The sequence below is a fragment of the Mustela lutreola genome, chromosome 10 (genome assembly GCF_030435805.1).
Source record: "Mustela lutreola isolate mMusLut2 chromosome 10, mMusLut2.pri, whole genome shotgun sequence".
NCBI classification, from domain to species: Eukaryota; Metazoa; Chordata; class Mammalia; order Carnivora; family Mustelidae; genus Mustela; species Mustela lutreola.
The window spans coordinates 30,567,415-30,802,028 of record NC_081299.1 but is presented as its reverse complement, the minus strand read 5'-3'; the positions used below and the strand labels follow the sequence as shown (position 1 = coordinate 30,802,028).

At 40.5% G+C, this 234,614-nt stretch overlaps 4 protein-coding genes, 1 long non-coding RNA gene and 1 other non-coding gene across 13 annotated transcripts; 3 read left to right on the top strand and 3 right to left on the bottom strand.

Annotated features, from left to right (window-relative positions):
- Positions 1–7,361: 7,361 nt before the first annotated feature.
- On the bottom strand, positions 7,362–10,194 carry TMCO2 (transmembrane and coiled-coil domains 2). Its single transcript, XM_059136625.1, has 2 exons — positions 9,827–10,194; positions 7,362–7,765 (listed from the first exon to the last, which is right to left on the bottom strand). Exons 1-2 carry the CDS (start codon positions 10,070–10,072, stop codon positions 7,454–7,456), a joined length of 558 nt encoding a protein of 185 aa, XP_058992608.1. The 5' UTR covers positions 10,073–10,194; the 3' UTR covers positions 7,362–7,453.
- A 6,590-nt stretch (positions 10,195–16,784) lies between these two features.
- On the bottom strand, positions 16,785–111,517 carry RLF (RLF zinc finger). The gene is made up of 8 exons (XM_059135563.1): positions 111,246–111,517; positions 79,572–79,726; positions 78,419–78,500; positions 74,365–74,497; positions 60,392–60,594; positions 39,907–40,043; positions 27,372–27,513; positions 16,785–21,908 (listed from the first exon to the last, which is right to left on the bottom strand). Exons 1-8 carry the CDS (start codon positions 111,480–111,482, stop codon positions 17,265–17,267), a joined length of 5,733 nt encoding a protein of 1,910 aa, XP_058991546.1. The 5' UTR covers positions 111,483–111,517; the 3' UTR covers positions 16,785–17,264.
- A 102-nt stretch (positions 111,518–111,619) lies between these two features.
- Positions 111,620–130,569, top strand: LOC131810090 (uncharacterized). The gene is made up of 3 exons (XR_009345404.1): positions 111,620–111,837; positions 112,974–113,095; positions 130,338–130,569. It is a non-coding gene; the product is annotated as an uncharacterized LOC131810090 (long non-coding RNA).
- Positions 130,570–152,191: 21,622 nt separating this feature from the next.
- On the top strand, positions 152,192–152,298 carry LOC131810669 (U6 spliceosomal RNA). Its single transcript, XR_009345651.1, has one exon. It is a non-coding gene; the product is annotated as a U6 spliceosomal RNA (small nuclear RNA).
- A 2,949-nt stretch (positions 152,299–155,247) lies between these two features.
- On the top strand, positions 155,248–180,516 carry PPT1 (palmitoyl-protein thioesterase 1). The gene is made up of 9 exons (XM_059135072.1): positions 155,248–155,405; positions 159,348–159,457; positions 159,681–159,808; positions 160,142–160,212; positions 162,897–162,999; positions 175,175–175,265; positions 176,105–176,203; positions 177,661–177,732; positions 178,972–180,516. The coding sequence occupies exons 1-9, from the start codon at positions 155,282–155,284 to the stop codon at positions 179,092–179,094; spliced, it is 921 nt and encodes a 306-aa protein (XP_058991055.1). The 5' UTR covers positions 155,248–155,281; the 3' UTR covers positions 179,095–180,516.
- Positions 180,517–180,702: 186 nt separating this feature from the next.
- On the bottom strand, positions 180,703–207,799 carry CAP1 (cyclase associated actin cytoskeleton regulatory protein 1). 8 transcript variants are annotated; one of them, XM_059135070.1, is made up of 13 exons: positions 207,543–207,799; positions 193,368–193,492; positions 192,662–192,762; positions 190,823–190,900; positions 188,909–189,052; positions 188,723–188,808; positions 186,546–186,651; positions 185,181–185,358; positions 183,590–183,774; positions 183,293–183,416; positions 182,979–183,061; positions 182,514–182,657; positions 180,703–181,882 (listed from the first exon to the last, which is right to left on the bottom strand). In XM_059135070.1, the coding sequence occupies exons 2-13, from the start codon at positions 193,477–193,479 to the stop codon at positions 181,799–181,801; spliced, it is 1,425 nt and encodes a 474-aa protein (XP_058991053.1). In that variant the 5' UTR covers positions 193,480–193,492; positions 207,543–207,799; the 3' UTR covers positions 180,703–181,798. The 8 variants fall into 8 exon arrangements, with proteins under 8 accessions (XP_058991053.1, XP_058991054.1, XP_058991051.1 ...); XM_059135071.1 differs by having other exon boundaries at positions 193,368–193,489; XM_059135068.1 differs by having other exon boundaries at positions 193,368–193,489; positions 207,525–207,798.
- Positions 207,800–234,614: the final 26,815 nt, after the last annotated feature.

Genomic DNA, 234,614 nt, shown 5'->3' with positions numbered 1-234,614 from the left:
GGCTCGCCCTGGCTTAGCCCGCCAAGGCGAGCCCGCTGGTAGTCCGGACTCGGCGGGGGCTGACACAGACCCGGCCACCGCCGCTCCGGCCCTGACGCGGCTGGAAAGCACGATCCGTGCCCACGCCCGGGAGACCTGAGAGCCAAAGGGATACCTAATGGCGGGAATAGGGACTAAAAGGGCAGGCTTTTGGACCCCACTGGGGTGTTCCGAGTGCAGGTCCGTGGGAGAGTGCGCGGTAGTGACCAGATGTTCATTTAAAGGCGTCGCCTTTGCTCCCCCCAACCCCAGGTGAAGGTGGGGGTGGCATTTTGCTTGAGTGTGTGTTCTGGAGCAAACCGGGAAAACATAGGTTAAAAACACCTAAACTGAAAGGGCCTTGCCTTCTCTAAGGACAAACTCATGTTAAAGCCCAGGGCCCTGTTTATCTTGGAATTGGAAAGTGAAATGGGGTGACGGGAACACCTGTTAACACATTTATTTGACTTGAAAAGGGAAAAATTTTTCTCACCAAAGAAAAGCCTAATTTGGTTAATTGGTTTGTCGAAGAGACTGGCGTTGCTAATTTGCATAATTATTATTTGCAATAAATTGAGCTAAATCTGCAGCTGCAACTAAAATATATTTAAATTACAGTAATATTGTAATGCGAAAGATGGTTGAAATTAACATGTCCAACTTCCCGACACTTCCTAAATGCCTCTAAGAGAAAGTAATCAGTATAATTAAAAATCACTTGAGAAAGTGAAGGACTCTAATGACAGGATAACATTCTTTTTCTAGACAGATTGTTTCCGTTTTGGTTTTTGGTTTTTTGCCTTCAACAGAATTAATAGTAGACCTAATTGACCTGTCAGCGAATGAAGGAGAGCTGTTTGACTTTTGGCTTACCACTCAGAAGGAAACCAAAGAATTGATTGGCATTTCTTTTTTTTTTTTTTTTAACTTTTTTTTAAACTTTTATTTATTTATTTATTTGACAGAGATCACAAGTAGGCAGAAAGGCAGACAGAAAGAGGAGGAAGCAGACTCCCCTTGAGCAGAGAACCCCATGTGGGGCTCCATCTCAGGACCCTGAGATCACGACCCAAGCCGAAGGCAGAGGCTTTAACCCACTGAGCCACCCAGGCGCTCCTTGATTGGCATTTCCACAACAAAATTACCAGCATTCCCATTTACTTATGTGAGTAGTATTTCTTGGCACTGTGTCTACGGAAAGGGAAAACTGAAACTGAACCCTGTTCATCTAACCGTAAGAAATAGTCATTTAGATACATTCATTAATTGGTGGGGAGGCCCCATCCATCTCACTGAGAGAGCATTTCCAGTAGAACTTTACCTTTTATATTTGTGTATTATCAAAACTAATAATTGTATCATTTTGAGCAGGTGTATATTAAAGATAATAGTAATGACTACTCAATTCGCAAGAATTCTGATACTCAGAGCTATGCAATGACAGGAAAAAATTTTAAATTCCCTTAATACATATTTTTATCAGGAATAAGCGATCAATAAAAGGTCTTTGAAACATAAAAATTATTACCTTTGGATAACATGGGGGAGTAGAAAATAATATAATTTAGAGATGGTGAAAGAACAATACAGAATTACCAAATGTTAAAGAGTTCATTTGTGTCATTTTAAATGGATGAGGATGGTCATTGTTATGTAGAGTCTGTTGCCTACATTATAAAAAGTGATTTAAAAGTTTTATCTCAAATTGTCATTTACCGTTTGCCAGAGTTTACATTTATTGCAACTATTTAAATTTACGATGGGGCACCTGGGTGGCTTCAGTGGGTTAAAGCCTCTGCCTTCAGCTCTGGTCATGATCCCAGAGTCCTGGAATCGAGCCCCACCCGGCTCTCTGTTCAGCAGGAAGCCTGCTTCCCTCTTTCTCTCTTCCTGCCTCTCTGCCTACCTGTGATCTCTGTCTGTCAAATAAATAAATAAAATCTTTTTTTAAAAAATAAATTTACGATGAAAAAAAATTTTTTTTTAATTTTTAGAGAGGGAAAGAGTGCACACACATGTGCAAGTGTGCATGAGTGGGAGTGCCAGGGCTGGGGAGAAGAGGGAGAGAGAGAATCCCAAGTAGGCTCCGTGTCCAGCGGGGCTCCATGCTCACAACCCTGAGGTCATGACCTGAGCTGAAAGCAAGAGTTGGAGGCTTAACCCAATGAGCCATCCAGCTGCCCTTATGATGAAAATTTTAAAATATCAACGTAAAAATATGAGGGGATAAACATTTTTTCAAAATTCTCTCTCCCTAGTGTGTCGTTGCCATGCCCTCTTTGGTCTTCTTGTCTTCATCTGTCTGGGTCCCTCCAGCTCCATCCTGCTGCAGTTGTCCAAAAGCCTCAAACTGTGGCTAAAAGCACAGATTTAGAATGAGGCTGGTTGAGTGCCAGTCACAGTTGCACCAAGTATCAGCAAGCTACTTATCCTCTCTGTGCATCAGTTTCTCATCAGTAAAATGAGAATAATAGTATTTACCACCGGGGCACCTGGGTGGCTCAGAAGGTTAAGCCTCTGCCTCCGCCTCAGGTCATGATCTCAGGGTCCTGGGATGGAGCCCCACATTGGGCTCCCTGCTCAGCGGCGAGCCTGCTTCCCCCTCTCTCTCTGCCTACCTCTCTGCCTACCTATGATCTCTCTCTCTGTCAAATAAATAAATATAATCTTTAAAAAAAATAGTACTTACCACCTCCTATTGTGAGGAAAAAATGAGAAAAATCATATAAAGCTTTTGGCAATGTGTCTGGCTCTATAAAGACTAGCTACTAGCTCCCTGTAATGGGAGAAACGTGTCACAGTGTTATCTGTCACCATGTCTGAAGAGAGAAGGGAAGAGGGAGCTGGTAAGAAGTTTCTAAAAGTGAAGACTGGAATTATCTCGTTCACCCAGTGAATGATGAGTATTTGCTAAGTACCAGGCATTGTTCTGGGTTCCTGGGATATAGCAGTGAACTAGACATGAACTTTGTCTCCTGAAGTTTACATTCTTAGTGGGCTGGGTAGATGGAGGGGAAGATGGATAATATGCAAATACATAAAAGTGGAGGTGATAGGTGCTGGGCAGAAAAGGCAGGGAAAGGGGAATACACCATGTTGGCATGAGGGGCACCTTGTTTATATAAAATAGTCAAGGAAGGGGTGCCTGAGTGGCTCAGTCTGTTGGCCATCCAACTCTTGATTTCAGCTCGGGGTGGTGGTATCAAGTCCCGTATTGGGCTCCAGGCTCAGTGAGGAGTCTGCTTGGTATTCTCTCTTTCCTTCTGGTCCTCCCCCTGCTCTCACTCTCTCGCTCAAATAAATAAATAAATAAAATCTTTTTTAAAAAAGAGTTTAAAATAATCAAGGAAGGGTGCCTGGGTGGCTCAGTGGGTTAAAGCCTCTGCCTTTGGCTCAGGTCATGATCCCAGGGTCCTGGGATCGAGCCCCACATCAGGCTCTCTGCTCAGCAGGGAGCCTGCTTCCCCCTCTCTCTCTGCCTGCCTCTCTGCCTACCTGTGATCTCTGTCAAATAATTAAATAAAAGATTTTTTTAAATAGTCAAGGCAGACCTCTCAGATTGACATTGGATCATAAACCCAAAGAAAGAGAAGAAGCCACATGGGTGTGTGGGCAAAGTGTGCCACAGAGAATAGCAAATAAAGGCCCGAAGGCCAGACAAGGTTAGCATATTTGAGGAGTAAGAGGGTGTGGAAAGAGGAGAGTAAGAAGGAGGAAGAGGGCAGATCACGTCAACATGCACAATCCTTCAGTTTAACATGCACAATCCTTCAGTTAAGAGCTTGACTTTTACTCAGAGTGAAATAAGAAACCATTGGAAGGTTTTGAGCAGAGAAGTAATATCTCTTTGCTCACTGGGTGGAGAATAAATTGAATGGGGACAGAGACGGAAGCAGGGAGTCCAATTAAGGGGCCATTTTGAGAATCCGGTTGAGAAATGAGGGGGGTTTTGCCTAAGGTGGTATCAGTGGAAGGAGAAGTAGGGAAAGTGATCATTTGTTCCCCTGTGCAGAAAGATAGTGTTTGGGGGCGCCTGGGTGACTCAGTGGGTTAAAGCCTCTGCCTTCAGCTTGGGTCATGATTCCAGGATCCTGGGATCAAGCCTCACATCGGGCTCTCTGCTCATCAGGGAGCCTGCTTCCCCCTCTCTGTGCCTGCCTCTCTGCCTACTTGTGATCTCTGCCAAATAAATAAAATCTTTATAATAAAAAAAAGAAAGATAGTGTTTGTAAATAGAAGGGCTGATGTGTGTGAAGATCGAAATGGGAGACTCAAAACAGGTTGTTGGCAGGGCTTTGCCAGAGGAGACCGACTGAATTTGGAGGATAAGGACTCTCCTCTGTAGAGTGGTGGACGCTGGTGTAGGATAGTTCATCTACTCCATCCAACTTGAAGGTTAAAGTAGCTCCCAAGCCCTTTCTCCATTTTGCCTTAATTCTCTTCTTACCACGTGTCCGAATTTCCTTAACTGATGCCTTGTACCTAAGTGCTTCGGTCTTAAGAATGATCCACCCCCCACGCTGGGAATGAATACTCCGTGTCAATCTCTTGTGATTGTGGTGTGAATTACACACCCTTTCTGGGGAGCTGAGAACCAGAAACAAGGTGGCTCCCTCAGTTTCTACCACCACAGTGCCTCCTCAGAGAAGCAGCCAGCCTGTTCTATCTTCTACATCTAGTTCATTCTGTTCTGTCTCCCACACAGAATACTGTATCTATGTTACTCCCCTGTCTAAAAGCCTACAGTAATCCATTTCCAACAATATGGTATGACCTTTAAGTGCCTTCATTATCTGACATCAGTCTATTGTCTGGCCCTTCTTCTGACACTTCCCTTTGAAATACCCCAGAGACGTAACTAAGACAAGATGACTGGAACTATAAGGGAAGACACTGAAATGTAGACAGGGCAAAAAGTGAGACACTTCAACTTGTCCAAATTTCTTTTAATTTTTTTTCAGAGTAATCTCTACACCCAACGTGGGGCTCAAACTCATGACCCTGAGATCAAGAATCACATGTGCCACTGACTGAGCCAGCCAGGCGCCCTGAGAAACTGACTTTAAAAGATTGCGTGGCACTCCTTCAGCGGCAGAGTTCACAAACTTCTCACCTACGCTCCAGATAACGCACATTGTCGGTAACTTCCATCTGTTCTGTTCAGCACATCATGAATTAGAGCTGATTGGAGGATAAGATCAGTGTCTTACCCTGAAGCCAAAATTCTTTGTTGTAGTTTAGGAGATAGCCAGGGCTTCAGCCACCCTGAAATTCTTCTGTTCTCCAGCCAAGCCACCCTCTTTTTTATGTCTCCAAGGTAATTCCTGAAGCACGAATGCCTTCCATTTCATTGTCTGCCCATGTAATCCTTTACGGGACTACTTTGTGTCACTTCCTGGTCCTACTCTGTATTCACTGACCTTTGTTTACACTGAGTACACTATAGTACACAGAGGTTGCATTTTGATACTAGTACACTGGACAAAAATTATGATCAAAATTACCCTCATAATCCCTTAGGAAGATGGCACCAGGGAGATTGTTATATTGTCTCCTGTTGGATTGCATAGTCACTTTTTCTTCAGCATGGCAATAAATCACTGCTTCTTTCTTTGCACAAATGAAATATTTCATTTGGCTGTCAGATAGTTACAAAGTATTTCAATGACTGTATAATCACATTTACTGTGGCAAAAATGTGCACAGTATAAGGCTTGTGGACTCTGAGACGCACCCACTGAGGGGATGGTCTATGGACATCCGCCCCGCCCCTTGCCCTGCCCCATCAGAGTACACACTCATCAAGTGAAACGACAGGTAGGTACCTCCCTGCCTCCCCAAGCTGGGATTCACAAAGGAGAATTCAGCTAAGTTCAAGATGATGTGATCCCACTGTATTATATATAACTCCTTGTTCTGAAAATACCTGCCCAACCAGCCAAACTGGGTGTTCCTGAAGCACAAAGGCCAGATTCCCAAGGACTATCATAATGCTTAGCCCAGAGTAAGTATCAATAAAAGTTGGATAAAAGTAAAGTGGCCCTTAGGTCCATCCCATCCTTGTCTATCTCTGGGTAATTAATGCAGACAGACTCATAGGCCCCATATTTCCCCTTAGGCTGAAGGCCAGCACAAAACTGGCCTACCTGTACAGGACAGTACACAGCATTGCCCTTCAACAGCAAAAAATAAAGAGGAACATTTGTTATCATTAAAAATGTTGCTGTTTTTATTATTTTTCTGTTTTTATTATATCTATTTTGCTGTTTTTATTATATCTAATCCAACCTCTTCAGCATGGAGCTCAAGGCCATATTCTCTGCCCACTTTCCCTTTTTTTCCCACGGATTCCAGTTTGGCTCTCCTTTTCCATATGGATGTTTATGGCCTCCAGCCTACTGAGTAGCGTCATTATCTCTTGAGACTTTTTTTAAAGATTTTATATATTTGACAGACAGAGATCACAAGTAGGCAGAGAGGCAGGCAGAGAAAGATGGGGAAGCAGTCTCCCTGATGAGCAGAGAACCTGATGCGGGCCTTGATCCCAGGACCTTGAGGTCATGACCTGAGCCGAAGGCAGAGGCTTTAACCCCCTGAGCAACCCAGGTGCCCCTGAGACTTTTTTTTTTTTTGTCAGAGAGAGAGGTAGAGTGAGCGCAAGCACAAGCAGACAGAGTGGCAGGCAGAGGCAGAGGGAGAAGCAGGCTCCCTGCAGAGCAAGGAGCCCGATGTGGGACTCGATCCCAGGACGCTGGGATCATGACCTGAGCCGAAGGCAGCTGCTTAACCAACTGAGCCACCCAGGTGTCCCAAGAGACTTTTTTTTTTTTAATGATAACAATTGTTCCTCTTTATTTTTTTAAAGGATTTTATTTATTTATTTGACAAAGAGAGATCACAAGTAGGCAGAGAGGCAGGCAGAGAGCTCAGGGGAGCAGGCTCCCTGCTGAGCAGAGAGCCTGATGAGGGGACTCGATCCCAGGACCCTGAGATCATGACCCAAGCTGAAGGCAGAAGGTTAACCCACTGAGCCACCCAGGCGCCCCTCTCTGAGACATTTTTAAGATTGTACTTATTTGAGAGAAAGAGTGAGCGAGCGAGAGAGAACACAAGATGGAGGAGGGCCAGAGGGAGAAGCAGACTCCCCGCTGAGCAGGGAGCCGGATGTGGGACTCGATCCCTGGACCCTGGGATCATGACCTGATCCCAAGGGAGAAGCTTAACCAACTGAGCCACCCAGGCATCCCTCTCTGAGCCATTTTTGACAAGTAGTACACCCTACATTACCCCACCACACACATAAGTAGAAGCTGAGCCCTACCAAAGAGAGAGCCAGTCCTTGCAGGGTAATTTCAATATAGTTCTCTATCTTTATTGATACACCACCACACACATGAGAGAAAAACAGCGCTTTTCTGGGAAAGATTGGAGTCCATCACATTTCAGATGTAGAAGTAAACCCCGATGTGGGCAAGGGGCTCTGGCAGTCAGAGCAGCTGCAGTAAGGCTCCGAGGAGCAATCCCTCTTCGTGGCAGGTTTGTGGGAAATGATCATTCCCTCCAGGTCCTTCACTTTGTTTTCCACTGCCTGAAGTTTTTTCAAAATTCTCTCTTGCAGGCCCAAGGACAGGAAGAGATTATTGTCTTGAACTGGAAGATTTCCTTCTGGGCTGACCAGCAAAGTCTGAAAAAAATCTGAGCCCTTCTTGTAAAGTTTGTAGAGGGTGATCATAAACAACAGTATTTTCTAAAACAAAACAACAGAAGTTGAGTGTTACTTGTTTATTCATAGCAATTCAGATTCAAAACAAAACAAAAACTTCATAGTAACAATAATCCCTCATTCCTATGCCAAGCCTCTGTTTCACAAAGCATCTTCACATCTATTTTGTCTTTTGATCTTTCTCACAAAACAGAGTGATAGGCAGGTCAAAGATTGTTATTTGCATTTAATTAATCAAGATGATAATAACAGATACCATTTGCTAAAATTTTGCCACACGCAGGGCTCTGTGCTAGGAGGTTATTTTGTCTACGAGTGACCTATTTACGTAGAAACAGCCCAGAACTGGGTAGCCATTTAAACATCTTCCAGTTTGGACCCTGACATTGTCCAAGGTCATATACTTGGAATGACAGAGCCAGGACTGAAATCCAGGAATTCTGACTTCCATGTTAAGTTCCCTCAGGACACAGTGGTCAGAAAAACTAGATTTGCTGGTCGTAGGGAAAAACTTTTTTTTTTTTTTAAGGACCTAAGACAGATTCCTGTCAGGAGACAAATTAAAAACCAATCATCTTTTTTCCTTATATGGTAACTGGCACTGCTTATTGAGTATTCATCATATGCTGAGCTTCTATACACACAGTATCTCCTTTAACCCTCATGACCACCCTAAGGGAGGCACTATTGACAAACCCATCTTATAGATGAGGAAAGTGGGGTTTTTGGAGGCTGGTTGCTCTCCATTCACACAGCAAGTAATAGGACCAAGGTTTGAGACCCAGCAGTCCAACTCCAGAGCTCGTGCTATTAACCACTTATTATACTACCTCTCTCTTGGCTGAGGTGTCTGGAGGGCTGCAAATTCATCTAACTGAATTGAACATTAACCAAACAAGAGCAGAACCCAGAATTATAGATAATAGTGTGGGTTATTTATTTATTTTCTCCCTTATAGTCTTCTATTAGCTAATTGAAATGTGTATATACCCACATATCCTTGTTGGGTATTTAGGTTAGTTGGGTTATAGTAAATAAGATTTTGGAGAAGATTTGAATTTGGAATCCTAAAAATTAGGTTCAAATCTCAGATTTGCCAGGTTTTATCATCTGTCACCTTGGTTCAGTGATAACTAAGCTCCCTTGCCCACAAGACAGACATGATACTCTCTACCTTGCCTACCATGCAGGGTTTGGAAAGGTTAAAAGAATGCATGTGACCGTGATTCCTCGACAGTAGTGATATATGAAAAAAGTGAATGCTACAAAATGATCCCAGTAATAACTTCTCTCAGCATTTACTAAATAAAACTTAAGAAAGTCCTTTTAAAATCCTACCCCCTTAAGATTTCCACTGAAACTCAATGGACCTCAGTTTACTTGTTTGTCATATGAAAATAACCTCTATCCAACTCACAGAATTGTTGGGATTCTAAAAGCGTTTTGACTATATTGTAAATATAGCTATTTTGCTGGTGATTAAACTATCAAGTTATTATTATTGGTGATTAGAAGTATGTAAAATCCTAAATGTTTCTGACAATCCCAGCCAATTATACTTCTAGTCCCCAAAAGAACTCCAGTATATATATTGAGCCTGCTATTGTTAAAACAAGGAAATAATGAAAATATTTTGATGCCTAAATGAATATACATGCCTTGGCATCAGTTACAGAACAATGTCACAGTAAGAATAGAAAGGCCAAACCCAAGATCCCAATTATATTTGCAATGCCTATTCTTTTAAAAGGTGCCCCTCATGGTCTCTGGCACATAGTAGGAAATCAAAGATGAATATGTGATCAAATAAATTTGGGGTTAGGCTGTCTTCTCAGTTTGTGAATTTTTTTGATCTATTTTATTCTAAAACAAGCCAAAGGCCACTGTGAGAAAGAGCATTCTATGCTCAAAACCTAATTGGCAAGTTTTTAAGGTTAATCTGGTTTCAACCAATTTCAGAGATTAGGGTTCACCTTTGCTCATCCGCATGGTCTTAAAATTGGGTAGCAGCAATACAGACAGGAGAGAGATAACCAAATTTCAATTTAGAACTATTTGAATTCCTTTGTAACAAAAGAGTATGACCTGAATTGACTGAATACTTCGTTTCCATAAGGCATATACTCCTATTGCCAACAAAAGCAAAAAGAAAATCCCCAGGATAACTTGCACAGTTGGAGCAAGATTATCTAGTAGACCCAAATTTGTTTGCTGAGGTGGACTAGTGTCTCCCAGAAGACTTGCTTGCAGCCAATTCCATATCGAGCTCAAAGAAAGATAATCTACGATGCTGTTCCAGACAGGTGAAGATGAAGGAGATGTTGTTGACATTTTAATAAGAGAACTGCTCCAAGAACTACATGTGCAGAGGCTTCAGGAACCTAGATATGAGTTAGCGAGAGCAACCTGGGAGCCCAGGTGTTCTAGAGCCATTGTGAACTGTGCATTATGATGTCACTGTTCTAAAGGTCAGCTTGCTTCCCACTCACCCGGTGAACTTTCTCACTCAAAACCAACCAGACACTGGCTTGGATTTTCAGTTCTGTCATCTTGCTTTTCTTGATTTTTGACAAGTTCTAGCTATAGCACAGCACTGTCCAATAGAACTTTCTGCAATGATGGAAATATTCTGTATCTGCTCTGTCCAGTATGGTAGCCACTAGTAAATTGGAATGTAAATAGTGTGGCTGAGGAATTGAATTTTACATTTTATTTAATTTTAATTACATTTAAGTAGCCAATGTGGCTAGTGGTTACTAGAGAAGGAAAGCAGGCTCCCTGCTGAGCAGAGATCCCGATGTGGGGCTCGATCCCAGGACCCTGAGATCATGACCTGAGCCGAAGGCAGAGGCTCAACCCACTGAGCCACCCAGGTGCCCCTAGTGGTTACCTTCTTGAAGTGGTTACCTTCTTAAGTAGCCAATGTGGCTAGTGGTTACCTTCTTGAAGAACATTTCTGAAGATGCATGGAAAGGACAGCAATTATTTACACAGCAATTATTTACAATCAACAGATTGAATGGAGATTTGAGGAAAGAGCTTAAAGAAAGCTTTTCTAAAGAGTTAATAGTTTACTCAGTAAATATGGAGTGAGGTTATTCCTGGATTATTTTGCAGCATTCCCTTTTTTCACATGTCACTATTGCTTAGAAATTGTGATCTTTGGGGAGACTATTTAAATATATTTGAGCCTCATTTTGCTTATCTGTTTACAGATGGGGATTCTACATCCTTTGCAAAGCTTATATTAGAAACAGATGGTATAATTTTCTAAACACTTTGTAAACTATAGTGTGCTATACAACAACTTATATGGCATGGTCAAATCAATTATTTACTGACTAGTACCTATCTACATTCAGCAAGGAGATATGAAAACATAGTATGTATGGTCCGCACCCAAAACACTTACAAGAAAAGAGCTCATACACATTTATATTCTAAATTGAGATCAATTGTGAAGACAGCAAGAATCCAAATGAGGATTTGCACCAATAGGAGGGGGAGAGGCAAAAAGGAAGAGGAGAAAGGGTCAGTTATGACAATTTTTAGAAAAATACTGTCTGATGCTATTCCAATTTGTTCATTCTGGTTGAAATAACAGTAATGGGGGGCTTGGTTAGGAGGAATAGTTTTTCTGTTCTTGCAGGAAGGGGTGGTATGGCAAGTTGCTTGGGGTGTTAGAGATACATCCAGAAAACAGAGTCTAGTGTGCTGTTGGAAATGTAGTACTTATGACAGCGTGAAATAACGTACTGATTTACAAGTGACTGCTACTGATGTTGAACCCGTAGACTGCTAGTGAATGTCAACAGTCAGAATCCTCTCTAGGAAGGCATAACAATGACTCAGATAAGATTTTGGATTTGGCTATTACAGGTTAAACATAGGTCAGGAACCATTAAAGAATGGTAACCAGAAACTTTGGAGAAAGATAGGGCTGTGACAATTAAAGATGTTATTGTTTTGACAGAGATCACAAGTAGATGGAGAGGCAGAGAGAGAGAGAGAGTGAGAAAAGCAGGCTCCCTGCTGAGCAGAGAGCCCCATGTGGGACTCGATCCCAGGACCCTGAGACCATGACCTGAGCTGAAGGCAGCGGCTTAACCCACTGAGCCACCCAGGCGCCCATGTGACAATTAAATCATTACTTGAGACTCTCCATACTAGAGAAGAGCTCCTTATTAAATGGCACCTCGCACTTCACTTTTAAAGCACTTAACACAATTATAGTTATTTGTGCAATTTTTGGCTTCACATCTGTCTTCCCTGACTGTTGTAAACCTAAGGAACACAGGGACCATGTCCCTTTTACTGACTACTGTAACTCTATGGCTTGGCACAGAGCAGACATTAAATATTCGGTGACTATGAAGTCCCTTGGAAGAATTCTAAATATCGTTATGGCCTAATCTGTTCATTCATCAAGTGCCTATTACTGTATTTGTATCCTTGTTCAGATAGAATCTTTATCGAGTAGCTGTTAAGAGGATAAGCCTTTGGGAGTGCAATGGATCTGGGTTAAAATTTTTGGCTCTCCTATTCATTAACCTTGTTACCTTAAGCAAATTATACTTAACCTGAGTCCTAATATCTTCACTTATGAAATGGTAGTAATTCCTACCTTGTAGGCCTATAATGAGAATTTGGTAATTTGTATAAAAGAACAAGCTACCAATACAGGTAAGTTGCAACTATTATCTGTAGTGACATCCATGACCAAATACAAGGTATTATAAATCTCAGTAGTGTAAAGTGCCTTAAAAGAAGCTAGTCCGAAAAGCCCATTTATAGTTTGACTGCCTTCTTATATACCTGAAAACCTCCAGTGAAGAATTACCCCTATGCAAGGCATCTCAGCCCACCTTTAGTCAGAGCCACCCATCCATCTATCCAGCCATCCAGCCAGCAGTCACTTACTTCCACCCAATAGTCTTCCACATCAGACTGTCTCAGGACTTGTTGGCATACGTTGCAGCTTAATGACTCATCCAATGCCTACTTTCATACCTTCAGAAGGTTCTTCATTGCCTTTCAAACAGAATTCAAAATGTAGAAGTTGGTTACATGACACTAAACTACCTGGTTGCTGTTGACCTACCCAGACTCCTCTCCTTTCTCTTTCCCATCTTTACTCTCAACACCAGCTATAGCAGACTTTTCAGTGTCATGAAAACACCACAAAGCATTAGCGCACAATAGGATTACCTTGGTGGCTAATTTCTACTGGTTCTTCAGGTTTCAGTGCAAACATAACTTCCTCAAGGAAGTTTTTCCTGGCCTTTTTTGAGGTCCCATCGCAGCCACAGCACTTTTGATTGTCTATCTTCTTTAGATAGAAGACGACTATCTTCTTTAAGAGACTCTAACCTCCACAATGCAGGAAACCTACTGTGTCAATGTTCAACACCCAGGAGCTAGCAGATGTCACGGGCTTAAGTGAATATTTGGATATATCTTTGCTGCACTTCCATTCTTCTCTATTTTCCAGGCTAAATACATGTTGACGGGTTTTTAAATCTCCTATTCTGGTTACCTTTCTCAAAGTGGTTCAGACCTCCAAATGCAGTCTGTCACAGAATCTATTCCTGCAGGTGTAGATGAAGTAAGATTACGATGGGGGCACTCTTTCCAGACTCACCTCTGCCTAACAGAAGGTTTTGCCCCTCAGTCAGCAGGATAAAGCCTGAGGTACCACAGTCTGTTGTAGGAGTGGGAGGTGGGAGAAGGGACTGAGCAACTTTCCCGACTTTTACAAGTTTCTCTCAGAAATGAAAGTTTTCCTCTTTCCTCAAATGAGGAAATGTCAATAATAGATATGTGATTGGAACTGGATTTGCATTACCTGGATTTTAATTAGACTTCAAACTTTATCTCCCATTATTCACTTCCATAAATATGCTCGGTTTAATTATAGAACTGTTTTTTTTGTACTTTAAATGCCACTTGCAACTTTTGAATGTTCTTCCTTCATGTGAAGTTCCCCTGATATCCTTCCAGTCGAAAGAAATTGGGAGACAAATCTCCATCCATACCCAGCTTTTATCAGCTAGACAAAACACTTCACCCTCAAGTTTTTATCTGTCAAATGAGGGTAAAAGTACCAATACAGAAGTTATGAAAATTCAGTAAGAAAATCTATGGCTCAGGGGCACCTGGGTGGGGTCAGTGGGTTAAACCTCTGCCTTCGACTAAGGTCATGATCTCAGGGTCCTGGGATCGAGCTGGCATCAGGCTCTCTGCTCAGCGGGGAGCCTGCTTCCCCCTCTCTCTGCCTGGCTCTCTGCCTACTTGTGATCTCTCTCTATCTCTGTCAAACAAATATTAAAAAAAGAAAAGAAAATCTACGGCTCAGTTAGTTAGGCATCTGCCTTCAGCTCAGGTCATGATCCTGGGGTCCTGGGACTGAGTCCTACGTCAGGCTCCCTGTTGAGGTGGGCTCTGCTTCTCCCTCTCTCTCTGCCCCTCCCACCCCATTTGTGCTTTCTCTCTTAACAAAAAAAAAGTGTAATTATAATTATCCTTATTATCCTGAATTCTCACAGTACTTTCCACTTTGTTCTAGTCATTGCTTCACAAATTTTTCCATGCCTATGAATCATCTATAGAGATTTTACTAAAATCCAGATTTGGGGACAGAAGGTCTGGAGTGGGATCTGGCCTGACAGTCAACATTTCCAAAAGCTCCAACGTGATGCCCATACTGCTGGTCCACTATCATACAACGACTAACAATGTTTAAGCTACCCCAGCCCTCACATGAAAGCTTCACACTGGAAGATGCTTTGACAAATTTACTTTGGTATTTTTATCACCCAAAGCATCTGAAACAGTCTCTAAATATGGGTGCACTTAAGTATTTGGTTAATGACTAATTCCATCCTCCAGTGTTGGCAATGCAGGTCAGAAGTAGGCAACCTGGGACAAAGAAGAGAGGATAGATTTGGGATGGAACCTCTAGAATACTCATCAAAAACTTTCTTCTCCATCATTCCCCACCCTCTTTCACACATGTTCATGAACAAGGGGAAACACTGAAACAGGGAATTCTGGGTAAAAGGATAGAATAAAAGTTTGGGCACTCCCAACTTATACCTATCATTTAGGGGGCATTCTCGAATTTTTAAAATTCAAGCCTTTTTAAGGCTCTGAGGGGCACTTGGGTGACTCAATTAAGCCTTTAACTCTTGATTTCAGCTCACGTCGTGATCTCAGGATCTCAGCCCCCTGCATGGGCTCTGGGCTCAGTGTGGAGTTTGGTTTTTCTGTCCCCTCTGTTCCTCCCCCATTCTCTAATAAATAAATTAAAATCTTTAAATAAAAAAGGCTTTAAAAACGAAGCCATTGTTTCCAGATTTGTACCAGCATGGGGACAAATCCCAAAGATGCATCAAGTAAAAATGAGTCCTAAAAGCTACAAGAATTAATTTTCTGACCTTCTGTATTATCATAGAACTGCACATGCTACATTTGACATAAAACACTGTTTTTAATAAAAATCAAATAAAGCAAGATGCCCCAGTGAGAACAGAAAGTGATCTTATGATGAACCACTTTGGCTTGCACTTGAAGCAAACTTTCAAGAGTTCTGAAAAGTAGGATTTGGTTCCACCACAAACAGACTCACTTGGTCCTTTCAGGGGATAGAAATTAGGGGTAGCTGAGTGGATGTAGTTCAGTCTTAAGCAAATTAGCAACTTTCTCTTGTTCTGGGCTCAAAATCTCTAGTATAAGGAATTTTAAGAATGAAGCCACCAGATGTTTCTCATACTCAGATCACAGAGTGACTTTTTCAAGAGGCTAAACTATTATCTCCTCACAGATGAGTAAACAAGCCAACAGAAATTAGCTAAAGGTCCCAAGGAGTCAGTAGTAGCCTTAGCCTCTAAGATGTTCCATGGCTTCTGCTACTTTTCCTTGCAAAAGATTCTTATTTGAGAGCCCTCTGTTACCTACTGGAATCTGAACCAAGAAACTACAGGGCAGGGGTATGCTTTAGACTTAAGAGTAAGAGGTGGCAGAATTAAATTCCTTAAGAGCCAACAAAACAAAAGAACAAGGTTTAAGAGTCAGAGAAAAGATCTTAAAATCCTAACCACGGACATGGAAAGGGATGTTAGGAGTGTCTGAATCACTTCACTGCTAGCTAATGAAAGTGACTGAGAATCTCACAAGAACAGAGAATAAAGCTGCCGTTATTTGTAAGAACACACTGCTTTCTTTGTCAGCAGACATACATGGCTTACAATCCACTGAGGCTCAACACATCCAAAGACCAAGCTCATCTTGGCTATCCATCCTCTTCCCCAAATTCATTTCCACCTTCTGAATTTCCTCCTCAGTTGGATGCCATCACTACCAAATCGTTGTCTTCCTCAAAGTATTTTTTTCACCTACCAAGGCCCAGCAACCCTTTCTTTAAATTTTTCAGTTTCATCTCTTTTCTTGTTCTGCAGCTGTCAGTATAAAGCCTCATCACATTTGCCTCTCATACTTCAACAGTCTTAGTATCGGTTTCCATTCTCAGCCCCTCAAATCATGCTCGTGATCTACAAATTATTAATTTAACATTATTAAAGTTATATTATGTTATTTTGTTCAAATCCTTCAAAGGCTCTCAGCTGCCTGTGGACTCAGGTCCAAACTCCTTAGCATTCATGGTGGGCTAGCTCTGTAATAATCTCATCACCTCAGCGCTCCCCTTTCACTGAAGCCTACCAAATTCTTTGTAGTTCCCTGGAAACGTGATTGCAACCATCTATGCCCATGTTATGCTTTCTATCCAGACAACTTTTCTTCTACCTGAACAACTCCTGGACATCCTCTTCTGGGGGTTACCTTGACTCCCAGAGCTAATTCCTCAATTTCAGTATTTTCTTTGCACAAAAAATTTTAAGGTAATAGTCATTCAGAAAGAAGCTTGATCTAAGTGGTTTGGTTAATAAAAACAAAAAACTAGTGGGGCAAAATACTAGTGCACGTTCCAGAAAATACAAGTGCAGTTTATGTATGGCATGAAAACTCATTATGAGTAAACAAGAAATGGGTGAAAAATTGTAATTTATTGAAACTCAACTCAAAAAATATAAGATGCTGTAGTGTACAATATATTACACAAAGCACCCTCAGGTGCACATTCAAGTCAAGTAAGAACTCCATATCCCTTTCCCTAGCCCTCCCACCCTGGGATCTTAGTATTTGTTCCATATACAATCATGCACACTTAATTTGAAAAAGGAAGCCCCAATATATTTTGATGTATTAATTAGCACCAAACAAGAGTACAGTTCCATTTTTTTAATAAACAAACAAACAAACAAAAAAAAAACCCCAATCAATAAACCAACTGGAGAGCTAATGGACTCAGCCAATACTGCTGACATAGATATTATACATTCATGTAAATACACAGCCTATTCTACCCTAAACAACGGTGTGGCTGGTTCTCAGCCTTTGTTCAAGTTGGCAATTGTCCCCATGTTGCAGTGTTGGAGCCAGTCTGTTTCTAAAACAAAATTGCTATTTAGGAACTTCCTACACAAAGCTCATCTGTCTTTTTTGTTGGAAACAAGTCTAAAATTGGTGTGGAAAACTTAGATCTTTCAAGGACAACCACTGGCCGAAGATAATGAAGCTGTTTTAAGGCAAGCTCTCCACAGTCTGTTAATGCTTTGTCCAATACAACCCTCAGGTTTTCCAAGGAAGGAACTGCTGCTGTCTCAGCTACTATCAAAGGTGGGATTGCAGTCAGGTTCTCATGAATTGCAGAGTCATTGGAAGAATGAGGTATGTCAACTTCAGGGTCATTGTCATTCACCATATTATTTGCCATAACACTCCCTGTTAAGTCATTACTGGGTTGTGAAGAATTACTTAATGTTAAGTGCTCCGAAGGCTCCCAATCATCAAAATCATCTTCCTTCTCTTCACTTTCCTGAATAAATTTCAGAAATGAAGATTCAAATCCCATAGGTTTATAAGTCTTCAAATCAAATGACCTGGGCTGTGGATGCTTCCTAAAATTCTCTTTTGGGACATGGGTTGAATTTTTTACAGTGTTTTCTTGCCCTGAACTTTGCTGCCCAGTTTCAGAGTCTTTGATCCTTGGTAAAGGCAGCTGGAAACTTGTGAAGTAAGTCCCACTTTCAGTCCCACTAGGATTAGGTATGGAATTTTCTATTTTACAAGGAGGAGGCTGAACTATATTACATTGTTCCAAAGAAGTGGTTTCTGAACTATGATTACATTTCAAAGTTCCTCTGTAGAGCAGATTATCTGCATCAAACACTGGTTTGCTTTCTGTACATCCTTTCTGACCTCCTTCCCTTTCGCCTGGATGAAGGGAATCCGTGTTCTGCGCAGGCACGCTGTCACCTGGGGAATGGCTGTGCTTTGTGTGCTCTGATTCACAGCTATTTTCTTCTTTCTTTATATAGGGCTCTGCTTCAGAAGGGGGCTCCTCCTTAATTTTGGTACCATACTTAACACAGACAACAAGATTTTCCATCTGTTGCTCTAAATAGGCACTACTCATCTGATGGGTACGTTTATAATGCCTCACTATGCTGCTCTCCAGCTTCACCACAGATAAGCATCCCTGAACCATGCAGGGATACTGTGTGTGCTCAGACTGCTCCACACACATATGAAGGGCTTCAGCTCTTGTTTTAAAACTAATTGGTGCCTTCTTTTCTTTGATTAAACTACATTTTTTAGCCTTAGCATTAAACGATCTCCTGGTAGTCTGATGTCCATGCCCTTGAGCGAGCGCCGTCGGACACACCTTTTCACTCCTTAGTAGCCTTTCATTTGCCACTTTCTGGCTTCTAAACAGATCATCATAATAGTCCTTATGTCGGTAATATACGTGTTGAGAATAATTACTGCGATGGGTGAAAATCTGACCACAGCCATTAAGATCACAATGAATTTCATAATCTGAATGTATTTCTCCTTCAATATTATGCTGTTCCATCAAGTGGTGCTTCAACTTGCTGAAAGTATAAAAAACAGCAGGGCACTGAGGCTGGTTACAGGAAAACCTTGCTGCAGATTCAGCTTCGGAAAGCACTTTAGGCTCTTCGATATGGTCTAGGTTATGAGAGTCACTACAGTGCTTAGCAAGAGCTTTGGAACATAGGAAGCGTTTGTTACATTCCTTGTATTTGCAAGCAAATATCTTTTTACATTTGACAAGTTCCCTTTTGGTTCTTGCTTTGTCTTTCTCTAAACACAATTGTTCTTTGTTGTACTGATGTACAGTTCTGTAATGACGAATCAAGCCTTTAAGATTGGTGAATGAGGAATTGCAAGTTTTATGGATACAATGGAATGGTTTGTGGTATTTATTCAAAATATAGCAGAGATTTCCTTTAGCAACAGTTCTCCTGCTACCTCGTCCCTCTCGTCCTTCTCGTTCTTCTCTATGGCCACCTATTGGTGATGAAATATCAGAGGTCTTACTTTCTGTTTCTTCACAGGATGACTCCAAATCTGTTTCTGAACTGCATTCATCCTTTTTAGAGTGACAGTGTGGCTTCTCAGAGTTACTGCTGGGATCACCGCCAAGTTCTGTGGAGCAATCACTTTTCAATCTATCTACTGAGCATGGGCCTTCATGATCACATTTTTCATTATCTAATAGTTTGTGAGTTACTCTGTCACTGCCAATTTGATGTTTATTTTTATAATGAATCCTAAGGTGTGTTTTTCTTGTAAATGACCTTTGGCAAATATGACACTGGAATGGGGAATACCGATGTTGAAACATGGTTAACTGAAGGACTTTTTCTTTTGAATAATTGTGTTTTTTAAGATAATGCATTAACAAAGCCTCTCTGGTCACAAATTCATATTTGCATCCTTGAAGCTCACAGAAAAAAGGCTTAGCTGCCAACTGTGCAAGGTACTGACTTGGCATATTCTCATCTTGATTCTGGAAGTTAAGGTCTGAGATAGTAGGTGAAACTGATTGAAGAGACTTAGCACCACTGGATGGGTACCCCTGCAATGACCCTGAGAAAGATCCATGTGTTATTGAGTTTTTCAAGCTTAAATGTTTCAAGCGTAACAAGAGTTCCAACATGGTATCCTCCGTACACGGCCTTTTAGAAGCACAAATGGAGGCTTCTGAGGAATAACCTTGATATTCTCGTTTGCATTTAGTATGGATATTATGATCAAGACCTTCATCTGGAGAGTCACTATTTGTATCTGAGCTGGGTTTAGGTTCTGCATCAAACTTTTCAGTTGTTTGATTATGTTCATTACCCAAACAGGGAAAGAGATCTTTTGTCTTTATCTTTTTGGGTTTGAAATGGTATGGATGAACCTTCCGTAGATGCTTCTGCATCCCTCTTGCATTTTTGTATGTGGACCCACAGCCATCAAAACCACAGGTAAACTTAGTCCCATCAAAACAAACTGCCACATTGGAACATTTTTCTTTTAAACTGGAGGGCATGAAGACTTTCTCATGAGATAATAATATATCCTGCATGGTTTCAGAGTGATCCAGTGTATCAATTAACTCTTCATTCATGGAAGCTGAAGAGCTATGACTTAACTGATCACTAGAATTACTGTCACTGTTTTCTTTCAGATTTTCTGTAGTTTCTATTTGAGAACTAGCTGATCCTGCACAGAAAAGATCCTCCGGTAAATGCGATTTATCAGTTTGGTCAAGTATATGGGGCTGATCAATACAATCTTGCTTTTCACTTGGTGCAGCCTCCTCAAGTTTCACCGATTTCTTCACATCTCCATTTGAACTTTCAACATTATGCATTGAGAGGTGATCCTGGTATTCAATTTTGGAATAATAGAACTTTTTACAGCCAACAAAGTTGCATGTGTAAGATGCATCCCGAAAGTGTTGTGCTTCATGGTGGTAAAGCTGTCCCAAGTCACTGAAAACAATATTACAGCCATTTAATTCACATTTATAACGCAGATCATCATGTTTTTGTTTATGGTTAAGTAGTTCATTCACTGATCCAAACCTTGCATAGCAATCTATAGATACACACATATATGGTTGAGGACCACAATGCACTTGTTCATGCTCCCGCAGGTGAAAAGCAGACATGAAATGTCGTCGACAGTAAGTACACTTCTCTCTTCTGTTTTTCATATCCAAGTAGTGCTTGGCATTTTCATCATTATTTTGGTGTTCAGCTTTAAGATGCACACTTAAGTATTTAAATTGCTTAAATACACGGGAACAGTCTGTGCCAGGACATGGGTACAAATCTCTGTCTTGCAGGTGGCAATCTTCTAATTTGCTGAATGTGACATATTCATGAGACTCTCCTTTGGCTTGTTCATCTAATGACTGGTTTTGCTCCAGGGTTGCAGAGGGGCTCTTGGGACAAATTCCTTTTTGAGAGCTTTTTAACAGTAATTTCTTTCTAGAGCGGTCCCTTCTGCTTGGTGGCATTTTAACATGTTCCATCACATGAGGAACAAATATTTCTTTTCTCTTGAATTTTTTAATACAAACTGGACAGGTATAAATTCCATCCTCCATATGCATCTTAGAATGATGAAGAATCCTGGCCTCTATACATTCCCGCTTACATAACAAACAAAAAAATTTATACTGAAGCCACCGCTGGTATCTTTCAGAAGAACCAATGGGTTTTTTATCTCTTTTCTCCTTATGCTGATCTGTCAAATCTCTTCTTCTATACTGTTTGTCTTCTTTACCTTCCTCATAGTCACTGAGAAATGACTCTAAAACATCTGTGTCATTAATTGATATTTCATAGCCACTTAGATCATCATCAGAATCGGAGGCTTCTTGTCCGAGCAGTTGGTGGCAGTGTCGTTTTAAAGTTTTCCAGTCCCAAAATTCAGGATCAAAAGGCCAGTGGGCCTTTAAAGCTAGTAAGAGCTCACATCGGAGAGAATTTGGAACTGGTGCATTTTCTTCATCAAATTTTTGATCTGGCTGCAAATACAGTTCTTCCAACATATTGAATCCATCCAAACTGGGTTCAATTAAGAATTCTGTAAGCTGACAGGCTCGTCTGACTTCTAAATCTTCCGGTAAAAGACAAGCAATTGTTTTACAGACTGATGCCTTCATTTCTTCATCCTCACTTGATCTGAGTTGAAGAGCTCTGACACATAGTAAAATTGACACCCCAAGACCAGCATCTTGTGCCTATAAAGAAAAACGGGAGGAGAGGAGAGGGGAGTTACTATTCTTTTTCATTACGGAAATATTGCGTAACTTTCACTAGTAAGACATATGCATCTCAAAGCTTTTAGAATTCTTAAATTTATCTTTAATCTTTCTTCCTGCAAGTTACATTTAGATCCTTCCTTGTCTCAACATGCAAAGGACTGGATTAAATGTTACAACCATGAACAGTTACAATGTACATTTATAGAATGTCCAACTTTATAAGACACTGCATACCAAAGCAATCTCTAACCCTTAAGGAATATATGTCAAATGTATAAACAATAAAGTACACGAACTCAAAGGAACTCAGGATAAATAAAGTCACTGAAGGATTCAAAAAAGAACTGTCTTAAGCTGGTTAGGAAGAACAGGGCTTAAATGGGTATAAGAGGAAATACCCGTATAAAAGTGAGTTTGGGAATCAATTCGATTGAAGAAACACATGTGTAATGAACAGCTGGGTATTTTCAAAATCTTAAGGCTAAAATAAATGATTCTCCCAATTTCCTCCCCCACCTTTTTTTTTTTTAAAGAGAGGGGGAAGGGGCACAGCGAGGGAGAGAATCTTAAGCAGGTTCCATGCCCAGCATCCAGCCCAATGTGGGGCTGGGTCTCACAAACCCTGAGATCATGACCTGAGCTAAAATCAAGAGCCCGATGTTTGACTGAGCCACCCAAGGGCACCTCCTCATTTTCTCCTAAAGAAATTAGTACTTTAGTACTAATTAGCTATAGGTGTAATGTATTTCAGCTTCCATGGGAAAAACAACAGAAATTTAAAAATCTGTCTATAGCAACAGGTTCTCAGAACCAATCAAAAATCAGGAAAAAGATCTGGTCATGTGATAAAATGCTAGTGCATACTAACAACTTATGTGAGAGGCTGAAATAGAATGTGAAAATATTATAAACAAAGACAAGTGGAATTATATGGCCGAGTGGCTTAAAATACTTGAGCATAACAAAGTTTTTAAAAAAGTAACCTCAAACAAACAAATAAAAAAGGAATCTCTATGCCCAAAGTGGCAGTCAAATTCACAACCCTGAGATCGAGACTCGCATGCTCTATCAACGGAGCCAGCCAGGTGCCCCAAGAGCACAGAATTTTCAGTCAGACTTTGAGGGCCTTTGAACCCCAGCTTCAATGCAGTGACAAGTTCTTAACTCCCAAGCTGTTGCTGCCTCATCTATAAAATGCTAACAGCAGTGATAATATCAGATTTTCCTCCTAACATTATTCTAAAAATGAAGTAAGATAATATAATTACTACATTGTTAGCACATCTTAAGTATTCATCAGAATACTATGTAAAATGACTGAGGAGAAGTTCTACTGTTCAAACTGGTCATCAATTTGTTAAGCAATTATTCTGTGTTGGGCACCATTCCAAATTCTAGGAACACAAAGAAACAACTATCATCAATTTATAGAACCCTTACTACATTCTAGGTACTATTCCAAATACTTTTTTTCATATATTATCCCCATTTTTTATTTTTTTTTTTAAGATTTTATTTATTTATTTGACAGGCAGAGATCACAAGTAGGCAGAGAGGCAGGCAGAGAGAGAGAGGAGGAAGCAGGCTCCCCACTGAGCAGAGAGCCCGATGCGGGGCTCGATCCCAGGACCCTGGGATCATGACCTGAGCCGAAGGCAGAGGCTTTAACCCACTGAGCCACCCAGGTGCCCCTATTATCCCCATTTTATAGATGAAGAAACCATGGCTCATCATGTTAATTGCCCAAAATCACCAAGTAGTGAGCAGAGGAAAAAGGATTTAAACTTAAAGCAATCTTTGTGCATGACCTCAGTTCTTAACCACTTTATAGCCAGTAAGAATTCCAAAGGTTACCTAACATGGCTATAATCTATGTTCTCTGTATATAATATGCCACACCACTCTTATTCAGCTACCTGGTTTAAAATCAATTTAGTCATGTCCATCAATGCCTTCAAAATTCAGCTCCATATTCCATATCCTAATTCTAATTTATTCATCACTCTTTTAACAAGTAACTTCTTGTTATAACTATTCAGAAGGGATAACAGTGTTTTTAGACTGTTTTTTGAAAAGTGCTTAGCGATTTCATAGATTTTACCATTTCAAACAAATTTGGCTATTTAAGAAAGAATGGGCATTCTTGGGGCACCTGGGTGGCTCAGTGGGTTGGGCCACTGCCTTCAGCTCAGGTCATGATCTCGGGGTCCTGGGATAGAGCCCCACATCGGGCTCTCTGCTCAGCAGGGAGCCTGCTTCCCCCCCCTCTCTCTGCCTGCCTCTATGCCTACTTGTGATCTCTCTCTGTCAAATAAATAAATAAAATCTTTAAAAAGAAAGAAAGAAAGAAAGAAAGAATGGGCATTCTTTGCTGTTTATCTTCGTCTTCCAAATTATTAAATAATAATTTGTTGAGAACCTATGAGTTATTTTAAAACTTATCAGACCCTCCAAGTCCCCTGTGCTCTGATTTAGAAGTGATAATCTTCTATCACATTATGCAATTTGTCTAAAGACCTATGGCCAGTCTTCACTATGCTACAAACTAGGTTTATGATCCTTACAAGTCACACACCTCCAATTTTCAACCTCATCATTACTAAAGAGAAGGAATTAAACTAGACAAAGTCTTGTTTTGCAAACAGTAAGCACTGCATGTTCCACCATAAAGGGCCCATATGGCCAAATAAACTGGATTCAAGATGATCCCTCTTCTTGTTACTTTCATTTCAAAATATAACCTCATCTACATCCATTCTGTTATACTATTTTTAAAGTCTAACAATTCCAAGCACCTTTTGGTTTGTTTTTAAAGTAGGCTCCATGCCTAGTGTGGAGCCCAACTCGGGGCCTGAACTCATGACTTTGAGATTAAGACCTAAACTGACCTAAGAGTCAGATGCTTAACCAACTGAGCCACCCAGGTGCCCCAATTCTAAGCACCTTTATGTGATGATCTGGTATAAGCTCTTTATAGAAAATGGAAGCCCAGAAAATAAAGAGGTACTATTATAAAGCCCTCGCCATTATATACTCACAGTTGCCTCCTCCAAGAGGCCTAAACTCCACACAACCTTTTTAGCATCATTAACATATTCCATTCCAAGGGGTATGTCACTGGTTACTAGTTATCTCCCAATATCCTCTCCCCTCTTTTGCTACAAAAACAGAATGCCTGCTTTCTATCTGGTTACAAAATAATCTGAAATAATAAACATTATCTCCTCTCCCTTGCAGATACATATGGCCATGTGTATGTGTATTGGAGGGAGTGAGGAAAAGATGTATCATAGTGTGGTTTGTGTGGTTTACCCCTCTCTCCTCATCCCCTCCCACTGTGCTATCTAGAATGAAGACATGATACCTAGGATTAGAATATATAGGTCTTAGAATGAGATGGAAACTGTGTTGATGGCAGACAGACAAAAAAAAACCCTGGCTTTCTGCCATTAAAAGCATCCTTGGCCTGTCTGCCTAGATTATCTACCTATATGAGAGGGGTAGAAACTTCCATCTTCTTTAGACCACTATTATTGTGGGATATCTACCATTCATTACAGAACTAGATCTTAATTGCAATAGGTTAGATCATCTCTACAAACCTAGAGGCAAGTCTCTTAATTTGAAAGTAATTCTACACTCACTCCCCCTTCTACCTACCAGTCCACATCTTTTCTACCATTCAGGCTACTTACCATAATGATTATAGTGGAAAGTACCCTAAGACTAGGATTAAAGAGAAATGGGTTCTGGTTATGCAAGTAGATAGCAAGTTCCTTAGCCTGTGTCAGAAACCCATTTTCCCTAGTCCTCAAGTAGCTTTCCCATTCTCTGTGGTTCCTCATGGCAAGCAGAATTCTAAGATGACCCCAAGTAACCCTCACCTTTGAATGATCTCCTCAAGTTTAAGTGGATCCTGTAAATATGATACCCATTCCTATGATTATGTCATATGGCAAAAAGGACCATGCAGGTGTAATTAAGGTCCTAAGTGAGTTGATCTTTAAAACAGGTGCATTACTTAGGGGGGCCTGACCTAAACATTTAAGGTCTTTAAATCTAGGCCTGGAAGTCAGATTTAGAGAAGGTCAGATTCGAATTAGGAGAATTCCTTGTACCTCTGCTGGCTTAAAATGCAGGGAGGCTTCTAGTAGCTGAAAACAATGTGGCTGACAGGCAGCAAAAAAATAAAGACCTTAGTCCTACAATCGAAAGAAACTGAATTCTGTCAGCAGTAAGAATGAAGTTAGAAGCGGATTTTCTACAAAGCTTCTAGGTAAGAAAACAATCTGGCCAACACCCTGATTTCACCTTTGTGATACTCTGAGCAGCAAACCTTGCCACACCGTGCTACACTGTGTCATAACTGCAGCTAACAATTGTGTGTTGTCTTAAGTACTAAGTTTGTGGTAATTTCTTAAGAAGCAATAAAAAAAACCTAATACTTTCCTTAAAGATTACAAAACTTTTAAAATACCAGTTCTAAAACTAATTTTTAAAATATAATTATTTGTACATGTTGTTTCTGTGATAGGAGATACAACTGCATTCACAGTGATTAGAAATAATTGCCACCTAACTTATCTGACCACAAATTTGCTCTTAATGTTTTACCTTTTCCTGTCTTCACCGGAGAAGACCAGAACAACATATTTCAAATAAAGTATAGGATACAGATGTTTACAACATTAAAGGAGGCAGGATGTATCAAAATATAACTGTGCCTTGACTTCAGTATAAATAATCCTTGGATGTTGTCAAAGAAGTAACCCATAAAACATATCCATTAGCCACTACAGATATGGGTATACTGAGAGCTCAGTCATGAGCAGATACTAAAAACAACATAAAAATAGAGCACAGGAGAAGATTCATCCTGAATCTCCAGGCTGGTAGTCTTAATACAATACATATATAGGGCTGACCTCAAAACACAAGGCTTTATATATAGCACTTTATTTCTCTTCAGGAAATAAATATTTGCTTTTGATTTAAACCAAAGTTTATAATTTGTACAAAATTAACTCTGGAACTGTTCTATTATTTTAAAAGTTAGAAAATGTATCACTCCATTCTTAAGGAAAATATTAAAAATCCAATTATATTTTCATTTATGAAAAATTATTTTAATAGGCAAACATGCCTCCATAAAAAACAGAAAACTGTTCTAGTAAAAGTAGATATAGGGTAACTGAGGTGACAGTCCCAAAACATAACCTTCCTTTCCTACAATGGTCACCTCAAATCACTATTTTCCATTAAGAACAGCTGTGGATCCCAGAAGATCAATATGCAGAAATGGGTAGGTATGTCCAATTCCAGATCTTATTAAAGCCCATTATTTCTCATTTTCCCTCATCTAAGAGGAGCTGCCTGAGAAGTTATCTTCCCACTCATTTCTTCATTTCAGGACAATCATAAAAAAGCAAAATTACTCACTTCAGTTTGTATAACTCTAATCAGGCAAAATAAATGCTGCTGTGTTTTAGCTATGACACCAAATTGACGACAGCGCTCCAAAAAAGTGTCTAAAGAAGGGTCAATTCTTCTTTGCAGTTTACTCCAAAAGAGAGTCAATTCCCTATAAAAAGAAAGATTAAGGTAAAACATTTAAAGTAACTGGTATTTGCTGTCCACCTCCCCACCCCATTCTTGTGTTCTGTTTATTTATAAAAATAAGTTAATAGCAATCAAAATCTAAGAGGGGGGAGGAAGCTATTATTATTCCCTATTTGTGTCCTCTCAAACTGGTAAAATTGCTGAGAATCCTCCCTGAAAATTCCACCACTTCTTTCTTCTTTGTGGCGGGGAAAAGTAAAAACAACAAAGACTACTCCCTTTATGTTGACTTTTTTTTTTTTTAAAGTGGGCTCCACACTAGGCTAGGCGTAGAGCCCAAAAAGGGGCCCAAACTTACAATCCTGAGGTCAAGACCTGAGCTGAGACCAAGAGTCAGATACTCAACCGACTGAGCCACCCAAGCGCCCCTTTATGTTGACATTTTAAAACACTTAGATCCCACTGTGTTCCAAAAGATTTTACCCCTTACACTGGTAATTATATTGACTGAATTAAACCTTATCCTAATGGGCAGGGATCATCAGATATCCCTACAGTGCTAAGAAAATATACACAACTAATAAATATCCTAACAGTACACTTCTCCACACTGATCTCCTGCTCCTTTCCAGCTCTAAAATGTTATGATGCTACTTAGGCATGTACTTGGGGATGTTTAAATATTACTAATACAGTTAGTAAAACTGCATTCTTGGAAATGGCTAAAATACAAGAATCCTACAAATATTCATTAATGGAAACAAAAGGTTGGAAAGATTAAATTAATTAAAAGCACTGAATGGGTTAAGAGAATACTCTTAAGGAAAAGCACCAGAAACTCAAAAATGCCTGTGATAAAAATGCTAATATGAATGTGAAATATGAATGCAAGGTAAGTTACTTAGTAAAACCAAAGAAAGAATGTTATCACTTAAAAAAAAAGGGACTTTTTTTGTGTGCTCTAATATCTACTGGGTAATATCTGTTAAATAATTTTCATTAAAAAAGTATTATTTTCACAAGCCAGTTTTAGAACACTAATATCTTACTGCTGTTAAAACACTATTCTAGGAAGCTGGGCACAAATACAATGCTTAACAAATGAATATATATCTTTTTATAACAGAAAATAAACATATTTAACAGAACTTATAAAGAGGTAACCTGGATTTTCATATGATGAAATGCCTTTTTTTTTTTTTAAGATTTTATTTATTTATTTGACAGAGATCACAAGTAGGCAGAGAGGCAGGCAGAGAGAGGAGGAAGCAGGCTCCCCGCTGAGCAGAGAGCCCGATGCGGGGCTTGATCCCAGGACCCTGGGATCATGACCTGAACAGAAGGCAGAGGCTTTAACCCACTGAGCCACCCAGGGGCCCCTCATATAATGAAATTCTTACAAACATATAAAACTTGTCTCAAAGACTGAAATGGATATACACCTTAAAAGATGCACGATGAAAGCTTATAATATTTCATAGTGACAAATTTGAGTTGAAATAAATAAAATTAACTTGAAATGCCTTTAAATATTTGTCGTTGGTGACTACTGTTGCTTTCTTAACCAGGAAACTAAAAAGTGAGACAGGTCTCCTTTGAAAATAGCTACTGGCCAGGCAAGTAATTGGGATGGGCCAGGCAAAGTAATTCACTTTTAAACTCACAAGATTGCTTCTTTTAGATATTAAGTACCTGAGTAATAAAAAGTTTTGAGAATAGTGCAAAATTCAGAGTAACAAAGGAAACAGAATTATACATGCTCAGGGATAAATAGGAGTTCAATCAAAATATATGTATAAAATAAATCCTATCTGAGAAGAACAAAATTACCAAAACCAGTAAAAATCTGATTATGAAGAGAAAAAAATAAGGAATACCTAGGATCTAAAATTCATCAACCAGCTAGAGGTTTAAAGTTAGGCAAATCTGATAAACTGTTAAGTAAAGCTGAGAATTAAAGTCTCTCAAATACTTTTTCTTTTCTTTTCTTTTCTTTTTTTTTTTTAAAGATTCTATTTATTTATTTAACAGAGATCACAAGCAGGCAGAGAGACAAGCAGAGAGAGAAAGGAGGAAGCAGGCCCAATGCGGGGCTCAATCCCAGGATTCTGGGATCATGACCTGAGCCAAAGGCAGAGGCTTTAACCCACTGAGCGACCCAGGCGCCCCTCAAATAATTTTTCTTAAGATTTTTTGATTTTAGGGAGGAGAAGCAGAGGAAGAGAGAGAGAGACTCTCAAGTAGACTCCCTGCTGAGCAAAGAGCCCACCACGGGGCTTGATCCCATGACCAAAAATGACTTGTGAGCCAAAATCAAAAGTTGGATGCTTAAACAACTGAGCCACTCAAGTGTCTGCCTTCAGCTCAGGTCACGATCTCAAGGTCCTGGGACTGAACCCAGCACCAGGCTCCCTGCTCAGCAGGGGGTCTTCTTCTCTCTCTGCACCCCACCCCATCCCCACTTGTGTGTGCTCTTTCTCAAACTCCAATAAATACATTTTTAATAAAATAAATCAGTATGTCTAGGGCTTGATTTATTCCAAATTAAATATTTTTAAAAATTATTTTTATTAACATATAATGTATTATTTGCCCCAGGGGTACAAGTCTGTGAATTATCAGGCTTAAACATTTCACAGCACTCGCAATAGGACAACCCTCCCCAATGTTCATAACCCAACCACCCTCCTCCTACCCTTCCACCCCCCAGCAACCCTCAGTTTGTTTTGTGAGATTAAGAGTTTCTTATGGTTTGTCTCCCTCCCGATCCCATCTTGTTTCATTTTTTTCCTTCCCTACCCCCACAAACCCCTGCCCTGCCTCTCAAATTCTTATCAGAGAGATTATATGGTAATTGTCTTTCTCTGACTGACTTATTTCGCTTAGCATAATAACCTCTAGTTCCATCCACATTGTTGCAAATGGCAAGATTTCAGGGTTTTTTTGATGGCTGCATAGTCTTCCATCGTATGTATATACAACCACTTCTTTATCCATTCTTCTGCTGATGGACATCTAGGCTCTTTCCATAGTTTGGCTATTGTGGACGTTGCTGCTCTAAACATTTGGGTGCATGTGCCCTTTCAGATCACTTCAATTGTAACCTCGTGATAAATACAGAGTAGTGCAATTGCTAGGTCGTAAAGTAGCTCTATTTTCAACTTTTTGAGGAAACTCTATACTGTTTTCCAGAGCGGCTGCACCAGCTTGCATTCCTGCCAACTTTGTAGGAGGGTTCCCCTTTCTCTGCATCCTCGTCAACATCTGTCATTTTGTCCTGACTTGTTAATTTTAGCCATTCTGACTGGCATGAGGTGATATCTCATTGTGGTTTTGATTAAATATTTCAAGCTATAGTTATCTTAAATCCAAATAACCATGACCAAAAAAGGTCATCTTTATCATGTATTTTGTTTTTATACATTATTTACACAATTACAATTCAATAATTTAGAACTGCTATTACCCACCCAAACATATAAACTTGCCTGAATGAAACCAAAACAAACAGTGTATTATTCCTAAAAATGCTACGATGCCATCCATTCAAATCTGCACACTAGAAGACTGAAACCACCAATAAACAGTAACTCAGCCTGCTGGATCGTATATGCAGCACTAGGAAGGACAAACACTTCTTCAATTACCACACTCACATGATTTTAAAAAATGAATAGTTGTTAAGTAATACACTGAAAATGATTCCACTATATGGATGCTTCTAGTGTTCAGATAATTTATTAACCCAATGCCTCAGATTAGCCCCTTGCCTACCATAAGTCAATAAATTATATAAAAATTCATAAAAACTGGAAAGGAAATTAGTTCTATTAATAGTGGGAAACATATTTTGGCAGAGATCTAGCTACCCAGCAAGAGCTTTAAGCTACACTGTGTTATGGCACAACAGGAAGCCCGTGGAGTCCAGCTAGTATGTCACACTGATACCCAGAATTTAGGAATTTGGGGAATAAGGCAAAGAAAACTTTGGAATTAAGGAGTAACCATCCCTAAAGGCGGCTCTTGCAAAAACAGTAGCTGATTCTCATGACCACTTTTTTTTACTCTTTATTTCCAACAAAATTGGGTTAAATGAAACATATATGGACATCTGGTCTTTGACAGGCACTGAGGGCAACATATATGTCGACCCTGGTACATCATAGTCTAAGCTGGGAGAGAACAGGCATGAAATTACATCTGAAAAACACAAATGTACAAAATACAAGATTTAAACTCAGTTCTAAGAAAGCAAAGGTCATGGGCACCTGGGTGGCTCAGTCAGTTAAGAGTCTGCCTTCGGGACGCCTGGGTGGCTCAGTGGGTTAAAGCCTCTGCCTTCGGCTCAGGTCGTGATCCCAGGGTCCTGGGATCGAGTCCCGCATCGGGCTCTCTGCTTGGCAGGGAGCCTGCTTCCTCCTCTCTCTGCCTGCCTCTCTGCCTCCTTGTGATTTCTGTCTATCAAATAAATAAATAAATCTTTAAAAAAAAAAAAAAAAAAAAAAAAAAAAAAAAAAGAGTCTGCCTTCAGCTAGGGCCATGATCCCAGGGTCCTGGGATCAAGCCCTGCATCACTGGGCTCTCTGCTCAGCGGGGAGCCCGCTCCTCCCACTCCCTCTCCCTCTGTCTCTGCCACTCTGCCTACTTGTGTCCCTCTCTCTTTCTCCCTCTGTGTCAAATGAATTAAAAAAAAAAAAAAAAAAAAAGAGGCAAGCAAGCAAAGGTCAACCTATCAAACACTTGCTGCAAGCTTTGTGTGGAGGTTTAAGGTTCATCTGTATGAACTTTATTTTAAAAGCAGCAGTAGTAAAAATAAAGTAAGATAAAAAAAAAGAGAGGGAGGCAAACCACAAGAGACTCCTAACTACAAGGAACAAACTGAGGGTTGCTGGGAGTGGGTGTGGGTAATGATGGGCTTATTAAGGAAGGCACCTGATATATAAACAAGCACTGGGTGTTATATGCAACTAATGAATCACTAACTTCCAACCCTGAAACTAATAATATACTATATGTTAACTAACTTGAATTTAAATAAAATAAAAAAGTAGCAATAGTAATTACACATCTTTATGCATACTGTCCCATTCAAAAATGGTTATCTTTATTATTTTAGTGGCTGCTCTAACACTACCACTGTAAACAGCTATAAGAAACTCATTCCTCCAACACATCTTTGATTTTTGCAGAGAGCCAAAACTCATTTGGGCTAGGGTTAATGAATAAGCTAAGCAATATATCTTTTGAAATCAATAATGTGGTGACTGCTATAAAGTAATATATTTTATTGTGGTTTATAAATACCTCTGAACGAAATTTCTCTTTTAAAATATTCTATTCATTTACCTGAGACAGAGAGTGCACGCCAGCACAAGCAGAGGGGAGGGGCAGAAGGAGAGGGAGAAGCAGACTTACCATTGAGCAGGGAGACCAAAATGGGATTCTGGGATCATGACCTGAGCCGAAAGCAGCCAGGCAGGCAGACAAATATACATACATACAATTATTTATTTACAGATTTTACTTATTTGAGAGTGAGTGAGAAAGAGAGCACAAGTGAGGGAAGGGGCAGAGGGAGAGGAAGAAGCAGTCTTCCCACTGAGCAAGGAGCCCAATGTGGGGCTCGATCCCAGGATCCCTGAGATCAAGACCCAAGATGAAGGGAGATGCTTAACTGACTGAGCCACCCAGGCACCCCAGTGCATGTTTTTAAAAATAAGTTGACTGTTCAGAAAGGCTAAAATTAACAAGTCAGGAAATGACTTGCTGGCGAGGATGCAGAGAAAGGGGAACCCTCCTACACTGTTGGTGGGAAAGCAAGCTGGTGCAACCACTCTGGAAAACAGCATGGAGGTTCTTCAAAAAGTTGAAAATAGAGTTACCCTATGACCCAGCAACTGCACTACTGGGTATTTACCCTAAAGATACAAACGTAGTGATCTGAAGGGGCATGGGCACCCAAATGTTTATAGCAGCAATGTCCACAACAGCCAAACTATGGAAAGAACCTAGATGTCCATCAACAGATGAATGGATAAAGAAGATATGGCATATATATACAACAGAATACTATGCAGCCATCAAAAAAAATGAAATTTTGCCATTTGCGACAATGTGGGTGGAACTAGAGGGTATCATGCTTAGCGAAATAAGTCAATTGGAGAAAGACAACTATCATATGATCTCCCTGATATGAGGAAGTGGAGACGCAACATGGGGAGTTGTGGGGGTAGGGAAAGAAAAAATGAAACAAGATGGGATCGGGAGGGAGACAAACCATAAGAAACCCTTAATCTCACAAAACAAACTGAGGGTTGCTGGGGGGAGAGGGGTCAAGAGAGGGTGGTAGGGTTATAGACAATGGGGAGGGTATGTGCTATGGTGAGTGCTGTGACGTGTAAAAAACCTGGCGATTCACAGACCTGTACCCCTGGGGCTAAAAATAAATTATATGTTTATAAAAAAAATTAAAAAATTAATAAAAAATACAAATAAGTGACTTTTTTGGTCAGATTCCAGTTTTGTCACATTTTTACAAATACCGACTATAAAAAATACCATTTAATTTAAAGAAATTTTCTTTTCTAGACAAATAATCCTAGTCCATATACCCACTATCTTCAATACAGGAAATTTCTAGCACAACAAAAGAATCTATCCTATCTAAACAGAATTCCTGAGTTTCATTTTCTTTAGTAAAATTCACCATTTTATGTTATAGCTATTCTAATTCCAATGTCCCAAGAACAAAACAAACACCTATGAAAACAACAAAAGGGTTAAAAAAAAATGCTGCCAAATCTGAAAATTTTAGATCCTATTTTCCTTTGAATTGCTTGGAAAAAGCTTACTTTTAACAAAGTGTGAAGTGACTTATATTTTCTTTCCTCTACTCATTACAGCTCCTCAGGAGGCCAATAAAAGGGAAATCCCTGTTAATCCCTTCCTGCTGCAGCAGAGCAGCATTAATCCTAGAGCCACTAACATCCTTGGAAGGGCTAATGTGGCTGAGTGAAGAAAGAAAGAAAAAAAAAGTTATGGGTCACTCTAAAGGGGAAACTCTATCAGGAATATTAAAAGAACTGTGTAACTACAGTTTTAAAATTACTTTGTAATCATGAAAAATCTCAAAGAACCTAAGCTTACACCTAAAGGAGCTATAAAAAGAAGAGAGATCAAAGCCAGTAGACAGAAGAAAATAAAAAAAGATTATAGAAGAAATAAATGAAACAGAAACTAAAGAAAATAGAACAGATCAATGAAACCAGGAGCCAGTTCTTTAAAAAAAAAAAAAAAAATCAACGAAATTGGCACACCTTTAGCTAGACTCATTTAAAAAAGAAAAGGGGGGGGGTACAAATAAATCAGAAATGAAAGAAATAACTGACACCACAGAAATACAAAGGATTACAAAAGAATATTATGAAAAACTACCTGCCAATAAATTTGATAACCTAGAAGAAATGGATAAATTCCTAGAAACATATAATCTTCTAAACCCAAATCAAGAAGAAATAGAGAATGTGAATGTCAACAAGTAGCAGTGAAACTGAATCAGTAATCAAAAAACTCCTAACAAATGAAAGTCCAAGACCAGATGGCTTCATAGGTGAAATGCCAAACATCTAAAGAACAGTTAGTACCTATTCTTCTTAAACTGTTCCAAAAAACAGAAGAGGATGGAAAGATTACAAATCCATTCTATAAGGCAGGCCAGTGCTACCCCAATACCAACACCAGGCAAAGACACTACACAAAAAGAAAAATACAGGATGGTATCTCTAATGAATAAGGATGCAAGTATCTTCACCAAAATATCAGCAACCAAATTTAACAATACATAAAAAAAAACTACTCACCATGATCAGGTGGTATTTATTCCAGGGATGCAAGGTGATTCGATATTCACAAATCAATCAACATGATATGTCACATTAATAAGAGGAAGGATAAAAACCATATAATCATCTCAACAGAGGCAGAAAAAGCATGTGACAAAGCAAAATGTCCATTCATGATAAACACTCTGAATGAAGTGGGTTTATTTAGCCAAGAACATACTTCAACATAAAAAATACTATATATGAAAAACCCACAGCAAACATCATACTCAATGGTGAAAAATAGGTACTAACTGTTCTTTAGATGTTTGGCATTTCACCTTAGAGGTTTTCCTCTAAGATCAGGAACATGACAAAGATTCACTACCACCATTTTTATTCAATACAGTACTGAGAGTTCCAGCCACAGCAATTAGACAACAAAAGGAAAAAAAAAGGTATCCAAATCATTACAAATGACATGATACTATATACAGAAAACCCTAAAGACTCCACTAAAAAACTATCAGAACTGATAAATGAATTCAGTAAAGTCACAGGATATAAAATTAATGTATAAAAAATCTGTTGCATTTCTATACATTAATAAAATAGTGGAAAGAAAAACTAAGAAAACAATCCCAATTAACAGTTACACCAAAAAGAACAAAATACATAGGAAAAGACTTAATCAAGGAAGTAAGAGACCTGTACTCTAAAAATTATAGAACAGTAATCAAAGAAATTGAAGACGAAATAAACAAATGGAAAGATCCCATGGTTATGAGTTGGGAAAACCAATTATTATTAAAATGTCCACACTACCTGGGGCACCTTGGTGGCTCAGTTAGTTAAGCATGACTCTTATTTTGGCTCCGGTCACGATCTCAGGGTTCTGAGATTGAGCCCTGTGTCAGGCTCTATGCTGGGAAGATAGAGCTTGGGAATTCTCTCTCCCTCTCACTCTGCCCTTCCTCAACCCCTCCCACTCTCTTAAAAAAAAAAAGAGTCCATAGTACCCAAAGCAATTTACACATTCAGCGTAATCCCTATTAAAAAACTGATAGCATTTCTCACAGAACTAGAACAAATAATCCTAAAATTTGCATGGAACCACAAAAGAAGGCAAACAGTTAAAGAAGTCTTGAAAAAGAGGAGCAGAGCTAGAGGTATCACAATCCCAGATTTCAAGATCATATTACAAAGCCATAGGAATCAAAACTGTATGATATTGGCACAAAAATCAACACATTATTCAATGGAACAAAATAAAGAACCCAGAAATAAACCTACACTTTCATGGTCAATTAATCTATAACAAAGGAGGCAAGAATATATACACTATGAAAAAAACAATCTCTTCAACAAATGATGTTGGGAAAACCAACAGTTACATGCAAAGAATGAAACTGCACCACTGTCTTAGACCGTATACAAAAATAAACTCAAAATGGATTAAAGACCTAAATGTGAGACTTGAAACCATATAATTCCTAGAAGGAAACATAGGCAGTAATCAATCTCTTTGATATCAGCCAGAGAAACATTTTTCTAGATAAATCTCCTTTGGCCAGGGAAACAAAAATAAAATTAAACTACTGAGACTATACCAAAATAAAAAGCTTTTGCACAGTAAAGGAAACCATCAACAAAGTAAAAAGACAAGCTACTGAATGGGAGAAGATATTTAAAGAAATTACACAATGGAACACATACAAAAATAACCCAATTCAAAAATGGGCAGAGGGGATGCCTGGGTGGCTCAGTCAGTTAGGTGTCTGCCTTTGCTCAGTTCATGATCCCAGAGTCCTGGGAATGAGTCCCCATCAGAGTCCTTGCTCAGTGGGGAGCCTGCTTCTCCCTTTGCCTGCTGCTCCCCCTGCTTGTGTTCTCTTGCTCTAGCTCTCTCTTTCTTTCTCTGTATCTCTGACACATGAAAAAAAATGGGCAGAGAATACAAAAAGACATTTTTCTAAAGACACACAGATGACCAACAGACACTGAAAAGATGTTCAACATCACTAATCATCAGGGAAAATCAAAACCACAAATGAGGGACGCCTGGGTAGCTCAGTCAAGCTGAGTGTCTGACTCTCAATTTCGGCTCAGGTCATGATATTGGGATCATGAGGGGGAGCCCAGCACTGGCACCACTCTGGGCATGGAGTCTGCTTAAGATTCCCTCTCTCTCTTCTTCTGCCCCTCCCTTCCGCTTGAGTATTCGCTTAAAATTTTTTAAAAAATAAAATAATAACAAACCCACAATGAGGTATCACCTCACACCTGCCAGAATGGCTAAAATAAAAAACACAAGAAATAACAAGTATTGGCCAGGATGTGGAGAACAAGGAAACTTCAAGCATTGTTGGTAGGAATGTAGGCTGGTGCAACCACTCTGGAAAACAGTTTGGAGGTTCCTCAAAAAATTAAAAATAGAATTACCATATGATCCAGCAGTTCTACTACTATTTACTCAAAAGACACAAAAACACTAATTCAGAAAGATATGTGCACCCCTATGTTTATTACAGCATTATATACCATAGCCAAGATAAGGAGGCAGCCCAATGTCTTATCAACAGACAAATGTGTAAGATGTGAGATATATGTAAATATATGATATATATTTTATATAATATACATTTTTTGTAGTATCTATCTATATATAACTTATCCATAAAAAAGAATGAGATTTTGCCATTTGCAACAGTATGGATGGATCTAGAGGGTACAATACAAATCAGGCAGAGAATGACAAATACCATATGACTTAACTCATATGTGGAATTTAAGAAACAAAACAAATGAACAAAGAAAAAAAAGTGGCACATGAAAAAACACTCTTAAATACAGATGATAAACTGGTAGTTACCAGAGGGAAAGTCAAGAGTGGTGATAGGTGAAACAGATGAAGGGGATTAAGACTACACTTATTGTGATGAGCACTGAGTACTGTATAGGAATGTTGAATCATTATACTGTACATCTGAAACTTAAAAAAAAAAAACACAAAAACCTCTGTAACTTATAACACATCCCATATGTGATTTAATACATTTCTTTGCCCTGAAAACCTAGGTATCATTAGCAGATACTTTTTCATTACAGGCAAAGAAATTAACTGTAACAAGAAAAAAATTGGCTGTTTGTTCTTTAAGAAATACATCTGTTTTAACTGAGGCTAAAATCTCTAATCTATAACGTATGAAAAATAAAACAAAACAAAACTCCTCTACTTAAATTAATAAACAAAACCCTCACTGCTACCTTAATTCTTTTTATTTGTATCACCTCTTTTTTAGTTTCTTAACAAAATGCCCATAATGATTATTACAAAATATATTTAACTCCCTATTCCACTATCTCCTTTCTCATAGGAGATACAACTCTGGCCTAGTGGACTCAGTGGCAGAAGATTACAATCTGAATTCTTGCCCTGTACCAAGAAAACAACCAAAGAAGAAAAGCACTGAATTAGCAGTCAAAAATCCTGGATGTGAATTTTAGCTCTGTCACTTTTGCCTTAAGACCCTGGGCAATCACAAGACTTCGGATTCCTCTGTCCTCCATTGCCTCATCTGCACAATGATAATTATGAGGATTGGGTAAGATAATTTATAGTATATAAATAATATTTCTATACAAAATAGTAAATAAAAAGAAATAATGCTAATAATAGTAAAATTGTATAAATACACACAGAAGCTCCAAAAGGAGATCAATGAAGGCTAAAGTACATGAAGGGCTTTACTGAGTTTTTCTATAATCAAAATGCTCATCTTCAACCTCAAGCCATCCTTAGGTTCTAAAATGCTCAAGGTTCATCCCATCAAGATCATGCAAATCCAATCCACTCTTTGAATTAAAGCTGATAATACCTCCTCCTTGACACCCTTCTTAAACATACTATGAGAGTAACTTTCTCTAGTATCCTATAGCATTATCCATACTACTGATATGGTACTTATTCACAGTCTTACATTCTAGAGGATTCCTGTGTACCAGGTCTGTCCTTTTGGTCTAAATAGATTCTATACAGCTAGAATAAAAGAACTGTGGGTTACACTTACTGTTTCTTTCTTACCAACTATTTTGTAGGCAAACACATATAAACTAAATTAAAACTAAAAATTTAAGTGTGGTTCTGCTATTTAGTACCAAAGTTGCAAGATTACTATTCAAATGGATATCCTTCTCTACTGCCAGGTTGACCTAGAAACCTACATAATTAGTGGGTTTCCAAATATGAGGTGGAAAAATGACTATCAGAAAGTATAGTAAGTGTTAAGGAAAATGACCTAATACCAATTCGTTTCATGTTGCCTAACTTTATTTTCAAAGACAACATATCTTAACAGACAACCCTCTATAAGATGATCAAGAGGAGCTCAAATTTTTCACTTTCTCTTTACTTCTGGATTCTTCTGGAAAAGATTAAACTAGTAACATTTTTTAATTAAATGGTTTAGCTTCTAAGCAAGATTTAATTCACATGTTATCAGCTAGGCATTAGATTTGAAACAAGCCTAAGTTTTACATCAACTCTAAATGCCATACTCTGTGCTAAACAAACAATAAAAAGTAAGTATACTTACCAAGAACAGTATACACTTGCAGTTTGAAGCTGCTGGGTAAGGTACGTCGTACAAAGAACAAATGCTGTGTTATCCTGACCCTCAGATTCCAGATTACATATGATGTCTAGTATCTCCTTGCAGTCGACCTTTGCAATCTATCAAAAATGAGAAGATGCAAGTAGAAAAGAAAATGGTGACTTTCCTGTACATTCTGTTATGCAATATGAAGCTTCTTTTAATGTTTTCTATCTTTGATAATTGATGAGGCAATTAGAAGGATATAATTTTCTTCTATTAACTCATGGCTGAGTCTTCTAGAATATTTCAAATTAGAAAATACTAAAGAGGGCGCCTGGGTGGCTCAGTGGTTTAAGCCTCTGCCTTCAGCTCTGGTCGTGATCTCAGGGTTCTGCATCGGGCTCTCTGCTCAGCAGGGAACCTGCTTCCCTTCCTCTCTCTCTGCCTGCCTCTCTGTCTACTTGTGATCTCTGTCTGTCAAATAAATAATAAAATCTTAAAAAAACAAAAGAAAATATTATAGAGAAAAGAGCAGACTGCAGATAAAAACATTCTTGTACAGTTAAAAAAAAAATTATTCATGGGGTGCCTGACTGGCTCTGTGGTCTCTGGTCTGTGAGTTCAAGCCCCACAATGGGTGTAGGGCTTACTTTAAAAAAAAAAAAGTTATTCCTGGGTGGCTCAGTGGTTAAAGCCTCTGGCTTCGGCTCAGGTCATGATCTCAGGGTCCTGGGATCGAGCACTGGGCTCCCTGCTTGGCAAGGAGCCCGCTTCCGCTACCCGCCCCCGTCTGCCTTTCTACCTGTGATCTTTGTCTGCCAAATAAATAAATAAAAATCTTTAAAAAAAATTATTCATGAACACTGCTACCATATAAATAAGTCAAATTAAACATAGTAACTTCAGATTATTTTCACCTGAAGTACCATTGTTATATATATATATATATTTTATGTTATATATATAACATGTTGTATGTGTTATATATATATAACATGTTATATATATGTAATATATATTTTTTTAAGATTTTACTCATCTATTTGACAGAGATACACAGCAAGAGAGAGAACACAAGCGGGGGAGTGGGAGAGGGAGAAGCAGGCTCCCTGCTGAGCAGGGAGCCCAACACGGGGTTCGGTCACCTGAGTCAAAGGCAGATGCTCAATGACTCAGCTACACAAGACCCCTAAAAATAAAATCTTTTGGGTGCCTGGGTGGCTCAGTGGGTTAAGCTTCTGCCTTCAGCTTAGGTCATGGTCTCGGGGTCCTGGGATTGAGTCCCACATCGGGTTCTCTGCTCGGCAGGGAGCCTGCTTTCTCCTCTCTCTCTGCCTACTTGTGATCTCTCTCTGTCAAATAAATAAATCTTTTAAAAAAGTAAATAAATGAAATAAATAAAATCCCCCCACCCCCGCCAAAAGAGGAGTGCCTGGGTGGCTCATTCGTTGAGTGTCTGCCTTCGACTCAGGTCATGATCCCAGGGTCCTAGGATTGAGCCCCGCATCACTGGGCTCCCTGCTCAGCAGGGAGTCTGCTTCTCCCTCTCCCATCCCCCTGCTTGTGTTCCCTCTCCCTTGCTCTCTCTGTCAAATGAATAAAATCTTTAAAAATATTTTTTTATTTTAAAATAATCTCCACACCTAATGCGCAGCTCAAACTCACGATCCCAAGATGAAGAGTCACATACTCCTACAACTAAGCCAGCCAGGTGCCTCTATTTCTGTTTCAATATAATTCAAGTCACTCTAGTTACAGACAGAAAAATACAAGGCTTATCCTTACTGCCAGTAAGGCTAAAGGAGGCTGGTTGAGAAACTGTTTTAAATTCAAATGCTGATAACATATCACTTTCTCATGGAGTTAAGAAAAAAAATTTTTTGGTGTAAGTGAATTTTCAAACAACTGAAACACTTAGAAATCTATCTTTTTCATCTATGGTATTTATAGAAATCTTAAAACTACCTCTGGGCAAATCAGAATTTTCTGGGGCTCTTTTTATATACTAATAAAACAGGAGAATAAGGCTTTTAAAGACCCTTTCTCAACTCTATTTTATCATTTCCCTATCTTAATAAAGAAGATGAAGGATAATTTGTCATTTGTCTATGTGTCAGTATTATAAAATGTTAATTATACCAGACACCAAATGTACAAAACAATGTTAAATTTCAGGATAAATAAAACATTATCAGAGCAAATGAGGTATTTAAGAGTTAGCTCATATCTTCCAAGTGCTATGCAGTTCCAATAGGTGGTTTTAAGTCTGTAATTTTAGTCAGACCCTCAGGTAGACACAGAAAGGCTTCTTTCAAAGTTTAGCTCAAATGTCATTTTCTCATAGAATCATCTCACTTCTAAGACCATGGTAGAATCCCCACCAAAATCTCTATTCTTATCAATTAAAAAAACAAAAAAACAATTCCTCCAAAAGTCAACTACACTTTAATTAAAAAAAGGACAAAACCACATACAAAAACTCCACTCTTAATTCTTACTTTGTAATATTTATCACAACTGCAACTCAATCATTAGATGAAGAACTTATTAGCATTTGTCTTCTCTGCTAATACGTAAAGTTAATGAGATCAGGGGCTATGTATAGCTTGCTCAAAACTCAGCACCTAATACTGTCTGAAACACGTAAAAGAGTAAGTAGATGCTGATGAATGGAGTAGAGGAGTAAAATGTTCATGTTTACAAAGTGAACCTCAAACAATTCTGTGCATTTCTAATGTTTTCAAAGATAATGCAATGATACAATAAGCAGTATAGTATAGTGCCTAAAAGCAATTATTCTAAAACTAGATGGTGTATATTCTCTTCTCAGATCTACAGCTGCTGGCTGTGTGACCCTGGGTAAGTCAAAACTTCTCAGTAACTCTATGTATCAGTTTCCTCGTCTGTAAAATGGAAATAATAGGACTTGCCTCATGGAGTTATAAGAATTTAATATGTTTTAGTAAAGCATGGTGACTATAGCTAATATAGTATTGCATATCTGAAAGCTGTTAGGAGAACAGACTGTAAAAGTTCTTACCACAAGAAAAAAAATTGTGAACATCAACTAGAGTTATTTTTGTTACCATTTCACAACTAACACACATATCGAATATTATGTTGTACACCTGAAATAATACAATGTTAATATATCAATTATACTTCAATAAAAATGTGGTATCTGTGCCTACTAAAAGTTACAGCTAAGTCTTAAAAAATATGTCCTAGGGGTGCCTGGGTGGCTCAGTGGGTTAAAGCCTCTGCCTTCAGCTCAGGTCATGATCCCAGGGTCCTGGGATAGAGCCCCGCATCGGGCTCTCTGCTCTCGCCTGCTTCCTCCAATCTCTCTCTCTGCCTACTTGTGATTTCTGTCAAATAAATAATTAAAAATCTTAAAAAAAATATATGTTCTAAAAGGAATTGGCTAATAGGGAGCATGTTAAAGAGCTGTTAAAAACTTTTTCATGAAACATGTAAGAAAAAGAAAAAAAGAGGGCGCCTGGGTGGCTCAGTGGGTTAAGCCGCTGCCTTTGGCTCAGGTCATGATCTCAGGGTTCTAGGATCGAGTCCTGCATCGGGCTCTCTGCTCAGCGGGGAGCCTGCTTCCTCCTCTCTCTCTCTCTCTGCCTGCCTCACTGCCTACTTGTGATGTCTCTCTGTCAAATAAATAAATAAATAAATAATCTTAAAAAAGAAAAAAAGAAAGTCAACCTTAACAATACTAGAAAGCATTTCATGAGTGAAGTAAGTCAAGCAGAGAGAGTCAATTATATGGTTTCACTTATTTGTGGCGCATAAGAAATAACACGGAGGACATGGGGAGATGGAGAGGAGAAGGGATTTGAGGGAAATTAGAGGGGGAGATGAACCATGAGAGACTATGGACTCTCAAAAACAATCTGAGAGTTTTTTTTTTTTTTCCTAAAGAAAGGCAGAGAGAGAGAGAGAGGAGGAAGCAGGCTCCCCGCTGAGCAGAGAGCCCGATGTGCGGCTCGATCCCAGGGTCCTGGGATCATGACCTGAGCCGAAGGCAGAGGCTTTAACCCACTGAGCCACCCAGGCGCCCCCAATCTGAGGATTCTGAAGGGGCGGCGGGGGATGGGTGGGTGGGTGGTGGGAGGTTGGGAGAGCCTGGTGGTGGGTATTATGCAGGGTATGTATTGCATGGAGCACTGGGTGTGGTACATAAACAATGAATTTTGTTACACTGAAAAGAAAATTAAAAAAAAAAAAAGAATACTAGAAATCATTTCAAAAGATCACTCTCAGATGCAAGATCACACCTGATGCAAATTTATATCTAAGGGGTACTAGGAGGTAAAGTTAAGTTGCTAAAGCCTAAAACACAAAGTTAAAATTCAGTTTTCCGGTAAGGAAAAGAGAAAAAAAAAACCTCATCATACTTAGTGAAGATGGAATTCCACTGATGCCCTCCCTAAACAACCATAACCTCATTCACAGCTAAATATATCAGAAGGGTCATCTAGAGACAAAGGTCCACCACAGGGCGGTTTTAAAACTAAAGTGACTGAGGGACCAAAATGAGAATTCTACAGCAAATAAAAACAGCTATTCCAGAGCAACCATCTACTGTCTAGGCCGTGTTCAAGCTCCTGTCCAAAACCAAGAATTCTAGATTTGATTTTGCAATGTAACAGCAACATCTCTACACTGAGAAACAGCATGAAAATCTCTCTAAGTCAGACATATAAATTAGAATGGAATGAACATACAACTTGCCATTCTAGAACATTTTTCATCCATTTCAAGTAACTTGAATGAGATAATTTTATTATCTCATTTTATTAGCATGATAAATACATAAAATTGGCAAGGCAGGCAATATTATTTCTACTTCACAAATAAAAGATGAGCCTAAAGAACTGTGGCTAACAATCAGAAGAATAAACAAAATGAAAAATGAATCTCATGTCATTTTATTCCTACAGGGAAGCTCTTAAATTTTAAAAGAGTACAATTCAGAAATAGAATTTTCACCTTGGAACCAAAGTGTTAAGAAAATGGGGACAAAAGTGAAGTAAGCTAGAAATACAGGTATCAAGTCAAAATTCACTAACCTTAAATGATGGGGGAGGAGGAAATAATATGAAAAATCCAGATTAGTTTATTTTTTTAAAAAGTTTTTATTATTTATTTATTTGACAGACAGAGATCACAAGCAGGCAGAGAGAGAGGAAGGGAAGCAGGCTCCCTGCCTAGCAGAGAGCCCGATGTGGGGCTCAATTCCAGGACCCTGGGATCATGACCCGAGCCCGAGGGCAGAGGCTTTAACCCACTGAGCCACCCAGATGCCCCCAGATTAGTAGGTTAGAAGGCATAGATAGTTCTATTATTTCCATTTATTACAAATACTCTACAGATAAACACTACCTGATAGGGTATAATAAGCCTAAACAAAGAGCTCTCCTCCTCTGGCATGACAAGCTGATCCTCCCCATCTTTCAACACTCAGTGAAAACTTTTTTATCACGAAGTTTTCCTTACAGATTACTCTAGTGTCCAAGATCTCTTGCCCTGCTGTGAATTCACAGCATCTTATCAACATTTTTAATTGGGCTATTTTTTATTCCACTTTGGGCCAGCTTTTGAACTAGTGACTCATACTGGCCTTTTTATTTTCCTGTTTTGAGCTATGAATTCCTTGAAGACAAGAGCACAGTCTTATAAATGATACCCCAAATCCTCTGCACAAAATCCACAGGAAAAAAACAGCCATGTTAAAATTAAAATGTACACATCTTTCAAAGCAGTGTTATTTACAAAGTAGTGGGGATACAAGTCAGCTTGATTTTTACCTTCATGGAACTCACATTTGAGTCACAGATAATAAATGAGTAAACAGGCAATTGCTGAAATTACAATGTATATTAACTGCCACAATGGGAAAGTACAGTATTTTAAAACTACCTTTGGGGGTGCCTGGGTGGCTTAGTTGGTTAAATGTCTGCCTTCGGCTCAGGTCATGATCAAACCCCATGTGGGGCTCCTTGCTCAGCTGGGAGCCTGCTTCTCCCTTTCCTTCTGCCCCTCCCCCTGCTCATGTGGGTGTGCCAACTCTCTCTCTCTCAATAAATAAAATCTTTAAAAAAGAAAATAGAACTAGTTTATAGTAGGGTTTTTATACAACCTTATAATTCAAGAACTCATTTGAATATTTATCGATGCTACATATTTATTTATCGATGCTACCAACACAAAGCCAATCCTTCTAGACTTTTTCACTTTCATTTAAGTAATGAGAAAAATCTGATCATTCTTACAAATGAAGAAACTGAATCCTTCAATCTGTTACCTACTCTCCCTGATTCTAACTCCTTTGAAAGCTGGTACCATTTCTTATCTCATGCTTTTATCCCACTTAGTGTCTGCTTTAGAATCTTTATGTGACAAGCAGGCATTCAGTTAACACTTTCAGTTAAAAAGAATATCAGTGTTTTGCTTCCAAAACCTGTATTTTCTTGAATATAGAGGAAAAGAGTTAAAGAAGAAAAAGTAAATAAACAGGAAAATAAAAAATAGAAAACCCCAGTAAATTAAAATGACATACTTTTAACATTTTACTAATAAGTATGGTTATAATACTGGTCCCCAACCTTTTCTAATAAATACCTTATAACCACACACTGAAAACCAAAATTTATGCCATAAAATACTTTTCAGCTACTGTAAATTAAAATAAGGTCACTGGGACGCCTGGATGGCTCAGTGTGTTAAGCCTCTGCCTTCGGCTCAGGTCATGATCTCAGGGTCCTGGGATGGAGCCACACCAGGCTCTCTGCTCAGCAAGGAGCCTGCTTCCTCCTCTCTCTGCCTGTCTCTCTGCCTACTTGTGATCTATCAAATTAATAAATAAAATCTTTAAAATAAAATAAAATAAGGTCACTGACAAGCTTCTGAGAATTTTAGTAAGTATCTAGGAAATACTGCAAAGGTACTGAAAGAATTTTTTTGTTCTTAAATATTATTCATATCCCTGTGGTTTACATTCTATAGTTATTAAGACGAGTATGACACACGCATCAAATAATGAAGTCTTTGTATACTGTCCATCTTGCCTAGTAGAATATATGTTCTGTCAGGGCAAACATCTGTTTTTATTCACCACTGTATCTTCAGTGCCTATAATGGTACTAGGCACCTGGGGAACATCAACTAATATTTGTAGGAATAAAAGATAACCACGAGATAAATAACATAATGGCCACAGGATAAATAAGTGGGACAGAATGAAGACAAAATTAATGTGAACTAGAGTAAACAAAGAAGGGTTTGAGGAAAATAGCTCTTGGGGGAATATGAGGGTCTAGATGCATGTGGGCGGGGATGGCCTTAATAAACAAAAAAAGATGCCAGAAATGCAAATTGATAAATGTGAGAGTAATCATGGCATAGGAGGAGGGGAAAGGTTATGTGACGTAATAATTGTAAAGAATTATATTTACCACTAAAGCTATTCAGTGAATAAAAGGTAGGATTAAGTAAGGTTAGAGCCTTTGGATTTAAATAAGATCATGCCCTAGAGTTCTGTAGTTTCATCCTACACAAAGATAACCAGCTAAGGAGGTTAATGGAGGCTGAAATTCAGTCAGCTTGCCAAGCCCTAAGTTTTGGCATGAGGCTCTTCCTCACAGAAGGGAGACCTCTGGAAGGCAACCACGTGAAAGCAGAGGTACTTTCTGCCAATTTCCATAAAGGTCCCATATAGACTAACAATAATGGGACACTGGAGGACAAGTGACTGTTTTGTTTCTAAGGGTAGTCAATAAACATTTACTGAACTGAAATGGAAGGACAGTGAACAGAACCAGCCAAGAGCTTAAAAGCACCTAAAAGACTAGTCAGGGACATTCACTCCACACCTTAAGCCTTCTCAAAATTCTAACTAGTTCCCTCAGATTTTTCCTTACCAAAATCTACTTCATAATAAAGTCTGATAAACTTAATGATACAAAAATATAAATCATGCATAAGCACTATCAATGGCATTTGTATTTAGAAGAATCAAAACTTTCAGCATAAGGAATAAAGTGCTGTCTCTGACTCAGGGATGCCTGGGTAGCTCAGTTGGTTAAGCATCTGCCTTTGGTTCAGGTCATGATCCCAAGTCCTGGGATCAAGCCCTGCATTGGGCTTCTTGCTCAGCGGGGGCCTGCTTCTCCCTCTCCCTCTTCACTCTCTCTCAAGTAAATAAATAAAATCTTTAAAGAAAAAAAAAAGGAATAAAGTGGCAAATTCTGGAAACTCTGGTAGCAAAGATGAAAATGTACCACCTTACGCTATGAATTTTATATATATGAAAACCATATACATCTGTGTGTGTGTATAACAATATATATGTGTGTATATGTAAATATATATAGAGAGAGAGACAGAGAGAGAGTTATATACAGTCCTGCCAACCCTGGCACTAAATAAGGAATAGAGTTGGACCTGACAAGAGTAAGCCTGTAAGTTCTCCTGTGGCAAAGCACTTAGAAATCCTGGGCAAAGATGCCTTTATGCCAGAAATGCCTTTTACAGAACACACAGCCAAACACTGAAAAAATAAAATCAGGATGCCTGGGTGGCTGAGTCAGTTATGCACCTGCCTTCAGTTCAGGTCATGATCCCAGAGTCCTGGGATCAAGCCCCACATCAGGCTCCTTGCTCATCGGGGAGTCTCCTTCTCCTTCTGCTTGCCCCTCCCCTCTGCCTGTGCTTTCTCTTACTCTCTGACAAATAAATAAATAAAATCTTAAGAAAATAAATCACGGGGGGGGGGATGTTTAAGTGTGAATGGATAACTGCTCTAACTTGCTAGATCATTGTTAATTTTACTAAGAGGCATGTGTGTTACAAGTCCTGGTTGGGAGCTGATAAAGCTTGGACTGAGGGACAGGAAGTTGACAGGCAGTGAGACCTTCTGCATAAAATTAGAACTCCTAAAGAGCTAAAAACTTGGAGGAGTGATGGCAATCTCATCCTGGGTTCTGCTGGGATAAAATAGTATTTGAGAATTTATAACCTGTCTTTCAAACTTGGAATTTGCCATTAACACTATTACGCTATTGTCTAAAAACTGCAAAATGAGGAAAAAAGAAATTAAAAAGAAGGTTCTGACTGGTAACATCTCTGAATCACCTGGGAGAAGCTAAGATAAAACTGATTTATAGAGACATATGCTAAGGCCTATTAGAATTCTCAGAAATAAAGCACTCCTTATTCCCACCCACCCCACCAAAACTGACTTAAAAATCCCTAAGTATAAAAAGCACAAATACACCAGTCATTCCAGAAAATGCAGCATATACAATAAGCAGCAGAATGAGACTGCCAAGAACATCAGATAACAGAATGTACAACACAAAGACTGAACGCTAACCACGGACTTTGGTTTGTTAAAAGAAAAGAAAGAAAAGGGGAAAAAAGCAGAGAGATCAGGTGCCTCTGTTAGTTAACTGTCCAACTCTTGATTTCAGCTCAGATCATGATCTCAGAGTCATGGGATCAAGCACCACTTCAGGCTCTGCACTGGGCATGGAGCCTGCTTGGAATTCTCTCTCCCTCTGCCCCATCTCCCAGCTTACAGACTCCTGCTCACTATCTCCCTCTCCAAAAAAAAAAAAAAAAAAGAGGCAGAGAGCAATAGGAGTGATGAAGAGAGGTAGGGAAGTATAAAGTCACAAAGTGGTATGAAGGAACCTTAAATGCATATTGCTAAGTTAAACCAATATGAAAAAATTTACATACTACATAAGTCCTAGTATATGACATCCTGGAAAAGGCAAAACTGTGGAGGCAGTGAAAAGATCAGTGGAGGATGCCTGGGCGGCTCAGTTGGATAAGTGACTGCCTTCACCTCAAGTCATGATCCTGGAGTCCCAGGATCAAGCCTGCATCAGGCTCCCTGCTCAGCAGGGAGTCTGCTTCTTCCTCTGATCCTCCCCCTTCTCATGCTCTCTTTCTCTCAAATAAATAAATAATCTTAGTTTAAAAAAAAAAAAATCAGTGGATGCCAGGAGCTTGGAGGGAGAGGGGAAATGATGAATTAAGTTGAGAACAGGACATTTTTAGTACAGTAAAACTATTCTCTATGGTACTGTGATGGTAGTCATATGTTTGTCAAAAACCACAGAAGGTATAATACTGAGACTGAACTTTAAAACTATGATTTTAGTTAATAATAATTAAGTAGAATAATAATAATTATAATAAGTAATAATAACAAGTATTAGTTCATTAATTACAACAAAAACAGACTAATGGCAAGATGTTAACAGGTAAAACTGGGGATTTGGGAGATATACCTGCGAGCTCTGTACTGTCCAATTATTCTTAAACCATTTCTGCTTTTAAAAAAAAGTCTATTAATTTTAACAAAAAGGCCTTTACCATTTTTAAAACTGGATTGTCTATCGTTGACTTGTAGGAGTTTTTCATATTGCCTAGATTCAAGTCCTTTATGAGATTTTTGGTTTGCAAATATTCTCTCCCACTCTTTAAGTTGTTCTTTGGATGGAGTTGGATGAAATCTTATTTTTCTTTTGTCACTTATATTTTTGATGTCAAATTTAAGAAAAAATGGCCTAATCCAAGGCCTAATATATTTATTCCTGTATTTTCTTCTAAGATGTTATATTTTTAGCTATTATATTTAAGTTTATGATGTATTTAGAGTTAATTTTTATATGTGGTGTTAATGGTCAAACTTTGTCTTCTGCAAGTGGATATCCAGTTGTCAAAGACTCATTCACTGAAAATATTCTTTCCCTCACTGAACTGTCTTGGTATTCATATAAATAATCATTTGTCTGTAAATGTGAAGGCTAATTCCTAGATTCTAGTCCACTGATCTATTTTTTGCCAGTACCACACTGACTTTATTACTATAACTTTTTAGTGAAGTGTGAGTCCTCCAACTTTGTTTGTTTTGTTTTTTTAAAGACAGAGAAGGCACACGAGTGGGGGGTGGCTGGCAGATGTAGAGGGAGAGAGAGAATCTTAAGCAGTTTCTAGCATGGAGCCCAATGCCAGGCTTGATCTCAAGACCCTGAGATTATGACCTAAGCTAAAAATCAAGAGTCAGAAGCTCAACTGACTGAGCCATCCAGGTGCCCCTCTAACTTGTTCTTTTACAAGACTGTTTTGGTTATCTTGGGTCCCTCGAATTTCCACGTGAATTTCAAGATCAGCCTCTTAGTTTCTGCAAAAGAGGAAGGCGTAATTTTGACAAAGATAGCACTAAATCTTTTGATCAATTTGGAGACCACCTTCATCTTAACAATAGCTTTGATATGCCTCAGGGAGAAAATGCATGTGTTAGATAAGTTTCCCTCAGGCTTGTGCTACCAAGCTGCTGGCTATGAGTTCAATGTTAACGAATCAACAATATATATTAAATAAGGTGTCTTTAACAGAAGCACACATAGAACAAAATTATGTATTGATCAGCTGACAAAAATGTCATGACCAGAGTCTTGCAGGAACCTAACCACATATTTCCCCTATGAGCAATGGTTTCAGTATTTGATTTGATTTAATTCAGTGTTTGCAGTTTGCAGTTACCATATAGACCATAACTACCACAAATGACTAGAACTGCCTATATTTGTAGTAGCTGAGTTATAATTCTCTGTCTAGAAAGTCTAAATATTTCGGTGTTCTTAGGAAAAGCTTCTACTAGCTGCTGTTTTCACTGTGTATAGACTATCATGTTTCTTTACATGGTAAGTGGTATTTTAAGTAACATACTGTGGCAACTGTGGAAATCAGATTCCCCATATCTTTAGGGTTTGCTACTGTTACTACTTGTTTGTTTAGTGACTTCCCTATTATAATTCTGTAAAGTCTGTATTCTTTGTCATACATATGGCCACTAGAGTCTCCACCTGGTTAGCTTAATGGTCAGCTGTATGTTCAATATATTCAAGAGATTTACTTAAATGCATGAATGAGTTCCTGCTTTTGCCAAGCAGCTCTGTCTGCTGAGGCATACTTTCAGTATTTCAGTAGGCAGTTTAAAATTTTGCCTTTTCATTCCCTATCTGTGCAGAGAGTCTCGAGGTATATAAGAGATGAGGGATTAGGGCCATACTGGGCCATTCCTCACCAGACACATAGCTCTGTACATACATGCTACCTTATAGAATTCTAGAATATATGAGAGGTTTTCAAGATCCCCTATGGACATCCCATATCCCAGCTTTTCTTTTCCATCTTTTGGCCAGTCTCATTAGCCTGTCTGGTAATGACTCCTCAGACAACTGTCTAAGGAAAACTATCATGTTAAACAATTACCACTGTTTCTGACAAATATATTCAGGACAGAGCTTTTGGCATGGTGAGCTGTCAGTCAAATAAAGACAACTCTGGAGAATGGAGTTTTTCAGAAAGATGCCAGAAAGATCAAATATTGGTAATTCTCTGGGGACAGGCTTTTGGAGAGTTCCAAAATCCATTCTGCTTCCTCGGTTGGCTGCTGGGCTGCTGGTTTTCAAAACTACCGTAGTTTCGAAGGTGCTTGTTTTCAAGGTTACTGTGAAGCTGGGGAGGACATGAGAAACAGGGCAAGTTAAAATGCCACCAATTTCACTGTTCTCATTGAGATTCCTCTCTTTTCCTTGAATAAAAACATCCTTGTGGTGAAGCTTTAGCTAATTTCTGGGGTTCTGAAAAAGTTAATCTTATTCGCTTTCTGGTTTCAAATGCTGATGACTTGGATCTTTTAATTTCCAACTCAGACCTCTCCCTCTTAGTCTCACAGTACATGAATACTGTCTCCTTTCTTCTCCCTTTCGTCTTGTTCATTGTTATACCCCTAGTGTCTAACAGAGTACTCCAATGAATATATGTTAAGTGACTGGAAAGCAGATCTATACTATTTCTTACAATAATATGTAAACGTAAAATGATCTCAAAACAAAGTGTCTTTTATTTTTTAAAAATTTATTTATTTAAGAAAGCGAGCATGCAAGGCCATGGGGCGGGGGTGCCACAGGGACAGAAAATCTTAAGCAGACTCTGTGCTGAGGGCATAGCTCATCATGACCCTGAGACTACAACCTGAGCCCAAACCAAGAGCTGGATGCTTAATCAACTGTGCCACCCAGGTGTCCCAATGCCTACTTTCATTTTAAGAATAAAGAAAAAAGATAACCTTGGATATTGTAGAGAATGAACCTTGGGGACAAGAACAGATGCAACTGGAAGACTTTCATAATAATCAGCCAACTGAACACCAATGGTACAATAGGCAGTCAAGTGGGATGCATAAGAGAAGGTGAGCACAGGCAGTATTATCTGCCTTCTTGTTTTCATGATTAGGCTACCAAGGTAAACTAGTATTCTGGCCAGTGCCATTACTGAAATATTTTATCATTTATCTTTCTCTAGATTAGCGGTTTTCAATTTAGTATTTTTCTGATCAGTTCTGAGGCATAATGCAAAGAATTTGTTATTCCTAACAGACTTTTAGAACTGGGGCACCTGGGAAGGTATCTCTTCAGACCTATTTAAAAGAACTCTGCCTTAGGAGAAAAAAATATTTAAATAGGCAAATCCTCAATTTCTTCATATAGCCTTTTGACCTTTAATGTATTTTTTGAGTGTACCATTCATTTCCGATATAATAAAATTAAATTATATAGATTTTAATTTTAATTATATACTGTTATTATTCCTTATTTAGGATCCATCTTAATCTTCTTATTTAAGCTACACCTGAAATTTCTATGCTCCTGTTTACTTTTTCTTCTACTCCCAAACTGAATTCTCAATGGGTCCTGTTTATATGTATTTGCTCTGTTTATCATCTATACCTAGTGATTGTGTCAATTCCCAATAGTGTTAGACTAGTGAGTAAATTAAGTCCTGTTTGTCTTTTCATTTCCCCATCACCAGAAGAAACAAACCTCTCCTGCTATGTCTATTAACATCAGACACTGAAGATACAGTTCGTTCAGGGATTAAAACTGAAATGGACTCCTACTTTAACTATGCCAAGAGTTTTACTGACAGATTCCTTGGCTTTTCATAAATAAATGTGCCATGTTTAAAACATCATTATCCTTATATTATATGTGGAAAACTTGATCTCTGAAAAAATTTCCTCTTTTAGTAATGAAAAAAACATAGGACACATTCACATGGGACACTAGGCCACAGCCAAGTCTGTAACTTTAATTAAAAACCTTTCATCTGTAAAATTAATAGCAATATCATCTCATTCAACTCTAAATGAAACTAGAATTTGAGGATTCCATTGAGTTCTGAATTTGGGGTTCTGAATTCTGGCTTTCAAGCTGATCCCCTCAATTAATCTTAATTGTATGTGCCTGGCTAAATCTTCCCCAGCAGAGGTTTCCTATTACACACACCCATTACAGTGATACCCACAGGAGCCAACACACAAGTACTTTTATTCCCAGCTGTTGCTGAAGTTAATTTGACTCTTCTCCTGAACTCAGTTGAAGTAGATGGCAAATGTGTATAGAACTCCATTACCTTAGAACATACGCTGATTTTAAACTCCAATTAATGAACATCTAGTGATTCAACAGTACTTACTTTTCCAAAGCAAATTTTTAAAATTCTCTTTAATTCTGTGTCAGAATTGCAAAAGAAAACATCACTGGAGAAGAGACTAATTATGATGGTAGCAGTGAAATAATTTTAAGATGTGTGTTAAATGTGTTTACATTGATATATTTAACTAATTAATCCCAAACATTATAAAACTTTTAAATCGCACCTATACATAAATATATAAATACAAACAGAATGATATACCACTAAGATGTTTCCTATTTTAACATGGCTCACCATGTTTACCAACTGGAAATAAGCTGTACTGTACAGCCAGGAAGCAAGGAGATTTATGTTATAACCTGAGTTTGAACTCTCTAATTAGTTTAATGCAGGTAGGGCCTTGGAAACATCATCTTGGCCTCAGTTTCACCAGTAAAACACGAAGGGTTACACTAAATGATATTTAATGTCTGCTATACACTGGAAAATCTGTTTCTTGTAGACTAGAGGCCGGCCAACATTTTTTATAAAGTAGATATAAAATATTTACAGCTTTGTGGGCCTGGTCGTTTCTCTTACAGCTACTCAACTCTGCCACTGTAGAGTAAAAACAGCCACAAATGATAAACAAATAGGCATGACTGTGTTCCAGCAAAACTTTATTTACAAAAGCATGCAGCTGGGGTGGATCTGGCCCACAGGCCATAGTTTTCCAATCTTTGTTGTGGAAAATCAAATCACATTTCCTCTAACCCTGTTTCCTACAAACTCAACAAATTTGCTGAAAGGAATTAATTATGCTACTTCAGGGGGAAAATCCTGTTTTGTTGTCTACTTATCAATAAACGGGGACAGGTCATGAATAAAACAAAGCCAATTACTCTCCTAAGTCCTCCCTGTTGTCCATACCTCTGCCACTCTAGTCAGTTAGCAGAACACTGCCATTCTTCCGGTCTCCCAGACCCTATGAGCCTCTTGACAGCGTCTCTGCACATTATCCTCTTAATTCGGTCCTGTCAGCAAGTCCTGTTCTTTCTCCTCTTGCTAAATGCAACCTCTTCTAAACCTAATATACCCTTTCTAAGCTTCCTAAAAAACACAGTTTGAGTCATTTTTACTTCCCACCTTCAAAACCTTCCTACTTTCTACAGCAAAAAATCTTTCTTTAAAGAAAAAATTATTTATTATTATTATTTTTTAAGGACTTTATTTGAGTGAGAGTGAGTGTGCACACTCACGGTGGGGAGGAGCAGAGGAAGAGGAAGCAGCGGACTACCCACTGAGCAGGGAGCCCGATGCAGGGCTCGATCCCAGGACCCCAGGATCACGACCTGAATGGAAAGCAGATACTTAACTGAAAGCCACCCAACCAACCCAATGTGTATTTATTTAAGAGAGAGAGAGTACATGTAAGCAGAGGAAAGGACTGAAGGGAGGGAGAGAGAATCTCAAGCAGACTCCATGCTGAGTACAGGGCTTGATGTGGGGCTTGATCCCATGACCCTGAGAGCATGACCTGAGCTGAAACCAAGAGCTGGATGCTCAACTGACTGAGCCACGAAATGACCCTCAAATCTAAGTTCTAATGCACTAGAGTCCAAAAGGACTTCCCTTCTCCCCACCCAAAAGGTCTTATTTTTCATAAGACCTCAACACGTATACTCTGCCATGGCAAGGTATGCTCTACTGGGCCCCTATAATGTACACATTCATTTCTCCACATTTACTATCACAGGCAGTTATCCCAAAACCATTCTTTCTACTTATCCAAACCCTATCATCATTTCAAGGTCCAACTAAAGGATTGATTTTTATAAAGGTTATATGCCAGTCTACAAAGATTCTACACTTCTCCTGAATTTAGGGGCAGTAGCATACAGCTTAGTATTTATTTCTAGAATTGTTTCTGGCATCCAAACTAGGTAATACATATTCTTCTGTTTTTGCCAATGTCTCATACAATGCTACAAACAAAGTAAGTTTTAAATAAACAAAGGCTGAGACATTAAAGGAAAAGCTGTACAGAATGAAGAGGAATCAATTCATGTCTAGTATTTTCACTTCTGAATTCTTCTGGCATATATGAAGCGCTGGATATAACCATTACTGTAATTTAACCTGATTAAGTTTCCCAAACACAAAATATTGCAGCTGTTATTAGAGGTAAGCAGTCTCTTATCTCCTTACCCTTCCCAACAATGCAAATAAATAAATTAGCATACAGGTTGATAGATAGTCCCTCATGAATGCCTATTATGCTAAGTATTCTTCTCAAATGTAGAGATACAGCAGTGAACCAACCTATGTCCCCATCCTTACAGTTTTCAATCTAGTGGGAGGAAAGAGAAAAGCAGCAAATATGAAGTCTAGTGAAAGCAGTAATACAAACGCAAAGAAGAAACAGGCAGGTAAGAGAACAGAGAATGAAAGGGACCATTTTAGATGTATCGGTATTTATTTCTAATAAGGACAACAGGTATTACTTGAAAAACAGTGCAGTGTAGGGGACAGCACACTATTTTAGATGGAACGGTGAGGATGGTCTCCCTGGTACGGCAACATTGCGGAGGAATGTGAATGATGTTAAAGGAACAAGCCATCCAAATGATCTTACAGAAGGGCATTCCAGGCAGAAGAAATGGCAATTATAAAGCTCCAAGGCAGGAATATGCTTGGTTTGTTTAAACAACAGCAAAGACAGGGTGGCTAGAGAGCAGGGAGAATTAAGTTGTACAAGATACTGTCAGAGATATTTATAGGAGATATTTATAGAAGTAGCCAGAGGCCATCACACACTGAATAAAGGCTTCTGGATTTATTCTGAAGAAGATGGAAAGCTGCTGTGTGGTTCTGATCAAGGGAATGACATGGCCCCACTTAAATTTTAAAGAGATTATTCTAGTTACTTTTGGGAAGATAAAATGTAGAGGGCAAGAGTGAAAACAAGAAGGCCAGTTCAGAGACTTGTGGATTCATCTTTGTATGCCTAAGATACCATTTGGCATATAAACCCTTAGGTATTTATCACCTAGGGTAATATTTATTCTGTATCTGTTATATAATATTAGTAATCATATACCAAACTCAGGTTTGAATCTCAGCTTACACTTTCATGTAAGCACAAACTTATTACTTGATCTGAGCCTCACTTTCCTCACTAATAGAGTTGTGAGAACTGAATGTGACAATCTAAAGCATTTAGCATAGTGCTTAACATACAGTAAGGACTCAAAAAAATGAAAGCCAGTTATTCACTCCCTGCCTACCTCCACTTCTTAACAGAGACTAGACAGCTACAGACTTCATTCAGAAGAAAGCTCATTAAAACAAAGCCCTAGGGGCGCCTGGGTGGCTCAGTGGGTTAAGCCGCTGCCTTCGGCTCAGGTCATGATCTCGGGGTCCTGGGATCGAGTCCCGCATCGGGCTCTCTCTGCTCAGCAGGGAGCCTGCTTCCTCCTCTCTCTCTCTGCCTCTCTGCCCACTTGTGATTTCTCTCTGTCAAATAAATAAATAAAATCTTTAAAAAAAAAAAAAAAAAAAACAAAGCCCTAATATCAGGAAAATCAGGAGCTTAATTATGGACATGTGAAGTCTGATATGCTATTAGCCATGCCAGTAGAGACAGTGATTAGGCAGCTGGGTATGAGTCTGAATTCAGAGCAGAGGGCTAGGCTGGTGATTTCAGATTCTGACCATAGTTGGTCTTTAAAGCCATGAGTCTAAAAGAGATCAGGGAGTATGTACGGAGTGATATGCACGGATATGCATGGAGATAACGGAGTATGTATAGGTAAAAACAGAGGACACACAAGGAGAGTATTAGAGTACTGCAACATTTACTCATCAGAAAGATAAGGAGGAAGAGTGAGGTAGAACTGAGAAAGATTAACCTATCAAGTGCATAGAAAACCACGAGAATGTGATATTCTAGAATCTAAGTGAGAAAACTGTTAAAAGTTTAAAAGACAAGTCCGACTAGGTAAGATGAATACTGAGAAATCATCATGAATACATGAAAAATCACCACCACTGCAATGTGGTGGACTGGCAGGGGTGAATGCTGTATTACAATGTGTTCAAGGAGAGGGGCACCTGGGTGGCTCAGCACAGAGTCTGCTTGAGATTGTCTCTCTCCCTCTGCTTCTCCCTATCTTGAGCTCTAAATAAAGAAAACCTTATAAAACAAATAATGTGTTCAAAGAGAAAAATGTTAGAACAGTAAACTCGGGGCACCTGGGTGGCTCAGTGGTTAAGTCTCTGCCTTCGGCTCAGGTCATGGTCTCAGGGTCCTGGGATCGAGCCCCACATCGGGCTCTCTGCTCAGCGGGGAGCCTGCCTCTCTGCCTACTTGTGATCTCTGTCTGTCAAATAAATAAATAAAATCTTTAAAAAAAACAAACAAACAGTAAACTCACACAATTTGTTCAAGAAATTATGCTGAAAGGCCAGGAGAAAAATCGAGTGGTCTCTGGAAGGGGAAGTGGAATCTTTTTAAAGATGAAAGAAAGAACAGCATAAATTCTGACAGGATGGTTTCAGCAATGGGGTCTAATTGATGATGCAGTAGAGAAAAGAAGTACTGTAGCATTATTCTTGCGGGGGTGAGAGCAGATGGGATGTGATACTGAAGTCAAGGGGAGTGCCTTGTGTAGAAGAACAGATAGTTATCATTGGTAATGAAAGCAAAGGTGTGCATGCATAGATACAGGTACCGGAACGGAACAGATGTCATGGAAGCAGCTTATGGAAATTCTCTTTGAACTGCCTCAGTTTCCTCAGAGAAATAGGGAGAAAGTTCATCAATGGAAAGTGCAATGGGGCAGAAAGCATTCCAGTATTGGTTTGAAGAAAAATGACAAAGTATGAAATAGTAATCTATGAAGTGGAAAGAGAACGGGCTTTAAAAAATTTAATGTGACTGACTGGTACAGCAAAGACATAGAGGCAGTAAAGATTTAGGGATAATCAGGATGCTGGTTAGTCAAATTAAGTACAATTAAGGGAGAAACCAGTAGAGAAAGTGAGGGACTGGTAATTTTGACTGACTATGGAAAAGCAGAGTAAGGAGGGAAGTGAGTACATGAGAAGGATGAAGGAGAGTGACACAGGTGAAGGATCAACAGATTTTTGGTCCTGGGGAAGGAGGGAGGTAGAAAGAGAGTTGCATTTGGAGTAGGAAATTATATATAAAACTGTAAGCTGAAATTGTCATTAAAGTTTAAGAATTACTATGTCATAAAGCCAGACCCTTGGGATTCTTACCTTTAATAAGAAAAGTTCAGTGTACAGGTAAAATGAGAATCCATGTATCAGATCTAAGAGAATTATAGGTAGATGATGGAACATAGCTAGGAATTCCTCATCTTTCTCCATATAATTTATCAAAAACTATTAGAGAAAGCAAATTCCAACTTTTTAAAAGACAATGATTCAGGTTAAAAAAATGCAATCTGACTGATAAAATAGGTTTTTAAAAAGACTCAACTGTTCTTATTTTCCATGGTAACCAGCTTATCCACTTAGTAATAGCTCAAAATGTATTCATGGGTTCTAAAGTCCTACACTTCTCTGCTTACACTTACATGTATGAAGTAACTTAAACTACAGCTAAGCGCCATTCTGTTTAGTTTATCTTTTGATGTAATAATTTCTACATTCCCCAAACACAGAGAAATCAATTTAAAAAAATAACTTTACATTTAAAGATTTCAAAGCAAATCACTGCCCAAACACATAAATACCCATCTGCATATTCTCTACTTTTAGAATCCACCTACAAAACAAACTTTATATTCCAACCGCTGAACAGTTATATGCAATTTAAAATGGCACTTTTCAGTAGTCAGAAAAAACATGAGCCTTGGTTTTCATCCTGCCCTTAGTAACTACGAACGACAAGAATTTGTCAAAATCTACTTAGTAACTGTGAACGACAAGAGTGCTTATTTGCTTTACTCACCTCCTTGATGGCATCTTCATTAGGGAGAATGGAACATAAGCATGTGATATAGGCTTGCTGAAAAGATGACACATTTGAAATTTCTTTAGATTCTGCACACAGTTTTGATAAAGCAGTGGCCTGAGGGATGCAGTTAGATTTCAACAAGTGTTTTATTCGCATCTGCAGAAAGGAAGGTCCTTCTTGTGCAATCAATTTATTGACTAGAAAAAAGGAAAAATAAAAATTTGGTAACATTACCTCATAACACATCAAGGTTAAGTTCAAAGTGATCAAAGTTTGATACCTTCTGTTGCTGGTTAGTTATATCAGCTGAGTAAAAGTTCAGCTGATATAACTTGGGAAATTTATTCTGATCTCAATACTCATCTAATAGAGCATAGAGCAAAATAAATTAAATTTGCTAATGATTCCCACCTTACTGAGTAGTTTTATTCTGAACACCAAAATTCTTAATAAAATTACTAACATTTTATCAAAATTAATTATTTGACTTTCTCCTCCCTCTCTTCTGATTAGGATATTAAGGAATACGGAAAGGATCTGTAAGCACAAGTGCAAGAAAAAGAAGTAACCCATGGAACATTAACAACTACCATGTGAACACTTTTATGAGGTACCAAGCTTTAGGCTGAATGTTTCTATGTACCTTTCATTTATTCTTCACACCACCACCAAGGCAAGTATTATTATCCCCACTTTAAGGTTAGGAAAATTAATATTCAGAGAAATGAGGTAACTTGCCAAGGATTCCAAAGCCAGTGGTGTTCTTTCCTCTAAACCAGGAATTTCTCAAAGTGTGTTCCACCGACCAAAAGACCTGAGAGATAGTCCTAGAAAAAAAAAGGATTCCTTGGTCAAATCTCTGAACAGTCCTGCAATAAAGAAAACTGTTCACTTTTATTTAACCCAATGTCTCCCAAACTGATTTGACCAGAGAACCCTTTTACACATATTATTAGTACAATGTAAAATATATGTTCCTGGTTCAGTACACACTTTGAAAAACGCTGCTCTGAGCGGTACTAAGAATTAGGCATCTGAGCACTGACTTTTACCGTGTTCAGACAATCCCTCAATTTATGAAAAGCAGATAGTCAACAAGCATATGACATCATTACACACCATTATTTAAAGAATAGAGGTGAGAATATTATATGTCAAAGGCAAGTCAGGAACAAATTGATTTAGGTGTTTCATCTAAAATAGTGCTTCTCAAACTTGAAAGTGCCGTCTGAATAACCAGGGGTTATCTTGTTAAAATGCAGATTCCAATTCAGTAGGTCTGGAATGGGACTGGAGATTTTGCTTTTCTAACAAGCCTCTCAGATGATAACCATGCTGCCTTGCCCACAGGCCATATATGGAGTAGAAATCATTAATATTAATGATAAGCCACTGCAGGGAGAGCCACTGGCCCAGTCTTAGCTACATCAAAACTAACTGCACAGTTTTTTTTTTCCAAAGTTTTATTTAAATTCTAACTAGTTGATCTTCGTCTCTTGAGCGTTGGCCCCCTTGCCTTCTTCTCTTTCACAGTTAAGTGTGGAATAATCATTTATCTCTAGGTATAGGGACTGCTGACCATTCCCAGCATGTGGTGACCCCAACATGACCATCATGCAATGGACACCGTACGGACCCCACCCCCGGCCCCGAAAATGAAAAGTCTGTGCACAATAAGTTGGCATCGGGTTATGGCCGACTATGGGGAAATTTTAGGCTTAGGTATTTTTACAGAATTAAAAGTTCTCTAAGAACACATGATACGGGGCAAAGCCTCTCTCGGACAGCAACAATACATGTTTTAAAGCAACTTTGAAAGGTTAACGGGGCTACTATAAATAAGAACAGCTCCTTAAGCTGAGCACGACCTCTGTAATGGAGGACCAACTCTGGGGTTTGTCAGGGGTTGTTACTAAACTGAAACCAAGGTTCCCTGACTGAGGAACGTTAGATTTAGAAGTATGGAAGAGAACTGGAAAGAATGTGAAACACTGCCATAAACAAGGTAAAAAGGTATACCTTGCTTCTCTTACTATCTGAGGTCTAGTCAGGTCCGCTCTGGTCCCTTTACATACTGAGGACAATTCAAACGTCTTTAAAGAAAAAGAAGGGGAACTACAACTCCTCCGGCTCCCCAAATTTGCCCTTTAACTTCTCAAGTTGGACACAACAAAGAGGAAGGACTCCCTCTTACCCCTGACTAGGAAATTCCACCACCTTGCCCCCTTTGCCCTCCACTTAGTCGATTCTTACTGGGGGCTCTATCTAGCAAGCAATACTTCATGGGACCATTTCCTAGGCTAGAAGTTGGCTGTAAAGATTACATGTGTTGCAATGTTACTTAGACCATGATGGACTTTCTTTACTGTCCATCAATGTCCTCTACTAACTACTTAACCTATAAAATTGGACGATTTCCCCTTTGTAAAACTTCTAGTGTTTTCCATGGGTTAAAAACAGCAGGTTCTTCAAGGCAAGGTAAAATAAGGCATGACCTTCATGGCACAGTCTTTAGGTCCATACACCGGTACCCACGGTAGTCTAGCAGGGAGGAGGGCAGGCCTCCCTCTTATAGGGACCTGTATCAGTGGCAGTGGTCACAGGGATTTTGTTCTGGGGACACCTCGGGTTGGTCTGACACCAGGACCTCTGACATCCTGTGTGGGATGCTACCTGGGAGTCAGGTAGATTTTCTAGGTCATGAACCTTCTGTTCTGTTCCTAAAGACTATCCTTTGGGGTGCCTTTTAACCCACTGGAAATGATTTGGATTGCCAAATTTAGGTAAGGACTGATCTGGGATCTATCAGTTAGATCTCTTCTAGGGCAAAGAGACCTAGGTTACCTAGGGTATTTTCATTGCTCTATACCAGCACTGTAACAGCCTCTTGCAGAACGTGTTTGCCTAGTAAACTCCCTCCTGACATACTGCATGATAATTACCTAAATCGGCCTCCTCTGAGTAAACCCACGTTACTGGAGGAAAACACAGGCTATCCCAGACAAAGGGGACTCCTGACTCCTCTCTGTTTTTAACAGATGTAGGTGCTTCTCCCTCACTTATTTCCCAAGTTAATGGCTATAACTGGAGCCAACTGTGGTTAGTCTACCTGAGGATGAGGACTCTAAGGCATATTCCCAAATAGCTGCTGAAACTCCCTTTCTTTTGGGGAAATTCTCTGTCTTCTGTAGCCTGACATAGACCGTATATTCCCCCTTCTTGGCAGGAAAACATGGCACTTGTGCCTCTGTTGGAGCTGATGAGCTCTAGAACCAGGAATCCTTTCTTCTCTGCCTTCTGGCAGCGCTTTGCCTCTTTTGTTTCCCCCTCCCTTTTCTCTTTCTGCACCACCTTGGATGCAGCCTGTATAACTGGCTTCCAGACCATCCTTGGTGCCTCAAGCACCATGGCTCCAAGATTCTCCGTTCACTATCAAGGAGCAAGAAGAGCGCCCCCTGGACCTAACACCACTTACTCTAGAATTCCCCACCCGTATCTCAGGTAAAAACTGACAATAGGGAATATCCAGATGGAACATAATTCAGTATTTAAAGTTAAGTTAAAATAGTTAAGTTAAAGTTGTCAGTTTAATTAAGATAGACACGTATTTAAAGTTACCAGCGCTGAATATGAAACATCTATTCCACCAAAATCTACTGAAGGCCAAATAAGTTTGTTTTCTCCGCTGCAATTTTTAACAAAAACGTAACTTAAAATGATGGTTAATTGCCTGTCTCAAAGTTTTCATGGATAATTGTTAAAATAGCTTTCAAAGTCTTTAGTAACCTGAAATTTTAAAGTTTTGCTAGGATGGCAAATGGGATTAAATTCACTGGACATCTAGGTTTTTTCCAAATAGGATAAGGTCCTAAATCATTGATTACTGGACATAGGTTTCTGCTTTTCACTACTTACTGAGAAGATAACTTTGTCCTAGGTAAGATTGGTTGTTTGGAAAGAGATGGTTTGGGACAAAATGTGAATGCAAAAGGAAGTTGTAGAAAGTCTGTGAAGGAAAAATTTTTGGAAAGGAATTTTAGGTGTGGTCAGGACAGACTAAGATTAAAATAAAGGGATTTTGTGATTAGATTGGTATAAGACTGAAAATCTGCTATCTCCATAAAAATACAGTTTCTATGTTTTGCCTTTATTAAGTCTTTGACGATCTGTAATCCCATTTAGGCATGCCCTTTAAAACTTACCAAGTTTTTAACAAACTTCCCCAAGATTTAAATCATGAACAAAGTCTTCTTGACTGATTAGGCTTGTTTGGTATGTTACCTTCTGGTATGAGGTCATCAACACTCAATATTCTGGCTACTGAATTGTTTCATGTGTTACAGAAATAAACTGAGTTTCCTTGTCAACAGTATCATAAAGAATTCTCATATCAGATCATTAACAATGTCCATTTCTGGGTTTTCACCATTTATAATTGTTCTTATTCTCTTACAAAATGAGCTTCGTCTTTAAGGAAATTCATATAAAGGACTTAGGACAAATACAGGTATTTGATATCTTTAAAACGTAAAAACTGAAATGGGTAAAAACTTCCAGAACTAACCGAAGATGCATTCAAATTAAGCAAGAATTAGTAACATGGGACTAAATGAACTGAGAGATTATTACAGTTTTGTGACTCTTATTTAAATCATTGCTGACTCTTCTAATGTTTACTCTTCTAGGATTAAAGAAACTTTCTCTTAAGATATCAATGATTTGGGGTGCCTGAGTGGCTCAGTCATTAAGGTCCTGGGATCCAGGCCTGCATCGGGCTCCCTGATCAGCAGAAAGCCTGCTTCTCTCTCTCCCACTCCCCCCTGCTTGTGTTTCCTCTCTCACTGTGTTTCTCTCTCCATCAAATAAATAAAATCTTAAAAAAACAAAAAGTCATCAATGATTTACAGAAATGTGATAAAATATTCATTTGTAAACAAAAGCATTTATGTAAAGCAGTATTTGGGGATCCTCAGTATTCCATCTGACATACTGAGTATGATGATTATGTGAACAACAAGCTGCTCCATCAGTTAGCAGGAGTTCTTAGAGTTGACAATATGCCTAAGGGGAGAAGTCCATTCATAGAGAGAGGACAATTTCTTTTTTTTTTCTTTTTTTTAAGATTTTATTTATTTGACAGAGAGAGCTCACAAGTAGACGGAGAGGCAGGCAGAGAGAGAGAGAGAGAGAGAAGAGAGAGGGAAGCAGGCCCCCTGCTGAGCAGAGAGCCCAATGCAGGACTCGATCCCAGGACCCTGAGATCATGACCTAAGCTGAAGGCAGCGGCTTAACCCACTGAGCCACCCAGGCGCCCCCACAGATAGAGGACAATTTCTTACGGACCCTCTAGTACAATGCTCTTTGTGCATACTGAGCTTGGGAATGAATCCCTGATCAGGGCAATCATCAAGGCTCTTTCGCCTCTATTAAGCAGGGCCTCCCAGAATCCTTTATTGAATTCACCAATAAATTACAGCAAATTATTGGGAGACAAATCAGTCATAATCAGGCTATTATTCAGAGGCACATTCTACCCTTAAGTGCACGATACAAAACACAAAGGGAGAGATATGGATCCTAAAGCACAATTACAGAAAGCACTGCTTATTCTAGATCTTTTTAATTTAAATTCTAATTTTGAAACTCCAGCTAAAGAAAAACATTTTAAACCTTACTCCCCACCAAAAATGCCAGCCCAAGTACTCTGGAAGGACCCAAACATGGGCATTTGGCAGGGACCAGTAGAACTCATATCCATAAGCCTCATATGTGGGCAAGGTTATCCATGCTAGAAATGCTAAACATTACCATGGCCTAGCACAGCCAGAATCCAGGCCCTCAAAAGAGTCACCTGAATCTAGAAGCAAAACAGCTGGCTATCAGGTGCCTCCCCTGTACCCACAAGGCCAAATTCATGACCTGGGGAGACCTTAAGAAGATGACCCAGAAAGCTGAGGAGATTCTACAACAGACTAGTAAACCCTCTATTCCTGAAGACATATTCTTGGCTATGGTATCTGTACTTAACACCAGTTCTACCATGGTATGTATTCTTGTCTTTCTGCTGCCATCTAGGTGCTCCATGTCCTTTTATGGACCTGCAAATCTCCCTCTGGAAACCTGTTACTTGGGCAGATACCCCTTTTCCTATTTTTTTAAAAAAAGATTTTATTTATTTATTTGACAGAAAGAGATCACAAGTAGGCAGAGGGCTAGGCAGAGAGAGAGGAAGAGAAGCAGGCTCCCTGCTGAGCGGCAAGCCTGATGTGAGGCTTGATCCCAGGACCCTGGGATCATGACCTGAGCAGAAGGCAGAGGCTTTAACCCACTGAGCCATCCAGGCACTCCTCCCTCACCCCCGCCTTTCCTATTTTCAACCATGCCACTATCCCTGTTAATCTTACCGAGAGGTTGGGAAGAATCCAAATCCATTAGCTTTCTGAATGAGGCATTATCTGACATCAGCAGACCCAAGTGCTTCTTAGGTCTACTCATTGCGGCTTTATCGTAGCTAACTCAATTATTACTCCCACTAGCCTGTAAGTTGCCTTTCTTCCTCACTCGGTTCAGACTGATGCCTTTGTGGATCAGCTGGCTATTAATACTACAAGAGAATTTCAACTCAACAAACTATCGATCAAAAATATTAGGACATCTTCAACCAATGGGAGCTGCTATTGATTATCTTGGGGAAAAACAAGAAGTCTTAGCCTATTGGCAAGGCCTCTTATGTGACTCAGCTCAAAAATCCATCTGTGTTATCCCCATGTCCCAGAACCAGACCATACATGATTGGGAACAGATAAAGAAGCAAATGCATGGATTAACTTCTGACGTTCAGTAGCTAAAGGATCAAATCCTCACCACATTGATGGTGGTAGGAAATTGTAAGCTTCATAGAGAAGCTCAGTGATCTAACAATCCGGAGTGGCTTAACCTACCCACATGTTTCTCATGGGGATTCTTTGCTATTGTAATAATAATTACTATTTTTCTTCTCATCATAGTCTGCAAAACTAGAATAAATGCCCTATCCACCATCAGAGATGTGAAGCATATGTACACAGAGCAATGTCTCAAGAACTACTTGCTGCCACTTTAAAGAAACAAAAAGGGGGAGATGTGGGGATTAATGTAGAACATGAAATCAGCCATTAACACCTGGCTTGCTAAAACACAGAGCCCCTGAGGGTAGAGAAGGTTTTGGAGAAGGGTTTAGGCCTTTGGAATGCCAAGAGGACTACCTGTCCCCCGCCCCACCCCCAAGCTTTCTTAGCCCAGAACAGCCACTCTGTGACCTAAGAAGAGATGTATACATTGTCCCTTAGGCTATGTTTAGCAGAACTCAAAGAACACAAAGATTAGCATTTCATATCTTTCCCATAAAGGGATCTTCTTAATTCCTATAAGACCCCTTGCCACACATCATGTGCTTGAGAAACAGTGATAAGGATTTGTGATTTTGTGTGCCTAGTGGCTCAGTTATTAGGCAGCTGCCTTCAGCTCCGTGGTGGTTCCAGGGTCCTTGGATCAAGCCCCCCACCAGGCTCCTTGCTCAGCAGGAAGCCTGCTTCTTCTTCTACCTCTCCCTTGTCAAATGAATAAACAAAATCTTAAAAAAGAAAAAAAAAAAAAAAAAGGATTTGGGACTATCCTGAAGGACCAACCAATAAAAGCAGGAGTAAAGAAGCGCAAAGGGTCTTCATCTTTGAGCGTTGACCCCTTGCCTATCCTCTTTCACAGCAATAAACAAAAATTCTAGTTAGTTTATATACAGTGCAATTATTGGTTTCAAGAGAATTCAGTGGTTCATCAGTTACATGCAACACCCAGTGTTCATCACAATGCCCTCCTTAAAACCCATCACCTATCTAGCCCACCCCTGACCCACATCCCTCCATCAACCCTCATTTTGTTCTCCACTGCTAAGTCTCATGGTTTGTTTCCCTCCTCCCTGCCCCAGATTTGTATATTTTATTTCTTTCTTAATTCCACATATGAATGAAATCATATTGTATGTCTCTGACTTATTTTGTTTAGCATAATACACTCTAGCTCTATCCAAGTTGTTGCAAATGGCAAGATGTCAATCTTTTCGACGGCTGAGTAACATTCTATTGTGTATATACATACACACCACATCTTCTTTATCCATTCATCAGTCAGTGGATAATCACTGTCTTTCCATAGTTTGGCTATTGTTTATAGTATTAAACATTCTTTCCAGAAACAGGTAATACCATATATGCACATGACACAAAATTCAAAAGGCACAAAAATGGTGTACAATAAAAGTTGTCTCCTTTCTGCCCTAACTCCAGTACTCTAGTCTCCCTCCCCAATTTCTTGTGTATCATTCCAGAAATAGAATTCTGAGTACAGAGGACCTATTTCTTTTCCCACTAAAATATATCACATAGTTCCTTCTATATAGATAGGTGGAAGGCTCCCACTTCCTGTGGTACTTCAAAAAGGTCTAGATTCTAGAGCTCCAACTCTGCAGATTTTGATTTAGCAGGTGAAGCCTAGACCTGGGGTGGCAGGAGGGGGAGAGGGAGGAAAAAAAGGAGAGAGAGGGAGAGTAGGGGAGGGACAGAGAGAGAGAGGGAGGGAGACTGTATGTGTTGGTTTTAAATTCCGTAGATGCTCTAATATGTAGTCAAGGTCAAAAAGTATGAATGGAAAACAGATCACTTCCACTTGGATTTTTCCATTTTAGTCCACAGGCACTAAATTGAACTCAAAATCCTATCTCCCACTCAAACGGCTCCTCATTCCTCACTTCTATTTTCAGTAATGGTATTCTCTCAACCATACAGAAATGAAATTTTGGCATGATCCTTCCTTACCAACTCTGTCCCTCAATTATTATTACATTCTCATTGTATCCTAGCAATTCTTTTTTAAAGTCTCCAATCTATTTCTTCCATATATTGCCTGCCACATCTGCCAACCCAATATCCTGTTCTGCTTACTGCTGTTAATCTGTCCTACTAATATACTATTCTGCCTAACTTCAGATTCTGCTGTTTATCTGCTGTTTATATGTTGTACGCATATTTACAAATCCTACCATGAATACAGGCATGTTATCTATACAAGCTACCCTCGTCTATAAATCTTCACAGCATTTTACTTCTTTCACCATACTTACTCTTCTCTTTAAGTACAGGAAGAAAGGATTATAGTGTAAAGAAGTTAGTATTTCAGGTTCTGGAATCATCAATGTGAAGCTGAATCATGACTCTGGCACATACAAAGTGGTGAGACCCTTGGACAAATTAACTGACCTCTCTGAGCCTCAAGAGGAACAAATCATAAATGAAATACCAGTAATGCAGATAAGATACTTAGCACCGGGCCAGCAAAGGGTAAACGCGCGACACCAGCTGCTATTATGTTTCCGTCATCTCCCTTCTTATACCATGAGCAATTTGTAAACAAATACCATGTCTCGTTAACTTTTGTATTCCCCATCACACTAAGCATGATTACATTTTTAGAGGAGTTTAATAAAACCATGTATTTAGCAACTGAGTGGTTATCAGTCTTCAGTCATAAACTTTTAATATCTCCTCACCTAGGTTCAAATTCTGCCCTCCAATTTTAACTACGTGGTCTTGGGCATGTGTAATCCCTTACCTGGTTTATGGACTAAAGAGATATGGAAAGCATTAACATGGTGCTTACCACATAACACTCTAAACTGTGGCTATTATTTCTATGAAACAAAACTACTTTACTTAATATACTACAACCAATTACACCACTGTAACAACTTTTAACACAAAAACCAATCTTACATTTTAATTATTTTTTTTTAAGATTTTATTCATTTATTTGACAGAGACAGAGATCACAAGTGGCAGAGAGGCAGGCAGAGAGAGAGGGGGAAGCAGGCTCCCCGGTGAACAGAGAGCCCAATGCAGGGCTCGATCCCAGGATCCTGAGATCAAGACCCAAGCTGAAGGCAGAGGTTTTAACCCACTGAGCCACCCAGGTGCACCTTACGCTATATTTTTTTAAGACTTATTTATTTATTTATTTATTTGAGAGACGGCAAGAGACTACACATGGGGGGAAGGGCAGAGGAAGAGAGAGTCTCAAGCAGACTCCACACCGAGCATAAAGCCCAGCACTGGGCTTGAGCTCATGACCCTGAGATCACAATCTGAGCTGAAGCCAAGAGTCAGTTGCTTAACCAGCTATGCCACCAGGCTCCCCTAATCTTGTGTTTTAAAATTCAAATTATACATCTTAACTTTGTTTTTCATTTATTTTTTTGAAAGGTTTTATTTTAGAGAGAGAGAAAGAAACAGCACAAGCGGAAGCAGCAGAAAATGAGGGAGAGAAAATCTCATACTCCCCACTGAGCAGGAAGCCTGATAACCCTGGGATCACAATCCGAGCAAAAACCAAGAGTAAGACACTTACCTGACTATGTTACCCAGGCGTCCATTAACTTTGTTTTTATTTTTATTTTTTTAAGATTTTATATATTTATTTGACAGAGAGAGATCACAAGTAGGCAGAGAGGGAGACAGAGAGAGAAAGGAGGAAGCAGGCATCCTGCAGAGCAGAGAGCCCGATGCGGGGCTTGATCCCAGGACCCTGAGATCATGACCTGAGCCAAAAGCAGAGGCTTAACCCACTGAGCCACCCAGGCAGCCCTTAACTTTGTTTTTAAAAAGGAAATTCAACTATACATTTCTATATTTAAAATGAAAATAAAGTATACACCAACAAGTCTTATCCTTTCTGTATTTTTGTCATTTTAGTACAAAATAAATTTTTAGAATTTTCATTTATTTATTTGAGAGAGAGAGTACAAGCAGGAGGGAGAGAGAAAAGCCCAAGCAGACTCCCCGCTGAGTACAGAACCCTATGTGGGGCTCAACCCGACCCCAAGATCACATTCTAAGCCAAAATCAACAGTCGGATACTCAACCAACTGTGCCACCCAGACACGGCTAGTACAAAATAATTTTTAATCATATATCCCTTCTTCCATCTAGATTCAACAATTGAACTGTTTTGCAATCTTTCCTTGGTTTTTCTTTTCCTGAGCCATTTAAAAATAAATTGTAAACATCGTGACAGTTTACCTTGTGTATACTTCAACACGTAAAAAATGGTTAACATTTAAGGTCATTAAAAACAGCCTTTTTCTTTTTTTTCTTTTAAGATTTTATTTATTTGAGAGGGGGAGAGAGAGAGAGAGAATGAAAGGAGAGAGGTCAGCGGGAGAAGAAGACTCCCTGCTAAGCAGGGAGCCCGATGTGGCACTCCATCTCGGGACTCCAGGATCATGACCTGAGCCGAAGGCAGTCTTCTTTTTTAACAGGAAAGCCCATTTTTGTTTTTACTGGAGGCTCAAGCGGCACATGACAATTCATAAAATGGCTTCAGAGGTCAGGGGTAGAGGGGGTCACAAAAAATAAACTAGGGTGGGGAAGAAAGGAAATGGTGTAGGAGCTGGTTCCTTGTCAGCTTGATTTAGGGAAAGGAATCTGAGCAAGGATGAAACCCTTCCTTTAACTCTTAGTAGGGGAGAGAGAGAGAAAAAAAAAAGACTGTAGCTCTGGCTCTGAGCCTCAAGGAAAAAGGGGAAAAGCCATTGTTTTGATGTCATAAGATATGGGAAAGTAGGGGAAGGAGGGTGCCAGGTAGGGTAGAAGTCAACTGGAAATACTAGCAGATACCAGATGGTAGCTCTGGGTGTCCTTTGAGTTGGGAGTTGGAATCACTCCATTATGGTGGTGGGGGTCCCCACTGTTCACAGTGGGCTGAGGTCTCCTGGTCAGTGGGCCGCCTGGATCTAGGAAGCTGTTGCCATCACTGCTGCGAGGAGGGACAGTTCCGTGAGCTGACGCTCAGAATGGGAACCATCAGTGTAGCCTTAGGTGGGCTTGGTCTCACCATCCCACCTTCTGTGGGAGGCCACTGGGGATGGAAAGATCTTTAGTACCTGGGCTAAAATCTAGGTGGGAGAACCCATTATTTCTCTGCTGACTGTTCCAGGTAGAAGAACCAACAACTGGTATTTATTACATTCTTTCAGTAATATGCTGTTTTTTTAGGGGATGGGGAGGACACAAAATTCAAGAATTCAAAGCAAGATAAATAAAAATATTTTATTTGTTTATTTCAGAGAGGGAGGCGGGGAGTGAGAGAGGGAGAGAGAGAATGCGGGGGGGGGGGGGGAGGGCAAGGGGAGGAGAGAGAATCTCAAGCAGACTCCACTCTGAGCATGGAGCCCAATGCAGGGCTCGATCCCACCACTGTAAGATCACAATCTGAGCCAAAACCAAGAGCTGGACCCTTAACCTGCTGCGCCACCCAGGCACCACAGGGAAAAAAAAATTTTTTTTAAAATCCAAAATAAATAAATAAATAAATAAAATAAGCAAAAGCATTTATTGAGTTCCTTGGAGGCTAAAAAATGTGTACTTTTATTGAACAGAGGACAATTAATGAGATGACGGTTACTGCTTTCTAGTTTGAAATGAATGTTAATACCTGGGCTACAAGAGCAATGAAGCCATAAAAGAATCTTCCTCATCTCCTGACCTAAAATTAGGGTAAGAGCCAAATGAGAAAGCAGGAAGACTATATAGGTTGCCCACCACTTATATGCTGTTCACAGAATAATTGCTTAGATATGCAGGTGTTCTGTACCCATTCAGAGTCTTAAGATAGTGGGTACTTAATCTTTATTGAATAGAGAGGAGACAAGACGTTAGGAGAGCAGTGCTTCTCCCTATTTTCTTGATTTTTTTCTGTATGAAAAGAAATTAAGTACTGTTAATTTTTGAGACAGGGTGATCTATTTGATTAGCACATCAAGAGAATATTTAATAAAGTGGGGACATTTAATAACCACTCCACCCTTCTTCCTCTTGGGCTTAGGCCTGACTATACCTTGAGTAAGCGTTCTTCTAGGCCTTAGTCAAGCCTCATCTGGACTGGGATCTTCCTAATTCTGGGATTATTCTGAAACTACTTGGTTCTGTCCTCTAAGCAACTTTTATTAATTAGAAAAGTGGTATTTTAGCCTCCATCTGCCTGTACCTACAAAGGGATGAGATTTATGGGGAAACCTCAACAGAAAACAGTAAAACCAACCTTTTTCTACTTAACAGCTTTCTCTTATTCTTTTTTCCCCTAATGAGCGGCAGAATTAGCAGAGAAAAAGAACCAAGAGAAAACTCTGAGAACTCCCATCGCCAATCTTCTCACTATAATAGCATGTGTATAGTAGGTTGTCAAACTTGATAAATGAGTAAGTTAACTGGGATATTCAAATGGTCTGTTTAAGACCTAAATTAAAGACATACCAGAAGTATAAAAACTCTTCTGAACTTCATTTTTGTTACAGAAACATACTTAACAAAATGTGATCCTTTTAATTTTCTACTAACTTAAAGCAAATGAAATCACAATTGGTGGTATCAAATGAGGTAATTTTTTGTGCTTAACATGCAAATACCAATTCAAATCCACAAATCATCTGTTCTTAAACTAATGATTCTGCAAATAAAAATTTTCATTCTTTGCATTTCTCTACAAAATGCTAAATTCCAATATTTCATAGGTTTAAAATGAAAAAGCAATTTTTCTTCATGGTTCTTAGCTATAGTAACCAGTGAAGAACATATGAGCAAAGCTCTACCATATACCAAAGACTAGAAACAGATTATTCATTTGTATCTCAGGAAATTTATATGAACACTGTTACTCAATGAAACATTTTAAAGTAAGTACAAGGAATATTTAAAACACTACCTAAAACAAGAATATTTAAGCAAAACATTAAATGCTAACGGTTAGTTTTTACTACTCAAAGGAGAACAGACTGGGTATAGACACATAGGTGATAAGTCACAAAATTCTAACCCATTAATGAATTATAATACTCTTAGATCTATATCTTCTTTCAATATAGTCAGTAAAGTTTTAAGGCTTACCTTCTTCTGTTTCTACTGGCTGCTGAGACAGAATTTTAAGAAGAACTGGGTTTTTCCACACCCCTTCCTTGGTAACATGAACCAGTATTTGTAGGTTATTATTCCCAAATTCCAATAATGCATCATGTGACTCCTAAAACAAAAACAGCATATCCAGAAAATAGGCTAATAAGCAATGTGAAAAATAGTTTTGCCTTTTCAATGTATCTGAACATCTACAAAAGGAACTACTATCTTGCATTTCCTAAAAAGAAATAAGCAGGAAAAAAAACTCCTCAAAGCTTTGTGAATTCTATTACTATTTTCTTTAAAAAAAAAAAGAAAGAAAGAAAGAAACTAGAATGTATTCACTAAATTAAAGGGCACCTTTAAAATGTTTTCCTAAATTCTCCTTAGGTAAAATTATGACAATTGAATTTACAACCTCACATTACTAAATTATTTTAAGGCCACTGTACAGCTTTCTTTTAAAGGATTCTACAGTACTCACAAAGGCAATTCCTTCTAATAGAAGTATTACTTAATGAGGCCAAGTGATGTATTTTTTCAATGTTTAAATTCTTCTATCAAATGACATTTTAAATGAAAAGTGGCTTTATCTGAAGTCATGGAAAGCCTAGGTTATTAGCTCATTCAATCTCCTCAGAAAACAAATATAATTACCAATAGTTTGTTCTTCAAAATATTTATGTACACAAAGCGTCAAGAGAAAGGGATCAGAAATTTAACTTGACATAAATTATTAAGTTTATGTCTCCACTGTCCTCTATTACTAGTGAGGATTGCTGATTGTTCCCATATTCTAAAATTTTAATTTTTTTTTTCTCATTTTAGAATGCTGAAATTCTCATGAAACATTAAGCTTCCATTTATAGCAATATTCTTTGGAAAATATAAGTTAATGATGTTCACAGACCAAAGAATATAATCTTATATTCACTTAAGTGAAATATAAAAAAATAAAATTCATTTTTTCCCATAATTTTAGTGTCAAAATTGTAGGTTTTTAACACATGCACTCCCAATATGCTGTTACCTTCTCAAGAGAAAGGTTTTAAAATTTAGAACTGACACAGAAAGTGTTATTTCCAATTAACAGTTTACTAAAAGCAGTATTCAACCAATGTTGCAATTTTTCCTTTAAGGGCTTGAACTCTCTTCAGGCTTCTTTCTCCTTAACTTAAGATAACAAGCATTTATTCTACAATGAAAATGAGGATTCTATGTAAAAATTTCAGAATTTGCAGTGTCTGATTACCTTATATGTAAATTATATGTAATATTTAATAGACCCATATCATCACACTTTGGCAGGAAATAATACCATCCACAATGATACACAGAAACTAAAATGAAAGACCAGAGTCTGGGTTAAAAATAAAAACAGCTTTCTGTTTTTCATCTGTTCAAAATACAGTGTATTCTTTTTTTTTTTTTTTTTTTTTAAAGATTTTATTTATTTATTTGACAGAGAGAAATCACAAGTAGGCAGAGAGGCAGGCAGAGAGGAGGAAGCAGGCTCCCTGCTGAGCAGAGAGCCCGATGCGGGACTCGATCTCAGGACCCTGAGATCATGACCTGAGCCAAAGGCAGCAGCTTAACCACTGAGCCACCCAGGCGCCCCAAAATACAGTGTATTCTGCATAAGAATGATGTGTATAATTCTTTGTTACCAACAGGTATATATTACAGCAAAGTTACTTTTTAAAAATTTTTTATTTTTATTTTTTTTTAAAGATTTTATTTATTTATTTGACAGAGAGAGATTACAAGTAGGCAGAGAGGCAGGCAGAGAGAGAGAGAGGAGGAAGCAGACTCCCCACCGAGCAGAGAGCCCGATGCAGGACTCGATCCCAGGACCCTGAGATCATGACCTGAGCCGAAGGCAGCGGCTTAACCCACTGAGCCACCCAGGCGCCCCAGCAAAGTTACTTTTAAAGGTTAATATTAAAATCTTTTAAAACTATGGTAGAATTTTAAGAATCATTTTAAAACTTAAATTTGTTTCTTTTTTTATTTTTTAAGACTTTATTTATTTATTTGACAGAGATCACAAGTAGGCAGAGAGGCAGGCAGAGAGAGGGAGGGGGGAAGCAGGCTCCCCACTGAGCAGAGAGCCCGATGCGGGGCTCGATCCCAGGACCCCGAGATCATGACCTGAGCCGAAGGCAGAGGCTTTAACCCACTGAGCCACCCAGGCGCCCCAAATTTGTTTCTTTTTTAAGGTAAAAAATATACAAGTCCACATCCTGAAATCTGTAATAAAGAAATACTAGCTCAAGAAGTTTAACTTAGTACTATTTACAATAAATTACAGAGATCTGGCCAAATAACTTATGGTGCAACCACGTAACAGAAGTGCAGGCAATCATCAAATAAGGGAGAACTACAGATACAAACTTAGACATACATCCATGATAAAATTAGGTTTAAAAAAGTTGCAAAAAATAGGACCTCGTTTTTGTTTATTAGAAAATCCATATCCATAGGCAAAAGATCTGGAGGGTTACATAAACTGACCATAGTGAATGAGAGTGTTCTGTCTGCAGCCTGCTCTGATAAAACTATTCTCTTACCAAAACTTTCCTCAAAACTATCTGCTGCCTTGTTCATTTATCACTAAAATAAGAAAACTGCAGGGCTTTTACCTTTTAGATTTCAACAGGGACCATGTCTTAGATTTATCTGTACCTCTACTGAAATTCATTTTATTCAACACATATTCAAAAATACATCCTATCTGATAAACAGTGGAAAAAGTTACACAGGTAGAGAGAAAAGGCAAGTATTTTATGTAGGCATATGATCTAAGAAAGTAATAAAGAAATAAGACAGTATTCTCTCTGCAAAGAATACTATTATAAGTAAACAGTAACAACCCAAACAAGAATAGTAAGATTTGCCCTTCTAGACCTTTGTATGCCAGGACAAAACTACTAGCAGGCCTCAAAACACAGTGTGACAAGGTGATTTTACCAGCTGTATGAGTATGTGAGGAATTAGGATCACATTATAGGGATTAAAATAGGCCAAGGACAGGACCAAAAAAAAAATCCTCTTTTCCCCAAAACAAAAAGATTAACATTATTATCATTTCATTTTGGGTTATATATCCCAAAGGAAAGAAATGTCCAGATAATGAAGTATGTATGTTAATATACAAATCTTTACTTGTGCCTATATCAAACAGGTACAGACTACTAGAGTTTGTGTCCCAAGAAGTAGCTGGCAAAAAGCAAGCTCTGGGTATAAATCCTTTGGGCAAGCTAATTAATATTCTCTATGCCTGTCTCCCTGTTTGGAAATGGAGATTCAAATGATCCCTACATTATAAGGTTTGTAATTTGATTACAAGACACAAAACACATAAAAGAAAGCAGTATTTAGTATACAGTGATAACGAATGACAGCTATTACTATTGTGTGTATTTTTTAGAACAGTTTTTCTGTCTCTATCAATGACATGCAAATTTGCCTCCTGTAGTATTTTCCTCCTATCCAATTCTACCCTCCATAACTTGCTGCTTTCTGATGTACTTACCTATTAAGGAAGCTGATAATCAAGCCAATATGAGAGCCAATGTAGCTCTTCTGTAAGTAAAATGCATGAATAGAATCTATGATGACTATTTTGGTTGTCTGAGGGACTCATTATGCTAGACACAATCTCTGAAGTGTTAGGGGAAAAATACTAGATAAGTGTACTCAGAATGATCCAAATACTGTTACCTTATAACTACATACAATTTTATATTTATAATAGCTTTATTCTGTCTAAAAACTTTGCTTTTGTTTTTAAAATTTGTTTCTGAGTAATGAAAACTTGTGTTCATTCCTAAGCTATACAAAGGCTAACAAAACCAAATGAAAGACAAAAACAATTTTTAACACATCCCTTCATTTGGAAGATCTCTTTCTCAAAATTTCATGAACTGAATACCAATATACAATGTACTTGTTTTTCTTCAAAATTTTCCATTTGAGTTTGCTGGGAGAAATTAAGTAGGTGTCTTGGATATCTTAACAAAGACTTTTTCAGCCCAAATCAACTCACCTGTAGAGACTGAAGGAAGAGTACCCAGACTTCACATGGCAGTTCACTTTCAGACACTGAAAGCAGTAATTCAAAACAACTCCTATAATGTAAAATAATGAAGTCAGTATATAAATGTGGCTATACACATGTCAAATACAGTATGATAATGATATTGTATATGTTTCACATTTTTTTGAAATATGCTTCTTACTCTTTAAAATTTTCTTCAACATAGTTATATTGGCTTTTCAACTTTAAAAAAGAGAAAAGAAGAAAAGCCAGGAGGCATTATAAGGACACTGTGGCTTTAAAACATTTGGAAAATAATATATTCCCTCTAGAAATCATATTCCAAGCAGTTTTATTTAGTTTATTAGGATATAAGAGGGTACTCAAATAGGAACCATTCTGATTCCAGAAGACAAAAACAGGAGCTCATGCTACTGTCAATTCAGCTGATAAGGAGATAAATATATGTAACTATCATGTGTGTAGGCTCTTGTCACTTGCAAAGGAACAGAAAGATTGGCAAGATAATTTCTCTACTTATAACATATCAAGACCACCCAGACTAGAAGTTATCCTCCCAAACCATCTGTAAGCTAAACAAATCTAAAAATTGAATAGCTGTTATACCTCTTCAATTTGCAGATGAAAATTATGTGAAAGGTATAATTTTATTTGCTAATAGGCAGCCAAATATTAAAACAGCAGCTAAATTATTATTGACTCAGGCTGGTAATCTTATATATATCCTAATATTTTCTGCTAGTAAAATTTTCTTAGTTCCAATAATCTAACTGAACTGCAGAATTTCATAGTATTTCCCCTCAAGGTGATCCTCAAAGACCACTACAGTTTCCAGATACTCTTGTTAGTTATACTGATCTATACCTAAATAAAGAAACTGTATCATTCTTGGATGCTAAACCTGAGTGAGAAGAGACTCTGGAGGCAATTAAAGATTATGTTGATTATGCTGTCTGGCTAGAGCTTCACTTGTACTTAATCTCCTAGGAACCAGAGTATGAAGACTCAGAGCAAAGGAAATTTCATTCGAAGGTATGACTTCTGGTGCTCTGAATAATGGGATTTCATAGTAAAGAGAAGTCAGACAAACATTACAACCTAAGTACTCAATTTTAACAGTGACTTAAGTACTTCAACTTACAGTACTAATCTGCCAAGCACTAAGAGGACATCTTCACATTCAGTAGTTAAATATGGGCGTGCACTGGCAAAGCTTTGGATGGCAAGTCGATATACCTCCAGAAGATACACCATATGTTCCGAGGCATTCTTGTTGCTTGCATATTGCAATAAGGTCTAAAAAATAAAATTAAAGTATTAATTAAACAATAAAAACAATGAAACAGACAGTCTTTGTTCTCAAATACGTGGTTGCTCCCCTTTTTTCCTAATAAATGCATACAATTTTTTAGTCTCTGATTTGTTTAGAGGATTCTATTTTCCATCACTTCATTAACTGATTCTACTGAGTTAAAGAAAAATCAGAACTGCTATTCTGACACGAGAATAAATCTAAGAGCAAAGCCATAAAATATCTAAGGCTGTTCTCACTAGAGGTCTGGGAGTTTCGATCTCTGAAATTCAATAATGAGTTTCACTACACTAATACATTAAATTGAGCCCCAACCATGTGCCATGGACTGGGTATCCGAGAATAAAACAATGATCCCTGCCTTCTTCAAAAAGACACTTATTCCTAAGTATGACCTCAGCTGTGTAACTCCACAAAATCCATTTTTTTCCTACATAAAGAGAATTGATTTGGCTTAATTTACACTAACCAATTTATGAAAGAATGATATTATACTTGTATTTTTAACTACTTTTATTTTTAAAAATTAATTTGTAAAAATTTTAAAAAATTTAGAAACACATTCTGACTGGGCTAATCCTAACTCTTTGACTGGGGCTACTTCTATAGAAAAGTCTTATTTACAGAGGCAGCTTTATTTTGAGTGAATTACATGTGATTTGAATTCATTACCACTACCACACACCCCCCCCCCACCACGGAACAATTTCTTCAAAAAATTCTAACTTCTTGTCTTTAATTTTTTTGCCCAAAGAACTACAAATAGCTGTGGTAGCATTGCAGGATTCCACTGGATTCTCTGCAATTTTAGTTTCCAAAGTAACAGTCCCTATCTCAGTTCCAATAATTAAGAATAGCCTTGATTACTTTTTTTAAAAAAAAAAGAAAAAAAAGAACCTTAAAGGAAATACATGATAAACAATTATACCATAGACAATAAAAACACTTAGCTGGATTATCTGATTATAAAACTAGATTACCTGGTCTTTGCATACCTGAATGATCAAGCCATTTATTTTAGGATAGCAATTCAATTAATTATCTTGCTACCCTACCACATTTTAGAGATGTGAGCTCCTTCCATATTTTCAGAAGAGCATTATGTCCTCATCTGATCAAATCCCAAATTTTAATTAAAAAAAAAAACCCTTAATAACAGAGGATCATAAAATTCACCCCATAACAATCCTTTTTGCAGCTAAATGAGTACAGAGAAGGAACAATAAGCATAAGAATATGTGCTTATCTGTTATATAAATAAGAGTTTATATAATCTCTGTTAAGAAATTTATTAAAATCTTTGTTAGAAACAAAGCTTGTTTCAAGTCACCAAATTACTTATTGTCTGCACTGGTTAATCTAAAACCAAAGAACTTGACAAATTTATATGCAATATCAGATTTTATGTTCCCTGAGGTCAGATATTATGTGTTATCAATCTTCACAAGCCTAACAATTCTCCACCCACTTCTACCACCACAGAACATTCTCAAGTCTCACTAAATGTTTGCTGATCCATCCACCATTTTATTCACTGGACAAATATTTATGGAGAGCCTACTCTAATCCTACACTGCTAAGTGCTAGGGAAAAAGACATGGGGGGGCCTATCCTCATGGAGCTTTCAGAATGAGTCAACACAGACTGACAGTTGAAACCACACATGCAAATTAACCAGCTGGTGCCTGAAGTATACAAAGAGAAAGGTACAGTGCATACAGATGAGGTGGGTCTTTCCAGTCCACCTTCCCACTCAGAATTTTCCTGACACCATTCTAGTATCTTCTGACCCAATCGTTCCATTAAGACTTCTTCTACAAGTTACACAATTTCAAAGATCCAATACCCCATGGGTATTTATGTTTATAGCTTGCCCTATATTGACTTATACATTCTTAAGTTCCTGAACCTTTTCACCCTCATGTATTAATCCAATTAATATATTCATTATGACATATTGTGAGCATTTAAAGAATTACTGGAACAATTTTCTTCACTATAACCTTTTTTTAAAAATTCAGGATTAAGTTAAATGACTTATAGCCATCCATGACATTCCATCAGAAGCAGTAGAGGAAAAGGGAGGTCTTATTTCTTCTTACAATTTAAATTTTAGACCCAACAAAACTGAAAGAGAAAGGGAAGGTAAATAATAAATTCCACTCTGGGGCGCCTGGGTGGCTCACTCCAGTGCCCCTCCCCTCATCCGAATTCTATCTATATTCCTCACGACATGGTTTCAAAGAGATTGGCAGCATCCTTAACTATTTTCTAAAAATATCAAAGATGGAGCATTTCTTTCTTCTTAAGTTTATTTATTTATTTAAAGTAACCTCTACACCGAGCATGCTCAAACTCACGACCCCAAGATCAAGAGTCGCATGCTCTTCCACCTGAGCCAGCCAGGAGCCCCATAAGAGGGAGCATTTTACAGAATGGTCAAATTTGTATCGCAATTTAAAACTCAAATGGTGCAGCACCTTGGTGGCTCATTCAGTTAAGTGACGCATCCAACTCTTGATTTCAGTTCAGGCTGTTGATCTCAGGGTCTTGGGACTGAGCCCCAGGTAGGCCTCCACACTCAGCAGGGAATCTGTTTGAGATTCTCTCCCTCTCCATGCTCTACTGCATGTGTGTGCATGTTCTCTTTCAAAATCAATCAATCCTTTTCAAAAATGTCATTAAAAATAATAAAATAATAAATAAAACTGAAATGGTTCAAGATGAATATTCCCAATGGAATACTCCTAGTATTTTTGAACACATAGTATAAGCTAGGCATTCTCCTAGGAGCTTTACATGCTACTAACACAATTTACAACAACCCTGTGAACTAGGTGATTTATCACCAGCCCATTTTAAAAATGAGGAAACAGAGGCACCTGGATGGCTCAGTTGTTAGAACATGCAAGTCTTGATCTCGGGGTTTTAAGTTCAATCCCCACACTGGGTGCAGACATTACTTTAAAAAAAAATTTTTTTTTTAAATGAAAAAACAAAAACACAGACAGATTATTTGTCCAAAGTCAACCAGTAATTAACTGCTGGATTCAGGATTTAAATTTGAATTCGGGGTCATCTGGCTCCAGAGCCCACACTTTAGGCTTTGCTTTAGGTCTTCTCAGAAAGCACAACTCTACGACTATTTTAAGTGTACTTTTAAATTCTGCTTTCTTCCCCCTACACACTATCTTTAATATTGTGCAGCAAGCAGTATCATGGAAGTGACTGCTTCTGGTAAGGTTCTGCAGCAATGGAGCTGACTGACATACTGGTGGTTCACAAAAAAATGAAAAGAGGTATCTGGTATTTATCATTAAAGCTACATGTCCTGTGGCAAAAGGAAATCATCACTTTTTTTTTTAAGATTTTAATTACTTATTTGACAGAGAAAGACACAGAGAGAGGGGAATACAAGCAGGGGAGTGAGAGGGAGAAGCAGACTCCCCACTGAGCAGGGAGCCGGACATGGGGCTCAATCCCAGGACCCTGGGACCATTACCTTAGCCGAATGCAGACGCTTAATGACTGAGCCACCCAGGTGACCCAGAAATCGTCACTTTTAATAATAGAAGAGGATTTGCATTATTTCAAATTTTGCACATGAAGTGAGAAACCTTACAGATTTTAATTTTCAACATAGCAGAATTTCCACAATTAAATAAATTTGAGTAAAATGTGACTGCACCATGACAAACAGGCTTCCAGCAAGACAAAGTTTGGCTTCTGCAGTATGGGTCAAGTTTGAAAAAGCAAAAGTAAGAGGAACAGGAGGACTCCAAAGAGACAGCAACATTGAACAAAGTCAGAAATGACTAAAACAAATGGGGTCAAATGGTAACAAGACTTAATAACACCCGGTGAGGAAACAATGGAGGCTTCCCCTGAAGAGACTAAGCTGGGTGTGAGATGAAATAGAAGGGGAGGAAAATGGGCCATAAGATTTAACTACTCTTCTTGAATCTTTCCATTTTGAATTCTAATACCTTTTATTGTTTTGTCATAAAACTAGTATAATTTACTGTTTAAAAAATAGAGAGATGGAGGGGCACCTGGGTGGCACAGTGGGTTAAGCCTCTGACTTCCGCTCAGGTCATGATCTCAGGATCCTGGGATCGAGCTCTGCGTTGGGCTCTCTGCTCAGTGGGGAGCCTGTTTCCCCCTCTCCCTCTGCCTGCCCCTCTGCCTGCTTGTGATTTCTCTCTGTCAAATAAATAAATAAAATCTTTTTAAAAAGAGAGAGATGGAGAAGTAGAAATAAAAATATCAAGAATCCTTACTCTCATTCGGGTAATAGACCACTGTTAAAAAGTAATACTAAGTTTGAAAGGGTTTTTGTTTTTAATAATGCCTCAATAGAACCATTTTAGTGGCATTATACTACACATTGTTTTATAAAATTTTCTCCAACATCAGTATGTTATTGCTGCACGGCCTGTGTTGTGTACCACAATTTATTATCGAATTCTCTGCTTCTGGACATCATGGTTTTAATTTTGCATTATTATAATGTTGAAAGCACTGTTCCAACTTCTTCCATGTATCCATGACAATTTTCTCAAGATAATATCCTATAAATGGAATTCCTGGGTCAAAGGATGCATTATTTTTTAAGGCTTCACATAATGTCAAATTGTGCTCCAGAAAATTTGTTCCAATTTACATTCCTATTATTAGTGTTAAGACAGTGACAAATTGAAAGCTGTCAAAATTATTGTATATTATAATCTAAATATAATTTTTTGAGTATCAACTGGATAGGAGAAATACAATTATTTTGTTTATTCAATTTACAATCATTTCAATACTGGTGAGGTTGTATAAAATTTTCATATATTTCTTTTATGAAATCATTTTTAAAAATTACCATAGCAGAGTGCCTGGGTGGTTCAGTAGGTTAAGTGGCTGCCTTCGCCTCGGTCATGATCCTGGGGTCCTGGGATCGAGCCCCACAACGGGCTCCCTGCTCAGCAGAGAGCCTGCTTCTCCCTCACTCTCTGCCTGCTGCTCTGCCTATCTCTCTATGCTCCTGTGCTCTCTCTCTCTCACCAAATAATAAATAAAATCTTTAAAAAAAAAAAAAAACACCATAACATCTATACAGTGTCTTCATCTGAGTTACTAATAACAGTAAGGAAGAAAGCTTGGATGAGGACAGTTCCAATAGTTAATCTTCCAAAGAGGAAGAAACGTTCTCTAATTCATTCTATGAGGCCAGCATTATTCTGATACCAAAACCAGACAAAGACTAAAGAAAACTACACATCAATATCCCTTAAAAGCACTGATTTAAAAAAAAAAAAAAAAAAACCAACAAAATACTAGTAAACTAAAATCAAGGATATTTTAAAATGCATTAGATACCATGACCAAGTGGGATTTATTCCTGGAATGCAAGGATGGTTCAGTGTATGAAAATCAATCAATGTAATAATGATTAACAGAATAAAGAGGTAAACCCTCAAGATCACTTCAACTAGTGCAGAAAGAGCATCTGAAAAATTCAACAACTTTTCAAGATAAAAAACAATCAACAAACAAGGAACAGATGGAAACTATCTCAACATAAAATATAATCATAAATGAAAAACCCACAGCTAACATTAAACTCAATAGTGAGACTGAAAGCTTTTCCTTTAAGACTGAGAAAAAAAGGGATGCCTGGGTGGCTCAGTGAGTTAAGCATCTGCCTCCTGCTCAAGTCATGATCTCAGGGTCCTGGGATGGAGTCCGGTATTGGTCTCCTTGCTCAGTTGGGGGTCTGCTTCTGTCTGCCACTCCCCCTACTTGTGCTCACTCTCTCTGACAAATAAATAAATAAAATCTTTTTTCAAAATGCCCACTTCCGGGGCACCTGGGTGGTTCAGTGGATTAAGCCGCTGCCTTCAGCACAGGTCATAATCTCAGGTTCTGAGATTCAGCCCTGCATTGGGCTCTCTGCTCACTGGAGAGCCTGCTTCTCCTCTCCCCTCTACCCCCGCCTGACTCTCCGCCTACTTGTGATCTCTCTCTCTGTCAAATAAATAAAACCTTAAAAAAAATTTTTTTTCAGCCTTTAAAACTAAATTAATTAATTAAAAAATTAAAAAACTCCCACTTTCACCAATTCTATTTAAGACAGTACTGAAGCCTAGTGAGAGCAATTCCGCAAGAAAAATAAAAGGCACCCAAATCTGAGAGAAAGTAGAAGCACCACTGTCTGCAAACTACATGACTACATATGTAGAAAATGATAAAGATTCCACATTAAAAATCAACAGTGAGAATAAACAAATTCAGAAAACTTGCAGGATACAAAATTAACACACAAAAATCAGCTGATTTTTATACAATAACAATGAATAATCCGAAAAGTTAACTATTTCATTTATAGTAATATCAAAAATATAGTTAGGAATAAATTTAACCGAAGAGACTTGCACACCGAAAACTACGAAACTTTGCTGAAAGAAATCAAAGACACAAATAATGGAAAGACATGACATGGAAATGTTAACAGACTAGGAAACTTAATCATGTTAAGATGCCAATACTACCCAAAGCAATCTACAGATTCAATGCAATCCCTATCAAAATCTCAATTACTTTTTTTTTTTTTGCAGAAACAGAAAAATCTGTCCTAAAATTGTTATGGAATCCCAAGGGACCCTGAATTGCCAAAACAATCTTGAAAAGAAGAACAAAGTTATAAATCTCACGTTCCCTGATTTCAAAATCTACTACAAAGCCAGAGTAATCAAAGCACTGTATACTGGCAAGAAGACAGACATAGAGACCAATGGAACAGAGAGCCCAGAAACAAACCCTTACATGTATGGTCAATGAGTTTCCCCAAGGGTGCCAAAACCATTCAATGAGAGAAAGAGCAGTCTTCTCAACAAACAGTGTTGAGAAAACTAGGTATCCATACACAAAAGAATTAATTAGACTCTTACCCTATACCATCTATAAAAATTAATACAGATCAAAGAGCTAAATATCTTAGAGGGGCACCTGGGTGGCTCAGTGGGTTAAACCTCTGCCTTCGGCTCAGGTCATGATCCCGGGGTCCTGGGATGGAGCCCCGCATCGGGCTCTCTGCTCAGCAGGGAACCTGCTTCCCTTCCTCTCTCTCTGCCTGCCTGCCTCTCTGCCTACTTGTGATCTCTCTCTGTTGGATAGATAAATGAATAAAAATCTTAAAAAAAAAAATTCTTGGAAGAAAACAAAGGGGGAAAAGCTTCATGACATTGGATTTTAAAATGATTTCTTAAGTAAGACACTAAAAGCATGGGTGACAAAAGTAAAAACAAACAAATTGGATTATATCAAAACTTAAAACTTGTATACCCCCAAGGGGCACTATCAACATGGTAAAAAGGCAACACAAAGAACAGGAGAAAATATTTGTACATTATGTATCTGCTAAGTGATATATATATAGCAGTCTTGGGGCACCTGGGTGGCTCAGTCAGTAAGCATCTGCCTCCGGCTCAGGTCATGATCCCAGGGTCCCTGGATCAAGCCCTGAATCGGGCTCCCTGCTCAGTGGGAAGCCTGCTTCTCCCTCCCACTCCCCCTCTTGAGTTCCCTCTCTTGTTGTGCCTCTCCCTCTGTGTCAAATAAATAAATAAATAAATAAAAATTTTAAAAGCCCTTAAAATTCAACAAAAAAACAAACAACCCAACTAAAAATAAGCAAAGGATTCGAACAGGCACTTCTTTAAAGAAGATACACAAATGGCCAAAGAGCACATAAAAACATGCTTAACATTACCTATTAAGTAATGCAAATCAGGGAGTGGCATGCCTGGATGGCTCAGTTAGTTGAGTGCCTGACTCATGATTTCATCTCAGTCATGATCTCACAGGTCATGAGATCCAGTCCTGCATTGGGCTTCATACTCAGTGAGGCAGTCTGCTTGAGATTCTCTTTCCCCCTCCCCCAGCTCATGCATATGTATGCTCTCTCAAATAAATAAATAAATAGATAGATAAATAAATAAATCTTTTAAAAAAGAAGAAGAGGAGGAGGAAGAAGAAGAAATGAAAATCAGGGACACCTGGGCAGCTCAGTTGGTTTGGTTTTGGCTCAGGTCATGATCTTAGGGTTGTGAGATTGAGCCCTCCATTGGGCTCCACACTCAGTGCTAGTCTCCTTGAGATGCTCTTTCACCCTCTCCTTCTGCCCCTCTCCCACACTCGTGCTCTCTCTTTGAATAAATTAAATATTTTAAAAATGCAAATCAAAATCACACTGAGATAACCACTTTATACATTAGGATGGCTATTACCAAACAACACAAATCAAAAACAGAAAATAGTAAGTACTGGCAAGGAAATGGAGAATGTGGAACCCCTGTGTTGTCAGTAGGAATGCAAAATGGTGTAGCCATTGCAAAAAATGTCATGGTAGTTCCCCCCAAAATTAAACAATTATCATATGATCCAGTATCCACTTCTGGATATACACCCAAAACAATCAAAAGCAAGGACTTGATGAGGTACTTGTACCCATGTTCACAGTAGCACTATTTATAATAGCCAAAAGGTGGAGCAACCCAAGAATCCATCAATGTATGAATGAATAAATAAACTGTAGTATGAACACACTATGGACTCTTTTTTTAAAAAAGATTTTTATTTATTTGACAGAGATCACAAGTAGGCAAGAAGCAGGCAGAGAGAGAGGAAGGGAAGCAGGCTCCCCGCTGAGCGGAAAGCCCAACACAGGGCTCGATCCCAGTACCCTGAAACCATGACCCGAGCGGAAGGTAGAGGCTTTAACCCACTGAGCCACCCAGGCGCCCCACACAATGGACTATTATTCAGCCTTAAAAATTAAAGGAAACTTGGGGCACCTGGGCGGCTCTCTCAATTAAGTGTCTGACTTTTGGTTTTGGCTCAGGTTATGATCTCAGGGTTGTGAGACTGAACCCCGTGTCCAGCTCTGCAGAATCTTGAGTGTCTCTCTCCCTCTGCTTCTGCCCCCACCCCCACTCACTCTCTCTCTAAAACAAACAAAAAAATAAATCTTTTTTAAAAAAGGAAATGTGAAGGACACCTGTGGGCGACTCAGTTGCTTAAGCATTTGCCTTCAGCTCAGGTCACAATCCCAGGGTCCTGTGGCTGAGTCCCATGCTGCGCTCCTTACTAGCGGGGAGCCTGCTTCTCCCTCTGCCTGCTCTACCTGCCGCTTACCTTGTTGGTACACTCTCTCCCTCTCTAACAAATAAATAAAATCTTAAAAAAAAAAAAAAAAGAAAAAAGAAAAGGAAATTTGACAATGCTACATGGATGAATCCTGAAGACATTATGCTAAGTAAAATTAGCAAATCACAAAGAGACAAATAATGGTTTCCACTCCTATGTTGTTCCATAGTCAAATTCTTAGAGACAGAAAGAAGTATGGTTGTCAGAGGCTGGAGAGAGGGAGGAATGGGGAATGAGTATCTAATAGGTACAGAGTTTTGGTATGGGAAGATGAAAATATTCGGGATATAAATGGTGGTGATGGTTTCCTATCAATGCAATATATTTAACACCAATGAATATACACTTAAAAATGCTTAAAATGGTAAATTTTATATTATGCACAATTTTATATTTACTACGATTTTAAAAACACCCCAAAAGGTGTGCCTGGGTGGCTCAGTTGGTTAAGTGTCTGCCTTCAGCTCAGGTTATGATCCCGGAGTCCTGGAATTGAGCCCCACATCAGACTCCGTGCTGATCAGGGAGCCTGCTTCTCCCTCTCCCTCTACTACTCCCCCTGCTTGTGGTCTCTCTCTCTCTGTCAAATAAATAATAAAATCTTTAAAACAAAAACAAAAAAGAGTCAACTCCATGTCATTTTCAATTGGCAACTTTCAAGAAACATGAGTGAGCGAGCATACAACAGGAAGATGGGGAGGAGAAAAGGATAAATTCAAATACCCTCCATTTCTGTTTTAGTGAGTCATTATTACTAAAAGGACTGATCTAGAATACTTTTTAAGTTTGGAGATTTTAAAATCCAAGCCTTATCACACTGGGGAAAAGTATTACAATTTGGACCTAGCCACGTAATACAGTGAAATGCTACGTCCTGTGGTTGTGTTCTTATTGTTGAGGTTTGAGAGGGATGTGTTGGGGAGTCTGTTTCTGGACATAAACAGAGGTTCATTCAAACCTCTTACCCTCATCATTTGCCAGCTGACCTCTTTGGGTCTTGATTACTTTAAAATCTGTCACCTGAAACTGAGTATCATTTTCCCCCAGACATTATATAATATAACTTTTAATAATTAAGAGTTTAGTAAAAATGAAAAAAAAAACATTTTTCAAAGTACAGTTCTATGGCATTAAGTATATTTATATTGTTGTGCTACCACTATGAACATCTATCCATAGAATTTTCATCTAAACAGTAACTCCCTATTACTCCCTCCCTTCAGCCCTCTGGCAACCACCATTCTACTTTCTGAGTCTACTTTCTATGTGCAATACAGTTTTCATACTATATTTTCTGTTTGAAGAAGCAGTACAAGAACATGATAAATGGCATCAGGGTAGACAAATAGATCAGTGAAAAGAATAGAGTCCAGCCTACATATATATGGCTAAATGATTTTTTAAAAGGTGCAAAGGCAATTTCTTAATTCAATGAGAAAGCAGTCTTTTCAACAAAGGAATGCAATATTTAGATTTATTTTAAAAACATAAAAAACTTCCAACACCCCCCATACAATATACAAAAATTAACTTCAAGTGGATCATAGTTCTAAATGTAAAAGCTCGAACAAATTTCTGGGAGAAAACAGAAGAAAATCTTTATGGTCTTGAGACCGACAGATTTCTTACATATATAACATGAAAAACATAATTCATAAAAGAGAGCTGACAGACTGAACTTTATCATAATCGAGCACTTGTGTTCTTCAAGATATACTTTTTTTTTTTTAAAGATTTTATTTATTTATTTGACAGAAATCACAAGAAGGCAGAGAAACAGACAGAGAAGGGAAAGCAGGCCCCCTGCTGAGCAGAAGCCCAATGCAGGCATGATCCCAGAACCCTGAGATCATGACCTGAGCCAAAGGCAGAGGCTTAACCCAATGAGCCACCTAGGCATCCCTCAAGATACACTGTTAAGAGAACAACAACAACAACAACAACAAAAGCCACAGCCCAGGAGAATATTTTTGCAAAGAATATACTCAATTCCATTTTTCCCCTGACCCCATCAACTCTATGGTTATAGAAGGGATCAATTTAATAGAAATTAACCATGGCTTGGCTGCCTGTGTGCCCACCTAGTTACGCAGGACTTTTCCCTCCTGTCTTACCCAGTATTTCCTAGTAGTTCTTCACGGTATCTCACATGAGTTCACCAACAGTTCAGTCCAGAATGTGTGACATCCACCTCAACTCATCCTTGTGATTTGCTCCCTACAAGCAGGTAGACAGCACCTCAGGCTTTCCCCATTGGCCACATCACCACAATGCAATCTGTGTCAAGTCCAAGGGTATTCCCTCCAGAGTCCCAAGTGAACCACAGACAGAATGTGTATAACTTAGAAGTGATACAAATCACCATCCCCATTCTGCCCACTCTTTGCCATCTAAGCCTCAACATGAAAAAATATATATATTGTGTGTGTATACACACACACACACACACATAGATATCTGAAGGTTTGTGTCCAGAAACAGACTCCCACAACACATCCCTCTCAAACCTCAACAATAAGAACACAACCCAATTTTTAAATGGCCAAAAGATCTGAAAGGTACTTCACCAATAAAGATATAAGGATGGCAAATAAGCACATAAAAAAATATTCAATATAGTAACTCATTAGTGGGGTACCTGGGTGGCTAAGCCAGTTAAGCACCCAACTCTTGACTTCTGCTCAGGTCTTGCTCTCATCAGGTGAGAGATCAAGCTGTGTCAGGCTCCACACTCCGTGGGGCATCTGCTTAAGATTCTCTCTCTCCCTTTGCCCCTCTCCCCATTCACACAAGCACGTATGGATAGCTTCCTCTCTCTGTCTCTTTCTCAAAAATAAATAAATCTTAAAAAAAAAATTAGGAGCGCCTAGGTGGTTAAGCATCTCCCTCTCCCTCTGCCTCACCTGTCCCCTGCATGCTCTCTCTCTCTCAAAAGAATAAATCAGTCATTAAATAAAATAAAAATAAGTCATTAGGGAAATTAGAACCACAAAGAGCTACCAATAATTTCAGAATGGCTAAAGCAAAGACTGGCCACACCAAGTGTTGATCAGAAGGTGGAAAATTAGAACTCTCATACATTGTTGGTAGGCATGTTAAATGATACAACTACTCTGAAAAGACCTGTCATGTGATCCAGCCATTCAACCTAGGTATTTATCCAAGAGAAAGCATTTGTCCACACAAAGACTTATACTAATGTTCACAACAACTTTATCTGTAATAGCCAAAAACTAGAAATAAGCCAAATGTCTATCAATAATAGATGAATGAGCAAATCATGACAGAACCATAAAATAAAATGTATTAACAACTTGAGTGAATTTCAAAATAATTATACTAAGTGAAAGAAGTCAAAGACATTATAGAGTTTTATTTATATGAAATTCTGAAAAATGCAATCTAATTTATAAAGACAGAAAGCAGCTCAATAGTTGAGTGACGGTGGAAAGATGGCAAGGAAAGAAAGAGGAAACACAATGGAGTGAGAAAGAACTTCTAGGGGTAATGGGTATATTCATTATCTTGATTATTTCATGGGTGTTTGGATATGCCAAAGCTTATCAAATTGCACATTTTAACTAGGAGCAGTTTACTGTCTGTCAATTATACTTCAACAAAGCTGTTTTTAAAGACATACAGGCTATAGGGTGCCTGGCTGGCTCACAGTGGAATGTGTGCTCTTGATCTCCAAGTTTTAAGTTCGAGCCCCATGTTGGGCATACAGATTACTTAAAAATAAAATCTTTTTTTTTTTTTTAAGTAGGCGCCACACCCAACATGGGTCTTGAACTCATGACCCTGAGATCAAGACCTAAGCTGAAATCAAGAGCGGGACACTTAATTGACTAAGCCAACCAGGTGCACCAAAAATAAAATTTTAAAAAAAGACATGGGCCAAAAGTACACAAAAATCATAAAAGGAATTTAAATAAATTTTGTTTCAATTTTCAGATCTATCAGACTTGTAATTTTTTACTGTAAAAAATATAAAACTCCTGTGCATATATATAATGTAACAAATGAAAAGATAAACTGAAGATAATTCTAAGGTATACGACTAGTAAAAGATTCATGTTTAACATACATAATTTCATAAAAACTGTAAAGAAAAAGTTGGGGAGCCTGGGTGACTCAGTTGGTTAAGTGGCCAACTCCTGATTTCGGCTCAGGTCATGATCTCAGAGTTGGGAGACTGAGCCCCACAGCAGGCTCCCCACTTAGTGCGGAGCTTATCCCTCTCCCTCCCTGCACTTTTCTGCATGCTTGCTCTCTCTCACTTGTTCTCAAATAAATAAATAAAATCTTAAAAAAAAAGAAAAATTAAAGAAAAAGACAAATAAGGGATGCCTGGTTGGCTCTTGTCAGTAGAGCAAGCAAATCTTGATCTTTGGTTCTTAGTTCAAGCCCCACGCTGGGTATGGAAACTACTTAAAAATAAATTCTAAGATAAAATAAAATGGCAAATAACTCAACTAAAAAATAAGAAAAAGAAATTCACAGAAGAGAAAATATGAATAGCAATAAATATAACTAAACCTGTAACCCCTTACAAGTAAGCAGGAAAAAAAATTAAAACCACAATGAGATATCACAGTCCACCCATGCAAATGACTAAAATTTAGCTACACCAAGTACTGGAAAGAACGTGGGGCAATGTTCAGTTTCATATACTGATAAGTGGCACAACTTGGCAGTATTTATTATAGCTGAAGGCTATATGAACCCAGCAACCCCACTTTAAGCATATACTCTAAAGAAATTCTTGTACCCATGCATCTCAAGATATACTGGAAAGATGTCCACTTCAACAGTTAATGTAAATAAATGCCTCTAAATCCATTAATAAAAGAATGGACAAATGAATTATAATATACTTACATAATAAGACACTACATGCCACTGAACAATGAATGTGCCAAAGCTATAAAACAAATACAGATAAATCTTAGATACATTATGTTGAATTTATTTTATTTTTCCATATGCTGAATTAAAAAGCTGCTGAAGAATACATATAGTACAGCATTTAAGTAAAGCTGAAAAACACATAGAATACTACTACAGACTGTATTAAAATGCACAAATATTAAGTAAAGAGATGCAGCAAAATAATTAAATACCAAAATCAGGATGGTGGTGGAAGATAAAAGAACCTGTGAAAGGGTATATAGGTAGCTCCAATCATTCCATTTCTTAGGTCAGGCTCATTTTATACTCTCTTTACTGTTTTCTATGTTGGAGATATTTGACATTTAACATATGCTTCAAAGTTCTGAGCAAAACTGATTTTCAACCTAGATTCTTTCCCCCAGTCTAACACAAACAAGAGATAGGAAGAGATCTCAGAAAGCTACTAGAGAGTATTCCTTCACACCCAAAGTAAGAGAGTAAAAGGAGAAAAGGACACAGGGGGTAGGAAACAGAGAAGAGGGAGAAAAGAAAAGATGTTCTAAAACAACAGTTGATAAAATAAAAATGTATTTAAAAGGGTAACAGGTGGGGCACCTGGCTGGCTCAGTCAGTGGCTCTGATCAAGAATACAACTCTTGGGGACGCCTGGGTGGCTCAGTGGGTTAAAGCCTCTGCCTTCACCTCAGGTCATGACCCCAGGATCCTGGGATCGAGCCCCGCGTCGGGCTTTCTGCTCAGTAGGGAGCCTGCTTCCTCCTCTCTCTCTGCCTGTTTCTCTGCCTACTTGTGATCTCCATCTGTCAAATAAATAAATTAATTAATTTAAAAAAAAAGAATACAACTCTTGTATTCTCTTGATCTTGGGGTTTGAAGTTTGAGCCCCACACTGGGTATAGAGAATACTTAAAAATAAAATATTTTTAGAATGAATGGGTCAACCAGGAAATTAAAGAAGAATTTAAAAAATTCATGGAAACAAATGATAATGAAAAATATTTTTTAAAATAAAAATAAAAAGGCAAAAGGTTAAGTACAAACCATATAAAAACCCAAGAAACAAAATGAATGCCCCACTAACTCATGCAACACATAATACTTTAGTAATTCATTCAAAACTTTTTCTATACATCACTGCTTTTTATCTTGGATATCCTTTCATACTAATACCTATAGCACTATCTTATCTGTTTAAATTTTACTTTAAAAAAATACTGAAATACAACAAAAATGTAAAATTCACCTACAACCCAACCACTTTAAAATTTTGTATGCAAGAAAGAAGTGAAAAATCACACTTGTATTCCATCTGATTCCACTCCCAATTTCCAACTTCCAAATAAACCCTAAAAATATTTTGGTACAAATGCCTTAGGTACATAAACAAAAGCTTTCCAAGCTCTTTGTAATAATCTCCTGGGCTCAAATGTCTTACTGGTTTTGTGGTGTTCAAAGGGTACTTAATTTTTTGGCATTTCCAAGCTTAAAGTAAAAATATTTCTGCATTCCTACTCTCCCTGAAATTAGTAAGGTCTTCCCTTCTTAACCATATACTTGCTTCAATTTTTTAGCTTGGAACCAAGGCCAACAAAGCGGACTACAGAAAAGTGGCAAGGAAAATTATTTATTTATAATTTATACAAACTGGAAAAGAACAATGTTGTTTATTCAAACCCACTTATATTAGACCTCAAAATTATTAAGCAATAATTAAACATGGAATTGTTTCACTTATAGTCCTCTTACCTAAGGGCAAAAACTAATTGGAAGATGGATAAATACATATGATCATCAAACACTGACTACAGCTCTACTGTAGCAATAAGCAAACGTAACATAAAAATTGTTTAATGTTTATCTTCTCCACTACACCATAAACAAGGAGGGCAAGAACCATAACTGGTTTCTCATCACTGTAGACCAGAACCCAGCATATTGAGTAGTATATAGCAGGTATTCTATAATGACTTGCTTCTGATGCTTGGTACTATTTTTAAAGGATTTGCTAACTTATTTTTGAAGTTTGATTAAAACAGTTTTTGAGGGGCGCCTGGGTGGCTCAGTAGGTTAAGCATCAGCCTTCGGCTCAGGCCATGATTCCAGGGTGCTGGTATTGAGCCCTCCGATGGCTCCCTGCTCATTGGAGAGCCTGCTTCTCCCACTCCCTCTGCCTCTTGCTCTGTCCCCCTCTCTCTCTGTCAAATAAATATATGAAATCTTTAAAAAAAAAAAAAAAGTTTCTCAGATACACATCTTTGATGAGAGTAAAATATGACTGTATACTAAAACAAATTCAGGGGTGCCTGGGTGGCTCAGCGTAGGTGAAGCAACTGCCTTTAGCTCAGGTCATGATCCTGGGGATCCTGGGATTTAGCCCTGTGTCAGGTTCCCCGTTCAGCAGAGAGTCCGCTTCTTTCCTTCTCCCTCTGCCCCTGCCCCCATTTGTTCATTCTCTCTAATAAAATCTTTTTTAAAAATTCTAAATAAATATGTAAATAAATAAAACAAATTCAACTAAGTAGATTTGGTTCCAAATTCTCACTACTTCATTCAAATCCTACAAAGGAGAGCAGCATAATATTGAACAAACTGCACTAATGAGAATTTTTACAAGGAAATGGTTAGATCCTATTTTTTAGATGGCTGTTCACAGATTAATGATATGCTAGCCATGAATTTTGTTTGGTGGTAAATAAATATGTCAATGTTCAGAATTTTTTTGATACTATCACCTATTTGAATCCTCACCCCACATCTTACAGTGAGGAGTTTCCCCCTTAAAAGTTTTAAGCTGGAAAGGGAGTGAACTAGGTAACTTCTAAAGTTCTTCCCTCAAACATATGATTATGAAAACATGGCCACCTTTTACCTAGGAACTCAAATTCAATGTGTTACAAATTCAAATCACTTTTGGTATGTATGGATTTCAATAAAATGAGATACATAATTTAAATGCCAAACAATAAACCAGGTTAAAACCAATAATCAAGGGAATATTACTATGCAGAATGATCTATTAAACAGGTCAAACTCATTATTTCCACTAGATATGGATCCCAAAGGGCATCCATATTGTTTCAACATAAAAAAATATTACTGTAAATTGCACTTCCAGTCTGCAAAGCTCATCACTGGCTCTCTGAATCTAAAACCACATTGCAAATGCTCTATAAACATCTAGGAAACTTTTTTCTTTTAATGAGCTGTATATCGACAGGAAAATGGTGGAAAGCTGCCCTACAGGAAATACTTTAAAACATCATTCAGGATGGAAATGAAATAAAGAAGTTGACACACTGGGTGCCTATCTGCTACCAAAAGTTATGCTAATGGCAATGCTATACTGTCCCACTTAATATTCACAATCACCTATCAGGGAGCTTTCTCTTACCTCCAAGTAAGAAGATGATCTTCAAGAAGAAGATCCAAGGCAAGGTTTAAGGTCACAAGAATGTTAGATAGCGTATTTAGAGTGAAATCTCCTAACTTCTATTGGATATGCTATCCATTTCATAAGACAATAAAACATAAGAGAGACCAAAGTTCACGTATGCACACTTACTGATAGAACTTTGTGGGATAATTTCTTTTGTATTTAACATATTCATTTATCAAGTCCCTTACACACTGAAATAAAATTTCACTCTGAAGGAAAAAGCCAAATAAGGACAATGAACATAACTAATGTAAACAAATTACTTCAGTTCAAATTAGTACAGTGGTTTCCACTGGGGTGGGCATTTATATTACTATTGCTTACCAGCAATAACCTACTAAGGGCAGAAATAAGTATTAACATGTTAAATGATTTTCAAATATTTCTTTTTTTTTTTTTTTAAAGATTTTATTAGAGCTCGCACACACGCACAAGAGGGGTGAGGGGCAGAGGAAGAAGCAATCTCCCGCTGAGCAGGAAGCCTGATGTGGGGCTCAATCCCAGGACCATGAGATCATGACCTGAGCCAAAGGCCAATGCTTAACCACTTAACCCCCCAAATTTCATCACATTAATATTTTTCTGTGATTGCTTATAATATAGGCACTGCATTAATAAAAGATTTATTATTCATTTATTTCAATAAGGATAACAAATGCTTGGAGTTAGAAAATAATCTTTGGCAAATGTTTTTCAACAGAAAAATTATGTAATTTTGAAGGAGAATCAAACCTTAAAAATTATCTCATTTAAGCAGCAATCTGAAACCCCCAAAATGAACTGATTTAGCCCAACTCATACATCCATTCAGTGGCACCTTACTTAAAACACATAAAAATAACAATATAAGAACAAGTTAGCTAATGGAAAGCACTAGGGTCTTACCAGTTACTCAGCAATGACTTAAGTCTTTCTAGACACTAGTAGCACTGGTATATAACATCAATAAACATTTGCTGGAAAATGACTACATGGGCATTTCTCACAGCAACAAGCAATCACTAATTTGTATCATATATTCCAACAGCTTCAGGTTAGGCTGCAACTAACTATGCTTCTTTAGAACCTTTTCAAAGCAGCATGGACTCTGAAGATTACATCATCACTCTCTAAGACTAGACAATCAAAAATTTTTTTAATGTCTTTGGCCCATTTTTATTTATTTTTAAAGATTGTATTTATTTGTCAGAGAGAGACAGAGAACACAAGCAAAGGAGCAGCAGAGTAGGCAAAGGGAGAAGCAGGTTCCCCGCCGAGCAAGGAGCCCCATGTGGGACTTGATCCCAGAACTTCAGGATCATGACCTGAGCCAAAGGCAGCGGCTTAACTGACTGAGCCACCCAGGCATCTCTAGACAAGCAGATTTTAGTGACTTTCATCTAGTAACATTTTATTTTTTTTAACTAATAACATTTTAGGGGCGCCTGGGTGGCTCAGTGGGTTAAGCCGCTGCCTTCGGCTCAGGTCATGATCTCAGGGTCCTGGGATCGAGTCCCGCATCGGGCTCTCTGCTCAGCAGGGAGCCTGCTTCCTGCTCTCTCTCTCTCTGCCTGCCTCTCTGCCTACTTGTGATCTCTCTCTGTCAAATAAATAAATAAAATCTTTAAAAAAAAAAAAAAACTAATAACATTTTAAAATACAGGTATGCAAAAAAACAAAAAGTAAAGACAAATGTCAAGTATCTAATACACATAAAAAAGCATGCAAATGCTGTTAAGATGAAAATTAGTAAAATGGTATGAGAGCAATTACTTGCCACTATCAGACTGGCCAATATTAAAAAGGTCAATAACACCAGTGTTAGCAAGGATATAGTCAAACAGGGACTCCCAAACACTACTGACAGAAGTACATATTCTGCTTTTTGTAGGCCAGTATTCAACAAAATTTAAAATAAACATTCTCTTTAATACAGTAATTTCAATTCCAAGAATTTATGCTATAGGGGGGCATCTGGGTGGCTCAATGGGTTAAAGCCTCTGCCTTCGGCTCAGGTCATGATCTCCGGGTTCTGGGATCAAGCCCCGCATCAAGCTCTTTGCTTCTCCCCTCTCTCTCTGCCTGCCTCTCTGCCTACTTTTGATCTCTGACAAATAAACAAATAAAATCTTAAAAAAAAAAAAGAGTTTATACTATAGGTATTAATAACCACTGCTTAATGTTTAAGGATGTTCACTGCAACCTTATTTATGATAATAAAGAAGAACAATGATTTAATTATGGTACATGCTCAATGTGTGTTGATATAGAGAATTGTTTTCAATATACTAAATTAAAATCTGAATTGCAGATTTGAGTTTTTAAGAATACACAAGAGATTTAACTCTTCTGGGAGTGACTAGAGGGACTGAAGGCAGAAGAGGGCTTTTACTTTTTCCTTAAGCCTTCCTTTAACACTACAGATTTTCTATATAAAATCACTGCTTTTATAGTTAATTTTTTTTTTTTTAAGTTAAAAGAGTATTGAGGGGTACCTGGGTGGCTCAGTCAGTTCTGCAGCTGCCTTCCATCAGGTCCTGATCCCAGGGTCTGGGACAGAGCCCTGAAACAGGCGCCCTGCTTAGCAGGGCGCCTGCTTCTCCCTCTCCCCCTCCCTCCACTCATGTTCTCTCTCTCTCTCTCTCAATCTCTCTAAAATAAAAATACTTAATTAGGGGCACCTGGGTGGCTCAGTTGGTTAAGCCTCTGCCTTCAGCTCGGGTCATGATTACAGGGTCTTGGGATCGAGCCCCACATCAGGCTCTCTGCTCCACGGGGAGCCTGCTTCCTCTTCTCTCTCTCTGCCTGCCTCTCTGCCTACTGTGATCTCTGTCTGTCAAATAAATAAATAAATAAATTTTTGAAGAATATATTTAATTAATTAATTTTAAAAAGAGTGCAGAAGGCTTTGCTACCTGCAGAATTTAAAATCAAGGGTGTTTTTCAATGGAATACTATGATTTCTTTTTTTAAATAGTAAATGTGTAAAATGTGTATATTCCATGAGAAAGATGTCTGTATTACTTTTTTTTTTAATTAAAGATTTTATTTATTTATTTGACAGAGAGAAATCACAAGTAGATGGAGAGGAGAGTCAGGCAGAGAGAGAGAGAGAGGGAAGCAGGCTCCCTGCCGAGCAGAGAGCCCGATGCGGGACTCTATCCCAGGACCCTGAGATCATGACCTGAGCCGAAAGCAGCGGCTTAACCCACTGAGCCACCCAGGCGCCCCTGTATTACGTTTTAATATATAACCTCAACACTATTTTTCTAAAAATGTGTGTGTGTATACACACACAAAAATTTCATAAGTATACATTCCCAAACTGTTCACAAAAAAATTCTGTAAGTATACATTCCCAATCTGTTAACCAAAGAAAACTATTAATCTAGAAAAACACAGTACTGAAGTATAAGGCTATGTGACAACTGTCATCCTTTACTGGCTCTTCTTTTACACTGTTCTGGTTTTTTACAATTAGATTCTATTCATGAATTCCTTAGACAATTAAAAATTCCAATCTTTAAGCAATCTTGAGAAAGAAAAACAAAGCTGCAGATATCATAATTCCAGATTTCAAGATCTACTACAAAGCTGTAGTGATTAAAAAGTACGATACTGGCGCAAATACAGACATACAGATCAACGGAACAGAAAAAAGAGCCCAGAAATAAAGTCACGCTTATGTGGTCAATTAATATATGATGAAGGGAGCAAGAATATACAATAGGGAAAAGACAGTCTCTTCAATAAATGGTGCTAGGAAAATTGGACAGGTAGATGTAAAAGAATGACAATGGACCACTTTCTAACACCATATACTAAAATAAACTCAAAATGGATTAAGGACCTAAATGTGTGGCCTGAAACCATAAAAACCCAGAAAAGAATATAGGTATCAATTTCCCTAACACCAGCCCTACCAACATTTTTCTGATATATATCCCAAGGCAAGGGAAACAAAGCAAAAATCAACTCCTGGGAATATATCCTTTTGCACCACAAAGAAAACAATCAACAAAAAAAAAGAAAACCTACTGAATGGGAGGAGATACTTGCAAATGATGTATCTGCTAAGGGATTAATATACCAAATATATAAAGAACTTAAAACAACCAAACACCAAAAAAAACAAACAATCCTATGAAAAAATGGGTAGAGAACCTCAAGCAAATTTCTCCCCAAAAAACCATATAGATATCTAGTCAACAGACACATGAAAAATTGCTCAAGAGCTCTAATTATCATGGAAATGTAAATCAAAGCCACAAGGAGATATCACCTTACATCTATCAGAATGGCTAGAATCAAAAAGACAAGAAATGACAAGTGTTGGTGAGGATGTGGAAAACAGTATGGAAGCTCCTCAAAAAGTAAAAATGGGGGGGGCACTAAAAATAGAAGTACCAAAAAAAAAAAAAAAAAAAAAAAACCCCAACCAACCCCAGAAGTACATTATGACCCAACAATTCCACTTCTGGGAATTTACCCAAGGAGAACAAAAACACTAACTCAAAAAGATAAATACATCCCTGTGCTTACATAGCATTATTTACAATAACCAAGATATGGAAGCAATGTTAAGTGCCCATCAACAGACAAATGCATATACATACATATAATAGACTATTACACAGCCATAAAAAAGGGGTAAGATCTTGCTATCTGCAACAACATGGTTGGACCTAGAGGGTACTGTGCTAAGTGAAGCAGGGCAGACTGAGAAAGACAAATAACAAAGGATTTCATTCTCATGTGGATTCTAAAAAAACAAAATAAATGAATAAACAAATAAAAAAAAGGAGAATCAAACCTATAAATAGAACAGAAGGCTGCCAGGGGAAGGGGGGTAGGACAATGGGAAAAAAAAGGTGGGGGGAGTGGGAGATACAGACTTTTGGCTATAGAATGGGTAAGTCATGGGAATAAAAGGTACAGCATAAGGAACATACTCACTGACACTGTAAAAACGTTGTATGGCTGACGGGTGGTAGCTATACTTTTGAGCATAGCATAACATATAGAGAAGCTGAATCACTACATTGTACACCTGAAACTAATGTAACACTGTGTGTCAAGTATACTCAAAATTTCTTCTTTAATACTTACATATACACACATACTGTATACATATTTTTCCAAAAATCAGACTAATAGACCAAGCTATTAATAATGAGATTACATGGTGGTTTCACTTTCTGCATTTATACATCTTGTCTTAAGCTTTTAGAATGAGCATGTATTAGAGTCACAAAAATTTTAAAATGTAGATATTTCTTTTTTTTTTTTAAAGATTTTAGAATGTATTTATTTGAGAGAGGATGAGAGAGAATGTGTGCACGTCCAAGTGGGGCGGGGTAGTGGGGAGCAGAGGAAGAGGAGGAAGGAGACTCCAGGCTGAGCAGGGAGCCTGATATGGGGCTCAATCCCAGGACCCCGAGATCATGACCTGAGCCAAACAGAGACACTTAACCAACTGAGCCACCTAGTGTCCCCCATATTTAATTTTATTACTTTAAGATATATCTTGTGCATTTTAAGCATACATATTTAAAAAGCAAATTTAAGAAAATGAAAGCACAATTAAAAATATGCCTATTTTATACAACCATATATCGTAAAAATGCAATTTCCAAACTAGGTCATTCACTCTATCATATCTGGTAATAATTCCTACATATGTCCACTTTAATAAAGCATTACTGTAGTGGCTAATGTGACACATTCAGGCTATTTCCCTAGGAGTAAAAATACTATGTAACCAAGTGTCAGCACAAAAACCTAATAGATCACCCCAAAAAGGACAAGCAAGGCATTAAAAAAACATATTAAAGAATTCAGACACAGCACAAAAACGAGAAGAAAGAGACAAATACATTCATAGTTCCCCAGCTAGCTATACTGAAGAAATTCAGGTAAAACTAAATGAATAACCCTGAACTCAAGATATGTCTGAAATAGAATTCAATCTCAATTTCAAAAAAATTACAATACATTGAAATATTTTTCATATGGGACAGTATGTATAATTCAAAATTTGCAAAAACTTTAAAGGGAAACTTTTTTCATAAAAAATAGTATTATCATGTTTTAAGCTGAAACTGGGGAATCAAAATTCAGTGGTATGTATACATGCAGCAATCCACTCTTCCCCAGTGATTTACTTTGCTATAATGAAAGAAAAACATGGAATTTGGGGTTGATATCAGGTTTAGAACATGGCAAAATGTTAAATGTTCTGGACCTGCTAAGTTTGGCAAATGCTGCACACTTAATGCTCTCTGGGAGCATTAAATTAATGTGTAAGACACATTAAAAAATATGTATCCCAACTTATATGAACACAGAATCCTTAGTTCAAGAAGTACTTACTAATACATAAAACTCATGGAACAAAACAGTTTAGGAAATGCTGATATAGGAAAGAGAGCATGGTCTTAGGAGTCTGAAGACTCTGCCACAGCTTACTAACTGTGTGACCCTGGGAAAGTTACTTAACCTCCCTGTGCCTCAGTTTTCTATCTGCAAAATGAAAATACCACCATCTACCTGAGTGCTTTGGCACAAAAAAGAGGACTGACTGATAAGTAAATAAATAGTCCCTCTAATTTTTCATGTAATGGTTAATATGTTGGCTTTAGTGAGCAATCCAAGTTTGAGGAATCTATTTTTTTATACCATCTTGCTCAATCCCATATCTATGTTCAAGTTTTCCAGTTTGATGTCAATCATATCCAAAATAAATGTTTCAATCTGGCTAAGTAAATCCTGTTTCAAAAAAGTCTTTAAATGTTTGTAGAATATAGACAACCATGGGAAATTTTTTTTAAAGATCTTATTTATTTATTTGACAGAGAGAGAAATCGTAAGTAGGCAGAGAGGCAGGTAGAGGGAGAGGGGGAAACAGGTTCCCTGCTGAGCAGAGAGCCCCATGCTGGATCCCAGGACCCTGAGACCATGACCCAAGCCAAAGGCAGACGCTTAACCTACTGAGCCACCCAAGGCAGACGCTTAACCTACTGAGCCACCCAGGCGCCCCAACCATGGGAAATTCTTAAGAAGCATAAATAAGGGACGCCTGGGTGGCTCAGTTGGTTAAGCAGCTGCCTTCGGCTCGGGTCATGATCCCAGCGTCCTGGGATCGAGTCCCACATCGGGCTCCTTGCTCCGCAGGGAGCCTGCTTCTCCCTCTGACTCTGCCTGCCACTCTGCCTGTGCTCGCTCTTGCTCTCTCTCTCTCTGACAAATAAATAAATAAAATCTTTAAAAAAAAAAAAAAAAAAAAAAAAAAGAAGCATAAATAAAATTAATTTCTACTCTTCAGTAATCAAGATACAAAGATACAAAGAATAAGAATGGATCTCTGCTGGGAAGCAACATAAACTGGTTAACCAAAAATGTCCCTATTTCTTAATAAAGACAGGTGCAAGACTTGTTACTCTCAAGAAGTCTAGTCAGGGATTTAAGGAAGGAAGGAGATAAAAGATTAACAAATCCTGACTGAATACCCATTAAGTGCCAGGGACAATTCTAGGCACTGGGTAAACAGTCAACACCTTCATGATGCTTACATTCGAAATGCAAGAACAGACAAATAGACACATTTGTCATAAGATATCAGATAGTAGTTGGTAATTTAAAGAAATAGAAAGCAGTGTTAAGGAGCTGGAAGAAGATGCAAAAGCTTTGTTTTAGATAAGATAGTCAAGAAAGGCCTCTGGGAGACGTGACAGTGTCTAGAACTAAGTGAAAACAAAGCACACTTTAGTTTACCGATGCCTTCACAGGCTTGAAGTAAGTGGTGCTTTCTACTAGACTTTTTATTAACATTGTTCAGAAGAGCATGATCCACAGGGAGATACAGAAATCACTACTATAAAAGAGACTGGGTGGTACCAAGTAACTGATAGCATCAAAGTTCCCACTGCTTCACAAGTCCCATTTATAATTACATTTTGGTCATATGTAGTACAATGTTAGCTTCTGCCATTATAACTACCCGTCATCCAGTCTCTATTTAGACATCTCCCAAGAGAAGGCAGCACAAAAAGAAAAGATAAAATATTAAAAATCTTTTAAAATAAAGAGTTCAAGAGCTTTAAAGTTTTCATGGCCACCAATCTCAAGGAGTTAGGAAGACTGATCCCCATCTCAACATCTTCGAACTGTTGCCTTATTCAGCTGCTAACTCTTCCTCAATACTATAATGCCTCCAATTTTCTCCCTCCAACAACACTATTCCTCATTCCGGACACGTAAATGTGTACATTATTATATGAATGGAGGCTAAGTTGACAAGGTATGTTTCCAAGAAACACGCAAAGTTTCCTCTCCCGTTCCTTTACAGTAATTTCTTATGATAAAGTTGCTTTTTAACATATCAGATTTTACATCAAGTGTTCCTTTTGAAGTAGTCACCTCTTGAGTATATCATTAAGTTCTACAATGGAATTCATTCAACAAATTAGTTTTCTGTGCCAGGCACTGTATTAATTGCTAGGTACCAAGTATACAAAAAAGACTAAACAAAATCCCTACTCAGGTTGGTTTACTAGTCAACAAGAGACAAAGAAAGAAACAACTATTCAGGTACCACACTTACATAAAAGATGCTACTGGAGTATATTAAGTGAAAGAATCACCTCATTCTGTCTGCTGAAATCAGGAAACACTTCTGAAAGACGTAACATCTAAACCTGGTCTTAAAGGATAAATAGGCAGATGGGGAAGGAAGGACCTTAAGGTTAATGAGGCCAACTGAGAGAGATACTGTAGTGAAGGTAGACTCCCTCCCACCCACCCAAAAGGAAGCTGGAAAGGTTGGAGATGGGAGCTGGGAAAGGGGGAGGCAGTGGCCAGATTCTAAAAGGCTTTGTCTGCCAGGCTAGGCTATTAAGTCAGACTTTTATCTTGTCTTTGGTGTAAGAAACCATTTAAGAATTTTAGGGAATAAAGTGCCTAATGAGATTATATTTACAATTTAGAAAGAACACCAAAATGGACTGTAGATGAAGCCAGTCAGAAAGCAAGAGAGATTAATGAACAGACTGCTCCAATAGGACATCATGAAGCCTGAACTAAGACAGTGACAGAATGAAAAGCAAGAGTTAAAAGCAAAGGTATGTACAAAGTGTCAAAAAACACAAACATCTAAGAGGAAAACTATCCAGTGAAATCAAAGAAAGCTTCACAGGAGGTGGTATGTGCCATGGGCCCTAAACAAGGAAAATTTGCTATACAGAAAATGAGAGTAAAGGACAGAGGACAGAGAACAGCACAGTGGGAGGGGAAGACAGAATGCTTAATGACCTGAGATCTTGTAAAAGTAGTAATTCTATCCTTTTGGAGATCAAGCAGTTGGTAAATATTTACTGAAAGCCTAAGAGGGATCTTGAAGAATCAGATGAAAATTAAGATCACCCTTCCCAAAATAATGCACTTGGAAATTTACAGGCAAAATTTTAGTAACAGGAGTAATTGAGATGGCATTTTGGTCCAAGAATTCCAAGTTCAGTACCGCTAAATAAGAATAGGATTATGGGGGCACCTGGGTGGCTCAGTGGGTTAAAGCCTCTGCCTTCAGCTCAGGTCATGATCCCAGGGTCCTGGGATCGAGCCCCGCATCGGGCTCTCTGCTCAGCGGGGAGCCTGCTTCCTCCTCTCTCTCTGCCTGCCTCTCTGCCTGCTTGTGATCTCTGTCTATCAAATAAATAAATAAAATCTTTTAAAAAAAAAAAAGAATAGGATTATGATGATGGGATTGGCTAGGCTAAAAGCTGATAAGTAAACTGGGAGTAAGGATGAAGACTTTTTATTCTAAGGCTAAGAAATCTGGAAAACTCAGACAATTTCAGGAACACTGAGTTTACAGATTATCTTATTTAGTCCATACAACAATACATTTAATTGGATAAGAGTAAGTACTATTATTATTCTATCTGTCAATGAGAAAACTAAGGGTTAAAGAAAATAACATACCAAGGTACCTCTCTAGTTTAAGTGGTGAAGCCTGTAGGCCTATCTGCTTTAGACCCTTTGAACTCAATTACTAACCTAGGAGAAACTTAAATATATGCCTTACTTATTTTAACACTTAAAAATCTACAGGGCGCCTGGGTGGCTCAGTGGGTTAAGCCGCTGCCTTCGGCTCGGGTCATGATCTCAGGGTCCTGGGATCGAGTCCCACATCGGGCTCTCTGCTCGGCGGGGAGCCTGCTTCCTCCTCTCTCTCTCTGCCTACTTGTGATCTCTCTCTGTCAAATAAATAAATAAAATCTTTAAAAAAAAAAAATCTACAAAGTCGGGGCACCTGGTTGGCTCAGTGGGTTGAGGCCTCTGCCTTCAGCTCAGATCATGATCCCAGGGTCCTGGGATCAAGCCCCGCATCAGGCCCTCTACTCAGTGGGGAGCCTGCAACCCCCTCTTGCTGCCTGCCTCTATGCCTACTTGTGATCTCTCTCTCTGTCAAATGAATGGATAAAATCTTTAAAATAATAATAATAAAAATTTTAAAAAATAAAAATCTATAAAGTCACTATTAGCCTACCACCCAAAAGTTTTTCATATAAACAAGGTTTACTCATAAAACTACTTTGGTATTCTCATAGTATAATCATTCGCTCAATAATTTCAAGTTTGTTCAGGTTACTTAAAAAGCCTTCAAAATACGTATTACAAAGAAAACTACCAGCTGTATAACTTTAGGAATCATGCTGCCCCCCCGCCCCGCCCAAAAAAGCAAAAACTTGAGAGGATATTATCAATTTTTCAACAAACCAGAGAAAGGCTTTTTTCTGGAGTTAATCTTATCCACACCGTTTGGAAGACAATGTTTTCAGAAAAGGAATTAAGGGAAAGGAGGGAAAAGCCACATCCCATAGTCACTGAATACAAATATTCCCTGAATACAAGTTGATCTAAGTATCATTTTCTTAGTAACTATTACTTCTGAAGTTTCATTTTTTATCATCTTCACAAACTTCTGAAAATTGAAAACATGCCCAGAATGAGACAAGCTCTCTATCCTTTCATATGTTGGTTTATTTCTTGATTTGGTGCAATTCCAAAGATAGAGCCATACTGCAAGAGCTGGAGAGAATATGGTCCCAGCCTGTTGCAGGAGGAATCTACTTGGTACAACCTAAGTCTCTGGAACACTTCTAAACTAAATACCTGATGGGGCACCTGGTTGGCTCAGTTGGTTAAGCATCTGCCTTTGGCTCAGGTCATGATCCTGGGGTTCTGGGATCAAGCCCCAAGTCTGGCTCCCTGATCAGAGAGGAGTATGTTTCTCCCTCTGCCCTTCCACCTACCTATGCTCTCTCTCTCTCTCTCAAATAAATAAATAAAATCTTTAAAAAGAAAAAAAAAACCTGAACACCTGATGAAAATATTTTGTGGCAGGTAAGTATCCAAGAGAACACAAGTCAGGTTACTTATCTTTAAATATTAAGTGCTTCTAGAGGGCATGGTCCTGTCGCCAGCACATAGTGCAATGTCAGGCACACCACAATGAAGGGATGAATAATCTTATTCTGCCTTTCAAATGTGAAACCAGGAGCTATTCAACCAAATTTGAATGGTGACATTGTTCCTCCATCATAAAATTATGAACAAGGACACCCTGAATTGATTTTATCTTGGCTATTGAAAAAAAAAAAGTGACAAAAATATTGTGGCAAATATTGTGAAGAGCTGTCTATAAACTTTCTAGTCTATTGTTTGTATAAAGCATTACAAGGTGATAAAGACCAGAAAACAAAATAAATTCCATAGGCACAGTTTGCCCAACGTTATTAGCTAATAAGTGGAAAAGTCACAATTAGGACACAACTAGCTCTCAATCCAATGTGCTTCCTATTATATCAGTCATCACAGAAACATTTCTCATTTATTAGTCCAAAAAAAAATACTTTGGGAAAAATTTTAGGCAAAAGGAAAACTCGTAGAAAAGACAGATTGCAAAAGTACTTTCCTTCTGAAATTCTTCTGTGCCCTGACATTTCTAGGTGTCACCAAGACTCAAGACATTTAAACATTCAGTTAAAATGAGATAGATGAGAGCCGCAAGTACTATGCATGAAGAAAAAAAGAAAGAAATTTTATGTGTGTGTGTGTATATGTATATATATATATAGTATCCTCTGACAGACTTCAATTTGACTAGTTACATCCATTCTTGTTATCCTTCTATGATGACAACACAAACTTAGAAGGCTTCCCCCAAATCTACATCTTCTCATCATCCTCACTCTTCCTCCTTGTCCAATTAGGTCCCCATTCTCCCAAAACTTCGGTTTTCCTTCACATCTCTACCTTTTGGCACCGAAATGCTCCACTCCCCTCCCTTCCCTCAACATTGCCATGATGCACTTTTATCCTTTCAGCCATAGGGGCTTCCTGGACCACCCTATCTAAAGCGGCCTCTCCCAGTTACTTCTAAGTTCATGACTACAAATCACAGTTAAACTTTTAATTGATTTTTACTAGTTAACTGTCGTTCCCATTAGGATGTCCCATGATGGCTTTCCCCTCTACATTGTCTCTACAACACCTCCTTTTCCACCATTACCAAAACTGATTTTGGAAATAGTTATTTCTACCACCTCCTCCCAACTGTAAGCTCATCAAGGTTGTAAAGTGCCGCCTTACTCATTTGCTCAGCACCTAGTGAAGTGCCTGACACCATCCAATGCATTCAGTAAAAGTTTGTTAAAATAAATGTGTGTAATAAGTGGGAATATTCATTAATAGAGAAAAAGCAAAGAACAATTACACCTCAACACTTCCTAGTGCAGGGAAATGCTGTAGGGTGTAGACATAAAAACTGTAATGATACACTGTATTAGCAAGGACAAAATTCCATTTGAAGAGATGAGGTGTCTCTGGCTCCGCAGAGAGGAGGTAGAAAAGCAATCAAGCAAGTCTACTTTTTATTTTCCACTGGACCACCAGAGCAAATTGTCCCCTAAAACTACAACTTTGGAACACTGCAATTTATTCAGCAAACTCAACTACTCATCAAGTGTCCAAGCACCGACATACTACTATTATTTTGCATTCTCTAAGATACACCAGGTGAGGAGCAGAGGGTTGGCCCTGAAACATGGTAGAACAAACAGCAGAAGTAATAACGGCAGATCTTTATAGAGAAAAATCTCGAAATGGCCATGCAGACCAATCTAAACATACCAATAAATATGTAACCACAGGTTAGGACCCATTATAGCACAAAAATGGTCATACCACTACCAAAAGAGACCACACTCCCTCCACCTTACTCAATCCTCTTCTACTCAAAGATCGTAATAGCCACTACAAAGCTCAATAGCCTCATTCCTGGTAGCACAAGCCTCAAAGGAATACAGGAGATGCGAAAAGAACCGCTTCACAGTCTCCCCACTCCCCGCCTCAAAAAAATAAAAGAAAATAAGAAAAAATAAAAAACCAAACAACCAATGGGCTCCACAATCCCTAATGAGAAAGCCCCAGACGCCTTTCAAAGCCAACTGTCAGACCTTTTAGGGGCCCAAATGACGTTGACTCCAAAGATAAGTCTCTGGCCACAAAATATATCTCCGGATAACTCAGGAAAACCCAGGTTTTCCAGTTTGGAGATATGCACTCAAAAAAGGATCTCCCAGCAGAACGAGCAATCAATCTCTCAGGAGGCAATGGCGCTCCAACCACCCGGCAGGGGGACAGGCAACGGCGACAAGGCACGGCCCTTCCAGGGAGCCGCCGGCGCCCTCCGGGCTCTCAGTCTGGCCCAGCACAACCCGCCCTGGCGGTGGCCAAAGTCGGGCAGTGGTGAAGGGGGGCCAGCGGTCGAGCTTCCCGAGCTGGGCCTTCCCGGCCCGGGGGCGCGGCAAGACGGGAAGGTGGCGCCTTTCAGTCCGGCCCCAGCTGCGGCAACGGATCGGGGGCCTCTTCCCCTGGCCTCCCCACCCCGCCACCCTCACCCAGCCAGTCAGCAAGCCCCTCACCTGGCAGAAGCTCCGGCAGTAGTTCAAAGATGAGACCTCCGACACCTCCTGCTCCCTCAGCTCTGTCTCCAGCTGCCACAGGCACGGTCGCAGTCCCGGGGCTCCAGGCGCCGGAGATGCAGGGCGATGACCCCGAGCCATGGACTCAGTCTCGGTTCCGTCTCCGGCTCCCGTTCCCGCCGGAGCCTCAGCCCCGGCCCCGGCGGCGACGGCGGCGTCTCCCTTTCCGTCCGCCATCTTCCCACGGCCCAGCAGCGCGTAGGCAACCAAGCCACGTGATTCAGCCCCGGCCCCGCCCCCGGCCGACCGCACGTGGTGACGCACTCCTTGGCGACGCGGGCGCGGGACGGATTCCGTCACTGGGTCTCAGGGTACTCCCTCTCGGCGGCCTTCCCAACAGCCGCCCTGGCAACCGCCAGGAGGCTACTGGCCTCAGTCCTACCTGCCTCAGCCCTTCTAGACTCTTAAGAGTCACGAAATCACCGAGTCTGACATACATGTAGACGTAACCCAGATATGAGAGGGATGACACTGGAGCTGCGAGCTCGAGAACGAGAGAAAAGCATCACCAGTAGAAGGAACATAAGCAAAGGTTGTGAAGCTGAAATGAAGACTAGCTCCGTGGGAAGGTGGTTTTTAACAGTGGGCATTACAAGTCAGTAGGGAAAGGATAACTCTTCAAGAAATGGTGCCGAGAAAATTTTTCCAAAAGTAAAGAAAAATAAATGTTTCATACCATATCCAAAAATAAATCCCAGAAGGATTAAAGGCCTCGAAATATTTTTCAGGAAATATATCTGTATGATATTAGAATAAGGAAGAATTTCTTAAATAAGATCCAAAAGGTACAAACCATGTGGGAAAATATTGTTAGAGTTGACTGCATTAAAATTTGTTAATTCTATAACAACATAAGTTTAAAAAGATGCAACACAAAGACAAGCCAAAAACTAGAAGGTATTCAAATAGATAAAACCATCGAAAGATTAATATCCAAAAAAAAGTTCTCAAAATCAAAAGGAAAAAAGCATACAATCCAGTAGAAAAGTAAATAAAGAGAATACAGAGCTAGTTCACCAAAAAAAGAAATATGAATGGCCAATAAACCAATGAAAAGATGTTTAACTTCACTGTAACTGTCAAAAGTACAAATTCAAACAACATAATGGGGCACCTGGCTGGCTCAGTCAGAACAGTATGTGATGCTTGATCATACTGTGATCATACTGGTCGGAGTTCCAGCCCTATGTTGGGTGTAGATATTAGATAAATAAATTTTATGTAGATATAATTTCATACCATTAGATTGGCAGAAAATTTAAATTAGTACCATGTTTTAGGATTTAGGATTATTGAATTTATATATTGCTAGTGGAGACATTTATTGGTACATCACTTAGAAGAATGTATAATATTTAATGAAATTGAAGATACACATGTCCTGTCACTCAGCAATTCCTAACATTAGTAAGAGTTGATAACTCATTGAGATTTATTATGTGTCAGGCAGTTTTTAAGGTTCCTTACATATTTCAAATCATTTCATCCTACTAACAATACCATGAAAAGTTATTTTTATTGCTTTCATTTTATAATTCAGGAAACAGACACAGAGATTTTAAGTGACATGACTAAAGTGACAGAACTAGCAAATTATGGTACCTGGACTTCAATCCTAAGTAGTCTGCTCCAAAATCTGACCTCTTTTTCCTTTTTTTTTTTTTTTAGGTGGGGCAGGAGAAAGAGAGAATCTCACAGGCACAGAGCCCGATGAGCTTGATCTCATGACCATGAGATGATGACCTAAGCCAAAATCAAGACTCCATCGCTTAACCGACTGAGCTACCCAGGTGCCCCGAGAATCTGACCTTTTAACCACTATGTTGCTGGTGTTCATTGTAACACTATTATAATGATAAAATATAGGAAATAGCCTAAATGTTCAACAAAAGAGAAATGGACGAACAAATTATGGTATATTCACACATGGAAATATATAGCCAGTAAATGAATGAATGAAAACATCATATATTAGCATAGTAAACTGCATACCTCAACATTGATTAATTAGCACCTATTGCACTGAATAGATTCAGTAATATTATTATTAATATTATTATTATTCAGTAACATATTCTAATGGACAAATGTGACTAAATATTAATGTGTTAAGTCTAGGTAGTGGAACATAGTTTTCTATAATTTTCTCTGTGTTTTTTTGGTATCTTTAGAATATAAATAATTAGGGTTTAAAAAGGCAAGATTGGGTGGAATGGAGAGAAAGTCAGTGTATCTGTAGTGTGATTCCAGATAGGAAAGGTAGTGGAGATGAGGTTGAAGGAGGAAAGTGCCAGATAATACAGGATTTTATAGCTCAAGGCAAGCAGTGGGGATTTAAAAGTGTGACGGGTAGGGGCGCCTGGGTGGATCAGTTGCTTAAGCATCTGATTCTTGATTTTGGTTCCGATAATGATCCCAGGGTTGTGAGATCTACCCCCACATCGCTGTCTGCTCCACACTCCCTGCTGATCTTCTCTCTCCCTCTGTCCCCCTTCCTACTGTGCTCTCTCTTGCTCTCTTTCTCATTTTCTCTCAAATAGATAAATAAATCTTATCAAATGTGACATGTAACCACTGGAAAGTGTTAAGTGGTTGTGTGATATCATCTGATTTACACCCTTGCTGCCACCATATGCAGAATAGGTGGTGGGAGGCAAGAATGAAGCTATTGTAGCAGTCCCAAGAGTGAAGGTAAACAGATTATGGAAACATTTTGGAAGCAGAACTAACGGAAAATGCATGGGTTATGAGGAGTGAGGGAAAGAGAAGAATCTGAAATGGCCACATGGCTTTTGGGTTGAGTGGTTGGCAATGACGCATATCGAGAAAAATGAAGAATTAGAAAAGAACAGATTAGGGGAAAAGGGAGAGAGAGCCAAAAGTCCTGCTTGGGACAGGTACAGGTTAATTTTAATTTTCCTATGAGATATCCAAATGGATGCACTTGGATATATGTCTTTGGAACTTCAGGTAGAGCAGGACTGGAGACCCAGAGCCATCAGTTATGTTCCTGCTGTAAGATAACAACAGAGAAAAACCACAAACCTTCTTTGACTCCACCACATCCTCCTCTAAGTTTCCACCCCATTTTCTACTTTCTTTTCTAGAAAAACTCCTATAAAGAACTGGCCAAGCCCTCTGTTTATACTTTCTTCTCATTCTCTCTTGAACACTTTTCAGCCAGGCTTTCATCCCCACTCCTAACTGAAACTGCTTTTTAAATTTTTATTTCATTTTTAAAAGATTTTATTTATTTTTTCAGAAAGAGAGAGCATAAGCAGAGGGAGCAGCAGGCAGAGAGAGAAGCAGGCTTCCCACTGACCAAGGAGCCTGAGGTAGTACTCAATCCCAAGATCCTGGGATCATGACCTGAGCCAAAGGCAGACACTAAACTGACTGAGCCACCAAGGCATCCCTGAAACTACCCTTTTTAATGTCACCAGTAATTTCCACTTGTGCTGAATCAAATGGCAAAGTATCAGTCCTTTATCTACTCTCTCGGCAGTGTTCTGGCTTGTTGATCATTCCCCAGTATTGGATTTCACCTGGCTTCCAAGCCTCCATGGTCTCCTGGCATTTCTTCTTGGTTTCTTTTCTTGCTCTCCCTTCTCTTTCTGATTTCTATATGTTCCAAGCACAGCCCTCAAAATCTTTTTTAAAGATTTTTATTTATTAATTTGAGAGAGAGATTGCAACCAGGGTGAGGGGCTGAAGGACAAGGACAAGTAGACTCCATGCTGAGCGCAGAGCCCAACATGGGGCTTAATCCCATGACCATGAGATCATGACCTGAGTGGAAATCAAGAGTTGGATGTTTAACTGACTCACCCAGGCTCCCCAACCTCTTGTCTATCTATACTCACTGCTATATTCACCCAGTTCTAAAACCACTTATATACTTACACCCATTAATACCATCCAAAGGCACTCTGACCTGGCAAAAATCTCTCTCTCTGTACACATACACACACATACACACACACATACACTTTATAATTATATTAAAGAATACAAGCTTCTCTATCTTTCAAGATCCAGCACTCACCAAAAAGTAGAACTCTAAATATTTGCTTTAATAACTACCACTATTCAAGCTCAGGAACATTTCCCCATTTCTTTTGCTCTATGTCCTCAACTGAAAGGCACCAAAAGAATTGAAAGCAAAGACTTGAGCAGATATTTGTATGCGTATGTTCACAACAATATTATTCGTAATCACCAAAATGTGGAAACAACCCAAGCATTCATTGAGAGATGAATGGATAAACAAAATGTGGCATATATACACAAATATACACAATGGAATATTACTCAAACTTGAAAAGGAAGGAAATTTGGACATATGCTACACAATCAATGAAACTCGAAGATGTTTTACAAAGTAAAATATGTAAATCCCAGAGACAAATATTACATGATACTAACTGTGTGAGGTACCCTAAGAATTTAAAATCAGAGACAAAAAACAACAGTGATTTCAAGGGGCTGGGGAAAGGGAGAATAGGGAGTTAGTATTTAATAGGTTCTGAGTATTAATTTTTTTGACAATTTTATTTATTTGTTTGTTTGTTTGAGAGAGGGAGAGACAGAGATAGTGAGAGAGAGCACAAGCAGGGAGGAGAGGGAGCAGCAGGTTCCCCACTGAGCAGTGAGGCCAATGTGGGGCTCCATCCCAGGACCATGACCTGAGCTGAAGGCAGAGGCTTAGCGGTACTGAACCCAGGAGTCTCATACTGATTATCAATTTAGGAAGATAAAGAAGTTCTGGAGATGAATGGTGGTATGGTGGCAAAACAATGCGAATATACTTAATGCCATGGAACTATATACTTAAAAATACTTAAAATGGTTAAATGGTGAGTACCTAGGCAGTGCAGTCGATTAAGTGTCTGACTCTGGGTTTCCACCTAGGTCCTAATCCCAGGGTAGTGAGATCAAGCCCTATGTCTGGCTCAGGGCTCAGCACGGAGTCTGCTTGGGTTTGTCTCTCCCTTTGCCCCTCCTCCTCTCAAATACATAAATAAATCTTTAAAAAAATGGTTATTTGGTAAATTTTACATTATATATATTTTATCACAATATTAAAAAAAAAAAAAACTGAGAGGTACCTGGGTGGCTCATTCAGTTAAACCTTTGCATTCAGTTCAGGTCATGATCCCAGGGTCCTGGGGTTGGGCTCCCTGCTCAGCAAGAAGCGTACATCATCTCCCTCTCCCTCTGGCCCGCCAACATGCTCTCTCCTCTCTCTCTCAAATAAATAAAGACAATCTTAAAAAAAAAAACAAAAACAAAAAACTGAAAGGCAACTGCCTCCTAATGCCTCGATTTTGGGTGGAACCACTTAAGAGAAACAAGCATCGCTTTGCAGTGCCAAGAGACTTTGAACAGCAGAAGTACTTAGGTAAGAGAAAACACAAATTAACTTGTCATACTCTTCCTCTTAGATAGCACAAATGCAGCATATTCTTGCATAACCGAGTATTATTTTCCAGTAGTAGTGAATGTTCCTTTTTAAAAATTGCCTCTTTTCATGTTCAAATTCATGGTTTGGAAACAATTGATGAATTAGCACAATCTCCACAGTGGCTGAAGAAAATTTTGCAATCCTAAACAATTCTTTTGACCCTTAAATGTTATATTCATATGTATATTTGTCTGCTTGTAACATATTGGAGAGACTGATTCTTTCCATAGTCAATAGATAACAATGAATTGGGAATGTATCCACAATAACTTTATTTGTATAAAAATATTTAATAAGGCAATAACTTAACAAATAAAGTTAACTTAATAAAGTTAACTTTCTATTTCCAGCATTGCTTGTATAATTTTGATTTAAAATTCTGATTATTTTGGAGGTGACTGTCTGGGTCAGGTAGAGCCATGCAACTCTTGATCTCAGGGTGTGAGTTCAAGCCCCACATTTGGCGTAGAGATGACACATAAACAAATCTTTAAAAGTCTGATATTTTTGTATTTTATTTTGTATATTAGTAGATAATTTGAATGTTTTAAGACAAAAAACAATTTTGGCAATTTATATTTTATATATTACTTTATTTTTAAAAAATTATTTATTTAACAGGGAAAGAGAGAGAGAGAGCACGAGCAGAGAGAGCCACGGGCAGAGGGAAAGGCAGAAGCAGGTTCTCTGTTGGACAGAGAGTCCACGCAGGGCTCAATCCCAGAACCCTGGGATCATGACCTGAGCCAAAGGCAGACGCTTAACCCATTGAGCCACCCAGGAACCTTTAGTCACAACTTCTAAATAGCTAGACATATGGTAGGTGGATCACCATCTGTGCTCTTGTTCCTGACCTTACAAATAGTAAGAGTGAACCTGCTAACTATCACTACTGGCCTCATAACCAGACTCAGCCTCCTGTGCCCTCTACATATGTAGCAAGCATCTCACGCAAAAAGTGCCACAAACTTTTCCTTTTCCAACAAATGACTGTGTACTCATTCAGCTGCTTAAGCCAAAGACTATGGAGTCATGCTCATCTCCATTCTTTCTCACACACTCCATATCGAATCCAATCTACATTGAAAATATATTCTCAAATCAAATCCTCCTCAGATTTACCCACAGACCTCTTTACTAATGCCCCTCCGCTCCCCACCCCCATCTAAACATGCATGATAATCCTTTTGGTAGACTAGCTATTTCTATATTTCTATTCTTGTCCTTCTGCACTCAATTCTCCAGACAACAGCCACATTAATATTTTTAATACATAATACAGATTGCATTCTCTGTTCAAAATATTCCAATGGCTTTCCGTCATCCAGAGTCCACAAAGTGGACTTAATGGCCACTGCTATCTCACCAAATTCACGTCCCCACCACTTCTTACTCACTCCATTGTGGCTCCAGGCACACTGGCCTTAGCGTGATTGAACAAGACAAATCAGGCCCATGACTTTCATACCTACTGTTTGCTTTCTCTGGTGTACTTTTCCTTTTCTCACTTTATTCAAGTTCAACTCTCACCTCAGAGAGGAATTTCTTCATGAACCTATCTGAAATAGCTTTCTCTATCCCCTTGCTCTTCTTTAAATTTTTCATATTAATTGGCTTCATATTGTCATTATTTTGTGTGTCTCCACTTGCCAGAGGCAAGTCCCCGTCCCCCCCCCCCCCAGCTATAATTGACATACAATAGAAGAAAAGGTCTTTGAAAGTAGGGTGACTTGCTTTATCAGTACTGTAACCCTAGGGTCTATGGTACAATAGGTCCTGTCATATTGTGGGCAACTCTTTGTTAAAGAAGAAATTTAAAAGCTTGTAGTGTTAAATGGGATTGGAGGAGCTATCTTAGGGAAAGCATGAATCAAGGGTCACAAACTCATATTCCTTTTTTTTTTTTATTTTTTTATTTTTTTATTTATTTTTTTTTAAAGATTTTATTTATTTATTTGACAGAGAGAGATCACAAGTAGGCAGAGAGGCAGGCAGAGAGAGAGAGAGGAGGAAGCAGGCTCCCCGCCGAGCAGAGAGCCCGATGCGGGACTCGATCCCAGGACCCTGAGATCATGACCTGAGCCGAAGGCAGCGGCTCAACCCACTGAGCCACCCAGGCGCCCACTCATATTCCTTTTTTAAGATTTTTTTTTTATTTGTCAGAGAGAGAGAGAGAACACAAGCAGAGGAAGCAGGAGGCAGAGGGAGAAGCAATCTCCCCACTGAGCAAAGAACTTGATGTGGGGACTCCATCCCAGGACCCTGGGATTATGACCTGAAATGAAGGCAGACGCTTAATCGACTAAGCCACTCAGGCACCCCCAATAAGCTCATGTTCTTGTACGCCTTTGGCAAATAGCCTAAATGAATGAAGCACGCTGGATATCAGATGTTTGAAGTAGTAAAACTGATTAAGAAATGACCCAGGCAGCAGGTACTCCAGCAAATTACTGCTGTGGGGAAATGTAGATCCCATTTTGTTAGATCTTCAAATTCTCCCAGAGAAATTGGTAATCCGGGTTTTTAAACACAATTTCTCATTTTTAAAGCTACAGGCCATTTAGGGGCACCTGGGTGGCTCAGTGGGTTAAGCCTCTATCTTCGGCTTAGGTCATGATCCCAGGGTCCTGGGATTGAGCCCCACATTGGGTTCTCTGCTGAGCAAGGAGCCTGCTTCCCCTGCTCTCTCTGCCTGCCTCTCTGCCTACTTGTGATCTCTCTCTCTCTCTGTGTCAAATAAATAAAAATAAAATCTTTAAAAAAAAAAAAAAGCTACAGGCCATATAATGTCCACCTATGCGTTCAGATTGGATGATGAACCAATAATTTGTGACCTTAAACATAAAAAAGGAGGAGGATCCAGGATCACCCCACAAGATACAAAACACACACGGATAGGCTCTAGCTTGCAAAAATGTTGAGAAGGAGCTACTGAAGAGGCAGGGGGCAAACCAAAAGGGCAGAATACTCCTGAAGACAAAAGAAGAAAGTGGCAGGAAGAGACTAGTCAGGTGTGTAGACTGCTAACAAGAGTTTGGGTAAGATGAGGACAGAAAAGCAACCACTTGAAATGACATCATAGGCAATGTTAATAGCCTTGACTAGAGAAGTTTCTGTGCATCTCTGGTACAGAAGCCTGATTGGAGAGGGTTGAAGAAAAACATAGGATGGGGAGGGGAGGAGGTTTAAACTTTTAAGAAGTTTTTTTCTGTGAAAAAAAGAACATAAAAATGGGGATGTGAGTTTTGGAAGGAATTCTTAAAGATAAGGAAACTCTTACCTTACTTCAAAACAGTATGGTTGGGGGCGCCTGGGTGGCTCAGTGGTTTGGGCCTCTGCCTTTGGCTTGGGTCATGGTCTCAGGGTCCTGGGATCGAGCCCCACGTCGGGCTCTCTGCTCAGCAGGGAGCCTGCTTCTCCCCCTCTCTCTCTGCCTGCCTCTCTGTCTATTTGTGATCTCTCTCTGTCTATCAAATAAATAAATAAAAATCTTAAAAACAAACAAACAAACAAAAACCCAGTATGGTTGTATACATATAGAAATGATACAAGAAAACAGGAAAAACTGTGATGTTGAAAAGAGGACAGGGGCACCTGGGTGTCTCAGTCCGTTAAGCATCTGCCCTCAGCTCGGGTCATGATCCCAGGGTCCTGAGATGGAGCCCCATATGGGGCTCCATGCTCAACAGGGAGTCTACCTCTTTCTTACCCTCTATCCCTCCCCCTACTCATGTGCTCTCTTTCTCTCTTTCCTTCTCTCTCTTTTAAATAGACTAATAAAATACTAAAAAAAAAAAAAAAAAAAGAGGACAAACTATAAGAGAAAAGTCCTTGAGAAGGCGAGAGGAGATGATTTTCAGAATATAAGAAAAGGTTTGGTCTAGGGTAGAAATGAGAGACACATTTTTATTTTAACTGGAGGGACGCTAGCAAATATGGATATGGGTGGGAGGCGGTGTGTGTCCATGTGGCAGTGGGCGACTCTGGAGTCGCTGCCTGAGTGCTTCTTCCTCCAGGAAGTACGAGATAAAGTGCTGAGCTGAAAGTAAGGAGGTGGGGAGAAGCAATGTTGAACATTGGAGGAGAGAAGGACCTTTAGAGTTAGAGCTGTTTCAGAGCGAGATAGAAAAGAATACTTACTAAATGTGTGCATGAAGACTGAAGGGCCACCGTGTTGGGTGGCATTCTTCATTTGTTTAACAAATACTCATGGCCAGTCTGCTATGTTTCGGGTACTGTCCTCAAGTCAGAAACAGGTCATTGAACAGAGGCACCTGGCTGGCTCAGCCAGTAAAGCATGTGACTCCTGATCTAAGGGTCATGAGTTCAAGCCCCACATGGGTTGTAGAACATACTTTAGAAAAAAAAAAAAGAGTCATGAATAAAGGATGTCCCTGGGTTTTGCATTTTTTTCCCCCAGAATCTACAATACAGTTAACTTCTTTGTCTTGAGTTGTATTCTAGTTCTACAGAGACTCCCAGTTCTTGATGAAGCTGGATATTTCCCAATACGCCATCAGTAATACATTTACAAATGAGGATTTAGGGTAGTTTCATTTTGCAGATCTTTTTTTCCAGATTCAAAACCCCTTATGGATATCTACCACGGTTGTGGTAACTTCTTTTCAAAATATGTGAAAAGCAGAGGATTCTAGAGTCAAGTTTGGTGGGTATGAATCCCAGCTCCACTACATGATTAGTTCTGTGCCTTTAGATCATTTAATTTCTTTGAGTCTCACATTCTTCATCTTAGGATGGACATAATACTAGCATGTATCTAAAGAACTATTGTTAGGGATGCCTGGGTGGCTCAGTCAGTCAAGCATCTGACTCTTGCTTTTGGCTCAGGTCATGATCTCAGTGTTGTGAGATTGAACCCTGTGTTGAGCTCCGCACTGTGTGGAGCCTTCTGAAGAGTCTCCCTCACCCTCTGCCCCTCTCGACCTCTTCAACAATAATAATAAAATAAAATAAGAGAGAGATTGTTCAAGTGACCAAAGAGGGCTGGACACATAGTAAGTGTTCAATAAATAGGATTACTATTGTTTCTATGAAGTTGAGTCTCAGAGAATAACTTTAGCTTCCCTTATGGTAGACTCCCACACATAGTGCCTATGGAAACAGTCTATTTTCATGACTGTTGTGTGAGACATAAAATGTCAGAGGACAGACCTATATTGTGGATCATTAAAGCTGCTGATTAGGCTAAAATTTCCGATTTGCAAGTTCAAGAACTTGACTCTATCATTTCTCCTAGGTGGTGATTAAGTCACAAGAGCCCAATTTACTAATTCACCCTAAGAAATATAATGGCGTCCCTATAGAAAAGTCCACTTGGGAAACAAAATTAGCATCAGAAGTTTGCTTAGGGAAAGTAGGATGGGTGTAAAGGGAGGGACAAGATCTTAAATCACCCCATTCCATACCCAGGCTTCTTCACAATTATTTTCCTTTATTTTTAAATTTTTATATATTTTTTAAATTTACTTTTTAAAGATTTTATTTATTTCAGAGAGAGGGAAGAGAGAGAGAGAGAGAGAAAGAGAGGAGGAGAGCACTCAAGCTTGAGCAGGGGGAGGGACAGAGGGAGAAACAGAACCCGCCCCCCAGCAGGGAGCTCAATGCAGGCAGACGCTTAACCAACTGAGCCACCCGGGCACCCCCAAAATTATTTTCTATTTTCTCTTTCTCCTTTTCTCAAGATCTAATCGGATTAGACTCTAAATCCTATCCATTTGTCCTCAGGAAACTTTCTTCTATCCATCTTTTCTCTGACCCATTCCCACTTATCCATGCCCTGCGAATGGGAACATATACAGAACACAGCATAACGTCCTCTAAAGGTCTGAGAAGAGCAAGGAGGAGGAGAGTGGCTGCAAGGTGAGGGAGCAGTGTCTATAGGATCCTGGGATCCCGGGAGTGTCTATACTCCAGAACCACTTTTGAGTGCTTATCCCCCATGACTGTCACCACACGTTCCCTGTCTCTCTCCTTTGGACTCACCACCTCCCCGGGATCCCAGGAGCCTAGTGTTCCATTCTGGGAGGCTTTGTTGTTGTGTTTTGACGAAGGGCTGGGGGTCCCAAAGGCAGAGAACCCTCAGAGGAGATGCAAACTCAAAAACCTCACAGATGCTGTTTCAGTCTTCCTTCCTGCCAGAGAGTGTCCCCCAGAAAACGATTCTTTGCTCTTTCTTTTGGGGGATTTTACATTTGTTGGATTTATTGAAGGACCGAGTCCTTCCCTGTCACGGCATCATTAGACAAGTCCTACTTTTCTCTTGCTTGAGCTATTGCAAGGGTGTCCCAACAGTTATCCCTGCTTCTAGGTCACTCCACTTATTCCCTGAAATTCATCTTCCTAAATTCACCTCCATGGCTTAAAAATATTAAGCCCCTTCTTGTTTCAAATTGAATAAAAATCTTCAGCTTGGGTTTTAAATCCAACCACTCACCATTTGCTATTCCTAAGAGCACAGAGTTCTTTGCTAGCTGCAAGTCCCCATCCCCCCGTATACAGTTTTCCTACCTTTGTGTCTTTGCTCAATTTGTTACCTCTTCATGGAACTCCCTGCCACTTAGACTAAATGATATTAAGAAATAGTATTATTCAGTCATAGTGGACTGGCCCTTCCTTCAGCCCCCCAAATCCTCACCTTTTTCTTACCTCAAGGGCTTTGTATATACTGTTCTGTCTTTCTAGAACATTCTTTACCTATCCAGCTCCTTCTCTATCTTCAGGGTTCTTCTCTTAAAGTTAAGTCCTTCACTTGTCTCTCTTCTAGCAGCCTGTTCTTTTTTTCTTCCTACTGCTTAACCAAATCTGTAATTATGCATGTATTGGTTTATTTGTTTAAGACCCCCTACCACCTCCGCACTAGATCACAAATGTGCCAGCCTATGTGCTCCCAGCTCTATTTCAGTGCGTAACACAGACGCCATGGCAAGCATGAACATTGGCTGGATGCCTGAGTGACTGATGGGTTATAATGCTTGGAACTCACAGTCCATGATCAGCAAAACCACCTGCATTCTCAGTCTCTTGTCTGCGTTAACTTACACCCCTCCTCTCAAGTGCTGCGGTTCCTCTTCTGTTTCCTTCATGGATTGGGGAGTGGCACACAATGGTTGCTCCATATATAATCACTTCATTGCTTTCTGCTCTGTCCCTTTCCCTTCAGTCTAATGAATGGTCAGGCAAGATAGCCCAACAGAATGAAAATCCATTACTGTTTTGCATTCAGACAGACTGAGATCGACTGCCAGTTTTGCTACTGACTCTCGGGCCATCTTGACCACGTTATTGAACTTCTCTGAGCTTCCCACCTTCATTTCTAAGAGAATTTTAACGTGGGCACAGGTACTTTGTTAGATTGGGCCATGGTGTTAAGCTACACTGCCCCCTAGAGGGCTTTTGTTTCTGGAGTAGTGGACTCAGAATCCCAGAATGTTTGAAGGTCTTTGCCGGCTATACTGACCCCCTGCACAGAAGGGGGGCGCCCACATAGACTGTGGGCCACAGATGAAGAGTTCAGCGGCCTGGAAGAGGGCAGCAATCCTTGAGCAGCAGGGTGACAGTGGTAGTTCTAGTTGTTTTTGAGAATTGGGGAGGGGACCCGGTTGAAAGTCCAGATTTATTGCCACTTAAGCATTTGGTGGGTTGCTTAGAGTTTAGAAATTTGGGTTATTGCTATATGTGTGGTACATTTGTGCCAGTCATGATTAGATAAGGTTATGGGTATTTCTGAGCCACACATTAAATGAAGGTAATAAGAAATCTCCACCTCTCAGTGTTGTTGTGAGGATCAAATGAGAAGATGGATTTATGTAAAGTGTAAATATGGTGCCTGATGCATAATAGATCCTCAATAATTGCCAACTGGTACCATTGTTCTTGAAAATTAGGTAGCTTTTCCACTTTTCTTTCTTTTGCCAAATGGCAAATTTATTCTCTAAAAATAGAGAATCTGAAAAAAAAATGGATTAAAACAAGAATACAATCAAAGTATTTTTTTCTTAAGGCAGTCCTTTGTAGGTAATAGCCTATTTTTGTAGGCAGTCCTTTGCTCTTTGGGTTAATAAAAGAATACACAGAGGTGCCTGGGTGTGGCTCAGTCATTAAGTGTCTGCCTTCAGCTCAGGTCATGATCCTAGGTTCCTGGGATCAAGTCCTGCATTCGGCTTCCTGGTCAGCATGAAGCCTGATTCTCCCTCTCCCACTCCCCCTGCTTGTGTTCCCTCTCTCACTGTCAAATAAATAAATAAAATCATTTTTAAAAAAGATAACACAGACCTTCTGTTAAGTGTGTGAAGTTAAATATATTTAAAAATCCATTAATAAATATAATATAATTATTAAGTATTGCCAGTGGCCAAGGTTAGGAATAGAAAATGACCGAGAAGGGGCAAACAGAACCTTCTGGGTTGGCAAAAATGTTCTATACCTTGATTGTGGTCATTGTTACATGTGTATATACATTTGTCAAAGTTCACTGAGCTATACATTTATGCGGGTATTTTACTGTATATTAGTTATACCTCAATAGAACTAATTGTTTTTTTTTTAAATCCAATCTTTTCATAGTCTTTATTATTTTATTTTTTTAAAGATTCTATTTATTTGTCAGAGAGAGCACAAGCAGAGGGAACCGCAGGCAGAGGGAGAGGCAGCCTCCCGCCAAGCAAGGAACCCAATGTGGGACTCAATCCCAAGACGCTAGGATCATGACCTGTGCCAAAGGCAGACACCCAACTGACTAAGCCACCCAGGCATCCCAGTTTTTATTATTTTCATACTTTTTTAAATTTAAATTAATTCAAGTAGTAATTAAACTTGAAATTATATTTCTTATTCATTAACTTATGCTTGAACTAAATAATTTAATAAATATTAATTTACCTTAAAATATCACGATAATATCATACTATCAGTAATAGTAACGGAAATGAATCAGTGGAAATAAAAATGCTGTTTTTATTATATATCCAAACAGCCCAGATGATGACTTGGACCGGACTACAGTGCTGGGCTTTCGGCATACAAATTGAAATAGACATGGCCCCTCACCTCAAGTAGCAGCTTACTGTGCAATGAGGGACCCACACATAAATAGATCATTTCTTTTTTAAATAATTACATATTTTAAAATAATTGATTAAAATATGCCCTTAATTTTTAAAAATCTGCACAGAAAAAAGATAGTGAAAATAAAAAATAAGTCTCCCTGTGATCCCTGCCTTGGTCCCCCAGTTTCAATATGGTGTATGTATATGGTAACTTTGTATATAGTAGCTTTGCTCTCTCTTTATTTTGGTTCTTCTCCTTGCCTATTTTTTTTTTTAACTTAACACCTCTACTCTGGAGATAATCCCATAACAAAATATATCAAACAGTTTTCTTTCTTTCTTCTTCTTCTTCTTTTTTTTTTTTTGACCCACCCACCCACTCCAAACAGAGAGTTTTCAATAAAGGAGGTAAAAATCATAGTAGAGGGATGAAAAGAATGCAGTGGGTCTTCGGAATACTACTGACTACTAGCTAACTTAGGTAAAGCTTCCTGGAGGATTAATGGGGCAGCCTCATCTCATGTGCATTCCAAGATAAAAACACACAAACTCATTAATAAACCAAACCCTCTAGTTGTCTACTAAACTGTGTGCTCCTGTCTATAACTCTGGTAGTTGTTTGATGGGGAGCCAAAGCAGTACATACCGAGCAAGGATGGAGAAAGGATGCTGTACAGGAAATGAGACTGGGGTTGGGGGTGGGGACTTACGTGCGCCTTTCAAGCAGAGGTAGGAGTTGGATGGGACTTGGTTCAGGAAGAGCTAGAAAGCCAGTGTGTACAGGAAAGTCTGGAGTTACAGATCATGTTTCAGATCGCAGTTCTCCGACTATGATTGCCAGATTCAGCAAATTAAAATGCAGCAAATCTAGTTAGATTTCCAATTGAGATAAACAACAAACACTTTTTTAGTACAAGTATGTCCCAGATTCAAAAACAGCTGGGCTTCCTGTTTTATTAAATATATATATTTTTAAGATTTTATTTATTTATTTGACAGAAAGACAGCGAGAGAGAGGTAATACAAGCAGGGGAAGTAGGAGAGGGAGAAGCAGGCCTTCTGCTGAGCAGGGAGCCTTATGCATGGCTCGAACCCAGGACCTTGGGATCAGGGCCTGAGCCACACAGGCGCTTCCTGTATTTTATCTGGCAGCCCATATGAATGAATTAAATTAACTACTCAACACCACAAGCTCAAAAACAATAGGAAAACAGGCATGTTGAATGGGAAGAGAGACAAGAAAGAAAATGTGAGGAATTAAAGTCAAGACTTAGCTAATGAGGGGCACCTGGGTGGCTCAGTGGGTTAAAGCCTCTGCCTTAGGCTCAGGTCATGATCTCAGGGTCCTGGGATCGAGCCCTGCATCGGGCTCTCTGCTCAGTGGGCAGTAGGGAGCTTGCAACCCCCTCTTGCTTCCTCCTTTCTCTCTCTGTCTTCCTCTCTGCCTACTTGTGATCTCGGACCTGTACACACTGGCCTTCTTAAAAATCTTAAAAAAAAAAAAAAAAAGACTTAGCTGATGAGTTTAGGGCTGATGGGGCCCAAGCTAAGAAGGCAACTCTGGTAGATTGGCCTGGGCTGACAGGGTCAGGTCTGATGTGGCTTGAAAGGTCAGGACGGGTAGGCCCTCAGGGCAAAGGAGGCATCTCTCTCAGTCAGAATCAGTGGGGATGGGGCCAAGCAGATGGCTCTTGTGGTCAGGAGATAGAGTAAAAAGTGAATATACCAAGAATAATGGAACCAAAATTCTCACTGTTGGAGAAGACAGTTACAAATATGGAAATGATACAGACTAGGGGCGCCTGAGTGGCTCAGTGGTTTAAGCCGCTGCCTTCGGTTCGGGTCATGAGCTCAGGGTCCTGGGATCGAGTCCCACATCGGGCTCTCTGCTCGGCGGGGAGCCTGCTTCCCTCTCACTCTCTCTGCCTACCTCTCTGCCTACCTGTGATCTCTGTCAAATAAATAAATAAAATCTTTAAAAAAAAAAAAAAAGACTAGAACAAACTCCGATGTTGAAATAGAACTAAAGGTAGAATGGGGCCCCTGGGTGACTCAGTCAATTTTAAGCATCTGCTGTAGGACAGGACCTGGGGTAGAGCCCTGCACCAGGCTCCCTGCTCAGTGGGGAGTCTGCTTCTCTCCCTCTGCTCCACCCCACTGCTCATTCTCTCTCTCCCCCTCTCAAATAAATAAATAAAATCTTAAAAAAAAATTAAAGGTAGAAGTGTGAGCCTATGGTGTTTGTGTATGTGTACTTGTGGGTGCATGTTTGTATGTAGACAGAGACAGAGTTAAAAAAAACTATCATTTATGAAGAGAGAGAGAGAGAGAAGTGCAGATACATGAACATGATACACATTAGTGGTTTGCTGGTAAAGTGGCTTTCTGATTAGAAAAAACACACACCGATAGGCAGCATTTACTGATTTCCGCGGTATAAATACTCCTACTACAGCCGATTTCAAACCACCATCACTTTAACAGCTGCTTGCAGAATTCAACCATATTCAACATGGTGCTTTTGCAAGCCCCGATGAGCTGACTTCAGCCCAACACTTTAGAAGGCACGTGATATCTATGTTTGCATGGATGTGTGTCCATGAGTCTATTTCCTAGCCAATGTCCTTTTTTCTAGTACTAATAAAAGGACCTGCAAGAATATGTGGCGTCTAAAAAACAAAACAAATGAACAAACAAATAAACAGAAACAGACTCGTAAGTACAGGGAAAAAAAACTGGAGGTTGTCAAAGGGGAGAGGATTGGGAGAATGGGCAAAATAAGTAAGGGGTTTAAGAAGTACATGCTTCCAGTTATAAAATAAATAAGTCGGGGCGTCTGGGTGGCTCAGTCGTTTAAGCATCTGCCTTTGGCTCAGGTCATGATCTCAGGGTCTTGGGATAAAGCCCTGCATCAGGCTTCCTGCTCAGGCCGGAATCTGCTTCTCTCTTTCCCTCTTCCCTGGCTCACTCTCTTTCTCTCTCTCGAATAAATAAAATCTTTTAAAAGTAATAAAATAAATAAGTCAGGGGGATGAAAGTACAGCACCGGGACTATAGTCAATGATATTGTAGCAACTTTGTATTGGCGACAGATGGTAACTACACTTACTATCGGTAATGTGTATAAATGGTATTGTACACCTGAAACTAATATAAAATTTGTGTCCATTATACTTCAGTTAAAACAAAGACTAAAAAAATAATTTGATTGTATGTGTGAGGGTTCCCCCCCCAGGCCCTCTATTCTGTTCCTTTGGTTTTATGCCTGTGTTTATGTCAGTACCAAACTGTTTTGATTCCTGAAGTTTTGGATTAAGTTTTGAAATTAGGAACTGTGAGACACACAATATTGTTCTTTTAAAGATTGTTTTGACTATTTGGGGTCCCTTGTGATTCGATATAATTTGAGGATGGATGTTTCTATAAAACCACATAGTTTGAAAGATATTTTTCTGTCGAATGAAATGGTACACACTTTTGTAATTCGACGTGCTCCCTAAAATGGTCATGACTGGCTGACTCAGTCCGTAGAGCATGTGACTCTGGATCTAGGGGTTGTAAGTTGGAGTCCCACATTGGGCATAAAGATGACCTACACCTAAAAATAAAATCTTTTTTAAAAAAAAAATTGTCAGTTGTGAAGTTAGGGACCCTTTAGAGAAACGTCATAACGGTACTGGATCCCCGTATGGAAAAAGTTGAAAAGCCCAAGACAACATTTTACAAGATCTCCCTTCCCTGGTTTGTAGCCATAAGAAACAAAGAGGGCTCACTAACACTCTGGGTCCACTTTCCTAAGGCAATTACACCAGAACTAGACCTTATCTCTCATTGGTTTGTTTCAAAGGCCTTTACAGAGTTATGAGGAATTTAGTGGTTCTTGATAGGATTGCTTTTATCTCATCTGGCAGAAAAAAAAAAAAAACTTTAACAAGTACTACAAAATCACAATGTCTTTTATGGCCCATTATCACTTAGCAGTGTAAAGTGATCTCAGATTCATTTGTCCAAACATTGCATTTGACATGCATTCACCACGACTTTTCTCTTTCTAAGACAAGAAAAATCATAAATAATGTATATTTTACAAAGAGATTCTAGTGCTACACTTACTTGATAAGGCTCTTAATCTCTTTGTCTTACATCTTTAAAATGGAATATTAACAGAAACTACATCACAGGGTAGCTTGAGATCAAATGCATTCATAGATGCAAAATGTTTGAAACAATGGCATATCAATGTCAGCCCTTATTATTATCTTATCAGGTGTTGAGAGGATTAAGATAAATGAGAAATGAGACCCCCCCCCCCATACAGGAAGGTCTTGATGTGGCATCTGGTGCCTGGAAAGTGCTATAAATACATGTTGATGATTGTTATAAACAGATGTTTTTGTGATTTCCTAGGAAGCCCACCCCTTTATTAGGTGCATCTTGCCTTTCTTCACAGTTTGGATCTATGAGGAATTTGTTGTCATAACAAGCATCGTGTTCTTTCCACAGTTATCTTCATCCAAGCCATTGGCTTTCAAGGCCTGTGGTTGTTCTGTTCAACATAGTAGCCTGTGGACATCTATGGCTGTTGAACCCTTGAAACGTGGCTAGCACAAATTGTGATGAACTCTGATGATAAAGTACACACCAGATTTCAAAGTCTTCGCATGAAAAAAGGAATGAAAAAATTTGGTTAATAATTTTACATTGATCCCATGTGTAAGTCATAGTATTTTGAATATACTGGATGAAATAAATATCCTATTTAATTTTACCTGTTTCTTTTTACTTTTTAAATGTGGCTTCTAGAAAATTTAAAGTTACATACGTGGTTCACATTTTATGTCTGTTGGGTAGTGCTGCCTTGTAGGGTCACAACTTGTGATTATTTAGCTTTAAGGTAGACTTCTCATGATTTGGCTTAATCAGTAAATGATATTTCCAAATGTTTATAACATACATTGATCATTTACCTCTACATTGCAATTATATTTTAAACCTACTTCATGTTAAAAAAAACGACTGAGATAAAAAACAAATCTACTTCATGTTAATATCTCTTTTTCTCAGGGGCACCTGGGTGGCTCATTCGTTAAGTGTCTGCCCTGGACTCGGGTCATGATCCCAGGCTCCTGGGATCGAGTCCCACATCGGGCTCCCTGGTTATCTTGTGTTCCCTCTCTCATTGCACTCACTGTCTCTCTCTCTGTCAAATAAATTTTTAAAAATCTAAAAAAAAATTATTTTTTTCCATATTATCCTGGATTTAAGGCATTTTTATAGACTTAAGTTGTTCCATTTGATGACAGTCATTGATTCCAATATTCAGCTTGTCACGGCGTAACTGTCCCTGAGCATGAACATCTTCTCACACTGGCCTGTTTGCCTCCTCCAACGCCAGGAGTGAGATCCTCAAAGAGTTGCTGTTTCCTGTCAGTAACAAAATGTACCAGGAGTTTCTCTGCCTGGAGATTTGGCACTGGCTGCCCTCCAAGAAACCCTGGCTTCTTTTCATGAAGGAGAATGTGGAGGATTTAGGACCTAAGGCTGCATTTGTATCGTTCTCAGTAACTACAGGGTGTCAGCTGGCCCAGAACAAAGCAGACATTAATCATCTTATGGACTGAGTGGAAGCCTTTCAGTCCTGAGTTCCCTTTAACCCTCACCTCATTATTTTTATCTTAGTCTAATACAAATAATAATTTAAACACAAATTAAAATTTACACAAAAATTTGGATCCTTTAACAGTGCAATTCTATAACATTTCCTCTTATCTGCTCTATTTTTACCATGGTACTAAAAATTTTCAATATACTTCTTTCAGTTTTCACTTATTTCTTATCTGAACTGTCAGCTGCTTAATTTGTAATATGTGATATACCCATACCACATATATTTTTTAAATTTTTTACCTAATTTATTTATTAGGTAATCCTGACACCCAGTGGGGGGCTCAAACTTATGATCCCAAGATCAAGAGTTGCAAGCTCTTCCGACTGAGCCAGCCAGGTGCCCCCATACCATACACATTCTTGATATCATGAGAAAGAGACAAGCAGCCCCGTCCATGGGGAGCTGTGCTGGTACTCCCACTTAGGCCTTAACACAGCAGTGAGCTGGCCACCTGGCTCAGCCATGGTGTTCTCCTGCTGACCATAAAACACTTTGCAGAATACAGACATGAGATAAGGCCACTCTGTGATAGAGGCAGACGAAACAAGACTACTCCATGATTACAACTGAGTAGACGAAAACAATAATGTCATCTATAAGACACAAAATCACAAAAGCGACTGAGTACGTGCCCTTTTCCCCAGATAATATAGCTGACTACTGCTCCTTTACCAGTACAGCTTTAACTCTACTCTGTTCCTTCTGACTTCTGGATAAAAATTATTAAGATACTCAATCATAGAATTATTGCTGCTTCCTAAAAGTATCCAACCCAAAGCAAAGCCATACTTCCTTAAACCCTTTCCCAAATCATCCAGGCCAAGCTCACATTTTGCAATGTGACATTATAAATTTATGACATCTTATGGAGACACTCCATGGACCCCATGGCTTACTGTCTCCCAGATGGCAATGAGCTAATAAACCCTGCTTTGATTAGCTACAGGTGTTTTCCTTCTGGTCTCCCACTGACAGACATTGACACACACCAATTTATACGTTTAAATTACAGTGTAACCCAAAACTTCAGAAACATTTATGTTCCATTTTCAATATGGCAGCTTGTTTCCATTAAATTTATGCTATGATTATTCATTTCCTTTGGCCAGAGTCCTATTCTCATAAGACTTCTGAATTTAACTTTTCCAGTTTACTCAACTGAATATTAATATATTCATAGGCAATGGGTTCAAGATATTAGTAGCAGGGATGCCTGGGTGGCTCAGTCATTAAGCGTCTGACTTCGGCTCAGGTCATGACCCCAGGATCGTGGGATCGAGCCCCACATCAAGCCCCACATGGGGCTCCTTGCTGGACGGGAAGCCTGGTTCTTCCTCTCCCTTTCCCTCTCTTGCTGTGTCTCTCTCTGTCAAATAAAAAGAAAAAAAAAAAGATGTTAGTAGTAATATCAAATTCACTAAAATTGATCTTATTTAAGGACATTATAAAGAAATATTCAGGGGCAGGTACATAGGATTCAATAAGATACTTTTTTAGACATTTGAACTAGCATATAGAGTCATTTGACAATATACATTTGATTCAAAAAGATTACTACATAGAATAAGAAACATTGAAACACTGCATAAAATCTGTATCATAACAAATAGCTGCCTATGAACTAGACTAGGTCACTAACATGCTGCTAAAGCATAAACTGAGATGTCCCATAATTAACCATCTTTCTTAAATTTATTCTATTTTTACTATGTGAATAAAACCTTTCAATTATTTTCACCTCTCTTGAATTTTCATATCAAGAAGATCATGTAAAAAAAAACCCTACTTTGGTTATTTCCTGTTAATAGGGGGGAAATGAGTTCCTTTGCTCATCATAAACAGCTTTGACAATCATTTAATTGAAAAAAAAAACAGAAAAGTAAAAAAATAAGCAAGAAGGGAGATATAATTAATTTATGTAAATTACAAGTTATGATTTGGCTTTGCTATGAATGACAAGTACACAGTTAAAACAGTAGAAATATTATGTTGTTGACTTCAACTTTTAGAGTTAACTTCTAGACAAGGCACAGAAAACTGAATGTGAACATTCTTCACCTTGGTCACGTAAAAGTAGACATACTCATGTTAGAAGTTGGGAGGTGAATGTGATGAAGAATCCTGAAGGGAAGGAAGGTTGCTAATATTTGTGTTTTACAAAAATGTAGAATCTAGATATCTTTCTATTGTTGCCTAGACATAAAACAAATATGTAAAATATTGATTAGAATTACTAATTAAGAAGAGAGCAGGGTAGTAAGCTAAACCCCTATCATAGCAGTTAGCCAAAAATGGATGATAAATCAAGAAATAATGACTTTGAGGCACCTGGGTGGCTCAGTAGGTTAAGCGTCTGCTTTCAGCTCAGACCATGATCCCAGAGTCCCAGGATCGAGCCCCACATCGGGCTACCTGGTCAGCAGGAAGTCTGCTTCTCCCTCGGCCCCTCAGCTCCTCCCCCACTCACTCCACTCTCTCCTGCTCTCTTTCACTCTCTCTCTCAAATAAATAAATAAAATCTTTAAAAAGAATAAAAAAGAAATAATGACATAGTGCATTATTTAGAAAGATGAAGACAAACACAAGAGGGAAAACTTTTTTTCTTTAAAAATTTATTTATTTATTTGAGAAAGAGAGGGAGAGCGAGCAGGAGGACAGGCAAAGGGGAGGGAGAGAGACAAGCAGACTCCATGCTGAGTGCTAAGCACAGTACAGGGCTCAGTCCCAGGACACTGTGATCGTGACCTGAGCTGAAACCAAGAGTTGAATGCTTGACTGACTAAGCCACCCACGTGCCTCAAAAAAAAAAAAAAAAAAGAGAGAGAGAGATAGAGAGAGAAAGAGAGATTTATCAAGGAAAAGGAAAACCACAACACTGTTAGAACTAATAAACAAACTGAGCAAGATTTCAAGATAATAAGATTAATATTAAAAAATCAGGTGTCTTTATACAATGAACAATCCCAAAGATAGAATTAAGAAAACAAGCCCACTTATAGTAGCACCAAAAGGAATAAAATACTTGGGAATAAATTTGACAAAAGATGTATAAGACTTGTACAATGAAAACTAAAAATATCGGGGCACCTGGATGGCACAGTTGGTTGAGTGAATGACTCTTGATTTTACCTCAGGTCGTGAGCCCTATGTCGAGTTCTAAGCTCAGCATGAGGTCTGCTTGAGATTCTCTCTTTACCCCTCTGCCCCTCCTGCTTGTGCTCTCTCTCTCTCTCTCTCAGAGAAATAAAGAAATCTTTTTTATTAAAGATTTTAATTTTTTATTTGACAGAGAAAGAGATCACAAGTAGGCAAAGAGGGCAGGCAGAGAGAGAGAGGGGGAAGCAGGCTCCCTGCTGAGCAGAGAGCCCGATGCGGGACTCGAACCCAGGACCTTGAGATCATGACCTAAGCTTAACCCACAATTAATAATTCTTTAAAAAAAGAAAAGAAAAGAAACCTAAAAATGTTGTTAAAAATTAAAGATCTAAATAAACAACAACAACAAAAAGCCCATGTTAGTGAATCATAAGAGTCAATGTTGCTAAGAAGGAAATATCCCCCAAGTGGATCTACAGAGTCAGTGCAATGCTTATCAAAATACCAGCCAGAATTTTTGCAGAAATTGATGAGCTGATCCTAAAATGTATTTGCAAATTCAAGAGCCTCAGGGCGCCTGGGTCGCTCAGTCAGTTGAACGTCTTACTCTTGGTTTTGGCTCAGGTCCTGATCTCAGGGTTGTGAGATTGGCCCTGCATCAGGATCTGCACTCAGCAGGGAGTCTACCTGAGATTCTCTCCTTCTTGGTCTGCCCCTCCCCCATTGGCACTCTTTCTCTCAAATAAATAAATAAATAAATATTTTTTTAAATGCAAGAGATCTAGAACAGCCAAAATAATCCTGAAAAGGAAGAACAAAGTTGGAAGACTCACACTTCCTGATTTCAAAACTTACTACAAAACTACAGTAATGAAAACAGTGTGGTAGTGGCATGAGGATGGACAAGCAGATCAATGGAATTGAAACAAGAGCTCAGAAATAAGCTCTTATATTTACAGTCCATTGATTTTGACAAGGGTATAAAAACAATTAAATCAGAAAGAATGGTCTTTACAACGAATGGTTTGACTATGTAATTATAAACTAAAAAGCATTGAAATATATATTTTAAACAGGTGAATTTTATGATATGTAATTATATGTCAATAAAGCTGTTTAAAAATATGTAAGATGTAACTCCTCTGCTTACAACCCTCCAGTGGCTTCCCATAGCATCTACAGTAGTGGTTTTTGACCAGGGAGAGGAAGAAGGTTCTGTTCCAGGGGCCATTGGACATTGTCTGAAGACCTTCTTGGTTGTCTCATTGACAGGGTACTACTGGCATCTAGTGGGGAGAGGCCAAGGATGCCGCTTACTTCTTAGAATGCATATTTTTGACCTCTGCAACAAAGAATTGTCTTGCCAAAAGTGTCAACAGTGCTAAGACTGAGCCTCTTTGATCCAGAGCAAAAAGAGCAAAGTCCTTACAATGGTCTATGAAGCTCTCCTTCCTTGATCTGGTGCTGGTTGTCCCTATTTTCAGCTTCCTGTTCCTTCAGACACCCTGGCCTATTCACTGTTTCTCAAACTCACTAGACACACTTCTGCCTGGGACGCTTTGCACATATTAATTCCTCTGCTTAAGGGCCTCTTCTCCTCCCCTCCCGAGAACCACATGGCTAAATTTCCCTCCTCAAAAAGATTTTGAAAAAATATCCTTTCTCAGTGACACCTAACTTGACCATCCAATTTAAAATGACAAGACCCTCACAGGCACTAGCATCCTTCTTGCCCTGTTCTATTTTTTAAATTTTTAAATTCCACTGTATTTATCACCTTCCAACATATTATTGAGTTAGTTTGTTTACTTATTTTTATTACTGTTGTCCATTTCCCCTACTATAAGCATCACAAGAATTCTTGTCCTATTCGCTCACTCACCTGTTGCAATACCTGGCATATAGGAGCTGTCGATAAGTATTAATTAAATGAATTAAATGTATGAACTTGATAATTTCCATAGCCATTTTTTTTTGAGAGAGAGAGAGAGAGAGTGAGTGGGAGGGACAGAGGGAAAGGAAGAGAGAATCTTTTTTTTTTTTTAAAGATTTTATTTATTTATTTATTTGAGAGTGGGAGAGAAAGAGCGAGTGCACACGTAGGGGAGAGGGGCAGAGGGAGGGAGAGAATCTCAAGCAGACTCTGTGCTGACTGCAGAACCAGTGCGGGGTTGGATCTCTGGACCTTGAGATCATGACCTGAGAGGAAACCAAGAGTTGGATGTTTAACCGCCTGAAACGCCCAGATGCCCCAAGAGAGAGAATCTTAAGAAAGCTCCACACCTGAGGGCAGTCTGATGCTGGGTTTGATCTCACGACTCAGAGATCACGACCTGAGAGAAATCAAGAGTTGGACACTTAACTGACTGAGCCACACAGGCACCCTTAAAGCCTTTTAAAGATATTTTCTATTTACTACCAATCCCAAATTTCCAAAAGATTTTAAAAATCAAGAATTGTCTTAAAAATCCAATTATGGGGCGCCTGGGTGGCTTAGTTAGTTAAGAATCTGCCTTAGGCTCATGTCATGATCTCGGGGTCCTGGGATCGAGCCCTTGCATCAGGTTCTCCGCTCAGTGGGGAGTCTGCTTCTCCCTCTGTGCTCTTGCATGTGCTCTCACTCTCTCAAATAAATAGTCTTTAAAAAAAATATGCTACTGTTTTCATCTCCAATTCAAGTTTTGCGAAGTACACATACCTTTGAGATCAGCTAAAGGGTAACTTCAGTAAGAAAAGTCACAGACCTCCCAGTCTAAGTCAAATTCCCTTCCTTTATCTTTTCTTTATGGAAATGACCAGAAGTGTAATTTTATTATTTTTTACATAGTCATTTCATTTATATCCGTTTTCCTACAAAAGTGCAGGTCCCAAGAGGGCAAGGCCCTACTACTCTTTTTCCCTCACCTCTCCATCCCCAGGATCTAGCATACTGCCTGGCATATAGTAGGAATTCAAAAAACATGTTTTGAAGATTAATATTGCTCATGGAATCATCCATAAATATAAGTTTTTTTGTTAGACTTTAATATTAAAAATTATTTTGTAGTTGAAAAATATGCTTCACAGTTATTACAATAGACTTTTAATGGGTGTTGGCAGCATAGAGTTGAAGCTTGTGTTCTCTGGTAAAATCGTAGCACTCTGACCTTCTGATTTGCTGGCAATAGTGACTTTAAAAAGAATGAGTCCCAAATAGGAGATATACTTGAGACAAGCTACATTCTCCAAATTTCCTACTTTGATGACTCTGAGGGCAACCAGCAAGCAATCAGGGATTGCTGACCTCTGCATAATTTAATTACCTTGGGTAGTCTGCACATTTTGATAACTGTTCTTATGGTGAAATAATCTTGTGTGCATTTTCTATTTCACTTAGAAATAACAGGGGTTTTTTCTAAGAAACGAACTATGTCCACTTCAGTAGACTCTATTTACTCTAATGGCCTAGGTTTCTGGCTGATCTCCAATAAAGCCCAGCCTGAAGCATCCCAGGGCCTTTCAGGGCTAAATGGCTAGCCTTTTATTTTGCTTCTCAGCAGACAAGATTATCTCATCAAAGAGAATATTTATTAATAAGTTGGCATTTGTTTTGTCCTAAATGGCTCCCAAATGAGCTAGACGAATTAAAGACAGAAGAACTTCCAATTCTTTCTAATGCACCCACAAGAGACCATTGAATGGATCCCTCCTAACATGAGGCTATTAATAAGAGGGGGAAGGGTGCTTGTTTACTGGGAACCAGTAGACAAAGGAAGAAGGACTAACACCAATAACCTCATTCTCCCTAATTGCTCATGCTTCTCCCAACAGAGTTCTCCCTCAGGATAGGGGTGGCTAGAAGTACTGAGAGTGGCTCCTCCTGGACTACAGATGTTCCTGGACTGTTTTTTAGAAGGCTTTATTCCTTCTAAAAGGGTATCATCTGAACAAGCAGGATGCACCAACAGGAGCCCACCCCCAGGGCACCCGATCTCCTCAGCCACCGAACCATCCCCTTTTCCCACATGAACACCTGTACTCTTCTCATCTCTCAGGGCATGACTATCACAAACAAGAACCTTCAGAATTCCTTTATGAAGGGTTAGACTCCTGGGAATCTGGTTACTGTGATGATCCTGATCCTCTGTGGTGCACTGACAGAGCTTAGACTCTGGACTGGGAGGCCCCTGTTTGAGCACGTGACCGACTTCTCTGTTTGTCATGCTCCGTTTATTTAGATGCAACTATAGGGGGCGCCTGGATGGCTCAGTTGGTTAAGCAACTGCCTTCAGGATCCTGCAGTGGGGGGGGATGGAGTCCCACATAGGGTTCCCTGCTTGGCAGGGAGTCTGCTTCTCCCTCCGACCTCTCATTCCCTCTCTCACTCTCTCTCTCTTTCAATCAAATAAATATATTTTTAAAAATCTTCAAAAAAAGTTACAACCATAACAATGACAACATTCCATATATTTTAATAAACACTGTCCTCCTAGGAAAAGGTAGTGATGGTTTCTTTCCAGTTGGCGCTTTATTGTCTGTAAAGTGGGGGTCTTGTCAATCCAAAGCTATCCTGTGAGCATGCTGTGCAACTGTTGGCTGGAGTAGGACCCTCAAAGACCTCAAAGATGGTGAAGAACCTTGAACTTCCCTGAAATAGAGGACATGTTTGCCTTGGCAGAATTCCCAGCCCCGAACAGCAGTTGCAAAGATCAAGAAGAAAGCATGTATTCAAATAATTTTCTTGTTCTGTGTTTAAAGTACATGCCCCAGATAAAATGTTGCAGGTACTTCGTGATAGAAAGACTATGCTGGGAGAGGCTCTAGTTAATGGGAAGATTTGTTTGTTAATGAGGAGAATGGGTCTAGTGGAACACTGAGGAGTCCTTTGCAGAGAAACAATGGGCCTCCCTGAAGCTCCCCCTGTTAGAGACCAACTGACTCCTGTGACCAAATGAGATATACTAAGGAATAAATTGTTAAAAAGGGATTGTTGGTCCTATGAGGACCTATGGGTATGGTGGTATTAGTGACCCTATTTTATTTTACTTAAGATTTTATTTATTTATCAGAGAGAGAGAGCGAGAGTGAGCACGCAAGCAGGGGGAGTGGCAGGCAGAGGGAGAAGCAGGCTCCCCGCTGAACAAGGAGCCTGATGCGGGGCTCCATCCCCCAGGACCCTCAGATCATGACCTGAGGTGAAGGCAGATGCTTAAATGACTGAGCCCCCCAGTCATCCCAGTGACCCTATTTTAGTGAGGAAATACTGAGACAGTGAAGTAATTTGTCCAAAGCTCCACAGATAGTCATAGAACTAGTGTTAAAAAACAGACATTCTCTTTCTAGAACCTGCACTCCTAACTGCTACACTCTAAGGTAATAATACAATGAAAATAAAAAGTTCAGTGTAGGAAGGATCAATTGCAAAATTCTGTAAGGTCCAAAAATGAGTACATGTTGGTCTAATAAACTGTGGTAGGTCTACTACTCAGGCATGACGAGGAAAAAGTAGAGCTCATAGAATCAAAGAAAATATTTAAGAGATTCTGTAGCAGAGTATAGTGGTTATTGGATGAATGAATAAATGAGCAGAACCCCCCGCTGTGGTCCATGTCTGGCTCCACAGGATCATTAGTTGCTGCAAACCCAGGGCCAACTCCCATGTCTCCATTCACAGTGTTTTCCTAGAGCCTGTGGGAAGCGAAGCTCCTCCCTGGGTGAGCCACAGGCAAATGACTCTGGAATCAAGCTCCACCTGAGCCACAGAACTTGGCCTTGGAGTTGTTCCCCAGGGACAGAATTGTTTTGGTGGGGGGGGCAAAATTTTGATGGTGTCTTCTGTTTTTGAAAGGTTGAAAAGACATCTATCTGCATGTGGACAAAATCTGAAGATGGTATGCAAAAATAAAAATAATTGCAATGTTTGTTGGAAGAATTGTGAAGTTACTTGTTTAAAATTTCTTTTCAATATTGTTATACTGACTTTTCACAACATTTTGTTTTTAAGAAAGGGGAACTTGACCTTCACTTTGATGTTCTTAAGACAAAAGTCAAAGCAATTGAGGGTTTAGTGCTGGCTGTATCCAACCCACACCCTAGACCTTGGTTGGCAAGAATTCATCTTCTAGAGAATATCTTGGTTAGGACTATTTAATTGTTCTAATTTCTGGGGATGCAGCAAAGCATAAAATGAACAAAGTCTCTGTTCTCTAAGAGTTTACATTCTAGAACTGCATTGTCCAGTACAATAGCCACTGGCTACATGAAGCTATTTAAATTTAAATTAATTAAAATGTAATACAATTTAAAACTTATTTTTCTCTGTTGCACCAGCCACATTTCAACTGCTTAAGTCATTTGGCAACTAGATGCTACCTTACTAGATAGCTCAGGTATAGAAACAGTTCCCTCACTGCAGAAAGTTCTGTTGTTCAGTACTATTTTAGAGAAAAGAGTCTGACAATAAGCAAGTAAACAAAAATGGACAAGAATAGAAATTACTCTGAATAGCATGATGTGGGTCACCTGAGTGGCTCAGTGGGTTAAGCCTCTGCCTTCGGCTCAAGTCATGATCTCAGGGTCCCGGGATCGAGCCCACATCGAGCTCTCTGCTCTGCAGGGAACCTGCTTCTGCCTCTTTGCCTGCTTGTGATCTCTGTCTGTAAAAAAAAAAAAAAAAAAAAAAAAAAAGACAATGATGCCATAGAGATGGATGGTCTTTGGGAAAACACCTCTGAAGAGCTGATATTTAAGCTGAAAAACTAATGAAAGGAAGGAGCCAATCATGCAAGGATCTGGGGATAGAACGTTCCAGGAGGAGGGAAAGACCCATGCCCTGAAGTGAGAATGAGCTTGGGGTATTTGAGAAATAGATCATTTCTATAGAACTTTGTGAGCAAGAAGGAAAGTGATCCAAGGTGAGTTGGAAGAGACAGATGGAGGCAGAATCTGTAGGGTTCTGAGGTCATGATGAAGAGCTTGGATTTACCCGTCTTAGATTTACCCTCTTCCTATCTTCAGAGGATGGCTGGTCTTGAGGTTTGCAGAGAAGCCAAGACATTTGGGTAGGTTTGCAGAGAAGCCAAGACATTTGGGTAGGTTTTTGAGGCTATGAATTGTGTATTTAGTCACCTGAGATCCTGAAGCAGAGCAGAGTTGCAGAGCCTGACCAGGATTTTGGAAATGGGTAGCAGGTGGTATCATAAAACCTGGACTTGCCAGGACAAATAAGAGTTGAGGGACCCGCTAGCAGCATTCACAATTCCATTATTAGATCAGGTGCTGGACTCACTTGGGTCAGTTGGTACTTTCGTGGGGCTAGAGAGAGATCCTCTTTGTCTGCCTCCTGAAAGGATGGTAGATCTAAGGTTTTACCCACTTAGTTGATTCCACCCTAAGAAAAAACCTTTTGGTTGTTAAAGTGTGGTTCAGGTGAGCACGGAAGCTGGGGTGGGGAAGGGAAGAGTCACATCCTCTCATCCTGAAACAATCAAATACACAACTGTCTTCCACCCATATCTGATATCCATTCATCCATTCATTTCTTCAACAAATATGGTTTACTTAACTACTTGTGCCATAACACAAGTCATTGGGTGTTGGGGATACAGCAGTAAACAAGACAAAGTTTTTGTTCTTTGTAGTTTACAAAGGAGGTAACAAACAGATACTTAAAACAATAGGAGGAAATTTATACAGGAAAGGAGATAGTCAGTGAATACATTTGTTTTACATATCTTGTTTGGGGAAAGCTCTACATAAGTAATGACTGACTGGAGTTTGGATTGAGGAGAGAGTTTAAGCCAGGCAAATGCTTGGAGGAAAAGCATTCCAGGCAGAAGGAACAGCAGATCTCTGGAGATGGAAATCTGATTCATAGGCTAATGGAACAGTAGGCCAGGGTACTGGAACCCAGTAAAGACCAGGGGAGCAGGGAGAAAGCAGCTCCAGACGGGAGGCTGGAGACTGGGTACAGATAATGACAGAAAAGGATGGTAACACTGGAGGTGGTGAGAAGTTGTCAGATAATGAGTGTAACTTGCTGTTGAGATTGGATGTGGATTATAAGTGAAAGAAAGAAGGGAAGCAAAAAACCAAAGTTTTTGGTCTGAACAACTGGAGAATGTAATGTCACAGAGACAGCAAATCCTGGGAGAGGCAGCATTTTTTGTGTGGTGGTGGTGGCGGGGGGGGTTGTGGTAGGTAGTTCATTTTTTTTTTTAAGATTTTATTTATTTATTTGACAGACAGAGATCACAAGTAGGCAGAGAGGCAGGCAGAGAGAGAGGGAAGCAAGCTCCCTGCTGAGCAGAGAGCCGGATGCGGGACTCGATCCCAGGACCCTGAGATCACGACCTGAGCCGAAGGCAGAGGCTTAACCCACTGAGCCACCCAGGTGCCCGGTAGTTCATTTTAGACATGTTAAGTTTTCAATGACTATTGAACAACCAAGTAGAGATGTTGAGGAGGCAGTTGAAAATATACGTTTAGAATTTAGGGGAAAAGGCCTGGAAGCATGAACAACGAAGTGTTCAGTATACAGATTGTACTTATTTATACATTTATTTTTACTACAGAAAAATTTTAAGCAGACACAAAAGTAAAGATAACAATATGAATATTTGTGTACCCATCACCTAGTTTTATCAATGATTAATATTTTGTTAGTTTTGTCCCATCCCTCTTCATTCCTCCCTGAGCTGAGGATTTTATTTTATTTTATTTTTAGGTTTATTTATTTAAGTAATCTCTAACCCCAGAATTGGGCTCTAACTCATTATCCTGTGATCAAGAGTCATCACACACTGTTCTAACTGAGCCAGCCAGGTGCCGCCAAGGCTGGAGTATTTTGAAACAAATTCTGGATATTTACTGTTCTCCTTGTAAACACTTCAGTATGTAAAATACTGTTTTAAAAGTCACGGGGCCAGATGATATTACCCAGAGAACATGTGTAAATAGAGAAGAGTTATGAGGACCAATTCATCATCACTACATACAATCTGCCTTTAGAAGTTAGGAGGAACAAGCTAAGGGAACTGAGAAGGAGCAGGCGTGCAGAAAAGGTGTGGTAAGCATGCAGTCTTGGAAGCCAACTGAAAAAATTAGTTTCAAGAAGGAGGGTGTGATCAATTGTGCCAAATGCCATTGAGAGATGTAAGGACTCAACAAAGGGGTGTTGTCAATGAGTTTGATGAGAACAGTTTAGTGGAGTTGTAAGCATATGAGCTCGATGAAAATGTTTTCAAGAGAAAAATGAGAGGAGAGGCAGCAGAGACTTGAAGCACATACAACTTTACAAGCGATCTTTTTTCTGAAAAGGGGGATCTGAGAAATAGGGCAATGACCAGAGGAAGACACAAAGTTCGAAGGAGGTACATTTTTATGATAGGAGAAATCACAGTGTATTTATACCCTCATGGAAACAGTCAAGTACATCCTGATGATGTACAAGTAAAAGGGAATAAATTAATGAGTTATGTCATGGAGTAGGTAAAACAAGTGGGATCTAGGGTTTTAGATCACTCATTTCAGAAGCTATAGGAAACATAAAGACCCCAGGACTTGCCTCTTGTGGTTTGTCTGAACAACCAAGGAAGAGGTTAGCATAGAAGAGTTTGGCGAAGAAGAGGGGTGCGTACCTTCTTCTTTATCAACACTGGTCCCAGGGAAGGAATATCTTTGCCTGGAAAATGGCTGGAGCTTGTTCTTGAGATTGGCAGGCTCCTCTCCCACAAGTAGAGTCATTTGGATATGTGTCATCCATTATAGGGTCTATATCTATCCAGTGACGCCCCATGTAGGCAACCCCTGTGCCCAATCCCAGCTATACAAGAAATAAGGGTCCCCCAAGAATTGGCAATACAGTAGACCAGATATTAAGAATAGAAAACGTTTTTTTGTCTCCCTTCATAGCATTCATTTTGTCCAAGGAAGTTGACTCTAAGTCACAAGTGGAGCATATCACTACATACTTAGCCGCACCAATAGTTCCAGGGGTGAACATGTGATCTAATACAATCCAAGCATATGCCTTTTAGGAATGCTAGACCAAAGGCTCCCTGTTTTCTTCAGGATGTGGAAGAGAAAGTGTGTAACCCTGAAAGTATAGGCATCAATGTTGGGGCAACAAAAGAAGTCAGGGTTTTTGTTGTTGTTGTTGTTGTTGTTACTGTTGTTAACAAGTATTTTTTAAATTTTTAAAAAAGATTTTATTTATTTATTTGTCAGAGAGAGTGAGCACAGGCAGACAGAGTGGCGGTAGAGGCAGAGGGAGAAGCAGGCTCCCCGCTGAGCAAGGAGCCTAATGTGGGACTCGATCCCAGACGCTGGGACCATGACCTGAGCTGAAGGCAGCCGCTCAAACAACTGAGCCACCCAAGCATCCCAACAAGTATTTTTTTTTTAAGTAATCTCTACATCCAACATGGTGCTTGATCCCATGACCCTAAGATCAAGTCACATGCTGTATTGACCGAGCCAGCCAAGTACCCCCAAAAGAAGTTAGTTTTAATGAAGCCAGCATTTTTGAAGGTGGAGACTAAGGGATGAAATGAAATTAGATCTTTGTTGAGCTGTTGGAAAAAGTCTTGCCTGAAGTTCTAGTATCAAGTTTCAGCATAGCTCTAAAAATTTTTCAGATATGTGGAATAATACATTTCCCTTATTGCTCAAGCCAGGTCAAGTTGGATTTTCCGTTACGTGCAACCAAAAGCAACCTAACTGAAGCACAAAGACAGGCATAGCCCTCTACTGGGTAATTCATTTATTAAATATGTTCACACACCAATTTTGTATCAAGCACATGCCATGCACTAGGGATACAGTAGTAAACAAAGAAAACTGTGTTGTCACAGTCTAAAAGTCTGCATCCTCCCAGTCACCTTTTCCTTGAAGGGCTGTTGGCCCTTTGTTCTTTGTGTGAACTCGAGTGATTCAGGTTTTGTCTCTTCTCTGAGCTGCCACCTCCTGCCTTCACAGCATGGGATTTTCTCCAACCAATTTTGTCTCAAAGTAAGCTTATCTTCCCAGCTTTCCCTATCTTGGTCACTGTGTCAGTTAGGGACCCATCAGGGAAGCAAACTACTCTAGATATTTTAAGCAGGAAGGCATTTATTTCAGGAAAATAGCTGTTTTACCAAACCATTAGAAGAGTTGGAGGAATGAAGGTCAGCAAAAGTCATCCTTCCCTCTCAGACTTGCCACTAGAGTTCAGAGTCAGAATCTTAAGGTGGGCAAATTGTGGGAAATTATCTGGAAGCCACTGTAAAAACCTTTTATCTTCTTGCTGCTCTCTGAGGAACAATAATGCATGGTTTCTCCTTCTTCTTTTCTACCCATATCTTTTCTGAATGCCTCTCATTGCCTGGCACTAAACTGAACTCCACTGGGAAGAGATTTTGGAAAATGTATATCCCAAATTTCCAGTCCTTGTGATGTGGGATAGCACAGAAGAGGGTGAAATTCCAATAGATAATCTGGCAAAGGGAGACAATCCACCAGAGGAAGAACCCAACTGCTTCCTTTTACAGCTTTGTCTGCTAATCAGAACAGAGATGCTTTCTGAAGACAGTGAGGATTTGCCTGGAGGATGCTCCTGGAAGGAATATTCAGCATGCAAAAAGCAGATCAGTTTTGTACAAAAGGTAGTGTGGGTAGGGGAACAACAGCTTTATTCCAGGATGATTCATGCAGTGTACTCCACCCTCATGATGGGAGTCAGTTATGTCACTGAATGGCCTGCCTACTCCTCAGGCAACCCACAAAGAAGCCTGCTTGCCTCCTGTTCACATAGAATTCAAGATTAAGGGATAGGTCTATTGAAAAAACACACAGGCAGAAGAAACTCAGGCTAGCTCTCTCTGGAGAAATATGAGTAGGCTACCAGGCAACCAAAGAGAATATTTAAAAAAAAATTTTTTTTAAAGCAAGCAAGCAAGCAAACAAAATAATCTCCCTGTAAAGGAATGAGACTTGTCATGGTTAGTAATGTCAACGTTGTGAGGAAAAAATTATTTAAACCCAGAACTGTCAAGGAGAGATAGAGCCACACACTAGTTAAAGGCAGCAAAGACAGATTTTATTCAGCACTATTGCAATAGAGCAAAGAGGCTTCAGTAAGAGACACTCAACTCCAAACGGTGCAAAAACAGCTGGCAGTTTATAGGTTATGAGCAGAGCAAAGGGAGTCAGTGGATGGAAAAATTACTAAGAGGAGACGTCAGGGGACTCTTTAGTCTTTTTATTTTCTTCAGATTTTATTTTTAAATGATCTCTATACCTGACATGGGGCTACAACTACCCTGAGATCAAGAGCAGCAAGCTCTCCTGACTTAGCCAGCCAGGTGCACTGAGTGTAGGGGGATTCTTGATAAACTTGTCTAACAGGATTCTTTAGACATCAGGGTGTGGAATGAGGAACTTGATCAAATATCAATGGCGATCAGATATCAATGGAATTTTTAAAAAAGATATCAATGGAATTCTTGCCAAACTAACTTAGCAGGATTCTTGCTAAAACTGGACTGTGCAGGCTGAGGACAGATCCCAGGAATGAGGCATGGTCAAAAATGGGGCTTAAAGGAGTCTGTCTGAAGTCTGGTCAAGGAGATAAACTTTTTTTTTTAAAGATCTTTTTATTTATTTATTTATTTGACAGACAGAGATCACAAGTAGGCAGAGAGGCAGGCAGAGAGAAGGGGAAGCAGGCTCCCTGCTGAGCAGAGAACCCAATGTGAGGCTTGATCCCAGGACACTGAGACCATGACCTGAGCCAAAGGGAGAGGCCCAACCCACTGAGCCACCCATGCACCTCCAAGAAGAGAAACTTTATTAGAATTCTATACCTAGCCAAACTGCCAATTGAATGTGACAGAAAATAAGAAGAGAGTAGGAACTCAAAATATTTAATATCACATATTCTGTGAAAAAAGAATTACAGATGATGTGGAGAATAAAGACAAAAGAAATATAGAAAAAAAATTAAATTTCCTTAGAACTTGTAGCCCATTGACAAGTATTGAGACAGGCAGAGTGACCTCCCTCAAGGGCCTCAACTGTCTCAGTGTTAATATTTTGCTAGACACAAAAGGCAACCTTACCTGGGACATTAGCCTAACCTCCAGGATTCTGTAAAAAAAAGTCTCTTTGGAAACTTCCTTTATCTCTGCCCCACAAGTTATATGTTAGCAATCATCCTCTGCTCATATGGCCCCCTGATATACACCTGAAAGGTCTCATGACTAAAGTTTTACTGGACAGTCATAAATGACCTTTTCCTAACAGCAGCTAGCCCCTCAAGTTCCTGGAAAGAAACCTTGTTTCCAAATTCCTTAGAAATTTACACTATCCCTAATGCACTCCCAATTCAAAAGTATGTAATCAGTCACTCCTCATAATCCCAGTGCTGCTCTCTTCTGCCCACAGGTCCTGTCCCCGTGTTTCAATAAAACCACCTTTTTTTGTACTGAAGATGTCTCGGGAATTTCTTCTTAACTGTTTGCTCCTGAACCTGCCAACATTTCACATCAGTAGATCTACTCCAGCAAAATGTAAATGGAATCTAACAAAGAAGACCGTGGGGGATTTAAGTAATAGAAGTATAAGACCAAAGTTTAAAAAGCTTGGGGGGGAGGCTTGGGAAGAAATAAAAGATCCATAAGATCCTAATACATGGAAGGCTCCCTAGGAATATACTTTCATCACTAAGGTCTAATCATACTACTTGATTCTACAGTTAATAGTTATAAAATTATAATATGGTAAGTGTTGGGTTTTGGGTTTTAATTTTTAGTCAATCTATATACAAATTAATTTAGTATTTAATTTAGCCACAGAAATAATATAAATGTGGGGGAGACTGGGTGGCTCAGTGGGTTAAGCATCTGCCTTCGGCTCAGGTCATGATCCTAGGGTCCTGGGATTGAGCTCTGCATCGGGCTCCTGGCTCAGTGGGGAGCCAGCTTCTCCCTCTCCCACTCTCCCTGCATTTGCGTGTACTCTCTCTCTCTCTCTCTCTCATAAATAAAATATTTTAAAAAGTGTTAAAAATAATATGAATGGTATTACTACTTGCAATAATTAACAAAAATTAAGAGGTGGAGAGGAGAAGTGGAAAAAAGGGGAAATTGGTTAATTTATCTTTTAGTGTTAAAATCAACAAACCAACAAATTATACCGATTGAAGAAATCATGATAAATATCAAGAAAAGGAAACAACAAAAGTGCTAACAGAATTGCCTCTAGGAGGTGAGACCTGATGAGGAATGGGGAGGAAGAGAGATCTTATTTTCTTTTTCATGTCCTTCTTTGAATTTAAATATTGTGTATGTGAGGGTGTCTATATATGACAAAAAACATCAAAAGCTTTAAAACTGTCTCAATATTACAGAAAAAAATGGATGATATTCTTTCCCATTGAGCAAGAAGAAAGCATTTTTCTCAAAAGTTTTTTAATGTAGATGGCACATCTAATATAACTTTTCACTTTTTTTAAAAAGATTTTATTTATTCACTTGACAGACAGAGATTACAAGTAGGCGGAAAGACAGGCAGAGAGAGAGGAGGAAGCAGGCTCCCTGTCCAGCAGAGAGCCCAATGTGGGGCTCGATCCCAGGACCCTGGGATCATAACTTGAGCTGAAGGCAGAGACTTTAACCCCCTGAGCCACCCAGGTGCCCCAACTTTTTCACTTTTATTAATCACTTTTGTAGCTCCAATAGTTAATAGACTAAAAAATCTTTTTTTAAGATTTTATTTTTAAGTCAGGATGCCTGGGTGGCTCAGTCCATTAAGCTGCTGCCTTCGCCTCAGGTCATGATCCTAGGGTCCTGGAATTGAGTCCTGCATCAGGCTCCTTGTCCAGCGGGGAGTCTACTTCTCTCTCTGCCTCTGCCTGCTACTCTGCCTTCTTGGGCTCTCTCTGACAAATAAATAAAATCTTTTAAAAAATCTTTTAAAAAAAGATTTTATTTTTAAGTAATCTCTACACCCAACATGGGGCTCAAACTCACAACCCCAAGATCAAGAGTTCCATGCTATAGCGACTGAGCCAGCCAACTGCCCCCAAACCAAGAAATCTTGGTACTACTTTTATCCATCGCTGCCACCAGGTAATGGTATCATGATCTTTTTTAATGGCTCCAACAATGGAAATAGATTGTTTCTCAGTCTGAAAGTATTCACTATAAGTGGTCAGTTGGTGAAATTTCTGTTCATTTTATTGAAAAGCCAGTAGACATCTAAACCTGGATTATTAATAAGCATGATGTGTTTTTAATAGCAAACAATTTTTTAATTAAAAACCTTAATTTATATAAAGCAGTTTCATTTCCTGTATGCAAAAAAAGCCCATAATAATAATAACAACAAAACACAACTGAAACCTATGAGCATTCATGTACTACTCCACTGTTCCTTGTCTATTTGGGGAATAGGTATGCATCTTACTTTCAGTACTCTTTGAAGTCACACTGAAATTCAGGCTTTGCAAGTTCTCACTTACTGTTTATTAAGATAACAACTTGGCATTGACTTAAATTGAAAGAACTTTTCTTGTCTCTCACTAAATGGTTCCTCTTCAAACCAAATCCAGAGGAAGTAAGAACTCTGTTGGTACTTTTCTACAGGGATACTTTGAACTATTTGATTAAAAAGTGCTTTGGTTGGGGGTGATTTTTTTAACCTCTTTGTGGTTTTCATTTGCCTTTATTGTGTTTATTTCAAGCCTTCTTTTCACATCAATAATTCCATTTCCAACTATGTCTACTCTACTCCTTGCTGTTTTGATGTATTTATTAGCTCTAAAATGGGATTGCTTTGGTCTTTGCTTTATAGGATGTGCAATTTCCCTATTCATCTCTTTTAGTTGTTTAATTATCTCATTTTTGAGTTCTTAGTCTACTGAGCTCATTTTCTTTTTAGGTTATTCTAGAGCTTAAAGCACTTGGGGTGAATGTTTTCCATTTCTCTACCTGCCTCCTGAATTCCTTCTCACTTTATCTGAAATGGACTTGGTTTTTCTAATGAACTGCGTCTTGAAAGTAGCTATTTTATACTATATCCACTTTTTCTATGACTTATAAGCTTGTCTCAAAGAGCGGAGGGCAGAACTCAGGGGAAGTGGTTTGTTGTCTTTGCTAGAATTCCTCCATGTTTTCTGAAGTTTGAGGAGTCTATTTCAGAGTTCACTTGACTAGGGTTTGTTGTATCCCATTCCTATACAAAAGAGCCTCAACCATTGAAACCTCCCTCAGTTTAGTGTGCTTTCCTGGAGTCTTCACAGCCACCTAAAACATCAAGCCTATTCCCCACTTCTCACTTTACCTTCTCCTCAATAGTCATTTTTACTTTTCCAGAGAGAAGAGGTTGAAGATAAAGAAACTACTTAATTCTCTTTTCTCTTGAATATATGTGCATTTGTATGTGTTAATTCCTAGGATTTTGTGAACACAACAATATGAATTTTGATGGAATGTAGGCAGGATTGGAAACCTTGACTTAGTCCAGACCAGAATCTTCTATCTTGGCTTGACTGCTATTTGTTGATATTTAAGATACTGAGTTGTGACCCTTTGTTTGGTGTGGATGAAATTTTAACTTTCTTAGGTATTGGCAGAAAAAGAGTCTATAAGAATGCTTTACTTCATTATCTTAAACAAAAAGTACAATAATTTAGGGGCACCTGGGTGGCTCAGTGGGTTAAGCCTCTGCCTTTGGCTCAGATCATGATCTCAGGTCCTGGGATCAAGCCCTGCAGCAGGCTCTCTGCTCAGCAAGGAGTCTGCTTCCCCCTCTCTCTGGGGGGAAGAGAGTCTGCCTCTGCCTACTTGTGATCTCTCTCTGTCAAATAAATAAATAAAATCTTTTTTTAAAAAAGTATAATAATTTTTTAAAACAGTATAATAATTTTTAATGCACATATACATTATACATTTTTCATTATACGTTTGATATATGTGTATCTTAATTTCTTCTGTTATAAAAAGTTATGTATCTATGCCTATATCAAATCATTATGTTGTATACCTTAAGCTAATACAGTGTTGTATGTCAATTATATCAATAAAACTGGGGGAAAAAACCCTGAGAAAACAAAATAAATGTTACATATCTTTAGTTGTAAAAATTCAAACCATATGAAAGTATAAAAAAGTAAAAAGTAGTGGGGCACCTGGATGGCTCAGTCGGTTAAGTGGCTGCTGACTCTTGGTTTCAGCACAGGTCATGATCTCAGTTGTGACATTGAGCCCCGAGTCAAGCTCTGCGCTCAGTACGGAGTCTGCTTCTCTCTTTCTCCCTCTCCCTTGGTCTCTTCCTCCACTTGTATGCACATGTGCTCTCTCCCTCTCTCTCAAACAAATAAATAATAATTTTTTTTTAATCTTTTATAAAAATTTTATTTATTTATTTATTTGACAGATTGAGAGAGAGATCACAAGTAGGCAGAATGGCAGGTGGAGAGAGAGGGAGAAGCAAGCTCCCTGCTGAACAGGGAGCCTGATGAGGGGCTCGATCCCAGGACCTTGGGATCATGACCTGAGCCGAAGGCAGACACTTAACTGAGCCACCCACGCGCCCCAATAATAAATCCTAAAAAAAAATAAATAAATAAAAAGTGGTGCTTGCTTCAGTAGCACATATACTAAAACTGGAACAAAATGGAGGAAATTGGCATGCCCCATACATAAGGATGACTCACAGACTAGTGAAGTGTTCAAAAACAAAAAGCGAATAGTGAAAACTCTTGTTTTCTTGTCAGTGCTTTAGCCATTCAGTGAAAATTAGAAATTCGGTGAAAATCTAGAAATAAGTGGGGGCGCCTGGGTGGCTCAGTGGGTTAAAGCCTCTACCTTCAGCTCAGGTCATGATCCCAGAGTCCTAGGACTGATCCTCATGTCAGGCTCTGCTTAGCGGGGAGCCTTCTTCCTCCTCTCTCTCTCTGCCTGTCTCTCTGCCTACTTGTAATCTCTGCCTGTCAAATAAATAAATAAAATCTTAAAAAAAAAAAAAAAAGAAAGAAAGAAAAGAAAATCTAGAAATAAGGGAATACATAGATATTTTAAGAACAGCTTTTTATAGTAGATTTTGCATACAATAAATATCACCTGTTTCACATGTACGATCCAGTGAGTTTTAGTAAATATAGAGTGGTGTAACCATTACCACAACATATATATTTTTTAGAAAAATAAAGAGTAACTTTCTTCATTCCTATTTAACCTAGTGTCCCAGTTCTAAAAAAAAAGGTACCTGGCTGGCTCAATCAGTGGAGCATGCAACTCTTGATCTCAGGGTCATGTATTCAAGCCCCACATTGGATATAGAAATTACTTGAAAACAAAACAACACAAAACTTTAAAGTGTACTTACCGATGCCCACAGCATGCTAAACATGGTTTGGAGGCTACTTTTGAAAGCTTTTGGGTAGTTCTCTTCCTGCAGATTAAGCTACCTGACCATCAAATATCAGCTGGGTCCCTTCCATTTTCTTATCAGTGAAATCTGCTATTGTAATTTAATTAAATTTTGGAAAATTTATAGTGAGCATAAAAAAAGAGATGTTTCTATGAAAACTAAGTTGGATGCTTTGGAAAGCTTGTTAAAATCAAATTGCTTAAAACTTCTTACATTAGGCCTAGGTGAGAATTCTGTGATTGGAGGAACTACACACATCTAGAAGAACTGTGTTCAGATTGCTTCTCAAGTGCCTTCCAGTTATTGCTCCACTTTAAAGAAAACTTTAAAGAAATTATGGGTGATTTGTTAAAGGCAAGAAGTACAAATCACTCTAAGAAATACTTCAACCACTGGCCCCATAATCACAGAAAAAGCCTGAGGCTATCTCGAAAGATTGATGAAGCAATTTACTAGTCTTAAGTTTAAAGAGTGACTTATAATATACCATAAACTTACCTTTCTTGCTTTTTTTTTTTTAAGATTTCATTTATTTATTTGACAGAGAGATAGAGCCAGAGAGTATAAGCAGGATGGGGGAGAGAAGGCAGAGGAAGAAGGAGACAGGCTGCCTGGTGAGCAGAGAGCCCAACGCAGGATGGATACCAGGATCATTAACCTGAGCTGAAGGCAGATGCTCAAGCGAATGAGCCACCCAGGTGCCCGTGAACTTACTTTTCTTAAAATAAACAAAACGGTATACTGTATAATGCTTTATAATTCTGCATTTTAATTTTTTTTCAAGTAACAACTAACCATCAGGTCCAACAGCATCAGATAAAAGGACCTCAGGTTGGTGTACAACCAGCTTTTCCTTTACAATATATTGAGGACACTTTTTTCTTTTTTTTAGAAAAAATTTTATTTATTCATTTTTTCGAGAGAGCGCTTGAGGTTGGCAGTGGGAGGGGCAGAGGGAGAAGCTGACTTCCAGCTGACCAAGAAGCCTGATGAGGGGCTCAATCCCAGGACCCTGGGATCATGATCTGCGCCCAAGACAGCTGCTTAAGGGACTGAGTCAAGCACCCTTGAGGACATTTTTCATGTAGTTGTATAAAAATCTAGCATGTGGGGGCGCCTGGATGGCTCAGTGGATTGGGCCTCTGCCTTTGACTCAGGTAGTGATCTCAAGGTCGTGGGATTGAGCCTCACATGGGGCTCCTTGTTTGGTGAGGAGCCTGCTTCTCCCTCTCTCTCTTCTTGCCTTTCTGCCTACTTGTGATCTCTCTCTCTCTGTTAAATGAACAAATAAGTAAATAAATCTATCTCTTAAAAAAATTTTTAAAACTCACCTCATAATACACTATTGTATAGTGGATATATCCTAATTTGCTTACCAAATTCTCTATTTTGAAAATTTCCTAAAAAATATTTTGAACAGGGAATTGAGAGGGTGAAAGTGGATTAAGATATTGAATCAGGGGACGCCTGAGTGGCTCAGTGGGTTAAAGCCTCTGCCTTCGGCTCAGGTGATACTTCCCTTCCCCCCTCTCTCTGCCTGCCTCTCTGCCTACTTGTGATCTCTGTCAAATAAATAAATAAAATCTTAAAAAAAAAAAAAAGATATTGAATCAGGCAATAGAACTTGAAGTGGATTAAAGAGTAGGGGGGAATGGTTCCTGCACTCATCCAGCTCTGAAATTAAACCAGAAAGTGGCAGTGGTTTACACATCCAAGAGATGTTCTTATCTCTCTGGCTGCCCTGCCATTTATTTATAAAACACACCATTCCTTTCTCCCTCTCCATCTTGGCTCAGTCCAGTCCGCCTGCATTTCATCTTTGCCTGTTGACATCCTATTTTTCCTTCAACATCCAGAACAAATACCACACCTGGTCATTATTAGCCCTGGCTGGAAATGATCCCTCCCCTTCCATTGCTGATAGCGAGCTGAATCCCTCCTTCCTTTCCTCCTTCCACAGAGCACTTTTTTCTCCAAGGTAGTGCAGTGCAGTAGCTCAGTCACAACTTTGGATCCACCAATATGCTATCTCTGTGAACTCTGCAAGTTACCCAAATTCTCAGTGCCTCAGTGTCCAGACCTGTAAAATGGGGAGAAGGGTACACAGCATTATTAGGAGGACTAAATCCGTTAACAGGTATAAAGCACTTAGAAGGATGTCTGATGTGTAGTAAGCGCCAGATAAACCTGGACATTCATTTTGACTGGCGGTGGTGGGAAGTGTGGAGCTGGCGGTCCGCCCCAGCGAGCGTCGGGTCCAGGCCCGGGAGCGCGGTCACATGATTGGGTCAAGATGGCGTCGCCCAGCTGCTTGTGGTTCTTGGCCGTCGCTCTCTTGCCCGGGTCCTTCGCTGCACGGGCGCTCGGGCATCTCGACCGGGCCGCGCCGCTGCCGCTGGTGATCTGGCATGGGATGGGTGAGTGAGGGAGAAGAGAGTCAGAAGGATTTGGAGACTCCTTCTCTTTCCCAGCCTGGGTTCGCGTCTGCAGAGTGCGAGTGTGGAGGGCGAGGACCGTGGCTGCACAGCGCTCTGCCGACCCGACGTCTGAGGATTTGGGGGGGCTGCTCTGCACTGGAAAGGGAGAGGGGGAAGGGACTATCCTCTGGTGAGTGCTCGCAGAGAGCCGTGCATTGGGTTAGGGTATTCCGTGCTGTTCTTGTTTAATCCTCAATGGCAGTGGCGTCAGAGTGCAGCGTCTGGTACTTGGTTTGGCAGTCCTGGCTGTGGCCGAATGACGGGGGCATCCAACCTTTTATTCATTGACACACTGAATAGATTTGTCAGGCACCTGCAGTTCCTTTTTACATTTAACATGTAGGTATCAAGCACCTACTAGATGCTGCAGATACGACAGTGAACAGACCAAATTCTTTGCCCTTTTGGAACTTACTTGCCAGGGGGAGAGAGAGACTATAAAGAAATAAATAAGCAAAACATATAATACGTTTTAAGTAAAATGGTGATAAGTGCAATGGAGAAAAAGAAAGCAGTAGGAGGATAGAAATGGGAGGCGGGGGCTGGCGATTTTATAAGGAAGGTCAAGAAAGGATTCACCGAGAAAATGACACGTGTACAAAGACCTGAAGTGGATGAGGGAAGCTGCCCTGTGAATAGCTGGTAGAAGGAACAGTAAATGCAAAGACCCTGAGGTGGAAGTATGTCTGGTATGTTGAAGGAACAACATTCAGGTCAGTGGGGTGGGAACTGAGTGAGCAAGGAGAAGAAAGTAGGGGATTAGGTTGGGAGGGTGCCAGTGTTGGGCCTACTAAGGGCATTGGCTAGAATTTGAGATGGGTAGTCCGTGGAGGGTTTTGAGCACATGAGTGACATGATATGACTTTCATTTTTTAAAAGGACTGCTCTAATTGTTGTATATTATATCTCAGGGCTGTGAGTTCAAGTCCTGTGTTGGACTCTACACTGGGCATGGAGCCTACTTAAAAAAAAAAAAAAAAAAAGAATAGATTGTAGGGGATTATAGACGTTTGGAGGAACACAAGTTAGGAAGCTACTGCAACCATTTAAACAAGAGATGGCGGATGGCATGAAACAGGATAATACTGGGAGATGCTGAGAAGTGTTCAAAGTTTGGGTATCTTCTGAAGGCAAAACCAATGGGATCTGTTAACAGGTTAGATTCAGAATGAGAGAAAAAGAAGAGTCAAGGATGATTCTGTGGGTTTGGGACTGGACAAGCAGAAGGAAGAAGTTGTCGTTCTACCAAAATGAGGAAGCCTGTAGGGCCAGCAAGAAAAAGTCCTGCTTTTGGACTTACTAGATTTGAGATCCTCATTAGACATTCAGGAGATGTAGAGGAGTGCAGAGTATAGGACAGAGATATGAATTAGAGATTTAAGTTGGGAGCCTTCCGCCTATGGTTGGCATTTAAGGCCATGAAACTGGGCAGGATCATGGGTATTAGAGTGCACAGGAGGAAAGAGTTCTCAAGATGGAGCCCTGAGACACTGCCAACATTTGGAGGTTGAGGAGATGAGGTGGAATCAGTTGAGGAGACAGTGATGGTGGAGGAACGTTAGAAGAGTGCAGTGTCCAGGAAGTCCAGTGAAAATGTTTCAAGAGGAAGGGAGCAATCAGCTGTATGGAATTTTATCAGCAGGGCAACTGAGAACAGGTTATTGCGTTTAACAATTTGAAGATCACTAATGACCTTAACCTAGGCAGTTTGGGGAACATGATGAAGGTGACAGCCTTATTGGATAGAGTTAAAGAAAAGTGTTCAAAGAGCAATTAGAGCCGGCAAATACAGCGCTCTGTGCTGGGCTCTGGGGCTATCGCAAGAGATTTAAAAGAAGTTATGAGAGAAGTAGAAAATGCTCTAAGCCTTAGCTTTTCCTCTAAAAATGAATCTTAAGCCTTCCTCTCAGGTTAGAAACCTGATGATTCAGCTCCAAATGGGGAATGACCTCTGCCTATTTCTCTGGGTGAGTGGCTGGTCACTCTGCTTCTGGTTTTTAGTTCTGGTTCCTAGAAACAGGAAACAGGACTAGGAGTAGGGTGAGCAGGGAGACCCCCAGAGTGCAAAATTTAAGAAGGCATTTACTCCCATAAAAGACTCTTAATTTCACAAAACAAACTGAGGGTTGCTGGGAGAGGGGGTTAGGGAGAGGATGGTTGGGTTACAGGCATTGGGGAAGGTATGGGCTGTGGTGAGTGCTGTGAAGTGTAAACCTGGTGATTCACAGACCTGTACCCCTGGGGCTAATAATACATTATATGTCAATATAAATAAATAAAATTTTTTTTTTTAAAAAAAGAAGGCATTCACTCTCTAGTTTGTAGAAGTTTAGGGTCAGCACTGGCACAAACCTGTGAGTGAGTACTTCCTCAAATTTCATGTCCTAGGTTCTTTCCTTGCTTTTCCCCAGCCCTCCAGTCTGGCTCCTAAGTCCTTTTGAATCTATTATTCCCAAATGTTCCAGATGATAAGGGAGCATAATAAGCATCTCTGCTTATTTTTCAGTTGTGAATTTTGTGTGCCAATTATATTGTATGGGCTTTTGAAGTTTTTTATTATTTGATAAACATGAGCCAAGCAAAAAAAATGTTCTTTTTTAAAAATTGGAGTGAAACAGGGCGCCTGGGTGGCTCAGTGAGTTAAAGCCTCTGCCTTCGGCTCAGGTCATGATCTCAGGGTCCTGGGATAGAGGCCTGCATTGGGCTCTCTGCTCAGCAGGGAGCCTGCTTCCTCCTCTCTCTCTGCCTGCCTCTCTGCCTACTTGTGATCTCTGTCAAATAAATAAATAAAAATCTTAAAAAAAAAATTGGAGTGAAACAAATATAACCTACAATTAACCATGTTAAAATATACAATTCAGTGGCGTTTAATGGGTTCACTATGTTGTAGGACTACCACTTCTCTCTAATTTCAAAGCTTTTTCATCACCCTACAAAACACCAGGATCCGTTAAGTAATCACACTGTTCCCTGCTCCTAGCAGTCCCTGGAGATGTCCAATCTGCATTCTGTCTGTATAGATTTGCCTATTCTGGATATATATATATATATATATATACATATACATAGTTAATCATGTATTATGTGACCTTTTGTGTTTAGCTCATTTCACATATAGTAATGGTTTTTAGGTTCATCCACATTGCAACATGTCAGTGCTTCATTCTTTTTTCTGGCTGAATAATATTCCTCTGTGTGTATATACCACAGTTGGTTTACCCACTCATCCATTGATGGACATTTCGGTCATTTCCACCCTTTAACTATTATGAATAATGCTGCTATGAACATTGATGTACACGTTTCTGTGTGGGCATGTTTTAATTTCTGTTGGGTAGAAATCTAGAAGTAAAATTGCTGGGTCATGTGGTAATTGTTAGGTTTGACTTTTTGAGGAACTATAAAATTTTCACAGTGGCTGCATCATATCACACTCCCACCAGCAATACAAGGATTCCTATTTCTCTACATCCTTGTAACACTTGTTACTTTCCATCTTTTAATTAAAAATTTTTTTATTTTTTTAATTTTAATTTTTTTAAGCCATCCTAGTAAGTATGATGTGGTATCTCATTATAGTTTTGATATGCATTTCCTTAATGACCAGTGATGTTGAGCATGTTTTCATGTGCTTGTGTTCTTTGGAGATAAGTCTGTTCAAGTCCTATTTCCATTTTTTAATTAGATTAACTTCTTTTTGAGTTGTAAGAGTTCTTTGTATATCCTGGGTATTAAACCCTTATCAGGTATATGTTTTGCAAATATTTTCTCCCATTCTGTATGTTTCACATTCTTAATAATGCTCTTTGAAGTATAGAACTTTTTTTTAAAAATGTGTGATGTTTTGGCTCACGAGTATTTCCCCTTGTCTTTGTTGTCTAGGAGACAGCTGTTGTAATCCCTTAAGCATGGGTGCTATTAAAAAAATGGTTGAGAAGAAAATACCGGGAATTTATGTCTTATCCTTAGAAATTGGGAAGACCCTGATGGAGGTAAGGCCCTTCACAGCTGTGTTCCTCTGAAGGTTAGCTGACTGATTTCGTAGAATATATTATTAAAATGCTTTGCCTTGCATTTTTAGCAGCAGATCATACAATGATACTTGAACTCTTGAGTGGCTTATGTGAGGCTTCCAACCTGAATTTGTTTGGCCTCTTAGGGAAGATGGCCATTGGTGGTTTTCATCCTGACTTTCCTCTGTGGCTCCTCTTTTAGGATGTGGAGAACAGCTTCTTCTTGAATGTCAATTCCCAAGTAGCAACAGTGTGTGAGATTCTTGCTAAGGATCCTAAATTGCAGCAAGGCTACAACGCAATGGGATTCTCCCAAGGAGGTCAATTTCTGTAAGTTCCTTTCTGTTCGATTGTACTATTTACATGGAATTGATCTTTTCCTTATATTCGGGTAGATCCACTACTCTAATTCTTTTGAGCATTTCATCTCTCTTGTAAGGAGAAGTATTCTAAATTGTCTCCATATAAAAAGCTTTATGAAACTTAATTTATTTTCTATGAAAGAATAAAGATTTGCATTTGACCTTACTGGGGGAAATCCTGATGCTTCATGGCTTTGGGGAATCACAGAGGATGAAGTAGCTTAATCTGGAAATTTGGAGGTTAAAGATATATTTTTATCTAACTGTTGGATCTGATAATCCTTTTTTTTTTTTTCCCCAGGAGGGCAGTGGCTCAGAGATGCCCATCACCTCCCATGATCAATCTGATCTCAGTTGGGGGACAACATCAAGGTAACTTTGGCCTCTTTGCCTCCTTTTTTTTCTCTGTTCTAATCCATGTGACCACTTGATTTTAAAACATTCCAGCAGCTCTATTGGTACAAGAAGTCAGCCATCCTTGGAAAGTCCCGTTATAATAAACTAGCCAGAATTAAAGAAATAAGAAGAGACTTGGGATTCTAGAAGCCAAGAACACAGGTGAATCAGGTTGCCAACTGCTTCTCTCCAGTTTAAATGACATGATTTCCTGGAGGTGAGGTGGTTGCAGCCACATGGCAGGTGGTGACTAAGGAGTCAGTAAGGACCAACAGTCTTTCCTTTCTTTTTTTTAAAGGTTTTATTTATTTGAGAGTGAGAGAGAGCACAGGCACACAAGTTGGGGGAGGGGCAGAGGGAGAGGCAGAAGCAGACTCCCTGTTGAACAGAGACCCCAATGTGGGGCTCGATCCCAGAACCCTGAGATCATGACCTGAGCTGAGAGCAGATTCTTAACTGACTAAGCCATCCAAGTGCCCTGCTTTTCCTGTTTTCTGACATTGTGATGTCTTACTGAATTTAGACTCAGGCAAACAATAACATCTGAGGTTTTTTGTCTATAAAGTTAACAGTAGAAAATAAATCCTTTGAAAAACAACAGGTTTTCTGTTTAGGCAGAATTACATAACTTTTGGGGAAGGATGTGTCTTTGGGTAGAGTATCATCTCTGTTCTCATGGTGGCTATCACGTAGCATAGTGTAGGGGCAGAAGGATTCTCCTTATAATCAGGAATTCACCCAGTTAACTGTTGATGATGGGCAAATAATTTGGTACTTAGATCCCTTTCACAGATGAGGGAAACTGAAAGAAGGCCTTACCCTTCTTGTAGGAATTTTTCAGAGGATGAAGTGAGAGAGTAAGTAGAAAAATACTTCTTTTGTTTGTTTAAGATTTTATTTATTTATTTATTTGAGAGAGAGAAAGAGAGCACACATGGGTGGAGGGGGAGAGGAAGAGGGAAGAAACAGACACCCTGCTGAGCGAGGAGCCCGACACAGGGCTTGATCCCAGCACCTTGCAGTCATGACCAGAGCTGAAGGCAGACTCTTAACTGACTGAGCCACCAACTGACAGGTGCCCCCCAAAATACTTCTTAAAAACACAAGTAATATTCAAATGCAAGTTGGTAAAAACAACTTTATTATTCAGTCAACAAATATGTGTGAAAATCTATAAATAGGACAGACAAGGTCCCTGTCTTCAGGAAACTTCCATTCTAGTGTGGGGGTTAGGAAATAGACAATGAAGCAAGTAAATAAATAAATACAGATAGTGGGAACTATGATCCAGAAAAAAACAGGATATGGGGCACTGGGTGGCTCAGTTGGTTAAGTGTCTGTCTCTCGATCTCAGCTCAGATCTTCATTTCAGGACCATGAGTTTGAGCCCTCTATTGGACTCCATGCGTGGGACCTACTTAAAAAAAGAGAGAAAGAGAGAGAAATAGGATAATGTTGATTTTTTTTTTTTAAAGATTTTATTTATTTATTTGACAGATGCAGTGAGAGAGGGAACACAAGCAGGGGGAGCGAGAGAGGGAGAAGCAGAAGCAGGCTTCCTGCCAAGCAGGGAGCCTGATGTGGGGCTCAGTCTCAGGACCCTGGGATCATGACCTGAGCCAAAGGCAGACACTTAATGACTAAGCCACCCAGGCGCCCTAGGATAATACTTGAAGGACAGAATAGTGGTTAAAGATGTGGGCTCTGGGGGCACCTGGGTGTCTCAGTCTGTTGAGCATCTGACTCTTCATCTCACTCAGGTCATAATCTCAAGGTCATGAGTTCAGCCCCGCATTGGGTTCCATGCTGAGGGTGGAGCCTATTTTAAAAAAAGTAAATAAATAAGGGGTGCCTGGGTGGCTTAGTCGATTGAGTTGCTGCCTCCAGCTCAGATCATGATCTCAGGGTCCTGAGACCAAGTCCTGCATGGGGTTCCTTGCTCAGCAGTGTACCTGCTTCTCTCTCTGCCTGCCGCTCCTCCTGCTTATGCTCTCCTTCTCTCTCTCTGACAAATAAATAAACAAAATCTTTTAAAAAATAAAAAGAAAAGAAAAAGAAAAAGATATGGGCTCTGGAGCCAAACTACCTGTGTTCATATCCTGGCTCTACGCTTATTGTCCAACCTGAGACCAAGTATTTAACCTCTCCGTTTTGAAGTTTCTTTTCCATAATATAGGGTGAATAATAATTTCTACCCCACATGTTGGTTTTGAGGATTGAATGAATTACTGCCAATATATGCTTAGAACTATGCCTGGTACTGCTGAAAATGTTATTTTTCATATGATGAAGGCTGAGGCTGATGAAGATGGAAGGTATAACTGGGGGAGGGGTGAGGAAGGGGGTGGGGCACTACTTGAGTTAGGGTTGTCAGATGTGACTTCCCCAAGCTAAGACCTGAGAGCCGGAATGAGCCCAATCACTGAGGCAGTGAGAGGAGCACATCTACCAGGAAGAGCTGGAGCTAAGACCCTTAGGCAGAAAACTCGAATGGGAGTGCCAGCTGGCTATGGTATGAATTCTCAATACGCTATTTTCTTGAGGCATAGATGAATGAGATCAGAGGCTAGCTCTGGTTCATTGTCTTCCTCACCGTGCCTTGCACATAGTAGGTGTTCAGTACATAGCTCTTGAAGGTGTTTTGTCTTCTGCTGCTGTAGGTGTTTATGGACTCCCTCGGTGTCCAGGGGAGAGTTCTCACATCTGTGACCTGATCAGGAAGACGCTGAATGCTGGGGCTTACAACAAAGCTATTCAAGAACGGTATGTATGGTTGGCTGGAAAGGATGTGGAACTGTCAGTGTGTGAAAATATCATGCCGACACTGAAATGATGTTGACAGCAGAAATTCCAGGAGTAGTGGCCAGGGGTATGCGCATGAGAGGCTTTTCTAAAGTATTTCTGTGCTGTCTGCTTGGTTATATTATAAGCTTAAAACTGCTCTAATATTAAATTTTAAAAAGGAAGGGTTTGGTTTTTTTTTTAAGATTTTATTTATTTATCCCAGAGAAAAGAGAAAGTGCGTGCGCGAGAGAGTGTGAGCAGGAGGAGGGGCAGAGGGAGAGGGAGAAGCAGATTGTCTGCTGAGCAGGGAGCCCAGCTCAGGGCTGGATCCCAGGACCTTAGGATCATGACCTGATATGAAGGCAGATGCTTTTTTTTTTTTTTTTTAAGATTTTATTTATTTATTTGACAGAGATCACAAGTAGGCAGAAGCAGTCAGAGAGAGAAGTGGGGGGAAGCAGGTTCCCTGCTGAGCAGAGAGCCCGAGTCGGGGCTTGACCCCAGGACCCTGGGATCATGACCTGAGCCGAAGGCAGAGGCTTTAACCCACTGAGCCACCCAGATACCCTCTGAAGGCAGATGCTTAACTGCTGAGCCACCCAGGTGCCCCTGGAGAACTCTAGATGATAACTAGATTTGGGATCAACTAGTATGACAACAGCAGCTATCCTAAAGGTTTTCCGAGCGTATTATTCTTGTCTAATAACAGTTATTCAGTGCAACACTTCCTTGAAGCCATTTTCCAAGGTTCAGCCCTGCCAGGACTCTGCATGTGGAAACAACCTGTCCCTAACTAACCTCTTCGTTTCCTACCCATTGGCCACACGTAGAGTCACAGAGCTGTATCAGGTCAGTAGTGCCACCTAATGGTCAGTGAGGAAACTAAGATACTTTTTTTTTTTTTAAGATTTTATTTATTTGAGAGCGATAGAGCACAGAGGGAGAGGGAGAAGCAGACTCCCTGTCTAATAGGGACACCCCAATGTGGGGCTCAGAGATCATAATCTGAGCAGAAGGCAAACACTTAACTGACTGAGCCACTCAGGTGCCCCCATTGTTCTTTATTCTTTACTCCGTATTCTTCTAACTCTTGCCAGATGCTTCAGAAAAAATCATCCTTTTATTTCTTTGTGTTTCTTTTGTGAACCAAGCACAACCCATGGCGATGAGAATTGTTAGCGACTGAAAATGAGCAGTCATGGGGAGGAGACAGTAACACCTAAATACTGATTAAAAGTGGCAGATTGATATGTTTTTTCACTTCCTCCTTAAACTGTAATAATAACCCAATAGCAAAAGAATAGAAAGTGAGAAAACCCACAAGGGCCAAGAGAACAGGAGAGGAGAGGGGAGACAAAAAAAAGACATCACCATGACTTTGAAAGAAAGCAGAGGAAGGAGTGATAACTGTTTCAGCAGAGGAAAAAAGCCGAAACCTTTGTGTCTGTAGAAGGATGCCCCGACAAGAAGGGAGCGGATTCACTTTTTATAGCTCCACAGAGGGTCAGGAATTAGATGCATAAGATCCTTTGGAAGGTAGAGATGGGTGCATGGAGCTAAAAACAGGACTTTTTGTTGGGAGAAAAAAAAATCATTTCTATATAAGGAATGATCAAACCCCCAGTTCCCGTAAGTGCACATCCAAGTGACTGCTCCTCCCCCACTGTGACAAGAGAAGCAAAATTTATTCTCTGGAGCAATTTAACTCGAGAAGTACAAGACTCAGAGGTAATAAGTGAAGGATAGTGATGAGACACCCCACTGAAAACCCGGGCCCTCCCACTCCCCTTTCCTCCCACTCAGCTCCCAGAATGATAGCCACTAGGCCTATAACCTGCTAGTCTGATGTTCAGTGGACCTGTCTCTGGAAAACCTGACTGGCCCCAGAGAGAAGATCTATAGATTGAGGTTTTTGAGTCCTTCAAGAAATCAGGATTCCTCTCGACTACTGTGAGGTGAAGTCACCAGGACGTAAGCTCTGTTATCACACAAGAAGGCTCCAGTCAGTTTGTAGTGTCTCGTTTCAGCGTGAACCGTGAGCCTGGGACCCCCAGCCAGACATCTGAGGAAAGCTTCTAGTATGAAAGGCAGACTGAAACCAATGAAAAATAAAAAGCAACTTGGAAGGAAATGATGACAATTCAAGGAGCCAAAGAAAATCTTTAAAAAGAAAAAAAAAGGGGGGGTGGCACCTGAGTGGCTCAGTGGGTTAAAGCCTCTGCCTTCAGGGCGCCTGGGTGGCTCAGTGGGTTAAGCCACTGCCTTCAGCTCAGGTCATGATCTCAGGGTCCTGGGATCAAGTCCCACATCAGGCTCTCTGCTCAGCAGGGAGCCTGCTTCGTCCTCTCTCTCTGCCTGCCTCTCTGCCTACTTGTGATCTCTGTCTGTCAAATAAATAAAATCTTAAAGAAAAAGAAAAGAAAAAAAGAAGCCTAGAATTATTATCTTTATAGATGAGCAGTTACCTCCGTGGCACCAGAAAAGAATGAATAATACCAACAATCTGAGCATAAGAGAGAACTGGCAATTAAAAATAAGACAACCAAAATAAATGCGAGAGCGATATGGGACTATAAACTTGAGGAAATCTCTTAGAAATGAGAACAAAAACTCAAAGAGGTTTTAAAAAAAAAAAAAAAAAAGGAGAAAACTGGTAAAATTAAGGGAGACATTTAGGAAGTCCAGGATCTGCCTGATAGGAGTTCCAAAAAGAGTCCAGAGGAGAAAGGGTGGATTGAAATTACTAAAGAAGTAATACAAGAAATTTTCTCGGAATGACAGGATATGAATTTCCAGATTGAAAGGGCTCACTAAGTGATCAGGGCAAGGGATGAAAAAAAGCCTCACACTGGTGCATTCCTGTGACCTGTCAGAGCATGAGGAGAAAGAGTGGCCTCCGGGGAGGCCGCCCCCAGAGTCCATCCCAAGGACCATGCATTCCTGTCAGCAGCACCACCTGCTAGAAGTGCTAGAATCACTGAGGAAAAGTGATTTCCATCCTAGAGTTCTGTGCAGAACCTTTAAGTACAACCACTTGTGAAGGGAAAATAAAGGCCTCTCAGACACACCAGAAAAAAAAAAGATTGCCGGTCTGCTGCGTGGCCTGGTGTCTGGGAGCCTCTCCCGTCAGTACTTTCCCACGTGGAGATTCAGTGCAGGGCCCTCAGCTCACGCTAAGTAGGCAGCTCGGGGCTGTTACCGCTAGTGCTAGTGGTGCCATATTTTAAATATTTTATTCAACTTGAGCTGCCTGTTTCCTTTATTTATAAGCATTGCCGTGGTTTTGTTTTCTCTTTTCGGTTGCAGTCATAAAGTATTTCATTCATCATTTCATCAAACGTCGCCCTGCAGTTTGCCAGGCCCTGTGGTAGGTCTGGCAGATAGAGTGCAGAATAAGACAGTTAGCAACCCTGTCCCCATGAAGGAACATTCTGGTGGGGAACGGGGGCGCTCCAGGCAAACAGAGGTGCTGGGTCACCTCTGACAGTGCTAAAGCTGTGGCGGAAGTAAGCAGGATGCAGTGGTGGCGAGGCGTGGAGGCAGTGCCTACTCCAGACAGAATGGCCTTCGGAGAAGAGGAATTTAAGCTGGGGTCGAAGGATGAGAAGGAGGATGGGAGAGGCTGAGGAAAGAGCCATTGGGCTGAGGGAACAGGAGGCACAAAGGCCCGATCCTCGGACACATTTGGCTTATTCTAGGCCCCGGTGACAAGTTGAGTGATAGACGGGAGTTGGCAGGGGTGACACGCGCAAGGATGGGAAGATCACATCAGCCATGTGAGTTTCCTTCTAAACATCAAGAGAAGCTTTTGAGAGGTTTCAAGCAAATACGGCCAGATTCAGGTGTTTGGATGGTCTCCACTGCTTTGTGGAGAGTGGACCGGAAAGCAGGTAGAGGAAAAGCAATGGGCTTCCTTAGTGTCTCAATAAGAGGTGATGATGGCGTGGACACTGAGGTGGCCACAGTGAGCTGGAGAGAAGTGGAATGACCTGAGGTAAGTTCCATAATGTAGCTCAGTGTGAGCCAGGATACAGCCCAGCATTCATAACAGGGTTTCCCTCGGAAATGCTTTCTGAGTTCTCAGTGGCTCAAATACAGATCGATACTTTTCTAAATTTATGGAGTTGCTTTTTCTTTTTAAAGTTTCTTTGTTTTTCTATGTACATCTCATCTTAGCAGATGGGCAGTAGGAGATTTAAAAAGGTACACGTGGGGCACCTGGGTGGCTCAGTCGGTTAAGCATCTGCCTTCAGCTCAGGTCATGATCCCAGGGTCCTGCGATCGAGCCCCACATGAGGCTCTCTGCTCAGCAGGGAATCTACTTATCCTTCTCCCTCTGCCCCTCCCCCTGCTCGTGCTCACTCTTTCTCTCTAATAAATAAATAAAATGTTAAAAAAAAAAAAAAAAGGGCAGGTAGCCCCAGTAGAGGTGGGAAAGGTGCGGGGAGGGTGGAAAGGTGCAGAGGGAGATCACGTTCTGGTAGTGCGGTGCTAGGTTGCCTTTTGTATCCTGGAGGATTCTGGATGTAGGAAAATAACCATGTTAGCCCAAAGTAAATTTTTAAAGGAGTTCATAGTCTTTTGGTACCCAGGGTTTCAGAGGGACTAGAATCAAGAAATGGGAGCCACCAAGCGCTGAGTCTGTCTCTCCCACTGGCGTTTCTGTTGCCGCTGTGGGCATGAACACTGGCCTCTCCGGCCACCCATGTGGTAAAAGGTGGCCTTGCCCTCCTTCCAAACTTTTTGTTTGTTTGTTTTTTAAGATTTATTTATTCATTTTGGAGAGAAAGAGAGAGTGCCTGCAGGAGCAGGGAAGGGGCAGAGGGAGGGAGAGCATTTCAAGCAGACTCCCTTCTGAACACGGAGCCCACCTTGGGGCTCAGTCCCATGACCCCCAAGACGGGGGGTCATGACGGGGCTGAAACCAAGAGACTGTCACTCTGCTGACAGAGCCACCCAGGCGCCCCCAGCTTCCAAGTTTTTCATTGTATCTGTTTAGGATATTATCTCAGGAGAGGCTGGAATCTCTTGGTCCCAGTCCAGATTTCTGGGGACGGGACGATGTCCCAGCTCAGGTCAGATCTCCATCACTGGCTGTGGCCAGAAGAGTGAGACCACATGGTACCGACCATACCCACCCCTGTAATCAGAAGGTGGACACAGGAAGGTTGCAGTACCCAGACAAGGAAGAGTTTATTTTGATTTAGGCAGAGACCCCAGGAGGTGTCCTCTGCACTGTTCAGATCATTCAGCCTTAAAGCAAATTCGATCTAGTTCCCTGGGAAGCCAGTGAGGAGGGACTTTCCAGCGCCAGCTCCTGGCTTGGTGGGGGCAACAGTGAGGAGCGGTGAGTGTGACAGTTCTCTCTCACCTCGTGCTTGTGAAATCCACCCTCTAGTTCCCCTTTGAGATACTGATAGCCCTTGCTGGATTTTTTCCTCCAGTTTCCTCCTTGCTATTCTACTCACTGAGCCCATCCCCACCGCAGTGAATACAGCAGTGTCGCCCTGGCCTTGGCCTCTCTTCCCCTGTGCCAGCTCTGCTCTCCCAGGTGGCCCTGCCCTTGGTCCTTGGCCCTCAGCCCTGCATGCCCAGCACTCACAGGGGGTCTGTGCCCCCCAGTGGCTCTCACAGCACGCTTATCCCCAGGTGTCCTGCTTTCCTCACACCTTCGCCCTCAACTTGCCACTCCCCTTCTGGAAATACTAAGGTATCTACTTAGGCACTTTTCCACTGTTCAAAAAAAGTAGAGAGAGTAATGTCATCTAAGACCTAAAATTAGTATTTTGTCATATTTGCGTCAGATGTTTTAAGAACTGAAACATTTCAGGTAATACTGAATTCTTCTACATATCTCTACCAGGTCCCATTCCCTGCCCGCCCTCCATAGTGACAGCCACTATCAAGAAACGAGAGTAATAGGGGAGCCTGGGTGGCTCAGTAGGTTAAAGCCTCTGCTTTCAGCTCAGGTCATGATCTCGGGGTCCTGGGATTGAGCCCCGCATCAGGCTGTCTGCTCCACCAAGAGCCTTCTTACTCCTCTCTCTCCCCGCCTGCCTCTCTGCCTACTTGTGATGTCTGTCTGTCAAATAAATGAATGAAATCTTAAAAAAAAAAAAAAAGAAGAAGAAGAAAGAAAGAAATGAGAGTAATAGAGTCTTCTGTCCTCTTAAAAAAGAAAAATTGTCTATATATATACATATATATCCTCCATCAGTATGTAGCCTTATTTTGTATATTTAAAATGTTATGTAATGGATATCTTGTGCACTTCATTCTGCAACTGAGTTTTTCATCAGTATCACATTTAATAACATGTTGTTACACATCTGGTTCATTCCTCTTAACGACTACTTGGCTTTCTGGATTCTGTGACTACGCCACCGTGTATTGATTTCCATACTGCAGACATTTCAGCACTTCTAATTTCTCTTGATGACAGACAACTTAGAGGGATCATCCTTGTGTTGAAAAGCCCAGCCTGTGTTGCTGCATGTCTCCTCTACTTTTATGCTACTTACTACTCTACCCACACAGGACACCACTTCTGGTCACCACATGTGTGGAGATTTTCCCCACACCAAGGAATTCTCTGGGACACCAGCTGGGTTCCTACATTTTAACTCAGTTCTGACACTGCCCACCTGGAGATGGCGTCAGATGCCATAGATTAAGAGCTCACTCCCACAAGCCTGCCCCCCACCATACATGTGGGCACACACACACACACACACACGCCCATTGCCAGTAATAGGTCCCCACGTTACCCACAACTTCTGTCCCACGTTGACTACAAAGTGGAGGTTCCCACGGCCTTCTCCTCAGGTGTGATTAATTTGCTAGGGTGGCTCACAGAACTCAAGGAAACATGTTTACCACTTTATTAAAGGGTATAATAAAGAACACAGATGAGGGGCACCTGGGTGGCTCAGTCGGTTGCCTACCTTCAGCTCAGGTCATGATCTCAGAGTCCTGGGATCGAGCCCTGCATCAGGCTATATGTCCTGTGCTCAGTGGGGAGAGTCTGCTTCTCCCGCTCCTGTTCTTCCCACTGCTTGTACTCTCTCTGTCAAATACATGAAATCTTAAAAAAAAAAAAAAGACACAGATGAACAGCCAGATGAAGAGATAGATTGACTCTTCTATCTATCAGGACTCAGGAGGGTCCTGAGCGTGGGAGCTGGGGTGTACACCCTTCTGGTGTGGGTGTGTTTGCCAACCTGGAAGCTTTCTGAACCCCTACTATCAGGATTTTATGGAAGCTTCCTGCCATAAGCATGATCCATGGAGCACTAGCTCCATTTTCAGCACCCCCTTCCCCTCTCTGAAGAATGGGGAGCAGGGCTGAAAATTCCAAGCTTCAGGGGGAGGTTTGGTGAGCAGCCCCATCTAGGAGCCATCCAGGAGCCCACCCAGAGCCACCTCAGTAGAAGAAAAGCTGCTCCTAGTGCTCTAACCACTTAGGAATTTATAAGGGTCTTAGGAGCTCTGTGCCAGGAACCGGGGTTGGAGATCAGTCTACGTATTTTCTGTCACCCAGCAACCCCTGAACAAGAACTTACGTACTAGTAGAATTCATATGTGGACTCTCAGTTATTTACCAGGTAATTTGGGGAATGCTCCTTAACCTCTCTGTTTTAGTTTCATCATCTATAAACGAGGGCAGATGGGCTATAGAGAGGGTTAAAAGAGATAGAGATGTAGATAGAGTGCTTAGAACAGTGCTTTGGAGACAGTCCGTCCTGTTAGCTGCTCAGATTACAATGAGAGCGTGCATCTTAGACTCGCCTCCATGTTGCTGAGGTGGTTGTACCAATTTCTGTTCCCACCACCAGAGTGTGAGCGTTCCCGTTTTCTACAGTCTTACTTACTCGGGATCCTGTGTCTATTGCGAGTCTGCCAGTCACATGTGTGTGGGATGGTTTCGCTTTCCCATCTGTGCCTCCCGTTAGGCAGCTCGAACATCTGTTCATGTTTGTTGGCCACTCGGGTCTCTCTTTTCTGAGTTGCCTATTCATTACCTCTTCTAGTCTTTGCCTGTTTTTCTGTTGGGCGCTCTTTTTCTTACTGGTGTGTAAGCATCACACACACAGATGCATCTGTGTTAGGATTTTTAATTTTTTTTAAAAGATTTTATTTATTTTATTTGACAGACAGAGATCACAAGCAGGCAGAGAGGCAGGTAGAGAGAGAGAGGAGGAAGGAGACTCCCCGCTGAGCAGAGAGCCTGATCCCAGGGCTCCATCCCAGGACCCTGGGCTCAGGACCTGAGCTTTATAGGCGGACACTTAACAACTGAGCCTCCCAGGCGCCCCTGTATTAGGATTATTAAGCCTTTCTTTGCTAGGTGTGTTACACTTCACTTCTCCCAGCCTGTGGCGTATCTTTTAGCAGATTTTTGGGGGGCAGTTTTATTGAGATCAAATTCACATACTATACAGTTCTGTCATTTAGTGTGTATAATTCATTGGTTTGGGACACATTTTTTTTTTTAAGTTGCAGTAAAACGCGTGTGTGTGTGTGTGTGTGTGTGTGTAAAACAGAATTTGCCATTTCAGTCATTTTTAAGTGTACGGTTTTGGGGCACTAGGTACTTCCCAAATAGCAGCAGGTTCGGCAGCTTCCAATTTGGATTCAGGCCATGTCATCAGTCCTCAGGACTGAAGCACAAAGCTATTCTCTGATCCTGTATTTTCTCCTAATTTTTTTTTCAAGTTTTGTTTTGATTCTCATGTTTTTCATCTATCTGGGGTTTTCGCTGCTTGAGTCCGTTTCCGAGCTGCTGGTCCGTTCCATTTTATTTGTCTCCCCTCCTCGCGCACGCTGCTTTAGTTACTCTGCAACTTTTGGGAGGCTCTGCTTCAAGTCTGGGCTGGTCTTGGACTTTTATGGTTTCATCTGGAGTTTAGAATTAGTTTGTCAGAGTCCACCAAAAATCATGTTGTGATTTAGGTTAGAATGGCTTAGGTTTCAGCCATTGCCTTGACACCTGTGCTTCTACATTTCCTTTCCTCCCCGTCAGGCTACTGTTCCTGTCCCTCCAGGACTTGGTACAGCATCTCCCCGTGCAGATGGTACCAGCAGCGGCTGGGTTTGGAGCCAGGACCAGGAGGGACAGAATAGAGTGGCGATGGGCCCCGACAGCAGTAACTTCTGCAGAATTTGTGCCATGAAGGGACACGTTAGTGAGCTTTACGGTTGATAGGTAATTTTCCCAATAACCCTGGAAAGAATCCAGCTCCAAGAGACGAGTGTCCGTGACTCCAGCACAGGGCTGCGTGTTGTGAAGCTGGTGCTGTGGGCGCCACACGGTCCACAGAGGTGGGGGTGTGGGTACGTGTGGTGGTCAAGAGCAGAGCCACTAGGGCTGCCTAGGCCATTTAGGCTCTGTTTGCTCCCAGCAGAGTGACCGAGGACAAGCTACTTAATCACTCTGGGCATGGTTGCCCCATTTGTAAACAGGAGGCTAATAATAGTGCCTTCCTGATGGAATTCTTTTCAGGATTAAATAGGTTAATGTGTGTAAAGTGCTTAGAATAGGCCCAGTAAGTGCTGTCTAAGCCACAGAGGCTGTAGCAGGCCTCACGGGTAAAGGCTCTGGTTTCTGGGGAGCTGATTGCCTCTTGAGCGGGCTGCATTGGAAAGCGTATGGACTTGGGCAAATTTAGGCTCCTATCTTACCTTGTCTACAACTGTGTCTTTTTTTTTTTTTTAAGCTTTTATTTATGTATTTGTGTATTTAGAGTGCATGCGCACAAGCAAGCGGTGGGGAGGGGCAGAGGGAGAAATCCCAAGCAGACTGCCCATGGAGCCCCATGTGGGTCTCAAGCCCACAATTCTGAGATCACGACCTGAGCCGAAACCAGGCGTTAAGGGATACTTAACTGACTGAGTCACCGTTGACACAGCCGGGTAGTTGTTTGTTTGTTTGTTTGTTTGTTTTAAGATTTATTGATTTATTTATTTGTCAGAGAGAGAGCAAGCACGAGACTCATACACAAGCAGGGGGAGCAGAGGAGGGAGAGGGAGAAGGAGACATCCTGCAGGGCAGGGAGCCCTTTGCAGGGCTGGATCCCAGGACTCTGGGATCCTGATGAGCCAAAGACAGATGATTAACCCACTGAGCCACCCAGGAGCCCACGACTGAGCAGTTTTGAGAGCGTTACTTAACCTCTGAAACCGGCCCCACCCTGGTGACCAGACGAGAACAGTACAGACCATGTTTCTTCTCCGTCTGGCTCCCTGACACTCCCAGCTTCTGCTCACCTGCAAGTCCTTCCCCATAGGTGCCCCGTGTGCACCAGGCTTCTCACAAAACAAATGCCTTTTCTTTCTTCCTGTTGCCCCTTCGGAAGCACTTTTCACACAGAAAGTTGCCCCAGAACTATTGCTTTCATTTTCAGCCATTGGGCTCCCTGCTGTAACTCTGGGTCGCTGGAACCTGGTCGGGCAAGATCCAAAGACCTTTGTATTTGTTCCCCGAACATTTTTTGAGGAAACTTTGATTGGCCACCATGTGTGCACCCCCTGCTCACCAATTCTGAGCGTTTGACACTATTGACCACCCACCCACTCCCGAAGCTTCTTCCCTTGTTCTCCTAGCCATACTGCCTTCCCTTCTGCTCACATCTCACAACCCCTCCCCTCCCTCAGTGCCAGCCACTTCTTTCAGAGCCTGTCTGGCATCCTGCACCGGGCCCTTGCACTCGGCGGAGACTTCCTGCTAAGCATCTGCCATGTGCCTGTGTGTCATTGCGCAAGGAGCTTGTTGTCCCCAGGGGGAGAACCAGGGAGTCAGCTCGCCCCCGGTGAGCGACAGCAGGTTTAGAACGCAAGCACAAGACCAGTGGCAATGTCAGTATTTTATAAATGGTCAGAATTCATCACATTTTGACAAAATCAGTGAAACTAAACACTGAAATGTTTCAAATACATTTAAAAACAGATGATCGAATGTTCCTGTGACCGTGGCAGGCTGACCGTGGCCTCTTTTTTTTTTTTAGATTTTTAAAAATTTATTTGACAGAGAGAGATCACAAGTAGGCAGAGAGGCAGGCAGAGAGGGAGAGAGAGAGAGGAGGAAGCAGGCTCCCTGCCGAGCAGAGAGCCGGAGCCACGGCCTCTTTTGACCTCGGGTGCACCTGCCCTGGACGTGAGGAGCTCTGACCTCTCGGCTGTAGCTGGTCCCTCTGGGCCTTTATGCCATCCTGCCCTGCTGAGTGGAGCTTTCTGGACCACCACCTGAGGGCAGCTCTTCTATTCAGGCTGGGGAGCGCCTTTTGTACAAACATTTCTTCTCTCCCCTGCCAGCCTGGGCTAGAGTCCCACCCGTGGTCTGACTCCTCCTTCCCCCAGAGGTCTTCTGCCAGCCGGTCCACTTTCTCTAGAATTGCGGCTGTGTGGTTGCAGGAGCTACGAGGAACTGTGGAGGCACCAGCTGGGAGGACTTGGGAAGGGCTCAGTGTGGATGGGGAAGGGCCCCCGAAGGAAGGGAGGGGAGGATAGAGGGAGCAGAGACACTGGGGAGAAACGGAAGCATGTGAACACCAGTCTGAAATAATAGTATAAACGCCAGATCCCCGCCTTTTGTCCTTAAAAATCTGGGACATTCCAGAATCCTGAAAACTACTGTCCTCATTCAACAATAGGAGCAATGCTCTGGGATTGAAGGGGTAGACCTCCCTGCGAGTCTGAGGCCGGCCAGATGGGTGAAGAGAGGGATGGCTGGATGCGGAGGTGGTGATAGCTGAGCTGAGTCTTTGCAGATATCTGAATAGGAAGCAGCGGAGGGGGAAGCAGGGGAGGCTTTAGACGGGGACAGCATGGGCCACGGTGACCCGGAGGCGGAAGTGTGATAAGGAAGGCTCAAGGCCCTGGGGGAACAGACACGGATGAGTCCTTTTCCCAAATCTGTGGGACTGTACTGTGCTGCATAGCACTCTCATGCCTCAGGTGTGTCCTTAACGAACTGTGTCATAAGTAGAAGTCTTGTCTGCCCTATTTAAGGTCAAGGCCAGGGACGTGGTGGCTCTTGATTTTTTGTCCTTTTGAAGTCTCTTAGTACACAATGTGCATATGCACACACAGGGGTGTGCCTCCAGCGTGCTGACTGCCACGTGGCTCGGTCACCTTCATTCATTCCTTCTTCCTGCAGCCTGGTGCAAGCAGAATACTGGCACGACCCCATCAAGGAGGACATGTACCGCAACCACAGCATCTTCTTGGCAGATATTAATCAGGAGAGGGTAAGCTTCTATCCCAGGCTGCTGTTGCTGTGCGTTCGTGTTGCTTTTGGGGAGCCACATGCAGATGAGCTGTGACCGTTTACCCAGAATATCCTGGACACACACCCTGGGGAACAGAAGTTCTGTTTTGGGAAGGCAGTGCTTATGAGCGTCAGTTCCTTTTAGGAAAGCTGAAATTCATTTGGCTTTCTTCCCATAGGTCCTTTTCCTTGCCTTGTGTTGAAGAAGCAGGGTAAGCTTAGTAGGTTGCTGGCTGGTTTAAATGGAGTGTCACAGTGGCTGTCTTACTGAGAGCAGCCTTCCTCGTGGGTCCCTTGGGGGTCAGATTTTCTCAGAAGTGAGATTTACTTAGAAGAGAGATGGCAGAGGGGACCCAATATGTCCCAGGCACAAGCTTGGTTTGGTTTGTGGGATTCTGGTAAACTCAGTGATTCAATTTGTATTGGGCCCATCTGGAGGGTTGTTTTGTTTTGTTTTGTTTTTTAAAACAAAACTTGAGGGTTGGTGCAGAAGAAACGGAAGTGTTATAGCAGAACCACTCAGAATGTGCGGTTTCTCATTTTGCCTTGGCTCTCTCTGGGTGGTCGCCTTTAACCTATGTGACGGATGCCTATGGAGTGTGGTGACAGACTATGGTTGGTGGGGGCATTGCCAGTCAGATAGGATGATAAGAAAAGGCTTACAAGGTATATTCTGGGCTGGGAGCTGGAAAACCAACCCATTATCATGGGGAGGAAATACTGTGGCCCAGGGTTGGGGAGGCCAGAGCACTGGAAGGCTTTAACACCCTGCTGGAATCTGACGGTATTGTCCCTGAACTACAACTGCCTTTCTTCCAGGGAGTCAATGAGTCCTACAAGAAGAACCTGATGGCCTTGAAGAAGTTTGTGATGGTCAAGTTTCTCAATGATTCCATTGTGGACCCTGTGGACTCTGAGGTGAGATGCTGTGCCGGCAGGCCACACCACATGGGGAGACCAAAGGAGTAAATGGCATTAAAATACAGCCACCTGCTGAGGAGAAACCTTCAGTCCCTTCCTCCTCCTTCTGTGTAGAGCAGGGCTTCTTTGCTGGAGGTCTACAAATGGGACACTTGGGGCTATAACACCCCCCAACACCTGAAATTGTTTGCAAAATTATGTAGTAGCCTTGTCTGAGGAAGGGTCTGTAACTTTTACCACATTATCCAGGAGACCTGTGACCTAAACCATCAGCCCAAAGTCTATAAATCCCTGAGCTTGGCATTTAAGGTCCGCCTTGACCTACCTTTCCAACTTAATCTTCCTTCATGTCCCACTTCACACATATACTCTAGGATAAAGTCTTGAAATGCACCAGACTTGGCATGTGTTTTTACTCTTAGTGCTTTTGTTCATGCTTTTCAGTCTCTAGAGTGCCCTTCCCTGGGCTTCTCCATCTGACAAGCTAAAGTTCATCTGTCAAGGCCAAGCTCAAATGTCACTTCTTCCATCCAGGATGTCATCCCTACTCCAAGCAGACTTTGCTCCCTCTTTTGCAAAATCATCACATTATGTCAGGTTATCAGGGACTAGCCAGCCTTATCGGCCCGCCATCTGCTTTTGCAGGGCCCGTGAACCTTATTTTTTTTTTTAAAGATTTTATTTATTTATTTTTTTGACAGAGACAAAGAGATCACAAGTAGGCAGAGAGGCAGGCAGAGAGAGTGGAGGAAGCAGGCTCCCTGCTGAGCAGAGAGCCTGACTCGGGGCTCGATCCCAGGACCCTCAGATCATAACCTGAGCCGAAGGCAGAGGCCTTAACCCGCTGAGCCACCCAGGTGCCCCCCGTGAACCATTTTTTAATGGTCAGAAAGAAACCAAAAGAATATCTGATGACAAAGGTTATATGAATTCAAATTTCAAGGTCCATAAGTGAAATTTCATTGAAATAGAGCCATATTCTTTTAGCTTTTTGAAAACCATATTCATTTTTTATATATTGTGTGTGGCTGCTTTTGTTTAGAAGGGCAGCACTACGTAGTTACACTCATGTGGTCCTTAAAGCCTAAGCTATTTTGTATCTGGCCTTTACAGAAAAGTTGGCTGATCCCTGTGCTAAACAGTTGTTTCTTTGCCTCACCAGACCAGAGTTGTAGAAAACAGGGACCACATATATATTTATCTTCAATGTCAGATTTAGCACAAGGATTTTCACAGCGTAGGTGTTCAGTTACTGTAGGAAACAGGAATTCTGCAGAATTGGAAAGCGCTTTGGAAAGATTAACTCATCCCTCAGTATCTACCTTTAAAAAGAGATGACTTAAGACATACTGTTTTCACTCTTTGCTACAGCTTTGTGATGTTGTTTGTTGGTAGTCTTACCTTGACAATATGTGCTGTTGTGTCTGATCTTCATTCACCCTCCTCTTCTGCAGTGGTTCGGGTTTTACAGGAGTGGCCAAGCCAAGGAAACCATCCCCTTGCAGGAGACCAGTCTGTACACACAGGTAACCAGAGAGGAGAGAGGTACTGTCTTTTTCAGCTCCTGGTTCCCAAAGCTGCTCTATTCTTTGGTGATAGAGGCTGTCCTGTATGCCCCAGAGCAGTGGGTGCTCGGAGGCCTGTGACTTGGTCTGATATGGGTGAGGCCGGTGAGGGTGCTGATTGTGACCCCAGTGTCTCGGGCGCTGGGTTTTATTAGTGTACATCCTGAAGGATGAAGGACCTGGACCTCATGGCTTTCCGTATGTACAAAGATCACCTCATCTCCAGTTTCTGTCTGCTGATGAAAAGGTTTAGAACTGGCTTCCTTTGCTGACATGCAGACTGCTAAGCCAAGAAGCCCCTGTGCATCGTGAACACATAGGAGAGGTGTTAATTTTAAAATACGAACAGATGTGAAGTCCCGTTTTTAAAATTAGAGCACTGGTGAGAGGAGCTCCTCCTGCAGGGGCCTGGGAGCAACGCGGTAGGCCCTGTTTCTCCAGCAGAGGTTGCACCATTTCACTACCTCTAGTTCTGGGACCTTCCGCACTCCAGGGAACGGATATTGGAACTGGACCCTCCTAAAAGGCACAAGTGCTATGGGCGCCACTTGCCTTCTACAAGAATTCTCCTGAGTAATTTCACGGGCCAGTTGTCTCCTCTCTTGGCTTATCTCCAGCATTTGGTGGCCCATCTTGGGTGAGCTCAAAGAAAAGGGAAGCTCAGGTCTGCTGAGTTTTGGAAATTACAACTAAGAACTAACTTCCCTCTCGTCCAAGTCAAACTGATGGTAGCTACAGCAGAAGCAACACTCCAGCTCTGTCAGCTGCTTGTCCTCCCAGCCATGATTGTTCTGTGCCCCTGTGGGTAGAGCCAGGATATGAAAAGTGAGGTGTGTTCTTGAAGGGTTAGATGTTTTCAGCTTTTTCTGTTTTTGGCTCAGTCTCACTTGACTGACATTTTGAGGCAGTTTTGTCTGTGGCCTGGCTCACCCACGCAGGTGGTTCTCCAGAAGCTTTAGTAAACTTTTCAGAAAGCTGAATATAGTACTCTGTAGACAACAATCTCAATTATACCTATGTTTTGAATGCTCCGGAAGAAAACAGGGAGGAATCCTTTTTGGCATTTTCAAGTGTTAACACCTAAATTTTGCTACTCCGGGAAAAGACTACACTTTTGAGCACGTATCTCAAATGAACATTGATTCTTTACAACTATTAATTTTTCGTGAAGCCTCTTAATTATGATCTTTCTGTCTGCAGGACCGCTTGGGGCTAAAGGAAATGGACAATGCAGGACAGCTCGTGTTCCTGGCTGTGGAAGGGGACCATCTTCAACTGTCTCAAGAATGGTTTTATGCTCACATCATACCCTTCCTGGAGTGAAACCCTTGTAGTCTGCCCCAGAGCTCAGGGAGCCCCTAGAGCTTCTATATACCAGTAGGAGAACATTCCCTTCATGCCTAAGCCTGAGCTCACATCCAGCCTGCAACTAATCCTTCCCTCTGGTTATCACCTAACACGCCCTGCTCAGAAAGATCGAAGATTCGAATCTTATCCTTTGCCTCCTCCTATCAGCATATGGTGTTGAATGCAAGTTTAATTAGTCAATACCATGCATGGAGATTATTTTACAATCCCTCAATGTGGTCAGGCTGTCTTAGGCAAGTCTGCTGCTGATCAGTGTCTGAACTGTGCCCAGAAGAGTCTGAAGCTAAAGCAATTAGAGTTTAAGGGCAGACACCTTTTTCAGTAAAGTCTAGCCATATTTCAAGCCAAGAGGCAGCCAGTATCCAGGCCTGAGGGGACCATAAATGCTTGCTCAGTTTTGCTGGTGGAGAGCCAACCAGTGCTTGTGAAAGTATTGTTTAGATAGTGTTTCTGTGTAATTCCTTGAGGCTACCCTTTTTTCTCAGTATGTTGTCTCCTATGGTGCGTTAGCATTGACATCTTCTGCTGGGCCACCATCTTGTCTCAGTAGCACTCTTGTCTCATCAGGTAGTGATAAATTAGTTGCTCTGTCACAAAAGGGAGGGGAAGTAGCACCCAACTGGATTGCTTAAGGTGGTGGCGGGTGGGGGATGGAGTACATCTTGCTTGACTTGGGGGAATGAAGACAAATGTTCAAGTGGACAGAACACTGTGTCAACTACACTTCAGCTGAACAGTGTACAAGCAGAAACGATAAGTGAGGACACAGCTGGTCCCTTCCACGCCATCCTTAACTAACCTGTCCCTTTTTCCGTGTAGCCAGCAGTCTACATTCTGGAGTCACTGTGCTGCTGGTGTTAGCAGACAATGGAAAAATGGAAAGAGATCAGGCTTTCTAACTCTGCATCTCAAAAAACTATTTACAGTACATTCAAAACTATTTCTCATGTATTTGATGAAAAAAACGATTATTTGCTCAGAAAGCTTGGGGAATACTGCATACCCCTTTTCTCCTGATCTCCTGAGATCAACTCAGAATATTAAGGACTGAGAACTCCTGTTACGATAAAAAAAACTAACCTTGAGCTACTGTTTTCCCATACTATGTGAGCATGGACATCTTAGCCTCCCACTACTCCACCCTGAGAAAACCCATCAGCACCTCCTGGAAGACTATTGTGCAGAATGCCCATGTGAGGGAAGACAGCTGTGCAGAGGGAAGCACCTTGTTAGTGCTGCTAAGTTTACGCTTTATGATCTTTCTCTCCCCTCTCTCAAGCCTTAGTTCTCAACTAGAAGATGAGGATTAAGGGTAGCAAGTGGGGGGAATGTGAAAAAAATTTTATGATACTGTCTAAAATAAAGACTAGTTTCTTATCCTTGGTGTCCTTTTCCTTCTCAGTACTCATACATACCTCCCAGGGTGCCTGGTTGGCTCAGTCGGTAGAACATGCGACTCTTGATCTTGGGATTGTGAGTTTTGAGCTCCATGCTGAGGTAGAGTTCACTTCAAAAAAATATTCTTACATCTCTGTACAGTAAACATCATAGGTAGATACTAAGCAAGTTTGGTATTAATTTTATTCTATTTTCTGTATAACTTTAAGTACATAAAGGTTTATTTCCACAGGCCTCAGGAAATGGGTAGAAGTCACAGGACAATCTCTCTTCCCACCAAAAAAGTTGCATTATTTTGGTAAGTGTCCTAGAGAGAAAAACTGTAATTTACATTAGCAGTGCTGTGCAAGATTCTTACATAAGACCTAAAAACAGGCTGCAGTGGAGATTTTAGTCCTTTGTTCAGGTGCCTGGACAGAAGCCAAAAGCAGTTGAGCATGACAGGGCAAAGGAGGCAGTGAAGGTGGAGGACAGGCACCCAGCATGGAAGGAGGAAGGAATTTCAGATCCCTTGGAATGGTGTGTTTTTCGTTTTTTTTTGTTTTTTTCTTGTTTAAGTCGTCTCTGTAGGAAGGTGCTGGGCAGGGATCCCAGTGAAAGGAAGGGGCCGAGACTCCCTTAACTGGCCTGGGTGTGGGGCACTGCCACAGCGGCTGACACGGGAGAACCTACTCTCCCAGGTTCAGGCAGAGCCAGGATGGAATGCAGAATGAAAGGAATGCTTATGGGAAACAATTCTGCTTGGAATGCTAGCTGGCCAGCTTCAGCCTTTGGTCAGGTACAACTCCTGCCTCACTTGTCAATAGTGAAAAATTAGTTTGGTAAGAAGAACCTGTTAGAATCACACCGGCCTCTGCTACCTTCACGCTCATTGATAGAAAAAGGTGAACTTGTGTGAACATTCTGATATGTTAATCCCCGGGGACTGCTTTAGTCTTCCCAAAGACTGTTGGTCAAATAGCCTGCAAAGGCTGAAAGCTTAGACACACCAGTGCTGGTGTGCGGTTCCTTAAGGAGGGACTGGCGGTGTGGTTGAGCCGATAGGGAAAAGCCGCACCTTCCTGCAGAAGATGAACTGACCTGTTCTCCCGCCCCAAATCTCAGCCTGAGGTATATTTCAGTGAAGGCAGGTAGCTGTGCTTCTCAAAGCAGAGAAGCAGTTTAAGAGCAGAAAGGTAGAGGAAACCTAGAAAAGAACCGTCTTGATACAGATTTATCCCATGGTGTGAGGGAGAGGGCAAAGAACCCGGTGGCACTTCGCTTATCCAGCAATTTCTGTCACTGTGGTGACCAACTTCTGCCCATTCCATAGGGTCTTGAACTGCTCAGGGACTGGGAATTCATTCTGCAAATCAAGAAACCATGTTTAAGTCCAAGCTACACAATAAATTGAGGTTAAATCTTACATTCTTCTCCCAACGCTTGCTTCTACTAAACTCTTGGAGGAAGAAGGATGTCCTGAGAGTGAGACCGAACCACCTGCTGCAGCCTGGCTGTGTGAGTGGCAACACATCTCCTACGACCCCGCTCCCCTGCCGCTGACATAACAAAGGGGCGCTGCGGTGGAGAAGTGAGAACACTGGCCCCAAGGCCAGAGAGGCAGAGGTGTGAGTGCATTCCCCACTGATCCTGGATCAGCAATCTCAGACAAACAAACCTGGGAGGCACAGATGAGAACATATACACGCTCTCATATATACTGCATGGTGCCAGTCCTCTGGGGGCTGTGACTCAGTCCCATTCCTTGTTACTACCCTAAGCGTCTGTTCAACCTAAGGAAGGAAAAGCCACCTCCTTTGGAGCTCTACTTCATGAGACTACCTCACACTCATGGGTGGGGTGTCTGAGGTGCATATTGCTAGGCTAGACCCACTCAGTGCAGAATGGCCATGAACTAACTTTCTCCGATGCAAGAAATCTTCAGTCCCTCCTGTTTTTAGAGCATACCACCAAAGAGATCAGGGAACTTAACTTACAAAGTCACCGCCTTCTGTAGGAATGAGGACATTCATCTCAGAAGATTTGGCACTGACTATCTCACAATCCAGAGAATTCTTGCTCAGGTAGACGTGGCAGCCGTCTGTTTTGTTGATGGAAATGGTTGGCACTTTACCCATTACCTACAGAGGAAACCAAGCACCTTAGTCCCAGTAGCTGAGGAGAGCAATAGTACATTTCAGGAAAAAGCTTTCACTATTTTAGGTGATTCAGCAACTACACGCAAGCTCACAGGTATACAGCAGATACTGGATACTGGAGGTGGGCTGGGCTGGGGGCTGGAAAGGGCTCACTCTAAGAGCCAACTCCTTTCCTGCCACCAAAGCAGCTCAGCTTACAGACTCCGTAGAATCAAATTCCCAGCACAGCAACATCTGTGGATCAGCCATGTCTTTCAATTAATTCCTCAGGGACCAAAGGAAGGAGCCAAGATATCAAGTTACCTGAACTTTGACATCCCTGCTATTGATTATCTCCACAATGCCCACCACATCATCGAACACCAGACCGAGTTTCTTACAGTTATCTAGAAGGGAGCAGATCAACAGTGTAACATTTTCACGAGGCTTGAACTAACAAACCCGAGCTGGGATCAAGAGCTGGACACTTAAGTGAGCCACCCAGGCACCCCATCAACAGTGTAACTTTAAAGGAAGCTACCGTAATAAACTTAACAATCTTTAGGAATAGGGCAGGCAGGATTCCAGCCCTCTCAGCATTAGGACAGAGCCTGCCTAGAACAATGACAAAAACTCACCTACTGTAATGGAGTTTATTTTGCCCTTGATTTGCAATGTCGTGTTGACACACTTGTATATGTAAGCCACCTGTTTCAGCTCCGTGTCTTCAATCACCAGGTTGGGAATGTTCTCCTGATTTTCCTGTTTAAGAAATACCCCTTTCAGGAATCCCATCACTAATACACCCTACCCCCCAAAACAAGCTGCCCCAAAGTTCTGTTCTTGTAATTTAAGCCAGAACCCTACACTGTTTGGCCGTGCTCCGTTTAAATCCCCGTCCCCACTTCTGGCTCCTTCTTGCATTTTTAACTCACCACTCTCCACTTCTTGCCCTCCAGTTCCAGTACAGCTGGCTCCTTCTTTGTGGTTGGTTTGGAGGATGGGCTGACTCCTGGTTTAGGTGCAGAGAACGGTTTGGGGCCACTTCGTACCGGACCGCTCTGAGCCTTCAGGGCAGGGTTCCTGTGAGTCTTCATGTCATCAGACACATGTTTCAGGGCTGTAGGAACAACAGCTACCTTGGGCCTGTCCTTCATACCACGGTTTTGGGCTAAGGCAATAACCAACTTCTGCTCTCAGTGTTAATAAAAACTTTAAAGCCAAAAGCCAAGCCCTTGAAGATGTTCTCTCACAGGCAGGTTTGGGGAAGTGCTTTTAGAAATTCCCTTCTACCCCAAGGTTCAATTATACAGTTCCATTAAACAAACAAACAAACATGGTATGTGTGGATACAAAAGGATTGGGTATGTGAATGCACAGAAGATGATCTTGAAAGACACTCACCAAATATATATTCATAATATATGTAGAGTTTTTAAAGCACAAAAGAAAAGTAATATATCATAGTAAAGAAAATTTGGGAAAAAGAAAGAAACCTCACCCACAGCTGACCTACCACGCCTCCTACTCAGTCTCTGCATTTGAAATGTCATTCCACGAGTTTTCCTACTGATAGAAGTTTTATATTTGGTTATAACCATACACACTGTTAACAAGTCTGGTTTAACCAGTTAACACGTAAAAATTTTCTCACATTAACCTATAGTGTATAAAAATGTCTTCTTTGTTTCTTTTTAAGGAAAAAATTCCATAATCACCTCTTGTAGGCTGATACATTCCTTGCTTTTGAATATGGCCCAATGTAAATAACCAATACTGACTGGCCCTTTCAGTCCCCCCACCACTCCTTGTGGCTATACTAGATGTCTTGTCAACACTGCACAGCTGGCTGCAGTAAAACACTTAATGGCTGCATAATATATTAAAAGGACACACCATAGTTAACTATTTCTCTTACTGCTGGATATTTAGGTTGTTATACCATCTTTAGCTACTACAAATAATACTATATAATACTTGTTTTTTATTTTAGATATTTTTATAGGTAGATTCCTAGAAGAGGGCTGTATAATTTAATCTTCTACCTGCTGTGTATAAGGGTGTCTAGTTTCTCTATACCAACATTGGTAAATCTTCTGCAAAATTTCCATGACTAACAATCATCCTCTGAATTAGTTAACTGACCCCCACCCGGACACACACACACACACACACACACACACACACACATGCACCCAGTGACTTCCCAAAGAGACCATGTGGTAACACAGAAAAGGCTCTAGGGTAAACTGCCAGCACCATGCCTTGGTACAACAGGGTACTCTATATGTGCCACTCAATAGTAAATAACTTTCCTATGGGGCAGAGGGTTCCCTCAACTGTAATCACCACTCATTTCGGTTTCCACTTAAGCCAGGTTTGAGGTCCCTTTGGGCAATCTGAAGGACAGTGACACCCCACATGGAATCTCCCATACACAAACCAGGATTCTGGTTTATCAACTGTCAGATCTCTAGCTGGTAAGATCTGGCCCAAAGAACTTTTCTTGCCAAAATATCCACTTACCACGTGTGATGCTCTCCCCCTGATTAATCTGCGCAAACAGTGCTGAGCGGGAAGCAGACTCATCTGCGCCTGAACTGAGGGGGACTGGTGGAGGAGGTGGGCCTGGTGGAGGAGGAGGGGGACCCGATCCGGCAGAGGGTCCAGATGGCAATCCACTCAGTTCTTTTGCCACAGGCCCCTAGAACAATATAGGCAGGTTAACACACCCATCCTTTCTTCCCCTCTGTACCCTTCCCAAATAGGGTCTACATGTAATCAAGGACATGGGGTACCCACTGGAGCCTTCAATGCTTTGATTCATGCTCCCTAGCCACACCCAACTTCGCTTTATTCCTTCTTAACCTTTTCCAGGGACCCAATCCAGCTCCATTTTTCAACTTTCCCATTGTTCCTTTGGCCTCTAATTCCAGTTCTAAGCCAGCTGTGCAAATTGACTTGGCACCAGTACCTCAGCCTCAATGAGGCCAAGACTGATGTCATCATCTCCCGTCTGCTCCCCTACCTATACAATCACCTCCTTGATTCTATTTCAGTAAAAGATGCTGCCATCTGAGCTTGACTGTTCAATTTTCTGGAGCCCTGCATCCCCCTCAATTCCATCAAATCTTTCTATTACCTTGGTTATAGCTCCTTCAAGTTTTTCTGCACCACCCCCAAGCCCCATGGGAACACTTCCACAGTCTGAGCATGAGCCCTTATCCCTAACCTATACACTCAGACTCTCTTAAGGACAAGTCTGATCATTATCACTCTCTTGCTCAAATACCTATGATATGCACTTATCACCTATTACTAAGTCTAAAAGTCATAATCAATGCTCCTTTCCAGCCTTTTCTCCTAAAAATCTCTCTCCTTATTGAAGACAGAGATGACCAATCTCTACATTTACTCTGTATGCTACATGTACTCTGTTAAAGCTTTGCTATTTGCTAGTATCCCCGTTTCTCCCACTTCTCACTGTTCTATACTTGAAAAAAGTCTCGGATCAGAGTACACCTGTTCAAAGTATAATCTCTTCCAGTAAGACTCACTCTCCCTTCTACTCTGTACTCTGTATTGTTAGTATAGCATTTAGCTTGGTAATTTGTACTTAGGATTTTTATATTTCAATTTCTAAGCTTCTGGAGGGCTAGGATAATGTAACTCATTCTTCTGGCCCTCTGACCCATGTGTAATGAAAATGAATAGAACTAAATACTTCTCTGATCCTTGTTTTCTGTACTCTTTTCTTTTTTCCCCTCCTTTTTCTTTCTACTCTCCACTGAAAGACTAGCATTTCTTCTTGGAACTTGGTAGCAACAAAATCACAGAAAATTGTGGACCCTGTCCCGAAGGGGTAGAAGGAGGGAGGGAAGACTCACTAACCGTTTTGCTCCAGGCCAGTCCAGTGGTATGGAACTCCTTAATGTAAGCCTGTAGCTCTGTCCATATACTCAAGTAAGCTTTGACCCAATCCACATGCTTCTTATCACTGGAGAATTAAAGAAGAACTCATCACAGATGGCCAGGGTACATTTTAACAATGATTCCAGAACCCCTCCCATCTGTGAGCTCGTATCTTGGCTGTAGCGTGGCTCTGCTCTATGGCAGCTTTTCTGATATAACTGAACTTTACGGGGCACCTGGATGGCTCAGTGAAGCGTCTGCCTTTGGCTCAGGACATGATCTCAGGGTCCTGGGATTGGGCCCCATATCGGGCTCTTTACTCATCGAGGAGTCTGCTTCTCCCTCTATCAAATAAACAAAATCTTAAAAAAAAAAAAAAAATAACTGAGCTTTACTATTTTAACCTATTTTATTATCCTAGTAAGACTAAAGTCCATTAGGATAGGGACTGCAGATCATATCTCTTCCTATCTCTTATAGCAGTATTCCTCCAACTTTTTTAAGTATAGCAAAACCGTTTTTTCTAAGCAGACCTTAAGCAGAACATAATACATAAAACTAATAAAAGCAGACATTCTACGCATGAAGCTGTAGTGGAAAGAAGGTTATTCAGGCATCACTGTGGAACTCCAGGACTTTAAGAAACTCAAATGCTCTATAGCACAGTGCTTTACGTCCCTCCCACCAAAAATCTAAAATCTTCCTGGAGGAAATAATCATCGTAAGATTATAGAAAGAGCACTGCACTATAGTCCAAGTCTCCCCTCTTCTATATTAGCTGGAAGACTCTATGACTTTTTTTTTTTTTAAGATTTTATTTATTTATTTGACAGAGATACAAGAGAGGGAACACAAACAGGGGGAGTGGGAGAGGGAAAATCAGGCTTCCTGAGGAGCAGGGAGCCCGATGCAGGACTCCATTCGGACCCTGGGATCATGACCTGAGCCGAAGGCAGATGCTTAACAACCGAGCCACCCAGGCACCCCGACTTTATGGCTATTTAGCATAAGACCGAATTTGCTCAACTGTAAAGTGCGCGGAGTTTAATGGTGGGGTGAATCAAAACACTACAGTGCTTAACTCTAGGTTGCTGGAAGGATCAAGGAAGAGCCTGGTGTTCTGAGACATATTTCACACACATGAAGGCTACTCCTTCAGAGTAATTATTCAATAAATGATTGATGGAAGGAAGGGTCTGGGTAATTATGCAGCTGCGTGCTGTCACGTCAACTCAAAACCAGCAATGGAGAATTCAATTAGGACTGATGAATATATGCGGTTAGACATACAATGACTCCCTACCCCTTACCTGATACCTGTGCTTTGCCAAAACAGCCTTCCTCTCACTTTACCTAGTAAATTTCCTAGTAAATCTTACTGAACCTTTTGGCATAGGGCCAGTTAGAAATTCTCAACAAAGGAACAAAATCCACCTTGTCTAAACAGGCAAATTAAAGGGCATTCATTGGGATGCCTGGGTGGCTCAGTCAGTTAAGTATCTGCCTTTGGCTCAGGTCAGGATCCCAGGGTTCTGGGCTCCAGCTGCACATCACACTCCCTGCTCCACGGGGAGCCTGCTTCTCTGTCTGCCTGCCGCTACCCTGGCTTCTACTCCCTCTCTGACAAATAAATAAAATCTTTTAAAAAAATAAAGGGCAGGGGCGCCTGGGTGGCTCAGTGGGTTAAGCCGCTGCCTTCGGCTCAGGTCATGATCTCGGGGTCCTGGGATCAAGTCCCACATCGGGCTCTCTGCTCAGCGGGGAGCCTGCTTCCTCCTCTCTCTCTCCTGCCTCTCTGCCTACTTGTGATCTCTCTCTGTCAAATAAATAAATAAAATCTTTAAAAAAAAAAAAAAAAAAAAAAGGTCATTCGTCCATTTTAGCCCTAGCAAAACTTCCTAAACCTGAAAGAGTTAAGGATTAGACTTAACTAGGGTAGAGACTAAACGGGTCTCTACGAACGAGAGAAAAAGCAGAAGTGACAGCAGAAACACTTCCTGCTTGCAAATGCAGCTTCTGTGAGCTAGTAACTATTGAAATTTCCAGAAAGTAGCCCTGGGGTACAGAACCAACACAACAGCCTTAACCCCAAGTGCTACTCCGGAAAGCAACCAGCTGGCTTGTCCTTGACCCCTTGAGAAAAAGGCTGGACTTACACATCTTTGTACTCCTTGAGGACTCGGTTTGTATAAAACATGGCAGCATCATTCATTTCTTTCACATAGGGACCAGGCTTAGGAGCCTAGAGAAAGAGAAGCTGTCAGTGACTCAGGGCCTCTCCCAGCTATCTCTCTTACCCTTTCATTGCATCCCTTCCCTCCCATGGAAGCTGCACTGCTCACCATAGCCACCCAACCCAGGGCCTGGATACTTTCGCTGACAGCTGATAAGTGATTGAACAACTTGCCGCCTCGGTTCTTCTCCCGGAAGGTTATCACTTCCTGGATCTGCTCTGAGATGGGTGCCAACAAATCAGAAAGCTTATTCTAGGAAAAGACATGGGAAAAGATTCAGGTTAGTCTCTCTGTAAAAGCTTTATGTATTGGTCAATTCTGACTCTGCACGCAAGAATTCTTCATGGGCTATAATGAACACCCAAATAAACTCTGTGTTCATCCTGCATAGGTTCATATGGCTAAAATACTGCTCATCATCTCACTCTCCTCCGGCTAGATCTGGTGGTTCTTCAGGATCAGGACCCATACTCCAGCTACTCCGCAAAATTCTACCCTTTCAGCGACTTGTCTCTTTTCTGTCCCACTAAGAAGAGACACTAGCTCATTTCTGAGCCTTTATTCATGATAGTCTCTTCTTGTTCCAGATAGCCAAATGGTTCCCTATGCTTCATGAGGAACAGCCCTCCTGCCCCAGCCACACTGGCCACTTACAGCAGCTCCTGTCAGCATAACCAATTCTGGCACCTCATCACACATCAGCAAAAACTATTAATGGACTCATGTGAGTATGTTTTTTGAAAGTTCTCATTAATTTTTCAAAGACAAGGGCTTTGTCTCAGCCCTCTTTTATAGTCTTTACAGCCCTCAATACATTGCTAGCCATACAGCAGCTGCTGAGCAGAGATCTGCTGAATCAAATGCAATTAGGGGGCTTGCCATTTGAACAGGCAGATTATTAGCAAAATGGATGAATCTTGTGTTTCCATGTTTTATCCTTTCAGTTTTATCCTTCCAGCTCAGTTTCCTAAACATCTCAATTCTCAGATCTTAGCACAAGAAACAGTCTAAAGCAGGAGTCAGCAAACTTTCTCTAAAGAGCCACGCAGTAAATATTCAGTCTCTGCAGGACATACGGTCTCTGCTGCAATTTCTCAACTCTGCCATTATAGTGTGTAAAGCAGCAATAGACAATACTTGAAAGAACAGGCATGGCTGTGTTCCAAAAATCTTTCATTTACAAGAGAGATGGCAGGCCAGATTTGGCCTGGAGACTGCAGTTTATCAACCTTCAGTCTAAAGCACAGGAAATATTAACAGTGTCTCAGTTGCCTGATTTGTTGTTGAAAGTGTAGGTTTCAAGAAAAGGTTTAAGACCAATGCTTTAACCATTCAAGAGAGATTAAGAATTAGAGTCTAATATATTTAACATTATCTTGTATTATTTTTACACTATTTAGGCATGCTGAGGGTCCAGGAGTTTTAATACAGCATTAACAGGAAGATTTCTTTTATTGATCCTCTGCCTAGGAAAGTCAAATGCAGAAAGAACAAATAGAACAAAACTCAAATCCACATTTTCTCCAACTGATCTTCATACCTTAGCAACATAAAATTTTGACGTAGGAGTAAACTTAAAGGGAAATCCCAACCACAGGAGGAGGAGGGGAGAAGTAATACTTCAGGAGTTTTAGGATCTCCACAGTAGCATTGTTAAAGCCCAGCCACAGCGAAGCAAGAGAACCTCTATGACCCAAACGGCTCTGAGGACAATATAATGAATTTGTCCTCAGTCAAGACGTTAAAAAAGACTACTGAGAGAAGCAGCAAGGTCCAGGAGTAACTATGGTCCTAAATAAAATGACAGAAAAAAGAACAAATAAAAAAAAATAACCCCAAACCAGTAGAGTCCGGTAACTACTCAATGACACATTCTCATGCACTTGAAGTCTGACTATTCTGGGACTTGGTGTGAACGTACATGGGCCTGGAAGGTCTATTTTAGCATGTTGTGATACAGCAGAAACCTCTCAATTGTCCTGAGCATCAAACCACAAGGAAACCAACTAGCAGTGAACTTACGCCTGCTGGCTGCTGACACTGAGAGGCTGTAACCAAGAGAGCTCGCTCCAACTTCAGACCTGTGTGGACCATCTCCGCCTGCCAGAAAGAAGAATCACTTATCAATGACACATTATAACTGGAGAGGGTCCTGACAAGAATAACCTGGAGCCTCCACTTCCACGTACTCTGGTAGCAACCTAGGCACATCCTGTTGCTTTCCTCAGGTACTCCAGATTCCAGGGAGTGACAGCAAAATTACATATACCGCTGTTCCTGTTGGAACTCATCAGGGATACATAGCCAGGAAGTGAAGATAATCAGGGTTAGCCTTAGATGAAATCAGTTAGCAAATGTACATGCAGTGCGGTGTGAAGTGCACTGAAAAATCCCTCCTGCCTCTCATCACCAAAAAAGCTCTTTTCTCAAAAACTTGAGGCTGAAGTAAAAGCAAAGGCCAAATTTATGCCTGAATTCTCAAGGTATTTACTTCTTAAATAGTTAAAGCTATTTCTCAAAGGCTAGGTCATAACCCATTCAGATTAAATACGTATTTCTTACTGACAGTCATAGTCAAGAGAGTTTAAGAAATATGAGGCTATAACCACTGTCTAAACACAAAAATTCAAATAAGGTAACCTATTTCTTCTAGATTTGTGTTTTTAGAACATACAAGTGATACATGTTTTTAAGTCTTTGCAAATGTTACATACTGTATAAAGTAAAAATGTAAGCTCCCACTCCTGTATCTAAGTCCCAGTCCCACTCAGAAGCGCTAACACGACTGCCAACAGATGGTACATGAAAGGCTCAAAATAGATCTTCCAAAGATCAAGCAACCAGTCTTGCTAAAGGGTCAGGAAGATCCTAAACATGGTTATTGCTTACAGAGATTACAGAGGACTAGGAGAAAGATTTGGGGTCCCAAAAAGAGATTCAGAATATATATCTGAGTGTGGGGGTGGTGACATGAAGGAAGGTGGGTGGAGAGGCACCTGTCACTGCCTACTTCACATTCTTGCTGTGAGCTAAGTGTGAAAATAACCACATTAGCATAACTAATAACTATCATGCATAGCTTTATAAATGCTAAGTCATGACTATGATTTCTTTGAATAAGCCACCCTAGGCTTGGTTATATAACATGCTGGGGGTGCTGCCTGGGTGGCTCAGTCATTAAACATCTGCTTTTGGTTCTGGTCATGATTCCAGGGTCCTGGGATAGAGCCCCACGTCGAGCTCCCTGCTCAGTGGGAAGCCTGATTCTCCCTCTCCCACTCTCCCTGCTTGTGTTCTCACTGTGTCTTGCTCTAAATAAATAAATTAAATCTTTCAAAAAAAAAAAAAAAAAAAAACAACAACATGCTGGGATCAGAATGGGAGAATATTCTCACTGTAAGATAAACCAAGCCATATATATTTTTTTAACAGATCTTATTTATTTATTTATTTATTTATTGTACGCATGTAGGGGGAGGGGAGAAGGGGAGAAAGAATCTCAAGCAGATTCCTCACTGAGCATGGGGCCTAATGCAGGGCTAGATCCCATGACCCGAGACCATGACCTGAGCCGAAATCAAGAGTCAGATGCTTAAGTGACTGAGCCACCCAGGTGCCCCCCAACAAGCCATATTTTATGCACCAAGCAGGTCTTCAGTATAAAAGAAGCCCATGCAGAAAATGTGATAAAAGCTGAAGGCCTGGAAATATTTGAGAAACCGTTCCAGTGCCTGGAGTGAGCTCCTCAGTGAAGGTAAAAGAGGAGGAGCCAGGAGCCTCTCAAGGGGCTCTTAAACCAAGAAGGATCTAAAAACAGCCACCAGTCCTTAAAGGAAGGAAAAAGGGGCAAAACATCCTTACATGTTTCTGCACATCTCCCCCAATCTCTTTACTGATCTTCAGGTACTCTGCCACAGGACCAGTAAGCAGTGAGTCGAATGCTTGCACATATGGAGCTGCTCCTGCTAAAGACAGACACACCACAGAGAATCAGTCCTGCACCAAAAAGATGATTTATTAAAAAGCCATTCCACATGAAAGTGGAGAGGCAAGGTAATAGAGTAAACAGAATATTGGAACATGAGTCCAGTACCACCACTGACTGTGTGACCCTAAGTTCCTTTTCCTCTCTGAGCCCAATTTTCTTTATCTATAAAATGAAAACTTAAAAAAAAAAACAAAAAACAAAAACAAAAACAAAAAAAAAACCTGAGCTCCCCTTTAGAGCTAACATTCTATGATTCATTTGGTGCATATGCAAAACGGCTAATTTGCCAATCATTTGGACAGAGGAAATTTTCCTATCACTTGTCACCCAACTTCTAGAGTGGTTTTACTAAAGAAAGAACAGGAAGTATCACACAATCAGGAAGTTCTTCTGTTAAAATAACCACAGGCCTCCCTACACAAGTCACTTCCTCCCTTATCTGTTCACAGGCGATGAGCTTAGCAGATTAAGCATTTTGGGATGTTAACTTCAAAGGAGAGCATATCCTGTGACAGAAAAATTTTAGGCCAAAACACTGAGTCTTCATTCAAAGTATTCTGCTGGCTGGATACTGCTTACCTTTGGGAGCACTGTCTCCATACCCACAGTGCACATCAGAGCCATGGGATACAGCCTCCAGGCGGCCCACTGCCCTCTCCAGTCTTTCTACCAGATTTTGCATGTCAGCCATTGTGTACCACCTGCTGAAAGAGATCATATGTCACTTGTTATTTTAACAGTACACAGCACCTAAGGAGAAGAGACAAAATACTTATGGGGTGAGGAGGATGCTAAATCTGAACATAATCAGTTAGTAACGAAACAAGATGAGAAACAGACTAATATATTTACAAAATCATAAAGACTTCATTAAGCAAGACAGCGACTCAGAAAAAGGTGTTCACTAAAAGCAAACATTTATTCATTCAAATACTTATTGAATATTTACTGTGACACCACAGAATATTTGTGCCAGAATTTAGAATTTACGAAGTACAGTCACATATATTATCTCAGTTTGTGCCTCCCAACAATTACTCAGGAATCTCGGGTTAATTACTACATTCTGTAGAGAGAGTGAACTTAATTACAGTGAAGTTAAATGACTTGCTTACAGTCACACAGCTAGTTAATAAGAAAGCCAGCACTCAAATTTAAGTCTTCTGGCTCTAAATTCAATGCTTTTTCCTACAACATCCTGCTGCCTACTTACAGAATGCCCCAAACCACAATAAATAGGATATTTATTTTGCCTTCAATAACTTACAGACTAATAGTGGGTACTTGACAAGTACACTAACAACTACAAACAAATAGAAAAAAAAATACCAAGGTGATATAAGAATGTTGCAGATACAGTAACAGAATTTCAGGAAGGAGAAGAGCATATTAGCAGAAAAAAATCAGGTAAGGACAGCATGGATATGCTGCCACTGAGGCAGGCTTCACAAATGAGGATGGCAGGATCTAGACTTGGAGTAGGAAGAGAGACACATCCAGAGAACTTTTTTCAGATCTTTCACAAGTACTAATTTATCTGAACTAGTCTCATTCAATGTCTAAATCCTAAAGAAAGTAAGCTCTACCAGAGAAAGGATCTTCTCTGACTTGTTCCCTATTATACTCTACCATCTAGGCCACTGCTTGGCAAGTAGGTGTTCAGTAAGTATTCATGGAGTTAATGAACCTAAAGCATAGCATCTCAAAACTCCAGAGGGATGAGTGTTCTTAAAGTTGCCCATGCTAGGGGCGCCTGGGTGGCTCAGTCGGTTGAAACCTCTGCCTTCGGCTCAGGTCATGATCCCGGGGTCCTGGGGTCTAGCCAAGAGTTGAGCTCTCTGCTCGGCAGGGAGCCTGCTTCCTCCTCTCTCTCTCTCTCTGCCTGCCTCTCTGCCTACTTGTGATCTCTGTCTGTCAAATAAATAAATAAAATCTTAAAAAAAAAAAAAGTTGCCCATGCTATACACACAAATAATCATTAAATTTTTTCAATACACGAGCACATGAAATGTTTGAAACCATAAGTGATATCATAAAAATAAGTCAGTGCAATTTCAGTCAAAGCCTTGACTTGGGAGATTCTACTTCATTAATTAGTTCAGTTACCAAGCTGAATGAGCTCAACACCCTTGAAATTGCCTAAAATGACCACACCCATTACAATGCCCTTAAAAATGACATGTCAGAAGATCTCAACCTAACACACTGAGGAGGAGATAAGCAGATTTACAAGACAAAGTAAGGAAGACAGTATATTTTTCTTGAAGATTTTATTTATTTGAGTGAGAGAGAGAGACAGAGACAGAACAAACACAGCAGGGGGAGGGAGGGAGGCAGAGGGAGAGGGAGAAGCAGACTCTCCGGTGAGCAGGGAGCCCGACATGGGGCTTGATCCCAGGACCCTGAGATCACGACCTAAACTGAAGGCAGACACTTAATAGACTGAGCCACCCAGGTACCCCCAAGAAAGAAAATATAATCCCCGTCCATTCTTTTCTGTGTACAAGGCTCTGGTCTCTCTGGGCCTAGCAACCTACCACAGGAAGTTTTGTTTTGACTTATTTAAATAATCTCTACACCCAATGTGGGGCTCAAACTCACAACTTTGAGGATCAAGAGTCACATGGTCTTCTAACAGAGTCAGCCAAATTACCCCAAGAATGTCATTTAAAAGTCAATCAGAGAGGTGCCTGGGTGGCTCAGTGGGTTAAAGCCTCTGTCTTTGGCTCAGGTCACGATCCCAGGGTCCTGGGATCGAGCCCCACATCAGGCTCTCTGCTGATCGGGGAGCCTGCTTCCTCCTCTCTCTCTCTGCCTGCCTCTCTGCCTACTTGTAATCTGTCAAATAAATAAATAAAATCTTTAAAAAAATAATAAAAAAATAAAAAATAAAATAAAAGACAATCAGAGAAAAAAGTAAAAATGCGAACCAAATAAACCTTTCATTCCCTGGCCTGGAGAATAGCAGAAGTCTCCAAGTCTCTGTTCTTCTCACAAATGGAACAGACTAGAAGTAACCAATACATTCTCCTTTATGTTATGCCACCATCACCTAAGTACCCAAATTACTGACCATTCTGGATACTGTCCAAGGACAGAGTCACATATAATCCACCACAGTCTGTAAATCCCAGGGAAAAGGCAAACTCCTAAGCTATCCTCCATTAATAGATACTACCCATTCCAGGAGCACCTGGCTGGCTTAGTCAGTGGAGCGTACAATTCTTGATCTCAGGGCAGTGAAATCGAGCCCCACGTTGGGTACAGAGATTACTTAAAAATAAAATCTTTGGGGCACCTGGGTGTATCAGTGGGTAAAAGCCTCTGCCTTCAGCTCAGGTCATGTTCTCAGGGTCCTGGGATCGAACTCCAAGTCGAGCTCTCTGCTTCCCTTCCTCTCTCTCTGCCTGCCTCTCTGCCTACTTGTGATCTCTGTCTGTCAAATAAGTAAATAAAATCTTTAAATAAATAAATAAATAAATAAAATCTTTTTTCCCTCCCCCTTTTTTTAAGAGAGAGAGAGCGTGTTCTCCCAAGGTTGGGGGGGGGGGCAGGAGGCAGAGGGAGAGAGAGAATCCCAAGCAGGTTTCATACCTAGTACAGAGCCTGATGTAGGGATTGATCTCATGACACTGAGCTTATAACCTCAGCCAAAATCAAGAATCAGATGTTTAACCAAACCACCCAGGTACCCTGTTAAAAATAAAATCTTAAAAAAAAAAAAAAAAAAAAAAAGGATACCACCCATTCTGTTATAAAACACATTCTTTCATATACAATGGATACTACAGGTTGAGGCTAGTGTTAACATGGAAAAACAATGAAGTGTATCTAATGGCTGCCAGGGTTGGTGGACACTTACTCATCTTAAAAGCTTAGTAATACAGCTTCATGAGATTTTTAGATCCTTTTTTTCTGTATTTCACTTGGACTTGTAAGCTTTCATTGCTAAACAAGCTACAATTTTGCTGTCTAACTTAAACAGAATGTAAAAGGATAATACAGCTATCATTTATAGGTAATCTGATTCTATCATTAACCAAACAGGAGAACAGTACTTAGTTTTTCTGATTTTGGTAGAGGCAGAGTGAAATCTGAGATACTAGAGGAAAGAATATCCAAAATTGAAAGAAACAAAAGAAACATCTTATCTCACTCTCCATCCCCACACACATATTCACATTCTTCAGGTGATCATGTCCACTCCCAAGCCTTCAACTAGCATTATGGCAGCACCATTCTGCCTGTCTCCGGAGTGGCACCACAACAACTATCTATAAACCAATGACTCCCAGAGAAGTATATCCAGCTCAAGCCGCTCTTCTGGAATTTATAATTTTAGATCCAACTTCCTTCTATACATTCTTACCTGAATGTTCAGAACGCATCTCAAACTGAAGTATCCAAAAAAGAACTCATAGTCCTCCCACACCTCTCCTCCCCAGTGGCTCAGTAATCCAGCACTATTATCAACCACCTGATTGTCCAACTTAGTAACCCAGGAACTATGAAGCATCAAAAGTATAGTGGTTAAGAGCATGGTCTTTAGAGAAGTCAGATAGTTTGGGGGTTTGAATAACAGTACTCACAGGCACGGTGACTATGAGTGTTATCAAATTTTCTCAGCCTCAGCTTCCTTATTAGTATAGTGGAGACAACAGTACAAAATCCAAAGGGCTAAAGTTAACAATAAAGGGGAAATACACTTAACTCTTGAATACCACAGGTTTGAACTTATCCATATACATATGAATTTTGTATAATACAGTACTATAAATGCATTTTCTCTGCCTTTGACTCTTTTTTTTTTTTTAAGATTTTATTTATTTATTTGACAGAGAGTTAGAGAGAGCACAAGTAAATAGGCAGAGCGGCAGGGAGAGGGAGAAGGAGACTCTCCACTGAGCGGAGAGCCCGATGCGGGGCTCAATCCCAGGACCCTGGGATCATGACCTGAGCTGAAGACAGCCGCTCAACCAAATGAGCCACCCAGGTGCCCTGCCTTTGATTTTCTTAATAACATTTTCTCTCTAGCTTATTGTAAGAATACAGTATAATATATATATATATATATAAAACATACAAAATATGTGTTAATCAACTCTATGTTATCATTAAGGTTTTCAGTCAACAGTGTGCTATTAGTAAATCTGGGGGGAATCAAAAGTTATATGCTGACTTTGAAATGCACTGGGGGGTCAGGACCCCAACCTCCATGTTGCTCAAGGGTCAACTGTACATGTAGCAGTCCTGGATCAGTGCTGAAAAACAGTAAGGATTCCATACATGTTAACTAAATTATATTGTTCCTTACTCCTGCAAAACTAGCCAGTCATCAAAATCCATAGGCTCTCATAGGCTCTATCTTGATTATCTCATGAAGATGCCCCTTGCCTTCATCCTGATTGTCAAAAATCAGGTCTTCATGACTTTGCCTACATTACTGCAGTAGCAGTAATACACCTTGTTTATCCATTCTACCACCATACCACCACCATACTCTTTCTCAAATGCAATTGTAATTATAATAGTCTTTTACTCAGTATCATTCAGTACTCTCCCAGGGCATTCAGAGTAAAGTCCAGATACGGGTTTCCATAATCTGATCCTGCTTTATCTCCTACCACTCTCCTCCAGTTTTGCCTCTCACCACACCCTTCCTGAACACACTACTGCCACACCAGGACTGCCTGCATTTTCCAAAAAGAATCATGCTTTCTCTTGCTTCTGAGCTTTCATACTATCTACTCTTCTTGGTTGTTGTTCCTCTCGTAACTCCTACTTGCCTTTTAAGACTCGGCTGAAGTGTTACTTTTCCTAGGAAACTTGTCTAGTAAGTTTTTTGGTAAGCTCTTCCTTCTCAATCTGCCCCCTCTCCAGAACTCCTACTGCCTTTTAAGACTCAGCTAAGGTACCACACCTCCCCAAGAAGCATTTCCAGTTTATGCTCCCATAACTTTGTGCATTTATCTCTACCACACATTTAATATAATGGTTTAAAATCATTTATTTAATAGTTAATAGGGAACTAGCCACCCTATAGGAGGGACCATGTCTTTGCAATTCCAGTACTATAAATGTAGTAGGCACTATAAATACAGTAGGCTAATAAGGGTCCTTTATCCTCTCTCCCCTCAAAACAAGTCTGGCTGTCTTCTCTCTGACAAATCTGGGGAGATTCCCCCCTCTGTCTTTTTTTTCCTCTTTGCTGTCTGCAGGATCTTACAAATATTTCTACCTGTCAAATAAATGCTATCTTTTGGGCATAAATCACAATGATAAAGAGATCTTCAAACCAAGTATCATAAAGAAAATAACCTTGTTTATTAGATTATATAATACTAATTTTAAAAATATTCCTTTACAGTCCTAAGTGCTTTACAACATCAATTTGTTGTTTCTTTGATACTTAAAATAATTTTATGGGGTCTGTTAGGAAGATACTGATCTCCACCTTTAGAATGAAGAAATTCACAGAAGTTAGAAAGCCTGCCAGATATGGAATAACCAGTGGGTAGAAAACCTAGGCTCCGAGCACAAATTTTCTGAATCCTAGTCTGAGGCTCTTCCCATCACTCCACATTGCTTTTAAGCAAGTAAGTGACTATGTGGTTCATCACAGCATCCAGCCCCTACAACTTGCTGAGCATAAGGCCTCTTCATGGTGTCTTAGTTACATTATTAGCAGCTTTTAATTTTCTGCTTTCAGTTTCTTCCATGGAGGCCAATATTTTTTCATAGGCTAGATGACACATATTTGGAAGGCCAATGTTTAAAATAAGGCTTTTGCACAAGAATTTGGAAGTGTGAGAGTAGAAAACTATAGCTCTGCCTGATCTTGTTGTCATTTGATTGACAATAGCCAAGAACCAAGGGTAAGCCTCCATAAATGAATGTACAGATTCCCAACTATCTAAGCATTCATCATAAAACCTTCGGAAAGAGAGGCAGTCCTAATTACAGAAGTCTAAGGAGAAAAATTAGGATTCAGGAGACCAAGCTTTGGGCCCAACTCAGCCATGTATTCACTGTATAACCACAGGACAGTCATTTAATAATGGGTCCTCACCTGGCACACAGAGATGATGGATCAGAGGAGATAAGTTATTTTGGGAGCCTTAAAATGCAGTTTGAATGTAAAATGTTATCACTGCATGCCATGTGCTAGAAAACAGGTTTCAAGAGAACGGGAATTTATCCATTCTCCTCTCCCCACCAAGCCCCACTAATTCACAGCACCTAGAACAACCTGGCACACAGAAGATGCTCATAAAATCAAAGTGCCTAGCATCGTACTTAGAAGCTACTGAAGACACAGAAGACACATGGCCCCTGCCCTCCCGAAACTTTCATTTTAATTGAGAAGGCCAACACAAATGAAAATGCCAATGGAATAAATAATGAGGGCTTCATTTTTAAAAATTCTGTTAAAGATTAGGAAGGAAACTTTTCCTAATTCCACCTAGATTAGGAAAAGTTATAGTACCTGCCTATACACAAGCTTTTTCTTTGCAGAATGTTGTATGGTTCTGAGTGATACAGTATAAATGACTATATGCTCTGAGAGTTGAGAAGAAATCAGTGAGGACTGATTAGGACTGTTAGGAGGAAAATGGGGCATCTTGATGGAAAAAGTGAAGACACTCCAGAGCAATCAGAAGCAAGGAGGAGAGAATACGAAGGCTATGTACATAAAGCAAGGAGGTTAACCTGCATAGAGCATCATGAAAAGTAAGGCTGGATAAGCAAGCCAGACTAGGTTATGAAGGGCACTGAAAGCCAGTCAGTATCTGAATCTGATGTTGTGATAAATGTGAAGCTGTTTAAGCATTCTGAGTAAAGGAATAAAATGATAGAAGCAAAATTTTTATAGACACTGTCTGATAAACAGAATGTGATTTGGAATGGGAGAGATATTAAGGTCTAGGTTAGATTAAACTAGGAAACTATTAGGGTCTAAGTTAGTGTGAAATACTGCTGATCATCTAGCTGTAAATTAAGAGGGCTGAAAAAATATTTTTTATATTTCAAAGGAAAAATAACCACAATATTTGGTGTCCAGCCAGATATAGAAACCAAAAGAAAACAATCAATTAACCTACAAATAATCAGTTTAAGGTATCTAAGTAACCAGAATCTGAATTAAGTGGGAATATAAAAGAATGGTAAAATAGTTTTCCTGTCCCAAGGGAATCTAGCAGGAGCAACAATCACTGGCTTTCAGGATTAGGAGAGATTCTAGAAATCATCTTGTAAAAACAACATCTGATGCCAGAACAATCCCTTCAACATTCTCAGCAATTAGGTAACCGCTATTCAAACACCTTCAGTGTAGAGACCCCAAGACTTCTGGAGGCAGCCCATTCCATTCAGACAGCTCGAAGTATTTAAAAGTTCTTCCTTATATGGAGGCAAAATCTGCTTCCCTGGAACTTCCACCCACTGATCTTGGTACTGCCCCTGGAGGTCATACAAAACAAGTGTGCATTAAACACAGAACAAGTACCAACTGTGTGGTACTGACTATTGAGTACTGTAGCATTCAAAGAAAGGAGTCAAAGATGACTCAAACTGCAAATCCAGGGGCCTAAGAGAAAACTATACACAGAAACAGGTTTCTGGCACGTAAGAAGATGAAGTCAGTTTTGGATAAGCAGAGTCTGAAGAGGAGATGAAGCTTCTAAGTGGTTAAGTATTTAGAAATAAAGCTTGGGGAAGGATCAAGGCTGGAGATTGTTTGCAAGTTACTGGCAAAGAAATATCACAAAGGCATGAGAATGGATAGGCTTTTGGACAGATATCATGCCAAGCAAGAAGAAAACTAAGAGCATGATTCTCTAGCAATTTCTTTTGTGGTCTGAAACCAAGAAAAATCAGAAATGGCTAGTGACTCCTGCCAAAGCTACTTCACAGTCTCCTCATTCTAACAGTTCAAACAATCCAATTCCTTCTGCCTATCAAGGAAGTTATTCAGAAATAAATGGAATCAGGTTACTCCTGAAGTTCCTGTCTCATCTCACCAGGCAATTTAGCCAGTGGTATGAATGTCCACTTGAGTTGGAAGTTGGTATGCTTAAAATGTTTTCTACTTTGTCTGTTGCTGTTCCTCTAAGTCCTACCCTTAAGTAAAACTGAAAAGCAACTACACAGGTCTATGATAGCGCACCTATGACAGCCCAACTGATCTGCTTCAAAATGCTTCATCTGACCTTGAGTTTTTAATTCTGTTCCTGAGATGGCATCTTAAGAAAATAATACGAATGTGGGAAAAGTGATAGGCAGAAGATGTTCACTGCAAAGTTAACAGACTTCTATGGGGTTGCATGGGTGGCTCAGCTGGCTAAGCATCTGATTCTTGATTTCAGCTCAGGTCTTGAATTCAGGGTCAAGAGTTCAAGCCCTGTGTTGGGCTCCACGCTGGGTGTGGAGCTCACTTTATTAGTTTTTCTTTTAAAGATTTTATTTACTTATTTGAGAGAGAGAGAGAGAGAGCAAGTACACATGGGCTGAGGGGCAGAAGGAGAGGGAGACAATCTCAAGCAGACTCTGCCAAACACGGAGCCCAGTGTAGGGCTCAATCCCACAACCGTGAGATCATGGCCTGAGCCGAAAGAAAGAGTCAGATGCCCAACTGACTGAGCTACCTAGGTGCCCTATGGGCCGTACTTTAAAAACAAACAAATAAAAAAGCTTAGACTTCTACTTAGGAATAGCTAAAAGCACTGTGGAAGAAGAGCTGAAGAGAACACAAAATTTACAGTATTTGTCACATTAGATATGATAGGGTTTTGGACAATTAACCTATTTTTCAAACCTTTAACATAGATAATTTCCTTATAATAGAACAAAGCCCAGCTCCACCTGTATCTTTCCTAAGGTACCACGAAGCTATAAGGCATTAGTAAGTTTTACTCCTAACAATAGAAAATTAGAGCCTAGTTCTCATCACCAGGCTCTAATATGTCACAAAGCAAAACCTAGACATGCTAACAGGAGACATTTATAAATTGGTTGTTTTAACCCAGAAACCAAAGAATAGATAGCACTTTGCCCTAGTAAAGATGCCCGTCAAATCTAACCCAAATCAGGAGCCACTGTTCTTCCCCAAGCATTTAGTTTCACTGAGGGAACCAATGACATTTAGTGTCTGAGTGACTGCCATCTGAGGTTTAGATTAAAAGAGAAAGGTCTATCTTCTACTTCTAGGGAGGGAAAGAATCCAATCCAGCATCAGCACTTGTCTCCGGTTCTGTCCCCTATCTGAAATTCCAGGGGTAAAAGCTAGTTAGAATGTATAAGCTGAAGTCAGACTAAGGAACTAGCTGTTTCAATGGTCGGGGCAAATAAACAATTTTATGTGGCCACGGGTTCCCCTCTCTCTCTTACTTTTAAGGAATGCTATGAAGATTAACCACATAAGAACACTGAGCAGGCATATTTTACAAATATAAGGAAAAAGTGCATTGGCTGACTTCAGTTGGATAGCTGCATAAAGATAGACCCAAGGATGCTGTTTGTCCCTAGCCATGATTCAGCTACAGCAAGAGATATGAAAAGATATGTGACTGAAAGTCTATAATTATAACTTAAGTATAGGAATTTTAAATGACCTCTGCGGGAAACAAAAACAAAAACAAAAGCAAAACAGAAAAAAGCAAGCTCACTCCTTCCATGAAACATTTCAGCTTTATTTTCCAGTCAAATGGAAAAGTTGAACACTACAGGTCTGGTAATACAAGGCAAACAAAGCTTTATTATAGCTAAGGAATATTTTTAGAGTTTTGATTCTTTTTATTAAGTTTACATAACGGTATATCAAAAAAGAAACAATTTCATGATGAATGCTGTAGTTGCATTAATTTAAAGATGATTCAACTCTAACAATTTAATCAATCAAAATAAACAGAGTGTCAACATCATAAACTATAAGCTATTTAAAATAAATGGTAATCCTTGTTCACTAAACCAAGCTGTCTAAATGCAGGCACCATGAACGTAATGGGAATTTACACATCCAATATGAGGGATATATAAATCTGCTGACTTCCACTGTCACCTAACCCAAAACTTTCTTCTTTTGAGTGCCTAATAAGAGACATTTCTCTATCAAGATCATATCCTCTGAGGAAAACCAAAAAGGCAAGTCCTTCAAGTATCACCACCCAGAAATTACTTGAAAAAACAGTAATTCTTGATGCCTCAATGAAAAATGATTCATTCACTACAGGATATGCCATGTTTATCATGTGCATACACTGTGCTAAGCATGGCCACAAAGCCTGCCCTAGAAAATTTAGCTGGGAGAGATAAGATGCTGCACAATCATAGTTGTGACACTTTCTAAAGCGGTGGTTCTCAATCAGGGGCAATTCTGTCCTTGAGGAGACAGTGGCCAATGTCTGGAGACATTTTTGGTAAGCACAACTGAGCGAGTGCTACTGGCATCTGATGGGTAGAGGCCAGGGATACTGCTAAAATCCTACAATGTACAGGTAAGACAACCCAACAATGAAGAACCATCCAACCTAAATGTCAGTTGTGCCAAGGTTTCTAAGAAACCCTGCTCTAGTAATAGTAAGGAGCAAAAGCGAAGCTCAAGGGGTATAAATAAAATGCTAATGTAGTAGTTTAGGGTTTCTAAATTACAATGTCAATCTACATTATTTAATGAAAATTAAGGTCAGAGTACAACTGTGGAGAATTCTGTAAACTGGACAACGGTATTTACATTCGATTCTTCAGGAATCTGAAGCCAGGTTAAGATAAGAAGACAAAAATGGCTCTTTCTAAAAGATTAGCCTAGTTATGGTAGAAAAAGGTGAAATTTAAGTATGAAAGCCAGGTTAATAGAAAGTAAAAAAAGAAACTGATGATGACAATTCAAAGGCATAATCATTAGGACTGAGTAAGATAAGGCTTGAGGATCCTCAGATTTCCAATCTCAGGATTAAATTTCCAACCAGAAGGTTCAACCTCCAATGACACTTTGCATTTGCTCGTTTAAGTAAAATGCATCTTTGACTCAAAATGCTTCACAGAAAACCGAAAGGAGGAAGTCACTTTTTAAACACTTAGTCCCTGGTTAAAAAAATATTGCAACTAAACATATGCATGTATAACCAAGAAAAGGGGTGAGAAAAAAGATCACCCCTCCAATTGGGAACAAAGCATTTTACAAATTAAACAGCTAATCTGCTCAGAGCAAAAATATACTCACTGAAACTTAACAATACCACCAGTTTTGGTTTTCATGACAGGTTGTACTTGACAAAGTACTTTCAATTGCTACCATTTTATTTAAACTCCTCTCAGACACAAATTATGTTTACCTGATTAATGAAGTATTTCTAGTGAAGAAAAAGGTGGGAAATTCCTACAGAAATGTCTTTATGCTAGACCAAGACAACTCAAATAAGCAAACTGCCAACCACAGAACAAAACCCAAACACATTCAAACAAGGCATCAAAAGCCCTTTCCAACTTGGCAGCCATCTATCTACCCTTCTCCCGGGTCTTATCTTCTGCTACAAACTCCAGACAAATTCCAATACTCCAGGTACTTCGCTAAATGTAAGCCCTTTCCTGACTCCACATCTTTGCTCTTCGTTTCCTTTAGTTGGGGTACTTTATCAGACATCTTTGCCTGGATATGCTACAAACACCTCAAATTAATTATGTCCAAAATTCATTTTCTTTCCATGCCAACTCCCCAACTTACCCCTCTCCTCTTACATTACCTACCTTAGTGAATGGTACCACCCAGTTCCCTAAGCCAGAAAGCCAGGCATTCATCCTAGACTACTCCTATTTCTTCACTTCCATAAACAATTGGCCTCCAATTCTATGGATTTCATCTTTTAAATACTGCTCAGATCTGATCCCTCCTCTCCTTCCCACTGTCACTGTCTTAGTCCAAGCCATGACTATGACAAAAGCTTCCCAACACTGGACTACTTCGACATCATGTCTCTTGCAAGTAGACAAACTAAACTTTCTAAAACACAGATCCGACCCTACAAAGCATCCTCAGAGCTTTCCAAGTAAGATCCACATTACTCAGCATGATTTACAAGGTCCTTCATATTTGACCCAGCACTTGCCACTTCCTTCACTTCTCCATGCATTATTGGAAAAGTCACACTGAACTAGCCATGGTTTTTCATATGTCCAGATCTCCATGTCCTTGCACTCTGCCTGTAAGTCCCTTTTCCAGATTCACCACATGGCTAAATAAGTCCCGCTACACTTATCCTCCATTTCCTCCTCAAAGCATAGAAACCCGCTCAGGTATTCCTCCTCTATTTTTGCATAGCCCTGTGCTCTCACAGTGCATTAGGACATGGTAAGCCATCCCTGATTTACCTGTCTGCCCCCAACCCTGTAACAACTATATTCTTAGCCACCAGGGCCAAGGGCCTCATTTAATATGTGCCTCAAACATATTAAGGGCTCAATGAATTAGTGGTGAATGATGAATGTGCTGGGCTACCTTGTTTTTCACTTGAACAGGAATCCCTACAAAGAGCTTCAACTAACACAGTTCTAATACTACCTTCTGCCTTAAAAGGTTCTCATCCTTTCTTCATCAAGCTTACTGCTATTTATCCTTCAAAATCCATCTTAAATTCTGCTCTGCAGAAGGGATATTCCTGAGCCCCAAGTTATACATTTCCATAGTACCCTGCTCTTTCCTAACACTCATCACATTCATAATTAACTTCTTTAACGCCCCTGCAAAAACTGTTAGCTTCATGTGGGCAAGGTCTGGCTTGTTTTGTTTCAAAACTGCTTTTCCTGGATATGGTAGCGCCTGACTGAATCAACAGAATTTGTTACACTGAATTTAATCCTGTGGGGTAAGCAGAGATCTCCACTTAAAAGATGGGGGGGGGGGGGATGAGAAAAATAAAGCTCAAGGAAGTTCAATAATGCATCTGTGGCTACAGATACTTAGCAGTGGGGCCAGACCAAACCTGAGCCATCTGACTTCAGGTCCAGAAGTATGCAACACCTTCAATAAAGTTAACTAAGCCTTTCAGAGTAGGAGCAACAAACCTGGAAGAATGAGAGGCTACCGGATGAAAATACAAAGACTTGCCACACTCTTTTTTGAAAACCTCCCCAGGCCTTCCGAACAGTTTGCATTAAACAAACCAACCAACCAACCAAAACCGAAGACACGCAGCGGGCGGTCTTTAACCTGCAGCTGCCCGCAAGACAACACCAACCGGAAGACCACTCTAGAGGCAGAGAGAGGTTCCTGGGAAATAGTCGTAGGAAGGATCTGGAACTGATGATCTAAGGAACTGAGGTCTTGATTCCAATTGTTTCCCTCACTCGCTATAAGATCGTAGACCAGCCTCTTCGTCCCGGAATCAATTTACCCATCCGTGCAATGGGGACGAGTTGTTGGGGGATAGAGAAGACTCTAAGGTATCCCTGGTTCCTTAGGAATGCCTACGTCTGGGCACCTTAGGAATAAGGTCCCGCTGAGGCTGACAGCCAGGACGGCAAAATCTAGCGGAGGGACCTCCCCAGAGGAGCCCGGCTCAGTTGGTCACCCTGGCCCCACCTCAAGAGACCGCGCCCAGGAACCCGGGTCGGCCTGAGGGCCTCCGTTCCGGCCCCTTCAGTAGGGCTCATCACGCGCCCATAGGCCGGAAGGGCCATTCACAACGCCAGGGGCCGGTGGACCGCGGAGTGGACCCCAGTCCCTACCCGGCCGCGTACCCTCACCTCAGAGTTCCGCCTCACCTCCCGACTGCGAACAGCCGCTCTTCACTTCCGGCAAGAACCGCCCAGCAATCTTCGCGCGACCCACTTCCGGGCCCTCACTGGGCGCGGCACCCCCACCGGAAATGGACGGCAGCTGAAACGCCGAGGTGGTGGAGAGACGGGGGAGGAAGTCTGGCCGCCCCGCTCGTGGCTCCGCCCCCTATTCTCCACGCCCGGAAGGGAGAATCCTCGCTAGCCCGGAGGGCACATGGGAGGGAGTCCCGCCCCCAAAGCGCGAGCGGGGTGCGAGCTTGAGGCTAGGCCACGCCTCTCCGCCAACTGGCGGGAGCCGAATCGTCCGGGCCAATGAAGGGCCGAAATTACCGGCTAAGCTCCACCTCCGGAGAAGGAGGACAGGTGAGTGGCTAATTAGTGCTCCTATCAGTGCGGTCTCGTTGGCAGAGGCTGGTGCCTTAGGAAGTCGGGAAGGGGTCTTGGAGGGACTGAGAGGCAGGCTTCTCTGAGGGCGGGAGTCCTCGGCAGTCGTCTACTCTCCAAGGAGATCGGAGCTTAGCTCCGCCTCTTTGGGCGTGCGTGCCTCAGTTGCCTCGTTTGTGACGTGGCGGGGCGGGGGGGGCGTTGGTCTGGACCGTGTTCTGGGGGTACCTGCGGAGGCTGGCGTCAGAAGAGTCGGAGGGGCCGGATCGGTGAGGGCGCGTGGGCCGAGCCCTGGGTTTCTGGGCGTGTCCGCCATCACCCCGCTCGCTCTGTCTCCGGGCTGGGAAGGTGGTGGCTCGCCCCACTTCCTGTTTGTTCCGTGTGCTCTGTGACCATAGATGGTCAGGTCTGGGGCCTCGCGGAAGCCTCCGCCCCGCGCTTTAGGAGTCCTTCCTCCCCGCGCGCTGGGTGTGGTCCCGAGAATAAGATGAGCGGAATTAGAGAACATCTTGCTCCACTCCGCTCAAACCCAGTTTGTGAGGCAGCCTCGCCGCGAGCGGGGCGTGCCCTGCCTCCTGCCACTCAATCCGGGGACGTCCTGCTCGGCGGCTGCAGCGGGCCGAGGAGAGACTTCGCTTGCCTGCTCCCCCGGGTCTGGGATCAGAGCTTTGTTCCCTCAAGGCTTGCACTTTGCAACCAGTGATTATCCTCCCACAAAGATTTATTTCCAGAAAAAATTGGCGAGTGCTACTGTTCCCACTCCTAAAGCTGAGCTTCTGTGACAGCTCCAAGCTTCAAGTTGAATGCAGGCGTTATATGCCAAAGTCAGTCATTCAACAAATACAGTTCTTATAATAACAGCTACCATTTACTGAGTGCTGACAACGTGCCAGGCCTATGCTGAACGCTTCAAGAACATTTTTATGTAATCCTAATAGGAACGCTCTGTGGTAGGTACCATTATGATCTCCAGTTTTCAAATGAAGAAGCCGAATTTCTTGCCAAAGTCACGGAGTAACTTGGAACTTTGAAGGGAACACACCTATTCTGATGAAATCGCATGAATTTAACCCCTACCATAGACCGTACCAAAAGGGTATGGTCTCGCAAAATGATGATGCCTCTGGATGGGGAGACAACCTGGGTTCCATTCGTGGCTTGGACACTTTACTAGAGGTTAGGTTGGCTAGGTTACCCGACTTGGCTGAACCTGGGCCTCTTGTTAATTTTATAGTTTCCAGTGTGTTTAAAAGAAAAAATGACTACATGACAAAATACGGTACCAAAAATGTATATTTTAAATATTTTACATTTAACGAAAACACTTTGTCACACATACACACACACACGAAACACAAAAACTTTGACTTTATTCAAACATAACATCAAATGGTTATATTTGAGTGCTTCATGTATGTAAAGCCTATGGCAAATATCCTCCCTGGCCTTCATTGTAAGCAGCTCTACATTTAGCCCTGAATCTCTTTCTGAATATAGAGACAGGAAATACCTAAAACTGCATCCCAGAGGAAGGAGAAAGAGAGGAAGAAACAGGAAAGAAAAGAAAGAAAGGAAGGTGGGGATAATGATTTGTGGGGTTGAAATGAGAAAGAGAAGAAATAACCTATATGAAACCATATTGTAAAGTCATTCTTTGTAAAAAAGTGCACATGAGTAAGTCACAACCCCAGCCCCTAAGAACTTCTCATCTTTTAAGGAGTCTAACCACATGTACTCCTAACTCCAGTGCAAGGCCCTTTAAGAGCAGTATCTATCACTTGTATTTATTCATTTATTTATACACTGAGAAAAAAAAATACTGAGCTCTTCCTCTGTGGTAGGCTCCATGCTACTTTGCAGTAGGCACAAGGAGGAGTATGTGAGTGGACAACGCGGACTCTTACCGCCCTCATGGAGCTTATAATTTTATCATGGAAACAGGTGTTGCCATTTGGGGTAGTCCTCAGAAGTGCTGACTGTTGGCTTCTAGCTTTTTCCTCTTCACTGATCTTGCCCAGTTTCTCATCCACGGTGGGTTCTTATCAGACACATGTCCAATGAGTACCTGGAATTCAGAATAGTCATTTCCTGGGCTGTGATGGGTGAGGAGAACATTGAAGAGCAAACATGAGTAAACAGTAGTGGAGGTAGAATCTGTGACTGGCTGAGGTGAGAGGATCCAACAGGAGAAGAATAGGAGATGAGGATGAAGAGAGATTGAGCAAGATGCACCTGACAAGAGAGGTAATGCCTTAATGTGAAAGCAAGGAGGAGCTGGTCAGATTATGTTTTAGAAATACAACTCTAACTGCAGGGTAAAGCATGGGCTTCATGGAGGGATGGGGAGGGGTGCAGGGGGATCTGTTAGAAGACAGGTACAATACAAAGGCAGTAAGGGTCTGAATGAAGCCTGTCACATGGGGATGCAGCAGAGATGCCATTGTTATAAAGGGCATTGTAAGGAGGAAGATGAGAAGGAGAAACACAAATGGCAGGGGGATGATCTGAACATGAACCTTCAGGTTAGATCTAGTTCCCCATGTACACACTCCCATTGAATACTATGTTTCCGTTCCTGGCAGGTATCACAGTCCTAATTAAATTATTTTCTGTATACTTGTCTTTTAAAGTTTTCTTTCCCTGTAAGTAACTTGAGGTTAGAGTTTTTGCCTCTCTGACACAAAATTGACACTCAATAGTATTTATGGAAAAATGGGACTAAATGAAAAGGGTGAGAGGGGCCAAGGTGGCTCTGAGACTTGGAGCAGGGATGAATAGAAGGTAACAAGAAGACTGATCAGGGCTTGGGGGTTTTGAGCCTCAGAGTTCAAAATCATCCAGCCTCGGAAGAGAAAGGAGTGCAGTGAATCATTTTGCAAGCAGAATCACCAACAGAGAGTTGATTGATTCTCACACAATTCCCTTCTTCATGTGTTTTGCCACTTTCGTATTTTGCCTGCATTTCAGCACATTCTAAACCTGCAGAATCGCTTTGTCTCTGAGGGTGCCACCCAAGATTCTTCCTTATCTCTCTGAGTTTCAGACACAGAAGTCTGGCAGTTCATCTGGAGCCCTTCCCAGGCTGGCTCAGAGGATCGCCTGTATCTGTGCAGCCTGGCTCAGAGCCTGTCTGCATTTGGGCAGATCCTGTATCCCCCTGCCAGAAAGGACTGATAACAGACAACAATCTCTGTGAGCCCATATTTCTTCCTCTCCCAGAATAGGGCCCCAAGATCTAGCCTGAGTTGGGGTCTCAGGCCCCAAAATTACAAATCAGCAAAAGAAATATTGGTAATATAATTGCTACGTTTTGATTCAATTATTATTCAATACATAGAATCTATTGTCTGTGTTCCTGGTGAAGGCCACCAGAAAGCAAAATAAGGTCTGGATGGTTCAGAGCCAGAGCCACTACTGTTACTACCCCATCACCAGAAAGTTTTACCACAGTGTCTGCTTCTTTACTTTGCTACGTTTTGATTCAAAGTCGGCCTGTGCCCTTGGCTACAAGTGAGACTAGATAAATCAGTGAGGAATATGAATGCTGGGATGCCTGGATGGCTCAGTCGATTAAGCATTAAGTGGCTCAGGTCATGATCCTCCCTCTACACACACACCCCCCACACCCACCCAGGGCTCGAGATCCCTCTTGCACATTTGGGCTCTTTCTCTCTCAAATATATATTTTTAAGATTTTATTTATTTGACAGACAGAGATCACAAGTAGGCAGAGAGACAGGCAGAGAGAGAGGGGGAAGCAGGCTCCCTGCTGAGCAGAGAACCCGATGCGGAGCTCTATCCCAGGACCCTGAGATCATGACCTGAGCCGAAAGCAAAGGCTTTAACCCACTGAACAACCCAGGCACCCCTCAAATATTTTTTTTTAAAAGGAATATGAATGGGGGTGCCTGGGTGGCTCAGTGGGTTAAGCCTCTGCCTTCAGCTCAGGTCATGGTCTCAAGGTCCTGGGATGGAGCCCCACATCGGGCTCTCTGCTCAGTGGGGAGCCTGCTTCCCTCTCTCTGCCTGCCTCTCTGCCTACTTGTGATCTCTGTCTGTCAAATAAATAAATAAAATCTTTTTTAAAAAAAGGAATATGAATGCTTTTGGCTGTAGATAACAGAACACATGGGTGTAGTAACTTTTTTTTTAAGTGTATTTTTCCCAAGAAGAGTTGAGGTAGGCAGTTTCACTGGCTCAGTAAATCAGCTGATTATCTCTGCGATTCAGTTAGACTTATCCTTAGAGTTGCAAGTTGGCTGTCATAGCCCAAACCATCAGGTCATGTTTAAGGAAAGAGGAAAAAGGAAGGGGAAGGTACAGCATCTGAAATTGGAAACCCTTTTTTCTGAGGAACTCCACAAAGCATACCCTGCTTTCTGTCTCATAGCCAGAACCAATAGTCAACAAGTATCTCAGCTTCCTGGTCCCTCAAAGGCACACTTCCAAGATGCACAGTTCACAGTGTTTCTGAGGATCCCCAGAAGGACCAACCCCTGGTTGCCCACAGCAGTAACCCACTCATTAATTAAAAGCCTTTTTATTGGCTTTTCTCCTATTCCAAGTCACTTGTCTCAGTGATAATGTGATAATAGAATCCCAGCTAAAGAGAATGGGATTGGCTGGATCTGCAACCCTAAGAAAGTGATAGTATTGTCGGTTTTGATGCTGTAAGATGCACTCTCTGTCTGGGATGTTACTGGGATGATATAAAAAGGGGTTGCAGGTGCTGAGTGTCCAATAGGAATGATAGATGTCCACTATAATAACTCCTGGACCAACATGAACGTATACCCTTCTTTCTATAGTTACACTTCAAAAAATGAAACAAAACAAAACTCCTCACTAAAGCAACACCTCCTTTTATGACCTAAATTGTCATCACGATACTACCCCTCCAATCCTCAAAAAAGGAATTGACAAAACTCATCAGTTCCTTCATCCAGCTCCAAGTCCAAGAGCTCCAAATACTGTGTGTCTTCTGCCAGTTCTGTAATGATGCTTCCTCAGTGTTTCTCAGCCTATGGACTGATCTTTAAAGCCTGCTTCCCCCTCTCTCTCTGCCTGCCTCTCTGCCTACTTGTGATCTATCTCTCTCTGTCAAATAAATAAATAAAATCTTAAAAAAAAAAAAAAGAAGTGGCATCTATCACTTGCACTACATTGCATGAACTAGAATATAATCACATAGCTTGTAGTTGGTGTTATGAGGTTTTTCTTCTTCTCTTCCTCCTCTTCCTCCCCCTCCTCCTCCTTCTTCTCCTTCCTCTTCTTCCTCTTACTCTTTCTCTTCCTCCTCTTCTCCTTCTTCAAGTTAAGCCCATCATGGAGCTTGAACTCAGGACCCTGAGATCAAGACCTGAGCTAAGATCAAGAGTCAGATGTTTAACCAACTGAGCCACCCAGGTGCCCCAGGGCTATGTGTTTTCTATAAGTGACTCAAACCTCTCTTGAGGGATTAAAGATCTTACCTGTCCTACCTATAAAATATTCCTGTAACTTTCTGCACTAAACATGGCTGGAGTAAGAAGACGTCTAAGGATCCCCTGGATTATACCCTTTATCCTCCCTTCCTATAGCATAGTAACAGTTCTTGATAATAGGCTCATTCACCCCAGCCACCCATCATAATCCAAGACATGCAGGTAAAGTTTAACAATAGGCTCTCCAAGCCCTGATTTGTAGCATTTGCCCATTTCTGTAGTATAAATACTACCATCGTGGCCAACTTTGAACTAACAATATCTCACTGAATGTAGAGTTGAGAAAAAAGCACTGTGGTATATGGAATAATGGCTCTCCAAAGATGGCCATATTCTAATCTCTGGAACCTGTGAATATACAACCTTTCATGGCAAAGAGACTTAGCAGATGTGATGAAATTAAGGGTACTGAGATGGGGAGATGTCCCGGTAGGCCCAATACAATCAACATGGAACCTTATGAGGAAAGAAGGAAGCAGGAAGTCAGTGTTAGAAAAAGAGATGTGACAATGAAAGCAGAAGTCTTAGTGATATGACCAAGGAATATAGGCAGCCTTCAGAAACTGGAAAAGGTATGCAACCAATTTTCCTCAGAGCTTCTAGCAGGAACACACCTGTGCTAACACCTTGATCTTAGCACTAGAAGACCCACGTTCGATTTCAGATCTTCTGAGCTCTAATAAATTTGTGTGAAGCCACTAAACTTGTGGTAGTTTGTTACAGCAACAGTAGGAAACTGACATGGGCACCCAGTCAACTCCTGCAAGCCTGTGTGAGCTGCCTCTAGAACACGATCGAATTCACTTTTTTTCTTTTTTATCTCTTACCTAGTAACAAGACAAGCCCAAATTGGCAAATGGCAGCCTTAGTGTGCAATCCAGTGGTACTATTTTCATGTCCTCTGGTGGAAGCATGCCTCCCTTGAGTAATAGAGCTTGTGAAGAGCCATGCTCAGAATCTCAGAGACATGAAGATCAACATTTAAGAGTCAGGTAGGACAGAATTGCCACTCCATATTTACCCTCTCTTCCTATGTTCCATCTATTTCGGCTCTATGTGAAAGGCTACTGCACATTTGCTTACCAGTTCACAACGTACAGCGCTTCCTGTAGAACTTAAGCCTCAGAAGGTGTTGTCTCTTATTTATGGCCATGTATTAGGCACCTTTTGTGCCTGTCGGTGCACCTTCCTACTCCTGCCATTGCTGTGGCTACCAGGTGCTTGTAGGTGTGACCTGACAGCCCACAGCTACCACTGCTTTCTCCAGGTATCTCGCTTTCTGCCCCAGGGCTTCTTTCATGGAATTTGCCTTATGGGTTGTCTGTGGGAACCTGTGCCATGATTTTGATGCTCGTGTCAACCTGAAAGTGCCAACTTGAGAGCTCAAAGGAGTTAATCAGCAATTGGGAAACCCTTTGACCAAGGAAGGACCCGAGCCGGTGATTAAATATTCCCTCTTCCTTCCCTGGTTGGATAGTTATGAGGCACATTCTACAGTGCTGAAGAATATCTCCAGCAGAATCAAGACCCACATGCCCAAAGCAGTGACCTTCTGGATCAGTTGTCCTTGTATTGGCTTTCCTGCTTTGTCTGTTTTACCCTTCCTAGTCTCTGACTCCTGCTCATTAGAATCTCTCCTGAAAATAAACCACCTGTTTGCAAGTGCTTGTCTCAGACTCTGCTTTTGAGGGAAACTAAGTCTAAAAGATTTGGTAGTAGAAGTGACCCTAGAAAGCAGATTCTCAGCATAGGATTCTAGAACTGGATCAGACCTCAGTGAGCACCCCATTCCTAGTCATTCGTGCAGTAGTGATAACCCTTGACAGCGCAGTAGTCTCATAATTACTAAAATTCTTAACTGTGGCATACTGTAATGAGGTGTACAAGAAAAGTGAAGCATTGACTTAAGAGACAGAGGTAACATTTGAATGGCTTGTGGCAATGGTATTATCAGGATTATGGTGTCAGCTGGCTTTAGTTAATGGCTTTTGAAGTCTGGGGAAAAGGTAACAGGTTAGCTATCAACATAAATATCTACAACTAAAGCTATATATCTATATATTTCAACCCTGGCTTGAGTGTTACACTGAACTGAACTTACTCACTTCTTCATCAGTCATTTCTTTCTGTCCCTTCCCTAACTTCTCTGCTGCATGTGATAGTTCCTAAAAGTTCATTCTTAGGTTCTTTATTCCTTATTCTTTTCATTGATGAATTACCCTTGTCTCATGTCTTTAGTTAATAGGTAGTTTCATTTCAGTGTCCCTCTGGTGTGTTTGCCATCCTTTTATTTTGCTTTAGGTTCTTGAACATCTTGGGGCAAATTCACTAAATGACATTGGACAGTGTGTCAGTAAATTGCCACAAGATGGCAGCCTTGCTAATTTTGGCTACGTTGAAGAGTTACCGACTCCTTTAAGTTGGAGGGAATAGGAGTGACTTCTAAAAAGACTTTAATCTTATTTATTTAGTCAGATAGAGTGGCCACAGGCAGATAGAGTGGCAGGCAGAGGCAGAGAGAGAAGCAAGCTCCCTGCTGAGCAAGGAGCCCGATGTGGGACTCTATCCCAGGATCCTGGGATCATGACCTGAGCCGAAGGCAGCCGCTTAACCAACTGAGCCACCCAGGCATCCCTAATCTTACTTATTTAACATTTGTTAAAAGTCTGCTCAATACCTGGTCTTTTAATATATTAGCATTGGGTTTTTTAAAAAATTTCACCGAAGTTAAGATAATCCCCTTTGCAGATGAGAAAATCGAGTTTAAAATGGTTAAATTGCCCAAAGTCAGGACCTAGATTTTAAACCAGTTTTCTGACTCCAAACCCAATTCTCTTTCCATTCCGTAAGTGAATCTCAAGCTGCAGCAGTATTATTTAGAGGTTTCTGTTTTTGTTTTTGTTTTAATTACAACTAACTGAAAACCACCTTGAGCCAGCTTAACAACACAATAAAGCTTTTGGGAATGCCTCACAGAAGCCTAAAAGGAAATGATGTCCAGGCTTTAAAAGAGAGAATAGAGCCAGGAATTGGAAAGCCTTCAAGATTTAGGGGAGGAAGGACAGAAAAATGGGGAAAGGGGAAGAGAAAGGGAAAGCTGGGGTAGCCTCAGAGATTAAACTCTGCCCCATTCCTCATTCAACTAGAATAGTCCCATTTTTTTTTTAAGATTTTATTTATTTATTTGACAGAGAGAGATCACAAGTAGACAGAGAGGCAGGCAGAGAGAGAGGCAAGCAGGCTCCCTGCTGAGCAGAGAGCCCGATGCGGGGCCGGATCCCAGGACCCTGAGATCATGACCTGAGCCAAAGGCAGAGGCTTAACCCACTGAGCCACCCAGGCACCCAGAATAGTCCCATTTTTTTTTTTTCAAAGATTTTATTTATTTATTTGACAGAGAGAAATCACAAGTAGGCAGAGAGGCAGGCAGAGAGAGAGAGAGGAGGAAGCAGGTTCCCTGCTGAGCAGAGAGCCCGATGCGGGACTCGATCCCAGGACTCTGAGATCATGACCTGAGCCGAAGGCAGCGGCTTAACCACTGAGCCACCCAGGCGCCCCGAATAGTCCCATTTTTAATGCATTTTATATATTGGGGTCCCCATGTCAGATTCTGTTTGAAAAATAAGAATGAGGTATATTAGTACTTTTAAACCACTGGTGTAATATATGAAGCCATTCCCACATTATTGGACATTTAAGGCTATTGAGGTTTTCCTAATTTTTCACTCTAGTAAGTTAAATTGTGATGTATATTCTTTCATATTGTACTAGACAGTGCATGAAGCCATCTAGTATGTTCATTTCTCCTGGCCCTTATAACTTCCCTTAAGGGAGGAAAGGTGAGGAGTGTAGCCTTGGGCGATTTTAGCCTGTGCCCAAAGGGCTTTGCTGCTTCGGCCTTCCCTGATGGTCAGCCAGTCCAGAAACATTTAGTGCGCATCTAATGCCAGGTACTACTGAGCACTGTGGACACAATAGTGGATAAAATAGGTCCCGTCTGTCATGATGGAGCCTAGTAAGGAAGTCGGACAAGAAACAGTCCAGTAATTACAAGAATCAGAAGCTAAGTGCTGCATCAGAGAAGTTCAGAAGGTTAAGGAAATACTCAACATAGGGAGCTAACCTAATCTGGGGGTGGGGAGTTATGGCAGGCTGCCCTGAGGAAATGTTATTTAATCTGAGACTTGTGGTTTATGAGATTGAGCTCCATGTCTAGCTCCAGCTTCCCACTGGGGGTGGAGGCTGCTTCAGATTTTTTCTCTCTCCTTCTCCTTCTGCCCCTCTCCACTCACACATGTGCTCTCACTCTCTAAAAAAAAAAAAAAAAAAAAAAAAAAAGATAAAGAGATTATGGAAGGCACACAAAAGAGCCAATATGAAATCCAACAAGCATATGTTGATTAGAGCTTGGTCCAATTGCTTGCAACTCATTCTTGTTCACTGTGGTTTTTAGCTCCAGTGTCTAGGCTCTTGGTTCCAGCCCCTGAATCATCCTTTCTTTCTCCTAAGAAAATGCAGTGAGCAACTGGGTAGCCTCAAGGCCTTTCCAGCCCTCTGCCATGCAGTTCCAAAGTCAAAGCCAATGTTTTAGGCTTTTGTTATGGCAACATCCATACCAAAGTGTTTCATTATGGCTACATAGTGAATCACCCCCAAATTTAGAAGCTGTATAAATTTGAGTCTTCTCAGAAGCAGATGCCAAGGATGGAATCAGAAGTCCAAGGAGGCACTGCCTGTGAAAGATAAAGATAAGAGGAAGCCAGAGTAGACAGGGACAATCTTCAGCCATGATGTGGGACTGACACCTGTAACAAGAAGATTGGGTAGAAAATGGTTCAGAGTTGCATTTTCTGAAGCAGAGTAGGGAACCTCTGAAGGAGCTTTGGCCAGGCTAATTTCGCATTACAGTCCCACAGGAGGGAGAAACCGCCCAGCTTCAGTATGTCCACTGGGCTTACTCATCAGCTGGGACTAATCCAGGGAGAGTGTGCCTTGGCATGAATGCTGTGGCAAACCCCAAAAGTATGACATTTGGCAAATGACAGCTGCCTATGCTCTTCACAGCAGTTCCTTTCTGAAAGGTAAATCTAAGAGTTCATGCACACAGTCCATCCCTTGCCCTGCTTGGGATTCAGTCTTCTGCACGTCTTTGGAAAGCAGCTCCTCCTTCCAGGCCTCTCTTATTGAAGGAAAACTTAGAAGAGGGAGGTTAATTGGTTGAACTATAGCCCCCATTGCTGCAGATGGTTGAATTGTCTTTTTTTTTTTTTTAATTAGAGACTCTCATTATATATTACAGGTAGTAATCCCTTTTCAATTATATGCATTGCAAACATTTTTCCAGTTCATCCTTTGACTTATTATCCCTTATTTAAAAAATGGAGTTTTTGAGGTCTAATTAATCTAACTTTTCCCTGGTCTTCTGAGCTTTTCTCCTGTTTGAAATGTCTTTCTAAATCTTAAATTGTAAGGTTAGACGGCAAAATATTTTCTTAAAATTTAATTTTTTTTAACTTTTTAAATTCAATGTACCCAGAAGTTATTTCTGAATGTAGTGAGTTTGGGAGTCCAATCTTATTTTCTTTCTGGTGGATGGCTAATTGTGCCAGGGCCATTTATTAAATTTACTAAATAAACCACACCTTCCTCACTGAATTAGCATACCATTTGTCATTCCTAAAATCTTCTCGTACACATGTACACATGTCTGAACTCAGTCTATTTTTATGCTAACATTCACTTTTTCATTATCAGTATTGTATTATTTTTTGATGATCAGAACACAGAATCTATGAACAATTTTTTTTAAAGATTTTTATTTATTTGACAGATCATAAGTAGGCAGAGAGGCAGGCAGAAAGAGAGGGGGGAGCAGGCTCCCTGCTGGGCAGGAAGCATGCTGCAGGGCTTAATCCAAGGACTAATCCAAGGACTATCCAAGGACCGGTTCAGGTCATGAGATCATGAGATCATGACCTGAACCGAAGGCAGAGACTTAACCCACTAAACCACCCAGGTGCCCCACAATGCACAATTTATGCATAATTCTAAATATTGAAAATCTCTAAAAGTGACATGGCTGTAATAATTTTTTTTATTTTTTTTTAAAGATTTTATTTATTTATTCGACAGAGAGAGATCACAAGTAGGCAGAGAGGCAGGCAGAGAGAGAGAGAGGAGGAAGCAGGCTCCCTGCTGAGCAGAGAGCCGATGCGGGACTCGATCCCAGGACCCTGAGATCATGACCTGAGCCGAAGGCAGCAGCTTAACCCACTGAGCCACCCAGGCGCCCTGTAATAATTTTTTTATGGCTGTAATAATTTTCTGAACAACTTGGCAATGTTCTAGCTTTAAAAATTACAATTAATTTGGTCATAGAAAGAGGATATCAAATACCAGTATCTTAAAACACTGATGAACTATTAGGTGTAAAACTTCACAAATTTATAGTTAAAATCAAGCATAATGCCTACACCATAAAATTTTCAAAACTTTGTATCCTATTAGCAAAGAATGAAAAAACTAGATCATACCATGCAAAAGATGTCACAGATGGCATACATGGATCCAACACTAAGAAACAGTAGTTGTTTTGCTTTGTTTTAAGGTTTGATTCAATATATTCCTATTTAGAAAACTTTACCCAATATTAGAGAGTTAATATTTTCATCAAACATTTCCATGGAGCTTTTGTAAATATTGTCCATACTCTAGACCTTTGTTGAAAACAAATCTCAAATACCAAAGAATTAGTATTTTATTTACCACATTGTATGTATACCTCATAATTGGAGGACAATAATAACAACACCTTGAAATATTCTGTATATTTGGAAATATTAAAACATATTCCTAAACTGATCAAATAAGACATCTTATAGGAAATCAGAAAATACTTAGAACTGACTTTAAAAATACAATATATTGGGTGCCTGAGTGACTCTGTTGGTTAAATGTCTGCCTTCAGCTCAGGTCATGATCCTGGGGTCCTGAGATAGAATCCTGCATCAGGCTCCCTGTTCAGTGGGGAGTCTGCTTCTCTCTCTGCCCCTCCCCACTGCTTGTGATCTCTCTCTTTCTCACACTGTCTCTCTCTTTCAAATAAATAAAATCTATTTTAAAAACAATATATTGGGGCGCCTGGGTGGCTCAGTGGGTTAACCCTCTGCCTTAGGCTCAGGTCATGACTCCAGGGTCCTGGGATCGAGCCCCGAGTTGGGCTCTCTGCTCAGCAGGGAGCCTGCTTCCCCCTCTCTCTCTGCCTGCCTCTCTGCCTACTTGTGATCTCTCTCTGTCAAATAAATAAATAAAATATTTTAAAAATTAAAAAATTGAAAAAAATAAAAACACAATATATTAAACCTTGTGGGATGTGCTTAATGCATATCCTTGAGTGTTCATATTAGAAGATAAACCAATTATTTAAAAAGCTGAGTGTTGGATACTTGGCTGGCTCATTCCATATAACACACAACTGACTCTTAATCTTGGGGTCGTAAATTCAAGCCTCACATTGGGTGTACAGATTGCTTAAAAATAAAATCTTAAAAAATATTGTAAATAAATAAATAACCAAGTGTTAAATTCAGGAAGTTAGACAAAGAACAACAGAATTGACCCAAACAAATAGAAGTAATGAGATAGGGGCGCCTGGGTGGCTCAGTGGGTTAAGCCGCTGCCTTCGGCTCAGGTCATGATCTCAGGGTCCTGGGATCGAGTCCCACATAGGGCTCTCTGCTCAGCAGGGAGCCTGTTTCCTCCTCTCTCTCTCTCTGCCTGCCTCTCTGCCTACTTGTGGTCTCTCTCTGTCAAATAAATAAATAAAATCTTTAAAAAAAAAAAAAAAGAAGTAATGAGATATAAAAATAAGAGGAGAAACTAAATAAATAGGAAACAAATACATGTAATTAAAAAAAAAAAGATTAGCATAGGCAAAAAGCTGATTCTTTGGGGAAAGTCATAGAATAGACAAAACTCTGGTGAAATGATGAAGGAAAGACACAAAAAAATTTGAAGTAAAAAAGAAGACATAACAGATACAACAGAGACTGATGGAATAACATATTTTAAAACTATTTACAAAAAAAAACCCCAAACTATTTACCACGGCTTAAGCTCTAGCCAACATACCTCACATCCATCAAATATGCAGAAGACATTCAACCTCCTGCCAGAACATTTTCATCACATTATGGTGTCAGCTCAACATACAGGACCTCATCCTCTGAATGAAGTCAAGTTGTACAGGAGGCTCATCAGATGTGGCTCCTTGGATGTGGTTCCTCTTGATCTGGAGATCTGTGAAATGAATAATTGAGTCATCTGCAACACAAACATGGTTTACATCAGTGTTATGGGGTTAGGATAATTGCAATAAACATTAAAAGAAGTGGGGGATGGATAGGATACAGTCAGTGTTTCATAGCAATTCTGAAACTCCACACAATTTTAAAATCCCCAAACCCCATGAATATGTGTGTATTTCCTTGATTATGACCCAGTCCTGCTTCCTGGGAATGATTCTTTGTAGCTCTGAGCTGCTTTGTGGATCCGTGATTCTTCACTTTGAGTCATCCTTCCTTTCCTTTTTTTTTTTTTTTTTTAAGACACTATTTATTCATTTGAAAGGGAGAGGGAGAGAGAGAGAGCATGAGCAAGGTGGGGGCGGGGTGTGTGGGCAGAGGGAGAGGGAGATACATTCCCTGCTAAGCAGGGAGCCTGATACAGGCTCATCCCAGGATTCTGGGGAAATGACTTGAGCCAAAGGCAGATGCTTAACCTGCTGAACCACACAGGTACACTTCATCCTTCCTTTCTCATAAGAAGTGGCTCATAGTCCACTGGGTGATGTATGGAATTGTTGAGTCACTATATTGTACACCTGAAATGAATATAACCCTGTATGCTAACTATACTGGAATTAACATTTTTAAAAGGATGTGGCTCATATTTGCTGCTGTGTAGACTTCACAGACTGCTTCTTGACCATGAAAGTGGGGAGTTTCCAGGGCTCTTTTCATTTTGAATTGTCCTTTTCACTTGAAGCTGGTGGTGTTTCCACCAGCTTCAAGTAACGTAGTTCTCTTACATTTTTATGGATTTTTTTTATGTTTTCTGTGAATTTTATTTGTGTTTTTGAATTTGAATTTGAATTTTATTTATGTTTTCTGTGAATTTTATTTATTTAGTTAGTTCTTCAAGAAAGTCCACTTTCTACCTTGGTCTAAGATTCAGTATACAAAAGAAAAACATCCTTAAGCTTTCTTTTTAAAGGTTTATTTTATTTATTTTAAGAGAGGGCACACATGCATGCTGGGGGAGGGGTGGAAGGAGAGAATCTCAAGCAGACTCCTTGCTGAGCCCAGACCTATCACGGAGCTGGATCCCACTACCTGGAGATCATGACCTGGGCCAAAATCAAGCATCGGACTCTCAATCAACTGAGCCACCCTGTGCCCCAACACCCTTAAGATTTTTAAAAGTTCTCTTGTCTAGTAAGTAAAAGAATAAGGGGGATTTTATTTATTTTTTTAAATATTTATTTACATAATCTCTACACCTAACATGGGACTCAAATTCACAACTTCAAGACCAAGAGTTGTACACTCCAGAGGCAGAGGAAGGCCTCCAACTGAGCCAGCTAGGAGCCCCAGTGAGAGTTATTTTAACATTCTTAGAGGCCATTTCGTTTACTTGAGAGGATCTATGAAACATCCACTTAAAACTTTCTAAAATCTTAACAAAAAGTCTTAAAACTGCACTCTCGACTCCATCTTTATCTTTTTTTTTTTTTTTTTACTCCATCATTATCTTAAGAGTAGTCTTCCTTTGAGAAAATTTTGATGGCTAGAAAAGCTGTCCTGAGCCCTTCACATACCCTCTCAATTCTTTGAAGCTAAACAGTTCCCCTTTTAGCTTATCTCTCTCTTTCTGTATCTTATCATAGACAACTAAAAGAAACCAGTTGGCACTTAGAACATTCTGCCTAGAGATCTCCTTAGCCAAATTCACCCATACATTAAGTGTACTACTTTCTATTTGTGTTCCATTGCAGAGGATGAAATTTATTTATTTATTTATCGAGAGAGAGAGAGAGAGAGAGAGAGAGAGTGCAAGGGGGCTGGGGGCAGAGGGGAAGAGGGAGACAGAGAGAATCTTAGATCTCAGGCAGGCTCCATAGTTCAGCAGTGGAACCTGACATGGGGCTTGATCTCACGACCCTGAGATCACGACCTGAGCCAAAACTAAGAGTCAGACACTTAACCTACTATGCCACTGGAGCCCCCAGGTAACATCGTTCTGAATGCCAGAACTGTATAACAGGAGTTGCCTTTCTTCCACTACAATGACAATTTCCTTTTTTTTTTTTCCCTTCAAATTGTCACTAACAGTCTCCTTGAGGCCCTTCCTGTTTCAACCACTATTGGTCCCAAGCCATTGGCACATGGTTTAGGTTTTTGTCACAGCAGCACAATACTTCTGGTATCAATTTCTATTCTAGTTATCTATTAATAAGAAACCACACCAAAGCTTATTAATTAAATCAATAACTTATTATCCCTTATGCTTTGGAAGGTTGAGTGGGCTCAGTTGGGCAGTCCTCACTTGGGGTGTCTCATATGATTACCATCAGATGGTAGCTGGGACAGGAGCCAGCTGAAGTCTTTACTGGGCTGGATATCCAAGCTGACTCATTCACATGACTGGAAGTGAATCCTGGCTCTCTGCTGGGAGCTTAGTTGGGTCTGTTAATCAAAGTGCCTACAGGTAACCCATAGACAGGGTCTGGGATTCTCACACTATGATGTCTGGATTCTGAGAGAGACTATCTTAAGAAAAAACATTCTAAGATTCCAGATGAAAGCTGCAATGTTTCTTATGATCGGGGGAAAGTCCCAGAACAGTACTTCCTTTGGGTTCTACTGATTAAGCAAGTCAGCATTATGTTGAATAAGTGAGTCATTAAATCCATTCCAGGTTCAAGGGGATGGATAATGCCAGAGAGGGAATGAATTAATCATGTTCATCCCTGGAGACTATCTACAAAATCAACTTTTATAACCTAAAGGCAGGGAGAAAATTTTTTTAACTCCAAGAAGTGTAACCTGAGTTGATTAGATTATGTTAAAATCAAAACCTTTGGTTCAATGAAGGACTATGTGGGTAAAGTGAAAAGACAGATGACAAAATGAGAAAAGATACTTTCAATGTCTAATGCCAATAAGAGATTTTTATCTAGAGCAGAGTTCAGCAAACTCTTTCTATAAACAACCAATGAATACTTTAGCCTGGTTTTGTGATCCAATTCGTTCTCTGACACAGCTATTCAACTCTACTGTTGTAGCTGGAAAGTGGCCATAGGCAGAAAGTGAATGGGTGTGACTGTGTTCTAATAAAATTTTATTTACCAAAACTGGAAGTAGGCCAGATTAGTCTGTGAGCCATAGTTTGCTGATCCCTGATCTAGAAAAAACAAGGAACTCCTGAGTATCAACAAGAAAGATACATCAAGTCCAATTTTAAAAATAGAAAGCGGGGGCTCCTGGTTGGCTCAGTGGTTTAAGCCTCTGACTTCGGCTCAAGTCATGATCTCAGGGTTTTGGGATCGAGCCCCACATGCGGTTCTCTGCTCAGCAGGAAGCCTGCTTCCCCACCTCTCTCTGCCTACTTGTGATCTCTCTCTGTCAAATAAATAAATAAAATCTTTTTTAAAAAAATAGAAAGGGGTTGGGGCGCCTGGGTGGCTCAGTGGGTTAAGCTGCTGCCTTCGGCTCAGGTCATGATCTCAGGGTCCTGGGATCGAGTCCCGCATCGGGTTCTCTGCTCAGCAGGGAGCCTGCTTCCTCCCCTCTCTCTCTCTGCCTGCCTCTCTGCCTACTTGTGATCTCTCTCTGTCAAATAAATAAATAAAATCTTAAAAAAAAAATAGAAAGGGGTATAAGTAGGCAATACACAGAAGAGGAAACTCAGGAAGGTAATAAGCATGTGAAGAGACATTTAAACTAAATTATAATCAGAGAAATATAAATTAACAATGAGACATTGCTTTACATCTAATCAGACAGCAAAAATTAGGGAGATGATGGTGAGTTTTGTTGAAATAGGGACTCTTCATGATGGGAATAAAGACAGATGCAACTATTCTAGAGTGCAATACGGTGGCCCATAGTTTAATAGTGTATGCGTATACCTAATGACCCAGCAAATCTGCTCCCATGTCTGTATCTCAATGAAATTCCCACTCAAGTCCTTAAGGGGTCATGAACTAGAATGTTCACTGCAGCATTATTTGTGGTGCAGAGGAGTGGAGAGACCATGTAAATTTTTGTCATCTGAAGAGTAAATATATAAAATGTAGAGAGTGTATGCCAAAGAGTAGCGTATAGCAGTTGGGAGCAATGGATTAGACATACAGTGCTGGTTTTAACAAGTCAGAGTAAGTTATAAACATAAACAAACCACTTATGCAAATATAAAATACATGGGTACAAAACAATATCTGTTTTTGCAAGAACACAAACACAAAGATATATATCAAAAACAAACAAAAAATATAGTGGTTGTCTATGGAGTAGGAAAGGAAGTGATTATGGAATGAAACAGAATAGATAGATTGACAGATAGGACCACATTACATGCATCAATGATGTTAATGTGCCATGAGATGAGGAAAATGATTAACTGCATCTGAAGTTATAAATAACAGATAATATAAAAAGCCAGAGTGTCAGTTTTTCTTTTGAAGGAGTAAAGAAGGCAACTGCATAGAAAGATGAACCTGAGCTGTGAATGTCCCCATTCAATTATTTTTCCTTGGAATTAGCCACATATAGGCTAGCATGTGAAAGAATGTGCTGGGGAGCATCGGAACCAGCATGAGAAACATCTGAATAATAGTGTGCAATGTCTGTTTGAGGTTACCAAGGTTTGAATTTTATATTCCAAATTCTGAATGTATACTGATGACAGTGAAAGAAGTATAGGTTATTTCTGAATCCACCTACCCATGCATAGTATCCAGTGCATAATATGACTCCATTTTCATTAAAAAATACCATTACAGGGGTGGCTGATTGGCTCAGTCAGTAGAGCATGTGACTCTTCATCTTAGGGTTGTAAGTCGAGCTCTATATTGGGTGTTGAGATTATTTTAAAAAATAAAATCAGGGTGCCTGGGTGGCTCAGTCATTAAGCATCTGCCTTTGGCTCAGGACATGATGGAGGGTCCTGGGATCGAGCCCTGCATCAGGCTCCCTGCTCAGCAGGAAGCCGGCCTCTCCCTCTCCCCTTCCTCTCTCGCTGTGCCTCTCTCTGTCAAATAAATAAATAAAATCTAAAAATAAACAAAATCTAAAAATCATAAAAAATGTACCATTATGTATTTATACATATATACATACAAAAGAAGTTGGAGGGCTTTGCTCTAAACTGTTGACAGAGTTATCCATGGGGTGGGTGTGTCAGAGATTGGTCAGTAATTCACCAAATCTTTCCTCTTCCTTGCGGGCACTCATTAGCTTATGTCTCTCAGCCACCCTACAGATAGGAATGGCAATGTGCCTGAGATCTGGCCAATAGAATTAACAATTCTCTATGTTCTTTCTCCTTCTGTGGCTACTTTGGAAGGTCTGTGTTCAATATGGAAATACAAGATGAAAGGAGCCTGGGCCTCTGAATCATTTCTTAGAAGAGAGCAGTTTTTCCTTTTTTTTTTTTTTTAAAGATTTTATTTATTTATTTGCCAGACAGAGATCACAAGTAGACAGAGGCGTGGGCAGAGAGAGAGGAGGAAGCAGGCTCCCTGCTGAGCAGAGACCCGATGCGGGGCTCTATCCCAGGACCCTGGGATCATGACCAAGCTGAAGGCAGAGGCTTCAACCCACTGAGCCACCCAAGCGCCCCTGTTTCACAATTTATAATCAACTCTTTTTCCTTGTTCTCTAATTCCTTCTTAACATTTTTGTAGTAAATGCAAATTTGAATGGTGTTACCGGATAGCAGATTGTCCAAGGTGTAGAAGTATAGAAGTCAGCTTGCTATCCTTTTTGGTTTTCTTTTTTTCTTTTTTTTTTAAAGATTTATTTATTTATTTGTTTGAGAGAGAGTGCATGGGGGAGGGGCAGAAGGCGAGGGAGAGAGAATCCCAAGGGGGCTCTGTCCTGTGCACAGAGACTGAAGTAGGGCTGGATCCCACGACCCTGAAATCACAACTTGAGCCCAAAATCAATAGCTGGATGCCACCCAGGTGCCTCTCTTTTTTGTTTTCTTAATTAAGATATGATTCACAGGGGTACCTGGGTGGCTCAGTGGGTTAAGCCTCTGCCTTCGGCTCAGGTCATGATCTCAAGGTCCTGGGATCAAGCCCCGAATCGGGCTCCCTGCTCAGCAGAGACCTGCTTCCCCCTCTCTCTCTCTGCCTGCCTCTCTGCCAACTTGTGATCTCTCTCTATCAAATAAATAAAATCTTTTTGAAAAAGATATAATTCACACACTATAAAATTCATCCTACTAAGCATACAAAATTCAGTAATTTTAAATGTATTTATCAGTCCTTGCAACCACCACCACACACCCAGAACATTTCCATCACCTCAAAAAGTAACCCCATGGTCTTTAGCAGTCATCATTCCCCATGGCCCCCAGCCAGCATGACAACCACTGATCTATTTTCTGTCTCTATGAATTTTCCTATTCTGTGCATTTCATATAAATGGAATCTATAGTATGTGGCCTTGGGGGCCTGGCTTCTTTCACTAAGCACAATATTTTCAAGGTCTATCCATGTTGCATCATATATCACTATTTTAATCATTTTATGTGTGAATACATTTCATTTATGGATATGCCATATTTTGTTTATTTATTCATCAGTTGATAGACATTTGAGTTGTTTCCACTTTCTGACTATTATACATAGTGATGTTATGTACAAGTTTTTGTGTGAACATATGTTTTCTCAGTTTCCTGGGGTATATACCTGGGAGTAAAATTTCTGGGTCATATGGAGACTCTATGTTTAACTTTTTGAGCAACTGCTAAACTATTTTCAGCAGTAGCTGTATCATTTTGTATTCCCACCAACAGTGTATCAGGGTTCCAATTTCTCAACATTCTCTCTAAAGCTTGTTACTGTCTGTCTTTGATTATGGCAATCCTAGTGGGTCCGAAGTGGTATTTCATTGTGGTTTCAATTTGCATTTTCCTAATGATTAATTTCTTTCTATTTTAATGTGTGTGTGTGTGTGGTGTTGGTGTTGCGAAATTACTTTTTTTTGTAAGATTTTATCTATTTATTTGACAGACAGAGATCATGAGCAGGCAGAGCAGCAGGCAGAGAGAGAGAGGGGGAAACAGGCTCCCCGCTGAGCAGAGAGCCCAATGCAGGGCTCGATCCCAGGACCCTGAGATCATGACCTGAGTCGAAGGCATAGACTTTAACCCACTGAGCCACCCAGGCGCCCCTGAAATTACTTTTCTGTAGTGATGAGGTATTTGTGGATTATATGTTGAAGAAAACATAAAATATAGAATTGGTTCTATTCTCTCCCATGTTTTTCATTCATCTCTTCTCCCCCAAAAGAAACAAAAAGACAGTCAATTCATTTTAACTTCTTTATGTAGCAAGGTGACTAGGTGGGATACAGTTTGGGAGTCAGCACTCCTCCTGATGAAATTCACTAATACCCTTCTCTCCACCTCCACTCATTTATTTAAAGCTTAGTCAGCTCAGGCTGCCTTAACAAAATACCATAGATGGGGTGGCTTGAAAAACAGAAATTAATTTTCTCACGGTTCTGGAGGCTGAAACATCTAAGTTGAAGGTGCCAACTGATTCGGTTTCCATTGAGACTCTCTTCTTGGCTTGTAGACAACCACCCTCTTGCTGCGTCCTCACATGGCCTTTCCTCAGTGCATGCTGTTTTGGTTGCTGGGGCCGGGAGAGAATGCGAGTACTCTGATGTCTCTTCTTAGAAGGACACTAATCCTAACAGGTCAGAAAACCATCCTCCTGACCTCATTTAACTTTAGTGATTTCCTTAAAGGGTCTGTCTCCAAATACAGCCAGACTGGGGATTAGGGGCTCAACATATGAAGAGGAGGCAGGGGACACAAACATTCCGTAGATCCATTGATTTCTTAAGAACCTCCCGAGAAACAGTGTTGATTTCTGCCCACTATTTGATGCAGACACATCTGAATGCTAGCTAATGGATCCATATGGCCCTAACCGACTGCAGAGAAGCTCATCTGTGCACTTGAGGGGGAATTTGAGAAGAGGGCTGCATGAGGCTGGCACAAAAAGCCGAATCCAGCAATGGGGACCATGAGCGGGGAGTACCAGGTCACCCAACTATGCTACACCAAGGGCACCATTCATTTCATAATCAATTAGAATGGCACTCCATGGAGGTTTTTTGTTTTTTTTTTTTTTTTTTTTTTTTTTTTGTAGTGCAAAACCTGTAAGGCTATGCCCTAGGTCATGGTTCTGAATATGAGGTCTCAGTAACTACTGGTACTCTTCCTGGGACCATTCCCATCCAGATACTATAGAAGTAGTGTGGGGAGAAAATTACTCTATGCATGTGGTGAAAAAGCTAGATCACTAAATATCACCTCGCTCGGGGGTTCTCTTTGCTATCTTTGGTACTCTTTCAGAGGTTAGAGCCCTTTTGCTATGGGTCCTTCCCAATTGAGCTTAATGCTAAGGAACTACTAACTAAAGTCCTTTGTCTACAAACAACTGCAACTGCCTCTGGTTAACTTAAGGGGAAACATATAGGAACTTATTGAAAGAAAATGTGGAAAGACAGTCTGGGGAACCAGGTATCAAGATACTTAGAAATCAAGGCAATTCTGGATATGTAGTTGATAGAATGCCTATTGAGGATGCTGCCCCAGAATGAATCAGCTCTAAGAGTTTTCTGTCCTTCCTGTCTCCCACTAAAATATCCTTCCAGAGAAAGCATTTCCCAGTGGCCTAGTTGGGATTTGATGCCATCCTCTGACTAGGGAAGGGTAGAAAACCGTGACTGACAGCCCACCAAGCCAGCAAGCAGTGGGGGAGGAGACAGTCTCCAAAAGAAGGAGCTAGAATGCTGATAGAGAAAAACAACAGATGTCCTTGCATTCCAACCAGGGGTTGCCAAGCAACGTCCTCCCACTTTTTTTCATACCATACACAATTTTTTAAATGCCTCTGCCTAACATAATTATCTCACATGCAAGCAAACACACACACACACACACACACACGCACGCACGCACGCACTCAATTCCTTTTGGATATAACCCATGTCCAGTTATGGCATCCATTCCTTCCCTGGTTCCATCAAGATCCCCCTCCATACTTTGAAACTTGTGGACAAAATGACAAATTTAAACACTGCCAATGAACACCATACACAATTCTAGGGGAAGGGAATAGGGAAGAGAAGGATAACTACTTTTAAATATATCTGACTTTCTGTATATTACTGGATGTCAGTTGATGTAAGTTAAGGAAGGAAAAACCTCATCTTCTTCCTGTGTTTCCCCCTTTACTCTCACATGACTACCATACTCACAGCACTTCTGACACCAGATGGGGGGTTTTTCTGCAACACTAGCCGAGGATCTTCCAATTTAACTCCATTCTGATGCTTCCTACCCGAAAATAGTGTCAGATCCCACAAGTTAAGTGCTCATCCTACAAGACTGCCTCCCACCTTTACTTCAGATGCCAAAAGCAAACCCAGGTTGTCACCTTGGGTCTGACCAACTGGCTATGAATCAAAGGTTCCCATGATTCCCCTCCTCGGGTTTGGTTAATTTGCTAGAGTGGCTCACAGGACTCAGGAAAATCATCTACTTGCTGTGCAATAGTTTATTTTAAAAGGTGTGGTAAAGGACACAGATGAACATCCAGATGGAAGAGATGTGTGGGGTAGGGTATATGGGAAGGAGTACAGAGCTTCCATGCTTCTCTGGACACGCCACTGTCCCCACACCTCCACCTGTTCACCAACCTGAAAGCTCTTGGAACCCTACACTATTGGGATTTTTTGGAGGCTTCCTCACATAGGCATGATCAATTATCAACTCCATTCCTAGCCCCTCTCTCTCCTCTGGTAAAAATTCCAGTTTTGTTTTGTTTTTTTTTAAGATTGTATTTATTTATTTATTTATTTATTTATTTAAAGATTTTATTTATTTGTTTGACAAAAATCACAGGTAGGCAGAGAGGTAGGCAGAAGGGGGGGTGGGGGAAGCAGGCTCCCTGCTGAGCAGAGATCCAGATGCGGGGCTCGATCCCAGGACCCTGGGATCATGACCTGAGCTGAAGGCAGAGGCTTAACCCACTGAGCCACCCAGGTGCCCCAAGATTGTATTTATTTATTTAAGAGAGAGATAGGGCAAGTGAGTGTAGGAGCAGGAGAGAGGGGCAGAAGGAGAGGAAGAAGCAGGCTGAGCAGGGAGCTCAATGTGGAGCTTGATCACCAGACCCTGGGATCATGACCTGAGCTGAAGGCGGATGCTTAATGGACTGAGCCACACAGACACTCCAAATTCCAAGCTTCTAATCATGACTCGGTTTTTCTGGTGGGCTGCCAGCTAAGAGCCCACCAGAGTCTCCTCATTAGAACAAAAGATGCTGCTATCACCCACAAAATTCTAAGGGATTTAGGGACTTTGCATCAGGACTTGAGTTAAAGACAAAATGCTAGAACAAAAGATGTTTCTAGTGCTCTTATCACTAAGGAAATTAGGAAGGTTTTAGGGGCTCTGTGCCAGGAACCAGGAGCAGAGACAGAATATATATATATAATATATATAATATATTATATATATAGATATATATATCTATAGATATAGATATATATATCTATATGTATTTATATATATTATACATAGATATATATATATGGCCTGCAAACATGGTTGCCATTTGAGTTTTACTTCTTCTTATATTTATTATTTATTTATTTATTCTTATTTATTTATTTTCTCAAACTTTGAAAATCTCTAGAGGAAGTAGAATTTGGTTATGCTGACCTAGTGATAACACCGACACACATAGATTTCTCCATGTCAGTCTAAAAGAAACAACATTTATTTATATAAACAAATTTTGCATTGGTATTTGTAGAACTGTTTATTAATGGATGGATATTTCAGTAATTGAAAATTTGTGTTGTTTAGAATAGGTGTCCCCTAGTCTGTAGAGTTTGACTTGGTCAATTTCATGATCAAAAGAGAATTCTTGATTCTTTTTTTCCCAACCTGCGCTTGTCCTCATATTTCCTTTTTCTGGATTTTATCTTGTACTCAGGCCAAAACCTTAAGAAACAACTGTGAATCCTCCTTTTCTTCCCATTCCCCCAGCTCTCACACTCCAATTCATTGGAGTCTTGTTGGCTCTCCTTTCAAAAATTTCAAGGAGGGCCTGGGTGGCTCAGTCGGTTAAGTGTCCAACTCTTGAGCTCAGCTCAAGTCTTGATCTCAGGGTCGTGAGTTCAAGCCCTGCATTGGACTATATGCCTTTGGAGCCTACTTTAAAAAAATTCAAGAATCCAACCTCTTCTCTGAAGCCGTGCCTACCAAGTTTAAAGTCCCATCATCTGTTACCTAGCCTACTGTGATAGCGTCCTAACTCATCTGCCTCTTTTCACTCTTGCCCCACTATCAGTTCTCTGCTCAACAGCCAGAGGGAACTTTTCCAAAATATAAACCAGATTCCGTTAGATGTGTATATATTTATGGGCTAATGTAAAAAACTTCCGGAAAATTTAGCCTCTTATGTCATTCCTGGCCACATTGTAGGTAGCCAGGTACCATGTCATAAAAATGATGTGATGTTCCATTCCTAGGAAATTAAAAAAAAAGAAGAAGAAGGGAGGTGTTGCTGCTATAGGAAGTTTTAAATAGCAGAGTTTGACCTAATCATCTTGGCTCTTGCCCACACTTTACCGGGCAGCCAGTGCAAACAATCTCTGAGCAATTAGCATGAGAATGTTGGAAAAATTGTCATAATAACCTGATGTTTTTCAGATAGATTCCTGCTGTTCTACTTGCTTCTCTCATTACAAAGTTGACCTTTGATGAACTAGTGAAAAGCTTGTTCCTATCATGAACCTGGGTTGCTGCTCTGATGTTATGCCGTCACTTAGCGGGAATGAATATGGTGGATTTTGATGCTCTTCCATGATGCCTTCCAGAAGGACCAATGATCAGAAATATAGTGGGCAAAAAAAGTTTTCTAAATCTCAGGTAGATAGGCATAATTACCATGAAGCTGATAAAGCTTAAGATTTAGGATGCCTTCCTTGCACGAGACCCTTCCAAGGGTCTAATTTTGTGTTCATACTTACATATTATTTTTCTTTTTTTTTTTTTTAAAGATTTTATTTATTTATTTGACAGACAGAGATCACACGTAGGCAGAGAGGCAGGCAGAGAGAGAGAGGAGAGAGCAGGCTCCCCAAGGAGCAGAGAGCCTGATGTGGGGCTCGATCCCAGGACCGTGGGATCATGACCTGAGCCGAAGGCAGAGGCTTTAAACCACTGAGCCACCCAGACACCCCCAAAGGTGGCGTTCTTTTTAAGAAAAATAATATGTGGGGCGCCTGGGTGGAGCCCACATTGGGCTCTCTGCTCAGTAGGGAGCCTGCTTCCTGCCTCTCTCTCTCTCTCTCTCTCTCTCTGCCTGCCTTTCTGCCTACTTGTGATCTCTGTCTGTCAAATAAATGAATAAAAACAAAACAAAACAACAACAACAACAAAAACCCCGCCACCTTTGCAATCAAGTTTATAACACCTCTTCCCAGGTTTTGTGACAGCTACCAGAAAAAAGGAGATTCAGGATTTGGATAACATGAGGAGCTGGGGGAAAAGAGCAGCAAATGCTATATGTCCCTGGGACTTTCTATTTTGCTAACCCTCTGAGAAAGCTTCTACTCATTCCAAGTCACTCAACACCCACACCCTTTAACTCAGCTTTAACTGCTTTTTGCCCTTCTGTAGAATTCTGGCAAACTGCCAATTGCATGGACCTTCATGAGACCCTACTGAAAGAGATGATCTTAAGTATCTTAACTGTGAAACTATATATCAGCTTAATCATCTCTTCTCCAGGAAATAGCAAGAGACTAGTTAGTTTGTAGTAGGTAGTTCCACTTGGCCCATCTCTGTACCATCTAACTTAAGAGCTAAG

Coding starts and splice junctions, on each gene's coding strand:
- TMCO2 (XM_059136625.1), bottom strand. CDS start 10,072: ATGTCAACAACATCTCCTTCATCTTCACCTGTCTGGAACAGCATCGTA. Junction 7,766..9,826: donor GAAGTATTCAGTCAATTCAG/GTCATACTCTTT, acceptor GTTTTGTTTTAG/AAAATACTGTTGTTTATGAT.
- RLF (XM_059135563.1), bottom strand. CDS start 111,482: ATGGCGGACGGAAAGGGAGACGCCGCCGTCGCCGCCGGGGCCGGGGCT. Junction 78,501..79,571: donor GTGCTTGGCAGATTAGTACT/GTAAGTTGAAGT, acceptor TTTACATTATAG/GAGTTGTTTTGAATTACTGC. Junction 74,498..78,418: donor TCTTCCTTCAGTCTCTACAG/GTGAGTTGATTT, acceptor TTTTTGTTTTAG/GAGTCACATGATGCATTATT.
- PPT1 (XM_059135072.1), top strand. CDS start 155,282: ATGGCGTCGCCCAGCTGCTTGTGGTTCTTGGCCGTCGCTCTCTTGCCC. Junction 159,458..159,680: donor TTGGGAAGACCCTGATGGAG/GTAAGGCCCTTC, acceptor CTCCTCTTTTAG/GATGTGGAGAACAGCTTCTT. Junction 163,000..175,174: donor AACAAAGCTATTCAAGAACG/GTATGTATGGTT, acceptor TTCTTCCTGCAG/CCTGGTGCAAGCAGAATACT.
- CAP1 (XM_059135065.1), bottom strand. CDS start 193,479: ATGGCTGACATGCAAAATCTGGTAGAAAGACTGGAGAGGGCAGTGGGC. Junction 185,359..186,545: donor GACTGGCCTGGAGCAAAACG/GTTAGTGAGTCT, acceptor ATATTGTTCTAG/GGGCCTGTGGCAAAAGAACT. Junction 183,062..183,292: donor AATAAACTCCATTACAGTAG/GTGAGTTTTTGT, acceptor GCTCCCTTCTAG/ATAACTGTAAGAAACTCGGT.